Genomic DNA, 288,358 nt, shown 5'->3' with positions numbered 1-288,358 from the left:
TGGAAGAACCAAAATGAAAGTTCTGGTGACCAAAAGGTCAGGAAAAAGTAACTGGGCTCTGAATGTTTTGAGAAAGAAGAGAAAGAATAGTGCAAAATCACAATTCTCACTATGGCTTCCTTTGGAGAACAGCAGATTTTGCCATGCCATTCGCAACTACACTCATCAGAAATCCTGGCATATGAGTTCTGAACATCTTTACTATTCTGTGACTTGAACTTAGAATAAAAGTATTAAATATTCAAGACTTTTTTTCAGTAATAATGGACCACCTTAAGCTATCAGTTTCTTGCCCTTATTCTCCAACTGTGATCAATATAAATGATTCTGGAAACAGCAAAGGAGGAATAGCATCTCTTCACACTATTAATAGATTTAAAGGAAAAAGAGAGGATACAATAAGGTTCTGATTTTGCAAAAGTTATGATTGAGACCTGTGTGAATCAGAAATATTCAGCTAAATGCTACAGAACTAGAAATGAGTGGAATCAAAGTGCAATCAAAGGGATCTCAGAATCCATCCAATCTAAACCATTTCTAAGGGGAAGTCTTTTCTGTAACACAACTGATAAGTGGTTATCTTTCATTGACTTAAATACTTCTGATGCTTAAAAATTCACTACTTCCTAAGATATACCAATCCTCTCTGGGACAGCTCTAATAGTAAAGAAGCTTTTGACTCATGATGAGCTTACATTTGCCTCACTGTAACTTCCAATATTGGGTCTTAGTTTTGACTTCTGAGGTCAAGCAGAACCACTCTAATCTTTCTTCAACATGGCAGCCCTTAGAATTGTTGAAGATGGGGAACTTAAAGCTTAATCTGTTTCTTCTGGCTAAACATCACCATTGCTCCTACCATTTTTGCATAGAAAAAAAGAAGTAGCATAGTTTTCCTACCAATTTAATATATAAAGTTAGAAAATAAGCTCTGTATATTATTTCATTTGAAGAAAGAGGTAAATGGTACATATTAAGTTCCTTGATAGGATCAGATCACACATTTCCTATTAAAGAATTGTGTGTCCCATCCCTTAAAAGGATACATAATTTAATGAGTGGGAGTATTCCTTCTACTAATATAGCAGATCATCTCCATATGCCTTAATAAATCATCTCAAGAGTTAATACAAGTAAAAATGTTGGATGTAGTCTAATGATCCCCTCTACATTTTTCTGGGTTCATCGTTAGCAGACATATAGTCCAGGGATGTGCTTAAAAATTTTGTATTCTGGCAGACCCTATGAAAGTTTGTGTTCTAAGAGTATAGTTCCAATCTCTATCATTAATGGAGTAATAAAAACTTAGAGAGAGGCTTCCAATGAATTCCAGTGAATTTCCAAGGCATCTGTCATTGACCTTGTCTAGTTTAACAGTTTTGCCAATGGCTTAGATAAACAGATAAATTTTATTAAATTTGCAGATAAAAAAAATCTGAAAAAAAAACTAACAATGTCAAAGCTAAGATCCAAAAAACTCTAGAACACCAGCTCAGATTTAATGAGATGAAATGCAATAGGAATAAATGCAAAGTCTTGTTTTGTATTTTTAAAAAACCCTTCATGAGTATAAAATAAGAAAAGTATCAATATACAGCACTATTTACAAAAAAAGGTTTTTGAAGTTAAAAGAAATAGCAAATCCAAAATGAGCTGATATAATGAAGAAATCTTCCTATATTTTTCTTTAGTTAGGCTCTATCTAGAGTATTTTATTTGATTAGAAATGTCATATTTTAGGAAGAATACTGATGAACTAGAGAGCATCAAAAGAAATATCATAAGTATGTTGAAGGACCTTGAGATCACGCCACTCAAGTAGAATGCCATACCATTTTTCAGTAGGGGCAACTGAACATTTTTAGCCTGAAGAAGATAAGGAATACAATAAGCTCTTCAAGTACTAGAAGGGTTATCTGATAGAGAATGATTATCTTTCTGTCCCTCTCTTTCCCTCTCCCAAAAGCAGAGAAGCTAAAAATGTCAGATTGTCTTAAGAATTTTATTCTCCAGAAGTTGAAGGGAACAAAGAGGGTTGTTGTTAAGACCTGATTCTTATTTATACAAATAAACTGGTTGAAAAAAAATAATGACAATCTAGAGAAGAAATGATCACATCATATAAGAATCAGTAATAAAGAAGCATAGGAAAGCCTGATGTTGACCCTAAATTTGTGGCAAGCATATTTCAGAAGGTTCAGAGAACTTTGGTATGTGTCAGTTTATCAACGAACTTCCTAAAAAGTGTTATTCTTGTTTAGTCCTTTCTGTCAAATCTGACTTTTTTTGTGAGTCCATTTAGGGTTTTCAAAGATACTGGAGTGGTTTGCCATTTCTTTCTCCAGCTCATTTTACAGATGAGGAAACTAAGGAGAACAGAGTGAAGTGACTTCCCAGGGTCACCTAGCTAGTAAATATCTAGGACCAGATTTGAACTCAGAAAGATGATGCATCCTGAATCTGGGCCCAGTATTCTATCCATTATGCTACCTAGCTGGCACTTTGAACTGAATGCCATCCCCAGTGTAATCTGAGTAGGACAGAGTACAAAGTGATGGCTACCTTCCTCATTCTGGACCCTGTGTCTATCTTGATTCCATCAGCAGTTTAAAGATTTGTTATAATTGAAGCTGTTTCTCTATAACTTTTTGGTTGAGATGAAATTTGCAATTCACTAAAAATAGCAGGTTCCTTTTTAGATGAATTGTTTTTTAGCCATGTCTTTTTGGAACTTACACAGTTGGTTTCTTGTTCCATGATTGTGTGACAAAGAAAGCCTAGAAGACAGGAGAAAGACTTTTACTTTAGGGTGTTAGGTTGCTTTTTCAGCTATAATAATCTCCATCAGGATTATGGAGCACACTGAGTAGATTTTCCAGGGGCTCAGACCATTACTGTTTCTCTCCCTTGGTCTGAAAAGGAACAAAAAATTCAGGGCCTGTCATCGGCCCTAACGTTATTTGCACCCAATGGTTGCTATTCCCTTTTCTGAGTGTACACATCGTTTTGAGATTGAATATTAAAATGCTCCACAGGGAAAAGTTTTGGGTTCATTAGAGGGAAGAACATGATGTGGTTTTTGTTTGTTTTCTTTTTGTTACATTTTGTGGACCTGTATTTGGAACATTTAGTCTAATGCAATCCATACATTTGTTTGCTAAGCAGAAATTGGCTTCCAGAAAGAAGTACAGAAGGAAGAGGCCTGGGGCTTATACTGGCCTTATCTCTTCCTAGAACAGATGCAATGTCAGGAGCAGAGCAAGTTTTGGCAGTTCCCCAGCCAAGACCCAAGTCCCTGACCTAGAGAGATGAGAATCTGCCAGGGAAATGTCTGTTCACTAGGCCCTCTGGGCCCTCTGGGAAGTCAGACGTTTCCAATTGTCCCATTTATGCTCACTTCATCCATCAGAAATTGAACTGAAACCTCAGACTCAGGGGGAAGTAGTCTGGGATTCACAGGGAATCCTTTTCTTAGCCTTGATTCTAACTGGCTGGGTAGCCTTGGTCAAGTCATTGGTCATTTCTAAAGGTTTGTCCTCCTTTAGCATGGGAGAAAGATTTGAACATATGCTCCCCCTTTCCATGGAGATGTGTGAACAGAGTTCATTTATAAAATTATGGGAAAAAAGTTCCTTCAGAAAAATAATGATTATCCCCTATTGGCAGATAAGAAAGGTATATGCTGCTAAATCAAAATTTACTGCTTGGTTCCAGTTTCATTATTTATTTTGTGGGTGGAGGAAGTATAATAAAGATAAAACTTTTTTTTTAATGTAACCTATGAGGTTCCACCTACTCCAGACCCTCATAGACATGGTTCAGATAATGAGAAATTTTAGTGGTATTTTATCTTCCTGATTTGCTTTCCCACTTGAAAAAATGGAGAATTTCTGAAATTAATTCAGGTTGTAGTGTTTAGTTATTCACAGTACTAAGAGACCCAGGCGAAAACAGCATCAAAAGAGGGGAAAAAAACTAACTGGAAGGTTAGCTAGATGGCACAATGGATAGAGCATCAGCCCTGAAATCAGGAGGACAAGAGTTCAAATCCAGCCTCAGACACTTAATATTCCCTATAACTGTGTGAAACTGGGGCTTAACCGCAATAGCCTCAGCAAAGAAAGTAAAAAAAAAAAAAAAAAAAAAAAACTGAAACAAAAAGTAATATTAATACAACAGAAAACAATATCAACTATATTCACCTCCATTCATTCAAAAGAAAGGGTTTGGTGTGCTCCTATTGCCAATCCTGCTTCTTCCCTAGTAGCTTGAAATATATGCTTGGCCAGGAAGGCATGCTGGAATGTAGCACAAGATTAATCATGCAGTGGAAGACTTCAGTGATAGAGAAAAATCTGTGAGAAGGACCTGATCATATATATATATATATATATATATATATATATATATATATATCATGCCTTTCTCTCTGCAAGAAACTGTGGTCTGAAAATTTTTTGCTCCCAGCTACCATTTTCATGCAGATTGCATTCTTTCCCAATTCTCCCAATTGTTAGCATTCCACCTTCCCTCCTCAATGTCTGTCTCTCTCCATATTCACACAAAAATATATATATATAAGTATATATAGTATTATATATATAGGTATATATAAATATATGTACATCTCTATAATATATAATATACAAATGTAAATCTAAGTTTTTTGTATTTACTTAATCCATGTAGATGTGGTTTACGTTTAGTTGAATGTAAGGTTTAAAAAGTCTAGTACTAAATTTGGAGTGCTCACCATATACTTTAACAGTAGATGATGTTTAGAGCTAGAAGAGCTCATGCCTTAATTTTCTAGATGAGAGAAATGTAACCCAGAGAATTGAAAAGATTCATTCAAAGTTAACAAACAAGAAGTTAATGAGTCAATTATTACTCTATGATCTTGCTATCTTTTTTCTTTTTTTCTTTTAGTTTTAATAGCTTTTTATTTTCCCAAATACAAGCAAATGTAGTTTTCAATATTCACCCTTGCAAAACCTTGTGTTCAAATGTTTTACCCTCCCTCTCCCCATTCCCTCTCTCCTAGACAAGTAATCCAATATAGGTTAAACTTGTGCCATTCTACTAAACACATTTCCATATTAATCATGTTGCACAAGAAAAATCAGATCAAAAGGGGAAAAATGAGAAAGAAAACAATAAGCAAACAAATAACAAAAAAGTAAAAGTACCATGTTATGATCCACATTCAGTCCCCATAGTCCTCTCTCTGGATGCACTTGGCTCTCTCCATCACAAGTTTATTGGAATTTGCCTTCTTTTTCTTAGCCACCTTTCTTTTAACTCTTATTTAAAAATTTATTTCTCTTGCCCTATTGAGGACAATACAGATTGAAATGATTCTAGACAACAGCAAGAAGAATGTGTCTCCTTAGCTAAGTCACTTTTAGGGGAATCACTATCCCCATAGAGGAGGCTTTACAAAACAAAAAGGTACACATTAGGAGCCAGGCACTAAAAGATGCAAAATCATATGGAATTTCCTTCCCCAAAGCAGCCTTCCAAGCTTTTCTCTGAAAGGTGCCTGCAGGGGAAATAGGTTGGAGGAAGCAGTTGGCCTACAGGCTTCAGAGAATTATTGCAAATCATTGCAAACCTGCCCATGCTAAGAGCTTGGTTCTGAACTGGGCAATTTTCACAAGTCAGAATAAATCTTTTCTATGACAATGAGTCATTTTTATGATCTTTCTGTAGCCATTTAACTAATTGCATATCTCCCATTTTACAACTGCTCTCCTGTCAGTGTAAGAGAGGTGGAGATATTAGCAGTGTCCTTGACCTCTTCTCCCTCAGAAGCTCTTCAGGGTTGTTGAAGATAGAAATATTCAGATGAAAAAGAATCTGGCTAGGGCACGTGGAATACACTACACACATACACACACACACATACACACATAATTCTTTTTTCCTCTTGTTTCTCTTTTCTGTTTGGTTTAATCAATCAAATTCCTTTCTCTGGTATTCAAGGCCCTTGGAAATTTGCTTCTAACTTATCCTTCCAGATTTATCTCATACCAAACAAAGCAACTCACACCTCACTCCATAGTCATACTTCACAATTTTTTGCCTCTATTCATTTTTTTTTCATATCGTTTCCTAATTCTGTGCTACTCTTCCTCTTTCTCTATACCTCTAGATCATATTGATCCTTTAAAACCCAATTTAAGTCTAATATGATTAAATATTATATGATTAAAGAAGGAAACTCCTTTAATCCTTTCCTAATTTTTTATTATGAATTATCCATCCCCACTCCCAACCCTTAGTATTCACATAACTCTCTGGTTACCCTTTTTCGGTGTGCTTATTATGTATTATTTTGGATTATGGATATACATGTATTTTATATTCCTATTATTAGACTATAAGATTAATGAGGGTAAAGACCATGTCTTAAATAAATTTTCTATTCCTCCCCCAGTGCCTAGAACAGAGTTCTGCACATAGGAAGCATTTAATAAATGTTTGTTGAATTTAACTTAATTGACCCTTGAGTATTATGCTTAGATGTGATTGATATGGGTGACATTGTTTATTCTTGAGCAAAGAGAATAATAGAATGAAGTGATCTTCACTTCCTGAAGCTTGGTCAAGCAATAGTAAAAGAGAGAGACTAGAAGGAAAGAGGCTTTCTCAAAGTTGCTAAAGAAACTAATTCTAATGTCTTCCCTCTGTTGATTGCTTCCTATTTATTTTTTAAGATGCTTATCAAACAGATTTTAATATATAATATATGACAATGTATTTTATTCTTATAATAAATTAAAAAGCTTACATTAACTTGCAAACCAAGTACCTTATGATTATGTAGAGTATATATGAATAAAGGAATAATTGGATTATAATTGAATCATTTGTTATAAAGGGGAGTACAATGACATTTCTCTGCTCAACCTGCCTGGAAAAAGTTCTACCCTAGGATCCTACTTTCTTGACTGGTGGAGTCTTCTCCTGGACTACTATTTAAGGAGAAGTACTGAACATGCTTGATATCCATATTGCCAGAACTAACTCGGCTTTTGGCAACTGCAAAAGAAAGTGTGGAAGAGAAAAGGTAACAGGTTGTATAACAGACTAAAGGTTTATAGAGCTGTTCTGCTAGCTTCACTGTTATATACTGGTGAAACCTGAACAGTCTAGCAGTGCCTTGCTGAAATGACTGTTTCCACTTAAATTGTCTTAGGAAGATTCTGAACGTCACCTAGCACCAGACATGAAGGTCTCCTTTGAGCTGAACAACCAAGCATTTGAACTCTACTGCAGAGAGTATAACTGATGGGTTTGGTCACATAATCTGAATGCCAAAAGTGCTATCTAAAAGATGATTTTACAGAGAGCTCATACAAAGAGAGCTCAAAAGGTGGTCACAAAAAAAAATCTACAACAGCACTGTCATGGTTTCTCTGAAAAACTTTAATGTTTAGTATGAAACACATTGTAAAAGGGAGTGCAAAACTGACCAAAATGATGTGCCTTTATCAAAGAAGGAATTATGCTCCATAACCAAAGCAGACTCACAGTAACACAAAGAAAACATGAGATGCACAGATCCAGAGACATTTCCATTTCCAATGTTTTAATAGACTATTTGTGTTCAATCTATGATAAAAACTAATGAAGTTGTATTGGACTAATCAGTCACGGTCACACATATCTCACCTTAACTCCAATATCATGACATTATTGGTTCTCTTCAAAATTTTAGGACAAATATTAGTAGATAAGCTCCTCAAGGGTAGAGACTATTTCTGTTTTGTTTTGGTTTTTTGTATTGTAATCCCCAGTGCTTAACATAATACTTGATAAGTAAGTAGTTGATAAATGTTTCATTCATTCATTATCCACTTATTCCAGCGATAACCAAAAGAGTTAATGTAATATAAGTTATATTGATAAACTTGTGGAACCCAGTAAAGAAGGAAATTTTGGAGCCATAGCTGCCAAGTTTAAGTTATATTTGGACATTAAATGCACTTAGAGTCACTGCATTGTGGGAAGGACATTAGTAAACAAACACAATTAAAAGGAGACCAACTTCTTCATAGAATCATAACATTATGGGGATATATCAAAAGAAAAGGGATATTTAGACTAGACGAGAAACACAAAACAATTGTATCCCTGAACTTTGAGGATCCTGCCTAACTTTCATGTTTAAGTATAATGTTTTAGTAGTAGTTATAATTATGCAAATCTAACAATAACAAATTCTAGACCCAGGTTTGTCATATGAGAGTAGTCTTCTTTATGATCACAGATATAAAAATTAAGGAAAAGTGAGAAAGTACAATTTCAAAGCAAAATCAGGAAACCTATCATATCAGAGAGATCTTTAAGTGAAATGTGTGGTCTCAGGGGAACAATGAACTGCCATATAGAAATCTATAAGCAGACACTGGATGATGATTTACCAGGGATGTTATAGAAAGAATTAATGAAATTTGCCATTACTTGGGTCCAGATGGCACCAAATGATCTCTAATGCACCTTATCTCTCTGAGATTTTATGATTCTACTAAACACAGGGAAGGACAATGGAAAGAGCATTCATGCTAGGAGGAAAATAAAAATATCCCAATCCTAATTATGCTATTAATTGAATGTGTCTGCATAGGCAAGTTATGTGACTTCTCCATTTTCTAATGGAAAGCTCTCTGTCTAACTCATATAGTTACAAGGATCAAAAAATAGCTCTAAGTTGGCTATGGTAGGAACAATATCTATTAATATCCCTATTGTGTTAACTAGATTAGTTTCCCCTCAAAAGCAAAGAAACAATTTGTAAGACTTTATTAGTAAAGAGGACTAAGATTCCAAACATTGATGTGGTTTCCTAGTAACAAATACAAAAGCTCAAAACCAGAGATGTCAATCAGTTATGACCCCCACGGCAAAGTAAGAGGCAAGGCAATTGCATCCAACTCAATAAATGTTTTATTCTTGCTGAATATCATTCCCATACTATTGTTAAATAAAAGTTGCATTTGATTCCAGTTCTAAGTCCAAATCCCTGGACCAAGTTGAATCAGTCCTGTCTAAAACATGGGCAACTTCTTGTTCTTAACTCATACTATGATTTCTCTGAGACCTTTTCCTGTACCTTCAGAACATAGTTTCTTTTCTGTAAAGATATTTATCCTTTTTTTCTGTTTTTTTTCCTCTCATGGTTTTTCCTTTTGTTCTGATTTTTTTCTCCCAATATGATTCATAAAATAATGTAAATTTTAAAAGTTAATATACATTTATAACCAAAAAAACCAATTAATTTAAAAAATAAAAATATTTATCTCTGGTTCTTAGAAAATCTGTCCTGTTCAGCTGTCTCCCTCCACCTAAATGATATAGCTTAAGATACTTGGGTGAACATGCTTGAAAACATGTCACTGCTATGCTGTAATAAACTTTCCTCCAGTCTGTCAGGGAAGGGAAATCAGGATAACTTTTCTGGTTGGCTTATAATAATCTTAAAAATCAGATATTTTATATTAAGTGACAGGCAATATCTAGAAATTTGAGACTTAAGGAAAATTTCTCCTTTTGATGAAAAATGTCTTCCATATGTTGTGAAACCAAGCCTTCATGATCATTAAATGCATAAATATAAACAAAGCAAAAACAATTTATTTCAGTCTTTCACCCTTTACAATTGTGGATTGCAATGTTTTTGCTTTCAGAGATCTTCTAAAGTGATTTTAAATTTTTTATTTTAAGATATTTTGTCAACTTTTGAGTCTAAACTGGCTTTACATTACAAACTGACCATGTGCTACTTTATATTTGAATTTATCTTCTATTCCTCTATGGCACAAGGGTTGGGGAATTTATCTGGGGCTAACCAGCCTTCTGAAACAGGAATGCGATTGATATCATAGATCTTATTTTGCAGTGACTTATGTAGAGCATCCTGACATCCTATCTAAGATCTTTTTTCATATTCTATCCCTTACTTGTGTGGCTATTATCAAACTGTTTTTCCTTTATCTTGGGTTTCTCCCAATATAAAGTAGGACGGACAGGACTTGTCCTTACTCAGAGATGCATAAAAGTCAAGAATGTTTACAATTCTTGGGGAGAAGTATTTAATAAGATTTCAACAAATTTAGTGAGAAACAATTTTCAATAGAGTATAATGGCCCCAATGGAAGGAACAATATGCTCTTCTGGGCCATTTTCAGTAATTTTTCTGCTAATAAGATCTCAGAAGAACACTTAAGTAACTGAAGGGAGAAGAGTGACTTCCAGTTGAGGATTAAACATAAGAGGTAATTCCCCATAAATGGGTAATCCATATAAGCAGTAATTCCCCCAAATACTACAATTGGGTCATAGTTCTGAGCCTGTCCTTTCTCCATATATTCCTACCACATTCAGCATGGGCTCAATAAATGTTTGTAAATAGTTATTTACACTTAGTTAAGTATCATAGATGGGAAAAATGAAAATTTATACTTTTGAAGGAATAACATGTAAAGTATAGTTTTCTTTTTCTTATCCTTGAAAAGGTGGAGAAATAGCATCATGGAATGGGAAGTACATTGAATTTGGAGTGGGAGGATGCTAGGTCCATCTTGACTCTGCTATTTGCTGTCTGTATAACACTGAGTAAAGTACCCCAGTTTATTCAAAAGCAAAATGAGGCATCTGGATTAAATACCCTCAAAGGTTTAAAAAGATTTAACATCATTAAGGAACTAGGTATTGATTCATAATATCATAGGGTCCAAGAATACTAGTTCTGGAAGGGACTTTAGAAGGTATCTAGAATAAGCTTGCACTTTATAGATTAAGCACTAATACTAAGAGAGAGGAAATGACTTACCACAGATCATTGACAGACTTTTTCTTGGTATAGAGTGTGAGATGTTGGTCAATGCCTAGTCTCTACCATACTGTTTTCCAGTTTTTCCAGCAATTTTTGTCAAATAGTGAATTCTTATCTGAGAAGCCGGAGTCTTTGGGATTATCAAACACTCGAATACCATAGTCATTGATTATTGTGTGACTTGTGAATCCAACCTATTTCACTGATCTTTTACTCTATTTCTTGGTCAGTATCAAAGGCTTTTGATGACCACTGCTTTATAACATAGCTTGAGATCTAGTATAGGTAGGTCACTTTCCTTTGGATTTTTCTCCATTAATTACCTTGAAATTCTTGACTTTTTGTTCTTCCAGATAAATTTTATTATTTTTTCTAGCTCTATTGTTTATTTGTTTTTAAGATTTTTGTCTCTTGCATTTGCATTTCAAAGACCTTACCTAGGTCTTTTTCTCAATAAGAACACTTGAAAATTTAAAATTCTGGAATTGGAAGCTATTCCTTAAAATATTTTCTTTTCCCTCTACAATAATGCTCAACATAATAAGATGTCATTCTTAAAAGTAAATTCAATTTCATTTGATTTTCAAGAAATTATATTTTAACCTTTCCTTTATGATTGATGGTATCCTGCATGATTATACATGCATTTTTTGCAAGTTACATAATTCTTTCTGGTCACTTATTATAATCTTTCTTAGAGCACAGAAGTCTGGAGCTTGAATATAATGTGTCTGAATTAAAGTTCTGTTTCTTCTTTAGGGATGCCTTATGGATTCTATTGATCTGTAATTAGTCTGATTTTGGTATTCAAAGAATCAGTTAATCATTTATTAATTACTATTGTCAAGCACTGTTTTAAGAATTGGGTGCAAAGAAAAAATGAAAATCAGTCCCTATCCTCAAGAAGACTACATTCTACTACAGGAAGCAACAGGTATATATTTAGGTATATACAAGATACACACAAATTTGATATAATGTATTACAGAAGAAGGCATTAGCAAAAAGGGTGGGACTAGGAAAGGCCTTCTGAAGAATATTTGCCATTAGAGGTAAGTATTAAAGTATAATATCACTTTGAACATGCTCAGTTTGCCTAAAATGGAGCCTCCCCAATCTTGTGAATAAGATGTCCTCCTTTTATTGATTACTTACATCTTTAAAACTGGTAAGGCTTTTCTAGTTTTTCTTTCCACCATCCTCTTTCTGTGTTCGAGTTGCTGACCCAAGAAGATATCTTGAACAAAATTAGTGAAACTTCTCCTGCTTTCCCTCTTTTACACTGCTCTGAAAAAATGGTTCTAGGGATGTTTGTTTCTACTTTGTATTATTTGTCTTAAGTTTCAGATGTCATAGATGATCTTCATTCACCCTGGAATTGCAAGTGAGGCTAGTACAGCCACTCTAACCCTGAGGAGCCAGAATACACAGACCTTGAGCCCCATGAGGCTTTTAGACTTGGACCTAGGATTATGATCTTTGGGAATCAATCTAAATTATGAATCTGATCCCCATCCCAGAAATTGAGGTAGTGCAGGGAGAAAGGGGTATTATGTCTTCCAAATAGGAGGAATATGTTGATATAGTTGTGATTATCTTTTCAAGTGAAATTTTTCTTTGTAAAAACTCTACTGTGTTCCAAGAGGCAGACGTGAAAAAGTAGAGCTCTCTTTTTTTGGAAATAGTGACTTGCAATGTAAAGGTCCAGAAATGGGAGATAAAGTATCATGTATGAGAAGCAGCAAGTAGGACAGAATGGTTAGTCTATAAATTCTATGGAGGAAAATAATGTGTTAAGAAGATAGTAAAGATAGGAAGAGGCAACGTTGTATAGAGTTTTAAATGTCAAAGAGAAGAATTAGGAGGATTAATAGAGGAATTAATAGAGGATCAAAGCAGTTTATTGTATAATGCCATGACTCAGTAAATTTAGGCTTCAAGAAAGTCACTTTGGACTTTCACTTTGGTTTCCAAAGTGAAACCATACACTGAAGGACAATTATTATTCACAATTTCTTGAAATAAAGTATTCAGAATTTTTGTTTCATTTGAAACTATGTTCAAAGGGCTATGAAACTGTGTATGCCCTTTGATCCAGAAGTATCTCTACTGGGTGTTTCCCAAAAAAACCTTAAAAAAGGGAAAAAAGACCCACATATGCAAAAATGTTTATAGTAGCTCTTTTTGTAGTGGCAAGGAACTGGAAACTGAGTGACTACCCATCAGTTGGGGAATGGCTGAATAAGTTATGGTATATGAATTAAGAAAATAGTATTGTTCTATGAGAAATGATTAACAGGATTATTTCAGAAAGGCCTGGAGAGAGTTACATGAACTGATGCTAAGTGAGGTGAGTAGAACCAAAAGAACATTGTACACAGTAACAACAAGATTATGTTATGTTCAACCATGATGGACTTAGTTCTTTTCAACAATGAGGATATTCAGGCCAATTCCAACAAATTTGAGATAGAGAGAGCCATCTATGGTGACTGAATGTGGATTACAACATAATATTTTCACCTTTTTGTTGTTTACTTGTTTTTTTCTCCCACTTTTCCCCCTTTTGATCTGATTTTTCTTGTGCAGCATGATAAATGTGGAAACATGTTTAGAAGAATTTCATATGTTTGACCCATATTGGATTAATCTCTGTGAAGGGGGAGGGGAAGGAGAGAGGGAGTATAAAAATTTGACACACAAGATTTTGCAAAGGTGAATGTTGAAAACTACCTCTGCATGTATTTTCTTTTTTTTTTTTTAATTTATTTTTTTATTTTTTTTTTTATTTAATAGCCTTTTATTTACAGGATATATACATGGGTAACTTTACAGCATTAACAATTGCCAAACCTCTTGTTCCAATTTTTCACCTCTTACCCCCCCACCCCCTCCCCTAGATGGTAGGATGACCAGTAGATGTTAAATATATTAAAATATAAATTAGATACACAATAAGTATACATGACCAAAATGTTATTTTGCTGTACAAAAAGAATCAGACTCTGAAATATTGTACAATTAGCTTGTGAAGGAAATCAAAAATGCAGGTGTGCATAAATATAGGGATTGGGAATTCAATGTAATGGTTTTTAGTCATCTCCCAGAGTTCTTTTTCTGGGTATAGCTAGTTCAGTTCATTACTGCTCCATTAGAAATGATTTGGTTGATCTCGTTGCTGAGGATGGCCAGGTCCATCAGAACTGGTCATCATATAGTATTGTTGTTGAAGTATATAATGATCTCCTGGTCCTGCTCATTTCACTCAGCATCAGTTCGTGTAAGTCTCTCCAGGCCTTTCTGAAATTATCTCTGCATGTATTTTCAAAAATAAAAAGCTATTATTTAAAAGAAAGAATTTTTGCTCCATCAATTTTTTCTGAGAAATCAATAAATTTTAGATTATTTTGCTGAGCTCCATTTCAGATCAATTGTTTTTTATTGTAGCTTCCATGCATATTCTTTCAATTTGACTTTTTTTATTAGCTCCAATATTTCTTCTTAGATAACTTGAACGTTTTCTCCATTTTTTGAAGGGACATATTGCTCTGTTATGGTTTTATTCTTTTAAAAATAATTATTGATAAATTTTTGTATTGCCTGTTTTTTTATTGTTGTTCAGTTGTGTTTAACTTTTTTGTGATGACTTTTAAAATTATCTTTCAAATATATGGGAGTGGTTTGCCATTTCCTTTTGCAACTCATTTTACAGATAAGGAATTTGAGGCAAAGAAAGGTAAGTGCCTTTCCTAAGGTCATACAGCTATTAAGTGTCTGAGGTTGAATTTAATTTTCCTAAGTCTAGCCCCAGTACTCCATCTACTGTACCACCTACCTTCCCTAGTCTAATGTATGATTCTCCTTAACCTTCTCCCACTTCCTTACAAGATACTCATCCTCTGCAGCAAAGAAATGTTTCTCCTCCTGGCCCCTGCCAAAAAAGAGAAAAAATATCACAAAAAATTGGAAAAAAATGGAAAATATGTATAAACGCACAGAACCTCCCTACTCTTGTCCACTTCTTCATAGGAGATTTTCTGTTGTTATTCACTTGTTCAGAAATGTCTGATTCTTTGTGATCCCATAGACCAAAGCAAGCTAGACACTTCTATCTTCCACTACCTTTCCAAGTCTGTCCAACTTCATGTTCATTGTTTCCATGACATTATCTTTCTCATCCTCTGCCATCCCCTTTTCCTTTTGTCTTCAATCTTTCCCAACATCAGGGTCTTTTCCAGTAAGTCCCATCTTCTCATTATGTGGGCAAAGTATTTAATTTTCAGTTTTAGGATTTGACTTTCAATCAATAGCCTGAATCAATTTACTTAAGCAATGACTGATTTGACCAAAAGATTCTTCTTGTTGAAAGAATTCTCTCTTTTTTTTTTTTTTTTTTTTTTAATTTAATAGCCTTTAATTTACAGGATATATACATGGGTAACTTTACAGCATTAACAATTGCCAAACCTCTTGTTCCAACTTTTCACCTCTTACTCCCCACCCCTCCCTAAATGGCAGGATGACCAGTAGATGTTAAATATATTAAAATATAACTTAGATACAATAATAAGTATACATGACCAAAACATTATTTTGCTGTACAAAAGAATCAGACTCTGAATTATTGTACAATTAGCTTTGAAGGAAATCAAAGATGCAGGTGTGCATAAATATAGGGACTGGGAATTCAATGTAATGGTTTTTAGTCATCTCCCAGAGTTCTTTTTCTGGGTATAGCTAGTTCAGTTCATTACTGCTCCATTAGAAATGATTTGGTTGATCTCGTTGCTGAGGATGGCCTGATCCATCAGGACTGGTCATCATCTATGTATTGTTGTTGAAGTATATAATGATCTCCTGGTCCTGCTCATTTCACTTAGCATCAGTTCGTGTAAGTCTCTCCAGGCCTTTCTGAAATCATCCTGTTGGTCATTTCTACAGAACAGTAATATTCCATAATTTTCATATACCACAATTTATTCAGCCATTCTCCAACTGATGGACATCCATTCAGTTTCCAGTTTCTAGCCACTACAAAAGGGCTGCCACAAACATTCGTGCACATACAGGTCCCTTTCCCTTCTTTATAATCTCTTTGGGATATAATCCCAGTAGTAACACTGCTGGATCAAAAGGGTATGCACAGTTTGATAACTTTTTGAGCATAGTTCCAAACTACTCTCAAAATGGTTGGATTCATTCACAACTCCACCAACAATGAATCAATGTCCCAGTTTTCCCACATCCCTCCAACAATCATCATTATTTTTTCCTGTCATCTTAGCCAATCTGACAGGTGTGTAGTGGTATCTTAGAGTTGTCTTAATTTGCATTTCTCTGATTAATAATGACTTGGAGCATCTTTTCATATGACTAGAAATAGTTTCAATTTCTTCATCTGAGGTTGTCTGTTCATATCCATTTGACCATTTTTCAATTGGAGAATGGCTTGATTTTTATAAATTAGAGTTAATTCTCTATATATTTTGGAAATGAGGCCTTTATCAGAACCTTTGACTGTAAAAATATTTTCCCAGTTTATTGCTTCCTTCTAATCTTGTCTGCATTAGTTTTGTTTGTACAAAAACTTTTCAGTTTGGTATAATCGAAATTTTTCTATTTTGTGATCAGTAATGATCTCTAGTTCTGCTTTGGTCATAAAAACCTTCCCCTTCCACAGGTCTGAGAGGTAAACTATCCTATGTTCCTCTAATTTATTAATAATTTCATTCTTTATGCCTAGGTCATGAACCCATTTTGACCTTATCTTGGTGTCAATGCGTTAAGTATGGATCAATGCCTAGTTTCTGCCATATTAGTTTCCAATTTTCCCAGCAATTTTTATCAAACAGTAAGTTCTTATCCCAAAAGCTGGGATCTTTGGGTTTGTCAAAGACTAGGTTGCTATATTTGTTGACTGTTTTATCCCTTGAACCTAACCTATTCCACTGATCAACTAATCTATTCCTTAGCCAATACCAAATAGTTTTGGTAACTGCTGCTCTATAGTATAGTTTTAGATCTGGTACAGCTAAGCCACCATCATTTGATTTTTTTTTTAATTCCTTGAAATTCTTGACCTTTTGTTTTCCATATGAACTTTGTTGTTATTTTTTCTAGGTCATTAAAATAGTTTTTGGGAGTCTGATTGGTATAGCGTAAATAAATAGATTAGTTTAGGTAATATTGTCATCTTTATTATATTTGCTCGCCCTATCCAAGAGCATTTAATATTTTCAATTGGTTAGATCAGACTTAATTTGTGTGAAAAGTGGTCTGTAATTTTGCTCATAAAGTTTCTGATTTTCCCTTGGCAGATAGATTCCTAAATATTTTATATTATCAGTAGTTACTTTAAATGGAATTTCTCTTGTAACTCTGACTGTTGGATTTTGTTAGTGATATATAAGAATGCTGATGACTTATGTGGGTTTATTTTATAACCAGCAACTTTGCTAAAGTTGTGGATTATTTCTAATAACTTTTTAGCAGATCTCTGGGGTTCTCTAAGTATACCATCATGTCATCGGCAAAGAGTGATAATTTGGCTTCCTCATTACCTATTCTTATTCCTTTAATCTCTTTCTCAGCTCTTATTGCTACAGCTAAGCGTTTCTAATACAATATTAAATAGTAGCGGTGATAGTGGGCAACCTTGTTTCACTCAGATCTTATTGAGGAATGGTTGCAGTTTGTCTCCATTACATATGATGCTTACTGATGGTTTTAAATAGATGCTGCTGATTATTTTAAGGAAAAGTCCATTTATTCCTATACTCTCAAGTGTTTTAATAGGAATGGATGTTGGATTTTATCAAAATGCTTTTTCTGCATCTATTGAGATGATCATATGGTTTTGTTAATTTGGTTATTGACATGGCCAATTATATTGATAGTTTTCCTAATATTGAACCAGCCCTGCATTCCTGGTATAAATCCTACTTGATCATAGTGTATTATCTTGGAGATGATTTTCTGTAGTCTTTTTGCTAATATCTTATTTAAGATTTTAGCATCAATATTCATTAGGGAGATTGGTCTATAATTTTCTTTCTCTGTTTTCAGCCTACCTGGTTTAGGTATCAGTACCATGTCTGTGTCATAGAAGGAATTTGGTAGGACTCCTTCATTCCCTATTTTATCAAATAATTTATATAGCATTGGGGCCAATTGTTCTTTAAATGTTTGGTAAAATTCACATGTAAATCCATCTGGTCCTGGGGATTTTTTCTTAGGGAGTTGTTTAATTGGCTGTTCTATTTCTTTTTCTGAAATGGGACTATTCAAAGCAATTTACTTCTTCCTCTGTTAGTCTAGGAAGTCTGTATTTTTGAGGTAGTCATCCATTTCACTTAGGTTATCAAATTTATTGGCATAAAGTTGAGCAAAATAACTCCTTATTATTTCTCTAATTTCCTCTTCCTTGGTGGAAAGTTCTCCTTTTCATTTTTAAGAATACTAATTTCATTTTACTTCCTCCTTTTTCTAATCAGATTTACCAAAGGCTTATCTATTTTATTGGCTTTTTCATAGAACCAACTCTTAGTTTTATTAATTAGTTCAATAGACTTTTACTTTCAATATTTTTAATTTCTCCTTTTAATTTTAGAATTTCCAATTTAGTATTTGATTGGGGTTTTTAATTTGGTCTTTTTAGTTTTTTTAGTTTGCAAGCCCAATTCATTAATCTTTTCTTTCTCTGTTTTATTCAAGTAAGCCTCTAAGGATATAAAATTCCCTCTTATTACTGCTTTGGCTGCATCCCACAAATTTTGGTATGATGTCTCATCATTGTCATTATCTTGAGTGAAATTATTAATTGTATCTATAATTTGCTGCTTCACCCAATCATTCTTTAAGATGGATTGTTTAGTTTCCAATTACTTTTTGGTCTATTTCCCCCTAACTTTTTGTTGAATGTAGTTTTTATTGCATCATGATCTGAAAAGAAAGCATTTACTATTTCTGCTTTCTTGCATTTAATTTTGAGGTCTTTATGTCCAATATATGGTCAATTTTGAATAGGTTCCATGAACTGCTGAGAAGAAAGTATATTCTCTTCTATCTCCATTCAATTTTCTCCAAAGATCCAACATACCTAATTTTCTAATATTATATTTACTTCTTTAATTTCTTTCTTATTTGTTTTGTGGTTTGATTTGTCTAATTCTGAGGTGCAAGGTTGAGATCTCCTACTATTACAGTTTTGTTGTCTATTTCTTCTTGCAACTCTCTTAACTTCTCCTTTAGGAAGTTGAGTGCCATACCACTTGAGTGCATATATGTTTAATATTGATATTGCTTCGTTGTTTATGTACCCTTTAGCAGGATGTGTTACCTTCCTTATCTCTTTTAATTAGATCAATTTTTACTTTTGCTTGATCTGAGATAAGGATAGCTACCCTCTTTTGACTTCACCTGAAGCATAATGATTTTGCTCCAGCCTTTTACCTTTACTCTATATGTATCCCCTGCTTTAAATGTGTTTCTTTGAAACAACATATTGTAGGGTTCTGACTTTGATCCAGTCTGCTATCTGCCTCCTCTTTATGGGGAGTTCATCCCATTCACATTTACGTTAGAATTACTAAATCTGTATTTCCTGCCATCCTAATAACCCAGATTGTGCTTTACTTATTCTTGCTCCCCAACCTCTTTCCCCTTTTAAACTTATGTACCCCTCTTGTATCACGATACTTATCCTCTTTATAATCCCTCCTCCCCCCTTTGGTCTTTCCCCTTCCTTCCCTTATTACTCTTTTCTTTTCCCTTTTCCTCTCCCCGTTTTAATGAGGCGAGAGAAATTTTCTCTAAAACAAATGTCAATTATTTTTCTTTGAGCCAACTCTGATGAGAGTAAGATTCACACAATGTTCCTCCCCTCTCTAAATTCCCTCAGATATGATAAGTTTCCTTAGCCTCTTTGTGGGATGTGGTTTCCTCTTTTATCCCTCCTTCCCACCTTATTCTGCCATCATCCCTTTTCCATATCTACTTCCCTTTTTTATGTTATATCAGTACAATCAAATTATATATGTATTCTTTTTGTATATCCACAACGAAATACAATTCTCAAGAGTTATTTTTACCTTTTCTGCATCTCTTGAGTTCTATTCTTGGAGATCAAATTTTTGTTTAGTTCTGGTTTTTCTTCAGAAACAAATGGAATTCATTTGTTTCATTAAATGTCCATCTTCTTCCTGGAAGAAAATGCTTGGCTTAACTGGGTAGTTTATTCTTGGCTGCATCTCAAGTTCTTGTGCCTTTCGAATATCATATTCCAGGCCCTTCTTTCCTTTAATGTAGAGGCAGCAGATCTTGGAGTGATCCTTATTGTGGCACCTCGGTATTTAAATAGGTTTTGGCTGCTTGTAAGAATTTTTCCTTAATCTTATAGTTCTGAAATTTTGCCACAATATTCCTTGGGTTTTATTTTAGGGTTTCTTTCAGAAGTGTTCGATGAATTCTTTCAATGCCTATTTTACCTTCTGATTCTATTACATCTGGGCAGTTCTCTTTGATGATTTCTTGTAAAATAGTATCTAGGCTCTTTTTTCATCATAGTTTTCAGAAAGTCCAATAATCTAGATTATCTCTCCTAGATCTATTTTCCAAGTCTGTCGTTTTGCAAGTAGATAATTAGTGGTTTTTCCAGTTTGTCATTTTTTTTGTTTTTGCTTGACTGATTCTTGCTGTCTCAATGAATCATTAGTTTCAATTTGTTCAGTTCTAATTTTTAAAGAATTATTTTCTTCAATAGCTTTTTTACTTCTTTCTGTATATGTCCAATTGGTTTTGAATGTATTGTTTTGGTCTGTGGAATTTTTTCCATTTCACTAATTTTTTTTTAGTGAATTATTTTCTTTTCAATTCACAGATCCTACTTTCTTCGTGTTCTTTGTCTTTTCAATTCACGGATCCTACTTTCTTTCGAGTTCTTTATTTTTTCCAATTCACCAATTTTGTTTCCTCTTTCCTAGGAGAATTTTTAACTTTTCAATTCAGTATTTCAGGAAGTTGTTGCTCTCTTGTGGAAGGCTTCTCTTTCCTTTCCCCATTTATCTTCTAACTCTCTTTGAGACTTTTTAATGGTCTCTTCTATGAGAGCATTATGTAAAGGAGGACAGTCTGATGCATTTTGCTGTTTGAGGTCTCTTCAGGTTTGCTGACCTGCTCTTTTCTGCATAGAAGCTGTCGATTGTTCTTTTCATCTTTTTATTCATGTTTTAAAGCCTTTAGGGTAGGTCTCCTAGGCAAGGGGGTTACCAGCTTCCTCTGCAGAGCAGGGAAAGATGTAAACCGATTTCTGGCTCTGAGGTATGGGAGTGCTCTGGGTGAGAGTTTTCCCTTCCCCCAACAGGAAGTGGATTCAGCACTGGCCGAGCTATCAAACCGCTTAGTAGGGCTGAGTGGATTATCGATTGCCCTCGGCTAGAGACTAAGTGGTGAAAGTGTCGCCCTAGGCGAGCCTCTTGTGGGACTGTGAGTATTAGCAGCTGAGCGCAGACCGAGCAGACAGCCATAAACTCTGCCCAGCGTCTCTGCCTGATGCAAATGGGCCCTGGAAAGCTCTATGGCCCAAGCCGAGCTCCCCCTCGCGAGATTGGAGGCTAACCGGGCTCGTCCTCCTGCGGTGCAGGATCAGCAACTGCCCAAGGAAAAGCCCCTTACTGCGGTTTGGGGCTGCGCTTGTGCTGAGATCTGTGCCTTCACCCTCGGTTTGAGACTCTCCTCGGAACCTAATTTCTCTCCAGTCTGCGTGATCTCCCCCTGGCCCCGGAACAAACCCTTTTTTGGCGAGACTGCAGATTTTTTTCGGCCGGTGAGTTGTTCTACTTCTTATCTTTACGAATTGTAGCAGTCAAGACTATTTTTGAGGCTCGATATAATATTGATAAAGAGGGTAAGAGAAGAGCTTAGAAAGACGCGTGTGTCTTCTCCGCCATCTTGGCTCCGCCCCCCTGTTGAAAGAATTCTCAAAAATCTTTTCCAGCATTACAATTAGAAAGTCTTGATTCTGCAGCAATCAGCTCTCTTTATAGTCCAACAGTCATTTCTTCTCACAATTCTTCTTTGGGATCAAGTTTTTTTTTTTTTTTTTTAAGTTCTGGTACATTCCCTTTCACTAGTTTTATAGTGGTTGTTCTTTCCATTTACAGTATTGTAATAATTGTAATATAATTTTTCTTAGCTTTGCTTGCTTCCCTTTGAAATAGTTCATATAAATCTTTCCACACATCTTTGCAATTATTGTATTTGTTGTTTCTTAGGTACAATACTATTATATAAGCACCACAATTTGCTTAGCTATTCCTCTGTCAATGGACATCCACTTTGTTTCCATTTCTTTGCCAATACAAAAAGTGTTGCTGTAAATGTTTTAGTGAATCTGGTGTCTTTTTTTTTTTTTTTTAAAGCAAATGACTTCCTTAGGGTATATGCCTAGCAATGAAATTACTGTTATTTTAACTAACTTCAAGGTCATATTGTTTTTTTACTGAAGCACTTTTTTCATATTTTTAAGAGTTTTTAGTTCTTTTGAGAATTGCTCAAGTCTCTTGACTATGTATGTTTTAGGGAATTGCTTTTGATTATATATAATGTGCTTACCAGTTGTCTATGTATCTTAGATATCAAACCTTTATCTAAGAAATGATGGGCATATTTTCTCCTATTTTTCCTTCTTAAATTAGATGCACCAATTTTGTTTCTATAAAAGTTCACTTTTGTGTAATCAAAATTATCTATTTTGTCTTTTATAATTGCCTTTATCCCTCTATTGGTTAAGAATACAATTCCTACATATACCCATGAAAGGCATATGAGCTATTTCTAATTTTTTTATGATATGATCTTCAATAGACAGGTCATATATCCCATTAAAATATGTTATGAAATATGGTATAACTTTTAGCCTAATCCAAGTTTCTGTCAGACTGATTTCCAGTTTTCCCAGAAGTTCTAATCAAATAAGGAGTTATAAATAATTTATGTGTTATAATTTGTCAAAGGTTAAACCATTCAATTGCATTAAATTTTAAAAAAAATTCTCCTTGTCTAGTGTATTTTGTGAGGCATTTATTTATAACTAATAATAAGTGTTTTTGATGATTGCTATTTTACAGTGTAGTATAAGATCCAAGGGCTATTGCCTTTTATTCCTCCTTTGTTTTTCATTATTTCTCTTCATATTCTTAACTTTTTTCTTCAACTGAATTTTGTTATTTTATTAAGTTCTTTAAAGTATCCTTCTTTAGTTTGAATTGATATGGCATTAAAACTATAAATTGACTTTGGTAATATTGTCATTTTTTTAAAATTATGAAATAGTCCAACCATGAGCAATAAATATTCTTGAACTACTTAAATTGTTTTTATTTCTTTAAGGAACATTTTTCAACTAAATCTAAACAAGTATTATCATTTGATAGCTTGAATCCTCTATTTTATGCATTTTGAAGTTATCTTCAGTAAGATTTTCTTTTATTACTTCTTAGATTTTACTCTTATTATATTAAAAATGTAGCTCATCAGGACCAGGGAGATCATTATGTATTTCAACAACAATACTATATGATGATCAATTCTGATGGACGTGGCCCTCTTCAACAATGAGATGAACCAAATCAGTTCCAATAGAACAGTAATGAATTGAACCAGCTACACCCAGTGAAAAAACTCTGGGAGATGACTATGAACCACTACATAGAATTCCCAATCCCTCTATTTTTGTCCACCTGCATTTCTGATATCCTTCACAGGTTAATTATACACTATTTCAAAATCCACTTCTTTTTGTACAGCAAATAACTGTATGGACATGTATACATGTATTGTATTTAACTTATATTTTAACATAATAACAGGTATTGGTCAACCTGCCATCTGGGGGAGGGGGTGGGGAGAAAGAGGGGAAAAATTGGAACAAAAGGTTTTGCAATTGTCAATGCTGAAAAATTACCTATGCATATATCTTATGAATAAAAAGCTATAATAATAATAAAAAATGTAACTCATTTTTGTGCATTTAATTATAACCTACAACTTGGTAAGGTTATTAATTGATATATTTCTATTTTCAATTAACATCTTTACTGATTTCTTTGGATATTACAAGTAAGCCATCACATGATCACTAAATAGTGGTAATTTTATCTCCTCTTTACATAATTTTAATCTTTTATTTTATTGCTATTGTCAACAGGTTTACGACAATATCAAATATTAAAAGGACAAGGGACATTCTTGCTATATTTCTGTATTTATTGGGGAAACTTCTAACATGATCCATTGCATATGGTATATGAGTATGATTTTTAGATAGAAACTTTTTTATATTTAAAAAATTATCCTTCTGGGCTTATATTTTAATTGTTGGGATTTTTGTTGTTTTGTTTTGCATTTTTTTGCATAAAACTATATTATATACTACCAGTGATCTTTTATATGTGTTGAGATAGTTATGTGGGACTGGACCCTTCTGTTTTCAATTTGATTAATTACATTGATTGATTTTTTTTAATGCTGGATCATCCTATCATCTCTGGAACAAATTCAACTCAGTAATAGCTAATGATTTATTGAATAAATTGCTTTAATATGACAGAATTTTATCTAAAAATTATTTGGTATTCTTTACTGTTATTGGTTTATAGTTCTCATTCTTTTCCTTATCCTTCCTGGTTTAGGTATTAAAACTATATTTGTTTTATAAAAGGAGTCTGATAGACTCCTTTCTTTTTCAACTTTGGAGAACAATTTGTTTTTTTATTTTTTTTTATTTTTATTTAATAGCCTTTTATTTACAGGTTATATGCATGGATAACTTTACAGCGTTAACAATTGCCAAACCTCTTGTTCCAATTTTTCACCTCTTATCCCCCATTCCCTCCCCTAGATGGCAGGATGATCAGTAGATGTTAAATACATTAAAATATAAATTAGATACACAATAACTATACATGACCAAAATGTTATTTTGCTGTACAAAGAGAATCAGACTCTGAAACATTGTACAATTAGCTTGTGAAGGAAATCAAAAATGCAGGTGGGCATAAATATAGGGATTGGGAATTCAATGTAATGGTTTTTAGTTATCTCCCAAAGTTCTTTCTCTGGGCATAGTTGGTTCATTTCATTACTGCTCCATTGGAAATGATTTGGTTGATCTCGTTGCTGAGGATGGCCAGGTCCATCAGAATTGGTCATCATATAGTATTGTTGTTGAAGTATATAATGATCCCCTGGTCCTGCTCATTTCACTCAGCATCAGTTCGTGTAAGTCTCTCCAGGCCTTTCAGAAATCATCCTGTTGGCCATTTCTTACAGAACAGTAATATTCCATAATATTCATATACCACAACTTATTCAGCCATTCTCCAATTGATGGACATCCATTCAGTTTCCAGTTTCTAGACACTACAAAGGGCTGCCACAAACATTCGTGCATGGGTCCCTTTCCCTTCTTTATAATCTCTTTGGGATATAAGCCCAGTAGTAACCTGCTGGATCAAAGGGTATGCACAGTTTGATAACTTTTGAGCATAGTTCCAAACTACTCTCAAAATGGTTGGATTAGGTACACAACTCCACAACAATCATCAATGTCCCAGTTTCCCACATCCTCCAACAATCATCATTATTTTTTCCTGTCATCCTAAGCCAATCTGGGTGTGTAGTGGTATCTTAGAGTTGTCTTAATTTGCATTTCTCTGATTAATATTGACTTGGAGCATCTTTTGTATGACTAGAAATAGTTTCAATTTCTTTATCTGAGAATTGTCTGTTCATATCCTTTGACCATTTTCAATTGGAGAATGGCGATTTTCTATAAATTAGGTTAATTCTCTATATATTTTGGAAATGAGGCCTTTATCAGAACCTTTGACTGTAAAAATATTTTCCCAGTTTATTGCTTCCCTTCTAATCTTGTCTGCATTAGTTTTGTTTGTACAAAAACTTTTCAGTTTGGTATAATCGAAATTTTCTATTTTGTGATCAGTAATGATCTCTAGTTCTCTTGTCATAAAGTCCTTCCCTTCCACAGGTCTGAGAGGTAAACTATCCTGTGTTCCTCTAATTTATTAATAATTTTATTCTTTATGCCTGGTCATGAACCCATTTGACCTTATCTTGGTGTGCGTTGTTAAGGTGTGGATCCATGCCTAGTTTCTGCCATATTAGTTTCCAATTTTTCCCAACAATTTTTACCAAACAGTAGTTCTTATCCCAAAGCTGGGGTCTTTGGGTTTGTCAAAGACTAGGTTGCTATATTTGTTGACTGTTTTATCCCTTGAACCTAACCTATTCCACTGATCAACTAATCTATTCCTTAGCCAATACCAAATAGTTTTGGTACAGCTAAGCCACCATCATTTGATTTTTTTTTCATTAATTCCCTTGAAATTCTTGACCTTTTGTTTTTCCATATGAACTTTGTTGTTATTTTTTCTAGGTCATTAAAATAGTTTTTGGGGTCTGATTGGTATGGCCTAAATAAATAGATTAGTTTAGGTAATATTGTCATCTTTATTATTTTGCTCGCCTATCCAAAGAGCATTTAATATTTTCAATTGGTTAGATCAGACTTAATTTGTGTGAAAGTGGTCTGAATTTTGCTCATAAAGTTTCTGATTTTCCCTTGGCAGATAGATTCCTAAATATTTTATATTATCAGTAGTTACTTTAAATGGAATTTCTCTTTGTAACTCTGACTGTTGGATTTTGTTAGTGATATATAAATCTGATGACTTATGTGGGTTTTTTATAACCAGCAACTTTGCTAAAGTTGTGGATTATTTCTAATAACTTTTAGCAGAATCTCTGGGGTTCTCTAAGTATACCATCATGTCATCGGCAAGAGTGATAATTTGCTTCCTCATTTGCCTATTCTTATTCCTTTAATCTCTTCTCAGCTCTTATTGCTATAGCTAGCGTTTCTAATACAATATTAAATGAACGGTGATAGTGGGCAACCTTGTTTCCTCCAGATCTTATTGGAATGGTTTGCGTTTGTCTCCTTACATATGATGCTTATGATGGTTTTAAAATAGTGCTGCTGATTATTTTTAAGGGAAAAGTCCATTTTATTCCTATACTCTCAAGTGTTTTAATAGGAATGGATGTTGGATTTTATCAAATGCTTTTCTGCATCTATTGAGATGATCATATGGTTTTGTTAATTTGGTTGTTAATATGGAATTATATTGATAATTTTCTAATATTGAACCAACCCTGCATTCCTGGTATAAATCCTACTTGATCATAGTGTATTATCCTGGAATGTTTTCTGTAGTCTTTTGCTAATATCTTATTTAAGATTTTAGCATCAATATTCATTAGGGAGATTGGTCTATAATTTTCTTTCTCTGTTTTCAACCTACCTGGTTTAGTATCAGTACCATGTCTGTGTCATAGAAGAATTTGGTAGGACCCTTCATTCCTATTTTATCAAATAATTTATATAACATTGGGGCCAATTGTTCTTTAAATGTTTGGTAGAATTCACATGTAAATCCATCTGGTCCTGGGGATTTTTTCTTAGGGAGTTGTTTAATTGCCTGTTCTTTTCTTTTTCTGAAATGGGACTATTCAACAATTTACTTCCTCCTTTGTTAGTCTGGGAAGTCTATATTTTTGGAGGTAGTCATCCATTTCCTTGGGTTATCAAATTTATTGGCATAAAGTTGAGCAAAATAACTCCTTATTATTTCTCTAATTTCCTCTTCATTGGTGGAAAGTTCTCCCTTTTCATTTTAAGACTACTAATTTCATTTTTCCTCCCTCCTTTTTCTAATCAGATTTACCAAAGGCTTATCTATTTTATTGGCTTTTCATAGAACCAACTCTTAGTTTTATTAATTAGTTCAATAATTTTTACTTTCAGTATTTTAATTTCTCCTTTTAATTTTAGAATTTCCAATTTAGTATTTGATTGGGGTTTTAATTTGGTCTTTTTTTAGTTTTTTTAGTTTCAAGCCCAATTCATTAATCTTTTCTTTCTCTGTTTTATTTAAGTAAGCCTCTAAGGATATAAAATTACCTCTTATTACTGCTTTGGCTGCATCCCATAAATTTTGGTATGACGTCTCATCATTGTCATTGTCTTGGGTGAAATTAATTGTATCTATAATTTGCTGCTTCCCAATCATTCTTTAAGATAAGTTGTTTAGTTTCCAATTACTTTTGGTTATTTCCCCTAACTTTTTGTTGAATGTAGTTTTTATTGCATCATGATCTGAAAAAGCATTTATTATTTCTGCTTTCTTGCATTTAATTTGAGTCTTTATGCCTAAATATGGTCAATTTTTGAATAGGTTCCATGAACTGCTAGGAAGAAAGTATATTCCTTTCTATCTCCATTCAATTTTCTCCAAAGATCCTAACATACCTATTTTCTAATATTCTATTTACTTCTTTAATTTCTTTCTTATTTGCTTTGTGGTTTGATTTGTCTAATTCTGAGGTGCAAGGTTGAGATCTCCCACTATTACAGTTTTTGTTGTCTATTTCTTCTTGCAACCTCTTAACTTCTCCTTTAGGAAGTTGGATGCCATACCACTTGGGTTATATGTTTAATATTGATATTGCTTCGTTGTTTATGCGCCTTTAGCAGGATGTAGTTACCTTCTTATCTCTTTAATTAGATCAATTTTGCTTTTGCTTGATCTGAGATAAGGATGGCTACCCTCCTTTGTGACTTCACCTGAAGCATAATAGATTTTGCTCCAGCCTTTACCTTTCTCTATATGTATCTCCCTGCTTAAATGTGTTTCTTGTAAACAACATATGTGGGTTCTGACTTTGATCCAGTCTGCTATCTGCCTCCTCTTTATGGGGAGTTCATCCCATTCACATTCTGAGTTAGGAATACTAAATCTGTATTTCCTGCCATCCTAATAACCCCAGATTATGCTTTACTTTTCTTGCCTCCCCCAACCCTCTTTCCTTTTTGAACTTTACCATAAGTTCACCTTTATCCCGATGCTTACCCTCTTTATAATCCCTCCCTCCCCCTTTGAATCTTTTCCCCTTCCTTCCCTTAATACTCTTTTTTTTTTCCTTTTCCTCTCCCCGTTTTTAATGGGAGAAGGTTTCTCTAATACAAATGTCAATTATTTTTTCTTTGAGCCAACTCTGATGAGAGTAAGATTCACAAAATGTTCCTCCCCCTCTCTAAATTTCCTCAGATATGATAAGTTTCCTTTGCCTCTTTGTGGGATGTGGTTTCTTTGGAGAACAATTTGAATGGTATTAGTATTCATTTTTTCTTTAAAAGTTAGGTAATTTTTTTTTTGTAAATCCAGTCCTGAGGACTGCTTTAGCAGTATCCCAGAAATTTTGGTATGCTGTTTCATTCTATAATTCATTCTTTTTCTCACTTGATAACTAGAATTTTTATTATTAAGTGTCCATTTAAGTCTTTGTCTTTGATTTATTATACTCTTTGAACTGGCTAATATTTTCTTTTATTCATTCTATTTCTGCCTTATTTAAAATATTTCTGTGCTTTAATACATGGCCAGTTTTTATAAAAAATTTTACATAGTGCTGAGAAATATGTATGTTTTTAGCAGTCTCACTTAGAAAATTCAATTCATTCTTTCAATTTTGGTTTTTCCAGCAATTTGTTCATTTTTCTTTTTGTTGATCTTTTTATTAAATTTATCTAAGAGAGGAACCATTGGAATCTCTTACTTTTATTGTATCACTATCTGCATTTTCTTATAATTTTCTTATTTGTCTCTACATATATATATAATATATGTATACATATTATATATATATATATATATATATATATATATATATATATATATTGTTTTGATAGCATGATCAAATAGCCTTTTTAGTATTCATTTGCTGTAAAGTGAATTTTGCTTTAGACTGTCTTTTTTTTTTCTTCCATGAGTTTTGCTTTTTAGATTTCCTTATAAGCAACATGGGCAAGTTGTATCAATCCCTAGATAAACTTATTGGATTTATCAATGAAAATTCTGTGCTGTTGTTGATGTCTAGTTATTATTCATCAAAGATATATTGAAAGGTAACTAGTTGGAGAAGTAGCAGATTGTCAGCCTGACTTCTAGAGGTGAGGAATGCTTGGGTAATACATAAAAGTAGCTGAGTAGAGAGGGAGACCTGAGTTAAATTATCTGTAAATGTTAATTAAAACATATAACACATAACTTAAAATTTCTGTATGTCACAATTTATCACATTTTCCAGTTTCAGAAACAAAGTTAATATTTATAACAAAAGCTAACTACCTCCCAAGTCCCAGGGAGACAGTAGGATTTAACTAAGTAATTACTCACTTACATTTGACACTTTCTAGAGAAATGAAATGGAAAGAGAAGAAAGAAGGTCACTTGTCCCTAAGCCTAGCCCAGAATGGATCAGTATCACAAAATTCACCTAGGATTTAGTTAGGCTTGACATACCCTGCATCCCTAATAGGACCTCCACCATTTCTTTTGGTTCTTTGAGCAGTAGAGGGAAGAGCAGGAGGATGTGATGTCCCAGAAATTAAAAACACAGAGAATATCCAGAAATTTAAGTCTTTCATAGTTCATTAACATTATAATAAGGTTTTTACTTTGTAAAATGTTTTTCTGGTTCTGCACACTTAATTTTGCCTAAGACTTTTCAGAAGCTATCCCTTTAATCATTTTTAAGGCACAATAATATCCCATCACAATCATATAACACAACTTCTTCATGTTCCCCAGTTGGGCATCCCCTCAATTCTTAATTCTTTGCCTACACAAAAAGAGTTATAAATATTTTTGTACATATGCATCAGTATACTTAATTTTCCACATTCCTTCCACTCTTTGTCATTTTTCTCTTCAGTCGTATTAGTTAATTGATAAATGGAAAGTAATATCTCAGAATTGTTTTCATGTGCATTTCCCTAATTATGTATTAGTAATTTAGAGCATCTTTTCCACATGACTTGATAGCTTTAATTTCTTTTCTTGAAAAATGATTTTTCATATCTTTTGACCATTTATTAATTGGCAAATGGCTCTTATTCTTATAAATTTGTCTCAGTTCCCTATATATTTGAAAAATGAGAACTTTAACAAAGAAACTTGCTATAATATAATTGCTATATTGCTTTACTCCTTTCCTTCCAATGTCAGTTCCATTTGGCATTATCAGTATAATTTTTTTAACTTTATGGAATCAAATTATTTATTTTATCTCCCATGATCCTCCCAATCTCTCATTCTTCCCTTATACATAGAGGTGAGAGGTAATTTTCTCCATGCTCCCATAATTTGTTTATGATATCATCCACTATATCTAAATTATATACCCATTATAAGCTTGTATTGATATACAGTATGACATATTTGTCTATGCTATTTTTTGACAAACTATTTTCCAGTTTTCCCAGACATTTTTGTCAAATAACAAGTTCTTATCCCAATACCTTGGACCTTTGGGTTTATCAAACATTAGGCTACTTTGATCATTTACTTCTATTTATTATGTACTTATTCTATCCCATTGATCAATGATTCTTATTTCTCATTCAGTATCAGATTATTTAGAAAGGAAGCAGATTAGTCATGTATGAGAATGAGGGGTAGCTGATAGACATCCTGTGTGCTCCACTACTATCCACAAAATGTCAAGAGATATAAAGGAAAGCATCTAGTATGTCATATGGAAATAATGGAAAAACATTGGCAACAGTTATCCAAGATAAGAAAACAGAGATGGTTTGTGATATGCAGCAGTGGAAATAATATCAGTTCCATCTGTTTTGGAAGTCATTAAGGTAGACAGCTACATTTTTGTTTGTTTGTTTGTTTTTGTTCTTTTTTGTTTTGTTTTGTTTTGTTTTAGAGCACCAGTCCTGGAGTCAGGAGCACTTGAGTTCAAATCTGGTCCTACCTTTGTGACCATGGGCAAGTCCCTTAACCCCAATTGCCTCAAAAAAAAGTCATTAAGGTGTATATCTATCAGGAATGTAATTATAGTTCAATATTATTAAGAGTGATTTGTATAATTAAGATTTCCATACCAAATAGGAAAATACAATAATACTAACAGATGTAGAAAGTCCTTGACAAAATTTATGTTCATACACATACACATACACATTATAAAGTACAGAAATGAAAGGGCTTTTTCTTAATAATATAATTTTTAAAAATCTAAAACCAAAGGTTATAATGGAAAAAAAGAGTGAAAGCTTTCACAATATGATGGGAGACAAAGCAAAAATCCTTTTTGTCCCCATTATTATCTGATTGAGTACTATAAATGCTTCCTATAGCAAAGAGACAAAATTAAGGGAATATGTTTAGGTTAAGAGAAAAAACTTTCTGTATTTTAAGACAATCAGATGGTTTACTTAGAAAACACTAAAGAATGCAGGATTGGCCCCAGTTTCTTCATTACCTAAAACCTTAAATAAGTCACATGAAGTCTAGGCTTCTCAGATTTAGTGGATTCCCGAGACATTATAAGTCACCATAATTGCCTTGATGACCTGCTAACCAGACTCATTTCCCTAAGGAGGTAAATGAAACTATGGATACCAGAGCTGAAGAAAAGTGCCACTATATATTTGTTACATATATTTGCTCTCTTGGGGCAAAACAATTTCCTTTTTTGTTTGTTTCATTTCATCTTAAATTGAACTTGAACTAAGAGAGTATTGACAACAGGCCTACCCCTAAAAAAGAGTAACCAGGAAAAAAATGTTATTGTGAATGTGTTGAAATATCTATACATGATAAGTAATGATAAATTTGAAGAAAGGAAAAAATATTGTACGACTCATATGTAATACTGCAGAGCCAAAAGAATAACATAAGCAATGAGTACAAAAAATAAATTAAAACATTAAAAGTCTTAGGTAAAATTAAATGGACAATACCAATATTAAATCACTAAAGCTAATGCCCAGAGTTTTTCCTAATTTCAATAATCAGTAAGGTGCAGCAGTGAAAGGTGACAGTATAATAAATATTTTCAGGGAATGTACTATGTGAGTTTTTTACAAAGCTATTGGGGTTAAGTGACTTGACCAGTGGATTAGATTAGGTTCACAAGACATAATAGTCAATAACTACAGTAATTTAGTGTTTGATAAACCCCAAAACCCCAGCTTCTGAGATAAAATCTCACTATATGACAAAAATTGCTGAGAAAATTGGAATTCAGTATGGCAGAAACTAGACATGGCCCCACACCTAACACTCTATACCAAGATAAGGTAGAAATGGCTTCATGATTTAGACATAGAGTGCTACTATAAGCAAATTAGAAGAACAAAGAATAATTTGCCTCTCAGATCTGTGGAAAATGAAGAAACTTGTGGTCAAAGAAGAATTAGAATACATTATAGAATACAAAATGGATCATTTTGATTATATTTAATTTAAAAGTTTTTATGCAAACAAAACAAATGCAGATAAGAATAGAAAGGAAACAATAACCTAGGGAAAAATTTTACATCCAAAGGTTCTCATAAAGGCCTCATTTCTAAAATATATAGAGAACGATTCACATTCATAAGAATTCAAATCATTCTCCAATGGATAAATGGTCAAAGGATATAAACAGACAATTTTCATATGAAATAATTAAAACCACTTATAGTCATATGAAAAAAATACTCTCAATTGCTATTGATCAGAGAAATGCAAATTATAACAACTCTGAGATAACACTAGACACCTTTCAGATTGGCTAAGATGATAGGAAAAGATCATGATGAATATTGGAGGTGATGTGGGAAAACTGTGACATTAATACATTATTAGTGGAGTTGTGAACTGATCCAACCATACTGGAGAACAATATGGAACTATGCTCAAAGGGGTTATCAAACTATACATATCCTTTGATCTAGTAATGTCTCTGATGGTTATGTACCAAGGAGATCATAAAAAAAGGAAAAGGACCCACATGTGCAAAAATGTTTGTAGCAACCCTTTTTGTGGTAATAAGAAACGAGAAACTGAGTGGATACCTGTCTGTTGGAGAATGGCTCAATAAGTTATGGGATATGAATGCTATGGAATACTAATGTTCTATAAGAAACATCAGGATGATTTCAGAGAGACCTAGAGAGACTAACATGAACTGATGCTAAGTGAAATGAGTAGAACCAGGAAAACATTGTAATTAGCAACAGCAAGATTATATGATGATCATGTCTGATGGACATGGATCTTTTCAAAAATTGATACAGGCCTGTTGCAATGGTCTTGTGATGAAGACAGTTACCTGCACCTCAAGAGGGGACTGTGGATCACAGCATAGTATTTTCACTTTTTTGTTGTTGTTTGTCTTTAAGACAATCTATCATTTGTAATTTAAAGCAGGTCAAAGGAACAGAGAATAACAATTTTAGATTTTGAAGATTCTTCAGCTATCTGCATCATACCATTCTCCCAATACAATACATGCACCAATCAATTCTTGAAGATTCCCAATGAGTCTTGTACCTTATACTTCGTAAGGCAGTTCTTTGCACATTTGGATACTTTTAATTATTAGAATATTTTTCCTGTCTCAATTTGTCACTTCACAACTCACACTTATTTCTCTTAGTTCTTTCCTCAGGCTTCTAACACAATAAACTTTATCCTCTTCTGTGTGACAATCCTTCAGACACTTAAGCCAGCTATCATGTTTCCCACCTTAAGTTTTCTTTGGTTTAGGTTAACCATTTCCACTTATAAGATATGGATTCAAAGCTCTTGATACCATTTTGGTTGTCCTTCCCTAAAAACTTTCTAATTTATCAACTGTACTATCTCAATGGTTTTTTTGTTTTGTTTTGCTTTCTTATATTACAAACATTTACAGATTATTCCCACTTTATGAGCAGCTATGTGATGTAGTCTTCTTAGAATCGGGAAGACTCATCTTCATGAGTTCAAATCCAGTTTCATAAATTTCCTGGCTGCCTCTCAGCAAGATACTTAAATTTATTTGACTCAGTTTTTCATATGTTTTTAAAAGAGAAAGAGCTGGAAAAGGAAATGGTAAATAGCACTTACAGTTTTTTTTTTTTTTTTTAATTTAATAGCCTTTTATTTACAGGATATAATACATGGGTAACTTTACAGCATTAACAATTGCCAAACCCCTTGTTCCAATTTTTCACCTCTTACCCCCCACCCTCCCCTAGATGGCAGGATGACCAGTAGATGTTAAATATATTAAAATATAAATTAGATACACAATAAGTATACCTGACCAAAACGTTATTTTGCTGTAGAAAAAGAATCGGACTCTGAAATATTGTACAATTAGCTTGAGAAGGAAATCAAAAATGCAGGTGTGCATAAATATAGGGATTGGGAATTCAATGTAATGGTTTTAGTCATCTCCCAGAATTCTTTTTCTGGGCATAGCTAGTTCAGTTCATTACTGCTCCATTAGAAATGATTTGGTTGATCTCGTTGCTGAGGATGGCCTGATCCATCAGAACTGGTCATCATATAGTATTGTTGTTGAAGTATATAATGATCTCCTGGTCCTGCTCATTTCACTCAGCATCAGTTCATGTAAGTCTCTCAGGCCTTTCTGAAATTATCCTGTTGGTCATTTCTTACAGAACAGTAATATTCCATAATTTTCATATACCACAATTTATTCAACCATTCTCCAACTGATGGACATCCATTCAGTTTCCAGTTTTAGCCACTACAAAAGGGCTGCCACAAACATTCGTGCACATACAGGTCCCTTTCCCTTCTTTATAATCTCTTTGGGATATAATCCCAGTAGTAACACTGCTGGATCAAAGGGTATGCACAGTTTGATAACTTTTTGAGCATAGTTCCAAACTACTCTCAAAATGGTTGGATTGTTCACAACTCCACCAACAATGCATCAATGTCCCAGTTTTCCGCATCCTCAACAATCATCATTATTTTTCCTGTCATCTTAGCCAATCTGACAGGTATGTAGTAGTATCTTAGAGTTGTCTTAATTTGCATTTCTCTGATTAATAATGACTTGGAGCATCTTTTCATATGACTAGAAATAGTTTCAATTTCTTCATCTGAGAATTGTCTGTTCATATCCTTTGACTATTTTCAATTGGAGAATGGCTTGATTTTTTATAAATTAGAGTTAATTCTCTATATATTTTGAAATGAGGCCTTTATCAGAACCTTTGACTGTAAAAATATTTTCCCAGTTTATTGCTTCCCTTCTAATCTTGTCTGCATTAGTTTTGTTTGTACAAAAACTTTTCAGTTTGTATAATCGAAATTTTCTATTTTGTGATCAGTAATGATCTCTAGTTCTGCTTTGGTCATAAAGACCTTCCCCTTCCACAGGTCTGAGAGGTAAACTATCCTATGTTCCTCTAATTTATTAAAAATTTCATTCTTTATGCCTAGGTCGTGAACCCATTTTGACCTTATCTTGGTGTATGGCGTTAAGTATGGATCAATGCCTAGTTTCTGCCATATTAGTTTCCAATTTTCCCAGCAATTTTTATCAAACAGTAAGTTCTTATCCCAAAAGCTGGGATCTTTGGGTTTGTCAAAGACTAGGTTGCTATATTTGTTGACTGTTTTATCCCTTGAACCTAATCTATTCCACTAAACAACTAATCTATTCCTTAGCCAATACCAAATAGTTTTGGTAACTGCTGCTCTATAATATAATTTTAGATCTGGTACAGCTAAGCCACCTTCATTTGATTTTTTTTTCATTAATTCCTTGAAATTCTTGACCTTTTGTTTTCCATATGAACTTTGTTGTTATTTTTCTAGGTCATTAAAATAGTTTTTGGGAGTCTGATTGGTATAGCGCTAAATAAATAGATTAGTTTAGGTAATATTGTCATCTTTATTATATTTGCTGCTTCCTATCCAAGAGCATTTAATATTTTCAATTGGTTAGATCAGACTTAATTTGTGTGAAAAGTGGTCTGTAATTTTGCTCATAAAGTTTCTGATTTTCCCTTGGCAGATAGATTCCTAAATATTTTATATTATCAGTAGTTACTTTAAATGGAATTTCTCTTTGTAACTCTGACTGTTGGATTTTGTTAGTGATATATAAGAATGCTGATGACTTATGTGGGTTTATTTTATAACCAGCAACTTTGCTAAAGTTGTGGATTATTTCTAATAACTTTTTAGCAGACTCTCTGGGGTTCTCTAAGTATACCATCATGTCATCGGCAAGAGTGATAATTTGGCTTCCTCATTGCCTATTCTTATTCCTTTAATCTCTTTCTCAGCTCTTATTGCTATAACTAGCGTTTCTAATACAATATTAAATAGTAATGGTGATAGTGGGCAACCTTGTTTCACTCCAGATCTTGTTGGGAATGGTTGCAGTTTGTCTCCATTACATATGATACTTACTGATGGTTTTAAATAGATGCTGCTGATTATTTTAAGGAAAAGTCCATTTATTCCTATACTCTCAAATGTTTTTAATAGGAATGGATGTTGGATTTTATCAAATGCTTTTTCTGCATCTATTGAGATGGTCATATGGTTTTTGTTAATTTGGTTATTAACATGGCCAATTATATTGATAGTTTTCCTAATATTGAACCAGCCCTACATTCCTGGTATAAATCCTACTTGATCATAGTGTATTATCTTGGAGATGATTTTCTGTAGTCTTTTTGCTAATATCTTATTTAAGATTTTAGCATCAATATTCATTAGGGAGATTGGTCTATAATTTTCTTTCTCTGTTTTCAGCCTACCTGGTTTAGGTATCAGTACCATGTCTGTGTCATAGAAGGAATTTGGTAGGATTCCTTCATTCCCTATTTTATCAAATAATTTATATAGCATTGGGGCCAATTGTTCTTTAAATGTTTGGTAAAATTACATTAAATCCATCTGGTCCTGGGGATTTTTTCTTAGGGAGTTGTTTAATTGCCTGTTCTATTTCTTTTCTGAAATGGGACTATTCAACAATTATTTCCTCCTCTGTTAGTCTGGGAAGTCTGTATTTTTGGAGGTAGTCATCCATTTCACTTAGGTTATCAAATTTATTGGCATAAAGTTGAGCAAAATAACTCCTTATTATTTCTCTAATTTCCTCTTCATTGGTGGAAAGTTCTCCTTTTCATTTTTAAGACTACTAATTTCATTTTCCTCCCTCCTTTTCTAATCAGATTTACCAAAGGCTTATCTATTTTATTGGCTTTTTCATAGAACCAACTCTTAGTTTTATTAATTAGTTCAATAGTTTTTTACTTTCAATATTTTTAATTTCTCCTTTTAATTTTAGAATTTCCAATTTAGTATTTGATTGGGGGTTTTTAATTTGGTCTTTTTTTAGTTTTTTTAGTTGCAAGCCCAATTCATTAATCTTTTCTTTCTCTGTTTTATTCAAGTAAGCCTCTAAGGATATAAAATTCCCTCTTATTACCGCTTTGGCTGCATCCCATAAATTTTGGTATGACGTCTCATCATTGTCATTGTCTTGGGTGAAATTATTAATTGTATCTATAATTTGCTGCTTCACCCAATCATTCCACTTACAGTTTCTTTGGCAAGAAAACCCCCAAAATGAAATCATGAAGAGCTAGACATAAATGAAATGACCCAACAATGGATTTCATGAGAGATCTCTTGTAATAAAGTAAAACATAAAACTAATAATATAATCAGGGTAGGGTACAGAATTGTCGTAACCTCCTTACTATTAAAAACTGTATCTCACTTAATGCTGTTGAGGATCAAATTAGTTGGGTTGAACTTGTTTTTGTTTTGACTGACATAATGCATTGTTAATTTATTCAGATAGTGAAATACACTAAAATTCTAAAATCCTATTTGGACAAACTTTTTTAACCATTCTTCCATCATCTTGGACTTATGAAGTCAACATCCTGAACACAAATATAAAATTTTCCATTTACTCCTGTTGAATTTTGTTGAGTTCCATGCATAAATGTGAAACCCAGAAAGCCTGTAAATGTTAAAGGGGACAATACAATTAAGGGGTGAATTGGTTCTCTGAAAGCCCCCACAGCTGTGAATTATAACACACTTAAATGAATTGCAAATCAGCCTTTATTGATACAGATGTTGCTTATGAATTTGGAATGAAATAAATTAGAAGCAAGAGTGAAGAGGAGAGAAGTCAGAGAATGCAAGTGCCTCTCAGTCTCCTTGTAATGTTATCATCCACTCACATGAAGTCAGAATTAGATCCCTAGCACCTACTAGCAGGTGGCACCAATAACAGAATTTCAATTAATTAATTCTGATTTAATCTTCTATACCAGAGATGTCAAACATGTGTCATTTAGCCACCCAAGTGTTGCCCAAGCCAAATTAAAAGAGATTTGGGAAATATTTAGTAAAAATAAATAAAAATATAATAAAACATAAATAATATTACATTTTAAAACTAAGACAATATATGATCCATGGGGAAGCTTATGCATGAATTAGTAGCTCTTATTTGTTTTTGAGTTCCACACCACTATATTGTCAAAATCTCTTTGGAATTCTAACTCTGTCATTCAGTTTGTTAGTTTTATTCTCAATGTGATATTCTAATGTTATAAATATGCCATTGAGGGATGTGTGCCCGTGCTCACGCGCACATGTGTGTGTGTGTGTTGTGTGTAATATCATAAAGGAAAAAACAAATCCCTGGTGTATTCCACTGCAAACCTCCTTCCCAGCTGACTAGGACCTATTTGTGATTATTCTTTGTCTGACCATTGAACCAGCTACAAATTTATCTGAATATCCTTTTGTTTAGTTCTCATTTTCCCATCTTTTTATAGAAGACAATAGCATGAGATAGTTATTAAAATCGAGATAAGATATATCTATAACATTCCCTGATCTTTCTGTCAAAAAAAAGTTGGTCTGGCTTGTCCTGTTCTTGATGAACTGTGTTGATTCTTTGTGATCATCATTTCCTTTCCCAGATATTCATTAATCATCCTAACAACAAGAGCAACAATATAATATGGCCAACTATCAAACTGAAGTTTACTATTGTTTGCAGGTTCCATTCTTTCTCTTTTTTGAAAATTGGGACATTTTCTCTCCTACTCTTGTAGGTACTCTCATATTTCTGTGATCTTTCAAATATCCCTGATAGAGCTTAGCAATCAAATCTTTCAGTATGCCAGGACACAATTGATCTGGACCAAGTTATCTGAATTCATCAAAGGCAACTGAATATTCTCTTACTATCGATTTACTCTTAAGTATTACTTCCTTGTAAAATAGTTTTGCTCTATTCGTTCCAGTTTTTCCTTTTAGCCAATAAAACAGAAGCAGAATTAGAATTGAGTAATTTCTCTGGGATGGCAATAATTCATTCACTTCGGGCAAACTCTTTCTTTGGCTCTCTTCTTTATTCTACTATATTGAACTAAATCTCTTCCCACACTACCACTTTAATTTTGCTTGTAGCTATCTTTGATTTTTCTTGCCAATCTTTAGTACTTTAAGAGAGAGACAACTTTAGTACAAGACTTTAGTACTCTTGAAAGAACTTTTAATCTCTCCAAGTTGAAGAATTTTGAGTACAAGATGCTGCCTTCTATCTGAAGGAAAATAAGGAATGAATAGACATTAGTATTAGTTGTTTTTTCTCATGCTTGAAGTATAATTGTTCCAAAATGAAGTTCAGAACAATATCTACTTTTCATCCTTTCAAAATCATTTCAGAATATCTGTACTTTTTATTCTTTTCCAGTAGGCACAGAAACCACAGTACTGGTCTTTTGCCCTTGGACTTTTTCTTTACAAGTTGTCAATTATAAGGATTATTCAGCATATTCAATTTAGGTTGGTTCACCCTTCTGGAATCACATTTCCTATGAGGCCTAAAAGGATACATAATTTATACTAGAAATTGGATACATTACTGGGGAGTATCCATCTAGTTCTCAACCAGATGCCAGACGCCAGAGCTTTCTCTGACTATTCTATAGAATTTAAAAAAAAAAAAAAAAACATTTTTCTTTTCTTAGTATATCCTTATAGTAGATTGTGAATTACAAAATTCACCAAAAGCATAATCCTTATTTTCATCAACCTTACAATAAGAAGATATGTTCCATATAAAGAAAGCTTTAATTCACAATAATATACAAATTATGCATATGAGAGGATTCTCAGCATCTTCCCTTAAACTCCCGTTAAGAATTGCTGTCTATACTCTCCATTTGGTTTTCAATTATAAATACTTCACTTTGCTTTCCCCCCATGTTGTTATTTAAATCTTTACACTGGTATCTAAGTTTTTACACTATGTATGTCATTTCTCCAACAAGAATACAGCTACTTAAAGGACTGTAACTATTGTTCTTTGTGTTTTCCATGTCATATAGCATAGTTTTGTTCATATAATTAACACTCAATAAAAATATGTTGAATAAATGACTAAATGACCAAATGATTTAAAAAAAACTAATGCTTTAGAATAGTAGACTAAATGATCATAGTTTCGGTTCAAATTAATATTCAATAAGCAACTAAGAGGTAGCATAACATAAGTGAATCAAAAGCTCATCAAGAATTCCCAACTTTGAATTCTGCCTTAGACATTATCAAGTCACCTAACCCCTGTTTCTCAGTTTCCTCATTATAAAAGGGAGTTAGATTCACTAATTGCTAATGTCTCTTCCATCTCAAAATTGATGATCCTCAGATGAGTGATATGATTACAAAATTAGGAGGGGTTAATTTCCAGTATATATAAGAGCAGCAATTAGTAAGCAGCCCATTTGTTCATGAACACAACTTCTATGAGAACTTGGAGGACAGCCTCCTCAGTCAAACAATTACACACTTTTGGTCCTATATTCCTTATCACTGGGGTACATAGTAATTGAAAATACCTGATGGTAATCAGAATCATTGTCCAATATTGAGGGTCAGTGTCACTCTAGAGCACAAAGAAGTTTTGATTTCTTTGAAGTTAATTGGAAAAGTACTGCCCAGGCAGGTTCACACAGAAAAGGAAAATGTGAGTGTGAGTGTGTGTGTGTGTGTGTGTGTGTGTGTATGCATGTGCATCCAAGATTCATGATTCTGTTTGGATTTTTATCATCGTCTTACACAGTAACACCCTCCCTGGCTTGACTATGGAAATGATATTTTAAAAGAAAAGGCAGAAGATGAATTATAATTTTTGAGAAAAAATGGAAGTAAAATTTAAACTGAAAAAGGACAACACTATATCATTGCTTTATTCTGTGAAGATTGAGCCAGGGGCAAAGGGCCTCAGAATCAATGAAAGACAACTTAGGTCTGTCATACTGGTGGATCTGAAGGCTGTGTTCCACGTTCTAGAAAGCTCTTTACCCTTGGCTATGCACTGCCTATGGTGATTACAAATGATAGCCAGTATTGGTACATCCCCATAATGCCAAGCCATGGTTTAAAGGTTCAGAAGTCAGGACCTCTTGGGTTAATGACAATTCCATGCGATGTCACTTAGAAAAGCAGGACTCAAAATGGGGATAAAAGATCTGGCTCCAGCTGCGATTACCACACCCTTCACATCCCTTTGAAAAAATGCAGATTGCCCACACAAATTGTTAGGCAATGTCCAGGTGTATGGATGCCTTTGGAAGAGCCTTCCCATGCCTAGGGCTGGTCAAAGATTCCCATACTCTGGGGAATACAAGGTGTGTGCCATGGCAAATGAATGACTTCACTGAATTGTTTTTCTTGTATCATTAATCTAAGTTCCAGGTTAGATAATGGGTTTCTTAGAGAAGAATAGGTTGACCAAACTTAATCCTTCATGGAACTTTTATTCCTTCTAGCCCAATCCTTAGTTTTAACAATGCGGAAACTGAAATTCAGGTTCATATCTAACTTTACCTAGAAAGAAAGGACATAATGCAGCAAATTTTTCATTAGATCTGTAATGTGAACTTATTTGAATCACTCTTTAGGAAAATGCATTACAAGAACCGCTGGATTTAAAATCAAAAGGCTTGGGTTTAAATCTTGATTTTTGCTACTTATCCAATATATGCCTTTGGTCCATATTCTGTCATCTCTATTGACCTCAGTTTTTTATTAGAAAATAAGAGAACATTTTAGAAATTGAAATTGAAAAGATCCTTTGAATCTTATAATGTTATGTAACAAATTTTCAGAGAGCACAGAATCATCGAATTACAGAACTCAAAAATGGTATCCTAAATTCTCCTTATTTTAACAAAAAATACTCATTACAAATTAAATATATGAAACTAGCCCCTCCTGTTGATCTTGCCTCAAAAGACAAAGATATAAATATGCCCTTAAATATACCCAGAATTCAACTTCCAGGTCTTTTTGTCATAAAATCTAAACTTCTCTCAGATCCTCCCATTAATTTCCAAAGAAAAGGATTTTGTGAACAGGATAATGCCATATAAGCTGTTGGTATTGCCTGTCTAATGAGAAATATGATGTAATGACACTGATTCTCAGAGGAAATTACAACCAACAGAATCATTCTGAGTCTGCAAAGATTGAGTCAGGCCTTATTGTTCAAATTATTTGGACTTTGTGAATTGTGTATTCCACTGTTGTCAAACTCAGATAAAAAGAGACTCACAATTACATTTTCATCTGGTTCATGCCACACTTGGGAGTTGTATAGACCATAAGGCTGACATCTCTGGGTAGATAGTATAGATACAAGGTGAATGTGAAATATCTGTTCAGCAGTCCCAGAAAGTTGTCTTTACTTCCCAGGAGAGCTCAATAGGTACAACATGTTATGATAATATGTTTTAAGAGTAAAGTGAGCAGAATCAGGTGAACAAGTTATACAATAACAAAACATTGTAAAAAAAAAAAAAAAAAAAAAAGAACAACTTTAGAAGACAACATTTTTGATTTACAAAATAATAGAATATGATTCTTGTATCATATTAAGCCATATCAGACATAATTGAAGATAGAAAATGTTATCCATCTACTGACAGAGAAGGACTGTATTCAATATGCAAGATAGGAAGCACATTCTTAGACATGACCAGTATTTTGCTTCACAATGCATATTTGTCACAAAAAAAATATTGCTTCTCCCCTACTCTCCCATCCCTAGTAACAAGAGAAGGGGAAATGGCTACTTGTTAACTGAAAAACAAAATTTAGTTTTGTAGAAAGTATTTTAATGTACTCACTAGTCTTTTAGGTTTTAAATTTTTCTTTCATGGTGGAGAATATAAAAGCTGGTCCTTACCTCTATTTAGATATTAAGTGTTGTTATTCAATTGTGTTTGAGAGAAAGACAGAGAGAGACACACACAGAGAGAGACAGACAGAAAGAGACAAAGAGAGACAAATACAATTTATTTCTTCAATAATCTCATACTCCCTGAATATCGAAGGAAAATCTTTTCATTGGTGTGCATGAAATAATAGTATGTATCTACTATGTATCAGACACTATCCTAAGTGTTCCCTTTAAATCCCTTTAAAATCTGGCTCCATAGAAGTTACTCCTAAAAAGCACAGTATTTCCTGAGTTTTTAATTTTTTCTCAGTTTTCTATTGCCTTCCTTTCCCTCCCTCTATACTTCCTTCTAGTCCTCCATCCCTACTTCACTTCAACTTCAACTCCATTTCAAATGGATGAGCAGTTTCTATTGGTTTTCCACAATCAAATGAATGAAAACTGCCCTAGGCTCTCATCTCAAAGGCAACTCATCAGATTACAATTTCACCTCCACTATGACTAATATGAACAAGCTGAGTAAACAGGACCAAGGAGAATTTCTGTAACCACCCACATGGACAGAATAAAACTGAAGAATGAGTTTGGATTAGATACTTTAGTTTGGGGATGGGGCTTAAATTTCTTAGTACTATAGCAACAAAACTAAATCTATTGAATCCTAAGGCTGCAAGTTACCTAAAGAAATTGTTACCTAAAGAAATGATACAATTTTTCATTCCTCATCCTTAAACAGTGTCCTTGAAAAGGATATTCCATATGTTTAAACTAAAGCTGAAGACTAAATCCATTTCCCTTTTTTGGGATTCTAAGAGGAAAAAGAACAGTTACTCACATCCTCTGTAGAAGAAGCCTGGTAGAACTGAAAAAGATTTTATTTTTTAATTTAATTTATTTTTTCCCATAGCAATTATTAATGAATTTGGTTAAAGCTTAAGTTTTCTTTTTTTTTTTTCACATTGGGTACAGTCCTCTTAATGTCATTTTCTTTTTTTGATAATAGCTTTTTGTTTTTCAAAATGCATGCAAAGATAGTTTTCAACATTCAGCCCTGAAGAACCTTGTATTCCATATATTTTACCTTTCCTCTCCCTCTCTAAACATATTTCTACATCTACCATGATGCACCAAAACACATCAGATCAAAAAGGAAAAAATGAGAGGAAAAAAAAACAAGCAAATAAACAATAACCACCAAAAAAGATGAAAATATCATGCACTGATCCACATTCAGTCTCCATAGTCCTCTCTCCAGATTTAATGTCCTTTTCTATAATTTTCTCATAGTCTGGAGTTGACCCAGGGCTCTTAAAAGCTGTCAACTGAGCTTATACTCTACCAAGCCTAAGGATGATTTTGGTTTTGAGTATTGGCTTGATGATGAATCATATTAGATATAAAGTTGGAGAAACCGATTCTCAGGGGACTACCACGTAAATAATTAAAAGAAGTAAGGCACTAGAATTGAGAGAGGTTGAAAAAGGCTTCCTGTAGAAAATGAGGTTTTAGTTGTGATTCAAAGATACCAGTAAAGAGAAGTTGAGGAGAGGAAATATTCCTCCAGAGAAAATGCCCAGAGCCTAAAGATGTGGTATTTTGTTCACAGAACACTGAGGAGGTCAGTGCCATTGGATTAGAGTACATTTGGGAAAACTGGAAAGGTAGGAGAGTACTAGGTTATAAAGGGCTTTGAATGCCAAAGAAAGCATTTTTATTTGATCATGACTACAATAAGAAGCCTCTGGAGTTTATTGAATAGGGAAGTGACATGGTCTGATCTGCTCTTTTAAAAAATCACTTAGACAGCTGAAGGGAGGATGAATTGTAGATGAGGCAAGCAGAGCATCCAGAAGGCTAGTGCAACAGTCCAAGCAGGAGGTGATAGAGATCTGTACTTGAATGGGGGCAATATTGGCTTCATAAGTTGGTTGCATTATTGCAGGACAATATATTATGTGCATAAAAAATCAGTCAATAAGCAAATATACTAATAATTCAGGAAAGAAATTGGCTAGAAGAGAATTAACTCCTATATTTGCCAATGAGAGTAAAGAAATGCTTAGAGTATTCATGCACTTCCTGAGATAATAAACATGGTCCTGAGAAAGAACATTTTTCTCCAATAAACATTGAGCCTCCCTTAGAATACATATCTTGAGAGGCAGCTAGATGGTGCAGTGGATAGAACACTGGCCCTGGCAAACACTTAGTACTTCCTAGCTAGTATGATCCTAGGCAAGCCACTTAACCCCAATTGCCTCAAAAAAAAGAATATATATCTTGACTAGGAAAAAAACTCTAGCACAGGAATTTTGACTAAAGAAAAATTTCTACTGTGGAATAATGGGAAGAGTACTGGACTTGGAGCTGGAATTCCTGGGTTTGAATCCCAGCTGCAATATTTACTATTTGTATGATTTTGGGGCAAGCCCAATAACTCTCTAGCCCTTGCTTTTCTCAACGGTAAAATAAAGAGATTGGGCTAGATCAGTAGTTCCTAAAAGGTTTTATATTATTATTTCTCAAAATCCATTTAATAAGAACAATAAAAAATGTACTAGGAATTTCCAGGTAAATTCAATAAGCTATTTGTAATATTTTGTAATTAACTACTGATTAAGTGACTGCTAGGAGTCACTACATTTGTTAATTCCCCTAAACACTTTCAGCTCTAAATCTATGATCCTATCTCCAGAGGTCCTGAGGGCTAAAAGATTGGAGCAAATTGTTTTTAGTTAAAAATCATGAAATAGTACTGTTGAAGGGGGTTCACAATGCTTCTCTAACCCAGTTCCCCACCCCAACTCTAAAATGAAGAAGGGGAGGCTTGGGGAAGTTAAGTGATTTATAGGATAATAGGATTATGGGAGGATCACAAAACTGTGTGTGGCACAACCAGGAATTGCCCAAATAAGCACCAACCCAGTAGGTAAGGAGAAAAGCAAAGTAAACCTATATTCATTATTGTACTACATATATTTGGCTTGATCATTATTCGCCTTCAGGCAAGAGGTGAGTCAATGAGGCTCCCACTGATCTTCTATAGTTCTTTCCTAGACAAGCCTAATCAGTTATCAAAACCAGCAGAGGTGGAGTAGAGAACAGCTCAGGAAGGGAGCTGTGCTGCCTGTAACCACAATCCAGTAAAAGTAAATGTCTGATAGAAAGAAACTACCATGGTGGCAAGGAGGGAATCCTAAAATCAGAGTTGAAAGAGCCATTAGAATTCATTTAGAAAAAATGTACCTGAATCAAGAATTGCTTGAGCAGTGCAATATAGAATGTTTGGTACTGCTTCTCAAATATTTCAGGTGTGTGAGTTTTGTCTCCCCAATTATACTGTGAGCTCCTTGACATAGATGATCTCATCTCATAACCAATAGTGTCTACAACGTCCAGTGCAGAAAATACCTATCTAATGGAAGAGAATTAAATCTTCATGGGAAACTTTATGAATTGTGTCCATTACCTTTTAGAAACTAAAAACGTTTTTTTTTTTCCTCCTTCAAGGTTCATGGTCTTCAAAACTTGTAGTTACAGAAGGCTATGGAAACTGCTACTTTCCGGGCCAAATGTTTGAATAGTAACCATGAAAGGAATGGATCCATTATTAATTCAAAGCATCACTGAAGGGAAAGTGATATCAGTGGAAAAACATTATTATTCCCATTTTACAGATGAAAAAGCAGAGGCTTTAAAAAATTAAGAGGTTTAAGACATAAAAATTGACTGAAATATGAATCATCTAACTATATTGCTGTAGTGTATATCAACTACAGCAACACTACTCAGAATTCTAAAATCTCCAAACTAAAAGCTTTGGACATTAGAGGTCAACTAGCCCAATCCCCTGACTGCTATATGAACCCCTTCTACAATATCCACAATAAGCAGTCATCTACCCTCTACTTGTTCACATCCAGTGACAGGAAATTCACTACCTCGTGAGTCAGCCCATTTAATTGACAGCTCTAATGGCTAGAAAATTCTTTCTTATGTTGAGCCAGAAATCTGCCTCCTGTAAATTCCGTCCGCTGATCCTCATTTTCCCTCTGGAACTACATAGAACAAAGCTAATCTTTCTTCCACATGACAGCCCTTCAAATATGTAGAGACAGCTATCATTTCCCCCCAAGTCGACTCTTCTCCAGATTAAAAAAACTCCAGTTTTTTTTTTCCTTTTTGTTCCCTAAGAATTCAAATATTTTCAGTCCTATCCTCTTTGTAGTTCTCTCAATAGCCTTATAAGATTAGATGGGCAGATGCCATAAGATCATAGACAAAATTGGAAGGAACCTTAAATAATTATTCCCATTTAATAGAAAAGGAAAACTAAGGCCCAGAAGAGTTTAGATTCCTTGCCAAAGTCTCCCAGAAAAATAAGAGCAAGATTTGGACATGGAGTCAGGATTTGGGGATCCTGGTCTAACTTATTATCTACTGCCTCAAGCATAGTTATGTCCTCCTTAACAAAATGCTTTGCCTGCTGCTTCTTATGATTCTCCTGCTCCTCCTCTAAATTTCTGATCAGGTAGATAATGGAAAGACTATATACCTCCAACTTCTCTTAGCTACTTACGGTAGAACTGCCCCCAAAGACTGAATCAGGTAAGCCTCTCCATCTCTGCTTCCATCTGCTTTATAAGCTTGAGGTATTCCATGGATATAGTTTCCCCCGACAGGTTTATTGTCGGTTTTGGCCTGATACCTTGAAAATATTCCTCATGTAATGAAGCAAGAATGTCATTCTGCCAACTATCAATAACCACATCAACTATCAACACCACAACTGCCATTCCTTCCTCCAAGCCACAGATATTCTACCTATCATTGGGATCTACTACCCATGGACACAATGGGCTATATCTTGCTTGTTATTTGTTGATTCATTTTTTAGTCTATGCTGAAAGCTGTTTGAGCTTTAGGGACAACATGATGTTAAGACCATAGAGAATATCAGGAAGTAAGATCATCTTAGTAGGTCACCAAATGACCAGAGATACCTTTGAGAGTGAAGATCTCAGCTCATGATATGGAAAAAAAAAGTATCAAGTCCTATCCTCTGTAGCATCCTACATTCACCTCAAAAATTTGTCATTTTCCAGGGAAAAAATGCTAAACTAAGATTATGCTAAAGGACAATTAAGTAGGGGCCTTTTCTTCTAGAGAACTAGATACAAATGAACCCATGCTGAATCATAACATTAACTGGGGCAGAGGAAAAAGTAGCAAAGAGAGATCTTCCTAGTCCTTGGAATTTGAGAAATGGTGAGTTAGAAAAAACATTAAAAGTCATTTGGTCCAACTACTTCATTTTAAAAATAAGAAAACGGAAGTCCAGAAAGATGAAATGATTTGTTTAAGGTATGGTAGCTAATTACAAGGGCAGGCTCTAGATCTACATACTCTTAATTCCAAATCCATTGCTCATTCTCCTACTCTAAACTCTCCTCCCACCATCTTTCCATATCGTTTCCACTCCTTGCTTCCTATTCTTCCAATCAACCCAAGACATAGGACTACAAACCAAAATCCATTCTAAGGAATAAAGAAAAAAAAGCCGCATCCTAAGGAAAGGAAAGAATACGACAAGCAGGGAATAAAGTTGTAATTCAGAAAGTAAAACTCTATTTCAGAGAATACAGTAAAGGTGATAAAAGGAATAGCAGGTCAGGGAAAGCCACATTATTTGAAACTGGGTCTTATCATTCTGAAATGAAGGTGGCAGGGTATCCTATAGATATTTCAACTCAGTTGGGCATAGGGAATTAGATTTGTCATGGGTTATTCCCAATTCTCATGTTCCATAACATGTATCACCAAGGTCACAACACCCCTACTTTCTATTCCCAGAAATGACCTTAATCTTCTCAGCTCAAATCCCTCTGGGACAGAGCAAAGGTCATTGCAACATGTTGGGCTGGAGTCCCTTGTGACTGTCATTGCCATGCCTGTCTTCCCTAGTGGCATCCACTGTTCTAAAACTGGGACAGGCATTATTCTTAGTTGCAGCAAAAGCATGACTAAGGATCTCACAATTCATCTGAATTGGACAGCGGGTACCAGCAAAAATCATTTCTCTGCCTTCATCTTCCACAGAAGGATGGTCTTGACATTAGAAGGATGATTTGGCTGATGTTGAATAACATTCACCACTCATTCATTCACTCAGCAAATGTGCTTTGAAAGTGACTACATACAAGGCCCTAAAAAGGATGCAAAAATGAATAGGGAACTTACAGTCCAGAGAAGGGATTGGGGAGTAGGGGAAAGATAAGACACAGAAATAAATAACTACAATTGAAAGTCAAACAGTATAAGTTCTTGAAAGCTCCATTCAAAAGATAGAGAAATAACTTCTATCTGGAACAACTTGATGTAAAGTTCATGGAAAATATGGCATTTGATCTAGGTTTTGAAGTGATGCATGTCTAATCAATGAAGTTATCTGGAGAGGACATTCTAGATTTTGAGGACAATAAGAGCTGAGATATCTAGGTTGGTCAATATAGGATGAATAATGATGGGTAATCTGTTATAGTTAAAGTATTAGGGGGAATAAAGGGAAATTGTGGGACAAAAGTATGGAAAGATCAAGTTGGATTTGATCTGTAAGGTCAAAATAAAAAGTGCTTATTTTGTTAAAATGTATTTTCATATCTGTCATGTTATCCAAGAATAATAAGATCAAAAAGGAAGAACCACAAGAAAGAAAAAGCAAACAAACAAAGATGAAAATACTGCAGTTCAATCCACATTCAGTCTTCATAGTTCTCTCTCTGGATGCAGATGGCATTTTCCATCCCAACTCTATTGGAATGCCTTGAAGAGCCAAGTCCATTATAACTGATCATCATATAATTTGCTATTGCTGTGTACAATATTCTCCTGATTCTGCTCACTTCATTCAGCATCAGTTTATGTAAATCTTTCCAGATAATAAGAGCTTATTTTATTTTGTAGTAGGTCATCCTCAAGTTTTTAGATACCAAAGCAGAGATTCCAAGGACAAAAGATAATTTCTACTTTTTTTATTTTTCCTGTAAGTGGAAAAGGTACTGGTTATCTCACATGTAAGAAAAATGTTCCATTTAAGATGCTTCCCTGGTAGAGAAATGGCAGTAATGATTTCTGAGCCATAGCAAGTGGGAAGTGAAAGAGCAGATCTTCTCCTGGTTCCAGTGGAATCATAAGATCATATGATTTAAAATTTGAAGGCACTTTAAAAATTATGTCATTTTTTTTACTTATGTCTGAAGAGAATAAGTCCCAGAGAGATAATATAATCAGCCCAATTAACAAGAGGGCTAGCCATCAAATCTATATCTTACACCCCAAATTCAGAACTGTTGGTGATTTGCTCTGTGGGCAATATGTCTACAATAGGTGAACTCTTTGGAGATGAAGATTTCTAAGGAGAGAACCCCTATAAGACAGTATAGAACAATGGAAAGAGTGGTGGGTTCAGTATCAGGAGACATAGATTGGACTCCTGACTCTGATACTTACTTGATGGTATTACTTTGAGAATTAATTTAACCTCTGAGTCCATTTCTTCAGTTATTAAAAAATGAGGTGGTATTATTGGCTCTCCTCCTCTAAAGTTCTTCCCCAGTGCCTCATGCCAGTGACCTTGCATTCTTAAAGTCTGTATTAATGGAACATAAGCTCTAGAAAGTCCTGACACATGGAAAGACTTTAAGCATGAGTTTAGTGATTGTTTCTTTGTCTTCTAAGGGTCAGTAAACTAGACTCAGACACTTCCCATCAAGTTTGGCAAAAGGTGATTAATTCTTTAACCACAGCAATTCTAAAAGACCAGATTACTGAATGGTTGGTTGCTCAGTGGATAGGGCATTGGATCTGTAGTCAAAATAATGTGAGTTCAAATAGGGACTCAAACAGTAGCTCCACAACTCTGGGTCACAAAACTTCTGTTTGATTCACTTTTTAAACTGTAATAATGGGGATAATAACAGTATCTAGCTTGCAGAGTTGTTATGAGAATCAAATAAGATCATATCTAGCATATAGTAGACACTTGATAAATGTGCATTCTCTTCCTCTTCCTTTCATTTGGCTTGTAGTTTTCATGGGCAGAGGAGGCCCCATGCCAAAGAAATTACATAGCATTGAAATAACACTTGGAGTATTCACCTTATAGAGTGGTTAGTAGAGAAGCACTTTATAAACTTTAACATCAAATAAGCTCAGCTGTCATTATAAAGAGTATATGTACTCATAACTGCCTGATCTAATTGGAATAATAGCTTCCAGTGTGACCCACCCTACATAATAAAAATCTTACAAGGCTATTATACAAAGAAAACCATGGTAGAGATTGGAGGACTTAAGCAGCTAGTGATGTAGTACGATACTTGGAGTGAGGAAGATCTGTTTCAATCCTGCTTCAAATACATATTAGCTATGTGAAAGGATAATGTACAAACCCAACTAACCTTTTAAGTTCATTAAAAATGTCTAGCACAAAGTGCTAAGTGAGGATTAGGGAAAATTTTGCGTACTTCTTCACTTATGACCATTTGGAAGTACATCAGATTTTTCATATTCGAGGAATGTGGATGGATTTCAACTTTTAGGAGTAAACAAGAAACTTCATTTCTGTCCATTTGCTTAATTCATAAAAATTATCAATAGAACAATTAGCAACAAAGCGCTACCACAGACATGTGATAATTTAACTAGACCATTCTTTTAATTGCATGGATTCATTAATGCATTTGGCAAACAATTAATTAGCACTTGGAGACTTATAGGTGGGTTTTTAGAAACATTGTCTCATTTAAAATTCACAACTGTGGGAGGTAGCTTCTGTTTGCAAATGACACTGGGCTGATTATAACCAGTCCTAGAACAATGAAGAACCTCCTAAATGAGATTTATAATTATTCTAGAGTAAAAGTACCAAACATATGACCTATGAGTGAGCTTCATGATGCCCACATACACAAAAGTGTAGCCTGTAGAGGATCAAAATATAATTGGGAAATATATAACAAAATAAATGAAAATACAGTGAAATATAGATAATGTTTGCATGTTTTTTTTTTTTTTAAGATAATCAATGTGTGGCCCTTAAGGATCCTTTGGTGGCCCTCATTTCTTTCTGAGTTTGTCATTATTGCTCTAGAGTTTGACTTAACTAGTTACATAGAAAAAATTAAGTGAATGAAGAATTAGTACTGTTCAGGCTATAGTATGCAGTGGTATAGACATACTAAAAGACCTCATTTATCAGTGTAGGGGATTTAGTAAACTATAGTAAATGAACAATGAATTGGGCCCAGGATTTCACAGGAAGAAGCAAATAGATTAAATTGTCTTTAGGCAATTGCAACGTTTATTTATTGTCCTTAACATTCTACCTGATACAAAGGCTTATATTTAGAAGACCAAATTTTCTCCTATTGTATTCCCTCTCAATAAGATAGAGTTAGATAAATAGATAGATAGATAGATAGATAGATAAGATGGATGGATGGATGGATGGATAGATAGATCTGTGAGTCATGGAAGACTATAGTCACCAAAAAATTAACGTTAAGGGCCACACAAAGAGCAATCAAGAGGCATATGATTAATATAAGCAAACTAAAATACAATACAAAATTTTTTAAAGGTTTATGAAATTTTCACTTTCTGTTGTTTGCTTGCATTTTGTTTTCTTTCTCAGTTTTTTTTTCCTTCTTGATCCAATTTTTCTTGTGCAAAAAGATAACTGTATAAATATGTTTCAATATATTGGATTTAACATGCATTTTAACATATTTAATATGTATTGAATTACCTGCCATCTAGGGGAAGGAGTAGGGGAAAGGAGGAGAAAATGTGGAAAGTTTGGCAAGGGTCAGTGTTGAAAAATTATCCATGCATATGTTTTATAAATAAAAAAACTTTAATAAAAAAAGAATTATGAAAAAGACTCAGTGTCAAAAACTAATCAGAGAAATACATGAACAATAATAACAACCAAAAGAAGGACTGGCTACATGCCAAGAGTCTGAGCTAACCAAGGGACAACACATATATTCCACAGGTATCCTCATGATATCCAATAAAAAAGCACATTGGGCAAGATCTCTATCTCAAACTCCATGAGACAAAAGCTAATATGCATGTCAGCAACAGATGCACTTCAATTAAAGGAAGCACCATTAGAGTTGAGATCACAGCATCATTTAAATATTAAATCGAGTTTAAAGAAGCGGGTATCAGGCACACTTCCCAAAGTAGCCCATGACACCTTGTTTAACCACACCCCCACGGGTTACAGCAGTGACTAACATTGAGCTATAAACGAAAGTTTGACTAAATCATAATAAAAAGGATTGGTAAATCTCGTGCCAACCACCGCGGTCATACGATTAACTCGAATTAACAGAAGAACTGCGTCAAGTGTGTTTAAGCATACAATTCACTAAATAAAATTAAAGCTCAACTGTGCTGTAATACGCCCTAGTTGATATTAAAATACACAACTTACCTGACTTTACCCCTTGCTGAAGACACTAAAGCTAAGGTACAAACTGTGATTTTAAAAGTAAGTGAGGAAGACATGTAAAGTGAACTCCCTATGGTGAATTTTTGGGAAGACATAAATAACAATCTCAGAAAATGAACAGACATCTATCTGTTATAAGGTACCTCTTTGAAAAGAACTGTTGGATTAATAAAATCACAGAATATTAAAGATATATGTATGTTTATGGTTTGAGAGAAAAAAAGACATGTATACAGTTAGGTCCTCCTTCATGAGTGTCAATAAAGAATCCTAAGAAGTGATCACATTATTTGAAATTTCATTGCTTATTTCCATTGTATTGGAATTAATTACTGCATTTATATATACACCTATAACTCTGAATGGTACAAATTTGATTAATGCAACCAGCTGATGTAATTCATTATTTATACTAATGAATACTTAGCCATATAATAATGATATCCCTCAATTAGCATGATGTAGTAAAAAAAAAAAAGCACTGAATTTAGAATCAGAGGAAATAGTTGCAAAGTCTGTCCCTGATACTTACTGCCTTTAGTAATCTCTCTTGCCTTCCCTCTCCCTCCCTCCTTCTCTCTCTCTTTCATATATATACACACACACACATATATATATGTACACATAAGCATAGTTGTGTGTCATATATATACATATTGATATACCCATATATATATTTTATATATATATATATATATACACACATGTATGTGTATACACATATGTTGTTGCTGTTCAATTATTCTAATCAAAACTAACTCTCTATGGCTCCTTTTGGGATTTTCTTGGCAAAGATACTGTAGTGTTTGCCATTTCCTTCTCTAACCCATTTTTGAGATGAGGAATTGAGACAAATGGGATAAAGTGACTTGCCCAGGATCACAGAGCTAGAAAATGTCAGATTTGAATCCATGAAAATGAGTCTTCCTGATTCTAAACTCAATACTCTTTTCATTGAGTCTCTTAGGATGCAGTGTGTGTGTGTGTGTGTGTGTGTGTGTGTGTGTGTGAATAAAATAAATTTTTGAACAATTTTACCCACAAAGTTTTAGGGGGAGGGCATGGAGAGAACACTGGCCCTGGAGTCAGGGCCTGTGTTCAAATTTTACCTCAGACACCTGACCTGGCTAAGTTACTTAACCCCAATTGCCTATAAAAAATAATTATACCAGAATTTATACATCAGAATGACTATTTTCTCATTCGTGTTAGGAAGAAAAAAAAAAAAAACAGAAAACAAATTGAGTTGCTATCTACTGGGGATTGGAGGGGAAAAACTGTGAAACATAAGCATAATGGAATATTATTGCATTTTAAGGTATAATTATTTAGACAAAAGGGGAAACTTTCATAAATTGATGTGAAGCAAAGAAAAAATAGGAGAACGGTATATAAGTGTAAATTTAAAAAAAAAAATGAGGCAGTATAATTCAGATTAATTGAATGGGATAATTTTGGTCCCAGAATAAAGATGGTATAACACACTCTCATTCTCTCAAAAAAAGGGGGAACTAATTGTGCAGCATGTTGCCTAGCTTTCCAGACATGGCTATTTTGTCAGTTGCTTAAGGGGGAGTTCAATACTCATTAGACATGAAATTACATGACAGCAAATGATGAAAAACTAGCTAACATAATGAACAGAGCACTAGGTTTGGAATCAAGAAGACTGATCTTGAATTCAAATGTGGCCTCAGAGGCATACTAATTGTATGACCTTGGGCAAATCAGTTAATCCTATTTACCTCAGTTTCCTCATCTGTAAAATGAGTTTGGGAAGAAGATTGCAAACCACTCCAGTATCTTTGCCAAGAAAATCTCAAATAGGTCACAAAGAGTTGGACATGATTGAAATGACTGAGAAAACAATAAAAATGATAGAGCTATGAAAAATGAAAGCATGAATTTTATTATAGTCTGGTCATTCGACTTCATTATGATAGTGCTTTCTCTTTGCCGACACAGATGTGCAATTTCTGCTATTGCTATTCCTGGAGAAATGCCTAGGACACTAAGAGGTGAAGTGATTTGTTTAGGGTCACATGGTTGGTTGCTTCTGTTGCTGTCTCTGCTGTACACAGAGACTACCTGCTCTGGGACAGCTAGGTGGTACAATTGATAGAGTGCCAGGCCTAGAATCATGAATACATGAGTCCAAATCTGACTGCAGACATTTACTAGCTGATAACCCTAAGCAAGTCACTTAATTCTACCACAGTTTCCTTATCTGTAAAATAAGCTGGAGAAGGAAATGGCAAACTACTCTAGTATCTTTGCCAAGAAAACTCCCAAAAGAGTAACAAATAATCAGATGTGATTAAAAATGACTAAACAAACTCCTGCTGTGGGTCACATAGGTACAGGATATTTGCATAGTTGCATAATTGCAGGACAATCTAATTGCTGATTCTATAGTCACATACAATATATTCAGTACATTCAGTATCTGGTGGTCAGCTCTGAACTCTAACCACTGCTTTGATTAAAACAACTCATTCCTTCTTCTTTTTTTTTTTTTTTTTTTTTTTTTTTTGAAATAACATCTGGAGAACATTAAGCAAGGGGAAAAAAACTTCCCTCCCCATCACCCTGGAACACACCATTGTTATTAAATCCAGATATCCTATAAGAAATTGTCCCCAGCCTGTGATGTAGGTACTTTGCTCTTACACCTGTTGCTGCCTCTTACAAAAATGACTGTCCATCACCTTTGGTCAATTACACTTATTTTCTCCATTTTTTATTTCTTCTGTGTGGTTGATCTAAGAATATCATGAGTTTCAGATGTGGAAATATATAAAAATTGGATTTAGTCCCAAAAAAGTCATCAGTGTGACCTTGGGTCTGTCACTTAACAGTCTTACTTTTCCTACTGCTTTAGCATGATATTTTGCACATAGTAAGAGTTTTATAAATGCTTTTGATTCATTAATCTCCTTTAATTGATCAAATATTCCCTGAAGTCGGACTTGTTTTGTAGCTTTCTTATTCATTTATCATATATATTTTCGTGAAGCCTTTCCTAATCCCCATCTGTTAATATCCTCCCTTCCTCCCTTGTGTTTTAACATCCTTGAATTAATTATATACAATACACACCCAGATTTGTTCTGTGTATATGTATGCATGTATATATGTGTGTGTGCGTGTGTGTGTGTTGATTTCTTAAGAGCAAGGATTATCACTTTGTATCTTCCTCATAAGCCATCTTTTATATATATATATATATATATATATATATATATATATGTATATATTAGACAATAAATGATTTTATTTGTTTGATAATATCTTGCAATTGGACAGCTAGGTGGCACAATGTATAGAATATTTATCTTGGAGTCAGGAAGACCTGGGTGTAAATCTGGTGTCAGCACTTACTAGCTGTGTGATTCTGGGCAAGTCACTTAACTGCATTTGCCTCCATCTGCTCATCTGTAAAATAAGTTGAAGGAGGAAATGGCAAACCATATCTCTGTCAAGAAAATCCCAAATGTGATCATAAAGAATCAGACACAGCTGTAACAAATGAACAACACCAAAAATATCTTACATTATATTCAGACAAGTTAGTTGACCCCTTTGATTCTATTCAGCTCATACTTGATTTGGGAGAATATGTTAGGTTGGACAGAAATAGATGACTAGAGATGAAGAACCCAAGTAAAAGCTATTGGAATAATCCACATTTTTTCCTTTAAAATCGCAGACTCTCAGATTTTAGAGAGACCCAAGGGCAACCTGTCCAAAAAGGAATCCCTTCTATCATATATCTGACAAGCCTCCATTTCTCTCTGTCCAGTGGTGATAGGGGTGGAAAGGAGGAAGGGGGAGAGGAAGCTTCCCAAGATAGCAAAAGACGTTTGAGGTATTTTATTCCTTTGCATACTCTTTCTCCCTCTCAGTCCCATCATCATTGACCTGCTAGTCCCAGCCACCCCCCCATCTTTACCTCCTAGACTCTCTTTACTCAGGATTCAGAGAGAGCACCTCCTTCCACATAATATCTTTTCTGATCTCTCCAGTTGCTAATGTTTTCCCATCTTAGTGGCCTTAAATTTAACTGATTTACATTTATTTTGTTTATCATATATATATATATTGTTTCCCTGATACAATGTAAAGTCCTGTGGAGTTAATTGTAATTGTATCCCCAGCTTGAAACTCAGAATCTGGCATTTAATAGTTGATTGATTGATTGATAGTACTCCCAGGGCAAGGGGCTCCAAGTTAATGGAAACACCATGTTACAAATATATCCTCTAATATCTCTTACAATACAGCAATAAATTCCCAATTCTGAAGACTACAAAGTCTAAGAAGGGTCAGTTTTCTCCCCAGCTAGCCTAAAGGATGGAAACCTGCAGTAAACTGGCAATATCCATATGGAGACGGACAGCAATTTACTCCCTCCTACATTTTTATGGGGGGGGGGGGGTATGGGATGGGGGTAGGGGATGTTAGGAGGCTGAGGTTGTACCAGGAGTCAATAGGAAAAACAAAAGAAAGAATATAAGATAACAGAGTTAGAGCCTCCCAGGCTATCTAGTCCAATCACATCATTTTTACAGATGATGAAACAATCCTGAGTAGTTAAATAATTTGCCCAAAATCATGAAGGGAATATTTATTAAGCACGCACTTTGTGCCACTAAAGCATTTCACAAATATGATTTCATTCAATCCTTACAACTCTGGGAAGTTGATACTATTATTATGCCCATTTTACAGATGAGGAAATTGAGATGCACAGAGATTAAATGTCAGATAATAAGTGTCTGAGAGCATATTTGAATTTCTCCTGATTCCAGGCCTGGCACTCTTGTGTACTACATACATGTTTACACAGGTAACAAGTATAAAATGCCCACATTCACTTAATCCAAAGTCATTCTCTTTCCATTGTACCAAGGTACCATTCTAAAAACAAAGGAATGATGCATGTGTTTTTCCTTCCCTAGCATTTTAGGCAAAGGAAGGTGTACCCATCTCCCATATAATAGCTCTAGATATTATCAGCTCATCATCAGCATGAAAACACCTCTCCACTTTTGCTGCCTGATACTCCTAGATACTTTGAATGAGGGAAATGGGACCAGAAGATCAACATTTGAAGAGAATCTGGAAAATTGCATCTGTTGACAAAATCATTACTAAAACAATAATTCTGCAGGAAATCAGAGGATCTTAAAACAGAGAAGGAAAGGACCTTACTCAGAGAATTTCCATCTGGGTCAATTCCTTAATGTATCTTTTAAAGTTTTTTTTTCTTTTCTTAGCTTTTCTTTTCTTTTCTTTTCTTTTTTTCTAACACTGAAACTCCTAGATGTCTCCTACTCATTGTCCTGATATTGATACTTATTAGCTTCCAACCTGGACCACTTTACCATTACTTAAGCAGCTTGATAACTTGAAGGCTCTGTTGTTGTTCAGTCCCTCTGCAGTTGTATCTGACTCTTTGTGATCCCATTTGAGGTTTTCTTGGCAAAAATACTGGAATAATCTGCCATTTCCTTCACCAGTTCATTTTACAGAAGAGGAAACCAAAGCAAACAACATTAAATGATATGTCCTGAGTCACACATCTAGTAAGTATATGAGACCAGATTTAAACTCAGGAAGATGAGTCTTCCTGACTCCAACATCAGCACTCTATTCACTGTACCACCCAGCTGCCCTGAATACACACCATATTACCAGACTTAGTAGGGGCACTTGATTAGCTTTTGCTCTGTTGTAGCTCAGAACTCCCATGTTAAAGTAATCTTTCACCTTTGGGTCCCTAAATATCAGGAATTTCAGTCATGTGCCCCCACATCCAACCTCTCTGGCTTTCTTTTTTAGTATTCTTTTTTATTTATTACCTTTTTTAAAATAGCATTAGTCAATGTTAAAATAGAAATGTCAAGACATAAGTTTTAATTTGTCTCCGAAAACTCAATCAGTTTGGCACCACTAGGGCTATTAACACAAGTGATTCTAAGTAAAATCACAAGATAGGTAAATTTTCATTGGTACCACTAAATATTACAATGCCTCCCATTTTTGAGTCTTCTACTTCAACAAAATTCTGATTTAGCTGCCCTCTCACTCTCTGTCAGTAAAAATATTAAAAATAGTTAACTTTACATAGTGCTTTACAGTTACAAAGTTCTATAATCCTGTGATTTCATAGAGTGCTCTGTATACATCAAGAGCTTCAACATGTCATTAGTTCCATAATTTCAGCTTTGTGGGCAATGTCTCCTTTGGGAAATACCCTATAGTACCTATGTTTTTTGTTTTCTGTAATTCTTGTCCATGTTCTCCTGTGGATCCTCCAAAATGGACTAATGCTACTAAATCTTTTTCTTTTTAATTCCTCACTTTTATAACTAAGCTACTTATATTTCAGATCATATAAAACCTGGATGATTACCACCCTCACATGACACTCCTTGCACTTTGGTTCTATCCCAATGAGTTTCAAAAGTCTCAGTTATTAAGGTGATTACACACATACACACATAAATGCATGCACACAAACACCAGTAATGCACAAAGCATAGATCCCTTATTATTGGCACATTTAACTCATATGAGAAAAGATGCATTAAGGCTTAACTTGAGTTAACTAGAAGATATGACTTGTATGAACAGGAGAATTCAGGGCAAAGGACACAACCAGAGTCCATTCATTGGAAAGGGGTCACCAGGCCTGTAGGCCTATAATTTTCAAATATAGCTTAGGGTAGGGATTCTTAACTTGAGGTCAATTAATTTTTTTTCAAACTATTTTGATAACTATATTTCAATATGAATGGTTCCATTAATTAGGTATTTTATTTTATGCATTTGAAACCATTAATCATATAAGAGATTTTACAAGTTTCACCAAACTACCAAAAGGATCCCTGACACAAACATAAAAAGAAAATAACTCCTAAAGTAGAAGGAAGAGGATCAAAATGATCTGACAAGAAGCTGTACTCAGGCTGGATATATCTAGTTTTGTCAAGTTCTCATTATTTCTCCCAATTCATTAGTAGAATTACTTGTATCCTTAGTTATGTCTATATTAGTGCAGTTCGAATGATACAGGGGAAGGTCATGGGTTTATACTTAGACGAAAAACCATTTCTAATTTCCTCCTTGCTAGAAGAATCACAGGCAGGGAATTAGCCAGGGGCCAATAAATGCCTAGTCTATGTCTAACTTCATAAGCAAGCCCAATAGGGCAGCAGAAAGAGCTGATAGAAGTATTTACCTCAGAGTGTGGCTCATAAGGCATATTTACACTAGGACACAAGGGTCAAGGCAGTGAATATGGGGGAATTCATTGCCTTGCAACATTCTGTCAGCAGGTAATTTAAGGCTACCTTAATACATGATTGAAATTTCTCACAGCACTTTGCCTGGATATTTCCACTTTGCACTTATCTCACTTTCCTTTGCATCATGGTTATTTATAGAACTACTTTTCTCTTTTCTCCCTACTGCCCCACCTCCCTGCATTAAATCATAAGCTCCCTGAGAGTGGAGCCTGTTTTATTTAGCTTGGTACTTCCAGAGCCAATCATCATGGTTTGCACGTAGTAGGTCTTTAATAAATGTGTGTTGAAATTTTAAATTAGATTGAACTGAAGATAAGAAAATTGAAATCTAAAAAAGTTCTGTGACTTACCAATATTTACAAAAAATACTTGTAATAGATCTAAAATTTAAACCCAAATATTCTTACATACAGTTCCAGGGTTCATGAGAAGTATCAAACAAGGAAGAAACAAGGTTTGGACCCATGGAGAGTAACCCATGCAGTGTTAGAAGGATAAAAAAGAGTCAAAAGAGCACATTTGTCTATGAACTAAGTCATAAAAATGTTGGAAGGAGTAACTGAAATATTGAATATTAATCTTTGGGTTTTTTATTTTATTTTTAATTTATGGGATAAAACAAGCATTTTCAAAACAGTACAACAAAAAGATGATTGCACATTAAATTGAAAATTTATTATGTATAATTTGCCATTCTTTTCAAATATACAACAAAATCATCTTGTAAATTTAAAAAAAATATCTTTTCCCTGTCCCTCCCTTCACTGTGGAGATGACTACCATTGTGTGTGTGTATGTGTGTGTGTGTGTGTGTGTGTTATTATTATTCTTTAGATAGCTCTATTTATTAGTTTTTTCTCTAGATGCAGATAGTGTCTTTCATGTCTTTTATAGTTGATCTGGTATTTATTATAGATAAATTATTCACTCAAAGTCTTTCTTAAAACAATTATGCTGTTACTGTAAATCATATAAATGTTTTATAATTGTGATATATAAAGTATTTTTTACTTTTTTTTTTTTTTAACCAAACTATATACACTAAAAGTCCTGCTCTGAGGCTACATACACTTCAGTTCACTGAAAGAGAAGGAACTCACATTTCTAAAAGACCAGCTTCTTCCCCTTCCTCTTCCCTTCTTTCTTCTTAAATTAGACATTTAGGAAGATTGGTAGGTTGTGAAAAAGACTAACTTTGAGAGAGACTTTGAGGGATCAGTAGAATTTTTGACAGAGACTGAAAGGATAATAGAGGGAGAATACTTTGGGTTAGAAGGCTGATGCAAACAAAAGCATGGAGGTAGTAGATCTCTAAGTATGTTCTAATCATCCAAAAAGAAATAGTGGCCACTAAATCATACATAAGGATTCTTGCAGGCCACGTATTGGTTCACAAGAATCTTTCAGTTGGCTTATCTTTAAAATATAATATTATTTATGTCTTACTGTATTTTTATTTATTGCGTTAAACATTTCTCAATTATATTTTAATCTGGTTCAGGCCACACACAGGAGTGCTGGATTGCATGTGGCCATGAGTATAGGGCAATAGCAATTGTTAAGGCAGAAAAGGGAATTTTAGTCTAGAGCATTACAGGCCTTGAATGCAAATCTAAGTAGTCTGATTGTAATTCAGTACCCTAGGCAATGGTTCTTGATTAGTTTGAGCTACCCAGCCCAGATAAACCACATCCCTTAGTCTCAGAAAATGTGATAGCTGACTTATTGTCCATGATGGGTAAAAGATAATGGCGATAAAGAGCCATTAGAGAAATTAGTAAAGTAAAAAGCACTAGAGTTGAGTGTTATTGACTCCAGATATAAACTCCTGTTCTGTTTACAACCTTGAAACCTTGGACCAGCTATTACACTCAAGGAGCTTTGGTTTCTTCCCTGCAGAATGAAGCCAATAAACATGACCAAGTTCCTTACAAACTTTAAAAATCCCATCCTAGGAATAACCTGTGTTAACTTTCTTTTAAAGGTCATCAGGGTTAAGTGACTTGCCTTGAGTCACATGGCTAATAAGATCACACAGCTAGTCATATTTGAACATAGGACCTCCTGACTCCAGGGCCTGGACTCTCTTGACTATATCACCTAGCTGTCCCTAATCTGTGTGACTTTAGGGAAGAACCTTTGACTTCCTGGCCCTGTTTCTTCATCTTTAAAAAGAATAGGTTAAATCAGGAAATTTCTAAGTTTTCTTCGGGCCCTAAATCCATGATTCTATGTATATAAAATAAGTGTGTTGTTTGTTTGTTTGTTTGTTTTTTGGGGGGTGCTACCCTGGGAATCTAACAATTAATTTATAATACTGTTTCTGAGGGAAAAGATGGTGTAAATTCCAAACAATCTAATACAATGGACTTTTGAAAGATAATCAGTGAATAACTTGGGAGTCTCCCCGCCAACCTCCAAATGAATATAAACACAAAAATTCTACTGGAAGATGAAGTCATCTAAGTCAACCTTAACCTGAACACAAAAATCACTTCTACATCCCTAATACATGTTCCTTTGGCTTTTGCTTGAAGGCCTTCACTGAAGATTTCCCAAAGCAGCCCAATCCACTTTGGGAAACATCTAATGATTTGGGGGAGAGTATTTTTTTCATATCTAACCTAAGTTTACCCCTTTGCACCTTCCACCTATTTTTTTTAACTCAGTCCTCAGAAGAAGCAACCACATATTTCCACAACCATATGACAGACTTTCAAATACTTGAAAAACAACCACTTGTCCTCTAAGAGATCTCTTCTCCAAGTTAAACATTTTTAAATCCTTCATCCTATCCTCATATGGCACAATTTTTGAAGCCCTTCAGGGAACTGAACCTGGGATTTCATTTAAATAAAAAATTCTTGGATGAAGAACGTCTCTCTTCCAATGCAAAGTGACATCTTCTCTGAAATTTATTCTGTTAGAGTAGGGATTATTTCATTCATTGTGTTTGTATTACCTGTTCCTAGCCCAATGCTTGGCAGATAGTTGGCACTTAATATACTTGCTAATTAATTGATTGAGAGATTCCTAAAGCATGGAAAGGTTCAAATGACTTGTTCTGGATCACACAGCCTTTGTGTGTCAAAAATAGTTAAGGAATCTGGTTCTTGCTGGCTCCTATGTTGTATCTTTCTCCACTACAATGTGCTTCCTCTCATATTCTAAGAAATAAATGCAAAAGGGCTGCTTGAGTTAATGAAAAAAAGAACATCACAATTCCTTTGCACTATAGAAACCATATATTTCACAATTGATGGGTACCTAAAGGTCCTCCATTCTATCATATATTTGAATAGTGCTCCCCTGGATCACAAACCTCCCAAATAGTCATCCATTCTTTCCTTGAAATCCTTCAAAGAGAGGGAACCACTGCCACCTGAAACAATTTTTTCTACTTTTTGGTAGTTCTGATTTTTAAGCATTTTCTCTCTTACATAAAGCCTAAATCTATCTTTTTGTAACTTGCACCAACTGTTCCTAGTTTTGCCCTCTGGAATCAAGCAGAACAAGACTAATCCCTCTTTCATATGACAACCTTTCAAATACCTGAAGACAACTATTATGTTCCTGCTAAGTCTTTTCTTTCCCCCTTCTAACTCTCATTTAACTGCAGCTAACAACTTTGCACTCATCCTCCATCCAGCAAGCACATGCCAGACATATGGTCCCCAGTTGAGAAACAATTCTAAGGAATTATTAGGGGAGAGGCTGGCTCAACACCTCGCTCTAAGTCAGCAGGGCCTCTGAAATGCTTCCCTTATCACTCCCTTAACCCATAAACTATATTCATGTTACAGCATTTCATTTTATTCCTGGGTCATTCCAGGCTCCATCCAATCAAACTCTCTATCCAAGCTTTATGCCATGCCCTTGGCTATACTAGGATGGAAGGATGGGGGCAGAGATGTAGTGCAAAGAGGAAGGTTCAATTACAGGCCCAAGGGAACTTTCTCTTCAGCTACCCTCCTAAAGAGGTGGGAAGCCCTGAACAAAGCTAGCTGAGACTTAAATAATACAGAACATACAAGTCATTTTACCAGCTGCTAGGAACACCTGTGAGTGCACACTTAGCTCTCTTAAACTAAAGTCCTGTTCTGCAGTTGTTTTTTAAGCTCATTGAGTCACATGCAGACATGAGACAGCAGGCATCTCTTGGTCTCTTGTAAGGACTGAAATAAGGGAAGGGGGAGATAGAAGGAATGGAGGGATAAGAAATGTGAGGATAATGAATGGTAGAGAAATTTGTTACTACTTCACTTTTCAGAAAGTAAAGTTTATTTAGGACTGCTGGTAGCAGAAGTGGAGAGATTGGCTTGGTTAGGTCAATCATGAGATCATAAAGATTTGGAAGAAACTTTAGGAGATATGCAGACACAGGATCACAGATTTGGAGATGTAAAGTATTTCATATGGAGGAAGGTTTAATTTATTCTGTTTGGCCATTGAAGACAGAACCAGGAACAGGGTAAAGTGGGTAAAGTTGGGAAAAGGCAAATTATGGCTTGATAACAACAACAATAACGACAAAAACAACCCTAACAATTGGAGCTAATTCAATAGAATGTGTTGTCTCAACTTGAAAAGAGCACTCTCACCTTCAAGGTAAGACTAGACAACTTTTTGTGTCTTATTGTTCAGTCATCTCACTTGTGTCCAACTTTTTACAACTTTGGGATCTTCTTGGCAGAGATACTGGAGTGGTTTGCCAATTTCTTCTCCGGCTCATTTTACAAATGAGGGAATGGAGGCAAACAAGGTTAATTGATTTGCCTATAGTCACACAGACTAATAAGCACGTGATTTGAACTCAGGAAGTAGGACTCAGAGTTGGCACTCTATCCATTAGGCCAATTAGCTGATCAGGTTGAGCTATAACTTGTCAGTATAGTGAGGACTCCTTCAAGTATGAGTCTCCAATGCCCCTAAGATCCCTCACAACAATCTAATTCTGTGATTCTATTAGGTTCAAGTACAACTCTGCAATTTTACGGATAAGAATAAATGAGGACCAGGAAAGTTTATTGACTTGCCTAGAATGTATGGATAGGTTGTATTTGAACTCAGGTTCCCCGATTTCAAATCTTTTATATAATCACACTGCTTCAAAGATCAAAGTTCTCTAGTTCATAATTATGCAACACTAGGAATGTCATTTACCTCTCTAGTCCTCAGTTTCCCTGTCAGAGAATAGTAAATGATCATTCCTGCTACATTTTTCTACTCAGCTTGCCAATATAAAATAATATTATAGATGCAAAAATTATGGGACAGTGAACAAATGAGTAGTGAGTTATTAATGGAGAACTCTGAAATGGGAAGAAAATATATTTTCAATGTTTCTGTGACACCCAAGATAACACAAGTTCCAATTTCTTTTCTGCTTGAATTAATAAAAGGTACCATATTAGAGGAGAAAAAAAAAAGAAATGATTTAAAAATTAAAAATAAAACTTGTGATTGGGGTCTGGGTGAGGAAAAGAGATAAGGGCAAGAGAAAATAAATTGCTCATATAAAATTTACCTAGTTTTGCACAGCTGAAACCAATGTAGCTGAAATTAGAAGAGAAGCTCATAAATAGGAGGATGAGAGGATGAGGAGGAAATCTGCAGCAAAACTCTCTGATAAAGGTTCCATTTCACAATATATAAGAATTAAAATTAATCTTGACTCTTGGGTTTGCATTTCAGAGTTTCTATTTAGTTCTAGTCTTTTGTCAAAAAAAATGAAAGTATTATAATAAAGATCCATCTTTTCTCCCTTATAAGATCACAAGTCAATTCTCTATATTATTGTGTGTAATTTTTGTGACTTCAAGCATTCACATGATTTTATTAGTGACCTCATTTTCATTTTCATATTAGCAACCTCACACATTCACATTCACACAAAAGAAAAAGTGAGAGGCAAAATGTATGAGTTTATATCAACAAAAAGTAAGGACATATTCATAAAAGTACTTGCAAATTTTTCTTAGAAAGTATTGAAGAATAAATTAAATAGGGAGAGGAGATCAATAAATTGAACATGCAACTAAAAAAAGCTAGAAAAAGAACAAATTACCCCCCATGAAATACTAAATTAGAAATTCTGAAAATCAAAGGAGAGATTAATAAAATTTAAAGTAAGAAAACTATTGAACTAATAAATAAAACTAAGAGTTGGTTTTATGAAAAAAAAAACCAACAAAATAGATAAACCTTTGGTTAATCTGATTGTAAAAAGAAAAGAAGAAAAGCAAAGTACCAACATTAAAAATGAAAAGGGTGAGTTTACCACCAATGAAGAAGAAATTAAAGCAATTAATTAGGAGCTATTTTATGCAATAGTATGCCAGGAAATCTGACAACTTAATTTAAATGGATGAATATTTAGAAAATACAAGTTGCCTCAATTAACAGAAGAGGAAATTAAAAGAAAAAACAAAAAAGAAAAGAAATTGAATAAGCCATCAATGAACTCCTGAAGAAAAAATCTCCAGGGCCAGATGGATTTACAAGTGAATTCTACCCAACACTGAAAGAACAATTAATTCCAGTACTATATAATTATTTGGGGAAATAGGCAAAGAAAGAGTCCTGTCAAATTCTTTTTATGACACATATGTAGTACTGATAACTAAAACAGAAAGAGTGAAAACAGAGAAAGAAAATTATAGACTAATCTTTCTAATGAATATTGATACAAAAAATTTAAATAAAATATTAACAAAGATATTACAACTTATCACCAGGATAATATATTATGACTAAGCAGGACAAGACAAATCCAGGAACCATGTGAACACAATTACAAAATGCTTTTTCACACAAGTAAAGATAGATCTTAACAATTGGAAAAATATCAATTGCTTATGAGCTATTAGTCTGAGCTATATAGTCTGAGCTAATGTTATAAAAATGACAATTCTACTAAATAAGTCTACTTATTGAGTGTCACACCAAACAAATTGCCAAAAAATTATTTAATAAAGCTAGAAAAGCTAATAACAAAATTCATCTGGAAAGATCAGGAATATCAAGAGAATTGATGAAAAATACAAAGGCTGGGATTCTAGCAATATCAGACCTAAAACTTTGTTATAAAGCAGAAGTCATCAAAACCATCTGGTACTAAGAAATAATGGTGGGTCAGAGGAATAGGTTAGGTACACAATACACAATAATCATCAACTATACTAATCTACTGTTTGATAAAAGAATCTAGCTTGTGGGATAAGAACTCACTATTTGACAAAAATTGCTGTAAACTTAGTTCTGTGAAAATAGTATGCCAGAAATTAGCTATAGACCAACATCTTACATACCATATCAGGATAAGGTTAAAATGGGTACATGATTTAGTCATAAAGGGTGATGCTATGTGCAAATTAGGAAAGCAAGGGATAATTTACCTGGCAAATCTTTGGAGAAGAGAGGAATTTATGACAAAATAAGAAACAGATAACATTATGAAATGCAAAATGGACAATTTTGATTACATTAAATTAAAAAGATTCTACACAAACAAAACCAATGCAGTCAAGATTAGAAGGGAAGCAGAAAACTGGGAAGCAATCTTTATAACCAGTGTTTCTGATAAAGGCCTCATTTCTAAAAGATACATAGAACTGAGTCAAATTTATGGGAACACAAATCACTCCTCAATTGATAAATGGTCAAAGGACATGAACAGAAAATTTTCAGATGAAGAAGTTAGAGCTATTTATAGTTATATAAAAATGCTTTAAATCACTATTGATTAAAGAAATACAAATTAAAACAATTCTGGATACCATCTCACACCAATCAGATTGGACAAGGTAAAAGGAAAAGATAATGACAAATTTTGGAGGAGATGTGGGAAAACAGGGAAAATAATGCATTGTTGGTGGAGTTGTGAAATGATCCAATCATTATGGAGAACAATTTTGAAGTATGCCCAAAGGGATCTAAAACTCTGTATACTCTTTTATATAGTAGTGGCATAACTGGCTCTATATCCCAAAGAGATTATAAAAGAGGGGAAAGGATCCATAAGTACAAAAATATTTCCAGAAACTCTTTTTGTTGTGGCAAAGAACTGGAAAATAAAGGGATGCCCATCATTTGGGGAATAGCTAAGTTATGGTAAATGAAAGTTATGGAATATTATTTTTTCTATAAAAATGATGAACATGTTGATTTTACAAAAGCCTGGAATGATTTGCATAAAGGGAAACTGAGTAAAGCAAGCAAAATTAGGAAAGCATCATACACAGCACCAGCAAGATTGTGTAATGATCAACTATGATAGACTTGGCTCTTATGATACAAGGCAATTTCAATAAACTTTGAATAGAAAATTCCATCAATATCCAGAGAGAGAATTATGGAAACTGAATGCAGATAAAAGCATACTATGTTTAACTTTTTTTTTTTTTATTTTTTCTCATAGTTTTTCCCTTTGGTTCTTACTTTTCTCTACCTACCTGACTCATATGGAAATATGTAAAAAAAAAATGAATACATGTATAACCTAAAATAAATAAATAAAAAGGAAAGAACATACTGAAGAAATGGAAAAAAAAAAAACAGAAAAGTGGTCAATTTTGTGACTAAATGAGATGGTAATTGCCCTTGCCCTCACTTCAGAACACTTCAGAGATAGCATCCTGCCCTCTGTCTTCTGGAAGTACCTATGTGTCCACATCATTATTAGAACTGTGCACCATAGTTTGTTCCAAACAGCTCTATGCAAAAGTTCCAATGTATGAGGGTCAGGGACTCACTCCAAGACCTGTGCTTTTCATCAGGGAACAGACAGTGCGACAATAGTATCTAAAGGGAGATTAGAAATTGTAAAGTCCAGGCTAGCTCACTGGAGGCCTCAGGAACAGCTGAAGTCAAGATAAGAAAAAGTCCTTGGTCTTTAGGGGGAGAAGTGAAAGAGACAGACAAACTGCCACAAGCTCACCGCCAACCTCTCTTCTCCTGATCCTGCTGCAAAGTGAAGTTCTCTGACCTCTCTCACCCCACACCCTAATCCTCACCTACAATTCTCTTAACCCCAAACATTAAGCCAGGATTAACTATGAGAAGAGCAATTCCAAACATATGCTAATAGAGTCATTGTCAAATAGGTAATTAGCCTTAAGTGCTCAGTTGTCTGATTCAAGTGCACCTATTCAAAGTTTCAGCCCTTTACAAGAAATAATAGGGTCTTTCTGGAGAACAATATGGAACTATGCCCAAAGAGCTATCAAACTCTGTATTTTCTTGATCCAGTAGTATCTCTACTGGTCTTGTATCCCAAAGAGATCATTTAAAAAATGGAAAAGGCCCCACATCTACAAAAATGTTTGTAGCAGCCCTTTTTGTAGTGGCAAAGAACTGGAAACTGAGTAGGAGAATGACTGAATAAGTTATGGTATATGAATGTTATGAAATATTATTTTTCTTTAAGCAACAATCAGCAGAGCTTTGACAATAAGAGTTGAGAAAGAGATTAAAGGAATTAGAGTAGGTAATGAGGAAACTAAATTATCACTCTTTGCTGATGACATGATGGTATACTTAGAAAACCCCAGAGATTCTACTAAAAAGCTATTAGAAATAATCCACAACTTTAGCAAAGTTGCAGGATACAAAATAAACCCACATAAGTCATCAGCATTCTTATATATCACTAACCAAATCCAACAGAGTTACAAAGAGAAATTCCATTTAAAGTAACTACTGATAGTATAAAATATTTAGGAATCTATCTGGCCAAGGGAAAATCAGGAACTATATGAGCAAAACTACAAAACACTTTCCACACAAATTGTCTGATCTAACCAATTGGGAAAATATTAATTCTCTTGGATAGGGTGAGCAAATATAATAAAGATGACAATATTACCTCAACTAATCTATTTATTTAGTGCTATACCAATCAGATTCCCAAAAAACTATTTCAATGACCTAGAAAAAATAACAACAAAGTTCATATAGAAAAGCAAAAGGTCAAGAATTTCAAGGGAATTAATGAAAAAAAAAATTGAATGTAGGTAGCTTAGCTGTACCAGATCTAAAATTATATAATAAAGCAGCGGTTACCAAATACCATTTGGTATTGGCTAAAAAATAGACTAGTTGATCAGTGGAATAAGTTAGGTTTAAAGGACAAAACAGTCAATAACTTTAATAAGCTAGTGTTTGAAAAACCCAAAGACCCCAACTTTTGGGATAAGAACTCACTGTTTGAAAAAATTGCTGAGAAAATTGGAAATTAGTATGGCAGAAACTAGGCATTGACCCATTCTTAACACCGTACACCAAGATAAGGTCAAAATGGGTTCATAACCTAGGCATAAAGAATGAAATTATAAATAAATTAGAGGAACATAGGATAGTTTGCCTCTCAGACCTGTGGAAGAGGAAGGAATTTATGACCAAAGAAGAACTAGAGATTTTTATTGCTCACAAAATAGAAAATTTTGATTATATGAAATTGAAAAGTTTTTGTACACACAAAATTAATGCAGACAAGAAGGGAAATAATAAACTGGGAAAACTTTTTTACAATCAAAGGTTCTGATAAAGGCCTCATTTCCAAAATATATAGAGAATTAATTCTAATTTATAAGAAATCAAGTCATTCTCCAATTGATATGGTCAAAGGATGAACAGATAAGTCTCAGATGAAGAAATTGAAACTTTTTCTATCCATGTGAAAAGATGCCCCAAGTCATTATTAATCAGAGAAATGCAAATTAAGACAACTGTGAGATACCATGACACATCTGTCAAATTGGCTTGAATGACAGGGAAAGAGAATGCGCAATGTTGGAGGGGATGTGGGAAAACAGGGACACTGACACATTGTTGGTGGAATTGTGAATACATCCAGCCATTCTGGAGAGCAATTTGGAACTATGCTCAAAAAGTTATCAAACTTTGCATAGCCTTTGATCCAGCAGTGTTACTCCTGGGTTTATATCCCAAGGAGATTTTAAAGAAAGGAAAGAGACCTCTATGTGCAAGAATGCTTGTGGTAGCCCTCTTTGTAGTGGCCAGAAACTGGAAACTGAGTGGATGCCCATCAATTGAAGAATGGCTGAATAAATTGTGGGATATAAATATTATGGAATATTATTGTTCTGTAAAAAATGAACAACAGGATGATTTCAGAAAGTCCTGGAGAGACTTGCATGAACTGATGCTGAGTGAAATGATCAGGACCAGGAGATCATCATATACTTCAACAACAGTACTATATGATGATCAATTCTGATTGACGTGGCCCTCTTCAACAATGAGATGAGCCAATCAGTTCCAATGGAGCAGTAATAAACTGAACTAGCTACACCCAGCAAAAGAACTCTGGGAGATGACTGTGAACCACTACGTAGAATTCCCAATCCTTCTATTTTTATCTGCCTGCATTTTTGATTTCCTTCACAGGCAAATGGTACACTATTTAAAAGTTCTATTCTTTTTGTACAGCAAAATAACTGTTTGGACATGTATACTAATATTGTGTTTAATTTATACTTTAACATATTTGACATGTATTGGTCAACCTGCCATCTGGAGGAGAGGGTGAGGAGAAGGAGGGGGAAAATTGGAACAAAAGGTTTGTCAATGCTGTAAAATTACCCATGCATATAACTTGTAAATAAAAAGCTATAATAAGTAAATAAATAAAAAGAAACAATCAGCAGCATGATCTCAGAAAGACCTGGAAAGACTTACATTAACTGATGCTTAAGTGAAGTAAGTAGAACCAAGAAAACATTGTACACAACACCAACAAGATTACATAACAATTAATTCTGGTGGATGTGGCTCTTTTCAATAGTGACTAATTCAGGCCAGTTCCAATGGACTTGTAATGGAGATAACCTGCTGCACCCAGAGAGAAATTGTAGGGACTGAGTGTAGATCACAATATACTACTTTCACTTTTTTGTTGTTGTCTTGCTTTTTGTTTTCTTTCTCATTTTTTTCCCTTTTTGGTCTGATTTTTCTTTTGAAGCATGATAATTTCAGGAATATGTATAGTAGAATTGCACATTTAACATATATTGGATTACTTGCTATCTAAAGGAGGGGGTAAGGAGAAGGGAGGGAGAAAAAAATTGGAACACAAGGTTTTGCAAAGGTGAATGTTGAAAACTATGCATATATTTGAAAATAAAAAGCGTTTTTAAAAAAAGAAATGATGTTTGTCTTTTCACCTAGGATTTGTCTGGCTTTGTCACTCTTGTTTGTCCCAGTCCCATTCCTGTACTTCTCACCTCTCCCCTGCATTTTATGGGTTATTTCATGTTTAGTGTGTTAGAAAGAGTTCATATTATCAAAATAAATGTTTTGTTATAAAGAACTGATTAGAGGAACAGTATATTTTCAGCAACCACTACATAAAGATTACAGTTTTGGGTGATTGTGAGAATCTAATCCCCTGTCTCCAATAGGTTCAAAGTATTAACATTCACATTTTTTATTTTCACACCATTTTTCAGGAATATTACCCAGCAAAAGTAGAGGATTGACTGTGTTTGGCTTTGTAGAATAAATTATTCATATATTATATTTTTCAGGGTAATTTAAGATTAACTAAACCTCTATTCAATTTTCACTTTACCCCCACCCCCTCCCCCAAGGCAGGATGACCAGTAGACATTAAATATTAAAATATAAATTAGATACAAATAAGTATATTAAAACCATTATTTTTATCAAAAAGAATCGACCAAAATTTACAATTAGCTTTGAAAATCAAAAATGAAAGGGGCAAAATAGGGATTAGAATTCAATTAATGGTTTTAGTCATACGAGTTTTTCCTGGGTGCTTTATTCAATGCTCCATTGGAACTATTTGGTTGATCTCATTTTGCTGATGGCCAGACCAAGAACTGGTCACTATATTGTTGAAGATATAATGATTCCTGCTCATTTCCTCAGCATCAGTTTGTAAGTCCTCCAGGCCTTTCTGAAGTCATCCTGTTGGTCATTTTTAAAAAAAATATTCCATAATATTCATAACCAAATTATTCAGCATTCTCCAACTGATGGGCATCCATTTGTTTATTTCAGTTCTACAAAAGGGCTGCCACAAAATTCGGACATACAGGTCCCTTTCCTTCTTTATGTCTTTTGGGATATAACCCAGTGGTAACCTGGGTCAAAGGATGCACATTTGATAACACATACTTAAATTACCTCCAGAATGGTTGGATTCATTCCCTCCAACTGCATCAATGTCCCAGTTTTCCCATCCCCTCCAACAATTTTTTTTTCCTGTCATCTTAGCCAATCGCAGGTGTGGTGGTATCTTAGAGTTGTCTTAATTTGATTTCCCTGATTTAAAATGACTTGGGCATCTTTTCAATGACGAAATAGTTTCAATTTCTTCTTAGAATTGTCTTTCATATCCTTTGACCATTTTCAATTAGAATGGCATTTTTTAAAATTAAGTTAATTTCATATTTTGGAAATGGGCGCCTTTGATGAAAATTTTGCCCATTTTTCTTTTCAATTTGTTAGTTTTGTTTGTACAAAACTTTCAGTTTTATAGTGAAATTTTCATTTTGGATCAAATTTAGTTTTCTTTGGTCAAAATCCTTCCCCCACAGGTCTAAGAGGTAAACTATTCTGTTTCCTCAATTTATTAATAATTTATTCTTGATCTATTTATAGCCTAAATAAATAGATTAGAAGGTAATTTGTCATCTTTATATTTTCGCCCTATCCAAGAGTATTTAATATTTTTCCAATTGGTTAGATCAGACTTAATTGGTATGAAAAGTGATCTGTAATTTTGCTCATAAAGTTTCTGATTTTCCCTTGACAGATAAATTCCTAAATATTTTATATTATCAGTAGTTACTTTAAATGGAATTTGAAACTCTGCTTTGGTTTTTTTGTAATATATAAGAAAACTGATATTTTTTTTTTTTATAACCACAACTTTGTGTTGTGGATTTTTCTTTTTTAGAATTTGGGGTTCTTAGTTATACCATCAACATTAAAAAGGATAATTTGGTTTCCCCATTCCTATTCTTATTCCTTTAACCCTTTCTCAGCTCTTATTGCCAAAGCTAGCGTTTCTAATACAATATTAAATATAATGATAGTGGGCAACCTTTTTCCTCGATCTTATTAAATTTTGAGTTTGTTTCTTTACATAGTGTTACTGGTGGGTTTAAATAGATGCTGTGATTATTTTAAGGAAAGTCCATTTATTCTATACTCCAAGTGTTTTAATAAGAATGGTGTTGGATTTTTCAAATTTTTTTCCATCTATGAGATGATCATATGGTTTTGTTAATTTGGTTATTAATAAAATTATATTGATAGTTTTCTAAGATAACCATCATTCCTGGTATAAATCCTTTAATGTGTAATCCTGGGATGATTTTTATCTTTTTCTAATTTTTTTAAGATTTTAATAATTCATAAAATTGGTCTATAATTTTCTTTCTTTTTCAACCTACCTGGTTTAGGTATCATACCATGTCTGTCTAGAAGGAATTTGGTAGGACTTTCATTCCCCTATTTTATCAAATAATTTAAAGCATTGGGAATTTTCTTTAAATGTTTGGTAGAATTCCAAAATCCATTGGTCCTGGGGATTTTTCTTGGGAGTTGTTTAATTGCCTGTTCTATTTCTTTTCTGAAATGGACTATTCAAACAATTTACTTCCTCTTTTTAGTCTAAGTCTATATTTTTGGAGGTAATATCCATTTTCTAATTACAAATTTATTGGCAAAAAGTTGACAAAATAACTCCTTATTATTTCTCTTATTTCCTCTTCAGGGAAAGTTCTCCCTTTTCATTTTAAGACTACTAATTTCATTTTCCTCCTCCTTTTTTCTAATCAGATTTACCAAAGGCATCTATTTTATTGGCTTTTCATAGAACCAACTCTTAGTTTTATTAATTAGTTCAATAGTTTTTTTACTTTAATTTTTAATTTCTCCTTTTTAATTTAAATTTCAAATTTAGTATTTGATTGGGGGTTTTTAATTTAGTCTTTTTTTAGTTTTTTTTAGTTGCAAGCCCAATTCATTAATCTTTTCTTTCTCTGTTTTATTCAAGTAAGCCTCTAATCTCTTCTTTTCAATAGAATATGCCCTTGTTCAAGTATTATCCTTAATCAGAAATCAATCTACATGACCAAATTTGTTTCCCTGCATTAGGATCTTTAGTTTATGTTGCTTTCTAACCATACTTTGCATTTCTGTAACTATCTGAGTTTTTTAAGTCCCCTTTCTTGGTTTTGTTTCCACATTTCTTCATGCTATTTCCTTTTCATTTTTAAAACCTTTTTGATTTGAGTTGTAAGGCTCAAGGCAAATACTTTCTTACCATATTAGGTATACTCTATCCCTGGCCAAGAGTCTATCCTTCCTGTATTTTTAGCTATGGTCTAGAAATCTAAATCTTATTCTCAGATACCATTTTTGTTACCAACTATTCACTACCCAAATCTATTTATCTCTTCTAAATTCCTCATTTTTGTTTGGCAGCAGTGATGAAAACATAACTTTAAGGTATTCCTTTAAATGCCCTTAAGACTTTTAGAGTCTTGCCAAGACTTTGTAATATTAAGCATTGCTTTCTAGGTTCCTTGTGGTAGTATCATTTCTGTCCTGGTAGTCACATAGTTTAGATGCCTTAGAATTTTTTTATGGTTCTCAAATTTTTTCTTCATTACAATAAAATTTTAAAAAACAAGCACATGTTTGAAAAGGTTTTTTTAAGTAATGGGAAAAAAACCCACAATGCTTCATTTATATTTTAATACAAACAACACAAATAATAAAAGAAAATTCCCCCTGCTCTATTTTTGTCGTATGCCAATAAATTATTTTACCTCCTATTGAATTAGTGAAAAGTTAAATTTAATTGTGTATTTTTCATATTATTGCAAAATACACTAGATGAAAAGATATTGTTTTAGCTTATATGAAACTGACTCATAAAGTAAACCCAACTTAATGCACAAAATGGGTATATCAAGTTCTTCATTTTGATGAAGAGAAGTCAACAACTACCACTACTTCTCTTTTCTTTTTCTGATCTTTACTGAGTATTCTCTCTTCAGACAATACCTATGGATCCACATCATTATACCTTAGAGGAAAAGCATTTGCTTCTACTTAAAACATCTAGCTTTGGGAAAAGTCTCAAAGTCAGTGGCTTTCTTCTTCCCTTTCTTTTATGTGACATTATTTCACTTGTCAGAGACTTTAAAGTGGGGGTACCTTTTATATATGAATTATATCAGATAACCACTGAAGTTCTTTCCAAATCTCAAATTCTGTGATTCTTGACACAGGCTAGTATCACCCTCTGATTCTTCAGATTGGTTTTCCTCTTGACTTTGACAATGAAGTAAATAAGCCTCACTTCAAGCTTTTATAAGGATTACTACTTCATTGACCCCGATAACTTGAATAGAGAAATTTAGTGAGGATGCTGAAAGGTGAATTGTCTCTGTCTTGGCTTCTTTGCGGAATGATCAGCAGTTAAATTGCTTCCTCTTTCTCCCTCTCACAAGTGGAGTAAGGTAACTGGCAAACACATTTTTCTGCTTTTAACTGGCTAGTCATCAATTCTATCTTATTTGCAAAAAAGTTTTGAAGCTTTAAATTAACAATTAAGAATTTAGTTTTGATTTCCAGAGTTTTTGATAAGCTTATAGATTTGTCATTAGCTGTTAGTTCATTAAATGTTTAAAGATTGGATCCAAAAGTCTGTTCCATCTTTAATGGTCTAAGTACAAGCAAAGTTTTAGTTCCACTATTCATTATTAATATGATCTTGGGCAAGTAACATAATTTTTAGACTCCATGAAGGCAGGGATCATGTTTCATCAAAATTTACATGTTTTGGGGGCGGAGCCAAGATGGCGGAGAAGGCACACGCGACTTTCTAGGCTCTTCTCTTACCCTCTCTATCAATATTATATTGAGCCTCAAAATGTCTTGCTCACAATTTAAAAATAAGAATAGAACCTCACCGGCCAAAGAAAATCCAGTCGCCAAAAGGGTTTGTTCGGGGGCCAGGGGAGATCAGCGAGACTGGGAGAGGGTGGGTTCTGAGAGAGCCTCAAACCAAAGTAAACAAGATCCGCACAAGCTCCAACCCCAACCCGCTCGGGACTTTTCCTTGGGGCAGTTGGATCCTGGGCAGAGGACACAGCCTGGTTAGCCTCAATCTGTGCAGTGGGGGGTGACTTGGGGCCATAGAGCTTTCCCAAGGGGTTGATTTGTCCGGCGAGATGCTGGGGCAGGTTCCTCAAAGTTGAGTAAATTGGCGGCTTTGGTCAGCTGCTATACTCACAGTCCCACAACAGGCTCTTGGCTTGGCAGTGACACTTTCACCCTTAGTTCTAGCCTAGGCAATCACTAACCACAGCCCAACTGGCACTTTGATAGCTGGCCAGTGCTGACCCACCTCCTGTTGGGGAAGGAAAACTCTCACTCAGAGCACTCCCATACCTCAGAGCCAGAAATTGGTTTACATCTCTCCTGTTCTGCAGAGGAAGCTGGTAACCTGCTTGCCTAGGAGACACACCCTGAAGGCTTTAAAACATGAATAAAAAGATGAAAAGAACTATCAACAGCTTCTATGCAGAAAAAGAACAGGTCAAAAACCTGAAAGACAGAAACAGCAAAATACCAAACTGTCCTCCTTACATGATCTCTATAGAAGAGAACATTAAAGTCTCAAAGAGAGTTAGAAGATAAATGGGAAAGGAAAGAGAAGCCTTACAAAGAGCAACAACTTCCTGAAATATAAATTGGAAAGATAAAAATTCCAGGAAGTCAGGAAACAAAATTTGTGAATTGGAAAAATAAAAATCTCAGGAAAGTAAATTGTGAATTGAAAAATAAAAATTCACTAGAAATAGGATTGTGAATTGAAAAGACAAAGAACTCCAAGAAAGTAGGATCAATTGAAAAGACAAAGAACACTCAAGAAAGTAGGATCTTGAATTGGAAAAGAAAATAATACTAAAAAAAAAAAAAAAATTAGTGAAATGGAAAAAATTCCACAGACCAAAAAATACATTTAAAAACTCAATTGGACATATACAGAAAAAGTAAAAAAGCTAATGAAGAAAATAAAATTCTTTAAAATTAGAACTGAACAAATAGAAACTAATGAATCATTGAGACAGCAAGAATCAGTCAAACAAAACCAAAAATGACAAACTGAAAAACCATGAATTATCTACTTGAAACAAGACTTGGAAAATAGATCTAGGAAGAGATAATCGAGGATTATTGACTTTCAAAAACTATGAAAAAAAGAGCCTAATACTATTTTAAAGAATCATCAAAGAGAACTGCCAGAATGGAATAGAATCAGAAGGTAAAATACAGAAAGAATTCATTAACTTCTAAAGAAACCTAAAATAAAAACCCAAGGAATATTGGCCAAATTTTAGAACTATCAGATTAAGGAAAAATTTACAAGCAGCCAAAAAAAAAAAAAATTTAAATAGAGGTGCCACAATAAGATTACCAAGATCTGGCTGCCTCTACATTAAAGGACAAGGCTGGAATCTGATATTCCAAACACAAGAACTTGGAATATAGACAGAATAAACTACCCTACTAAGCCAACATTTTCTTCCAGGAAGAAAGATGGAACATTTAATGAAACAAATGAATTCCATTTGTTTCTAAAGAAAAAAATAAATAAAAAATTTGATTCAACCATAAACTCAAGAGATCAGAAAAAGGTAAAAATAACTCTTGAGAATTGTATTTCTGTTGTGGATATACAAAAGAATACATGTATAATTATTTTTTACTGATATAACATAAAAAGTAAGAATATGGAAAAGGATGATGGCAAGAATAAGGGGAAGGAGGGATAAAAAGAAAACATCCCATGAAGAGAAAGAAATTTATCATATCTGAGGAATTTAAGAGGGAGAGGAACTGTGTAATCTTACTCTCATCAGAGTTGGTCAAAGAAAAAAATATTGACATCTGTTTTAGAAAAATTCTTCTTGCCTCATTAAAAGGGGAGAGGAAAAGGAAAGAAAAAAGTAATAAGGGAAGGAAGGGAAAAGATTCAAAGGGGGAAAGGATCTTAAAGAGGGTAAGCATCGTGATACAAGTGAATTTACATAAGTTCAAAAAGGAAAGAGGGTTGGGAGGCAAGAAAAGTAAAGCATAATCTGAGGTTATTAGGATGGCAGAAATACAGATTTAGTAATTAACCGTAAATGAATGGGATGAACTCCCATAAAGAGGAGGCAGATAGAGACTGATCAAAGTCAGAACCTACAAATTGTTGTTTTAAAAACACATTTAAAGCAAGGGAGATACATATAGAGTAAAGGTAAAAGGCTGGAAAAATCTATTATGCTTAGGTGAATCAAAAAAGAGGGGTGCCATCCTTATCTCAGATCAAGCAAAAGCAAAAATTGATCTAATTAAAAGAGATAAGGAAGGAAACTCATCCCTAAAGGGTAGCATAAACAACGAAGCAATATCAATATTAAATAATAGCACCAAGGTATGATCCAACACTAAAGGAGAATTAAGAAGTTGCAAGAAGAAATAGACAAAACAAAACTTAATAGTGAGATCTCAACCTTTGCACTCTTCAGAATTAGACAAATCAAACCACAAAACATATAAGAAAAAATTAAAGTAGTAAATAGGAATATTAGAAAAATTAGGTATTTAGATCTTTGGAGAAAATTGAATAGATAGAAAGGAATATACTTTCTTCTCAGCAGTTCATGGAACCTATTCAAAATTGATCTATATTAGGACATAAAATTCAAAATTAAATGCAAGAAAGCAGAAATAGTAAATGCTTTCTTTTCAGATCATGATGCAATAAAAACTACATTCAACAAAAAGTTAGGGAAATAGACCAAAAAGTAATTGGAAACTAAACAATCTCATCTTTTTTTTTTTTTTTTTTTTTTTTTATTTATACCTTTTTATTTACAGGATTTATACTTGGGTAACTTTACAGCATTAAAATTGCCAAACCTCTTGTTCCAATTTTCACCTCTTACCCACTCCCTCCCCTAGATGGCGGATGACAGTAGATTTAAATATTAAATATAACAGATACACAATAAGTATACATGACAAAACATTATTTGCTGTACAAAAAGAATCAGACTCTGAATTATTGTACAATTAGCTTGTGAAGGAAATCAAAATGCATGTGTGCATAAATATAGGATTGGGATTTAATGTAATGGTTTATCATCTCCCAGAGTTATTTTTTCTGGCATAGCTAGCTCAGTTCATTACTGCTCCATTAGAAATGATTTGGTTGATCTTGTTGCTGAGGATGGCCTGATCCATCAGAACTGTCATCATCTAGATTGTTGTTGAAGTATATAATGATCCCTGGTCCTGCTCATTTCACTCAGCATCAGTTCGTGTAAGTCTCTCCAGGCCTTTCTGAAATCATCCTGTTGGTCATTTCTACAGAACAGTAATATTCCATAATTTTCATATACCAATTTATTCAGCCATTCTCCAACTGATGGACATCCATTCAGTTTCCAGTTTCTAGCCACTATAAAAAGGGCTGCCACAACATTGTACATACAGGTCCCTTTCCTTCTTATAATCTCTTTGGGATATAGCCAGTAGTAACACTGTTGGATCAAAGGGTATGCACAGTTTGATAACTTTTTGAGCATAGTTCCAAACTATTCCAAAATGGTTGACCGCTTCACACTAACCAACAATGCATCAATGTCCCAGTTTTCCCGCATCCTCCAACAATCATCATTATTTTTCCTGTCATCTTAGCCAATCTGACAGTGTGTAGTGGTATCTTAGAGTTGTCTTAATTTGCATTTCTCTGATTAATAATGACTTGAGCATCTTTTCATATGACTAGAAATAGTTTCAATTTCTTCATCAGAGAATTGTCTGTTCATATCCTTTGACCATTTTCAATTGGAGAATGGCGATTTTTATAAATTAGAGTTAATTCTCTATATATTTTAAATGAGGCCTTTATAAGAACCTTTTGACTGTAAAAATATTTTCCCAGTTTATTGCTTCCCTTCTAATCTTGTCTGCATTAGTTTTGTTTGTACAAAACTTTTCAGTTTGGTATAATCGAAATTTTCTATTTTGGATCAGTAATGATCTCTAGTTCTTTTTTATAAAGACCTTCCCTTCCACAAGGTCTGAGAGGTAAACTATCCTATGTTCCTCTAATTTATTAATAATTTCATTCTTTATGCCTAGGTCATGAACCCATTTTGACCTTATCTTGGTGTCTGTATATGGATCAGTGCCTAGTTTCTGCCATATTAGTTTCAATTTTCCCAGCAATTTTATCAAACAGTAAGTTCTTATCCCAAAAGCTGATCTTTGGGTTTGTCAAAGACTAGGTTGCTATATTTGTTGACTTTTTATCCCTTAACCTAATCTATTCCACTGATCAACTAATCTATTCCTTAGCAATACCAAATAGTTTTGGTAACTGCTGTTTATAATATATTTTAGATCTGGTACAGCTAAGCACCATCATTTGATTTTTTTTTTATTAATTTTGAAATTCTTGACCTTTTTTTTCCATATGAACTTTTTGTTATTTTTTCTAGGTCATTAAAATAGTTTTTGGGAGTCTGATTGGTATAGCGCTAAATAAATAGATTAGTTTAGGTAATATTTCATCTTTATTATATTTGCTCTTCTATCCAAGAGCATTTAATATTTCCAATTGTTAGATCAGACTTAATTTGTGTGAAAAGTGGTCTGTAATTTTGCTCATAAAGTTTCTGATTTTCCCTTGCAGATAGATTCCTAAATATTTTATATTATCAGTAGTTACTTTAAATGGAATTTCCTTTGTAACTCTGACTGTTGGATTTTTTTAGTGATATATAAGAATGCTGATGACTTATGTGTTTATTTTATAACCAGCAACTTTGCTAAAGTTGTGGATTATTTCTAATAACTTTTTAGTAGAATCTCTGGGGTTCTCTAAGTATACCATCATATCATCGGCAAACAGTGATAATTTGGTTTCCTCATTGCCTATTCTTATTCCTTTAACCTCTTTCTCAGCTCTTATTGCCAAAGCTAGCGTTTCTAATACAATATTAAATAGTAACGGTGATAGTGGGAAACCTTTAAACAATCTCATCTTAAGGAATGATTGGGACATAAATATAGGATAAAATTAATAATTTCACCAAGATAATGACAATGATGAGCGCATACCAAAATTTTTGGATGCAGCCAAAGCGGTAATAAGAGGGAATTTTATATCCTTAGAGGCTTTCTTAAATAAAACAGAGAAAGAAAAGATTAATGAATTGGGTTTGCAACTAAAAAAAGACCAAATTAAAAACCCCCAATCAAATACTAAATTTGAAATTCTAAAATTAAAAGGAGAAATTAAAAATATTGAAAGTAAAAACTATTGAACTAATTAATAAAACTAAGAGTTGGGTATAAAAGCCAATAAAATAGATAAGCCTTTGTAAATCTGATTAGAAAAAGGAGGAGGAAAATGAAATTATAGTCTTAAAATGAAAAGGCAGAACTTTTCCACCAATGAAGAGGAAATTAGAGAAATAATAAGGAGTTATTTTGCTCAACTTTATGCCAATAAATTTGATAACCTAAGTGAAATGGATGACTACCTCCAAAAATATAGACTTCCCAGACTAACAGAGGAGGAAATAAATTGCTATTTTATTGGCTTTTTCATAGCACCAACTCTTAGTTTTATTAATTAGTTCAATAGTTTTTTTACTTTCAATATTTTTAATTTCTCCTTTAATTTTAGAATTTCAAATTTAGTATTTGATTGGGGGTTTTAATTTGGTCTTTTTAGTTTTTTTAGTTGCAAACCCAATTCATTAATCTTTTCTTTCTCTGTTTTATTTAAGAAAGCCTCTAAGGATATAAAATTTCCTTATTACTGCTTATGCATCCAAAAATTTTGATATGTTCATCATTGTCATTATCTTGGTGAAATTATTAATTTTATCTATAATTTGCTGCTTCACCCAATCATTCTTTAAGACGAGATTGTTTAAAGGTTGCCCACTATCACCGTTACTATTTAATATTGTATTAGAAACACTAGCTATAGCAATAAGAGCTGAGAAAGAGATTAAAGGAATAAGAATAGGCAATGAGGAAGCCAAATTATCACTCTTTGCCGATGACATGATGGTATACTAGAAACCCCAGAGTTCTGCTAAAAGTTATTAGAAATAATCCACAACTTTAGAAGTTGCTTGGTTATAAAATAAACCACATAAGTCATCAGCATTCTTATATATCACTAACAAAATCCAACAGTCAGAGTTACAAAGAAATTCCATTTAAAGTAACTACTGATAATATAAAATATTTAGGAATCTATCTGCCAAGGGAAAATCAGAAACTTTATGAGCAAAATTACAGACCACTTTTCACACAAATTAAGTCTGATCTAACCAATTGAAAAATATTAAATGCTCTTGGATAGGAAGAAAATATAATAAAGATGACAATATTACTAAACTAATCTATTTATTTAGCGCTATACTAATCAGACTCAAAAACTATTTAATGACCTAGAAAAATAAAAAAAATTCATATGGAAAACAAAGGTCAAAATTTCAAGGGAATTAATGAAAAAAAATCAAATGAAGGTGGCTTAAGCTGTACCAGATCTAAAATTATATTATAAGCAGCAGTTCCAAAACCATTTGTATTGGCTAGGAATAGATTAGTTGATCAGTGGAATAGGTTAAGGTTCAAGGGATAAAAACAGTCAACAAATATAGTAACCTATCTTGATAAACCCAAAGACCCCAGCTTTGGGATAAGAACTTTTTTGATAAAAATTGCTGGAAAATTGGAAACTAATATGGCAGAAACTAGGCATTGATCCACACTTAACCCGACACCAAGAATAAGGTCAAAATGGGTTCATGACATAGGTATAAAGAATGAAATTATTAATAAATTAGAGGAACACAGGATAGTTTACCTCTCAGACCTGTGGAAGGGGAAGGACTTTATGACCAAAGCAGAACTAGAGATCACTGATCTAGAACTAGAGATTACTGATCACAAAATAGAAAATTTCAATTATACCAAACTGAAAAGTTTCTGTACAAACAAAACTAATGCAGACAAGATTAGAAGGGAAGCAAAACTGGGCAAATATTTTTTACAGTCAAAGGTTCTGATAAAGGCCCATTTCCAAAATATATAGAGAATTAACTTAATTTATAAAAATCGCCATTCTCCAATTGAAAATGGTCAAAAGGATATGAAAGAAATTTCTGATGAAGAAATTGAAACTATTTCTAGTCTTGAAAAGATGCTCCAAGTCATTATTAATCAGAGAAATGCAAAATTAAGACAACTCTAAAAGATACCACTACATACCTTCAGATTGGCTAGATGACAGGAAAAATAATGATGATTGTTGGAGGGAAGGGAAAACTGGGACATTAATTCATTGTTGGTGGATTGTGAAGAATCAAACCATTTGGAAAGTTTGAACTATCTCAAAAAGTTAAAAAAACTGTGTATACCTTTGATCCAGATTATGTTACTACTGGCTTATTCCCAAAGAGATTATAAAGAAGGAAAGGACCTTATGTGCACAAATGTTGTAAACCTTTTGATAGCTAGAAACTGAAACTAAAATGGATTCCATCAGTTGAGAATGGCTGAATAAATTGTGGTATATGAATATTATGGAATATTACTGTTCTATAAGAAATGACCAACAGGATGATTTCAGAAGGCCTGAGAGACTTAACAACTGATGCTGAAGGAAATGGAGCAGGACCAGGAGATCATTATATACTTTAACAATAATACTATATGATGACAGTTCTAGGATCTCCATCCTCAGCAAACGATCAACCAAATCATTTCCAAGTGGAGCAAATGAACTGACTACTATGCCTAAGAAAGAATTCTGGGAGATGACTAAAACCATTACATTGAATTCCCAATCCTATATTTATCCCACCTGCATTTTTTGATTTCCTTCACAAGCTAATTGTAATATTTCAGTCTGATTCTTCTTTGTACAGAAAATACTTTTGGTCATGTCTAGTTATTATGTATCTAATTTATATTTTAATGCATTTAAATCTATGTCATCCTGCATCTAGGGATAGGTGGGGAAAGAAGGAAAAATTGGAACAAGAGGTTTGGCAATTATTAATGCTGTAAAGTTACCCATGCATATAATCTGTAATAAAAGGCTATTAAATAAAAAAAAAATACTCAATCCTATGAAATGTCATCTTTGTTGGCATGCTTGAGATTTCTATTCTGAGTATTTCTAAGGCATTTAGGGTTAGGGTTCCCCAAAGCACCTATACATACTCATAAACCTTTCGGCAATGTCAACTTTTGGCTAAACTATAAGAAAATTTGAACTTTCTCATTCTAGTTTCTAGCTTTCTTTACTAAATCTTGTCCCTGTCTATTATTGTTTGTGCAACCCAGTACCCTCTAACTTTTTCCTTTAGGTAAATTTGTTTCCTGAAAGGGATTTAATATCTAAAAATTGTTCCTTCTCTCTATCTCTGTCTCAATCTCTCTGTCTTTCTTTGTCTCTCTCTGTGTGTAAGTCTCTTTATATCTTTGTCTCTCTCTGTCTTTCTGTCTTTCTCCTTCTCTCTCAAAGATCTTTGTCTATCTCTCCTTACAAAAATCATTTTCTTTTCCATTGCTTAAAGATTCTATTGTTTATAAGGAATAGACTTTTGAAAGGACTAGTGAATTTAAAGAATCCCCTCTCTAGATATGTCTCCAGAGGAGACTGGCCTAGAATAGATCATCTCTAAGGTCTATGACTTTCATTTTAAAGAGTCCAACCTTAAACTTCCCAGTAGCAGAATCTTTGGCATAAGCAAGTGTGACAGGTCAAAGAGATCTTTTAGGTCAGAAAGACACCTTTTGGGGTCCCCAATATAACACCCCAATCTAACCTCCCCATCTTGTCTACATGATTCTATGCTATATATCATCACCAAATCTTTCCTCTAATCTCTTCACTTTCCTAGGGAGACTAAGCAACTCTTGACTGTGCTGCCCTGCACTGATACTTTAACCCCTCTTGACTCTCTCCTCTATGAATCTTTCTCTCCTTCCTTTTCTATTTTTTTTTCTTTCTCCATGCTACTTAGTTTTCTAATTGCTCCCCACCCAAAGGGACTATCCATCTTATTCACTAGGTGTTCAATTAGGGCAGACCTCAGTAGCCCATCTCCTTCCCTCCCTCCTTCCCCCAGATGTCATCTTTCAGGAAACAATATATTACACCCTCCATTTGCAACAGCATGCTGGCCACCAGCCCATTCCAAGCCCGAAGCCCCATTAGTGCCGCCAACACAAATGAATAAATAAATCTCTAAGGGGGGGGAAGGGAAGAGGAGAAAGTACTTCCACAGACCTAATGGAAGTCTGGTATCCCCTATTCCCCACTACTATCAGACTTCAGTGAAAGGAAAAGCTAAAAAGATGAACTTTATCTTGAGCCAAATAGGAAGATGGCAAGAAACACAATTCTCCCACATACCCTGCATAAAGATAAAATACTTGTGAATACAAATTATCATAATAATTTCATTATTACTACTCAACTTAATCTGGCCTCTACTCATTATTTAACAACATGGACATATGCCAAATACATTCTTGTTGAAATAAATTTCTCCTCCTCAAAAGATAAGTATGGTAATACTTTATACTTACATGATGCCTTCACATCTGTTTTCATAACTTAACTTCACAACACTCTCATGGGGTAGGTGAGGCAGGCAGTGTTCCCATTTTCCACACAGGAAAACAGAGGCCCAGAGAGATCAAATGACTTGTTATAAACCATAAGATGAATTAGTTGGCAGGGTAGAGGAAAGATAGTATATTGTTGTGGTAAAATCTCTAAAATGGGAATCAACTCTAAACCTTGACACTTTCTAGCCATGTAATGTAATTAAGTTCTTTTACATCCCTAAGTATTAATTTCTTAGTCTATAAACTAGATGGAATAGAAGGTTCCTTCTAGTTCTAGATAGATAAGGAATTGAACTGATTTAGAGAACTTTCTAGTGAGAAAAATCTCTCTGCCCATGTAACCCAGAACATTCTCTGCCATTCATAGTCATGCATATTTGAAAAGAACACTAAGATGTTAAATCACTCACTCAGGGTCATAGAGCCAGTATATGCCAGAAGGAGTATCTGAAACCAGGTCAGGCTGGCTTTCAGAATGATTCTCTATTTACTACTTGCTGCCTGTCTTCCTTTTCAGCACTAAAGTAGCATGAAATCCATGTACATCAGGTCTCCTGCCCTACAGTTACAATGTTATTTTTGCTATCCAATATTAAGGTAACCTGACTCTATCATATTTTGATCTATATTTCCTTAGAATACTTAGAAATCTGTATAAAAGACTGCAATCTACAGGAGGCGTAATTAATTTATTTCAATTTGTTGTCAACCAGTCTCTGTAGTTATCCACTTTCTCCAAATTAATTTTCATATAAAAATAATTACTCACATTTATATACATTTAAGTGAGAAAAGGGAAAAGAAAGCAACAACAGCCTTCTCAATAAATTTATATCACTTGATTAGGATGAACTATTTCCTAAAATAAATAAATGAACCCACAAACAAAAAACCCAAATCCCAAAACAAAAAACAAAAACTCAAACCTGATATGTGTAGTTTCTATGGAATCAATGAAGCGGGGGGGGAGGGGAGAGTTAATATCTGAAAATCTCTAGCATATTGGAAAGGAGAAACAGAACTAGAAGTGGACAAGATTTCCAAAGGGGACAGTGTTATCTTCAGATCATATGGTGGTAATCTTGACATCAAATTCTGGGGAAAAAAATTAAATGGATTAATTAAAGGACCATAGAAAGCAAGGAAATGATCACAATCAATCTGGGAATCGTTAAAAGGAAGTAATGCCAGAATAATCTCTCTTTTTTGTAAGATTAGAGGTCTAATCAAGAGTCAACATAGCACAGAGAACCAGCTCCAGATTCAGGACTACCTAAGATCAAATTTCATCTTTCCACCACATGCACTCACATACGGGTAATGCCTGTATGTGAATGACCATGGACTAGTCACTTAAGCTTTGTGTCTCAGACAACTCTTTAAGATGAGAAATTGCAGAACAATTGACAGATCTACATTCAGGGTAAGGAATTCCAAAGGAGTTTCAAAGTTCACAGAAGGAGTTCCCTATGCCAGTGAAATCATAGTTCAAAATAGAATTGCTTATAAAATACAGAAACTCAGATGGGAAAGAGATCTCAAAGATCATTTAATCCAATCTTTATATTAATCATCTAACATGAAACATATAATATTTGTAATAAGTGAGTAGCTGTCCTCCATTTAGAGATCTCCAGAGAAAGGGATTCACTGTCTCAAAGTATCCCATTCCACTTTTTCAAAGGCTTAATTGTTGAAAAGCTTTTTTCTTACAACCCATCTAAATAAAATTGCTTTCTTTACCTTTTACTCATCTCTCCTAGTTCTGTCTGGAAGTGAGGTGTGGGAAAGCAAAGTAAATTTAATCTTTCTTGCACATGACAGCTCACTCCAAGTAATTGAAAACAGCCATCATCCTTCCCCCCACATCCCAAATCTTCTCTTCTCCAAGCTAAACATTCCCAATTCATCCAGTAATGGTCATATGGTATGGTCTCCATCTAGTACCTTTTCTAAACTAATCAGTCTTGTCTGGATATGTTCCATTTTAATCAATTTTCTTCTTCAAATGTGGTGTCCAAAACTATAAATAATAATACAGATGAAGTCTGACTGGGACAGAGTACATGGGGATTCTCACCTTCCTCATTCTGAACATGATTTTGTCATAAAGAAGCAAAAGGGTTCATTAATTTGCTTGGTTTCCACTCGCACCACTTCCTGTCTCAGTCACTTAATAGTTATGTGACAATGTTTAAGTCCTTTAATCACTTAGAGGAAGTTTTTCATCTGTAAAATGAGAGTAATTGTAAATGCATTGCCTAGCTCATGGAGTTGTTTTAAAATTCTTGAAATATTGTATAGATGCTATGAAATATTGCATTTGTAGGTCATTTTGTTGGGAAACTAAGCATTTAACCCTGACCTAAACACAACTTCAAGGTAATCAAGTTTTGCAACTGACAGCTATATATAGTCCATCTTTTTTGTTTGTTTGTTTTCTGGAAACTAACCCAGAAAAGATATTGGGAATATATTAGAGTTAAATTGTCTGAACTTTAACCAATCAATCAACAAGCATTTACTAAGCTATTACAATGTGCCAGAAATGTACGAAATCTGGGGTACAAAGAAAGAGCAAAAATAACCTATTTCCTCAAGGAGCTTACATTCTAAGAGAAACTACACACACACACACACACACACACACACACACATACCAGCAAATACAATACTATTCTCTTTAGAGCACGGGCTATCTTTTGCTATTGTTGTTTAGTCATGACCCCATTTGTTTTTTGTTTTTTATTTTTTTGGCAAAGATAGTGGAGTGGTTTTTCATATCCTTTTCCAGCTCATCTTACAGATGAAGAAACTGAGCCAAACAGGATTAAGTGACTTGCTAGGAGTCACACAGCAAGTGGGTGCTTGAGATCAGATTGAATCAGTTTTTTTTTAAATTATAGCTTTTTATTTACAAGATATATGAGTAGGTAATTTTTCAGCATTGACAATAGCAAAACCTTCTGTTCCAACTTTTCCCGTCCTTCCCCCCACTTCTTCCCCTAGATAGCAGGTTGATCAAAACATGTTAAATATAAGTTAAATACAATATATGTACACATGTCCAAACAGTTATTTTGCTGTACAAAAAGAATTGGACTTTGAAATAGTGTACAATTAGCCTGTGAAGGAAATCAAAAATATAGGTAGACAAAAAATAGAGGGATTGGGAATTCTATGTAGTGGTTCATAGTCATCTTCCAGAGTTGGGAGAGTTCGCTGGGTATAGCTGGTTCAATTCATTACTGCTCTATTGGAACTGATTTGGTTCATCTCATTGTTGAAGAGGGCCATGTCCATCAGAATTGATCATCATATAGTATTGTTGTTGAAGTATATAATATCTCCTGGTCCTGCTCATTTCACTCAGCATCAGTTCATGTAAGTCTCTCCAGAACCAGGTTTTTCTATATTCAGGTTGAGTGCTGCATCCAGAATTATTCACTGCTTATAGGAACTATCTTACATTTCTATTTGTATCCTCAAATTAACCATACTACTTTGCATATAGTAATATTTGACAAATTTTTTTTCATTCACTCATATAAACTAGATGAAAAATAGAATTAAAGGGAAAGGTTTTATCATCTGGGAGAATTGAGAAAGGCTCTCTGTTGAAAGTTGCCCTAAGTCAGATAGTTAAGAAAAATAGAAAAGCTTTGATCTTTTCTGTGCATAGGAGCAGAAAGAAGACCTTCTCTTAATAGGGGATTGAGATGGTTCTCACTCTAGCATTTGTTCACTCAGAATGGTGATTATGACTAAAGAGTTATCAGTCTTTTTTTGTCAGTGATATGATTAGCCACTAAAGCTCAAATGGAATCTGAATGGACTGAGCTGATCATGAAAAAATGAACACATCAACAGAGACTGACTGTGAGACCAGCCAAGCTCAGAGGAATGATGAGATCTAATGATGAGTAGAACCCAGTAGAGAATAGGAAGGCTAGTTCTAATGGAAGCAGTGAGCACAGCAGAATGTCTAGTGAAGAACAGGACTAGGAAATCAGTTTAATGACATTCTTAGAAGACATTAATCATCCTTAACATCAAAGGTGTGAGTTGCTCCTATACATGAAGTCCCCACATGTAAACTCAAGAATTAGCTCCTATATATGTTCACTCCATTGATCACATTTGTATTTATGAGAAAATGTGCACTTTGGGAAAATGTTCTATTAAAATATTTTGACTATACTATTTCATTAAGCATCTTTGCTTTGAACTAATTGTGTTCCATGGATAACTAGAGGGGGGAAAAATAAATATTTTGGTAAGTACTTGCAAGCTATCATGAGTAGCTAGGGATCCATAAAGTACCTTAAATCTGAATCAACTATTTTGCAGATCCCATTTGTAAAAGGAAGTGTCATAGGAGCTACAATTAAAATCCTGAAGTTTTTCTTACATAAACAGTTGTTTATCCATGCTATCTTCAACTAGTCCCCATGTAGAGCTATTAAATTTCATCTTATTATATTTCGCCCATAGTACTAATATGGCTATATATTTTGGATTCTGACTGTGACATCCACCATCCTTTCTAGTTTTATATCAATTGAAAATTTATTAAGTCTACTGTAATGACTTGTGAATACAGGCTTAACGGGTTTGACTAATTCACATTTCTCATGGGGAAAGGCTAAGGAGTGGGTATCCAATAATGTGACAAGGTGTAATGGAAACACCTTGGGGAGGTGCTAAGGAAAGGGAACAAACATATATTAAGTACCTGTCAGGTTCCAGGCCCAGTACTAAGTGCTTTGTAAATATTATCTCATTTGAGCCTTGTAACAACCCTGGAAGGGAGAGATAATTATTTTCTCTTTATTATAAATGAAGAAACTGAGGCAGAAAACACTGAAGTGACTTGTACAAGGTCACAAAATTAGTAAATTTCTCAGGAGAGATTTGAACTCAGATGTTCCTGACTTCAGGCCCAGTACTCTATCTGCTTTATGTAGCTAAGAAATAATTGTGTTCTCTGAATGAAGGAAAAAATAAATACCTGTATTTGAGAAAGCTCCTTGGAAAAACCTCAGCATGAATATATGTTCTATAACTGTTTCTGACCTATTAATCATTTGGTTAGGAGAAGATTTTTTTCAATTTGCTTTGTACCCAGAACTGAGGTTCTCCTCAAAACAAAATCATCAGCCTTGGCTCAGGGCCTTTGACCATTTTCAATCAATCAATTAATAAACATTTATAAGTGCCTACTTAGTGCAGTCATCTTGCTAAGAGCAAACTGAAGAAACAAAAAGAGACAAAAAGATAATCCTTGGACTCAAGGAGCTTAAAATCCAATTATAATCTGATTTCAGGATTCTGGGTATATCTTTTGTTTTGCAAGTATCGTTCACTTTAATAAATGGTTATTGAATTAAATTCAAACAAGCAGCTTTAATGTACCACTTGGGAAAAAGTGGTGGACTTTGAATTTCAAATAGTGGGCTCTTCAGTCCGTTTGCTACCTCCAACATAGCAGCTAAATCTTCCTTTTCTTAAGAAACACACACTTTTGCCATTAGAAACCCTTCTCAGTTGCATTTCTTTCCTTCTGTTAAAGTCAAATTGCCTGATTCACACAAATGTGTCATAAGAATAGCCATGCTGACAGATGTTGTCCAGCTACATTTTGTACTATGCCCAAGAGCAGAAGTAGGAAAGAACTGAAGATGCTTATCTTGACTAACAATAGCATAGCATGCTTGATGGGTGTTTTTTCTTCCATGCTTAGAACTTCCAGATGCTTCAGGCTTTTTGCTATGGAAGCCAACACCAAAGAGTCTATCAGGAATCTTAAACAAATTTTCTAGATTAGCTGTCCAAATGGAACCTGGGAGGACATGAGGACAGGGGATGTCTTAGTCTCAACTCTAACTAATTTGAGCAAGTCACTTAAACTCCCTGAGTTTTATCCCTATTATATTTTTAAATGGTCTTAGTCTCCTTCTAGTCCCAATATCCCATGGAAAACAGAAGAGGAAAAGGCCGGCTCAACAGGGCATAAAGGAAAACTGATTAAAATTGAACAGAAAATAAAGAGAAGGAAATTCTATCTACTCTCCTAAGTATTCAGTTAACTTAATGAAAGACTGAAACAAACATACAAAAAAAAAAAATAGAATAAAATAACATTAAATGAAGTTGTCTTTGACTCATGTTCTGCTTATTGGATCCTCCCCATACATGAATCTGCACAATAGTATGAAAATTATATTATTTGGTTCTGAAATTGTAAAATTACCATTAAAGAGTGACCATGATGGAAAGAATGGAAATAACAGTATGCTCTTAAAGAAATGGAGACTAAAGAATGAACACCATTAGAAACAAATTTTGGACCAAGAATAGAAAAGGAAAGTGTCATGATAAAGTAGAATGAATATTGGATTTGCACTTTGAAGCCTTGGACTGAAGTCCGGGCTTGCTACTAATTCACTGTATAACTTTGAACAAATCATTTAATCTCTGCAGGCCTCAGTTTCATCATCTATAGAACTGAGAAAGTTGAGTTGGATGATCTCTAAGGTGCCTAATAGTTTTAACATTCAAGATTCTATCACTCTTGTTATTCAGCAGATTAATATCCTTTCTAATAACATGGAACATTGAATATTCACCTGAGGAAAATGTATCAAATGCAGAATTTCCCTTATTCTAATAGCCATTCACTAGTGAACATGGGAAGCAGCTGTCAAATCCTCAGTGAGTTTCCTAAGGTTGATGGGTTGTTGCCCTTTGATACAATATGCTGCTCTCTAACATTTTCATTGTTCAAGTAGAGTTGAGAGAAGAAATGGAATAGGCAATCTCAGATATCCTGAGAGTGACTTGAGTATTTCCCCTAAAAGGGCTTTCTCATAAAACCAAAGACTTCTTTATCACTCAAGTAAAAGTATGATTAACTCTTTATTTCATTTTCCCTAAATCACATTGCTCTTTTCTGGAAGCAAGGTATAAAAGCAAATATAAAAAACATCTGGGAACTTCCTGAACATATATCAATCATGCACAATGTTACTCCTACAGATGTCATCTATTATCTTTCCCAGAGAACCAGCTCACCTTCTCTAGAATTTCTGGAAGCTTGCCTGTCCCACAGCTCCCAGAAACATCTCTAGTCAAGTTAACTCTATTTCACAAACCTTCTCTTGTATCCTCAAACATATGAGGTATACCATAGTTTTCAAGGAACTAGTCTCTCCTTGGACCATTTTTATATATGGAATTTGTGTAATATATCAAAGTTAGGCAGTGCAATTTGCCTCCTATACAAAGCAGTGCCTTCTGCAGGCAAAGAGGCTGAGAAGAACATTCTAATCTTTTGCCATTTTCATCTCAAGCCACGATGAGTCCATTGGGGCAACTGGAAGGGACTATTTAAATCACCTGCCTCTTCTAGGGAAAGAAAAAGAAAATGTGCATCTAGGAAGGTGCAAAATTGGGCTGAGGGAGATAGAAAACAGAGCAGAGCTAGGTTAAAGGGAAAAAAAATTCCCCTAGAGTAGGATTATAGGGGAAAAGAAACTGCTATTCTTTGAAGGACCTTGGGCAAGCCACTTAACCCTCTTTGTTTTAGTTCCCATGTGTAAAATGAGCTGGAGAAGGACAATGCAAACCACTCCAATATCTCTTCCGGGAAAATCCAAATGGGATCACAAAGAGTTGGACATGATTAAAAAGACTGAGCAGCAACAACAAAGGACTGTATTTAATTATCCTTAGTAAGTAGGTACTAAATTCAGTTGTTTCTATTCTATTGAATAACTGGAAGTATTATCAGCATCTTAAGCTCTAAATTTCAGTGCCCTGGTGTAAAGCCCTGACTATGCCACATAATTCTGAATTTCTTAATATACTTCCTCCACATTTTTGCTTAGATGAAGAGAAATATGTATAGCCCTGTGAAAGATGTTTAACCTTATTCTTTTTGGCTCTAGAGAAAGACATAAGAGGAAAAGGGGAAAGTTGCAAGCAATTATATTTAAGGTTAATGTAAAGAAGAGTAGAGAAGATTGCTTTAGGAGAAAGTAGAGTTTCCCACATTATGAATATTGTGGAGGATTCTTGTTCACATAATCATCAGGCTAGATGGACTTTTGGATCTCCTTCAGTTTTGTGATTTTATGATTTTATAATCGGAAGACTCTGTGTTTCCTACATAGCATCTAAATCAAACATCCAATCCTGAATTGCCTGAAAACTGCCTTAAAATTCATCATCTGCTAGAGTCAACATTATTAACAACGCAATAGTTATGAGCTTTTTTTTTAATGTTTTTCTTTATCAACTCAATATTATCTTAATCAAATCTTAGTTTAAAAGCACAAGAAAAATTTACTTGAAATAAACCAATAAAATAGGAATCTACAAAGAGCAGAAAAAATATATTAATGGTGATAATCATTCCTCTACTATATAGCTTTTACAGGGGAAAGAACCTGCACAGAACAACATAGCCAGTACATGAATTTGAAAGTATTTTGTAGGAAGTTTGTTGTTTCTCTTGAGGAGAGTAACAGTAAAGATGATGACATAAGATCAATTTTTTTGAACTTTTTTCTCTACCTAGTCTGGAAAAAAAACTCAGACAAGCTCCTTAAATGTGAGTAAGACAGTCTGTATCCCAGAGATACAGCCAAAGAAAAATTATTTGAAGGCAAGACAGGAAAGGGAGAGAAACAACCCTCAAATTCTCAAACTTCCCAAAATTTAATAAGTTATGGGCAAATCCCTGAATATAGCCATCATTTTTTCTCTTTCTGTTGCTGACTATGTGCTAGGTACTATGGTAAGGATTTTTACAAATCTTATTTCATTAGATCCTTATTTTGCTAGATAGGTACTGTTTTTATCCCCTGTTTTAAGGCTGAAGCAAAGAAAAGTTATATGGTTTACTCAGGGTTACATAGGACATATCTAAAGCTGGATTTGGACTCAGGCTTTCCTGACTCCAAAGCTAGTGCTCTCTCCATTGTACTACCTGGAGGCATTTAAATGAAGTCTGGCAGGATGTTTTGGGGTATAGGGGGAAATGAGTTCTGTTTTGGCAATGTTGAATTTGAGAAACACACAGGATTTCCAATGTGAAAAATACAAAAAGCAGTTGGTGACGTGAGATAATAATTAAATCCTTGGAAAGTGATGAAGTCATCAAAAGAACATATAGATAGAAGAGAAACCAGGATAAATCTTTTGAAGTCATACACTGTTAGGGGCATTATATGTATGAAAAATCAGCAAAGGAGACAAGAAGATAGGTAGGAAGAGAATCAGGAGAGAGTAAAACCAAGAGAAGAAGCAGTATCTAGGGGGAGAAAGTGATCAAAAGTGTCAAATTCAGTCTAGGTCAATAAAGATAAGGACTGAGAAAAAGTGAAAAAAGGTAGAGAAAGAGAGAGAGGGGAGAGAATAGAAAAAGAAGCATGGAGTAAGGGAAGAAGAAAAAAAAAGGAAGGAGAGACAGAGACAGAGAGACAGAAAAGCAAAGAGATAAAGAGAGACAGAAATAGAGACAGAGAAAGAGATATCCAGAGACACAGAGAGAAAGATAAAGGGAGAGCATTATAGAAGTAAAGATTAAAAGGACAATCTACTGAAAAAGATGGGAGGACAGGGAAACAAGGATATATACAAAGGATCAGATTTCATCAAGGAGAATGGCTATCCATTAGCCAGACTAGACATCAGCTAAACATGCTAGAAGAAAGTATGGGAGATAGTATGAAAGTGTTTTGAAATGAAGAGAAAAGGAACAGAATGCTAGCAGCAAATAATTTCTTTTTTCTTAGTATAAGAAGTTTGATTTTAGCTGAGAGAGTGAAGGGAAGGTGAGGTGTGAGAAACTTAAGGAAAGAAAAGAAAGTTTGAGTAGCATTTCAGGAAAATAGGACTGGGAATTCACTGAAGAGAAATAAATCTATTCCCTTATTGCAAATAGAACCTGGTTAAAATTAGATAACATAAATTTACAATGTGCTCAGACAGCTCAGTTACAAAACTTTTTTGAGTTCCATTCTGTAGCACATGAGTAGAAGTAGCATAGGAAGATGGTAGAAGTAATGGGAAGAGGCTTATCAAGACACTAATGGGGATAGAATAAAGAAACAAGGAATTTGAGAGTGGAATACAGAGCTGAAATGGCTAACTATATGGCCAAGATTTGGAAACTGAGAATAGGAAGTCACAGCAAGGTTAGAGTTAATAGGTCAGCTTTTTAAAAAAAATTTTTCCCTATTTAAAAATAAATTTTTATTATAAGGGAAGATGACCCATGTGTACAAAAATGTTTGTAGCAGCCAGCTCTTTTTGTAATGGCAAGGAATTGGAAATTAAGTGGATGCCCATCAGCTGGGTAATAGTTGAATAAGTAATGATATATGAATGTAATAGAATACTATTGTTCTATAAGAAATGATGAATAGGCTGATTTCAGAAAAGTCTAGAAAGACCTATATGAGTAAAGTGAGCTGAGTGAAGAAAGCAGAACCAAGAGAACACTGTACACAGCAATAGCAAGATCATGTGCTGATCAACTGTCATGGAACTGACTCTTCTCAACAATGCAGATTCAAAGAATTTCCAATAAACTTGGGATAGAAAATAATTGTATGCACAGATAGAACTATGGAAACTGAATGTGTATGGAAGCATAGTATTTTCACTTTTTTGTTTGTTTTTCCCTTTTGGTCTGATTTTTCTTGCATAGCATAATAAGTATAGAAATATGTTTTAAAGAATTGCACATAGTTAACGTATTTCAGATTGCTTGCTTTCCTAGGGAGGAAGAAAAAATTTAGAAAACAAAATCTTATAAAAACAAATGTTGAAAACTATACATGTATTTGGAAAAATAAAACACTATTAAAAATGAATAAGTTTTTATTGATGTCTTTTGTTTTTACATCACCATAGTTACCCCCAATATCTCCTATCTCTCCCCCAAGAGCCACTCCATATAACAAATAGAATTTTAAAAAAGAAAAGAAAAAGAGGAAAAAGTCACCATAGCTGAACAACACAGTGAACAATTTAGAAAATATGTGCAACATGTGAACCCTTTTATACTCTCTCATCTCATTTTTTCTAATATTTAATAGTTTTATTTTCCTCAATTACATGTAAAAAACTTTTTTTTTTCTTTCGCTGAGGCAATTGGGGTTAAGTTACTTGCCCAGGGTCACACAACTAGGAAGTGTTAAATGTCTGAGGCCAGATTTGAATTCCAGTCATCCTGACTTCAGGGCTGGTGCTCTATCCATTGCACCACCTAGTTACCCCTTAAAACCAATTTCTACATGTGTTTTTAAAACTAAGTTCCAGATTCTTTCCCTTCCTCCCCACTCTTATCCCCATTAAGAAGGCATATGTAGAATTATGCAAAACATTTAGGATAATTATTTTTACCATCACAACAGAAATGCTTTTAAAAAAACACTCATTAGTATACCTTAATACATATTTAAAATATAAATTTTAACTCTTCACTTAGATTATACTCTCTCTAGAGGGACAAACTAAACATATATTCACATCAGATCTGAAACATCTGAACAATATCTCAAGCTTCATAATTTTTGACCAACTGGACAAGCCACACACGAGCACTTAAAATGACTTTCTCTCAGGATTGCTGTTTGTTTATCTGTGCTCAGGAAAAAGAAGTGTAAAGAAAAAGCAGTATCTAGACTCTGATCCAATCTGAGATCCAATCTCAGGCCCATTTAGACAAGTATATGTTCTAATAACTTAGATAGCAGTAGTTTTTAATTACCATAACTGTTGCTGATGAGGAAAAGAAGAGAGAAATGCCCCATACCTCTTTCCAATAGTCTAAGGGAAAACTGTGTCCCAAAATTACTATGCCCCATTCTAGCAAATGAGAAGGGCTCCTCTGATCCACTTGCCACTTTCTCTTTTTATTCTGTCTTTATTGATTTTATTTTGAAAAGAAGCTTTGCAATTTTTAAGTAAGTTAAATACTGTTTTGTCTTTCATGATCTCATCTAAACCTTATTTGGTTAAAAATTCTTCCCCTAGCTACAATTGGGGAAATATCTGATCTCATGCTCTTCCAAATATTTCTATGATGTGACATTTTATTTTCAAGTTCCATATTCATTTGGAGTTTTTGGTGATACATGGTTTAAATATTGGTCTAAACCAATAGCTGCTAGATTGCTTTAACTTTTCCCAAGAATTGTTTCAAAAAGGGCCACTAATTCCACAGCCACATGTTTTCTATGGGATATTAAACCATGAGCTACTCTTACAGATTGCTTTCTTGCTTCTCTAACTTATTTCTCTATTTTATATTTCTGGTTTTTAAATAACATGATAGTGTTCTGGATGGCTAGGTGATGCAGTAGATAGAGTGCCAGGCCTGGAAATCAAGAAGATGCATGAGTTCAAATCTGGCTTCAAACACTGTGATCCTGAGCAGCTCACTTACGCTTCTTTATTTCAGTTTCCTCCTCTGTAAAATGATCTGGAGAAGAAAATGGCCAACAATAACAAATTGCTGTCATATTATGTAATGGAATGCAATCCATTGGGACCTAGGTGTGGGTCTCAAATTGGAGTCTTTCCCAGGAAAAGCCTGGGCCTTTTAACCCTGTGGGACGTCACCCACTCTAAATCTTTTTAGGCCAGCCTCCTTTCTCGGAAGAAAAGGGAAAGACATCCCCATCTGTGGGAGCTTTCTGTATCTCTACCTCAGTCTACAGAGGACCAAAACCTGGCCTGCAGGGAACCTGGAGATCAAAAAAATGGCCTTTGGGAGCAGCAGGCCTCCACTCCAAGAGTTGATAACATTCAAGGATGTGGCTGTAGACTTCAGCCAGGAGGAATGAAGTTTCTTGGACCAACCTTAGAAGAAGTTTTATTGAAGGATAATTCTGAAGAATATCCAGAACCTGTTCTCCCTGGGTAAGAATCACTTCCTCTGGTAATTCTGAATCTGTATTCAAGGTGAGAATCTTCATTTCCCTGGTGTGCATAGTTTGAAGCATTTATCAATCATTAGAAAGAAGAGAATGTTGTGCTCATTTTGTCAAAGAAACGGGATCCTCTTGATGCTTGGTTTTCCTTTGCCTGTGTGATAGAAATCTAAAAATTTCTTTTGTTGTTTCTGAAGATGTCTCATACCAATTTTAGGTAGTTTCAAGTCAAAGACCAACCAATGTAGAAGATTTTCAGAGATTCTTTAATCTAAACTCTACTTAGATTTTAATTTTGCCTGCCAAATCTCTGAAAACAGCTTAAGCAGCTTTTCCTTGGAACCCCTTCCTCTTTGAGGTGGGTCTAGTATTTGAAATATTATTCTTTCTGTCAAGTATAAATTTGTAGCTCACATATCTTAATTGTTCCTAGGGCAACAAGTTTGTTCTTAATCTTATTTCCTATTGCCTTAAAATGGAGGCACAAAAGGAAGCAATTTCGAAAAGCTCTCAGGACCCAATAAAACACCAGTTATTCCTAGTTAATCAGAACTGATCATCTCTTAGGTTGCCATGTGCAAATTCTTTTGATAGAATGTATATTCTTCCCTGTCCATTTTCAATGTCATTCATATGTTGCCTTCTTCAAGATATAATTAATTATTGGTATCTCTCTGTATACTTTTCTAACAACTTATTTGCTTACCCATGACTAGATTCTCCTTAGGCAAATTGATACAGATACTGAGTAACAGAAATATAAGCTACCAGTATACTTGGGAATACCCTTTGTGTATTAACATGTTTCAGTTTCTATAGCAATCCATATGAGATTACAGGTTGCCTTTTTCACCAAGGGAAAATCAGATTATAATTTTATCAATTAACCAACAAGGGAATATGATATTTAAATTAACCACCAAGTGGCATATAGAAGATTTCTGCCCTGTTCAACCTAACTAGCTTCAAAAAACCAATAAATTTCTGATTAATGATCTTTGAATTTTATACTGAAAGTTAATATTAAATATTGCTCAAAAGATAAAATCAAATAAAAATATCTAATTGTAATCCCCTCAACTATACATGTTATTGTTACTTTAAATACAATCTAATTTTGAGTTTCTATTAGAAATATTAGTCATCTATTTCTCATCTTTTTTATAAAGTTCAGTAAAGAAATGGTCTTGGGATGATTTATTATCCTGCTATTATTCTTATTATGACCAAGATTCTCAATAATATTTTAGAGTTTGTATTTGGAGTATGAGCATTTACTTTCTATGACTTTATAAATGATAAGAATCTTCTGATATATAATTCTAATCTAAGGGTTGTATCTTTCTAGGGATCCAGTGGATATTACTATTTTTACGATTTCACTGTTTAATCTATAAATATCAGCCAGTCAATATTCTTTCAAGATAATATTTCTGGTGACAATATCCTGATCCTGAATCTTTATCATATAACCCTCTATTTCTATAATCAATTCAATATGAGTCAGTCATTTGTCAGGTGTTTATTTGTGATTATATTATTAGTACCCTTCAAGGACCTTTTGTTTCTGTTCTTGGAACCTACTTTCTTCATAGTCATTTGGAGATAAATGGTTTTCAGTTGCATTTAGCAAATTTGAGTGTATATAACCATTATCAATATTTATATTATTTTATAAAATTAGGTTTATTTGTAACAAAAGTATTTCTATAAAATTTAATCCCTTTATTGTATGCTATATTGATCTTCCTTAGATGAGAAAGTGTTAATTATTCTATATCTGCCTTGGAATGATGAACCCTATTTTCTTAACACTGAATGATTTTTGTTTTGATATCTTTTAAGAATCATTGTAATACATTTTACTGTGTTAAAAGTAATACCAATGAGATTGGTTAATATTCATCACTTTAATTATATTCTTTCTGTTAAGCTTTGACTTCTGGATGCCAGTCAGGTTATTAATATAACTTCAGTTCTCTCCTTTTTCTTGATATGATTTTTTTTCCTGAAAACCTTTAGCAACTAATTCAATTAGACACCCAGATTCAATCTCAGTTATTTTCAGTCTCCTTTCTTCCTTAAGAATTTTATACCTATCCAGTCCAATTGATGTTATCAGTTTCTTTAGAGAAACAAAGTTGCTTTTTCATGCTTTTTTTGCCAACATTAATCACACAAACATGCACCTCATCCCACATAATATAGAACTGCTAAACAGTTAAAAGCAACCATAAAAGTCATTTCATCCCTAAATTCAAATAAGGCAAAGTAATAAATAAAACTGAAGAGCTACTAAAATCTGAAGAGGCAGAAATTTTAAGCCCTGAAGTCAATGAAAAACTTTACTTAATACAAAATTCTAAAATCATACACAATAATAAGATGGAATACAAAAATTACATCAGTTGTTATAAACACCTGTGTTTCAAATGATTTTTCAAAGAAGCTGAGAGTGCTTAGATGGCAATTCTAAAAAGCTCTATTTAAGTTTTACAGCATGAACTCAATCAACAGGCCAATTATAAACCAAACAGTATAATTTTAAAATGCACTTATATACTTTAATCATCATGAATGAAATATTTTCCCAGAATACTTGACAATTTTTTAAAAAATCAAAATGTAAACATAATGGTGAAATAGATTAGGAGATTGAGAGAGCATAATATTAGACTGTTAGAGAGTAATGATTTGCATGAAGAAATCCTGTTGGGCATCTATCACAGGTCACAAAGGTTTGACATTTATTACTTGAAACAGCTCACAGGCACAGCCAAATATGACTAAGCAAGGCAGAATCATAGATGATAAAGCAATGTTCTTCCAGGTTCAGGAATCTTTAAAATCTCAGGGCAGTGGAGAAGCAAAAGCTGGGTCTGAGGAGTAAGAGGAAAAAACAGGGAGGAATTGGGGAGGAGCTAAGGAGAAACTATTCTGCTGGTCAGCCACTAGCAGATGGCTCCCATAATACCCAGCAGTCACTAACTGGTGATTTCTGTAATAATGCTTGTGTCGGTTTGGACAATGGACAATTCTCCAGGCACCAGTCACCAGTCTTTTCCAGTCACCAGTAGAACGAAATAAGGTTGTATGCTTGCCCCCATGCTTTTTTAGCATGATGTTGTTGATCATGTCAATCACTCTCAATGAGGACAAATGCGGCATCAAAGTTAGCCACCAAATTGATGGCAAATTCTTGAACTTGAAAAGGTTACAAGTCAAAACTTAAGTGAAGGGAGTGTTGGTGCATGACTTTTTGTTTGCAGATGATTGTGTACTCAGTACAGCCTACCAAGCTGAGATGCAACAAGAGGATGGGAATACTATAGTATACATTACTGTTAAGATTTAGGATATATTGTTTCAGAAGTCATAGATTAAAACAGGACAACTAAGTAGCTAAAGAGCTAGTCCTGAAAACAGGAAGATTCATTTTCTGAGTTCAAATTCAGTTTCAGATACTTAGTAACTGCATGATCTGAGCAAGTTGTTTGACTCTGTTTGCCCTTGGTTCCTAATTTATAAAATGAACTAGAAAATGATTTGACAAACTACTGCATCATCTTCACCAAGAAAACCCCAAATGAAGTCACAGAGAGTTGATCATTACAGAAATGATTAAACAACAACCAACAATAGGCCAAAATTATCATAATAATCAAATATGGACATTGGGACTTCTAGCTAAAAACTTAAAATGACTCAGGGGAAAAAAACATTTTTTTTGTTTTTGTTTTGTTTTGTTTTGTTTTGTTGTTTTGTTTTTTATTTAATAGCCTTTTATTTACAGGTTATATGTATGGGTAACTTTACAGCATTGACAATTGCCAGACCTCTTGGGAAAAAAAAACATTTTATAGAATACTAAGAAAGTTGGGCATTAGTGGTCATCAAGTTCACTTCTCCTTCTTATCCCCATTTCATATAAGAGGAACCTGAGACCTATAGAGAATGAAATGATTTGTCAAAGCTCATAAAAATGGGGATTAATGGATCTAAAAGTAGAAGCCAGCTCTGTTGATGTGAAAAAGAGGCACTAATCCTGATGGGAAGACAGGAAAACAGTTGCAGGCATTGACACCAATAATACACGAGCCAGGTGTGTTCTGGTGAGCCTGGCCATATTCTTTGCATCCCTATGGTTGCAACTGAGGCTTTCCAGGCCAAGAATGGTTAGATTAAGGAATGTATTCCTGGACTGGAAAACAAGAGTCCTAATGTGAGAACTTAGTGGTGAATGCCTACAAATCACTTACCCTCTTTGAGGATAAATTTTTTGTCTATAATGAAAAGGTTGGACTACATAATATTGAGAACTCATTCCAGCTTTTGTCTTCTAGGATTCTGTGATTCATAAGAGCAGTTGATCTTTTTTGAGGACTTGATCAGGAAGATTGTTCAGGCCAGTGGAAAGTTGTGTACTTTAATATGATATTGTCTTAACAGATTCCCATGTTCCTTCATAGGGAGTTTGAACTGAATCAGTGAATCAATCAGTAAACATTTACAAGTGCCAGCTCTATGACAGGCACGGCATTAATCAAAGACAGTTCCTGCTTTCAAAGAGCTTACAGTCTAATGGAGGAAATAATATGCATGTAAATATAATCAAAGTAAGGTATATGAAAGATAAAAAGGAATTAATTAAAAGAGAGAAAGCACTGGATTTAAGAGATGTTAGAAAAGACTTTCTGTAGAAGGCAGGATTTTAGTTGTGACAAAGAAGCCAAGGAGATCAGTAGTCAGAGCAGAGAAGGGAAAGCATTTTAGTCATGGGAGCAGAGAAAATGCCCATAAATGACAGGTGGAATGTCTGTTTGGAGAATAGCCAAGAGGCTAGTGTCATTAGATCAAATAATACACATCAAAGAGTATGATGTAAGAAGACTAGAAAGATAGGAGGGGATATAGTATAGAAGGCTTTGAATGCCAAGAGAATTTTGTATTTGCTTTTAAAGACAGCAGGAAGCCACAAGAGTTTATTGAGTAAGGGGATGACACCATCAGACTCAGCTTTAGAAAAATCACTTTAGTGGCTGAATGGAGAATGAATTAGAGTGGGAAGACAGACAGACCCACCAGCAGGCTATTGTAATAATCAAGGTGTGAAGTGATGAGGACCTGTGCTATTATGATGATAGTATACACGGTAGAACAAGGATATTTGAGAGACTCCACGAAGGTGAAATCAATAGGCCTTTGCAAAAGCTTAAATATGGAGGGGGGAACAATAGTGAGGAATCCATTAAGATTCCTAGGTTGTGAGCCTGAGGGATTGGAAGCATGATATTGTCCTCTGCAGTAATAGAGAAGGTAGGAGCTGGAGAGAGTTTGGGATGGGGGTGGGGGATAATGAGTTTTGTTTTGGATGTATTCAATTTCAGATGTCTACTAGACATCTAGTTTGAGATGTCTGAAAGACAGTTGGAAAAGTCTATTAGACAATAGAGAGACTGGGGCCAGAAGAGGTGGATTTAAAAATCATCAGCACTGAGATGGCAATTAATCCATGAGAGTTGATGAGATTACCAACTGAAGTAGTATAAAGGGAGAAAAGAAGATAGAAGCTTAAGATACACATACCAGTGGAAAGCAGGATCTGGAGGAGTATCCAAAAAAGGATACAGAGAAGAAATTGTAAGATAGGTAAGGTAAAAACCAGGAGAAAGTGGTATCCTGAAAATCTATTATGGGGTACCAATTAGTAAAAGCTAAACTATTGGAGTTGAAGCTATTCTAAGTGAGGTGAGGAATGAAAACTATTATAAGCATATTGTAACAAGCAAATAACTTTTTATGGATTTGGGAACTTACTCAAAGGTTGAAAACCATAACAAGAATATGATAACCAAATGCAAGCTATAGCAAGACATAACAAAGACACAGAAACAAGAACACAACCTTCACTACATTCACAATATAACCTTGGGTGGCTAGGCACTCACCCAAGGGTGCTGGCATGACAGCTGAGCTCTTAACCAGACCCAAAATTAGAACTGCTTGCTAAGCATAATACAAATCCCTAAAGACATATGTAATAATACTTTCCAGCTCTTCTTCCTTTTGTTTGATTTCTATAATTACCATGGGACTTTTTGGGGATCTTTGCAGGGATCCACTATATAGTTTGGCTGCCATCCCAGACTGCATGGTAGGGATTTGAGATCCAATGAATTGTCTGGTAGCTATCCTCAGATAACCTCTATATAAATAAGCCATCATGATTATTAAACCACTCATATAATCATAATGGAACTCCCTGCCTCTTTCTTTTGGTGCAATTAGCTTTCCTTTTATTTGGAAGTCTGGGAGAAGATACTGGGAATTTTCTTGATTGGGGAATTCCAGACCTTACATCTAGTAAGAAGAGAATATCAGGAAGAAGAGACAGATCAGCACTGTCAAAGGCTTTTAAGAAGACAAGGAGAATAAGAACTGAGAAAAGGCCATTGATGTGGCAGCTAAGATCATTTATAATTCCTGAGGGAGCAGTTTCATTGGAATGGTAAGGTCAGAAGTCAAGTTATAAAGGGTAAAGAACAAAATGAGAAGAGAGAAAAGATGGAGGTACCTATTATAGAAAGTTTTATTAGGGAGTATAGATACAAAAGTGAGAAGAGATATAGGATGATATCAGGGGAGAAAGGACAAAGGAGGATTTTTTTCAGGATAGGAGAGGCATGAAGAAGTTTATAAACAATAAGAAATCATCCAGCAGAGAAGGAGAAAGTGAAAATGAGTGAGAATTGGGATGACAGAGGAGGCAATCTGTTGGAGAAGATGGGATGCAGTGGGATCATTTGAACAAGTAGAGGGGTTATCTTTTCTAAGGAGTAAGACCATTTTATAATGCAAAATAGGAATGAAAGAGGAAAAAGTGGCATTAGGCATCTGAGTAATAGGAGGTGAAAAAGAAGGAGAAAGAGGGAGTTCATAAAAAATGACCATTTTTTTCTGAAAAATATGAGACAATGTTCTCAATTGAGAGAGCAGAGGAATGAAGGAGCCATTGGAGCTTAAAGAAGGGTGAAAAGGTTTGAAAATACTACTGGAGAATGAAATAGTGAGTTGATAAAGGAAGTATAGGATGAATGTATAGAACAGTGAGGGCCAAGTTAAAAGTTATAATTTAAATTTGTGGGTGATTCAATCAGAATATTATTTCCTCCACTGTCATGTAGCAGCATTCATATAGGTTACAAAATAGTAAGAGTAATATAAGGCTAGGCATAATCAGCAATATGACAAGGGGACTAGAAATTCAAGAAAGGACAGTGTAGAGTTGATTGGATCACAAGAGTCTCAAAATGAGAAGAAGAGAAAGTAGCTGGTACAGGAGAGAGGGCCTGTAAGACAAATGAGGAGTCAATAGATTGAAGGTCATGGTGCATATGAGGAGCGGAGTAATTTAAAGGAAGGCAGAGGGAGAGATGAAAAGTCAATAGAGCATCATTAGATATAAAGGCAGTAAATTTATAGCAAGATCAAGGGTGTGACCATTTTTGTGTGAAAGTGAGAAAGGGAGTAGCACTCGCGTAGTGAATGAGTTAGGACATTTAAAGAAATCAATATGTAAGTTGATGTCCCTTAGTATGAGAACAGAAGATGGGAAAAATTGTAAGCCAAGTATTGAACTCATTGAGGAGCAAAGGAGGATGACCTGGGAGTCTGTAGACAATAGCTACAAGGATTTTGATTGGGTGATAGATATGTATAGCATGAACCTTAAAGGAAGAGAGGTAATTGAATGATGAAAGGAATGGGGAGAACATAGAAGTGGCAATAGAGATCAAGGAATATTTCAGCTCTCATACCTCAACCAATAAGCTGAGGAGAATGAAGACAGTCAATTCTAGAAAGGGAATACAACAAAACTCTGTTGTCGGGGGAAAGTCAGAGCTAATAGGTAGAAGTAAGTGGAAGAGGATGATCACAGGATGATATCAATTTGTGTATGAATTGGATTTAAATCAGGCAGAGTTGCATAAAGTCATCAGTGTCTCACTCTCTCTTCCATAGTCATCAAAGTCCAGTGACAAAACAAAAGTCAGGATGACTGGCAATAGCCCCAGGATGCTGTGAATGACATTGGTGTCTTCAATGGCTCAAAGCTCTAAGCATTTTATAGAATCTGCTTTAGCTATCTTCTTGGTTGTTGGAATGAATTGTTCTCATTTGCTCATTCCATTGAGGAAATACTTGAAATAGACATGCCCCTAACTCACTGATGGGTTTAAGACCTGGAGATTACCCTCATCCTGGTTAGCCCATCTTTTCAGAAAGTTTTACCAGGGTATGGCTGATGTTTGTGCTATAGCTTCTGGGAGCCAGTGAATGAGAATTGGATGAAAGGTAAAAAAGCAATTCTGAAAATATCTTGGCATGTCCTCACACTAGATGTCCTAGTCCTCCCAGAACACCTCATATACTCCAGGAGATTAAAGATGGAAAGAATTTGTTGCCTATGAAATAGGTACTCCAAAATGCACAATGGAAGAGCTGGGTAGAGATAAAATGAAGCTTTGGAGAGGAAAGGATGAAGGGGGTGAGAAAGGAATTGGATTATCAGAGTTGTGGAGTGGGGTTGGGATGATGATCTGCAGGAGAAGAACATAGCCAGTTGTAAGATTGTTCATCATTGAGTGGAGGACACCACTCCTTGTCCCTTAAAGAATAGGTTCAGCAGAAGACAGGAAATCTGAAGTTGAAGGAAGAATTTCTCTTCTTTTTGCTAATGATTGTTACCATTTCAGTTGGAAGGCTGGGCTGGCAGTGTGGAGATAGAAACCTTATGTTGGTATAGATGGAAGTGGTTGCTTTGGGGTGAAGAGAAGATTATTGGCAGTCTTTCCTCAAAAAGGAAGCTTTACTATATCTCATAGGAGATGTAAGGCTTCAGATGTAAGGCTAGCAATCCTGAAGTCTATCCCTTAGGAATCTAAAAATTATGGGATTATATGAATCTGAAGTCATTGAGAAGAGAATGATTGAACAAACAAGGGTGTGAATATGTGTGTGTATGTATGTATATGTATATATATAGATGTATGTATATATGTGTATATATATATATGTATATGTATGGAAATGAATATTATTTTGTCAGCCAAAACAACAAAATCACAGAATTCAAAGAAGAATGGAAAGATTCACTAATTAAGGAATAACTGAAAAAGCATAACTAAGAGAAACACATAAAAAATGACTACAATAATGCAAATGAAAACACTAAGAGACAACTGAAATCAAGTGAAAGATGACCAATATTTATTCTAATATACAAATAATGAAACAAAACATCTTAGAAAAGAGGGAGACTATTGATGCTCAATGTTGCAATTTTTTTTTCCCAAGTTTATTGTATTTATCGATTGGCTTTGTTTAACTGATTTTCTTTGTGACAAGAGAAGGATACTAGGAAATATGCATTGTGTGGCCAATAAAAGACATTAGTAAATATTTTTTAAATGAGGTTATGGTAAAGAGTCAGAAATACATGAAAAACAACCTTCATTCCTTATTTTTGGTGAACTAATTTAAATTTTTGCCCTTTATCAGAAGTTTCTATCATCCCAGACATATCACCTTTAGTCTTCTCAAATTTTCAAAGTTATATATGACCTCACACCTTTCCCAAAGCTTCCATGAAAAATGTTATCTTGCTTTCACCAAACAGCCTTGGAATTTGAAATTTAAGACCCAGTTCTGCATAGTTTATGTCAATAGAAGTCAGTCTACACTACAGAATTTTTTTTGTTTCAAGATCCTGAACTTGGATCTAGGGGATGGAGTTGAAGGGAAAGATGATAAGGGAATCCGACAAAGAGAGTAAAAGGCATACTTCACAAAAAGAGTACAACCTAATGGGAAATACATTTTTAAAGTTATTATTAGCAATAAATGCATTCTGTCTGAACAAAACACAGAATTCATAACCCCAAGGTAGTTATTATAACATTTGCTCATCAAAAATGTGGAAGAAACCTGACATTCAGATACATTTCTCCTATAGCCACCATTTCACAGGGTAATACTAAAGTCTGACAATAGACATGCTACTAGAGAACCTATGTCAACTACTATTGGTACCCACAAAACAGATAAGATCCAAAAAGGAAATACAAAACCTTTCATGGGTGAAAATCACATGAATGTAGCCAACAATTTACCAACAAATAGGCATCAAACATGTGGCTGAGTAATGCATATTTGATTATAGAATTAGCAGGGTTTATAAAAACCATATAAGACCAGATCATTGCTGCCAAAAGTATCAGAAAGATTATTCTTAAGGAGCTCAGATGTACAAATTGATGCAGATTTTGCAAGGAAACAGCAGGAGTTATCCAACATATACCACTATACTTTGCAAAAAATTTAGCTCATCAAATATTTAGAAAAAAGGAAAACAGAAGGGAAGCTTTTATATAACATATACCTTGTGCCAAACAGACTGCTTAATGCTTTTTACAAATATCTTATTTGATTCTCATAACAATTCTAGGAGATAGGTACTACTATTGTTCCCAGTTTACAGTTGAAGAAACTGAATCAAAGTGCCCGGGGTCATAAAATTGATGTGTCTGATCCTGGATTTGAACTCAGGACTTTCTGATTCAAAGGCCAGGTCTCTCTCCCTCATGATACTATCATTATATACCAAAAATTCCCTATTTTTCACATTGTAAATTAACATATTTTTGGTTTTGAAAAAAACATATTATAAATACAAATTCTGAAGCACCTTTGAGAATTCACCAAATAATCTATCATGATGATGTAACATCATCTCATATAAAAACTATTACTTACAACCTTCCAGACATAATATTGACCCATAAAATTTAAGATTGTTTTAAGAGCTGTTGTCACAATGAGTATTCTTTATCTCCAATATAGAAATGAAAAGTTCTCCAAACATCAACAACTAAGTGGAAAAATCAAAATCCTTCAGAAAGAGATTAAAGTGTAAATCATTTCTATCATCCAGTCTGCTTCTGGAGGTGTCCCAAAGAAGATGCTTTCCATGAAACCAGAGAAGATGAACTTGTCTTCCAATACTTTTATTCAACTATAAAAAAGCAATTATTCCATCTACTTTTAAACATAAAAAAGAGCAAAATAGCAACTCATCCCTAGCTCCTAGACCATTTTCATCCATTCTTCACTTAATATTAGATGAGAAGACCAAGGATAATAATAAGGGCTTACAAATGCAAGTGATTTGTAACTTATGAAGTATTTTCACATACATGAATTGATTGGATGTAGTGGTTAGAGCTCTGTACTTGGAATCAGGAAGAATTGGGTTCAAATTTCATTTCTGACATTTATTAGCTATATGACCCTGGGCAAGTCACCAACTCACCTAATCTCTTTGTGTTCTTGTTTCTTCTTTTGTAAACTGAGAACTTGACTTCACCTCTAAGGTCCCCCCTAGCTCTAAATCTATGATCCTAAGGTGCTCATAAATACCTTTGTGACTCAGATAGTACAATTTTAATATATAATTTATATATATATTTATAATTTTAAAGCACATCCTCAAAAATATCCCTGAAAAGTGACTAGTGTACATATTTGACAAATAGAAAAACTGAGGCTCAAAAAATTACTTTCCCCATGTCACTCTAGGTAATATAACCCCCCACAAAAGCCATTAAAACTATGAGAACATTTTCAAAAGGAGATATAAATGAGTGTGAATGGGCAGCCTACACAAAAGATACAAGTATGGGGAAAAAAAGAATTTTGGGTAAAGGCATAATACAAAAGGAAGAGGAAAGAGGAGTAGTCACCAGTACCAAGATTCTTCTATGTTCTAGCACTCTGTTCAAGTGAATAAGAGAGCCTTAAATGTTATCCTATAAATGGTCTGTGCTCTTTTCCAAAAGCACTATTATGTATTTGGATTTTCACTTACTATATTTATATGGGAAAAAAGGATACAATTCAAAGCCTTCCCAGTGCCTTTCCTTACTGTCCTCCATTTGTCTTTGTTCCATGACATGTTATTTCACTGGAGAGGAATGTACTATTTTTAGGGGGCTAATGGTAGTATCTGGGGTGAATGTTATGCCAATAAACATTTTGACATGGAAAAAAGTGGAGACCTTCTCTTATTTCCTCATTACAGTAGAAAGCCCCTCTGAGATTTGCAGTGGCAGAGTCAGGAATCCTGAAATCCAGTTTCTCTACAAATCATTGGGAATAGCCGAGAAATTGGTCTCCAGGGGCCACGAGGCTGCTTTGGAAGGTAAATGGGCATTTGCCCAATAGCCTTTGAGAAAAGCTATACTTTGTGCATTTTTCTCCATATGAATTTAATCCACAGTATTTTTTTGGGGAAAAGAAGCATCAAAAAACAAGGATGTTATGCATATTTGTTTATGTAAATGGAGTAGTTTAAGATAATGATTCAAATTCAGGTCATTGGGATCAAAAACTCCAGAAAAGTAATCTTTAAAAGTTGATAATGTGCACTGAGCACTCTTAGTGCTTCTGACTCTTGCTGGAGGAATAAGAAGTGTTTTCTGCAATCTTGTCTGAACCAACAACTCATTCTTCCCTTTTTCAAGCCTTAGTATTCTCCTCATCTATACAATGAAGAAATTAGTACAGGTGCCCTCTCCAATCACTTCCATATCTAGGTCTATGACCCCTATGGGAACAAAACTTTTCAGTTTTTTCTTTATATGATTCTGCCAAATAATAATACAAATGGACATTCATATAAAGTAGACACTTGGAGACAGAAAAAAGTGACTCATTGTATCAGCTGGAATTGAACAATGTACGCAAAAATGGTTCAGACAAATGCAGGCTACAGCTTGATCTGTGCTGGTCCAAGAAAAATCAATCAAACAGATAATGAACATATATTGACCGTTATTGTTCTTGTTTAGTCCTATCCAACTCTTCATGACCCCATTTGGGGTTTTCTAAGCAAAGATATTGGAGTAGTTTTCCATTTTCTTCTCCAGTTCTTTTTCCAGACAAGGAAACTGAGGCACATGGGGTTAAGTGACTTGACCAAGGTTATATAGCTACTAAGAAACTGTGTAAGGTCAAATTTGAACTCAGGTCCTCTTGACTCCAGGACCAGTTCTATGCCCACTGTGTCATCTAGCTACTCTGTCCTATTGTGTGGTACCTACTATTTTAATTAGAAGAAAAACTCATTAAATGTCTATTCCTTGCATAACACTGTACTTGATACTGGAAGACAAAAACTATATATACTTTGCTCTCTAGCTTCCTCTCCCAGAACCATGCTGGCTACTTCTGAGTTCAAGGGTACCTTGAAGGGTTGGAGTTGTGTCTCTTCTTTACTAGCATTGATTAAAGTACCATAAACTATTTGTACCATTGTTAGAAGACCAATAGCCAATAGCCTGGTTCCATTTAGCTACTTAATATGGAGTAGTTTTATTTCTAACAAATATATTTATTTCAAAGAGATAACAAGAACAAATATACCAATAATTTGCTCCTATCTTCTTAGGGTCATTCTTCTCCCTATATCAGTTAAATCTTTGAGAAGAGTAGACTCAGTTCTTACATACCTGTTTCATACCTAGAGATGGCATGATCATTGGATGAATTTTAGTCTCAGCTTCCTAGCCTGGAGATCCAAGATATTCCTTGCTCCTTAATGCTAAAAGATGTTCTAGAATACAGATTCTAGAATGCTTGGGTGCTGAAGCATCCCCTGGACCTTTTGAACTCATAAAGCCATGGAGATTCTACTCCCTGTATGTGGAGTGCAAAAGATCAAAAACAGAGATCAAGAACCAAGGCCCTTTCACAATATAAGTAGGGAAGAAGGGCCCAATGCCCTTCCCCTGACATCATGGTGTCTCATAATTCATAATGAGCAAAATAGTAATGGAGAACCTCTAACAGCCAATGAGGCATAAGAGGAAGAACTCTAAGACTGATGGCATTTTTTGAATTCCACTGCTCTCAATCAACTTCTTCTCCCCAATCAAAAAGCTTCCCCTCCCCTAAGTAGCTAACTCACTGGAACCAGTTATAAAATGTCTATCCCTTCACCCTGCTTTAAATGTGTTTCCTGTAAACAACATATTGTAGGAGTCTGGTTTTTGATCCAGTCTGATATTTTGCTCACTATGAATTGTGAGACACCATGATGCGCACTTTATGGTAGAGTTCATCCCATTCACATTTATGGTTAAAACTACTAATTCTGTATTTCCTGCTGTCTTATTATCCCCAGATTATGCTTTTCTTTTTCTTTACTCCCTTGTCCTCCTCCCCAGTATTAAACTTATGGGCACCACTTACCTCATGCAGCTCTCCATCTTTAGATTCCTCCCACCCCCTTTGAGTCCCTTCCCCCTTTCTTATATCTTTCTCTTATTACTCTTTTCCTTTTCCCTTTTCCTCTCCCACTTTTTAATGAGGTGAGAGAAAGTTCTCTTTAAGCCAAATATGTCTATTATTTTCTCTTTGAGCCAAATCTGATGAGAGTAAGATTCACACAATGTTTCTTCCCCTCCCTAAATTCCCTCAACTACAATAGGTTTCCTTTGCCTCTTCCTGGGATGTAATTTCCTTCTTTTTATCTCCCCTTTTCCTTTTTTCTGACACTATCCCCTTTCCACTTCTACTTCCCTTTTTTGTATTATAACAGTAAAATCAAATTATACACACGCTCTTTATGTATGCCCATAACAGAAATACAATTCTCAAGAATTCTTTTTATCTTTTATGATTCTCTTGAGTCCTATATTTGGAAGTCAAATTTTTTTGTTTAGCTCTGGTTTTTTCATTAGGAATAAATGGAATTCACCTGTTTCATTGAATGTCCATTTTCTTCCCTGGAAGAAAATGCTCAGCTTATCTGGGTAGTTTATTCTTGGCTGCATTCCATGTTCTTTTGCCTTTCAGAATACAGATTCCAGGCCCTTTGATATTTTAAGGTGGAAGCACCTAAATCTTGAGAGATCCTTATTGTGGCTCCTTGGTATTTGAATTGGTTTTTTTTGGTTTTTGTTTTTTTTTCTGGCTGCTTTTAATATTTTTCCCATAGTCTGATAATTCTGAAATTTAGCCACGATATTTCTTGGAGTTTTTATTTTAGGGTCTCTTTCAGAAGGTCTTCGATGAATTCTTTCAATGCTTATTTCTGATTCTATTACATCTGGGCAGTTCTTTTTGATGATAAAATAGTGTCTAGGCTCTTTTTTTCATCATAATTTTCAGGAAGTTCAATAACCCTCAGATTATCTCTCCTAGAGCTATTTTCCAGGTCTGTTGTTTTTCCAAGTAGATATTTGACTTTTTTCTATTTTTTTTTTGTTTGTTTTATTTTACTTGACTGATTCTTGATGTCTCAAGGAATCATTCATTTCTATTTGTTCAGTTCTGATTTTTAATGAGTTATTTTCTTCATTAGCTTTTAAAACTTCTTTTTCTATATGTTCAATCGAGTTTTTAAATAATTATTTTGCTCTATGGAATTTTTTTCCATTTCACTGTTTTTTTACTGAGTTATTTTCTTTTTCCAATTCACAAATCCTACTTTCCTGGGAGTTCTTTATTTTTTCCAGTTCACAAATTCTGTTTCCCTGGGAGTTCTTTACCTTTTCCAATTCACATTTCAGGAAATTGTTTCTTTTTCCACTTTTGTCAAATTTTTCTTTTAATGAGTTATTTGCCTTTTCTGTACTCTCTTGCAGAGCTTCTCTTTCCTTCCCCCATTTTTCTTCGAGCTCTCTTTTAAGATCTTCAATAATTTTTTTTTTCTAGGAGAGCCTTGTATGATGGGGATCAGGTTATATCCCCCTTTGGATTTTTTTTGTTTTTGTTTTTTCTGGAGACTATCTGCTATTAGTCTTTTTGGGGTTGGAACCCTGCTCTCTTTCTGTATAGAAGCTACCAATAGTTAGAGTTTGCTTGGCTTTGTTACTCATTTTTTTTTAAAGCCTTTAGGGTCTGCCTTCAAGGCAAGGAGGTTACCAGCTTCCTCTACAGAACAGGGATAGATAGATGTATAGTAGCTGTCCTGCAAATGGGCTGCAAAGAGCAGCTGAACTGCGGAAGTGCCCTGTGAAGAGCTCTACAGTGGAAGTGTCACTGCTCTGGAAAGAGTAGCCATGTTATGGAAGTTCCAGTGCCCTGGGCAGAGCTCTCCCCCTCCTCCCCCATGCAGAAGTGTAGCTGCCCTGGGCAGAGCCCCCTGCTGTGCAGAGGTGTGACTGCCCTGGGCAAAAGCCCCACACTGCAGAATGTGGCTGCGCAACTGTGCTGTGGTCCATGCCGAGTCACTCCTGGTGCTGGGGAGGTGTGATCAGGTCCTGTTAACTCTGGTGTTTTGGAGTACACTCTATCTTTGACCTTTATGTAACTTCTCTGCTGATCTACTGCTTTGAAACCAAAGCAGAGCACCCAACCTGTGGTAGAGTCCTCCCTGCAAATTCTTCACCCGCAGAGGTCACCCTACCCCAAGTCCACTTAGTGTGCTAGCTTGTATCTCTTCTGGTAATTCTTCATAGAATTACCATAGAATTCTTCAGAGAATCGAAAGCAATATCAACATCATTATCCATGGAAACTCTTATCAGGGTTTTCCTAGCACTGATAGTCCTTTACCAGAGAAAATTCATCTGGATGAAAGCCACCAAAGTACTATAGAAAATGCTCCAGAGCTTCTCACATCTTGATAGAAGACAATTTCCCCTATGTCACCCTGCTAATGTAGTCTCACTCATGGAACATCACTCCCATGCCTGGGATCTTGACAACTTCTAATTTCACAGAAATTTTCCCAAGGATCAGGAATACCCTAACCCTCTAACCTCCACTGGGTTTCAGTTACTAATACAGAATTACTCCAAACCTTAATGCACTCTCTCTGGTTATCTATGTGGTGTATCTTCCCCAGTATAACTCCCCTTTCATGCCTTGACCAGGAAATTTAATTCTCCTTAATTATTCATTAAATTCCAGTATTTTTCCCTGGGGCTTTCCAATTGTCTCAGGCCAATACAGGTATTCCCTATGTGTGTTGACTATTCCTTCTGACGATGTAGATATTTGTGGTAAAGTATACCTCATGTTTATGAGGGAAAGCTCCATTGCTATTTATTCCTATTCTATTTCATTATCATTTCCACAGTAGAGGAAATGGGCCAAATGGAATCTATGTATCTTTCTAGCAACAGTGGTCTTCAAGTAGAGGACAAAAAATGAATAAGAAAAAAAGAAAGACTTCCAACTACTCATGATCAGTGCATTATAAAGTTACAAAACAAAGTGTTATGAGTGGTAAGAAAGAAAAAAATGAGGGAAATATTTGAATTGCACTTTTCTGAACCTGATAACATAGGCCTGTCATCCCTGCTACTTGTGGAGGCTAATGCTGAAACTGGTATATCATTTGAACTCTGCAATTTTGAGCTACAGTGGAATAAGCAGATTGAATATCTTTAATAAGTCAGGCTACTAATCTGATGAACTGGTCAGTCATTAAAGTGGGAGATATCACCAGAATGCTTAAGGAGGGACTAACCAGCCCAGAGAAAAACAAAGCATGCTTAAGCTTTCTTGCTGCTCAGCATTGAGATTAAGTCCATAAATGGCTGGATGACATAAGAAAATAGTTTTTTAAAATGGATTTTAAAGGAATTTGTAAGAATTAAATGATCAAAGAAGTAGAAAGAAAACATCCCAGGAAAAGACAAAATTTTTTTAAAAGTCTGAAAAAAAGACTTAAGGCTATAATTGCATGTTGTGTTTTCCAAGTTACATAGAATTATAGAGTTAATGTGGAGAAAAGCCGAAATGTAAAGGGAGAATGGACCCAGAATTATATTAGATAACACAGGAAAAAGAGAAGTATAAAATATAATCACTATTCTCACAGAATTCATCATTTAGTTGGAAAATTTAACATATATCACATACAGAAAGCAACACATAAGAAATAACAGTAAAGAACATGTGAGTATGACTCAAAGGGCTTGTTGCTGACTTCACATTCACAAAAAGGAAGTAATGCAAGAGGAAGACAATGATCTTGCCTTCTGGGTTTAAATTTTGTGTTTATTTGGATTCAATTTCATAGCAAGAGTCAAAGTATGTTGGGGGTCTAGAAAAAAATCATACTGTCATATACTATTTCTGGGGATTTCTTTAGCTAAACTCATCTTCCCATCCCTGGAAATGGGCTTCAGAGTCCAGAATTCCCATAAAGAAATTTAAAAGGATTAGTAGGACTTTCTAAACACATTTAAGATATGTTGAAGACAAAAAGAAGCATTACCTTTGATGATCAGGAAGTTAAGGTTAAAATGAACTTATTGGCTATGACTGCTATTTCTATGGCTAACTATTCTGTGTCTCAAATAGTTCAGCTTATTTGGTGAGAACTTTCTTTTTGGAGGAAAATAATGTATTTCCCAGGAAAAGCTCTGAAAATTGGCAGACTCTTAAGGAAAGAAAAAGAAACTAAGGGTTTTCCTCAAACCCAGTGATGAAATATATGAAAGAACACACATTTCTTAAAAAAAAAAAAAAAAAAAAAAAGTTAAATTATAATTTTTTTCCCCTGCGGATTTATGTTTAAAGGTGATCTCTTATGGGTTATGAGAGAAGTTCTACAATATGGAATTGTATATGCCAATACAGATATTCCTTATGTGTGTCAACTATTCTTACTAATAGTATAGATGTTTGTAGTAAAGTATACTGCATATTTATGAAGGAAAGATAAATTGCTATTTATTACTATTCTATTTCATTAAATGCATTTGTTTTTCATTAATTGTGTGCCTTGAAACTAGAATATCTTATCTGGATGCAGGGAACTCACATGAGTACTAGGGATTGGGTATTCCAAGTGTTACCAATACATGTTGTTTCAATAAATTATAATGCTACAGATAATTATTATAGGCATTAAAAATAGAGCAAAATTAATAAAGATTATCATAGAGCAGAAATGTTTTGTGGAGGCTAGATATCAACCTTGAAAGATGAATGGAATTAGGTAAGAAAAGTGGAAAAATGAGGTAAAGAAAATAATATAAATGAAAACACAAAGATAGGAATTAACAAGGTATGTTCATGAAACAGAGAAAAGGCATATTTATGTGTAGAGAGTTTGATTCAGTGGAAAGAACCCTAATCAGAAGGTTGCTATTAGAAGGTGAACAGGAAGTTGGTGCCCGAAATATGCCTCATTCCTCAGAGAGAAGGGGGTATTGAATTAGGATTATATCTGTCTGTTCCCTTAAATATTATTAGTATAGGAAAAGAGGTTTTCACATTCAATCTAAGTTATGATCATTGTTCATTTTGGGAGACTAGATGCACCCTAACATTATGGCTTGAATCCTTTCCCCCTGAATACCAATTCTACAATGAACCTTCATACTAGGCACCAAGCAATGACCTACAACAACAAGGAAATAGTCCTATACTAATGATATTTGGAATGAGGATTATACTTACTTAAACTATTTTGAGATGACAGCCACATCCTCCCTTCAGTCTTCTCTTTGTTAAGTTAATCCTATTTGGTTCTATCCAATAATGTTATCATGGCATAGTATCATCTCTTTATCATGGTCATGCTCTCCAACACATGCTAATGTACTTCTTGAAAAAAACTTCTTGAAATTGGACATTTTTGAGTACAATAACACAAATAATGTCATTGGACCAATGTAGAATAAAGTAGGATTTTTGCTGTTCATGCTCAAGATTTTATACTACTATTCAACAGAGTATTAGCCTTCCTTGCCTCCTTTTCCTAACTTTTATTCATATTGATATAAACCTTGTCCCAAAGCATATTGGCATGGGACTCTGTCTTTATTGGTGGAGATGATTGCCTGCACTTCTTGAAAAGTGGAGTGAAGTTGTCAAGAAGTGAGAGAATTTCAGTCATGGCCAGTTTCTCTTGAAGACTCTTCAGGGTCTTCAGGCTCATGCTGAACTTTTGGTCAAGCTTCAATCTCTTCAAGATTAGAGGAGAACCTTACATTTTCCTGGCTTTCAGATTAAAAAGAAAAGTTAATTACTGAAGAGCTTGGGAGCTAGGGAGATATGAGAACAAAGGAGGATCTTTATCAAAATTCTTGCTATACCCTAAAGACTTTGAGGAGTTATCTCTTGGGTGGGATCCCATACACTCTCTCTTGGTTTATTTCACTCCCAGTGGCAGAGTTATGTCACTCTGTATTGTATGCTGTATATATTCTCCTATGGATAATTGGATTTTGCTATTTTCTCTATGTGTGTTTTGAAGACTGGTATTTGGTGGGGAAAGGATCAAGCCTTGATATATAACTTGGAGTTCTCCTTCCAAAACAAATAACAAAAGTAATCAGAAATTAATTGAAAAATGATTATATTCCCTAGATGAACAAAATTTGTGGGAGCAGATAGTTATGATTATAGCCTTGTATTCCTTCTCTCTGGGGAGGTCAGAGTGGCCCTAAGTTCCAACTTTCTGTTTACCTTCATATCAAAAATTAAAGTTTCCCATGGAGAAGCATGAGTGGATGTCTATTTTACCTCTTTTCAAGTGACGCACAATAATAAGTCTCACCATATGAGGTCTCCTCTGTACATGTGAAGCCTCATTCTGCTATACTGATTTTACCGTTCCCCTAAACTCCCAGATATTTAACACATGAAGAGTAGTCTCATTACATTCTTTTCCATCTTGTACTTGTGGTATTGATTTCTTGAACCTAAGTGTAAGATGACAAATATCCCTATTGAATTTCATATTATTAGATTAGGTCCATCATTCTAATCTGTCAAGATATTCTTGGATCCCAATTCTGTCATTTAATATATTAGCTGTCCTTTCCATCTTCATGTCATTTGCAAATTTGATAAGCATGTTATTTTCCCCTTCAAATATACCCATTTAGATACTCTTTGAGCACACATACTGCTTCCTGCAATTTTAAGGCCTAAATGTCTTCATTAAGACCTGAAAATGGTTTCTAGTTCTACCCCATCCTAAGGTTAACTGCAATAATCACTGCTTGAACCCTTAATTGTACACCTTGCTATCTGTATGTAAAACTGAGCAACTCTTAATAAAAAGAGGACAATATATATTTTTCTTTTCATAAAATAGTATTCCAAAGTCCTGAGGAAAATAATCACCAGCAACTTAAAACATATACCTTGTTCATGGTAATAGATAAGGAGAGTTTTTTTCTATCTGAAAAGAGAATAAACTCTAACTATTTTTCAACAAGACATAGTAGATTTCTCATTGCTCAATATATGCCATTTTCTGGAGCAACTGGGTGGTGCAATGGTTAGAATACTGGCCCCTGGATTCAGGAGAACCTGATTTCAAAACTGGCCTCAAACACGTACTAATACTGTGACCATAAGCAAATCACTTAATTCTGATTGCCTCCCAAAAATAGGGTGTGTGTGTGTGTGTGTGTGTGTGTGTGTGTGGTGTGGTGTGTTTGACCATTTTCAATAAATATCATTCCTTCCTACTGAATTGATGATAGGATTAGGTAGGCCTAGTACTCTGAGGTAACTCACTCTGACCAGATTTCTGTGAAAGTTTAACATACAAAAAAAAAAAAAATACAACAAAAAAACAAACTCGTACTCTGAATGTTTCTCCATCTACTGTCTGTGCTACTTGTCACAATGGACAGAGCATTGGACTTGAAGTCATCAAGTCCAGAGTTCAAATTTTGATTCAGATGTTTACTAGCTGAGTGATGTGAGGCAAAGTACTTCACCTTTCTGAGTCTCAATTTCTTTATTAGGAAAATGAGGGTAAACATAGCACCTACTTCACAAAGTATTTCTAAGGATCAAATAAAGCAGGAGTATGCTAAAGCCAAATGACTGTTATGAAATTTTCAGTGTGAGCATTTACACATTGGAAATCAGCAAACTATAATTCAGAGCTTGGTTTATTCTTTTTTGATAATCTAGACATAAGAAAATGATGGAAAAAAGTTAATAATGGAGATTAAAATTTAAAGTATGTCTTGCATAGAGTTGCATATTAATAGCACACCATTGATTAAAGTGATATGTGTGAAACATTTTGCAACCCTTAAAAGGTTATATAATGTTAGTTCACTTTTTGTTGTTATTGTTCTAAGTCTGATTCTCTGACTTAGAGAAGAAGCCCTCTCTGCCAATTCAGATCAGTAGCTCTTCTGTAATCAGTGAGTCTTGGTGAATTGCTTGGGCCATCTTTTTGAAACAATCTCTGAGGTTAAGTGATTTTATAACCTGATTTTATCACCAGCTTTTGTCAGACAGGATTAGAATCTAGGTTCCTTACTCCAAGGTTAATCCATTATTCAATACATCATAGTCTCTCCTTTCAGTCACCTAAAAAACATTGCTACTATCTTTTTTTTTTTAATCACAGAATTTGTCCCCAATATGGCTCTTTTTCTTCCCTCCCAAAGAGCCATTCCACATAATAAATAATATTTTTAAAGTGTAGCATTAGTTGCAAAGGGATATTCTCTTGGAGAAGGGTAGGAAGAAAAGAAAGTAAAGATGTATATGATACCTCATAGGTGTCATAGTGTGGCTCACAGGGAGACAGAATAGACATTTCTATCTTCTCTCCTTCCTACCTTTCTCCAAAGGAGGCTTTAATTCCTTCTAGAAGGAAAGAAGGAAGTAGAGGGCAGGGACTCAGTCACTATTTTCCTCTAAGAAGAAATATCAGGGCAAAATTATATCTCTTTGCTCCATTAAATTTTTTAATATAGGGGGGAAGGGGTTTTCAAGTTTAATATAACTTCTGATTAACGCTCATTAAAGTACCAGAAGAAGCTTGAAGCTAGATGAGAAATGGACACTCAAACAATATTCAAAGAAAAACTGACTAAAGAATCTGAAGCTCTCTCCTTTCCAGTTACCTCTACTCTTTCCCTCATTCAGGCAGAAGGCATTCATCTCAGCCAGTGAAGAAAGCCCATAATATTGGACTTTAGGGCTAGGGTTACAAAAGAGAAAAAAGGGAAAGGGGAAAATCAACAAAATTGATTAATATATCATAAAAACAGAAAATGTAATAATAAATGCAGTATATTATATCTGTAGACTTCCCATTTCTGAAAAGATGAGAGTGGGAGGATGTCTTCTAATTTATCTTCTTCTGAGCTATATTTTGTCCACTGTATTTCACTTTAATTATTTTGTGATTGTTCTTCACGTTTACATTGTTGTAACCATTGTTCATATATTGTTTTCTTGGCTCTACTTATTTCAATCTGCATCAATTCACCTAAATCCTTCTATGATTTCTTATTGTTGAGACACTTTAGTCTCAACATACTTAAAGTATGTCTTGCATAGAGTTGCATATTAATAGCACACCATTGATTAAAGTGATATGTGTGAAACATTTTGCAACCCTTAAAAGGTTATATAATGTTAGTTCACTTTTTGTTATTGTTGTTCTAAGTCTGATTCTCTGACTTAGAAGAAGCCCTCTCTGCCAATTCAAATCAGTAACTCTTCTGTAATCAGTGAGTCATGATTACATGGGCAGTCCTGAATATAATGTGTTCTATTATTACATATGCTTTCTTGAAATGGAAATGTATTGTTACATATTTTTAATTCTCTCTGATGTTCTACACATGACAGTTTTTTTCCTTTTTCTGTCTTTCTTTTACTATTTTTTAAATTTTGTATTTAAGTTTTACAAAAAAAGTTTTTTTTTTTTTAATATTATTAGACATACTGGATTACTTGCTGTCTGGAGGAAGGAGAAAAATTTGAAACATAAGGTTTTGCAAGGATGAACGTTGAAAAGTATCTTTGCATGTATTTTGAAAATAAAGACCTATTATAAAAATATTATTAAAAATAAAAATCTTGAAGATTTTTCATATAGAAGAATAATTTAAGTTGTTCTTTTTGACCCAAGAAGGCAATCCAGAAAAATGAGTAGAAGTTGCTAAGAAGTAAATTTCAGTTCAGTGTAAGAGAAACTATCCAAACAACTAGAGCTATCCAAAAATGCAATCATCTCTCTCAGGAGGTACTGAAACCTATGTTCCTATGAGACAGCAATAATAATGAGATATATCCTTGGTAGGTATGGTAGATTTTATTTGACTTATAGTTTGGGATGGTAGATAAATTGATTGGCATAGAAGCAGAAAGATGTAGGTGTAAATCTTGCCTCTGGCATTAGCATGACCATAGGTAAGTTTATTTAATTTCTCTGAGCATCAGTGTCTAAATTAGCAAAATGGGGATAATAACTGTAGTACTTTTCTCTATGAGTTATTGTGGATTCATGTATACATTAGACATTTTAAAAAAGTTTTATTGATGGCTATTATTTTTATTTATTATTTATCATTTTTATTATGGAGGCAGGGAGATGATATATTGAAGAATTTGGGGCTTGGACTTATAAAGATTTGAGTTCCAATTTGTACTCAGATACTTACTGTGAGGTAACTTAGGCAAGTCAGTCAACCTCTGTTTGCCTCAGTTTCCTCAGGTATAACTTATGGATCCTAATAGCAGATACCTCACAGAGTTGTTATGAGGATAAGATGACATAATATTTGTAAATCACTTAGTACTCACTAAGTCTCACACTTAATAGGCACACTTAATGGGATCTATCATCATTACATATAGTTATTTCAAAATATATATTGCTGTTTTCTCTCATCCCAATGAAATGGTATCTTGTACCATAGGTTGCAAAGGATTAATTTCCCTTGCAATTTTACAAACTTTTCTTGCAACATTGGGTTACAAAAAACAAGTGTTTCAGTAGAACCTTCTTGAAATTATTGAGATTTGGGGAAATCTCATTAGGATCCCAGAAATTTTGGAAACCCTTCTAGGAATAATATAAAAACTTTGAGTTACACTATTATAAGGCAGTCAGGAGAACCCAATATATTCTAGGGTTCCTGTAATCTTGTGGAAAGAATTTACATTCAAGCTTTTGAGTACCAAATAGGGGAGGCAGAAAGTAAAAAGTAATATAAGTGTGTGCAAATGTAGAGTAAGAGTGAGAGAGAGAAAAAATTTATGGTAGGAATGAGCTAGAGCTAGACAAACCAGTATTTGTGAAGTTATGGCAATCAACAGCTTTTTTTCTTCTCTTTACTTTTCTCAGAGCTGGGAAAATTTCTACCTAGGCTCAGAGTTTGAATTTCAATTTCTTGATTCAGAAACCTCTTTCAGATTGGCTAGAAAAAAAGATATATAAGGTAAGGAAAAAGTGACTCTGGCTGTGAGTCACATCACATAAATCACATACCTCGTCTGAATATATATGTATGTTTTTATGTTATTAGAAATTACACTAATAATTTAATAATAAATTACACTAATTTATTACTAATAAATTACACTATCATTAACAATGAGTTTGAGCCAATAAGTTCATGGTTCAAGACTGAGAAAATACAATATAGCCAATTAAAGAAGGGATTTGGGGCATATTTATTGTGGGAAGGACAATAAGAAAATTAGAGAAAGTGTTTATGCTGTTTTAGCAATTTCCAAGGATATTTTGGAACATTTCCATTAGACTATCTTTGAACACAAATAGAAAATTAATAAGGAGAAGAACCAGTAGCAGAATGGGATAAGGTTTGCTCTGGTTGTCCTGAAGTATCTCTGAAAAGCACTGAATCAAATATGTACACCCTGCATTGTTATATAGGCACAGTTAAATAAAACCAACAAATGGTAACTATTATTACCTAGTTTAGCCCTTCATTTTCACATGCAGCATATGGGACATTCTTGCTCATATCTTGGCCTCTCAGAAAAGCTACCACAAGCTAAATATGTTTTATGAGTTGACATCTATTCAAAGCTCAAAAGCTTTTACTTTTACTAGAAAATCAGTTCATACATTTAATTAAGAAAAAGTTTTAGAGAAATAGCATAGTATAAAATGTATTATAGATTATTTCCCCATAAATCTGAGGGACCATTTCTCTCAAATGCCCAAACTTTCAATGGGAAGAGTGGAATGTATTTAAAGGTCATACCTGAGGGCACATACAGAGAGAAAATGTCCATGGAAGACATTAAAAGGGTTTGAGAGGCTACTCATACTTTTGATGCTGCAGATCCAGTGATATCTTCTGGTGATATCATTAAGCTATTCTACTTCTGGGACTCCTTGCCCATTGAATGTTGTCCTTTGCTGAACCTAATTACTATTAAACATCACATTATGTCTCCACAATGCTCTTCTTCTTGCTTGGATTTTTTACTGTTACTACCTATTAGGCTTCAGCTGTAGTCTTCAATTGAGGTATTTGCTATTCCCCATAAAAGAAATCAGCTCTTGATGTATATCTTACCATATACTTTACTTATACTTTGACATATACTTTTATCCTCTAGTTAGGAGCTGTTTTTGGTTGTTAGTATGAATAGTAGCAAACTATCACATTACCCAAAGTTACCACTATTATAGCTTTATTCCCATACAGAATGGGCCAACTCCAAGAGTAAAGCTCCTTTATAAGAAAACCTATCCAGCTAGTCAGTTATAAAAACTGCCACTTACCCTTGGCATTTGGAACCAATGACAGCAAAGATACTTCAATGAATTATATTTTTTGAAACACAATGAAAGGAGACAGACAAGTCAAAATCTGAAGTTATATAGTCCATTTAAAGACAATATTTCTTAGTGTTCAGGGATAGGTTCTTTAAAGTGTCTCATTTTCTGAGCCCTTTTCAAAAAATCTCAGGTTCTGAGTTGTATTATATTTCATAAGTAAGAGGATCCAAAGATAATTGTTGAGTAAAGGAATGATATAATTGTTCCTCTACTTTAGGAAGATTATTCCATCATTAGTGTGAAAGATTTTTGGAGAGAGACTAGAGCTGAAAAAACAACTAGAGTCCTTTCAGAATCATCAAAGTAAGAAGTAAAAAGAGCAATGACATTATAAATGGAGAGAGAAGTTGGAAATGTAGAATAGGAGAACATGGCAATGATGATTGGATGTGAGAAATGTGGGATGTGAAAGTGGTATCCAAGCTATCTAATGCAGAAAGTCATTACTCTAAGGGTTTAAGCTGGTTCTTTCCCTTAATAATGCTTAATCAAGTTTCTTAATCAGATCCTTCCTGCTGCATACATTCAAGTCTCTTTCTTTGTTTTTAGCAGGACAAGCAATGCTAAAAGAAAAGCAGGAGAGTGGGAAAGAAAAAGCCACAAAGAAAAGAACTGCAGAAAAATGGATGAACAAGGAGGATAGCAACGCAAAAATTGGAATTATAGGACACAATAACTTCCATTCTACTTTTCATTGAGAGCAAGGTTGTATCTTGAACTCTTTGATGGGCTGAGAAGCCTTTGGACTTATCCTCAAAATAACATTTATAAATTCATAAATGGCCAAGGATTACAAAGTAAACTAGTGATATTAGAACATAGTTATTTAAAAAAAAAACAAGTTATGGATGTCAGGTTAACCCCTGATTCTATAAGGTTATAAATTGAGAATATCAACATGAATGGGGGGAGTGTTAGAAGACCTGTGTTTTCATCTTAGTTCTACTACTTCATTCCACTGAGTCTCAATTTCCCCATCTGTAAAATTAAGTGGTTGGACTAGAAACTAAGGTCCCTTCTACCTCTAAGACTCTGTGCTTCTACTTTGAAGTCAATCATTTTTTTTTGTCGCCAAGAAAGACAACATAAACTAATGGCTTACATCTTGTAAACCTATACCCATTTAAATTTTCTTACCAAGAGAAAAGTGTCTTTTTCCTCTAATTCAGTTTGTCTCTTTTGATTTTCATAGATTCCACTTTAGTCTTTGTGGGAAGGGAATTGATTTTCTTCTTTTCTAAGGAACTTTCATTTGGACCATCAACTAAACTGATATCTATTGTCTCTCAATTGTTAAAGTATTCACAGATTTTAAAATTTTTGTAAAGAACTGCTTTAACTGTATTTCAGTAAATTTTGGTATGTTGTTTCATTGTTATAATTTTTTAAATCATTCTTTCTGTAATTTATTATTTAGTCTACACATTATTTTAGAATTATACTTAGTCTCCATCTAATGCTGAATCCTTTTTTTTAAATTTCTCTTATTTAAAAATATTACTGCTTTTGGCTTGTAGAGGATTTTTAAAAATTTTAATAGCTTTTTATTTACAAGTTATATGCATGGATTATTTTACAGCATTGACAATTGCCAATCTTTTGTTCCAATTTTTCCCCTTCTTCCCCTCACCCCCTCAGGATGACCAATACATGTTAAATATATTAAAGTATAAATTAAATACAAAATAAGTATATATGTCCAAACTGTAGAAGTTATCTTTAACATTTCTGCTTTTCTGTATGTGCTTATGGATAGTTATTTAAAGAGGATATCTTTAACATTTCTGCTTTTCTGTATGTGCTTATGGATTTAGGATTTATTTAAAAACACATGATCAAGTTTTGTGAAAGTATCATGAAAAGCTGAAAATTATGTATGCAGTTTATAATTACCTTTCAGCATTTCATGGTTTTATAATACATTATATTTCTAAATTCTTGACTTCTTTCTTATCTTTTCATCAAATTGATCTACATCTGGAAGAAGTAGTTTGAAGTACCCAGAAATTATTATTTTAATTTCCATTACTCCCTGTAGTTTGATTAGAATTTCCTTTAAGAAATTACATATGATGGGATTTGGTTCAAACACATTCAGTGCTGATGTTGTTTCAATATCTATGATGCCTTTAGCTTCCCTGCTTATTTCTTTCAACCATATCTATTTTTTAAACTATTGTCTTATTTAAGATCATGATTGTCACCCTTGTATTTTTAGATTCATTTGAGGCACAATGGATTCTACACCAATTCATCTTTTTAACTTTCTGTGAATCTTTTGATTAAGTGGGATTCTTATAAACAAGATATTGTTGTGCTTTGCTTTGTGATTTACCATCCTCTGTTTTATGGGTTAGTTTATCCAATCAACATTTGGTTGATTGATGATTTTGGGCTATGGTTAATGCTTTTGATTTTTTGTGAATCCCATTTTATCTTAATGTTTCACCTCTTTGTTCCCAATACTAATATTTAAAAGAAAAAAAAAACAGGTAGAAAAAAGAAAACAATTTAAACCAAGAGTAGTAATATGTAGTTGGAGGTATTTGATTTCAGTCCATCTTCTCTTTATAGGTTTTAAAATCAATCCTATTTATCTCAATATTTCTTCTCTCCTTAATCACTCCACAGCTGACATTTGTTCTTCTTATGATTCAACGATTCTCAACTTCACCTTCTTTCTTAAACCTTTCTATTCTTACTTCCTGTCCATATCTAGTTGCCTATTTTTTCAACACAAGCTGGCCTAACATTTCTTATCCGCAGTTTCCCTCAAGCTTTCCCAACTCAGGCACTCAACCCCCCACACTATCTGAGAAGTAAAAGTTTTTGTGGTTAGGGCAGGGGCTACCTCTCAACCCAGCTAACTCCAGGACTTGTAGCTTGTTGTTTCAGCAGAACTAGCCTAGAGGTGTTTACACTTCATGGGGCCAAACCTCAATCCTGATATCTTTATTTGGATCTTCTCTGATTGTCACAGGAGAATTACTGTTCTGCTCTAATTCATATTTGTTTTTAGTTGCTCTGTGTTCAGCCTGAAGCAGAGTTTTGTCTTTTTTGTGGGGAAAATCTGGAGAACTCGGAATTTTCTGACCTATTCCACCGTCTTCCCAGAATACTCCCCCATTTATTAGCTTTCTACTCTATTTTCTTCCTTTCTCCAACTTTCCCATGCCTAGTCCAGATAAGAGTGAGAATAATGAGAAGTCCATTTTTACCACATTTACTCTCAACACATTTGTATAATTTTCAGTCATGTTCTTATTATAAGAAATGTTTCTCTTTCTTCCTTCATGTTTTCTCCTTTTCCTCTGCCTGTCTCCTTTCTTGTCTTTTAGTCTCTGATTGTCCATCTTTCTTTCTCCCTCCTTTCCTTCCTCCCCCCCTCCATCCTTTGTCTCTGTCTCTCTCTCTCTCTCTCTGTGGATGTTTGTGTCCATCTGTCTGTCTGTATTTGCATGTGCCTCTCTCTGTCACTGTCTGTCTCTGTCTCTCTCTGGTTCTGCAAAACAGATAAAACAAAAAGCCAAGACCCAAAGTTTGTCTATATTTATTCCCTTCCTCCCATTCTTGAAGATTGTGGGATTCTGAAAGAAAATATTCTCTTCTTTTAGAATATTAGCAAATGGTCATTAATTAGTCTTTTCAAAACTTATTTAACTTTTTAGATTTATCTGGCTTCTTTTTTTTTTTATTTCAAAGATTCTTCCCAATTCTGATTTTCTCAACAAGAATTGTTGGAAGACATTTTTTTTTATTAAAAGTTAATTTTTTTTTAACCTTTAGGATTGTTCTCAGTTTAATAGAATAAGAAGTTCTTGGTTTTAAGTATTTTTATGTCGGGGATATTGTATTTCATTCTTTCTTTTTCTTTCTTATATTTGTTTTACTATCTTCTGTAATCCTGATTGTGATACCATTACATATGATTTATTTATGTCTATTCATTGTATTTATGGTATATATTTTTGTTCATGGTTATTTGTAATACTTTTTCTTTAACATACAAAATATGGAATTCAGTATTTATATTTCTAGGTATATGTTAAATTTAGGGATTCTTTCAGGGTATGGATTTTATCTGGTTTTTATTTGGATTTTTTTTTTGAGGCAGGTAGGTTAAGTTTCTTAACCAGGGTCTCTTCTAGTGTTAAATGTCTAAGGCTGTAGCTGAACTCAAGTCCTGTTGATTCCAAGGCTGGTGCTCTATCCATTGCTCCATCTGGCTGCCCCACTTAGTTTATTTTTATTGCCTTTGCTTTCAACAATTCTGAATAGCTTCCATTTGTGATTTCTTAATATGTAGTAACTACTTTTTTGTTTGACATGGCCTTATCCTTAAATTTCCTATTCTTGTCTTATTTTCTAGGTCAACTGGGTTTTGACAGTAGATGCTTCACATATTCTTTTAAGTTTGGGGGTTTATAAGTTTTTTCTATTACTTCTTATTTCATTGAATTTTTGTCTATCTATTTTTCAGGCTGCTTGCTATGTTGAAAAGATTTTCTGGTTTCTATCATAACTTGTTTACTTTCCTTTCAATTTCTTCTTCAAAATTTCTAACTCATTTTCTATCTCTTATTTCAACTCCTCTATTCTTTTATTTGGGGAATAATTGAGACCAACCCATTCTTCTTCCAAAGTTTTATATGTAATTATTGTGGAATTATTTTCTTTTTCTGGATATTATGTTGAAATTCTCTTCATTCTTAAAATTTCTTCAATTAGAAAAAAGAAAAGTCTTTCTTTACTCTTTTTCTAATTTTTACATATTTTGTTTTTAATTTATGGTATAAAACATATTTGCTTAACAGTATAATGAAAAAATTGTTCATTATAATGCAAATATGTAAATACACGTGTGTGTGTTAGTTCGTGTGTGTGTGTGTGTGTGTGTGTGTGTGTGTGTATGAAATCATTCTACATTTGCTTCTATTTATCAGTTCTTTCTTTGGGCATCCAAAGAAACATAGCATCTTCCTTCATAGTTTTTTTAGTAGTTAATTTGAATGTTTATGATAATTAAAATGACTTATTTGTTCCAAGTTGTTCTTGAATAAATATTGCTATTACTGTATATACTTGTACAAGATTTTCCATGTTTCAAGCACATGTACAATTCTTCTAAACATTTCCATATTTATCATGCTGTGCAAGAAAAATCAGATTAAAAAAGAAAAAAAAAACACTTTTTCCCTAATCATCTTTGGGAAAACTTAGTAGTGATATTACTGGGTCAAAGGATATAGGTAGTTTGATAAATCTTTGGCCACAATTCCAGATTGCTCTTCAAAATGGTTGGATCAGTTCACAATTCTATCAACAATGAATCAGTGTCCCAATTTTCCATATCCTTTCCCACCTTTGTTGCTTTCCCCTTTAATCATTTTAGCCAATCTGATGGTTATAAAATGATATCTGAAAGTTATTTTAGTTTGCATTTCTTTAATAGATAATTTAGAGCATATTTTGAGATGACTATAAATTGTTTTGATTCTTCATGGGAAAATTGCTGGTTTATAGCCTTTAATAATTTATCAATTGTGGAAAGACTCATTCTTGTGGATTTTACAAAGATCTTCCTATATCTGAGATATGAGATCTTTATCTGAGAAACTTTCTACAAATTTTCTTCTGTCTGCTTTCCTTTTGTTATTGACTACATTAGTTTTATTTATACAAATTTTTTTTAATTTAATGCAATTGAAATTATCCATTTACAACCTAATTTTGTTCTCTATCTCTTTTTTATTCCTCAGTTGTTCATCTATCCATAACTTCTGCTCTTTCTTTCAAAGTATTTTGGTCCTTTCTACTAAGGTTGGGAGAGGAGACATAAATTTTTTTATAGGAAAACTCTAAATTCTTAGTGGGGAAGTGATCAAGCCTACCAAAAATTGCTTCTTATATCTGTTCCTTGGTCTACAATACTCAGAAAAAGATTATTAGTCTAAATGATGTGACTGGTCCACACCATTTGTTCCCTAGCATCTCATACAGTCCTGAACTGGGTAGCCAAACTTAGATTATGGGAGCCTCTAGATTCTTCTCCTCGAAATTATGGGATATGGAGCTACAGCCTGGCCTTACCCTTTTCAAAAGTATTGGTTCTAAGTGCTCAGGGAATTCATTTTCTGTTACTTCTGGCAGCTCTGGAGGAGGTAGATAAACTGTGATGGTCAAGGTCTCTTGGGATCATTTCCTCCACACAGACCTGGGTTGTAAAATTGAGCTAAGGCCATCCCCTGCCTCTTATACTTCTGACAATGGTTATGCATAGTATGATAGAACCCATGTGCTGCCTATCTGAATCCTGGAAAGGTTAGTGAAGGAAGGGATTGAGATCAAATGGATAGGTGTGTGCAGGCAGGGATCATGGTTTCTGGAGCCTGCTACCTCCCAGTTTTTATTGGAAATAAAGAGGAAAGGATAGAGCTCCCTCCTTGGAACTGATTCAGGATCAGAGTTTATAGGGTGGTCCTAATATGCTATATGAATGTGCTTTAGGAGAGAGGAATTATAAAAATTACCTCACAGGTGTTTCTCTTATGTTTTCTGTTTTGTTTAATGGTTCTCTGCTTCATTGCAACTCATTTCTATTGCTCCTGAGGTAGTTCTAGAGGGAGCTCATTGTGGTTTGTTTAGTCATTTCAGTTGTACCTGATTCTTCCTCTTTTAGAGTTTTCTTAACAAAGATGCTGCAATGGATTGCCATTTCCTTATCCAGCTCATTTTACAGGTGAAGAACTGAGGCAAAGTGACTTGCTTAGGATCACACATCTACTGAAGTATCAGAGTCCAGTTTGAACTCAGAAAGATGCGTCTTTCTGACTAGCATTCTATCCACTGTGACCTAGCTGGTAGAGGGAACTGGACTTGGCCAGTAGTACAACAAAATATAATGGAAGAAAATAATGAGGGAGGCAGAGCCAAAATGGCAGAGAGGACTCATGCTTCTTTGAGTTCTCCTACTACCCTCACACTAATTATGAAATTCAGCCTGTGAAATAGTGCTGGACTGGCAGAATCCATGAATATTGGGAGTGCAGCAAATTACCAGCAAATGATAATATTGAATAATGCCAGAAAAGGTCTGTTTCAATGGGGTGGGGAAAGGGGAGGAGGAGACCAGCCACAGGCAGTGAGGCAGAGCATGGAGGCCAGTGCACACTGAGCTGACCTGGGGCAAAATGTGGTCTCTCTGGGGTGGAGAATCTATGGGGAGGACTCTACCATAGTGCTGGCTACTCTGTCCTGGTTGCAAACCAGTAGAGCAGCAGAGAAGTTATAAAACATTCAGCACAAACACAAAAGGTAAAGAGGGTACCCTGAAGCACCAAAGTCTCACGAGACCTGGCCACACCCACCCAGTACTGGAACTGACTCAGTGACATCCCAGAGCAACCACTGCTGCTTTCTGGTATCTGTAGAGGAAACTTGGAACTTCCTTGCCCTAAAAGCAGATCTCAACATTTTAAAAACTGAGTAAAAAGGCAAAGAGACTAAAAGCAGATTTTCTCCAGCTGAAGCCCCAAAGGGTGATATAACCTGTTGCCCACTGTTCCAGCCTGTTTGCAAGGCTCTCCTAGAAGAAATTAAAAAGGATCTTAAAAGAGAGCTAGAAGAAAAATGGGGAAAGGAAAGGAAAATTTGCAAGAGGGTTTGGAAAAGGCATACAACTTATTAAAAAATAGATTGGAAAAACAACTCCCTAAAAAATAGTATACCTGAATTAGAAAAGATAAAGAACTCCCAGGAAAACAGAATTTGTGGCCTAGAAAAAGAAAATAACTCCTTAAAAAATTGTGAAATGGAAAAAAAAATCCATAGAACAAAATAACTCATTTAAAAACTCAATTGGACAAATACAAAAAGAAGTTAAAAAAAAAAGAAAGTAAATGAAGAAAATAATTCATTAAAAATTAGGACTAAACAAATGAAAATGAATGACTCGATGAGACATCAACAATCAGTCTAGCAAAGCTAAAAAAAAAAAATGAAAAATAGAAAAAATGTTAAATACCTACTTGGGAAAACAATAGACCTGTAAAAAATATCTAGGAGAGATAATCTAAGCATTATTGGACTCCCTGAAAACCATGATGAAAAAAAAAGAGCCCAGACACTATTTTTCAGGAAATCATCAAAGAGAACTGACCAGATGTAATAGAATCAGAAGGTATATTAGCCATTGAAAGAATTCATCGAACATCTCCTAAAGAGACCCCAAAATTAAAACTCCAAGGAATATTGTGGCTAAATTTCAGAATTGTCAGACCAAGGAAAAAATATTACAAGCAGCCAGAAAAAAAAAAAAAAAAAAAAACAATTCAAATACCACAGAGCCACAATAAGGATCACTCAGGATCCAGCAGCTTCCACATTAAAAGATCAAAGGGCCTGGAATCTGATATTCCAAAAGGCAAAGGAACTTGGAATGCAGCCAAGAATAAACTATCCTACTAAACTGAACATTTTTTTCCAGGGAAGAAGATGGGCATTCAATGAAACAGGTGAATTCAATTTATTTCTGATGAAAAAAACAGAGCTAAACAAACAAAAAAAAAAAATTTACCTCCAAATATAGGACTCAAGAGAAGCATAACAAGATAAAAAGAACTCTTGAGAACTGTATTTCTGTTATAGGTATACATACAGAGTATATATATATAATTTGATTTTACTGTTATAATATTTAAAAAGAGAACTAGAGTTGGAAAGGGGATTGTACCAGAAAAAGGGAAAAGAAGAAATAAAAAAAAGGAAATTACATCCCAGGAAGAGGCAAAGGAAACCTATTATATTTGAGGGAAAGAAAGGAGGGGGAGGAACATTATGTGAATCTTACTATCATCAGATTTGGCTCAAAGAGAAAATATTAGACATATGTGGTTTACAAAGAAACTTCTCTCACCTTATTGAAAAGTGGGAGGGGAAAAGCAGAAAAGGAAAGCAGTTGGCTAAATAAAAGGGAATACAGAAATAGTAGGGGGAAAGTATAAGAAAGGAAGAGGGACTCTCAAAGGGAAGTGATTCTAAAGGTGGGGAGAGCTGCTTGAGACAAGTGGTGCCCATAAGTTAAATCCTGCAGAGCGGGGAGTAAGAGGAAAAGGAAAGAGAAAAGTATAATCTGCTATAATAAGATGAAAGGAAATAAAGAATTAGTCATTTTAACCGTAAATGTGAATGGGGTTAACTCTTCCATAAAGTAGAGGTGAACAGCAGACTGGATAAAAGTCAGAATCTTACAATATTTTGTTTACAGGAAACACATTTAAAGCAGAGTGGTATGTACAAAGTAAAGGTAAAAGTCTGGAGCAGAATTTATTATGCTTCAGGGGAAGTTAAAAAAAAAAAAAAGACAGGTGTGTAGCCCCTGATCTCAAATCAAGCAGAAGAAAAAAATTGATCTAATTAAAAGAGATAAGGAAGGAAACTGTATCTTGCTAAAGAGTACCATAGATAATGAAGCAATATCAATACTAAACATATATGTACCAGGTGGAATAGTATCTAAATTCCTAAAGGAGAAGTTAAGAGAGCTGCAAGAGGGAATAGATAGCAAAACTATAATAGTGGGAGATATCAGTCTTACACTCTAGAACTAGATAAATCAAACCACAAAATAAATAAGAAAGAAGTTAAAGAGGTAAATAGAATATAAGAAAAGTTAGGCATGATAGATCTATGGAGAACATTGAATGGAGACAGAAAGGAGTACACTTTCTTCTCTGTAGTTCATGAAACCTATACAAAAATTGATCATATATTAGGACATAAAGACCTCAAAATCAAATGCAGAAAGGCAAAAATAGTAAATGCATTCTTTTCAAATCATGATGCAATAAAAACTACATTCAATAAAAAGCCAGGGGAAAATAGACCAAAAAGTAATTGGAAAATATAGAATGTCACCCTAAAGAATAAATGGATATAATAGCAAATCATAGACACAATTATTAATTTCATCCAAGAAAATGATAATAATAAGACAACACACCAAAATTTGTGGGATCCAGCTAAAGCAGTAATAAGGGGAAATTTTATATCTCCAGAGGCTTACTTGCATAAAATAGAGAAAGTGACAATCAATGTATTGGGCTTGCAACTTAAAAAGCTAGAAAAAGAGGAAATAAAACCTCCCAATCACATTTAAATCAAAATTCTAAAAATAAAAAGAGATATTAATAAAATTGAAAGTGAAAAAAACTATTGAATTAATAAATAAAACTAAGAGTTGGTTTTATGAAAAAACCAACAAAATAGATAAACCTTTGATAAATTTGATTAGAAAAAGGAAAGAGGAAATTCTAGTTGTTACTCTCAAAAATGAAAAGGGAGAACTGTCTACCAATGAAGAGGAAATTAAAGTAACAATTAGAAGTAACTTTGCCCAACTTTATGCCAATAAATTTGATAACCTAAGTGAAATGGAGGAATATCTAAAAAATATAGGTTGCCTAGATTAACAGAAGAGGAAGTAAATTCCTTAAATAGTCCCATTGTAGAAAAAGAAATAGAACAAGCTATTAATCAGCTTCCTAAGAAAAAATTCCCAGGACCAGGAATAAATTTGGATTTACATGTGAATTCTACCAAACATTTAAAGAACAATTAACTCCAATGTTATATAAACTATTTGAAAAGATAGGGAATGAAGGACTTGCACCAAATTCCTTTTATGACATAGGCATAGTACTGATACCTAAACCAGGTAGGTTGAAAACAGAGAAAGAAAATTATAGAACAATCTCCCTACCGAATATTGATGCTAAAATCTTAAATAAAATATTATCAAAAAGACTACAGAAAATCATCCCCAGGATAATATACCATGAACAAGTAGGATTTATACCAGGAATGCAGGACTGGTTCAATATTAGGAAAACTATTAGTATAATTGACCATATCAACTAATCTATTTATTTAGTCTATACCAATCAAACTCCCAAGAAACTATTTTAATGACCTACAAAAAAATAACAACAAAATCCATCTGGAAGAACATAAGGTCAAGAATTTCAAGGGAACTAATGGAAAAAAAAATCAAATGAATGTGACCTAGCTGTACCTGATCTAAAACTATATTATAAAGCAGTGGTCATCAAAACCATTTGGTACTAAGAAATAGACAGTTGATCAGTGGAAGAGGACATAATAGTCAACAACTATAGCAATCTAGTATTTGACAAACCCAAAGACCCCAGTTTTGGGGAAAAGAATTCACTATTTGACAAAAACTGCTGGGAAAATCAGAAACTAGTATGGCAGAAACTAGGCATTGATCTACACTTAAGACTATATACCAAGAGAAGGTCAAAATGGGTTCATGATCTAGACATAAAGAATGAGATTATAAATAAATTAGAAAAACATAGGATAGTTTACCTCTCAGACCTGTGGAGGAGAAAGGAATTTGTGACCAAAGAAGAATGAGAGATCATTATTGATCACAAAATAGATATTTTTTATTATAGTAAGTTAAAAAGATTTTGTACAAACAAAACTAATGCAGATAAGAGTAGAAGAAAAGCAATAAACTGGGAAAACATTTTTACAGTCAAAGGTTCTGATAAAGGCCTCATTTCCAAATTATATAGAGAATTGACTCAAATTTATAAGAAATCAAGCCATTCTGTAATTGATAAATGGTCAAAGGATATGAACAGACAATTTTCAGATGAAGAAATTGAAACTATTTCTAGTCATTTGAAAAGGTGTTCCAAATCATCATTGATTACAGAAATGAAAATTAAGACAACTAGGAGATAACACTATGTACTTCTCAGATTAGCTAAAATGATAGGAAAAGATAATGATGAATATTGGAGGGGGATGTAGGAAAACTGGGACACTGATACATTGTTGGTGGAATTGTGAATGAATCCAACCATTCTGGAGAACAATTTGGAACTATGCTCAAAAAGTTATCAAACTGTGTATACCCTTTGATTCAGCAGTGTTACTACTGGGGTTATATCCCAAAGAGACCTTAAAGAAAAGGGACCCACATGTGCAAAAATGTTTGTGGCAACTCTTTTTGTAGGGGCAAGAAACTGGAAACTGAGTGGATGCCCATTAATTGGAGAATGGCTAAATAAATTGTGGAATATGAATGTTATGTAATACTATTTTTCTATAAGAAATGACCAACCAGATGATTTCAGAGAGGTCTGAAGAGACTTACATGAACTGATGCTAAATGAAATAAGCAGGACCAGGAGATCATTATACATGGGAACAAGAAGACTATATGACAATCAATTCTGATGGACGTGGCTCTCTTTAACAATAACATGATTCAAACCAGTTCCACTTGTTTAGTGATGAAGAGAGCCATCTACATCCAGACAAAGAACCATGGGAACTGAGTATGGACCACAACATAGCATTTTCACTCTTTCTGTTATTATTTGCTGGCATTTTTTTTTTTTTTGTTCTCAGGTTTTTTCTTTCTTTCTAGATCCGATTTTTCTTGTACAGCAAGATAATTGTATAAATATGTATACATATGTTGTATTTAACATATACTCTAACATATTCAACATGTATTGGACTAACAGCCATCTAGGGGAGGTGTGGAGGAGAGGAGGAGAAAAGTTGAAACAGAAGGTTTTGTGAGGGTTAATGTTGAATATCCATGAATATGTTTTGTAAATAAAAAGCTATAATAATAATAATAAAAAGAAAAGAAAGGAGTGAACCAGGAAAAGTTGGATCAGGAAGAAAAGAAAGAAGAAAATTTCCTACCTTCTCTAACTACACCCTTTTTAGAGTGTCTTCATTATCTTGTTCATAGAATTGATACTCTCCCATATCTACAAATGTAAGTTTAAAAATATATTCCAAAGTGAAATATAAGTTATTTTTTGGAATTAAAATGCTTATTTGATTATCAAAAAAAAAAAGAAAATAATGAATTTAAACTCTATATCTATATCTATATATGCTAGGGGCAGATAATAATAGAGTTAGGAGCAATCTGGCTAGTAGTAGGAAATTGTGTCTGCAATTGTTTTTAAAACACTGAACAATTTCAAGTGGATAAGCTATTAACAAATAGTTTGAAATCTCTAATCTTTAAAAAAAAAGTCTTCCCTGTCCAATGTATTTAAAAATTGGGTCCTTCCTACTATATCCTGTGACTTCAGAGATGGTAGGACAGAAGGGAGAGACATTTAGAAAATATGGAAGAGAGAAACCCTATTATGATATTAAGACCAAATTGGAAAAGGAAAGCAGGAACCTGGGGGAAATTTTTATAGTTAATTTCTCTGACATAGTCTTCATTCTCAAATATATGGACAATTGAACCAAATTTTTGAAAATAAGTGATTCCTCAATTGACAAATGATAAAAGGGCATGAATAGGCAGTTTTCAGAGGAAGAAATCAAAGTTATTAATAATCACATGGAAAATGCTATAAATTATTATTGAATAGAGAAATGCTTATTAAAACAACTCCAAGATATCACCCCATAACTATCAGATTTATCAACATAACAGAAAAGGAAAACAAAGAATGCTGAAGTGAGAATGTGGAAAAATTCAAATACTAAGGCAGTGTTCATGGAATTGTGAACCAGTCCAACAATTCTGAAGAAAAAATTGAAACTATTATATATATATGGTTTGACGCAGCATTACCACTACCAAATCCGTATTCCCAAAGAGATCAAGAAAAAAAAAAAAGAAAGAAAAGACCTATTTTTATTTTTTTAAAATATCTATAGCAATTCTTTTTTTGTTATGTTAAAAAAAATGAGAATTGAGAGTATACCTATCAATTTGGTAATGGCAACACAAGTATGATATATGATTATGATGGAACACTATTACGTTGTAAGAAATGATGAGTAGGATGTTTCAAAAAAGTAGGGGAAGTCATATAATCTGATTCAAAATGAAATGAGCAAAACCAAGAGAAACACTGTACAGAGTAATAGCAATATTGTAATGATGAGCAAATGTAAAAGACTTGGCTATTGTGAATTAAGACAATCCCAACAGACCTTTAATGAAAAATGTTCTTAACCACCCAGAGAGAGAACTGATGATCTCTGAGTACAGATTGAAGCACACTTTTTTAAACTTTATTTTTTGTTTTTGTTTTTGTTAGTACAAACTCATCTTTTGCAACATGGCTAATATGGAAGTATACTATGCGTGACTTCACATATATGATCAATATTACTTATCTTCTCAATGGGTAGAGAAAAATGAGAGGGACAGGGAGAATTTGCAATTCTAAATTTTGATTAATGAATGTTTCATATTTTTAAAAATGTAATTGGGAAATATTTAACAAAATGAAAAAAAATTTTAAAGAGAATCAGAAAATAGCTTTAATGCTGCAATGAGAGGCAAGATCTCTTTCTACAGAACATTCATGATAATTCTCGATGATATCAAGATGACTTGTAATGTGCATACCTGGCAATCCTTATTTTAAAACAACTTATAGTTTAGGAAAATGAAGTAATTTCTTATTACTAGCATAGTAAAATTGTTCATTTTCACATGGAATTTCTAGGTGAGTAAAAATTGTACCTTAAGAGAGACTTGGTATCATCTTATAAAACCAGTTCATTGTTGTTTCCTTTATTTCATAAAGACGAAGTTCGAATAAATAGTGAAATTTAGAGAAAAGTATTGTAAATTGTAATTCATTGTAAAGAAATATTCAATGTAAGAAATTAATTAAAACTTTCAAACTGCATAATAAGGTACTTAGAATGTAATGAATTTACCATCCTTTCTTGTTGTTTAGTCATCTTTACTTATATCTGACTCTACAACCCCTTTTGAAGTTTGACTAGTTTAATTTAGAATTTCTTTTAACTGAAATTGTGTTATTTTTTGATTTATTAATGTTCTTGTACCTTTTTAGAACTAGCTATATTTTGTCAACTGCTTCGATTGATTATATTGTGTGAGCATTCCATTCAATCAATTAATTAATCAAGCAATTGATAAGCATTTATTAAATATTTACATTTAAAAAATAAAAATAAAACAGCCCAAAATGTGTTGTATTTGCAAGGATGCAAATAATTTGTAACATAATTTGGCAATTTACTACTTATGATGTCACAATAGAATTATTAACACAAAACCCCTTGAATTTACAAATTCTTGAAGTGGAATTACTGGTATAATGCAGGAATAGCTTTGGATTTAAGAAGATTTGATTTCAAGTCTCATTTCTGACCCATATTCATTGCATGATACAAAGTTGTTTAACTTCTCAGTGCCCAGGGGAACTCTCAAAGACTATGAATTGCAGAACAGGTGCTACTCTTCAGAGAATGCCCATGCATGAAGATCCTTATGACAATGAAACAATTGTTAAAAATAAAAATCTTAAATTTCTTGTCAGTGAACGTGTTATATCTGTTCTGTCACACTTTTATATTGCCGGTACCTATCAGAGTGCCTGGAAATACAGTAGCCATTTGATAAATACTTCTTAACTGAATTTTTAGTGAAGACCCTTGTTACTATCTACTAACATGAAAAATATCTCAAAGTATTATATTATTACATTTTCATTATATCTATATAAGATAGCATAGTGTCATGAACTGACTCCACTGGAATTGATTCCTATTCTAGCAGTCAAGGGAACTAGGTTTTAGTTCTACCTCTAAGTTTAATTTCCACTAACTAGTTAGCTGTATGACTACATTGGGTTTCGGTTTCTTTACCAGTAAAATAAGAGGAAGGCACTATTCGTTGATTGAATAAATATTTATCCAGTGACTATCCTGTCCAAAGCAAAATTAAATAGAAAACTGCAATGATCCTCTTCAAGGAGATAACAATCTACTAAGTAAGGAGATAACACAAACATAGAGGAGTAATTTAAATATTTTGGTAGAAGATATATAAGACATATATGCCTATATGAGTTGCTAAATGTGTACATGAAGGCAAACATAACTATAATCTGAAGCTTGGCTCCTCTTTGTTTAGAGGAGAGCAGCTGAGGGCTGTGCCTGAATATTACCTAGAGGTTGCCCTAGGAGCATTGGGCTGGAATTTTCTTTATCTGCCTACCCTCAGGAAAAAAAAAAAAATCTGGTTTACAAGTATGCTTCTGGTTTATAAGGAAAGTCACTTCTCCGAGATGGGGGTAGCTCTTAGCTTACATTTACCAGCTTCCCAACAAAATATGGTACGCAAAAGATTATCATAAACACCAAATATAAGCAAATTTATTTATTCAAGCAAAACAGCAAACAGAACTGGAGAAGTTCCACAGATTAGAATTTACTACAAAACACAAAAACGTGAATGAACTGGGACTAAAATAAAATCTTAAATCAGAGCAAATGAGAGAGGACAATCTCAGTAAAGAATTTTCTCTGTATTTCAAGAGGTAGAAATCCAGTATTTTGGAGTTTCAACTTTCTATATATTTCTGTGGCACTGTGGAAATCTTGGTACTTAGCTTTCCATATTGTGTCTCTTGAAAATTCTCCACTCATTTCCTATCAGATCTTTCCTTACTCTAGTATTTAGTGTCTCGTTCAGTTCATTCAATCAAGGATCATGTCTTTCTCCAAGTATGCTTGATAAAACTGCTTTATAAAATCTATGCTTGGGTAGAAGCAGGATTATAGACATAAAGAGATACAAAGAGCCTGAGAAAAATCTGAGGAGGAAGAAGTGACTGCATGACTAAATAGTCTCTATGGTCCTTTCAACATTTAATACAATAAAAAAAAAAAAAACCAAATATATACAAAATTTGAACCATCCAGTCTGACTGATTTTTTCTTTTTGTATAGTAATATTTAGTCCCATGCAAATAAAATCCATTTAATATACTGAAAGGCAAGAATAGAAAAAAAGGAAAATGAATGCAAGTTGAGGTAGAAAGGCAAAAGTGAACTCATTCATATTAGCATTTGAGTTAAAAAAAAAAAGATATATATATACATATATCAGGGAGTTCTTAATTGTCCCAAGACAAAATTGGTGAATGGCATACCTATGTCAAATTGAGGTAATAAAATATTTATGTTCTTCCCCATAACATATTTTGTTTATATCACATGGGTTTATTGTACTCTCTCTTTCTTCTATTTTCCCACTCCCACTTCTTTGCCTGTCTTCTTTGTCTTCTGGGGCCTATTCCCTTTGGAAATGCATTAGTTACCATGGAAACCTTAATGTCATTTTTTTTTTAATGAGTGGAGTTTGGTGCAGCATGGAGTTAATTTATAGGGTAGTTAGGAATTCATGCTATGACTGGTGAAACATGAGACTTTATTATGATTTCTATATCCACTTGTGTTGTAGAAATAGAAATGTTCACACTATTATTTGTATCATTGTCCTTATTGTGAATTCTCTTTGTGCAATAAGGAATGTAGCATAAAGAATAAGTCAAAGTACTTGGAATCAGAAGACCTGAGTTCAATTCCAGCTTTTCTAGTCACTAATTGTATAACCTTGCCCAAGTCACTTCATTTTTCTGGGGCTGTTTCTAAATCAGTAAAATAAGATCTCTAAAGATAATTTTTTTTTAGCTTTAAACTCATGATCCAAAATGTTATTTAAAACAACTGACAATAATAATAATGTGTCTATAGTACTGTCTTACAACAATCTTGTAAAGTCCAAAATGAAAGCACTAGCTCTGCTTTAGAGAAGTGGAAACTGAAGCTGAAATTCAACTCCCACTTTTGTAGTCAACACTCTAAAATTTGAGGCCTCTACTGATGTGAACGACATTTCACTAAGTGTATTCATTATCCCTGGCTCGGTAATTCATTGTGAAGTGCATATTTGAGATAATAAAGAATGAAGAACTCATTAGGCATTTCCATTAAAAGCTGCAAGATTTCATAGTAGTACCTTCACTTTTAGGGTCAAGTGCAGTCTTCCTAGTTGCCGGGGAATAGAACAAGTAATATTTTAAAACCTTTGTCATTTCTAAGAATCTAAAAGGCAGCATGCATGGTGTAAGAGAGTAAACGCTGAACCTTAAGTTAGGATCAGGGTTAGGGTTGAGGTTAGGGTTAGATGATGAACTCAGGTTTGGCCAATCACTAGCTAGGTAACTTTAGGCAAATCTCCTAATCTTATTGAATCCCAGCTTCTTCCTCTGTAAAATGAGAAAGAAAATATCTGTACCTTCTATCTCACACAGTAGTAAATTTTAAAATGCTCTCCAAAAATACTATTATTGCAAAAGGTCTAACTTGTTGATTTCTCTGAAAAAGTCTAATTTATATTGACATGAGTCTTTTTTTTTTTTTTTTTTGACATGAGTCTTTAAGCACACTAACACCAATACTTGCTGGAATAATTTGACTAGGAAAGGATAATGGACCAGTAAGTCAGGACAGATATAGGTTTGGATCTTACTTACTAAATATACAGTTATAGCCAAGCCATTTAATCTCTTTCAGCCTCAGTTGTCTTATCTATAAAATGGGTGTCATTTATTGAGTCTACTTCATAGAGTTTTGGTGACAATTAAATTTAATAATATAAAGTACACTGTAAACCTTAACTCTATATAAATGGCAGGTCTCATTAACTGAAGGTATCTAATTATTGACAAGGAGGGAAAGTTATGTAATAATACAAAGGATATTGAAATGGAGAAAATACTGAGATCTTGATCTTGATCCTAAAATTACTTTATTGTATTATATTGTACAAATAATCTCTCAGATTCAGTATCCTCATCTATAATGATGTGTTTGGAGAAGCACTAATATTATATTACTCTGTATATAGAGGATAATGATATCTACAGAGAAGTTTACCTAAGAAGCTAAGAATTATATAGATGGTCCTAATTTATTATATAACCAGCTAGTGGGTATATAGAGACAGCTAGTGGCACAATTGCTAAAAAAGTCTGGAGTCAGAAAGACCTGGCATCAGATACTCAGTTGCTATGTGACTATAGGCAAGTCACTATTCTTGTATAAATAGGGTATATGAAATAAATGATCAGGAAAGATTAGTACTTCTGGCATGAGGACTTGTTGAGACCTTTTTAGGGATGACTATTCATTTTTGGTGTCCACTGTTATTGTGTCCTGCTTTCTAGAGCCCCTAAGTTCAACTTGTCACCTCAGGTAACAAAATGTACCATGCTTTCTACGGCCCCCATGATGGGGTGATTAAAATATACTGTCTTAGTTGAGGAGTGATGAGGCAAGACTCCCGAGGATGGTGGAAATATGGAGTCTGTTTATTCCAAGTTCTTTCACCCATTATATACCCTAATATTCTTATGTAACCAAAACAACACTGTGCATGTGCTAAGGGGACATGTGGGACCACATAAACAACTTGCTATTGTATGTAGATTCACTTTTTGCCACCTGCTATCACTCTACTTCAATCACAACACAGGTTGTCACAGCCTCCTGACTTTTCAAGAAAACCGAGAGCCTTTAGGGGAGAAGGGGAGCCGAACCAGACATTGTTAGCAGGTTCCCTCTGGGCTGAAGATCTTATACCTCACCCAGAGTTCCCCCACTATCTATGGCTCTCTACACACTGTAACCCACTTCTCACCTGTGACTCCACAAAACAGTAGCATATAAAGTGACCTGGTAAAACTGCCTTGATAGAAGGAGGTTATTGCCAGGTTGAGAGTAATCTATAGGCCTCAAACCTGTCCATGAATTAGGGGGCTGTCAATTGTGTTAAGATTTTCCCTGGTGGAGGACCATGAGAACAATTTCTCTTATGGCCATGATGGTTGTTGAAGTGAGACATTGAAGATACCAAGTTTATCCACTTCATCACAAGTCATCACCAGTAGTTTTGACTTTTGTTTTGTCACTGGACATTGATGATTCTGGAAGAGAGAATGAGGCTTATAAATTTGTGCAACTCTGCCTGATGTAAATCCAATTCATGCACAAGTCAAATCATCATCTCATGATGTTATTGGTCCTCTTTGAAATGAAAATCAATCAAGAACTTTACCTTTCCAAGTTCTAGCCTCTACTTGGAAAATAAACTAAATGTTTTATTTAAACCTGTTTCTTAAAATATACTTCAAGAGTCTATAATTTCACCAGTGTGGGTTTTCATTTTATTGAGCTAGATCGCAGCTTTTTCCATATCTTAATAGACAATCTTTTGTGCATTGCTGTGTCTTAATCCTAAAAACCACAGAGAGGTACCTGTATGGGATAAAGGAAGAAAATATATAGCCTTTAAAAGAAAAAGATGTGGATTCAAAGTTCACCTCTTATACAATACTTATGTGATCTTGGAAAGTCATTTAACTTCTGTAAGCCTCAATTTTCAGTCTGTAAAGTGAAGGGGTTGAATTAGATTCCCTTTGAGGTTTTTTCCTAGATCTATGCTCTTGAATCAACCTAATGATGAGGCTGCTCAAACTTAGCTTGGCTTATCTTGAAACAGAAAATATAAAGCTCATCTTGGGACAATTTTTTGAATCCTTCCAGATTATATGCTCCCCTGGCATAGCTTTGGAGAAGCTGGTGTTACCTCCATATCTGAGTGAAGCATCAGAGGAGGTCATTAGAAGAAGCAGGTACTTTGCTAATAATATTACATGGCAATTACCTCTGTGATGTAAAGAATGGTCTCATTGGGAATATGTTCTCAGTATAAATAACATTCTTAATCTCCTTCATACACTTAAATTCCAAAGTCCTGCATAATACCCTTTGTGTTTTATTGTAATTCTTGCAAAATCATTGGCTACAAAATCCCATCAGCCCAAGCAGCTGTCCAGGAGGAGGAACTGGTGGAGGAAAGGGAAGCAGAGTTGGGGCAGAGGAGGTCCTGCACCTGGTAGGAATAATAGTTCTTAGCAGTTCTGCCAAGGTATCCTAGAAAACTCTCAGTTGGCAAAAGATGCTATCTACAAATGCCCTGGAGTCTGGAAGACCTTTGAATTGGTTGTCTCAAAGTAAAAACATAAAGGCAAAAAAAAAAAAAAAGAAAAATCCAATTGACTAAGGAAAAATAAGTTTGCCTATCATTTTAGTCTTTCATTTACCTACCTAAAGTTCTATATATTTCCAACACCCTTTGCTTGGGATAGGAATAACTCTGACTAGTAATATATTATTTGAAATGTACCATATACAAAAGTATTTTACATATGCATATATTATTTCTGTTCAATCTTTCAACCACAGAGTGGTGCTATTGCAAAAGATAAGAGAGGGTGGAGTACAACCTCTTTTTTTTTTTTTTTTAATTTACTCTAAGGAGGAAGTTATAAGGGGTTTCCAATAAGATGAGCTGACTGCTACTCTAAGGAAGAACAATTCAAAAAGATTTTATACCTAATATTCCTCTCTTACAAATGAAGTGTCTTATTCTTAGATAAAACAAGGAAAGTAGAAGATGGTTAATGACCCCAAATAGAAACTCTATGCTGATATTAAATCATCAAGGTAGTATCCACTCAAATAAAGTGGAAAGGTTGAAACAATCATTTGGAAAATGAAAGAACTTAGGAAATACTAAAAACTTGCCGTGAGATAGGCATTATATTTTAAGCTCCATTTTACCTTTGAGGAAACTGAAGGTGATAGAAGTTGTGGCTTGTACTCTGTTTTGGCAAATAGAATTAAATTTAAATCTCTATTCATTCCAAATCCAGCACTTCTTATACAGGTCTGGTATGCTTTTGAATCGTATGAATTATGTCTGGCTACATTGTGAGAACTGCTGGACTGCCCCTCTCCCCCTTCAAATTGGATGGATAGACACAACTGAAGTTTTCACACAAAAGTTTCACTAGGGAACAAAAGACCTGCTACAAAGTGTCAAATTGACGGTTGAAGATGTCTCTTTCCCTCTAAACTCCCTTCCTCTTTCCCTCACTGGAAATTTTTTTTTACTTCATTCCAAATCTTTGCCACTTAGTCTCCTCAGTTCAGCTATCACATTGCCATTCTTCAGAAGCCTTTCTGAATGGGAGCTATTGGGGGAGCCCCCCACGTTTTGGAATTTGTCAGTTCTCTTACAAGATGGGGGGGGGGTTGGAGGGGCAGAGGGCTGCTGCTGCTGACTGCTGAATCATATCTTGGCTTCCCCACCAATTCATTTACAGGGAGGAAAGACAGGTTCTCCCTTTCAACCTCTCCCCCCCCCCCCCCCCCCCACTTTTCCATGTATTTGACAAGATTAAGGTGTCGATTCTCATATTACAAGGCTGGCTGATTGCATGCAAAAACACACCAGTTGAGGACAAAACCTGAGTTGAGAATCAAATCAAACTCCACTTCGGCTTTTGCCTCTCCGTGACAAAGTGAGAAGGGAATCACTTGAAGGCATTTGCAGAACAATCGCAGGTCTTAGGCTCCTTTCCTTTCCCTGATTTTTCAAATTCAATTTCACCTCCTTCCTCTCCCCTCCCCTCCCAGGGCAGTTTGAGACTGTGGAGCTCACCGCTAGTCAACCAACACATATTTTTAACCCTTTAATGGAAGCAGTTGGACAGCCTCTTCTTATCTTTCTCTCCTCCACTCTCACCCCAACCTTTCCCATTTTTTTCCCCCTGCTTTCTTCATACCCCACTGGAGACTAGGAAATGAACTTAGATGCAGGGTTCTAACAGTCCTATCTTCTGTCAAAGAATCTGAATCTTGAGTCTACAATCCTTTCTTTGACAACGGGAGGGAAAGGGGGGTGGGGGGGGAGCAGAGAAAGAAGAGAGGGGAGGGAAGGGAGGCGGGCAGAGAGGGAGAAAACCAAACCCAAACAGTACACGCCCAGCCCAAGTCTTGATGGGGGAGGAGGGGAAAAGTCTCTGCCATCTAACCTGGGCTGGAAGAAAACCTCGCTGGGACTGGGGATACCTTGGCGCGAGGTACCTAAGGAGGACCCAACCCCTCGGAGGGGCTGCGGGAGGTGACGCCCCAGAGTGATTCGGTGAGCGCTTCTCCACATTTTCGATGTGACAGCCCCCATCAACCGGGATAATGACGAGGCAGGTACAATCTATATAGTACGCAGCCCCCCAACCCCGTTTCTCAGCACCTCTTACTGACTCCCTTGTTTTCCCCACCCTCCGCCCCCTTCGACTTCCCTCAGCCGCTCCTGGCTGCCTAGTTCGGGCTGACGCAGGCATACTTCTGCCGCCTCTAAGGGAGTTACTCAGTTTCCGAAAACGTCCCGGACCCCACACCTTGGGAGAGAGATGGAGACTGGTCGGACCCCAGTCTGGGTTCGAAGTTTTAAGATGGCAGAATGAATACAGTATAGGACACTTTTGATTTTTTTTTTTTTCGCTCAGTGTCGCTACAGTACCACCTTGAGACTGGAGGAGCTAGATTACAAAAGCAGGGGACTAATTACTAAGGTAGGGGTGTAATGTAGAAAAGGAGAATTAGGCAATTGCTTAAGCGACTTTGGGGGCTTCTTTGACCTCGTCCTCTCAAATAGGTCCTTCAAGCTCACTTTGATTTCTTTTTGATGCCTATAATACTAGTGTATTTTTTCCCTCAATGCTGCAGATGGGAAAAACAAGATGATTTAAGTCGGTAGATTGAGAGAGGAGGGTGAAAACACACACACACACACACACACACACACACACACACACAAAGAGGGGGAGAGAAAAAGAAAGGGGGGGATTAGGAAAGTAATTAAAATTATCACCTCTTCTTCATAGTCCATGTTTCGAATTTTTTATTTTTAAGGATTTTACATAGCTTCCCTTTCTACTATCATTCCTGTTATAAGAGATCCTAGAGCTCCATCCCTCTGGAGTTTATCTGCCTAAAGGAGACTTCATCGCTACTTTTTTGGCTTCTGGGAAAGGTTGTTTTTGTTTTTCGCTCTAGTCCTTAGCTCTACGTCGTCCACCCACCCCCCTCCTCCACCCCTCCCCAAGTCCTCGCTTTCTGTCCCCCTCCCCCAATCCCAACCTTTCTAGTGTGAGGTGAATTAGTATCCTCTGGGGAAAGTACCTCCGAGTTGTAGAGAAGAAAGTAGAAGTCCAGGATTGCCAAAAGAAAAGTGACCAACCCCCCTCATCCCCATCCGCCACCCACACACCCGTCCGCCCCTCCCCCTGCCTGCTCTCCCACCCACGTTTTTTACTTCACCTGTCTTGACTGACCTTCAGAGCACCAAGTAGACTGGTCAGCGTGAGCTGACACTTTGGTGTGTGTGTGTGTGTGTGTCTGTGTGTGTGTGTGTGTGTGTGTAAGAGGAGGTGAGCAGTGTTTGTGTTTAGGTGTTGCGAGTTGGAGAAAAAGACCGGAGGTTGGGGAGAGGATGAGTTGTGAATAGGAGGTGGTAAGAGATCTATAACCCTAAGAGTCTAATGATAGGAGGAGGGGTTTAAAAATCAGATCCTTATAGACTGAGGAATCGAGATGAGCTAACTCCGTTTCTCCTGAGAAAAATAAAGAAAAAAGTGGGAGAAGGTTCAAGAAGAACTAAAAATTGCTACAACAACAACAAAAAAGACCTGTTGAAGCAATTTAATCTGTATAGTACAACTAATACAGTGCACCACTACACAACGTAATACAATGTGTCCGGTCCTAAATCTCTGAAAGGGATAGAGTTCTTTCTAATTTGGGGGTTTGAGAGAAATAAGTGAAACAAGGAGACGCCTTTCTCTGCCCATCCCACCCCCTGCAAACAAAGAAATACAAAAGCACCTTGCGCCATTTCCGACAGCCTCTAGTAGTCTGGGGCGGGGTGCTCCTGGAGCTGGTGGGGGGCCGTGAAGGGGCGCAGCGTGGGCTGGAGGTGAGGGAGCGCGGGAAGGCTTTGCAGTGGCACCTAAAGGGTTACTACGCTGAGCACGAAGCCATCTGGCTGGGTTGGCTGGTTATAACCGCGCAGATTATGTTCTCGGGACTCAGAGTTGAAGGATCCTCTCCTAAATCGAGTAGCTACGCGCGCAGTCCCCGAAAGAGACCCGCACAACTTTTTTTTTTTTTTTTTTTTTTTTTTTTTTGGTGGTGGTGGTGGTCTGTGGCTGTGGCAGCGGCAGCGGGGTGGGGGAGACTGAATGAACCCTCTCGCTTCCACTTTTCTCTTCATGTCGACTTCTCTGAAAACATTCACACGGATGCCATGGTTACTCCTGCCACGGTAAGGGACGGGGAAAAGGGTGGGCAAAGTTGGGTTAAAGAGGAGAAAAAGGATCCAAGTTTTTTGGAAGATTCCTGAATGAAGTGTTGTCCGAAGACCTCAGTTGCTTGCTACCTTTAGGCATTTTGCCGACTGTTCTGATCCCAACTCCGTACTCTTTACCCCTCCTTAACTTGGGTCTCTCCGAGCTCTTGGCTTTACTCGAGGGAAGTTTGGCTTTCGATATTCGGAGTTGTAAAAGAAATCACCCTGACTTTACCTCCCCCACATGCCCCTATTACCTTCCGGAGTCTCGGGGAAACTGGTCCTAAATCTGGGGAAGTGATCAGATTTAAGAGACCTGGATTGGAAGAGGTCTGGAGATGGTATGAGAGGAAGGGGATAATACAGAAATACCCCTGTCCTTTCATTCCCGAGAAGTCTGCAGCATCCCGTTTAACAAAAGGTTTTTTTTTTTTCTTATTTTTTTTTTAAAGGCAAATCTCAATCGCAGAGTAGGAGAAGCAGCTCTCCCACCCCCCACGTACACACATGCACAATCCACTAAATCCCCTCCCCCCATGTGGCCCCATAACACCTCCCTCCTCCCCTCTAAGGGGGATGGGGGAGGGGAGAAGTCTGTCTTTGACAAGTACAGTCATTTCCCTGTTTGGCGAGCTAGACCTTCCTTATCTTAAGTACCTGTAGTGTAATATCTCAGCCCTTCCCGGAAACCCTTTTTTCTCTTAATGACCTTTGCCCCCAAACCTTTCTTGAATCTCTCTCTCTCTCTTTCTCTCTCCCTCTCTCCCCTCTCCTTTTCCTTCCCTCCTTTCTGTGTTTCTCCTGATTTTTTATCAAGAAGCTCCCACTCATCTTCTCTACCATTCCCATGAAATTCCTCTTTTGGTCATTCATTCTACATTCACAGCTCCTTGAACCTCACATCTGGGTACCAACTTTATAAGTTCCAGTATGAATTCTGGAGAGTAGGAGGGCACTTGGGCTAGGACATCCAGGAGGATTATCCTTTACTGCTTCTGAAAGTCCTTCTAGGAACTCGAGGCAGATTTGGTTATGTGGAAAGACTGGAAGACCTAAAGACCCCGAAGGAATCAAGAAGGTTGAGGAGAGAATAAAATAAATTGTACCTCATGCCAAAAGCCAAAATCTGTAGTCATCCAAATTTTTGAGAGATACTTCTGGATTGTAGGGAGAAGTAAAAGGAGCTACAGGATAGAGTAGGTAGAGTGGGGGAAGGGAACTCTGTGTGCTTGGGTTTGGGGTGGGGGGTAGACTGAGCTATGGAGAAGTTAAATCGTTCAGATAGTTTTGCTGAGCCATTTCATAATTTGCCTTTTAAATAAAGGGGCTAAGGAATACTGCTTGAACTGAGTTGATTGGGATTGGATGACTAAAAAAGGCTTTTTTTAGTTGGATCTGTGGGTATTCCAGATGGAGGGAACTGGGAAAAGGAAGAGGGTTCTCTTTACCTCTGGTGCCTGGGGTTCTGGTCAGTAACTGGGTAGAGAGAGCTTGGGACCTGGATGGCACACTTACCCTTGGAGAAGAGAAATCTTCATGTGTTGGAAGTATGGTTTGGGGTTAGAGGCTTTGAGGGGAAAGAAGGTCTGCCCTCTCTGTGAAGGAAGAGGAGAAAGGGTTTTAGGGGTGGTGGTGGAGGGCGTTGTTTTTAAGCTCTGCCTGGTTGGAACATGTGCTTTTAAGTAAGGATCTGTCTTCCACTCTGCAAGAATAGCAGGGGAGAGAATATCCACTTGTCTATTGAGGACAGACTTGAAAAGTCTCAACATTTTTACTTCCATCTCACTCAGAATCCCCTACAGAAAACGTATTTAGACATGTACCTAGTTCAAATCCTTTGTGATTTACAACACAAAGAAAACTGAGGGGATAAAGTTTGGAACTCGAATCCAACTTTTACCTTGTTTTTTAACACATGAACCTATGTGAGAAGGGGACTGGAAATATAGGCGTGTATAAATAAAACGTTGGGAAACAGCAATGAATATTTTAGGAAATATCAATTAAGATTGTTGGCATTACAGTTTTGTGTATGCACAGCTAAAGGTTCTGGAAATGAACTGAGTGTATAAAGTCTATACATAGAGAATTATTTTTGTATCTGAACAGTATATGTGTGATGTGTTGAGAGAGTTGAGGGGATAGAAGTACAAATTAGTTGAGTGAATCAGATGTATAAGACTGAAGGGTGTGTATGTGTGTGTGTATTTCATGGCAGGATTTTTGATTGATTGTATTTTTAAACTGTTTGTAGTATGAACACATATATAAAGAAAAGAAAAGCCAGAATATATAGGATTATGGGTGGAGGCCAAGGAAAAAGTTGTTTGACTTCAGGGAGAAATGGGGGAGAAGGAGAGAGAGAATTTGGAGAAAAGGGATAGTTTAGGTCTGTCTGCCCAGAGAGGTTAAGTTAGTGTGGTGTGGGAGTAATGTGTGTGTGAGGGAAAAGTGGACTTGGGTGCAGGGCTGTTTGCTTGAGGATTACCAAGGGGATGTGTGTAGGGGGTGGGGAAAGATTATGGAAAGAGCAGGTTGTAAACTTTATATGGAAGAGGTATATAATGTGCGGGGGTCTGGGCAATGGAGAATTTGGCAGGAATGGCATTGAGGTATTTGAGGGGTGGCAAATTGTGGACTCAGACAGATTCCTATTGAAATCTTGGAGAATTTCTATAGGAAAGGAAACTATGTTTCCACTGAGACTATTGGGAAGGGTTAAGATGAGGGACTCACACATAAGAGAAGAATCTTATGTGGGAGTATATTATTGACTTGATTTTATGGAGGAGTTCAGGGAGAGGGAATCTTTATATGTAAGATATGAATGGAAGAAAACACTCATTTCACTGTAGAGGAGATGTATGTCTTATGGATACTTATGAATGTGCTCCACCATTAATAATTATTCTTCAGATTTAACATTTATCCAATACTTGTTGGGTGAATAGTACAATGTTAAGAGCTCTGAACAGATTCAGAGATTCTCCATTGTCTTTGGGGAATAATTTGACTGCTGTAGCATTTCCAAGAGGCCTAAGGATGTCTAGGTGACATATTAAACGTCTTTCTCACTTTATAATTCTTTTTCTTTGAGGTGTTTATGGATATGTGTACTAGGACAACTGTCTATTGAAAAGAACATTGTATCTGTCCCTCAAGATTCTCTGTTTTGTTAAAGAAGCAAGGGGGGAAGCATTTCTTGTGTGGGGAGTAGCAGGTATTTGTGAATTAGATAGATGACTGAGCCCCTAGGCTGAATAAAGGGTCTGGGATGTTTGGGATGATCTTCTACTAGTGAATTGAATAAAGGAACCCTAATGTGTGGTGCCTTTTTAGGAGAGTAGGGTAGCTGAAGAGATAGGGAAGAGCAAAGTAAAGATATGTGAACTCAGGTGATGGTGCTTTGAGATTTATGTATGTGTGTGTGGGAGAACCCCAAGAGTGTGTGAATATTTGGGGTAATAGAAATAGGAGTGAATGGAAGCTAGATATTAAAGGGATACGTATTTTACCTCAGGCCTTATAAAATGGGACGGAATCCTCATAAAGGAAACAGGAATGTTGTGATTCTTTTTGGAATGAATTTACTTTCAATATGTTGTGTAAGATGAGGTGTTTGTTAAATGAGGCAGGGTATAGTAATGGAGAGAATACTTATTTAGGAAAATAGATCAGTAGTCATAAGGTCAATCCCCAAAGTGGAGGAGGGTAGTGAGACTGGTAAGGAGCATAACCTTGGGATGGCTAATGAGCTTCAAATAAGGAGATTGGAATGATAAATGTAAAAATGTGTTAGCATCAAGGCATGTGATAAAGTATGTTTTTATGGTTGCTTGTACCTGTGGCACCAGACGCTGCTTCTTGGGGAGGGGCGGGGGGAGAGAAGAACCTGTGTTACCAGCTAATTTAGCTATAATAGGCCCTGATTGTATGTGTGTGTATCGTGTATATGGTATATGTCTATCTGTGCCAGAAGAGGAATGGAAGAGTGATTGTGATATTAAAAAGGCATGATGCATTTGAACAATGCAATAATGGCCCTGTTATAATGGAATTCTGTTATATTTATTTTTGAAAACTTGTAGTTGCCCTCATACCTTTCCCTCCAGAACATTGTGTTTTGGCAGAAAAGTCTACTCCTCTTTTCCTTTAATAAAGATTGGCTGGATTAAGGGCACAAATCTTTACCAAAAGGCAAAAAACATGAAAGATGTGGAATAATATGGCCATTAATCTAAGTCAGTTAGAAGGGATCAAATTCCTCTTTTATTATCCAGACTGATGATAAAATCTGGGTGCCCATCCCACCTCCACTGTTAATTCATGGACCTTGTGCAAATCTTTTATTAAATTTTTCACAACTTCATAAAATTGTAATAGCTAATCCTAGCTTAGTCAGTCAATAAATATTTATTAAACATCTACTACATGCTAGCTGCTCTACCCAAATACAGGGGATACAAAAAGAAGCAAAAGACAATCCTACTTTCAAGAAACTCACAATCCATTAGAAGGAGAAAGTAAGCAAACAAATATTTTAAAAACAATGAAGATCTGAGGTTCATATAGGGGATAAATATGAAGTAAGAGATGGAAGATTATAGAACTAAGAGAGGTTAGAAGAGGCTTCCAGTAAAAGATAGGAATTCAGGGAAGTAGATATGAAGAGGGAGACTACTCCAGGCATGAGGGACAGTTAGAGTAAATACCCAGACCTAAGTGATGGAGTGTCTTGTTCACGGGACAGCTAATGTTACCACATCAAAGAGTATGTAGTGAGAAATCAGATGTTTAAAAGGTTCTGAGGATCTGTATCTATGGAAACTTTTTTTGAGGTTGTTAAGGGAAAGGTTTTATGAGTTGTCAGAGTTGAGGTTCACTCAGAAGATAATGGGAAGTCACATGGAGATAAGTAACACAAATAAGGAATTGTACTAGAAAAGCAACATACAAGATTTAAGCAGAGACATATGACCAGAAAAAGATGCATTGATCATGGAGGAAAGGGTCTATAGGCTCCAACATTATCCCCACCATGTCAAGATTTCTAGAAGAAGGTACTCAGCACATTGAGTGAGCCCCTATGGCAGGACAAAAGTCGGAGTCACACAGACTGTTCAAGCTTGATGAGTTTCTCTCTATACTTGTGGAAGATATACCTATATTATTGACATCACTGAGGCAATGAAGTGTCAAAGGAAATTAAAGGCCATTACAGGAAATAGCTTCTTAGAGGAAAGTTATTTTCCCTCTTCTAAGTATGCAGACAATAATGCCCCCCCAAAAAGTGACTTTGGGGGCACAAGAATGAGTTACTAACTTTTAGAACACTGTTTTGAAGAAGATAGAAGCCGATCCAGCTATAACTTGTTGCTATTATTTTTTGTTTTCCCCTAAGATCTGGTTGCTTGATAGGCAAGACTTTGGCTGGTGAGAAATAATATTAAGTATTGAATTGACCAGTGAGTCATCTATGAAGAAATGGGGTTAGATAGAACCTTTTTTCCTGTTAAAATACTGGACCCTGAATTAGGGCCTGGACTGCTGGTCCCTCTAACTCTTGTGCTCAATGACCATAAATAGGTTTGAGCTGAGCTATATCCAGGAGGCACTAAACCAATTCCGTTGCTTTTCTTGGCGAGGTTGGGCCAATTAAATTGATTGGAAGAGGTCACTACTGATGGGTCTTGCTTCCCCCCCCTGGGCAAGATAGGCCAGCAGAGTTTAATTACATAACATTTCCCATCTCTGCATTTTCATTCCCATATGTATTCAATGAACTGGCTTCTCCTCCCCTACTTCCAGGATGGTTAATTGTAATTGAGCAGCCTGCTTTTTTCAGCAGACTTTTCTGCAGCTCTTTTTCTTGAGCTGGGCTCCCTCCTGCCTGATGATCTGGAGGGAACGTAAATCCACATGTTGGCTAGAAGTGAGAGAGGGGATCCAGGCTAACTCCCAAGATTTTTAAAACCCACCAACCTGCTCCAAGATATTACCAGCTGCTGTTTTACTCATTAATGAGACAGGCAATTTCTCTGGCATCTGGTAAGTTGAACTAATGACCGCGGTTAGGGTTTTAGATTTAGTTTTATTTAAAATTGAGTTTGTTGGAGTAGGACCAAAACTTCCAGTAGAGGGAAGCTGAAGGCAATGTGTAGTTCTACTGATAAGGTCAGTATATGCATCATGTGCAAGGATAGGCACATATGGGGCAGGCTGAAAATTGGGGCATATTTATATATTAGTAGATAACAAAACAACAAAAAGGGGCATGTTCTACCGGGAGATGGCATCTAGTAACAAAGTTTGTAAGTGTATGCCTGGCATCAGGTGAAATGTATGGGTTTGTGTGTGTTTTACAAATTACACACCTACTGGGAGAAAATATATGTGTGTGTGCACACATATGTACACACACATATGCTTGAAGTAGAATGAACATTGTGAAAAGTTTTGGAAGCTGATTTCTTTTTAAAACTGAAAAAAGTTAGTTTGGTTCCTTTTTTGCCATTATATCTTCCCTGTAAATTCTCCAGGATATTCCTCTGTCTTTCCATCCTCTTGGTTGAATTCTCTCTTCTAAGAAAGGGAGAAAATTTAGACAAAAACAATAGAAACATCAACATTCAATAGTCTATATTGCATTTTACATCTCTAATCCTCCACCTGAGGAGAAGGTGAGGGAAGTTTGTTTTATCAACAGTTTTCTGAATCTGAGATTGAATATTACATTCAAAAAGTTTGATTCCATTTTTCAGTTGATTCCTTTTGTTTTTATATCATCTATGTTTCCCAATATAGCAATCCCCACCTTCTCCCTATCTCATATAATAAAGAATATAAAAGGAAAAACGTTCAGCCAAACTAACCAATAGTTCCAAAAAGTCTGACATTAGATGTAGTATTCCACAGTCATCATTTCCCATCCCACCTCCAGCTCTGCTAAAAAAAAAAAAATTGGGGAGGTGCCTTTTCCTATCTCTTCTTTGAGAGCTGCTTACAGTTCTTGGCCTTCAATCTTGATTGCTTTGTTGTTGTTCTTTCCATTTACATTCTTGTAGTCATTATGTATATTGTTTTCCTATGGATTCATACTTCGCTGTGCATTAGTTCATATAGTTTCCCATTTGTCTTTATAGCACCATAGTATTCTAATCCATTTATATAGTACTACTTGTTTAACTGTAGCTCAGTTGTTGGGCTTTCACTTTGTTTTCAGTTCTTTGCTCAAACAGAAAGTTTTATTATAAATATTTTGGTGTAAATGGGGCCTTTTTTTTCACTTCTTTGGGATATATGTCTAGCATCAGGATCTCTGATTCAAAGAATATGAAAATTTTAGTAAACTTTGCATAATTTCAAATTGCTTAACAGATGATTGACTCAATTCAGAGATCCAAAAGTGCCTTAGGTGTTCTTCCAAACATCCCCTCTTTGTTATAACTGGATGAATTGCTGTCAGTGAGGTAAAACCTGAGTTCTTTTTATTTGAATTTCTCTTTATTAGTAATTTGGAGCAATCTTTCCTATTATTGTCAATATCAATAGTTTTCAATTTTTATTTTTGAGATTTGTTTATATCCTTTTACATTTTATATATATTTGGAATGACTTTAGTTCTTATATTTTTTGTATCTATACCTCTTGATATCAGAACCTTATATCAAATATATGATATAAGGTTTTTTATTGTTTTCATTGATGTTATTGTAATCATTGTATGTGGTCTTCTGGATCTTTCTTTGCTGTGAATCAGTTCAAAGAAGTTTTAATATTTATCTTAATTCTTTTATTTGTCACGTCTTATGGAAGAATAATCTATTAATATTTATATACCACATTTTGTTCAGTGAATCCTCAATTTATGCTCATGTTTCTAGTGTTTTGCCACAAGAACAATGCTGCTATAACTATTTTGATTTCATGGAGCTTTTATAATCTTATTATCATGATGTATATGTAAAAGATAAGTGTGTGTGTGTGTGTGTGTGTGTGTGTGTGTGTGTGTAAGAATTGTGGGAAGTTGCTTCTTGGTGATATTAATGTAGGTTATGTCTTAGGACAGGAAGCAGAGCACTGGACTTGGTGGCAAAGTATTGCCTTTGGGAATTATTAGCTTTGTGATTATGAAAAAGTTACTTAATCTCTTAACTTCATCATCCATAAAATGGGAATAATAATAATACTTGTGCTACTTAATTCAGAGGCGTATAAGGAAAATGCTTCATCCATAAAATGGGAATAATAATAATACTTGTGCTACTTAATTCAGAGGCGTATAAGGAAAATGCTTTGTAAACTGTCAGATACTATCTATTTTTGAGCAAATATTTTGATTGTTGGGCTGAGTAAGTGAAGTTTGTGACCAGTACACAAGTGGATCCCTTGGTTCCCTATCTACTACCAGGGAAAAATGAAAGCCTCACTTTCATCAAGAATACTGCTTGATCCCTCTTAATGCTAGTCCCTCCCCTCTCTTGATGATCTCCTGTTTATCTAGTCTATGTATTATCTAGTCTAGTCTTGTATTTTCACAAATCCTTGTCTTCCCCTTAGATTGTGAACTCTTTGAGAGCAAGGACTGCATTTTGCCTTTCATTGTATACCCCACTGCTTAGTACAGTGCCTGGCACATAATAAGTCTAATACATTTTAGTTGACTGATTTTAAAAACTGGATTGTACTGAACTCAATAACTCAATAACCTCACTATTATGTGAGGGTGTCAGGTAGTCTACCTTCTGCCAAGAGTTGTCAGGAAGTTCATGACTCTACTATCTCCAAACAATATATATTAAATGATGACTTATGCTATCAAGGAAAAATTCTTAAAAGGTTTTTGTTTAAAAACAAAAACCAGAAACAACTTTCTGTTTATAGTCAAAGTGCAACTGGGGTAGAGATAAAGATTTTGAATAGAAATTTGGTATTACCTGTTAGGATACTTCCTCATTCATTCTTTGGGTGACTTGCTTTCCTAGAGCACTATCTCTGAATATTTTTTTAACCTAGACTGCTTTAGCAATATTTGAAGCCAGAGAACATGACCGAACTATAGTCCCTTTGCTTAGATAGAGGGAAGGTGATGGTCAAGAACTGAGTGTACCCACCAGTCCATTAGATATGGAATTGGTCCACACCGATTCCAGTTCTGACTGCAGGTCACCTCTATTTCCTAGTCATAAAAGATCATGGACCCAAAAGGAAGTAGATGAGACTGAAGTCCACAGAGTTTGTATTCTAGTGCCACTTTGACTCCAACCGGCTGTGTGATCTTGACCAAGTCACCCTCCGTTACCTCATCTGTGAAATGGTGTCAGACCAGTTTATCTCTCTGGTCCATCCCAGCTCAGACATTTCATGAGCTATCCCAACCCTCCCACCCAGAAAACGTGAATATGTCTTGTTCCACACACCTCTTGGCGCACCTGGGCTTGGCCTCCCTTCTTACCTTTGGGGAATGACTGAATCAAAGGAAGACAGGCATGAAAAGAATTCGCCTTGGTATTTATCTTGGGCCAAGAACGTTTGCAACTTTGGCTCTGCCTGCAAAGTTTGTATGTGTGCAGAACTGAGAGGAGAAGGTCTGGCCTCTGGTAGTGAGCGGTTCTCCTTGTCTTGCTTCTCTGCTTCTCAGCACCTGTGTCACCTGCTCAGGCCATCCTCTCCTGCCTTGTGCCGGTGGCTGTTCTACCTTCTCTCAGCGGGGCAATGGCTGACCCAGGTCTACTCAAAGGTTTCTCAAGTCTTGTCCCGTTCATAGCAAACTCTTTGATTTAAGAACCGTCACTCAAAAAGAAGAGCACAGCTTCTTATATATGAGGATAACCTGTTCCATCGGCACGTTCCTTTTTAATGTTCAAGACACATGTTTATATTCTTAGATTGCCTGTTGGCTGGCATGTCTCAGCCCTGGCTTAGCTTCCTTTCTTTTCTACTTCTTGTTTTCCCTGCTGTTGACAAGGGAAGCTGTCCTTTGTTTCCAGGGTGGGTTATTGATTTAAATCGCAATTCTCTCCTTGTAGTGCCAAAGATTTAGAGTAGGGCTTCTGGTTTTATACCAGGCAACTTATAAGAAGTGTTAAATCCTAGCACTCCCTAAGTCATCAGATGACAATGCACAGAAAGAGTTGATTAAAAAATATGGATATGGATATATGTATGCAATCTGTTTTTCTAGAATCCGTTGTATGGCTTTTCCTTATCCTATCAAGATTTTTCCACAAGTGGTTACCATAAGCAAAACATGGGGTAGATGTGAATAACTCTTATAAAGTACAGGGAAATCCTTGATAGGAGCAAGATCCCTGTAATCATTGTTGGCTATGAAATCCAAGCAATCTCAGTGTTTGCACATTTTTAATATTGACTGGCTAGAAAGAGGTCTACTTATAGTAAAACCCCAATTCCAAAGGTGCTCAGAATATTGTGGCCATTGGCTGCTATACCCCATTCCTTCTTCCACTCTCTAATTATGCTCCAACTTTCTTTTTCCATCAGTGTCATATGTAATTTGGAATCTTGTCTTTTTTGAAAGTAGAGGTATCTATGACAGTAGGAAGACAGCTGACTTCAGACAGAATGTTTATGTTCATAAATTGTCTTTCACACATACTGGTTGTATTGACCCTGGGAAAATCATTTAACCTCTCACTGTTCTAGGCAACTCTTTAAGACTCAGTGTTTTGCGAAGATGCTGATCTATACTGGTAGAGAACCTCCTTATCTGAGATTTCCTACATCAGTGCAATCACAGATTCCCTTTTTATTCATGATTTGAAAGAATATAATGCTATAGGATTTCCAAACAGAGTTTTTCTTCCCTCTAGAACATGAGATGCAGCCTGAAGGATGACTATTGGCCATATAGGAAGGATTCGTTTGTTGTGGTCTGATTCTGTCTCACTTAACTCCATTTATGCTTTGAATTTCCTCCATCAGTCTTGCAGTCAGAGCTAGGAGTTCATGCCAGGGCTACCATCTCCATTTTTAGCCTACAATTTGCCGTGCTTCTTAGCCTCCTCCTTTCCCTATTTCTGGCTCTTAGTCCCCATCCCCCACCTTGAAATATATAAAAATACATTCACCCAAGGTCTCTATATCATTTCTCATGTTCATGTTTGAAGTTCCAAAGCCAGAATATTTCTACCCTTGTATCTAGCCCATGGCCAGTATCACATGCCCAACATGATTGGTACCACTGATCATATCTTTGATGTAGACTTACTCCTCTAGGCTTATTTCTTGTACCCGTTGAATAAAAGATGACTTGTTTATGGATTTCTCAGCAAGTCCCCACTAGAGTGGGGAAGAAAACTAGGTTTTCTTAAAATCTAAACCGATTAACACAAACTATATTGTCATTTCTCCTGAAAAGGAAGCAAATTAGCTATGTGACATGTAATTTTTACTTCTTTGAAATTGAGTCTTCTCATTTATAAAATAATGGAATTAGACTAGATAAACTCTAAGGTACTTTTCAATTATATATTATGTGTTCCTATGAAATCTTAAAACTCTAGGAAATTGAGGCCTTCAATGGTTTATCCAAGGTCATACAGGTGGAGGTAGGAGAATCTGGATTTAATTCAAAACTGTTAATTTTATTTTCAGTACTTCCATGGTAGCACACTGTATGTAGATTTTTCTCTAGTCTTCTTTCATTTAAATTTAATTAACCAGTTTGACCCATCTTTGTCTATTTTTCTCCTACCAGTCTTCTTGACTTCTTCCCTACAGGAAAAAAAAGAAACAACATATTTCTATCCTAGTGCTTATGTGATTAGACTAGCACATTTGCTAGGCCTTAGGTGTCTACTCAGGAAAATGAGGCTATAATATCGATAGATTATACCTCACATGATTATAGTATAATCTTTCTAGGGATATTGGTCAGATCAAATATATACATACATATATATATATATGTATGTATGTATAATACACACACACACATACATACAAACATATATGTGCCTTACTAATAAAATTTAAAGCTCTATACCAGGTGAAGCTTAAAACTTCAGTAAGACTTTTGGAATACTCAGTATAATGTTAGCTCTTATCATTTTATGATTTGTTATTATAGGTATTACTTTATAGGTAATATCCCTGGATTTCAAGAGAATGTGAAGGATGGGACTGGCCTCCATGGGTTTACATTCACTGGAAGGAACTTTCATACTGAGGAGCTCACACTGCCATCTGTGTACTAATGGGCTAGATTAGAATATCTCTCAAGATCTTTTTTTACTTCCAAGATTCATGAACCCAAAATAGAGATTTTTTTATGCAACTTGTGCTTGGAATATACTCTGTTTCATGTTGACTGGTTTGTCTTTGTTGACCTCCATTCTGCCACCTTTGCCAAACTCTCATCCCCTTTCACCATTTAGATTACTAGAAAGGAAAAGTCCTTAGAATCTTAAGAGTGTGAGTCTTTCTTTCAGTAGCATCTTCAGGGCTTGCCTTAGGCTTCCCTTTAAACCAGTGATGTCAATCTCAAATAGAAACAGATCCCTGAGGGTAGCATATTGATTTAGAAAACTATAAATTAACATTATCTAAGTTGTGTTGCATTTTTCCCATTATTTTGTTGAATATTTCCGAATTACATTTTAATTTGGTTTGAATTCACTTGGTTCACCTCGACTGTTAGATTTTCAAAATAAGTGATTTTGAAATTTTCTGTGGTGGACTTGGCAGGGAACGTTAAAAAATTATTTAAATTTCTTCAGGTCAAAAACCTTATCTTTTTCTCTGGCATACTTGGTTTTGAGAAAAATCTATCATTTTGTATTTCATCCTAGAAGAATAATGTTCCCTTACAACAATAAGACAATTTTAGTTCAGTTTTCTATTCTCTCTCTCTCTCTCTCTCTGTGTGTGTGTGTGTGTGTGTGTGTGTGTGTGTCTGTGTGTGTATTGGGTAAAGGAAATTTGGGATTTGTGTTTATAGGATAAAGAAGAATTAAGTCAATCTCTGTGACTTTATTGTAGATATTATAATATTGGATGGAAAACAAGCCATACAAATATGTTGAAAACTCTGATTAGATTAAAAATGTTTGAATAGTTATGTTGGGGAGTGGTAGGTGTTCTGTGTTTGGGTGTGAGACAGAGACAGAGACAGAGACAGCACACATAAGAATGGTATTGGACAACAAAAATGTATTCCAATGAAAGAGTACTCATAGACGTATCTGTGTGGTAAAGGTTTATATCTTTGAGTTAAGGGGAAAATGAGGTTTCATATGCCTGATATACATACATACATACATATCTATTTATCTATATATGAAATTAGAATAATGAGATGGTTCATATAAGATGTGATATGACGCTCTAAGATGGGAATATACTCCTCAAATAGACCAGTATCCTTTTCTCAGTTTTCTGGCCAGAGTCTAGCTAGTTCTAGCTAGTTATTTCAACAATATATGCCCTTTATCATAAGCAATAAAGCCTTTCTACCACATCTTATACCCGGGAATAAAAATATAAAGTGGGTTAATTTCTTCATTCAGAGAGCTTACATTTTACTAGAGGGACATAATGTATTTACAAATAAGCAAATATAGGATATAAAGGAAAAATGTAAAATTGTTTGAGGACAATAACAACTGGAGGAATCAGGGAAGGCCTGTTGAAGGAGGTTGCACTTGAGCTGAACCTTGAAGGGAGAAAAAGGCACCAAGAGGTGGAGTAAGGAAGGAAAGCATCCCAGGGAGAGAGGATGGGGGAGAAACCTGTGTAGAGGTACAGATGTCAGAGTGCAATGTTGTGTACAGGGAAGAGCAAGTATGACAGTATGACTAAAGTATAGATGTATCATCTTTTTTTTGTTTGTTTTTGCTGAGACAATAGGAGTTAAGTGACTTGCCCAGGGTCACAGAGTTAGGAAGTGTTAAGTGTCTAAGGCCAAATTTGATATGAACTCCGGTCTTCCTGACTTCAGAGCTGGTGCTCTATCCATTGCACCACCTAGCTGCCCTGAGTTATGTATCATCAACCTGGAAAAATCAGTTGAAATCAGATTGTGAAAGGTTTTAAATACAAACACAGGAATTTCTATTTTCATCCTAAAAACACTGGGAAACCATTGTTGTCCTTGAGCAGAGGAATGAAATTTTAGACTTGTAATTTAAGAATATTACTTTGGCTTTTGGGTGAAGCATGGATTTTTACTCCCTGTGTTTTGGGAAGAGGTAAGAAATTGGATTTGAGCATAGCAATTGGAGATTATTGCAGTAGCCCAGGGAAGAAGTGATAAGGGCCTGAACTAGGATGGTTGTGATGAGAATGGAAAGAAGGGAACAGATGTCAAATATTAAGGAGGTAGATTGACTAAGATTTGATAGTTGATTAGTAAAGGGAATGAATTAGAGTCAAGAGGTGGGGCGGGGGGGGGGGGGTACAAACTTGACTGATTGAAAGAATTATGTTTCTCTTGACAGAAAATAGGAATTTATTAGATCAACAAAGCAGAAAAGAGGGCCTAGAACAGAAATCTGTGGTATGCCCACAAATAGATGGCAGAATATAATTGGTGGTCCTGCAAAAGACACTTAGAACTGTGAGAACAGATATGGAAGAAGGAAACAGTATCATAAAAACTAACGGAGAAGAAAGCATCTACAAGAAGGGGACTAGCAGTGGTGGTACCTTAATCAGAAAGGTCAAGAAAGATGATAAAAACTCTTGGATTCAATAATAAAGAAATCATTGACCTTGAAGAGATTAGTTTTGAGTGGTGGGAATGGAAGCCAAATTCCAAGAGGATTAGAAAATAGAGGTAATAGCTTTTTTCTAGAATTTTGATTGTAGAAGGAAGAAGATAAAAAGATGAGAGATTGAGAGAATGGCAGGATCAAGTAAAGGATTTTTTAATTTATTTTTTTTTTATACAGAAGAGCTATGCTTATTTATAAGTAGCAGGAAAGTATTCATTGCATAAGGAGAAGTTTAAAAATTAGGAAGACAGAGAGAATTATTAAATGAGTAAGCTGCCAGGGAAGATGGGGAAGGTGTTAAGAACTGAATGAGAAAAGTTGATGCTGGCAAAAAGGAGCATCTCTTAGTCGAAAACTGAGATAAAGTAAGAGAGAAGTATAAGATGAGGCTCCTGCAGAGAGCTCGGTGAGAGTGGAAGTGGGGGGTTGAAGGTGGCTTGAGGAAAAAAAAGGTTTAGAATTACATCTGTAAGGAGTGTGGTAGAGAGTTAGTGAGGGAAGAATAATAGGATTGGTGTGCAGCCATGAGAGCCCAGTAGAGAATGGAAAAGAATTTGTAGCAAATCTGGTCAGTTCAACTGTATAATTTCCTCCAATTCTCTGCAGCTTGGATTGCAAGCTTGGAAAAGGCAAAAGTTTTATAGATTATCTCTCATTTATTTATTTTTTTAATTAAAGCTTTTTATTACAAAACATATGCACGGGTAATTTTTCAACACTGACCCTTGCAAAACTTAATGTTTCAAATTTCCCCTCCTTTTCCCCATCCCCTCCTCTAGATGGCAAATAATCCAATACATGTTAAATATGTTAAAGTATATATTAAATCCAATATATGTATACATATTTATATAGTTATTTTGCTGCATAAGAAAAATTGAATCAAGAAGGGAAAAAATACTGAGAAAGAAAATACAAGCAAACAACAACAGAAAGAGTGAAAATGCAATGTTGTGGTTCACACTCAGTTTCCACAGTCCTCTCTCTGGGTGTAGATGGCTCTCTTCATCACAAAATCATCATCTCATTGTTGAAAAGAGATCCATCAGAACTGATCATCATATAATCTTCTTGCCGTGTACAGTATATAAATTTAGTTCTTGAGAAAGAACCTTTGAGAATATTTAATTCATCCATCTCATTTTATAGGTTGGGAAATTTGGACCTAGGGAATTGAAGTGATTGGACCTTAGAATAAGGTTAGTTAAGAGATTTAAATTCAAGGCCTCTAAATCCAAAGTGAGTGCTCATTCAGAGTTAGTGATAAAAGGATGGGAGTCTTAAAGCTAGAAGAAAATGTAAATCTTAAGAAGGGAACAGATGTCAAATATTAAGGAGGTAGATTGACTAAGATTTGATAGTTGATTAGTAAAGGGAATGAATTAGAGTCAAGAGGTGGGGCGGGGGGGGGGGGGTACAAACTTGACTGATTGAAAGAATTATGTTTCTCTTGACAGAAAATAGGAATTTATTAGATCAACAAAGCAGAAAAGAGGGCCTAGAACAGAAATCTGTGGTATGCCCACAAATAGATGGCAGAATATAATTGGTGGTCCTGCAAAAGACACTTAGAACTGTGAGAACAGATATGGAAGAAGGAAACAGTATCATAAAAACTAACGGAGAAGAAAGCATCTACAAGAAGGGGACTAGCAGTGGTGGTACCTTAATCAGAAAGGTCAAGAAAGATGATAAAAACTCTTGGAAATAGAAAATAGAATGATGGGACATTGTGTTGAAGAATAAGGATAGCTTGGTGAGAGCATGGCATATATAATAGTGTACAGATTTTAATGTTGGAAGATCTGGATTTGAGCATCAGCCTATTGCATACTATCTGTGTAATATTGGACAAATCATTTAACTTCTGAGTCTAGGTTTCCTCCTCTATAGAATATAAATACCCATGGAGCAGCTAGATGGTACAGTAGATAGAGCCCTGAAGTCAGGAGGACCTGAGTTCAGATTTGGCCTCAAATACTTAACACTTCCTACCTGTGTGACCCTAGGCAAATCACTTAACACTAATTTCCTTAGCAAAATAAATAAAGAAGAATATAAATACACGGGAACTATTAGCTTATGCATAGTGGGAGGGAGATTGCATTATATTCAAATGAGATAACAAGTGAAGGTGATTTGTAATCATAAAGTACTATATAAATGTATGGTTGTTGCTTATATTGTTAATATCTATTATTAGAAAAACAGCTAAAAACTCATGCTCTGTGAAGAATGGGAATCCCAAAGTTGTACATAAGTTAAAATCAGAAAAGGAAAAAAAAAAAAAAAAAAAGACTGAAGCTGAGAGAATATAAGCATTTCCCTTTGAATTTGAGATATTTACTGAGAAAAGGCAAATTAAGTGAAAAATGACATGTTTAGCAGATCTCTGAATAAGTCTATAAATACATGTGTATATCTTCTAGAACTGTAACAAAAGAAAAAATAGAATAAATGGAAAACTAATGGGATGTGCATTAGACAATGCTCCATCACAGTGTTGCTGCCACCCAGTTTTCCTTGTCACTGATTTCTTAGAATCCATGAATGTCCATTTTTGATTCAGTTACAGACTGCCATCTACTGTCCACTTGTGTCCAATGAGTCCCTCTTCCTTGATGTACTGCAACCTTATCCCACCATTGTTACAGACTGTACTTTAACTGATCCAAGAGATCATACTAAAAACATCTGGGACATATTTGTTTTGGAGGTTTTTTTTTTTTAAATAATAAAATCTTTTGATTTTCTTTTGCCTAATCTAAAGAGAAGTCATTGAAAATGGATGTCATCTCCAAGTGGTTTTTAGAGAGGTAATGAGTTCTGAAATCTTTTTTTAAAAAGCTATTGCTTTTTAAATTGTTAGTTCTTATACTGAACACAGAGGCCAATAATATATGAGATGTGACCTTTAGGAGCTTACAGTCTAATTGGAGAGACAAGCACATAGATATAAATACAATTCAAAAGACTCTGAATACTTAATAAAGGTACTCACTTAAGGGCAAGGAATATATTGTATACCAAATATTTATAAAGTACTTTCTTCACAACAACTTTGTGAAATTTATTTTTAATAAGCATTATTTTCATTTTCATAGGAAACTGAGGCTCAAAAATAAAGAGTCTCATTTGGCTTCGCATAGTTATTTGAATATAAAAACATAGAATGTACTTTCAAGTTCTCTCCCTCCATTTTCATCCCTGAATTCCTCTAATTCCTTCAAACCTTAGCTAAATTGTACCTTCTACAGGAAATTTTTCTCATTTCCCCTTAATGCTAGTATCTTCATTCTATTGATTATTTCCAGTTTATCCTGTATGTAACTTATTTATATACATATGCATGTTGTTTCCCCTGTTGAGATTTTCTTTTTCTTTCTTGGTATCCCCAGCACTTAGCACATGTAGCAATGGTTAAGTGACCTATCCAAGATCACATAGCTAGTAAGTGTCTAAGGTCAAATTTGAATTCAGGTCTTCTCAATTTCAGTGTAGGACTGGCATATATATCCAAAGAGAAACAGACTTTTAGTTAATAGACAGGATCATATATTTAAATCTCATTTTCCAGATGAAGAAACTGAGACACAGAGATGTAAAGCTCAAAGTCACACAGGTAGTACATGAAAGCCCTGCAATTTAAAACCAGATTGTCTGAGTTTAGACTTATGCTCTTTTCCTACTTTGCAACTTCTAGTAAAACATAAATAGAATAGATCAGTTCTGTCAAACTTGAATAGAAAGTGTAGGCCAGATTTGGGTTTGGAAAAACCAAACATCTATATAGTATTGTATTTTAATATGTATTATTAAACATTTCCCAATAACATTTAATCTGGTTTCACACTCATTGGGGAGTTTTAACATCTTCAGTATAGATGACACATTTATAATAATTTAGAACTGGGGTTAGCAAATCTCTTGACCAACCTGTTTCTTTATTTTACACTCCACAAACTAAGAATGAGTTTGCATTTTTAAAATAAAAAGTTTCATTTTATATAAAAATATAAGATGACTCGATCCTACAAAAAACAGGCAAATAGGCAAAAGCCCAAAGTTTGCTAGTTTAGTAGATGAGGAGGTTACAGGGATAGGATGATCAAAGAAAGAAAGTTTTACCTGAAGACATGGAATTTGCTCTAATTTTCAATGATTTGTTGTGTCTCTAAGCAGAGACTAGGGTGCTATCTTTACAGTGATGAGATAGTTTTTGCTTTTCAGCAGGTCATATGACTAAGAAAGGTTCTTCTTTTACTAGTCATTTCTTGAAAAAATAATATTCATAGCAGATCTTAAATTTCGGAGCACTTGGCTTCTGAACTCTCTCAGAAATTCCTTAGCATGGCATTTAAGGTCCGTCATAATCCGGCTCCAGACTTATTTCGCATTACTCTCTTTCACACATACTCTACATTCCAGACAAACTAGACTACTAGCTGTTCTCTGATCTCATCTTGACATCTTCTGCCTCTCCTTCCTTTAGGTCTCCTGCCATGCCTTAAATGTACTCTTTTTTTCTCTCCCTCTTGAAATCCTTTAATTGTTTGAAATGCTATCCCTTTCATGAAAGCTTTCTTGGATCCCACATCCTTCAAACGAAATTGATTTCTCTTTTATAAGATTTCATGAGAATATTTTGTCTAGATCTCTCCTTTTCCTCATTACGTTTTATGTTGTCTTATATACATGTTTTGTTGCTTTATATTAGATTTAAGTTCCTTTAAAGTAACAAATGGTTTTTGGTTTTTTTTTTTCTTTTTCTTTTTTTTTTTTTGTTTTTTTGTTTTTTCTATATCCATTTCTCCATTCTTTAATACAAGATCTTGGACATAATAGGCTCTTAATAAATATTTGTTAAATTGGACTGGATTTTCTGTTTTTTGTGTATATATAATATAAAAATAATATATGATAGCAATTAGTATTTGTATAGCATTTAATATGTGTTATGTGCTAAGCTAATCACTTTACAATCATCTAATTTTTTTTTCTCTCACAACAGTCCTGGGTGGTAGCAGCTCTTATTATCCCCATTTTATAGATAAGGAAACTGAGACAAAGATTAAGTAAATTAATCAAGATCTTATAGTCTGAGGCCAGATTTGAACTTGTTTTCCCAAGTTAGGCCCATTACTATCTCCTGCACCATCTAGTTGCTCAGATCCTGCCCTGTGGATTTGGGAGAAGTGGTGAAGAGAAGGAGCAAGCTGATTTTTCTGTTTCTACCTCTATCAGATTTGTATTTTGGTCTTTAAAATAATACTCCCTGGGGTACCTGGATGAGAGAGGGTTAGAAAATTATTTTAGTCAAGAGGAAAGCAGGTAAAAAGACAAGAAATTTTTGTATTAATTTCTATGTTCATCTTTTTACAAAATTGTTAAATTCTTAGGGGACAATATCATTGATCAAATATATTTTGATTGATTTATGAGCTCCTTCCTCCCCCTCCCCCCGCCTAGTATAATACATTGCACATAATAAACATGATTTGAATTGACAACTTCACATTATTTAGACCCAAAAGGGATATTAGCAGTCAACTAGTTCCAAGTTTTCCATTTTACAGCTAAAATTATTGAGAACCAGAGTCATGAAGTGCACCCAAATTTGCAAAGGAAAAGAGAAATATTTTGAATCTAGCTTCCTGTGCACTAAATACAGTGTAGTTTTGACTATACCTTACTAGTAAAGTTTAGTAAATAGAATCGTAGGATATTAAATCCAAAGGACTTAAATATGGCCATCTAGAGCCATTTCCCTATTTAATAGTTAGTAAAAGTGAGAGTCAGAAGAAGTAAGTGAATTTTACTATGTTCCCACTGGTCATGAATAGGGAAAATGAAAATTTGAACTCTGATCTCTTATTTTAAGGCTTTCTTTTATGCTGCCTCACATGCTTATTAAGTGGTGTTGTAATTCACCCCAATTCACATACTTCATAATGGCACAAAATTTTAGCATTGGGATGGGATATTGGCAGTTCTGGTCCAACCCATACCTAAAAAAGAATCCCTATAGTAATTTTCCTGAGAAGTATTTGGTTATTAGCATGTGCTTGAAGACTTTCAATAAAAAGGTACCACTCCTATCCATTTCATTTTTAGGTAACTGTTAGAAAGACTTTGTTTCTTCTACACTAATTTAGCCTCTTTGTAATTCATTCTCCTATTTGTGTATATCCTCTTTGATTAATAAAAATTTCATCATATCTCTCAACTAATCAACCAACCTGAGAACTACAATTACATTCAATAAATATCATTTATTTAATACTCCAGAAAATTTTCTTTTCCTTGTAGTAGTTATTCATTTGTATGAAATCTCCTTAATCTTTCAGTATTAAAAAAAAATTAAAGTTGCTAAACATACAATTTATTTATAACATAACCAATGATAAAATAGACATATTTACAATATTTTATCTGTGAGAAAAATCATAATCATTAATCTTAGGCCTTCATTGTAACTGAAGATGGTTTTTATTTTTAATTTTTTTTTTTTGAGTACATAGTCCCACATCGCTTACTTCATTCAAGATAACAAATACTCCTCTTACAAAGATAAAATTTGCAGTGGTTTCACAAAGAAGACATCACTATTTTCTCTCTGATTTCTCTTGCTTATCTGCAGACTGGAAAATAATTTCTTAAGCTTCTCTGAAGCCACCAGTCTTAGAAAAAAAAATACATATTTTTTTTCCTGAACATATACCAAATAAAACAAGTATTTCCATATACATTATAGCACATATGGAGGGGATTGTACATGAAACTATGAGTCTCTATTATGTAGAGCTTGCCTTTCTTTTTAAGTATATAATAAATTCATCGTGTAAGTTTCAAAGTTATCCTGTCAAGCCATCATTCAACAGTATTTCTTTAGACTCACTCCTTATAAAGTTTTCTTTATGAAATTTCTTCATAAAATAACAGTTGACAGTTCTAACAAGAAAGAAGTTTCTCCTTGTTTTCTATCTGGTTTCTCATAGTTTATCTCACAGATCCTCACAGATCCTCATAGTTAAACCATATACATTCTCCTTCACTCCACAGGGAGAAGCTTCTTGCAAAATGACAGTTTCAATTGTAACTGTTCTAGCTTTTTTTTTTCCCCTTGAAAGGACCATAACTATTTCTATGTCTTTGTAGGGGAGATGCTTTTGAACTAGTGGTTATATAATTTCTGACGCCAAACAGAACAAAGCTAAACTCTTCTTCATGCATGAAGGTATCTTTTGTGCCCTTTCCTTGCAAGCTTCTTTTTCTTCTAAGAAAATATACTTTGTTCTTTCAAATCATGTTTACATGGCATGGACTCAAGATTCTTCACTATCCTAGCTGCTTTTTTCTGGACATTTTCCTAAACAGAGGTGCCCAGCTCTTGATACTGTCTGAATTGGTCATGGTACAGTGTAACTATTGCCTTCTTACATTGTATCAGACAATCTCAGAGTAGGAAGTAATTTAAAAGTCTAGAACAATCAAAATCTAAACTCCACTCATTAAAGCTTTTCCAAATCCACATGGTTCATTAGCTCAAGCTTTTCCTTGTTGTCTATAAGTACAGAGTGAAACACCTTGTCATATGAAATATAATTCTAATATCTCTATGGTAATTCCCTGATCTATATCAGTTTAGTAACCATATTCAAAAAAGAATCATTGTGGGGCAGCTAGGTGTCACAGTAGCTAGAGCATTAGCCCTGAAGTCAGGTCCTCCAAGTCAAATCTGGCCTTAGACAGTTAGCACTTCTTAGCTGTGTGACCCTGGGCAAGTCACTTAACCCCAATTGCCTCAGCAAAACAAAACAAAACAAAACAAACAAACAAACCAAAAAAAAAAAAAAAAAGGAATCATTGTTATATTAGATGAAGATTATTTTAGCTTTCCTTTCTAAATATCCACAAGCTATTCTTGTAACAATTCTCTAGAATTTTTGCCATAAAGAAAAGTCATTCAACTTCACATAACCAGTTTTTATCTGAAATTTCCTATAAAAGATCTTCTCTTTAATAAGGGAAAATAGAAGTAAAGCAATAATTGAGTACTTCCACCATCTCTCATTTACTGTTACTTTTGTCAAAATAGTCTTGATGCTGGTAATTGATAAACAAATTATAATACCTTATCATGTGTCATTTGCAAAATTTACAAAGCATGTTCACATGCATTGCTCATTTGATTCAGTCTGCAATAGTGCTTACATAGGCTTATCTTGCTGGGATTTTTTTTTTTTTTTTTTTTTTTTTGTGTGTGTGTGTGAGGGGTTTACAGGGACTAGAAAAAGCTTTCTTTCCCCCTATAGTTCAGCCTTTTCTCTTTGTTTTCCAGCATGAAAATACCCTATGTATATATTTTCATGTGCCTGTCTTTCAATGCCTCTCTCTATGTGGGTGTTATTTTGGATTGTGGTCTATTAGTGAGTCTAAGAAATCAAGTTTCAGTTGGGTTGGGTTACTAGTGGGAAGACCTTAGTTAGGCTTTCTAATCTTCTAACATTTCCCTTGTCTTTTTTGCTTTTGTAAAAACCAAGATTCATCTACCCACTCCAACCCAATGATGTTTATTCCCCTCCTCCTTTGAGGGGCTACTGTATAAAGTTACACTGTCTACAGTAAGTTTCATCAGTTTTCTAGGGGACTACATGTCAGAGGCACAGTTGAGGATGGAGTTATCAGGAAACGTTTTTAAAATGTTTGTTTTTAATTTAGGAAACAATTCACATTTATATTGGTTTTTTTTAAGATTTATAAAACACTTTTCTCACAATGAACTTGTGAATTAGAGAAATGTCAATGTTCCTATCTTACAGATGAGGAAACGGAAATTCAAAGACATTGTATGATTTGTCCAAATTCAAACAAATGTTAAATGTCACAGGCAGGATTATGAACCCAAGTTTCTGCTTCTTCCAAATCCAGTACTTTTTTTCATTCTTCCTTTATCTGTTTTTATCACTTGCTGTTTGGTGTCATGAGGATCAGACTTAAAGCTTCAAGGGACCTTAGAAATACTCTAGCTCAGCCATTTTATTTTATTTCAGGCACATTTGATACCTTTTAGTTTATATATATATATTAGTTATATTTTCCTACTCTCCAAGCTATACTACCACTCCTTTAGTGAACCATTCATTGATGACCAGGAAAACTGGTTAAATTTTTTTTTTTTTAGTAAAATAACCTCCATAGCCTTCTTTGTCTTTCCTCCATTATTGATAGGAAAAAAGTATATTTCATGATCTCTTTTATGGGACTAAGATTGTTTTTTGCAATTTATCAGAGTTTAGCTCTCTTATTATTTATTTTAATTTACATTTTTGTAGGCCTTAGGTATGTTCAGATGCTGCAGTAGATTGAGTTTTTTGATTTGAAGTCAGGAACACTAATCTTTCAGAGTTCAAATCTGGCTTCAGACACTTGCTAACTATGTGATTCTGGGCAAGGAACTTAACTCTGAGTGCCTCCATTTTTTCCATCTATAAAATAAAGAAAGAAATGACAAACCACTCCAGTGTCTTTGCCAAGAAAACTCCAAATGGTCACAAAAAGTGATCATTTGGACACAATCAAGTGACTAAACAGCAAAAAGTTCTTAGATATATTGTTCTCCTGGTTCTATTTTCTTTGTTCTGCATCCGTTCATATAATTCTTTCCATAATTCTCAGAATTCCTCATATCCCTTATTAATTATTCCATAATAATATTGTATTCATATTCCAAAATGTGCTTAATCATTACCCAATCACTTTGTTTCTAGGTTTTTACTATCATATAAATGATGTTATAATTATTTTGATCGATATAAAACTTCCTTATTTTATATGAGAGGCCCAAAGACTTTCACTGACTTTCAGGGCTATGAATTGAACCTAAACCAAATCTGTTTTATGTGTATATAGTTTTCAAAAAACAAATGAGAGAATAAAATATGTCTCCTTTTCTTCTCCTTCCCTGTCATCTTTAATTAGTTGAAAGAATACAAAATATGAAGTCAGAAGACCAGGTTTAATTGAGCTTTCATAAAAATACACTTCCCCAAAAATTGTTGAGCAAAAATTGTCTGCTGAATTGATCACAATTAATAATGTAGTACATATATATATATATATATATATATATATATATATGTGTGTATATATATATATATATTTAATTTGTTGCTTACCAGTTATTAAGCAAAGGATGCGTTCTTTAATCATTTAGTATCAACATTGTATTTTGATTTTGATTTGATTTTTATAACCTGTTAAGTGTTGGGGAAGGGAAGGAAACAAACATATATTAAGTACCAATACAGTTGAAAACTAAGACACATAAGTTATTTGCCCAAGATTATATAGTTAATAAGTGAACGAGGCCAGATTTGAATTCTGGTCTTCCTGACTCCAAATCCCGTGCCTCAATTTGCTTTTATTTATATTATTGTATCACTTTATATAGTATTCTTTGATTAGTATTTTCTTTACTGCATTATTTCATATAAAGCTTCCAAGGTTTTCTTAAATATTCATATTCATTTTTCTTTATGATGCAGTAATAATTTATTACATTCATATATCAGAATTCATTTAGCAATTTCCCAATCAATGAATATTTTATAGCTTTTTCTTAATTCATATACATAGAATATTGCTATAGACCTATATACTCATAGACCTATATAGCCTATGATCTATAGGATCATTGGTAGAAAGAAGGAATTTTAAAGTTATCTAGTTCAACTCCATCATTTTATGATTGAAAAACCAATCATCAGAGAAATAAAATGACTGGTCTAAAGTCACATACCTAGTAAGTAAAAAGATCAAGATCCAAACTTAAAATCCAGTATTCTTTTCACAATGACTACCTTTTCTTTTCTTGTTCTTACTAACCTTCTTGAAGGAGAAAACTAAAATAAAATATTTGCAAAATTCCATATTCTTTTTTAGAGTTTGAACCAATTCATTGCACCACCAGCAATAAATTAACAGATCCTGAAAATCTGACTTCCTATTTCTTACCATCTTTTCAAATTTAATGAGTATAAGGTAATAACTTAGAGTTCTAATTTGAATTTCTCTGGTTATGTATATGATGTGATAGATGAATATTGATAGTTTGTATTTTATGGGAAAGGTTTATGTCCTTTAGCCTCTTTTGTTTTGAGATATATTTATAATTTTTTTTTTTTGTCAATTTAATATATTGCCTAACAGACTTTTAGCAGAGAGGTTTCATGCAAAGCTTTTTCAGAATTTTTTTATTCATTTAGTATCTTCTAATTCTAGTTGCACTGCTTTTATGTATGCAGAAAATTTTAATTTTGGTATAATAGGTGTTCTACTAATTTTCCAAACAATATCAAAATATGAATTCCTCCACAAACCCAAAGTTATGAGACATAAGAGATGTTATATTGTCTTTCTACCTCTATTCCCCCTCCTTCCTTTTTTTTTTTTTTGTCTAGATAGTTTGGCTTAGCATAAAATGTGGGATATGGTTTAAATATTGATCTATGCCTATTTTCACCAAAGTATTACTTATCCAAATAATATTTATCTCTTTATCTCCAAGTAATATTTATCATATTCCCTCCTTTATAAATTTAAATTTTAGATTTATGTAATACTCATGTAGAATTACAAGTCTTGCTTATATAGTTTATTTCAATTATGTTTGTATGTGTGTTTATATGTGTATGACACTTATTAGATAGTAACCCTGGACAAGTCACTTAAACCTGTTTCCCTCAGTTTCCTCCTCTATAAAATGAGTTGGAGAAGTGCCAAATCACTCCAATGTCTATGCCATGGGATCATGAAGAGTCAGACATACATGATTGAATAACAATAAAATTAAATGTTTAACTCACTCTCATTTCCCCTTAGGTCAATATAAAAATTTAGAAAGAATTTTTCCTCTTAGGACTGTCTTCATTGCATACAGTCAATTCTCATCATTCAACGTAGTTATATTTTATAAAGTTGCGATGAACTTTGAATTAATGAATACTGAACCATTGTCCCTAAGGGAAATACAAGTTTAGCTTCCAATGAGCTTCTGGTCATAACATTTACTTTAGCACTTTCTGGAGCAGCTTCTTATAAACTGGTGAATTTCCTCTTCCTTTTTCTGAATGCAGCATATTGTTGACTCATTAACATTGGACTTGCAGCCAACAACACTAACTCATGACTATACAAAGCTTATTTTACACATGTATTTTCTCTGACAGGCACTTCATAAACTTCTTGTATTTAGGAACACTAGAAAATACTTCAGCACTATGCTCATGGGCTGTTTTAAATAGTGAAATCACCCACAAAAGAGTACCAAAATGCCAAAACTGTTGCACTAAATAGCCCATGAAGAAGACGCTTGTCTATAGTATGAGAACTGAAACAAGAAAGTAAAGCATCACCTTATTTGACCTCAATTGGGAATGAACACCTTACATGATTCAAATTTTTTGCCACGTTGAATATCTATGAATAACTGCAATAGTGCTGCAAACTGAATTTTGGTGTTAGAAAAAAATTTAGTGAATAGGTGAGTTCACAGATATAGAATCTGTGAATAATTGGAATTAACTGCAGTTTCATACATTGTCTTTAACAATTATTTTATTTATTAAGTATAATTAATCATCATTTCTGTGATGTGGTCTTTGAGTAATTATTTGGGATATTGCTATCTTTATTACATAACCCTTAATTATGGCAATTTTTATTGTGTTATACCCCATAAAGGATAGTTTAATTTCTGGCTCTCTTCATATATTTGTATGTCCTTTTAAATTTAATAGATTATTTCATTTTGTTAATGTGACATTTGAGTAAAACTTCTCTTTAAGTTTTACAAATTTATCATATATGTTATATATAGTAAGGTTTTCGACACTTCATTTATAGCCATAATTTCCTTCTTTAGCTTTGTATCATTTTATCATGGTCTCATTAGACAGAGATTAAGTAACTTGCCCAGGTTTATATATCAAAGGTATGAAATGATGAGGCTGGGCTAGGTGATTTCTAAAGGTTCCTTTTGTGTCTTTTTTTCCCATGGTGAGGATATTTAATAAAAGTGAATTTCTTGGGTCAGTAACCCAAAAAACCTATAGAGAGTCCTCTATTGGGGTGCCAGGACTTAAGTATGACCGTGGTCCAGACATGAACATGAAGTAAAAACTCTGGAAAACAAATCCAAATTTTCTGAGTTGTGAGAAGTAAGCTCTTGGAGTGCTAAGAGAACGATGAGCAGGGGGACATCATTAAAGCCAGATGGGGTTCCTGAAGGACTGGTTCTGGAAGGATTTCAAAGTTTATGGTCATAACTATTGATATGGTCATTCTTATCAGTGAACAAACCTCTGAGGTATGAGTATGTGCTGAAATGAATGTAATTAGAGATACATTGTTTCCCCTCTCCCCACTCCCTTCCCCCCCCAATAAAAACTTTTGCGCAAGGGGTAAAGATGCATATATAAATGCATGTAAATAAGCTCATCTAAGCATCCAAGTAAGAAAAGAAAGGGTCACATATTTCTTTAGTATGATTGTCCTTGTTGTACTGTAGGAGATACATCAGAACATGTCACTGACTAGCCTAGGGTTTTTTGGTTTTGTTTTATTTTGTTTTAAATCTTTGAGTAACAATTCTATCAGGGCTTTCACCCAAGGAGACAAGCATGAAATGAATTCTGCATACTAGTTTATTCAAGGCTTGGTTTCCCAGTAAATTGGGTCGAGTGATTCCTTTCACTCACACATGATCTTGCGTGTGTGTGTGTGTGTACCCAGAACTCCTTTCCTTTTAGATGAAAATTGGATAACCCAGTTGTCCTGCCATCACACCTCCTTATTATTTTATTTTGTTTGTAAACAGTTTGTTACTTTTCCCCATATTCTGATTTTTTTAAATCTCTCAGTGACAAAAATGGGTGGCTCCCATAGTGGCTCCTGATTTATAATCCACTTTGTAATATTTTATTTAAAAATTTTTTTCATATTGAATGACTTGCCCAGGGTCACTCAGCAAGGAAGTGTTAAGTATCTGAGACCAGATTTTAACTCAGGTCCTCCTGACTTCAAGGCTGGTGCTTTATCCACTATTCCATTTAGCTGTTCCTAAAAAAATATTCTTAAATTGTATAGCACCAAAGAAAGGCATTTGTCTTCTGAAATGACAGTGATTTCATAGATTTTCATGTGATCCCAAATCAATATAAATGTCATTTTCCCCTTCTACAAAATTAGAGGATTGGACTATATGATCTTTAAGGTCATATCCAGCTGCAAATCTTATGATTTTATTCATTCAGGATTTATCCTGATGGCAGTTATGATACTGTGACCTACATATAAATGTCAATGTTAGAATAATTCCTTGAAGGCTAAAAAGACAAGCCATCGTGTACAACTGAGGTTCCATTATATTAGTAATGCAATAGAAACACATTTTTTATGCCCAGAATGAAATTCCAAGTAGGTAATGGGATCCCCATCCATAACAAATCTTGAGCTGTGTCTACATGATATCAGTCATAGAAGTTTAGAGCTGAAAAGGGACCTCCTTAAAAATCATCCATATTAAATTCCTCCCTCATTTTTGTAGATGAAGAAACCAGAGCCTTAGAGAAGACAATTAGCTTGTCCAAAGATTCATAATTAGTTACCACAAAGCCAGGGCTTAGAACTCTTAATTTTTGACTCTTAACCTCACATCATTCTACTGAAAAGTAGCAGGGATGGAGAAATCAATTAGTCAATATTTCATGTGATTCTAAATATCTAGATTTCTTATTCTTATAGATATAAAAATTTGTGATTTTATTAGCATAGCCATCTCCTTTTAAGGAAAGTCCCTTGACTTACGTGGATTTGTATCTACTCTGAAACCTATAGACTTAGTTGCTTGGGACACTGAGAGGTTATGATTTGTCCAAGGTTACAAAGCTAGTCTATGATGGAGGCCAGAATTAAAATCAGATCCTGGTGATACTTAGGATATACACTATATATTCTATATACACTATATATTCATCTAGATGAAAATCTAGGTGGCTAAAATTTTCATATTTTAGATTAATAGATAATGTTTACATAGCGCTTTAAGGTTTGAAAAGTGTTTTACAAATATCTTATTTTACATTCACAACAATCTTGGGAGATTGATGTTGGTTTTTTTTTAATTATTATTTTATAGGTAAGCAAACTGAAACAGACTAATGTTAAATAAATTGAAACAGACCAGATTCATACACCTAAAAAGTGTCTGAATCCAAATTTGGACTCAAATATTCCTGACTCCTGTCAGCATTCAACTCGCTGTGCCAACCAGCTACCCTTGTCACATAGATGCTTTTATTTAGGTATTTTGGTACAAACTACCTGTAGGATTTAATTAATATGAAGGATATTTGACTGTGTTAATGAGATCATCAAAATGATCTCATTATATATGTATGTGTGTGTGTGTGTGTGTACTATATATAGTGTGTATATATACTATATATAGAATCAAAATACTGTATATAGATAAATAGATATTTACATATCTATATATATATCTATATAGATATCTATATAGATATATATATATATATAGTATTTGTTAATCAAGGCCCAATTTGAGGCAATCAACCCATCCATAACTATTAGAATCTGTGGTGATCAAATCTTGAGTTTTCTATTGGAACAAAATAAGGAAGGGACACTTAAAACTGAGACAAGAATAGAGGGATCTTTATCACAGTTAGGGTCCAATTGAAATTAGATAACATAGCCAAAATGTTTGTGGCAGCCCTGTTTGTAGTGGCTAGAAACTGGAAAATGAATGGATGCCCATCAATTGGAGAATAGTTGGGTAAATTGTGGTATATGACTGTTATGGAATATTATTGTTCTGTAAGAAATGACCAGCAGAATGAATACAGAGAGGCTTGGAGAGACTTACATGAACGATGCTAAGTGAAATGAGCAGAAGCAGGAGATCATTATATACCTCAACAACAATACTTTATGAAGATGTACTCTGATGGAAGTGAATTTCTTTGACAAAGAGACCTAATTCAGTTTCAGTTGATCAATGATGGACAGAAGCAGCTACACCCAAAGAAAGAACACTGGGAAATGAATGTAAACTGTTTGTATTTTTGTTTTTCTTCCCGGGTTATTTTTATCTTCTGAATCCAATTCTCCCTATGCAACAAGAGAACTGTTCGATTCTGCACACATATATTGTATCTAGGATATACTGCGACATATTTAACATGTATAGGACTGCCTGCCATCTAGGGGAAGGCGTGGAGGGAGAGAGGGGAAAAATCGGAACAGAAGTGAGTGCAAGGGATAATGTTGTAAAAAACTATCCTGGCATGGGTTCTGTCAATAAAAAGTTATTATAATTTAAAAAAAAAGAAATTAGATAACATACGTTTTTATGGATCTAGTTAACAGATTTATGACATTTTTTCTAGCACTATTCACTGTCATGAATAGTAGTGGAAGTGATGAGTGAGAAGATGAGCAGAAAGTAGAAAAATTACGAGATAGTGTATAGTTTGAGAAAGGGATAAGGGGCTGAGGGGGAGATAAATTTGCCATTTGTTGGAATCCCCAAAGCATTGGAAGCTGGATGTGAGAACATAGAAATAGGAGAGATAAAAATTGGAAATTAGACTTGATAATAGTCATGTTACATATCTTAGAGATAGAGGGATTTTGGAGATTATAAAGAAGCTAATTCCTTAATTGAAACAGGAGCCCCATAAAGTGAAGTGACTTAGTACAGTGTGACTGTACTAGTATAGTGACTGAGTTAGAATATCATCTCAATCTTTTGATATTCAACCAAGTTCTTCTGCAACATTTATATAGCTTCCTCATATTTGCAAATAAGGACTATTATTAAAACTTAAATATGGGGGGAAATTAAATGTAGCTTTCTTTCATAATATTCCCACTGTTCCACCAGAGAAATGGGGTAAACTGGTCATTCAAGATCCTCCACAATCCATCTCCCTTTTCAGACAGCTCTCTTATTCCTCTCCTCACATCCTGAGGATGTACCATTTCTCTGATCAAACAAAATTACTTCCTACAAGATTCAAATCTCACTTGTGTCATTTGCTTTTCTGTGTAACTAAGGTCAAATCACTTGCACTTATTGAGCATATCTTTTCTCATTTGTAAAATAATACTTAACTACCTCATGAAACTGATGTTCAAAACAAATGAGAGAATGTATGTGATGTGCTTTGTGGGGAGGGGAAGGAGTGGGGAGTGCTATGTGTGTGTGACAAATAGTTGCTTTATGCTAGTCTCACTGTTTAGAATGTTTCCTTCCTCTGTTCTACCTTTTCTAGTTATCCCTTTCAAAATTCTACCATTCCCCAAAGAAGCTTTGTTTGATTAACTCAGCCCAAAGGGATCTTTCCATCCTCTTAAAATCATTTAGCTTATTCTGCTCCTAAGTCAGTTACCACACAAGTACATGTAATGTAATTGCTTTTATACATAGCTCCCATACTAGATTATAATTCATTTTGAAGTTGTAGACTTTGAAGAGAGCTAGATGGAAAGTATGATGAACCTGGAGTCAGAAATAAATAAATTCAAATCCAACCTCAAAAACTTATTCAGCTGTGTAATCTTACTTTCCTCATCAGCAAAATGTATATAATAATAGCCCTTGTTCCCCAACCCATACCCTCAGGTTATTATCAGTATAAAATGAGACAATATTTGTAAAAAGCTTCACAAACCTCACCTCAAAATGCCATATAAGTGCTACTTGTTCATCATCATCATTATTGATAATATGATTTTATTTCTTAGAATTCCCTATAAAGCCCAATATAGTGCTTTCCTTAATAAACTTATCCATGCTTAATAAATGTTTGCTAAGTTAATAGTTAATATAGATGATAAATATCCTAAATTTTTGTTACGTTATTTGCAAACTGACTCTATTTTTCTTGGATGGAAGAGTTGAGAGGAGAGAATGAGTATTGTGGAATAGAATGAGTGTGGAGAAGAGTAGGAGATGTTGGATAGATAAAGAACTATTGTCTCATTAAAACCTGAGAATCAATAGTGTTATTGTAGCTAAAGAAAAGTAGGTTATAAAGTTACATGTTGGTACATAAAGCATCAAAATCCTGTAAGGAAAGAATGTTGAAGGGATGACAGAACTTAATGTCACTGAGAGTCACAACCTACTCTCTTAGCAACATTTATTTTTAAAATAATTGTTTGATATGTAGTCTGAGATATAGTGAGACAAAGTATGGCATAGTAGGAAAAAGGAAAGCCTTGAAGTCAGGAATACCTGGATTCAAGTTGTATTAAAATAAGCTATGAGATCTTAGGCAACCAATTTAACACTAAGTGTCTAAGGCAATTCCCTAAGCTTGTAGATTATGCCAGATGAATTATAGCTCTACATTAGGGGAGGAAATTTCCATACTGAGAGTATCTTCCCTTATGTAATACCAGGTCCAGTGTCTTCTAACTGAATCAACTTAACATTTAGTATGAGCATACTAGGAGAAAGAAATAAGCATTTATGTAGCACCTATAGTGCCAGGCACTGTGCTAAGAACTTTACAAATATTGTCTTTACAAATCACAACAACTCTATGAGGTAGGTGATATTATTATCCTTATTTTAGAAATGAGGAAATGATTTTATCAATGAGGAAGATAGAAGTTAAGTGTTTTGCTCAGATTCAAGTGGCTATTAAGTGTTTGAGACTAGAATTGAAATCAGGTTTTTTGACTTGAGACCCAGCATATGGTACCACCTAGCTACCTGTACTATACTATATTCTAAGCATTTCGTGTGTGTGTGTGTGTGTGTGTGTGTGTGTGTGTGGATACATACACTATATTGTAAGTGTTAGGGGATAAGAAGATGAAAAGTTATACAGAACCTATCCTTTTTTTTTTTTTTTATTTAATAGCCTTTTATTTACAGGATATATGCATGGGTAACTTTACAGCATTAACAATTGCCAAACCTCTTTGTTCCAATTTTTCACCTCTTACCCCCACCCCTCCCCTAGATGGCAGGATGACCAGTAGGTGTTAAATATATTAAAATATAACTTAGATACACAATAAGTATACATGACCAAAACGTTATTTTGCTGTACAAAAAGAATCAGACTTTGAAATATTGTACATTTAGCTTGTGAAGGAAATCAAAACTGCAGGTGTGCATAAATATAGGGGTTGGGAATTCAATGTAATGGTTTTAGTCATCTCCCAGAGTTCTTTTCTGGGCATAGCTAGTTCAGTTCATTACTGCTCCAATGGAAATGATTTGGTTGATCTCGTTGCTGAGGATGGCCTGGTCCATCAGAACTGGTCATCATATAGTATTGTTGTTTGAAGTATATAATGATCTCCTGGTCCTGCTCATTTCACTCAGCATCAGTTTGTGTAAGTCTCTCCAGGCCTTTTACAGAACCTATCCTTTTTTTTTTTTTTTTTTAAATTTTATTTTATTTTTTTTATTTAATAGCCTTTTATTTACAGGATATATACATGGGTAACTTTACAGCATTAACAATTGCCAAACCTCTTGTTCCAATTTTTCACCTCTTACCCCCCCCACACCCTCCCCTAGATGGCAGGATGACCAGTAGGTGTTAAATATATTAAAATATAACTTAGATACACAATAAGTATACATGACCAAAACGTTATTTTGCTGTACAAAAAGAATCAGACTCTGAAATATTGTACATTTAGCTTGTGAAGGAAATCAAAACTGCAGGTGTGCATAAATATAGAGGTTGGGAATTCAATGTAATGGTTTTTAGTCATCTCCCAGAGTTCTTTTACAGAACCTATCCTTAAGGGGCTTATGGCAATCCTAGTCTAATAGGGAGATAAAATATAGACACAAAAAGACATAATAAAAGTCACATTATTGGTAAGGACATGTGGACTATCATATTGCTTGAAATATTGATCATTACTAACTGGGGGTATAAAGGAAAGTTTTATGGTCAAATGAGTACCTGAGTACTAGCTCTTGAAAAGAAGAGAGATTTGAAGGATGAGTCAATGAAGTGAGGGAAAGTTTGTGCAAACATGCAGAGTCAGTGGGAGAAGGCAAAATTAGATTGGGAAATAGTAAGTAGTTCAGTTTAGAACATAAAATGCCTCAAAAGCTATATCAAATAAAGGCTGCAAAGTTGGTTGGAAGGCTTGAAAGACCATTTAAGGAGTATGTATTTTCTCTAGTAGGTAGTGGATAGTTGCTGAAGGTCTTGTAAAGCAGTGAAGCTGTGTGATCAAACCAGTGTGTTAACTGTTTTAATATATACCTTCTGTTTTGTATAATAATAACCAAGTGTAAATAAAGCATCATCCTTTCCCTTAGGTAGCTTCAAATTTAGTAGGAGAAAACTTGGACTCTGCTCCTGGGACACCTCTCCTCCACCATCACTCCCTCACACTCCCAGTAGTTGAGCTTCTACTTTCTACCTTACCTTACCCAGAAGACCTCTACTTCCTGACTACTTCCAAAGCTAATGTATTTCTATCTCCACCACTCTTTCTAGCTCCCACTTCTGAGTGGTCTTCCTCTATGAGAATGTAAGCAATTTGTATTCTCATTGCTTGGTGCTAAACATACAAGGAAACACTTTTAAAAATAAATAATTAATGATATATATTTTTTTTCAATCTGTGAAGGCATATTTGACTTCTACCATAGTTAGCACATTTTATATATATATGTATATGCATGTATACACACATATATAATCATATATATGTGTAATGGGCTGAGGTTTGAGCTGATGCACTGAGGTCCCAAGTACATGAGGCTAGATAGTAATTGGGCTATACTCTATTAATATACATGATTGGATAAAGAATGGTCCCTGCCCACTCTCCGTGCAAGTCCTGATGTGTTGTATAGGAAATGACGATTTTGGTGGGTGGAGGCAGAGAGAGAGGGAGGAAGACAAGCTGGGAGAGATTGGGCTGGGTTCGGGACTCCGAGCTGCTGGTTGTGTGGCTGCTGGTCGAGCTAGCTTCTTGACTCAGCTGCACACATTGCTATCGCCGATTCTCTTCCACCTCCGATCCTTCTTCACTGAGAATAAAGACTGATGATTTTCCCTAACCTGAATTCCTGTCTCGTGCTGATCTTAAAATACACGATCTTCACATATATGTATATATAATCATACACATAAATATATACACACACATACACACGCTTATGTGTATTAATTTGAATTCCTCAATGCTTTCCCTTCCCCTCAATGCTAGGTGGGGTGACATGAATTTCTTTCCAATATTTATGGACCCTGGAGCTTTCTTCCTATCCTTTCTCAGAAAGTTGCCATTGTGACAGTCATTAGAAGTATTAGGCAGGACTCCAGCTTCTGCTCAGTAAATTCCTGTTAGGTCAAGCCACTGGATGAGGCTTCTGGAAGCTGAAACTTCTGAGAACAAATTACTAAGGCTGAGGGAGATTTAAATGACTTCTTGCTCAAGTCAAACAGCTAATAAGTATCAGAGGCAATATTTGAACTCAAATCTGGTTATCTGATGCTGATCAAGATACTTAGGCCCATTAGTTTGCAATTTCCTCATCTGTACAATGATCATAATAATCAATAGTAGTGCTCAGTGTTTAAGTATGTGTGCACATATGTGTATCTGTCCCAGCTGAGTTTCCCTGCAGACAGTAGAAAAAAGTAGCATAGCCTTGTCATTTGGACTATTATTGATGTATGTTACTATATACTGTAATGTTGATCTATTATGTTATAGTGTTGGAGTTGTGTTTTAGAAAGAGTAAAGGAAAGGGAATATGGTAAAACCTGTTTGCAGCTAAGCAGTACAATTCCAGGGAGACTGATTATTTGAGTGGCTTTACTTATGTGTCTCTATTCAAATTCCTTTATTTTCTGTGACCATAGGGAAAATCTTGCATGTTAGACTGTACTGTAAGCTTCTTGATGTTTTAGGAACAATACAGCAAATGAGAAAGTAGTGATGATTGTCACAGGGGTAATAGCCATTGTGACCTTGACATTAATCTATTGTCTTATACCAGTCAATGTCTGAGGTTGCAAGATCCTGAGAGAGATAATTGAACCCATCTCTTAACCAATTCTTGTCAGTCACCTGGCATTTATTAAAATACCTAAAATAAATTAAATAATCATAGATTAGTACCTTTAAAATTATTACTAAATTAATATCTATAAAATAAATACCCATGAATTAAACACCTGTAAATTTAAAAAAAAAAAATTTTTAAGGCACTGTGTGCTAAGTACTGAAGATATAAAGAAAGATTAAAAAAAAAAACAACGCTTGGCTTTCAAAGAGCTCACTAATGAGGTAATGCACCATGCAAACAATTATGTACAAAGATTATGTACATATAAATAAACATTTTTGTGTATATTTAGCCTTTGTACATGTATATGCAGAGAGAAACAGATATAAAGGCACCCAGAGAGGCGATAGGAAAAGATAGGATAAATGGGGAATACTCTCAGAGGCAAAGCAGTAAGATTGTTCACAAGTCTAATTGCAATGAAAAAATAAGCAAATAAGTGTAATGTAAGAGAATGTACAAAGAAATTCAATGCAAGAGAACATATAAGTGCTATAGGAGGATTATAAACAATTCTGTAGGATTTGGGGGAGACAGTGTGATGCACTGAATTTGGGGTTTAACAGACATATATTCAAATCCCAATTCTGTCATTATCTGTGTTAACCTTAGATAGGTCAACCTTTTCCTTAAGCCTCATTTTCCTCTCTTTAAAATTAGGGTATTGGATTGCATGGGCTCTGAGGTTGCTTACAGTTCTAGATCTAGATCTTATGGCTGGTTCTTTAGGCCTTGGTTTCATCATGTATAAAGTTAGGGGATTAGAATGGGTGATCCTTTAAGGTCCCTTCCACCTCTGAAGGTGGACCTTGTAATTCCGAGAGCTTAACAGAAAGAGAAAGAGAATTTCTACCTTAGGTAATGAGGAAGATGAAAGTTGAATTATTATTAATATTTTGCTAGTAGACTGTATTTGAGAACCTGTGAGTTCTGACAATAGGAAACTGGTTCCTCTTAAGGAGACACTTTCTTCTCCCTTTTCTATTTTCTTCTTCCCATCCTTTACCTCTGAGTGTTGTCTCAATGTCTTAAAAATGCCTTTCCTTTAACTCTGTCTTTTCTTATAGTGTGGTTGGGGAGAGAGGTTGCTGAGTTCTGGGTTTTGCTTTTCTAAAGGCTTTTTTCCTTATTTAGTATTTTGTGTGTTACACTGTCTGAGAGCTTTCCTACACCTCCCTCTACTCCTCCCCTACCCTTGAGGGCCTGATCATTTTTGTCCTTTCAGAGGGTGAGTCAGAAATGGCACTGGTGAAAGAACCCAGGAATTCTGATATCCAGGTCTCTGGGGTTCTTACCCTGAATCAGGCAGGTGTTACAGAAAGACCTCATAAATTTTGGGGCCCCTAGACTGAGTTTTAAAGAGAAAAGTAAAATGACTAGAAACCCACCCCTTTCTCTGTCAAATGAAAATAAATTTCCTCCTCTTTCTTTCCTAGGAATACTAAAAATAAGCTGCTGGTTTCTAGTTCTTGGAATTTCTTATTTGATTGAATACTTAAGTAAGCTTCAAACATAAAATTGTAGCATTTCAGAGATGGAAGAGATTTCAGAAATCAACTAGTCCACCTGCCTTATTTTATAAATGGAGAAACAGAAGCATAGATAGCTGAAATAAATTGCACAAGATCACACAACATCCTTGAAAAACACAGGTTGTATCAGAATTATAAGCTCAGTGGTTGTTGATAATGATAACTAGCATTGTGGATTTTTTGTTTGTTTTTGGCCTAGCAGTTGGGATTTAGTGACTTGGCTAAGATCATATCGCTAGTGTCAAGTGTTTTTGGCTAGATTTGAACTCAGGTCCTACTGAATCCAGGAAGCAGTGCTTTATCCACTGCCTAGTTACCCTAGAATTTTTTTTAAGCTTTAATTTAGAAAGAATTTCACATATATCTCATATGGCCCTCAAAGAAACCTCAAAAAGAAGGTTAAAACAAGTGATATCATTCGATTTTATACATGTAGAAATGGAGGTTCATTGTCCAGATCACAAAACTAATAAATGTTGGAAGCAATATTCAAATCCCAATTTCTTGACTCCAAATTCAAGATTCTATCTACTTTGCTACTCTGTCTCTCTCATCCAACTTTTCCCTGTGGCATAAATGCTGTGTAAAAATCTCTGACAAGTGTTTCAAAACTATTTGAATATTTCTAGTAATAGGAAATTGAATAGCTATTGAGTATGGGCTGGGCATTCTATTTGGGGACTGTTTTAACTATTGGAAGTTGTTCCTTCTACTCAATCAAAACCTCACTGCCTGTGATTTCCTTTCACTTCTGGAGGCAGATTTCAAACTGTTTATAGGAAAGATAGGTAAGGTCCCATGGACTGATAGTCTATTCAGATCTCATTTGAAAGGAAACTTAAAAGAATGAGATTTTCAAGACAAAAAGAGAAGCAATTCTAATAAGAAAAGTCATCTAAAAAAACCACTGCAGTCACTCAATAAACATTTATTGTGTCTACTATGTGCCTGGGGATATGAAGAAAGTGAAAGTCAGTTCCTGTTCTCAAGGAGCTCCCAATATAATAGGACAGTGTGCAGACCACTATGTACAAACAAGCTAACAGTATAAATTGGAACTAATTAACCGAAGTGAGTGCCAGAATGAAAAGGGACTGAGAAAGGCTTTGCATAGAAGGTGTGATTTTAATTGGTATTAAGGAAGCCAGGAAGCAGAGATGAAGAGGAGAACATTACAGATATAGAGAATGTCAGTGAAAATGCCTAGAGTCAGGAGATGGAATATTTTGTGGGAGGAATAGCATGAAGTTAGTGTTACTGTATCACAAAATATATGCTATGGTGTAGGGGAATAAAATATAAAAAGAAATGGAAGGTGAGGGACAGGTTATGAACAATTGTGAATACCAAGCACAGGATGTTGGAAGAGGAGTGGGTTTAAAGGAAAAGATGTCATTTTGGCCATGTTAAGTTTGAGATATCCAGAAGACATTTTATTCTAAATATCCATTAGGAAATTGGTGATACAGGGCTAGCGTTCAGAAGAGAGGGTATGTAGGTTTTATATATAAATCTAGGAGTCATTTCAATAGAAATGACAATTGAATCTTTAGGAGCTTATGAGGTCCTCAAGTGAGACAGCATACAAATAGAAGAGGATCTAGGACAGAGCCTTGGTAGTAGAGACCATGACCATGTGATGCAAAAGAAACTGAAAGCAGTCAGACTAATAGGAGAACTAAGAGAGAACAGCATCATAGGAGCACAGGAGGGAGAAAATATCCAAGCAGAGAAAGTAGTCAATAGTATCAAATACTGCAGAGATCGAGAAAGACGAAGAGGCCATTAGATCTGGCAATTTAAGTAACAATTGGTAACTTTATTTAGTATTTGATGTGTTTCACAGTCTGTTTCAGTTGAGTGATGTTTAAAGCCATATTGCAGAGGCTTGAGAAGATTATGAGAAAGATGGAAGTGCAGGAAACAAAATGGAGGTATCTTTTTTCAGTGAATTTGGCTGAGAAAAGTTGGGGGATATAGAAGGATAAATAGTGGGGATGGTAGAGTGATTATTCTTTAAGAGTGGAGGAGACTTGAGAATGTTTATAAGGCAGAGGGAAAAGCACCAGGCAAACAGAGACCAAAAATAGACAAAGATAGAAACAAGGGGGAAGAGAGGGAGAACATGATAGTGGGGAAGATGAGGAGAAAGGTATCCTTTTCTTCAGAGACTGGAATAAAGGAGAAAATAGAAGAGGATGAGGTAAGGAATTGTGACATAATAAAAAAGAGAGGAGCTTGCAATAAGTGAATATTGTCTTGATATTCCTAGTATGAGAAGAGATCCACAACTTAAATCCTAGGGGAAGGAGGTGCTATGGAAAGCTTAAGGAGAGAAGAAAAGGTAATGAGAAGGGTAGAGTAAATGCATTCCCTTGCTGCAATGTGGGGCAAGTTAAGATTAGATAAAAAAAAAATCTATTTGACCCTGTCAACACAGTTAGGTAATTTCTTAAATACACACATGATACTGTCCTGTAAAATTATTGTTATAAGATCTATAACAATAAGGTCAATAGTGCTAAAGTTCAGGATGAGATATTTAATGAGGGAAGGTAAGAGTATAAAAAAGATTGGGAGAGGGGGGAAGAAGGTAGAGCTTTCCAAACCTTATTATGTTTCTTTTTTTTTTTTTTCATGACAAGATGAATGATCTTTAGAGTTGAAAGAACAGAACAAAATTGACTCATGGTGAGCTGATTCCAAAACTAAGTAAAGACATGTAAGAAAACACTTAGCGACCTTCAATTAGTTTGTGTAATCTGGTCCAATTGAACTATCTCTAAGTACTGCAAAAACTAACAGATGAGCTGTTGTTATTTCTTTAAAGATCATAGAGAAATATTTTATAATTGCAAGATTGGAGAAGGGCACATGTCTTAATTTTTTAAAATAAAAAGCAAAATAATTCAGTCTGCAAACTATAAACCAATGTGCTTGAAACCAATTCAAGGCAAAATTCAAGAACATATAGCACTTTAAAAGGAATGATTATTGATCAACTAGAAAAATAATAGGTGGGGGCAGCTAGGTGGCACAATAGATAGAGCACCAGAGCACCAGCCCTGAAGTCAGGAAGACCTGAATTCAAATCTGGCCTCAGACAGTTAACATTTCCTAGCTGTATGACCCAGGGCAAGTCATTTAACCCCAACTGTCTCAGCCAAAAAAAATTAGTAAATGATCATAGAGTGAGAATGGTTTTTATAAGAACAGGTCACAACAGGCTAACTTCATTTCCTTTTTCGGCAGGATTATTACAATAGTTGACAGGACAATGCCATAAATATTGTCTGCATTAATTTTAGTGAAGCATTTGACAAAGTTGTACATATTATTCTTGTGTAGAATGTGGAAAGATCTGAGTTACAAAGCAATATAGTTATATCAATTTACAACTGGTTAAATTGCTTTTTTTTTTTTTTTTTTTTTTTGTCTCCTTGGAAGGGATTCTCCAGTGGGTTAAGTGACTTGTCTGAGATCAGATTTGAACTTAGAAAGATGTCTTCCTGATTCCAGGCCAGGTGCTTTAACTACTATGCCACCTAGCTGCCCCAATTCTTTTTTTTTTTATAAAGCTTTGTCTTTCCAAAACATATGTATAGTTTTCAACATTCACCCTTACAAAACCTTGTATTCCAAATTTTTTTCTCTCTCTCCCTTCCCTCTATCCTCTCCGCTAGATGACAAGTAATCCAATATATGTTATACAAGTGCAATTCTTCTATATATATTTCTATAATTGTCATACTGGACAAGAAAAATAAGATCAAAAAGAAAAAAAATGAGAAAGAAAACAAAATGCAAGCAAGCAACAAAAAAAGTGAAAATACTATATTGTGATCCACACAGTCTCCACAGTCCTCTCTCTGGGTGAAAATGGCTTTCTCTATCACAAAACTGTTGGAACTGATTGCCCCAATTCTTAACAATCAGTTATTCAAAAGTGGAATTGGCCAACTTAAGATACAGTGTTTCTCCCTCAGTCGGGAACTAATTACCAGCTATGTAATGGAAGGAATTTTATCTGAAGTGCAGACCTTAGATGGGTCTTTAAATGCTTTTGAACTTGATTCTATGAAATCCACCTAAATGAACTATCATTTATCTCAAATTCTTCCATCATATTTATGACAGCAAAACTTTTGTTTGCTAAAATCAGTTATATTTGATGATCAATTCTGATGGACATGGTTCTTTTCAACAATGAAATGATTCAGGCTACTTCCAATGGTTTTGTGATGAAGAAGGCCATCTGTACTCAGAGAGAGGATTTGTAGGAACTGAGTGTGGGTCACAACATAGTATTTTCACTCTTTTTGTTGTTGTTTGCTTGCCTTTTGTTTTTTTTCCTCATTTTTTCCTTTTTTGATCTGATTTTTCTTGTATAGCATGATAGTTATGGAAATATGTATAAAAGAATTGCACATGTTTAACATATATTGGATTACTTTCCATCTGGGGAAAAGGGTAGGGGGAAGGGAGGAAAACACCCTCTAATGATTCTTTATAGTTTGTTCTGGGCCTGATTCAGCTTGTCAACTCCTTCCAAAGTACGTTGTTTGGCTCTTAGGACTCAGCAGAACAGAGTAGGGTTATCAACTTCCTTGTCTTGAACACTATCCTATTGATGCAATCTAAGATTTTGGTCAGCTTCTTAACCCATATTGAGCTTTCAGTCCAATGAAACCTGATCCTTTCGACATAAGCTGTTCCCCTGACATCATTATGGCATAGATTTTTAATGCCAAGTTCTAGGATGTTATATCATAAATCAGAAGTGTTAGCAAAGCCTGGAAAGACAATGAGTATGTGGCTTAAGGATTGGTTGTTTTTCTAAGACAAGTCTAGATAAGTTTGAAGAGGTTAATTAACAGAAAGATGATTTCTAAGTGATAAAGTTTTTTTCTCTTGAAAAATCATCTTCTAATGAAGTAAGAAAACAAGCATTTATTAAAGTACCTACTCTGTACCCAAGTACCATGCTAAGTGCTTTACAAATATTATCTCATTTGGTCCATACAACACTCCTAGGAAATATATTGTTATTTAATTTTACAATTGAAGAAACTGAAGGGGGCAGGGATTAAATGACTTGTCCAGGGTTACACAGCTAATAAGTGTCTGAGGCTAAATTTGGATTCAAGTCTTCTTAACTATAGACTCAGTACTTGTAATCACTGTACCACCTCACTGCATAAGCTATGGAAAAATATGTATTAATTTAGGGAATACTTATATTTAATCAATAATAAATATTTATTAAGCTTCTAACATTTGTCAAGTACTGAAAAATAAGGTGGTCCTTAAAATACTGATGTGTAAATATATTTCATCTTGTTAATTTTAAGTTATAGCTTCAGCCCCTCTGAGTAGTTTTAAATTTATACTGATTCCTCATCCATAGTTTTGGTATAGGACCTTCTAGAAAATGAGGCTAAATGGGATCCATAATGCAAATCTAAGCTTCTCAAGCTGGAGAACAAAAGAAAGAACAAATTGGGACATTTTGGCCAAATCAGAGACTAGAAATTTTGCTTAGTAAGCTAAAAGTGGTCACTGGTTAGGAGGTGTGACTCCAGGACTGGAAATATTTAGTGGTGTCTAAAAGAAAAGCAGGATCAATGAGAAGAGAGCACAGATATATGATCCAGAAAATTAAAACAAGATAGGCAGTAGGGAGAAAAGTAGGGATCAAATCCTTGTATTCAACAATCTTTGGATGTTGTCCTGATCAGCTTTAAGTGGGTGATCGCCACTTAATTCCTCTGATGTCACTGCTAACTAGCTTCTGCTCTTTGTATTTTACTGCATAGCAATTGCCTTCCCACTCTAAGTGGCTTTATCCAAAGATAGCCCCAGTTCTTTTGTTGTACTCTCACCTTTCTTAAACTGCACATTTGAAAAGTATATCTATGTCTTTACTCAAGTTTTTGATTAAAAATAATAATTATAATTAAATGTTGTGTCCTGCTTTTTAGAGCCCCCAAGTTGGGGTGACAACATGTACTGTTGCTTTCTAAAGCCTTCACACTGGGGTGATTAAAATAATCCTGCTCTCTAGAGCCCCCAAGTTGGGGTGACAAAACATACCGTGTTTTCTAGAGCCCCCTTGCTGGGGTGATTAAAATATACCATCCTAGTGGAGAAGTGATAAGGTAGGACTCCTGAGGATGGTAGGAAAATGGAGTCCATTTATTACAAGGTCTTTCCCCCTTTTATACCCTCATACCCTTATGTAACCAAACAATAGTTTGTGCTCATGTGCCAAGAATATACCATGCATGTGGGACCATATGAAAAACTTGCTGTTGTATGTAGTTTTCCACCTGGATCACTCTTCCACCTGGTATCACTCTGCTTCAGTCTCAACACAGGTTGTCTCCACCCCCTGACTTCTCAGGAAAGCTGAGAGCCTTAGGGGAGATGGGGAGCCGGACCAGACATTGTTAGCAGGTTCCCTCTGGTCTGAAGGGTCTCATACCTCACTGAGAGTTCCCCCACTGTCTGTGACCCTCTACAATTAATAATGGATTAGAATGAGGACAAAGCCTAGAGCCATGAAACACTAAACTAGGAGTTGATGTTGATTTATTGATGCTGTTCTGAGTCTGATTATTTAGTAATTTGGAATTCACTTAATATTATCTAGCCTAGGTAATTCCCTAAGTAATATCCATAAATATATACTGACAAATATTGTCAAATGCTTTGCTGAAATAAGGTGTGCTGTATGTTACACATTCCCCTCAACCCTACATACTCTTTGTATCCTTTTATTGAACCTTACCATCAATATTCTTAGATGCAAGATGGTAAAACAATAACAGAAATAATAATTGTTAGGGTTTTTATAGTACGTTACAAATATTCTCTCATTTTATGCTCACAACAGCCTTGGAAGTGAGGGGCTATTATTATACCCATTTTACAATGAGAACACTAAGGTAAACAGAATTTAAGTGACTTGCCCAAAGTCACATATAATATTTGAAGCTGGATTTAAGCTTGTGTGTTCCTGATTCCAGGTCCACTGTTATTTTGGGCACCTAAAATTGAAGGTTTATGTGCTCCTACTTACTGTATAGAAAGCTTTTTATATTCCATTCTGGCCAGCTAGGTTGCTGTTTCCCCTAGATGTCAATTAGACCCTGGCCAATGATTTGTGGGGAGATCTGTGTTTTTAGGTGAACAGTAGTCTCCCCCACAAATTCAGGTCAGTGGGTTGGCAGTCCTGAAGGAGAATTATAACAGCAATACAGTATTCAATTTGGCTTCAGCAGACCAAAGGAATGAATGTTTTTTGAATTTCAACAAATCTTATGACACCCTCATTCTCCCTCAGCCCCTTCCAGAAAAGGGGGTGGGCTTAGAGGCAGACCTAGATTACCCTCCAGTCTAAAGGTTCATTCAACTTGGCTTTTTGGCAAAGTGACAGAGTCTGAGACATGATTTTTATGTTAGAGACATGGGGGAAATGGAGAATTAATGGAAAAGCAGGGATATTGATAATACAGATGATAGCTTGTAATTTTTCTTGAATTATATCTAGTAGATGAGAAAACAAAAAAAAGATTCTACCCTCATCACTAAAATAGGCTCAATAAGTAAAGAGTTTTCTCAGCTTCCTATGGTATTTCACAGGGTGTAAAAACATCCATCTCCTAGTTGCCACCATTGAGAATCTAGCTAACCTGCCTGTGGAGTATATATTGGATAAGTTCCAACTTACACAGTTTCCACTTATTATTGCCAGATTGAGCCCACCACCATGCTTGTGACTTCAATTTGAATAGCTGAAAACACTTCAGTTCCAGATGAGAAAATATAACTATTTTAATCTCTTCCCAATAAATCATTTTTTCCCTTTTCTCTTTTTATCCTCTTGTCCAAGTCCTTTCATAATTTCTGACAAAATCACTTTGATGTATCTGTCTGTATCAAGGTGAGTTCTCATAACTTAATTTTTTTGTACTGTAAGCTGCCTCTCTAAATGTATGGAGCCTCAGATGCCCTTAACTCACTCTGTCTTTTCTATTTGTTCTGGTGTTTCCACTTTAATCATAGGAAGTACTTGGCAGTCCAGAATTCATTGATTTCATCAAAACCCACTGCATATGGAAGCATGAGCTGTAATAATTCCAGGATTTTCTTAGTTGAAGTTAGATAATAATAATAGCTAGCATCTCTGTAATGATTTTCACACATTATCTCAGGTGATCTTTATAACAACCCCAGGAGGAAGCTACTGCTGGCATTATTATCTCCATTTTATGACTGAGCAAACTCAGATTAAATTACTTGTCCATTGTCACTCAGCCAGTAAGTGTCAGAGGTGGGATTTCATCTTAGATCTTCCTGATATTCTCCACTAGAGTACATTACCTCTCATAAATCCAAATAAGTCTTTCCCAGCTATCTGGATGGTGAGATAATGAAACGGCTAGAGGAGCTATTGTAAGCTTGTAAGGAATGGAAGGGAGTGTGTGAGTTATATAGAAATATAGATTCTTAGAACTTGAAACAGTTAAATTTGAAACTTAAACAGAATCCTAGAGTTGAAAGGAAAGCTAAAGGACCATCTAGTTCAATTTCCCATTGAATATAGAAATTCTTGCAATAACATCTTGACATTCAGACTCTGTTTGACATTGTCATTCAGTCTCTGCTTAAACACTCCAGTAATGAGAAATTTACTATTTTGTGAAATTGCCTATAAAGCTTTGTAAGAAATATCCTCTTTCTATTGAGTCAGAATCTGTCTCCATTGACTACCCCCTAGGAAGAGTAAGCTTAATCACTTCTATGATATTGTTCTTCAGTTTTGATCACAACAAATATGGCATTCTTAACCAGGTTTAATATCTGTAATTCCTTTAACCTATATTCATTAACATGATTTTCAATTTCCAACAACATCCTGTTTACTTTCCTCTAGATTTGCTCATGTTTATCAATGTCCTTCCTAAAATGTGAAGATGAGAACTGAACACTGGTTTAAGTACTCTGTGACTAAGGCAAAGAACAACAGATTATCCCTTCCCGTTTTTGTATATTAACTTTCATGGCAATTGCATTTTCCTGCTGGTTCACATGGAAATTGGAGTCTGCAAATCCTTGAACTTATCTTCATATGAGCTGCTTTCTAGACACTCTCTCCCATGCTGTGGGTGTAGATATTTAAAAAAAAAATAATTTGAGAGATTTTATATTTGTCATTCTTAAGCTTTGTTTCAGCACCATTGTTCTAGCCTAATAAGATAATTTTTGAAACCTGAATACATCAGCCTACATGTTAACTATCTCACTCTGCTTTGTGTAAGCTTTAAATAGAATAAGCATCTATATTTATATCCATGTTATTGATCTTATATATTTTTTAATCAGGATTTGGCCAAGTATAGAGACCTGTAGCACATCACTTGATTTTCTTTTCAGGTTGACATAGTAGGAAGGGAATTAGAATTTGCCTGATCAGTATTAGATTTAGGTTCTCACCAGTGAGCAAAAGAATGATGAGATAGTTTCTGAAGATTTTGTCCAAGTTTTAAAATCAACTATTTTTGTAAAAGTAATGTAATTATTCCCAAATCAGAAAGACTGGTGGTTGGTCATTGCCAATAAAACTTGGTCATAGCCAAATGTTATCAATGCCTGATTGTCATGGGGGCATTGGAAAGTACACAAAGGTCTCACAACACCCTCTCCCATCCCAACAAAGAAAAAAAAAAGATCAACTTTAAGATACAACTATTGAATATAGTAGAAGGAGTAATATAACATTGTTTTGAAGGTATCTTTAAATTTTGTCCTTTTTTTTTCTCTAAACAAACTTTTCTAGTTATAGTTCTTTAATTTGATTTATAATTCCTTTCTTCTTTAAACACTGAAGTGTAGAAGTTCAATTCATGGTTTTTTTCCCCCCTCTGTAGGCTACAAAATTGAAACTTTTACATGCACAGTTAGTAGCATGGTGTCACTATCAAAACTTTCCTTATTCCCTAATCCCCACTCCCCCTCCCATGTTCTCCCCTACCTCACCTCCTTAGCATTTTCCCACCCTCCTACTCTTTCCTATTCTCCAGGGATTCCCAGAATTCTACAGAGCATAGTCTTTTCTCCAGTTTCCAAATCCTTTTACATTTGTACATTTTTCCTGCCCCCTTCTGCCTCAGCTCCTCCCTTAGTCTCCTTCCCTTTATCAGTTTATGTTTCCCGATTAGGAAAATTCTAGATCCTGCCTGGCAGCTATTCCAGTTGGATTTATCTATGTGCTATATTGTAAAAATTCTTCTCTCTGCAGTGTAGAAATCTCTTTGATCCTTGTTTAGCTATATTTGTTCTCCTCAACAGATGTTTTGAGTAGTTAGAGGATTTTCTTCTTTCCATTTGCATGGTCTTTTGCCCTTTCAAGCTTCTTACTTGTTCAGAATCTTTCTTCCAGCTGACCACAAGCCATGGACATCTGTCACAGATGTTTACCCAGCAGTAGTATCACTGCTACCACAGACCTATTCTTGTGCTAAATACGTCATTTATGTGAATAAATAAATGCAATATGAATTAATCTTTCTGGTAGCCTTGGTATTAAATGGTTAGTGAGAGGCAATATAATATGTACTATGATCATTTCTACAGATGAGGAAATGGGAGTAGGGAAGCAGCAGAGCCTACTGTTTGGGGTACTGTTCAGGTTAAATTATACAAAAATGATCCATTAAGGTCGTTTGAGAATTGTGCTCTTGTTCTATGGCATATAACTGTTACAGGATATAGATGAAGAAGAGCTGGATTTGGAGTAAGAGAACCTCAGTTCCAAATGGGGGTCTTTATTATCTCTGTCTGAAACTTGGGGCAAAACATTTTGCTTCCTGTCTATTCCTTGGTTTCTTCATCTTTACATGGATAGGCTTTAACTATACAATCCTTAGGCTCTTTCTAGTTTTAAATACTATGGTCTTCTTCAAAATTGCCTTCTCTTGATCTTAAAGAAGGGAAAGAGACCCACATGTGCAAAAATGTTTGTAGCAGCCATTTTTGTAATGGCAAGAAACTGGAAACTGAATGGCTGAATAAGTTATGGTATATGAATATTATGGAATATTATTGTTCTTTAAGAAATGATCAGGAGGATGATTTTAGAGAGGCCTGGAGAGACTTAAATAAACTGATGCTAAGTGAAGTGAGCAGAACCAGAAGATCATTGTACACGGCAACAATAAGACTATGTGATGATCAGTTCTGGTGGACATGGCTCTTCTCAACAATGAGACAATTCAGGCCAATTCCAATGATTTTGTGATGATGAAAGCCATCTACACCCAAAGAGAGGACTGTGGGAACTGAGTGTGGATCACAACATAGCATTTTCACTTCTTTTGTTGTTATTTGCTTGAATCTTACATTCTTTCTATTTTTTTTCTTTTTGATCTGATTTTCTTGTGCAGCAAAATAATTGTTATGTATATATATATATATTTTACCATTTTTAACATATATTGGATTACTTGCCATCTAGGGAAGGGCATGAGGGGAAGGAGGAAGGAAATTGGAACACAAGGTTTTGCAAGAATCAACGGTGAAAACATATCCTTGCATATGTTTTGAAAATAAAAAGCTTTAATTAAAAAATATATATTAAAAAGTTTTTTAAAATTGCTTTCTATCAAATCTATTTAAAATCTAAAAGTGGGCTGGGGAGCCCACAGTAGATACTTAGAAAGCATCCACAAAAGTTTAGAGGAAAAATTATGAAATTTCAGTCCATAAAACTCCACATGGTTTTGTATAGATTTTATATTCTCCAATCCAATTTACCTAGGTAGGCACTTAGTAAACATTATCATGGTAGAATGAGATGAGATAATACAGTATTTATCTGTTCACCCTTCTTTGAGAAGGAACCAGCCAAGAAGACAAGGATCCTCTCTGGCCCAGTACAGTCTTTTGTTTGCTACTTAGTTTTGTTTCAGTCCTTAACAAGAGGTCCTAGGGAAGATTAGGAGGGATAGTGCTTAAGAATAAAGGAAAGAAACAGGGCAGACTAGAAAGATGAAGGAAAGGGTAAAGGAGCTTATACTTGAAAAACTTTTGAAAGTGATCAGAAGTAATAGCTTGATATGGAGAGAACTCATTGTTGCCCCTCACTCTCATTCTTACTCCTGCCCCATATTTCCAGAAACCACAGGCAGATTTCCTTATGCTTTAGCAAGAACATATTCTGAGCAGGTTTGCCTGGTCCCATGTTGTCATGAACCCTCTCATCTGGTATAATTTTGAAAACTCTGTTCCATACTTCTCTTCTGTACCTCTGTCTTTTTCCACATGTGAGCATGCTACTCCTTCTTTTCATGATTTCCATGCCTTATAGCGGCACAACATCTCTCTTCTATCTCTTGGATATGGAAGTACATGCCAAGCTGCTCAGATGTGTCCCATGAATGAGCCAGGAGGCAGTGCCAAGTGGAAGAACCCTGAGTCCAGACTCTAGTCCTTTCTCCAATAATATTTTTTAAATGGTGCTGATAACTCCATAGTGTGGGAGAGTGTAGAAAGTTTTGAATTTGAAGTACGCTTACTTGGGGTCTGGTTTTGGCTCCTAACACTTCCTAAGTCTTTGATTATTATGTGACATGCTTTCTTGATCTGTAAAACAAGGAATTTTTTTTTTTGCCTTACCTCTTTTACAAGGTTGTAGTAAGGAAATTGCCTGGTACATCTTAGGAAAATGTGAGATACTTCTGCTACTTCTCAGCAACATTTCCCTTTTTTGTTTCTCAAGTCCAGAAAACAGATCCAGTCCAGTTGTATCTCATTCGATTCATTTCAAAAAAGTATTCATTAAGTATCTATTATATGTAAGACCTACTCTAGAAATATTTTTTTTTTAAATGCCACCAGTCCTTAAGAAGCTTACATTCTACTGGCAACATTTTTATGGTTGAATAAATACAATATTAACTTAACTTAGCCCTAATATTAGGTTAATGAAAAGCAAGATATTCTAAACCTATTTTTTTAATATGAAGGAAATTAAGTTTTTCATCTTTTGCTTATTCTCCCCTCCCAATAGATGAACACCATTGGCTTTTCTATATCCAGCATCATTGACATGATTTCATGAAAAAAAACGCTAGATTTTGAGCCAGAAGACCTGTTTGAATTCCATTTTTTGCTGCTAACTATGTCTGTGACTTTTGTGGCAAGTCATCCATTTTCTGGGCTTCAATTTATTAGTAAAATGGTGTCCCTGGACTAGACAACTTCTAAATTTCCACCTCTAAATCCTTGATCCTTAAGTCTTTTGTAATGCCAAATTAAAACCATGTTCATTTGACTCAAGAAAAAAAGAGATGTGGAATGAAGATACTGCTTACAATCTGGGAAAGCAAGATTATCTTTGTGAAATGAAATGAACTTTCAGTGATCATCTAATTTCTTACTAGACACCCTACATTTTCTCTGCCTCTTCTGTTAGATCCTTTTCCAGATCACACTCTCTACCCATAAATGTCTTTCAGGGCTTTCTCCCTCTTCTTCTATATCACTTGGCTTGGTGACTTCTTCACCTGTCATGAATTTAATAACCATCACTATAAAGATAATTTTCAAATTTACCTTTCTTGACTTAATATCTTCTTTACTATCTGATCTCACATCTCCAACTGCCTTTCAGACATCTCAGTCTGGATGTCTAGTGGACATTTTAAACTCAACATATCCAAAATAGAGCTCATTATCTTTCCTGCAACTCCCTCTCTTCTCTCTCTCTCCATGCTTCTCTGTTGCTTTCAAGGACAACACTATTTTCCTACTCTCTCAGGCTTGCAACCTAGAAGTCATCCTGTATTCCTCGTTGTGAAGGGAGGAAACAAGAATTTATTAAATATGTGTTATGAGCCAATCATTATGCTGAGTACTTTATGCATATTACTTCATTTCAACTTTACAACAATTGAGGCAGAGGTGAAGTGATCAGCTAAGAATAATACATCTAATAAGTATCCAAGTTTTTATTTGAACTCAATTCTTCCTGATTACAAGTCTACTGCTCTATTCACTGGGCTAGTAATAGTCTTCAGGAAAAGAGTGAGCAGGAATAGGATAAGGCTGTGCCTTTAATACCAATAGAATGTGACACTTAATATCTCCTAACTATCAACATCAACTATACTATGGCCTTTAGGACATCTGTTAATTTGTTGATCACTCATATTTGTAAACCTTATCTCACAACCTTCAGTTTGGAAATCCATAATATGAGAAGATTTTCCCTGGAAAATATAATCTCTTTGGGTTGCCAGGGACATTATCAGCATCATTTTTATATGCCTGCGGTGAGAACTATGCATAAACCACCACAGGCAAACATGATACTACCTATTTGAAAAACTCTGCAAATGAACTTGATTTCACAACTTTCCTCCATCACCAATCGAAGCTTTAGCAGCTCCCTTGGCACTTCATCTTCTGGTTATTTTGAGTTAAATGCCATGAGTCTACTGTGTGTCTGACTGGAGGGCAGGATCTGATATTCCTGTTCAGCAGCTCAGAGGAGGTAGAATGATGAAGGCCAGATTTAGTTTCTAAGAACTAATACTTGCCAAAAGTTTTACCAGACTTTCTGAAACAGATGAAGAGGCAGCTGCCCCTCTGAGGTCAAGTGATTTTAGTCCGGGTTACCCTGAGGCAAGGCTGCTCAATCTGGGTTGGGTCTTGGACCTCTTTGGCAATCTGGTGAAACCTCAGTACCCCTTCTCAGAACAATCTTTCTAAATGTATACAAGAAAGCACATAGCTCCTAGGAAACCAATTATATTGAAATAGAATTAGCAAAATATAGTTTTATATTCTTATATACTTTGATTACATATTTTTTTATATTTTTGTATTTTATCTTTTTTTAAAGTTCACAGATCTCAGGTTAAAGACTCCTGACCAAGGGAGATTTTGAATGTCATTTGTGCTAATTCATCCCCAACAATTTTCCACAAAAGTCTGTCCACTTAGATGGTTTAAAGCAATAATGATTTAAAGCAATAATCCTCACACTTTTTTCGTAACACATATCTATTAGTAAAAATGTTTTAATATGTATTTCCACCATATATGTGTGTTTACTTATAGATAGCATGCATGTAGTACTATATTAATATATTATGTATATTATAAAACATTTATAAAAATAGGATAAAGACTGGACCTTACTCAATGATTTCAGTAGACAAGAGGTCTCCCTGAGAAGGTTACTATTTCTAACAATGCAGGTCGGCACCTTCTCTGTAACTGATAGTCTTAGAACATTCAGATAAGATTTTTAAAATATTTATTATAATTTATCAAGGATGACTTGAAAAACCCTTCTGAGTCACTAAAATATTGCAGATATTTTTAGTGAGAGAAATGTGCTTTTGAAAATGCATCGTTATTTTTGAAAATTGTATGGGTTTTTTTGATATAAGAATATTAGTGTGGATTTCTGAAAGGAAAAGAACAAGCGCACCACTAACAGTTTTGTGTTGTGGGATTCCCACTCTTCGATTACATTGCCTCATGTATTTTAAGTGACATAAATAAAACTTAGTGAACCCACACTGAGGTGAGGGTATCAGTGTCAATCCAAGTAAAGTTTCTTTTTTTTTTTTTTTTATACTAACAGAAGAATTTATGTCCTACACTCATGAAGGCATTCAGTCATACCCTGATCTTGTCACATCCTGTTAATTAGCCACACTTAATTCAATATAAACAAAGGAGGGAAGAAGACTGGGTGGAATCTAGATCTTACTGATGTTGTATGAATAATGTAGGGTATATGTGGCAGCATTATGCTTCTTTGGAGAAATCAGTTTATTAAAATTCTCTAGAAAGGGTGAGTGGCATGAAGCTCTTTAATTTATTATAGCAGTGGTCATAAGAAAGATAGAGTTAGGCAAACTGCAGCAAATCCTGCTGGATTGGGATATGCTTAGGATTCATTTTTCCTGGAGGATTGCCTTGTTGTGTGTTTACATCTTTAACCCACCATACGTAACAAAATAACCACAGTTCATCAGGCATTTTGTTGGTTACTCAGATTCCAAACACTTTTCTTAAGTCACAGGGGATTTTACAGGAACATTTTTCTCCTGGGGTTCTGAAATGCCTGAACTGTTAGAGTATTGTTATACTCTTTTTTTATAGGAGCATCTAAATTTAGTTGCAGATCTAATTCTTCATCCAGATGGTACACAGTTGGCTACAATGGGAGAATGATTTTTCTGACAAGCCTCCAAAAACATGGCTTGAGTACCGTCTTTACCTGTGAGCACAGGATGGCTGGAAGCATTAGTGTTCACATCAGAGACTGGATACAAGGACTACCTCATCTGTATACCCATCTGCATACTCATCTGCACAGCCATCTTTTATTTCCTGTGGCAACTTTAGAGGAGCTGTAGGCATAGATTAGCACAGCAGCTACATTTAGCTAGAATGATAGAGATAATTCTTGAAGGACTCAGATGAATTCCTCACAGTCTACAGGCTACAATTTGTTTAAAAGATGAAACTTTGATACCCTACTCTTTTTTTCCCCACAAAATAAATCTGTGAGGAGTCATCTGCAGATCTAAGTGCCTGTGCTCATCAGACTTTCTTTGTGATTTTCCACCTTCATTTTCTACCTGTCTTAAAATCTATTCTGGAAGCAATCTTTCTTTTGGAATTATTTTCCATTCTTCATTCTCTTTTTCTAAGTTTCTGCATTGATGCCCTCTGTTTGGCATTTAAAACTTTTGCAACTTTGCATTCTTATTGCATTGTGCTGCTTCATGCACTCTTTTTTCCCAGCTAAATAGTCTTTCTTCCTGTTCTTGATATATGACACCATCTCTCTGGGTCTTTACATTCTATGTTTCTCAGGCCTGAAAGGTGCCTTCTTCATTTCTACCTCATATAATTCCTAGTTTCTTTTAAAGTTCAGTTCAAGTGCTATCTTCTCTATGCGGCCTTTTCTGATCTCTCTACCTCTTCCCCAACTTATCTTTTGTAGTTAAAAAACTGTGTACCTATGTATTTATATGTTGTGTCCCCTCATAACTGTAGACTCCTTGAGGGCACAAATTTTATTTTGTCTTTATAGCTTCAGCATGATGTCTGCCTGGCACATAATAGGAGATTTATATATGGTATTGATTGTCACCTTCCATCATTCCAGTGCACTGGTTCAGTGCCCTGGCCTGGCCAATATAAAAATTATAGTTTTACCAAAACTAATTTATATATGCAACACCATCCCTATTAAATTATCAAAAAAATCTTTTTGCTAAATTAGAAAAAATAATAACCAAATTCATTTGGAACAACAAAAAAATCAAGAATATTAAAGGAAATTATGAGGGGAAGTATAAAGGAAGGAGGCTTAGCAGTACCAGATTTTAAACTATATTTAATAAAGCAGTAATTATTCAAATTATCTAGTACTGTCCAAGAAATAGAAAAGTAGATCAGTGGAATACAATATATATACAATTTATTTTTTCTTTTTTCCCTCAATAGTATTTTATTTTCCCAAATACATATAAAGATTGTTTTCAACATTCTTTTCTATAAGACTTTGTGTTCCAATTTTTTTCTTCCTCTCTTTCTTACATTCCCCCCTCTTGAAGAAGCAAGCAATCTAATATAGGTTAAATGTGTACAACCCTTCTAAACATATTTCCATATTTGTCATATATTGCAACAAAAATCAAACCAAACAAGGTAAAATACCATGAGAAAGAAAAAGCAAACAAAAAAAGTGAAAACACTATACTTGGATCCACATTCAGTCTCCATAGTTCTCTTTTTAGATGCAGATGACATTTTCTTTCCCAAGTTTATTGGAACTGTCTTGGATTACATTGCTGAGAAGAGCTAAGTCTATCATAGTTGATCATCACATAATCTTGCTGTTTTTGTGTACAATTAGACATTCAAGTTGCATGGCAAATAAATATAATAACCTTATACTTGACAAGTGTAAATATTTAAAATTTTGAAATAAGAATTCATTATTTGATTTTAAAAAAAGTTACTGGGAAAACTGAAAGTGTTTGCAGAATCTGGACATAGAACAATATCTAATGCCATTTAGTCCCCAAAACATGAGGCCATGCTGCTACTGATCCCTCCATTTCTCTTCTTGCCATCTTTGCCATCCTACACATAACTGTAAAATGCATATTCTTAAAGCACATTCTGACCGTGTCACTTCCCTGCATGAGGAGGATACAGTGGCTCTAACACTTAAAGGTGAAAATACAGACTCTTCATCTTGACCAGTTAAGCCCTCCATCACAGTTTGACTTCTGCCTATCTTTATAGGCTTAGAATACATGATTTTCTTTCCTGCACTCTGTGTTCCAACCAAGCTGGCTTGCTTGTTGTTTCCCTTTCAGAACATTCATCTTGTGACTACATGCCTTCATATACATAGGCCATGTTCCATGCCTAGAATGCCCATTCTCCTCACTTCTGCTTCTTAGAATCTCTACTTCCCTCTAAGGCATGTAATTGAAGTTCTGGTACCTTCTTAGATCTATCCTATTTCCTTAAGTGCTCTTGCTTCTCTCCCCCTCAGAAAATTACTATGAGACAGTTTTATATTAATCTTTTATTATATGTAGGTTTTGTGAAAACAAAGACTGTTTGATTTTTATCCTTTTTGTTTCCTCAGCACCTTGCTTTATGTCCTGTAGTGCTTTGTATATATTAGGCACTTAACAAATATTTATTGAATGAATGAATTTTTTAAGCATAACAATATATGCTGGAGTTTGGATCCTGGATTTTGTATTTATTAATTGTTCATTCATAGTTGTCACCCCCCTTCCTATATCTTGAGTTTTCTTTATCCTTAAAATGAGAGGGTTTGATTGGATGATATTTACAGCCCTTTCTGATCAACATTTATTTAACACTCACTTTGTTGTTTCTAGCCCCAAATCCTATAATTTAGGAAAGGGAAATTTTGAAAAGTGTGCCAGGCTGAGATATATTCCTATAAGCAGGCATGTATGCCCAAGCCTTAAACCTTCTTCCTGATGCACAAGAGTTTTATTTTATTTTCAGTTTGGAGGTCCTTTTACTAGCATGGATAAGGGAGGCTCTAGAACTATACTAGAGTCATGGAAATTGAACATATCTTCTTGACTTTCTTGAGCTCTCTCCTTTCTGTCTTCAAAGAAGTCATGAAGCATCTCTTTTGAAAGTATGCTGGTGCCAGCCTTGGTTTCTCTGGACATTTCTAGTATGTGAAGAGCAGAGAACTTGGAATCAGATGACTTAGCTTTAAGTCTCAATTTTACCATTTAATACTTTCCAACTTTGGCAAGATATTTCAACTTTCCTAGAATGAATTTCCTCATATTTACAAAAGTTGTACTACTAACCTCAGTGGATGGTTGTGAGGAAAGTGCTTTGCAAATCCTAAAGTATTAATAAATCTGATCACATCAAGAAGATAAAAAGGCAAAAGGAAAAAACACACCTGGATTGCATTGAGGGATTCAGTATGTAAATAGTTAAGTAAATACAAGATAATTTGAGAAGGTAGATTGCTTCAACAATTGGATGAAAAGGTTTCCTAAAAGAAATATCATCTAGGAAACTAAAGATTCTTAAGAGGCTGAGGTGGAGAAGAAGAGTGTTAAGTAGGGAGATAGTCAATGCAAAAACATTCAATGATGGAGCACTGCATTCAGCGACAAGTAGGCCAGTTTGATTGGTTGTTCAGGTATTTTCAGTTATATCTGACTCTTTGTGACCCATTTGGAGTTTTCTTGACAAAGATACTAGAGTGTTTTCCCATTTCCTTCTCTCCAGATTTTATTGATGAGCCATTGATGTAGGCAAGGTGAAATGACTTGTCCAGAGTCACATGATTAGTAAATTATCTGAGGACAGATTTGAACTCAGAAAGATGAGTCTTCCTGACTCCAGGCCCAAAGCTCTGTTCACTGTGCCGCTTAGGTCCTTAGTTTGATTAGAGTAGGGAGTGAATGAAGAGGACTGGTATGCAGTAACTCTGAAAAGAGAAATTGGAACCAGATCCTGAGGCTTTAAATACCAAGCAGAAGAATTTGTATTTCATCTTTTTTTTTTTGTATATTCTAAAATTTGTTTTACACATAAATTCAAAATTAGAAAAGAAAAAGAATGGCCAGTTTTGCAGCAGGACATAAAACAATAAATTTCCATTTCAAGAAAACCTGTATAATAAATAGTTCACATTGTTTTATAAACTTCCAAGCTTTTCTTTGCTTCCTTGTAGATTTTCTTTCATTTTCTGTATCTACTTTTTACTTTTTATCCTCTTTCCATCCCTCTCTCCTAGCCTAAAAAAACCTATAATTAAGTACATATATGTATATATAGATATGTATATCTATAAACATTCACATATATATAACATATACTTATACACATATATGTAAGACTGTACTGTTCCTATTTCTACTTGTCATCTTTTTCTCTGAGGGGGGCTAGCATCTTGTTTTTCCAAATCAGCTAGCTCATCATTAACTTCACCATGACAATATTTTAACTGAATCACATCCTAGTTGAGAAATTGTCTATAAACTTTCCCCCCAATTATTAGATTTTGTCTTAAAGATAATAGGAAGCCATTGGAGCTTCTTGAGCAGGGAAATGATATGGATGGAATTGTTCTTTATAGGAATATCAGTTTTAAATGGAGATGAATTAGGAGGAGGAGAGACAGGAAGCCAGTGGAACACTTAAGAGTCTTGTCTTCATCCAGGTTCTTAAAAGATGGTGAGAGTTGGTTTACAGCAGTCACCATGTTAGTGATAGAAGAAGATGGATTTACAAAGTGGTGGAGGTACAATCAAACAATTTGCCAACTGATTGGATGTGATGATGAGTGAGGAGAAGAAAAGGGAATCGAGAGGTGATTTCAAAGTTAGGAACTTGTGTGATTAGATGATGAAATGGAATTCCTTCCATGACCTGGATAAGGTATTTACTTATCAAGGACCACTCTCTCACATCAGTCTCCCAGTAACTCTCCATGGGAGCTTTCATTCTTATTTATCTTCCTCTGAAATAGATAGAATAACAATTGATCTTCTTATAGCACTTATTAAGATGTGTAAAGCATTCTTTTCCCACTTCTCCTCTGAAATAGATGGGAAAGAATATGTTATCCTTTTAATTGAGACTCAAAGACTTTATGTGATTTAGCAGTAGTCATATAGTTAGTATTAGAAATTGGTTTTGAATTCCATTCTAGTGTTAGAAATTGGTTTTGAATTCAATTCTAATGACTGGAAGCACAATAACCAGCAAACAATCCTCTAAGAGCATATCAACTCATTTCAACACCAAATCCTAGGAAACAATTTTATTAATTGGCAAAGAGGGAAGAGGGAAAGGGAGGAAAAAGAGGAGGAGAAAGAGAGAGAGAGGGAGGGAGGGAGAGAAATAGAGGCAGGATGGAGAAAGAAAAAAAGAAAGAGGAAGGAAGAGAGAGAGGAAAAGGAAGAAAGAGAAAAGAATGGAGATTGAACTTATTTTTTGTTTCTTCTAACATATTGGAAGAGTAATAATAATAATATCTACTATTTATTCACTGCCTACTATGTGCCAGGCACATTTTACAAATTTCTGAGTTGATCTCCCAACCACAGTGGGGTAGGTGCTACTATTATCTCTATTTTACAGATGAGGGACTAAGGCAAACTGATATTGTGACTTGCTCAAGCACTATATTTCATAGGACATCTGGCTGCCTCATATGTAATCAATATGCATTAATTATGTGTCTGTTATATATCCTGAGCTTTGGAAATACAGTCTGCATAAAGATACAGAGTTGGGAAATGAGATGTCAATGTGGAGAAGTTTCATTGGGCCCGAGAGTATATGAAGGGGTATGATGTATAATATGCTATTGTGTAAAATATTAATCTTAGTTATAAACTTATAATATTAAGTTGGAGCCAAATTGCAAAGGATTCTAAATGACAAGTTTGTATTTTAACGTAGAGGTAATAAAGAGCCACTGAAGTTTACTGAGCAAGGGAATGACATGGTGCCTTGGGAATATTAATTTTCTGTTTGAAATAAAGGGAGATAATACTTGAGGTAGGGAGACCGAAGTAAGAAGCTCTTAAAGCAGCCTTGGTGAGAGATTATGAAGGCTTGAATTTAGGATAGAAGTAGAATAAGTAAACCAAAAATAAAGAAATCAAGCAAATGTTGTGGAGGTGAGATCAATAAGACTTAGCAGATGGGTTAGAAAGTGAGGTCATATACTCATTTGGATTAATTAGTATTACAAAAAATATTTAACACTTGTAACCTATTTCACATTTTATTTAGAATTTGAAGAGTCAATAGAGGATATCTAGATCAACCAATTCATCCTATAGATGGGGAAACTGAGGTCAGAGAGATCCCAAACCTGGGAGAGTGAAATGAACTAATCTACTACTTATTGGCTCTGTGACCTGGGGCTAGTCAGTCTAACCCTGGCAGCTTCTGTTTGGACCAAATTGTCTCACAAGGTTCCTTCCAAAATCCTAAGTGATAGAAGTGCCTTGAAGTAGTAGTACAATAGATAGAATGATGTCCTTGAAGTCAGAATAAGTCTGCATTTGAATCCTACCTTAGTTACTTATTAGCTGTGTATCACTGGCCAAGTCAGTTAACCTCTCTGTCTCTGAATTTCCTCACCTGTAAAAGAGAAAGTTGACCAAAAAAGCTTCCTTCCATCTTTAAGACCACGATCCTAAAGACTTACTCCAGACCCGGTGCTTTTTCCTATTTAACTTGTAACCTCTAAAAAATATTTTCTTATAGCCTAAACTCTTTCTCAACTTTGAGATCCTTATTGCTATTCTTACAGACCACTTACAAACAGTCTTTCAGCATCCATCATCAGTTGCCCACTCCTCCATCTTCTTTCCATGTCTCTCTTTTCAAAGGCCATTGTTACATCTTTTTCTTTAGAAAATTCCCTTTTCAAAAAGAAAAAAGAAAGAAAATTCCATTTTCTTCCTCATCAGAAATTTCAAAGATGATGTCAACCAGAATTTCTATCTTGAGAGACACCTGTCCTTCTTAGAATGAAGTGACTTCCCCTATAAAATCTTAATCCATCTAACCCTTTCTCTGAGCCATTTGAAACTTGCTTTTCTAAAATTCATAGTAGGTAAATGTCAATCTTTCCCCTGCATTTTCTTTTCTCCTTTAATGCACATTCTAAGATGGAGTTATCACTCTCAGAAAGTTTCCACTATTTCCACTTCAGCATACAGTTTCCCCTTTATTGATGATGAGAATTGGATCCAGAATAGAGGCTGCCCTTACTGATTCCTCCACTTTTTGAAGGATTATCATTATAATTATCATTAAGGTAAGCCAGGAAGTTTCCTGTGCAAGTAGACAGATCAAATTACTAGCCTTAGTCTAATGTAGGGAGGTACACACAAATTTACTTTCCATCTTATTGGAAACAATATTTGAACAAGTGGGATGTACAGAGGGTGGGAATTTAAGGGAGAAAGCTTCTTAAGTACTAATCACATAAGGAGGATGTTCTGAACTCATTATTGCTTCAGGATGTGTGAACTATAATGATTTTTTAAAAGTTCTTATTTTCCTAGTGTCTTTCCTGGGGTTGCTGCTCTGCTCATGACTTTTTTTGCTGTCTAGGGGACTCAACACTAGTCTGATACTAGTTTAATCATTTTAAAGAGAAATCAGGATGTGATTCAATTTTTCCTAGTTTTCAGCTGTAGTCAGTCCTGCGTGAGACAAAATGTCCAGATGACTTAAGATGATTAAAACAATGGAATTAAAATGTGGAAGAGACTTTTTTCCCCTGATTGACTGCACATTTCCCTAAGTCACATTTAAACCAAGTGGATCAATGATCATTAAGCTAATTCACTGACCCAATACTCTGTTCTATGTTCAAGAGATAAAAAGACAAGCAGCACAGCCTATTCCCACAAGGAGTTTCAGAGGTACACTAATAGTTTGTACAAGGAAAATTAAGGCTGAAGAATTAATCAGTTGATATCTCATAGAGATGGTGAGAACTGAATTGAAGCTTAAAGAGTGAGAAGGTCTCTGAAGGGGGTGACACAATTCCATTCAGACATGGAGAACAACTGGTATAAATGCTCTGAGGTAGGAGTTTATATTTTAGATTCACGGGAAGATTTCTACTCAAGTTTGACTGATATGTAGAGTTTGTGAAGGGAAAGAGTATTAATTAAAAATGAAATTTAATGGAACTCAACAAGCATAAAGCACCTATTGTCTACAAAAAAGACCAAATATGAAAATCACAAAAAATGAAATTGTCCCCAAAGAAGAAGTTTCAAGTGTCAGAAGCAACACATGTCCCTTCATTAATTTTCTTTTTTTTCCCCTTCATTAATTTTCAAAAGACTTCCTGCCCAAAAAAGCCCTTGAGGTAATTAGGAAAGTTATGATAATAAAATCAGTTTTTCTGATTGATGATGGTCATCTACAGAAAATAAACCATGAGAGAAAACCTTCTTAAATTGTCTTCCTGATTCTGAGATCTTTCTTGGGTCAAATTCTGTGCTTTATGCTTTAAAAGAAAAGGGGGAACTTGCATCACAAAGTAAGAAAAATATAGTAGGAGAGAATGCAAATTGTGAAATAGGAGGATCTGGGTTCAAATATTGAAAGTATTAAATGATCTTTAGTCACCTAATATGTCTGGACCTCAAATTTTTTTCTACTGTTAATTCAGGGGCTTGTCCATTGGCCCAGTACTACCACTACTGATATTATACATTAAGAAGACCAAAGACTAAAGGGAAGGAAAGTCATGATGGGGGAAAAAAGGAAACAATCATAGTTTGGGCTGTCAGTAGCTGGGGGGAAGGGGAAAAGTTTTATATGAATATAGTGGAATAGCTCTTGAGAGTAGATACTATTTCACTTTTTGTCTTCCCTGGCCCATAATAGATGATTAACAAATGTTCACCAGTCAGATTGCTATTTTCTCTCAATTTATGAGTCTTAAAGTATAACATAAAGCATCCAAGAGCAATAAAGAAGATAGAGTGCTGGGCTTTCTGAGTTCAAATCTGGCCTCGCCCATTTACTAGCTGTCTGACCCTGGGCAAGTCACTTAACCCTGTTGACTCTAGTTCTTCATCTGTTAAAAAAAAAATGAGCTAGAGAAGGAAATGACAAACCACTATAGTGTCTTTGCATGGACGTGACATAGACTTCATAACATGAGTTACGAAAAGTCAGACACAACTGAGAAACAACTGAACAAAAACCACTCAAAGATTAAATGACTTGTTTAGAGTACAGGGTCACACCGCTAATACATGTCAGTGTTAGCATACATTGTTATGCATGGTGGGCATGCTGTTTTGCTTAACTACTTCTTTCTTAAAAGAGATAGTTCTGTTGTTGGGAAAAGGGCTTGCTGGGAAGAAACAGCAGTGTTAAACATCAGTAAAGCATTAAAAAATAATAATAAAATGAGATTACATTAGGTAGTCCCTTAGGTTTCTTCTTGCCCTAAGTGTTGTAGATCTAAGTAAGTAAAATGATGATAGGATTGAAATGTAGGGAACATGTGGAAAATATAAGCAGACATTTTGAAGAAATTGAATTATGATGAAACTTCAATATAAAGTATTTCTCTTTTCACAGTTTCAGTTGTATTGCCAGTTGCAGCATATATTTTATGAAACATTCTCTTCAATGTAGCTTTATAACACAATGGTTGTTTTTATCACTCATTCTCTTAGCTACTTTTTTTTTATTTAGGATGGTTTTGTACAAGTGTTTGTACAAGTTTTGTACAAGTGTTTCTATCTACTGTGCCATCTAGCTACCCCCAAGGATGTATTTCTTAAACCAGTTCCAGTAATTATACTTTTCTATCTACATAATCCTAATCTCTTCACTTAAAATATGCTTTGGTTTTATGTAATATTCCCTCTCCTGAAAAATATGTAGTTGTCATTTCAGTTTTGAGCATTTCTTTGTGATCCTATTACACAAAGCCTAAAAATTCTGGGGTATGCTGAAGTCAGCTAAAATAGTCTCTATTATTCAATTTTCAACATGAATATTTACACCCTGGAAATCAGTAAACACTGAAAATCCAGTTTGGGTGATTTATTTATTTTGTTGTTGATTGTCTAGATTTATGAAAGTATTAATAACTAATACAGATTCAATTTACAAGTATACAAACTTGATTATTAAACATTTGCCATGATATCCTTGCCTTAGAATTTATATGGAAGGAAAGCTGTCTATAAAAAGGAGTTGAAGGCAAATTAAAATTTAAACTAAAATAGTAGTTCTAAATATTTTCCTGCTGTTAAACATATTTTCACTACTGCTACTGCTGCTATTACTACTTCTAAATAATAGCTAATATTTATATAGCACTTTCTATGTGCCAAGTGCTATCAAATAGTATTATCTCCTTTATTCCTCAAAACAGATCTACAAGATAGCTGCTGTTATTGTCCCTTAAGGGTCTTCCCCCTCCCAGATTTATTTATTTAACTGGACTAGGTAAAAGAGGAGCTTCATTGCCTCCATTGCTACCTAGCCTTAATCACTGAATCAATGAATCAGTCTGCACTGAGTGTTGTGGGTCTTCTTAAAGAGGATGTCTTGGTCATGAATTGGAGTTAAATGAGTCAAGAGTTGCACAAAATCATCAGTCTCACTCTGCCATCCAGTCTTAGAACAGCAGTGGCCAGGTAATAACCCACTTTCTTTCCCAGGTCTCAGTTTGTTTGAGGCAATACCCATTCAATGACTAAGAGCTAGATAAAAATTGAGACCAAAGATGGCCCAATTTAGCAAGACAAAAATATGTCTGGCAGAAGAAAAGCCTCAGAGCTTCTGGCCTAAACAGAAAACAATTATTTTCCCTCCTTCTAAGCATCAAAACCTGAACAGTGAGTCACAGAGGCTTGAACTCAGAGCTATTCTTGACTATTCAATGAAAGTGGAGCGATTTGGTATTGAAACACAATGTTTCTGTATTGTTACTATTAATATTGTTAACCACTGTCATTACTACAATTATTACTGTATGCTGCTAGTACTACTATCGCTATTACCACTATTTAATCGAGTGTCTTTAATCACTTCTATTCATAACATGAACATCTTCCTTACTCTATAAAATAGTCTTTTAGACAAGCAAACATTTGAGATTTGAATAACATGGCCAGCCTCTCCAAAATTTAAATCTCTGCAGTAGAGTTTGAATTCTTGACAGTTTAACTTGAAAAAGGACCTTAGTGTGTCCAGAACTTTATCTTGCCAGGTGGTCTTCAGAATCTTCCTAGGACAATTCAAATGGAAATGATTCAGTTTCCTGAAATTTGGAATTGATCGTATGACATGGTAGATGTTGGCAAAAGACCGCTCAGCATGGCGTGCCTGCATCAAAGAAGGCACTGCACTCTATAAGCAAAGCAGAATTGCACTAGCTCAAAAGAAGCGTGAGATGTTCAAATTTAGAGACATCTCCACTCCAAATGTTCATATGGAGTATTTGTGCTCAACCTGTGGTAGAGCATTATAAATTTGTGTTGGTTGGATCTGTCACAGTTGGACACACTGTAACTTGACTCTTACATAATGTTGTCATTTTGGTCCTCTTTGAGAATGAAGGAGAGCAACCTATTATTATTACTGTTGCTATTGTTATTACTGTTACTATCACCACTACCATCCCCACTATAGTTCAGGAAAGCTTTCTTTCATATTGAGATGGGGAAGGAAAAGAAGGAAGATTTTATATTCTACTAGAATTCTCTACTGGGACTTGTTGCCCAGATCTCCTAAGAAAAGGGTAGAAAGAAGGGCAATACAAATTGCCAAGGCCCTGGTCAGTAGTGCCTTTTAAAGTTCTAACTACATAACCAATCAAAGGCTTCCTTTCACCTTGTGGTTAGCAAATTAGAACCAGTTACAGAATATTAACCAATGTCACCAGATCTCTCCAAGGAACTTCTATATCAAATCATAAGCCTCTACTAGAATTAGGCCCCCAATGCTTTTCTACTTAGGGAGTAGCATATGTAGCAGTCAATAGTTATTATATGTTGATGTTATCATTCCCATTTTAAAGATAAGAAAACTGAGACTCTAAGATGTGACGGGACGTATCTTAAAAACACACAGCTAGGAAATGGCAGAATTGGAATAATCATAGCATCTAGAGGTTAAGTGGCTTTAATGGTCATTCACTTCAACTCCTTCATTTTATAAATGAGAAAATGAGTCAAGAGAAGCTATGTAAATTCGCTTTTTGAAATCACACTGATAATACTAAGCTCTGGTATTTGACCAAGTACTTTGACTTATTCTATACCACAGTGTTGAATAAGAATAAATGAATCATAAGACAGAGTGAGTATTCATTTGCATCTTTTAGGAAAGGCTTGGATTACAATGACTCTAGGATAAAGCCTTCTTTCTATTCTGTGGATAACTCCTCTAGCTTGAGTTATGATCTGGTATATACAGTAAGTTTATGCTGGTAACATGGGCTTCTTCAGGGAAAGAACTACTTAATTTTTTTTTCTCTGTGCTTCCAACATCTACCATAATGTTTGTACATAGTAGGTACTGAATAAAGTATGACTTTGAATTTTATATTGAGATCTTCAAGATCAAAAATTTAGAGTTATCCATAATGTTTTAGAACTTTGAAATAACAATAAATAGTATCTAGGATTTTCAAAATGTGTGCTTAGGGAAAAGTCCCTCAGGTTAGTATGAAGTCACCACATGCTACATGTGGGATTCTCAGTTATGAGGTTGAGCCACAGCTGTGTGTAGTGTAGACTGGTTTAGGAGTAGGGAATTCTGATTTTGCTGTCTTTTCCCCCAAGGGGTTTGGCCAAATGCCAGATTCTTCCAGTTCACTCCCTTTATTCTTTCCTTCCCACTCCCTGCCCCCACTAGAAATGGATGCATCTAAAAAAATTCTTTTGATGCATTCAACTACGACCATCTATTAATCTTTTTTTTCCCCAAGCTTCTAAAGAGTGAACACACATCTCCAAATTCTGGCAGTTAGCGATGAGGTATGTTTCACTGTTCATTTACCAAATCAGAGTAAATGCATTTCCCAATTCACTACAGTATAGAGAAAAATGGTGTAAATCCTTGCCAGTCTTCTTTCTGTCATCTTGTTCCTTCCCCTCATCTCTCTTTGTCCTGCCAGTCTTTATCTCCCCCCCTGGATTTATCACCTTCTACAACTTGTACACCCTGAGTAGACAGATGAATAATTTCCTCCTTTTCTCCTCAAATGCTGTCTTGAAATCATTTGTTTTTGCTTCACTCCATCCCCCCCCCCCAACTTTTCTCTGATGAGATTTCCTCTCTGAGGGCATATTTTTGTCCTGTTCCCTGTTCACAAACAAATTCCCTTGGCCTTTTAAATCTGGTTTCAATCAGCTTAATCACAGCCTATTTAGTGATATCAACTCTGCCTTGATTTGTTCTCTTTATACACACTGAGTCCTAAATCTCCAGTATATGACAACATAGGAGCATAGTTCCAGACTTCAGAGGTCATTTATTTAGGCAAAACTCCTCATTTTACAGTTGAGGGAACTGTGATGCAGATGGGTTAAATGTCTAGAGTTTTACATGCATGTGTTTAATGTGGAACTTAGTAAAATATACAACTGTGTGTCTATGTTTCTGTAATGATCATTTATTTAGATCTGGGAAGAACCTTAGAAATCATACAATTTAAACCCTTCATTTTACGCGGGGAAATTAAGATCCAGATAGATCATCTAACTTTCTCCATGCCACATAGATAGTAAATAATAGACCTGGATTTTAAACCAAATTCCTTGAAATTCAGCACTTTTGCCACCATCCCATGTGGCCTAAACATATGTATTGTGCACATTGTATCTATATAGAGTATTTTTTTAAACCTGTGATTTCAGAGTAACACTCCATAACACTGTGCTATTTCCCATGTGTATATGTGTATGGGTAGTAATTTGAGCATTGAATAATCTTATCTGTAGTTTCAAATGGGTAGTCATTTCTCAGCCTGATACTTAATTTAATATCTTCTTCATATACACATCCTGAATTCTAGGGTAATATGGTTGTACTTTTGTATATTTCATTATTATTTTTCAGTTATAAATTGCTAAAATCATAGCTTCTCATTAATTATTGGTTCTGAGTACCCCATCCATTTTATTTATACTGATTAACTATACATTGCTTATTCATGATTGAAAAGAAACTGAGTAAGGTATTGAAAAAAGATGAAGAGAGATTTGTGTGTATATGTGTGTGTGTGTAGATGTTTGTTTATGTATGTATATAAAAATAGGGAAAGAGGAGGGTGGGGATGAGAGAAAGAAACTGAAGGTAGTGACTACATAGGGAAAATATCAAAGAAGTTCTCTTTATCCTCTTCCTGTATCTCATTCAATCACTTCAACCATGATCATTCATTCTCAGCAGAGTTATAGTTAAACTACAAGTCTCTCAAGAGTCTATTACCTCCTAAAGATGAAGTAACAGTATCTGTGGGAGAGACTTTTGAGATTGATATTACACAAAGAGATAGAGATTGGACCTATGATTTCACTGGCATTAGGGTGTTCCCTGGTGAGGAAACCCTCCCATAACAACTTGGCACCTTTCTTTGTAACTTAGAATTTAAAGAGTGAATGATTTGGCCGGGGACTCATAACTACAATGTGTCAAAGGTGGAAGTTTACTCCATCTTTTTGGCTTAGAACTATGCTGTGCTGACTCTTAACATAACTTGGATCAGTTGAATATAATCTCCTTGAAGGTAGAGTCTATTCATCTTATTTTTATCTATGTATCCTTAGTGCCTAGCATGGTGTCTGGGACATAGTAGTTATTTAATAAATTCTGGTTAAATGAGTGTAATTATGCAGGCATTCTATTTACTTTATTTTATTTTACTTATTACTTTATTAGTTTGGTACCTACAAATACTATCTAAATGGAATTTATTATTCATTTATTGTTTCAATTTATTGCTTCACTTTTTTTTCAAATTAACAAACATGTTTTAATCAAGGATCATTAGCATTGTATTTTCTAGTTTATTAACTTCACTTTTTAAGTAAGGAAGTTGAAGGCCAGAGACATCTGAGGGGACTTGCCCATAGTTACCCAGCCAGAAAATGCCAGGACCAGGTTTCAAACATAAGCCTATACTTTTAATTTCTATATACTATAACTTCATTCTGTCCTTTAGCTAGGGCAATGGTAGAGTAACTGATATAGAATGATATTGGTAGGTGCTGTTATCCTGTATACTGTTTGTGGGTAGTCGAATGTATTTTTTTCCCTTTAACTTTACCCAGACAATGATAAAGTATTACTTGACTTCATATGAATCATTATGCCTGAATAAGATATAAAAATAGAAGGAAAGAGAGGCAAACAACTAATTCTGTAAGATATGGGCCATAGCCGTTATGGATTAGCTTTTACAACAGAAATTTTCAAAATAACTAGAGTTTCATTTTCTTACCAAGTTTATTGAAGTTGTTAATTAAGTAGTCTCTGTCAACATCTTAAAATTTATATTTACATAGCACTTAATTATCATTTGGCCTTTTCCTCACAACCACCTGCTAAGTTACATAGCACAAGTATTATTCCTACTATTTAATAGTAAAGAAACAGAGGATATGAAAGGTAAAGTATCTTTTGCCTGCAGTCTCAGGGTTAGTTAAATATCAGAGCCAAGTTTTGATACCTTGGCTTCAGAATCTATATTGTACACCTTTTACACTCCCTTACAATCCCTTCCCTGAATGCATAGATTTTAAGAGCTAAAGGGACATTAGAGATTTAATGTCTTCCTTATTAGCCCACTTTGTCATTTCTGACAGTTGGCCAAATATTTCTAGGGATGGAGAACTCTTAGTAAGGACTAAAGATCTGAATTCCGAGTATTGAAAAGGGGTCATTTTTGCAATGACATCCAGAGAATGAACTGTTTTGGTTTTTTATCATAGCCAAGTTAACTAAGCTTAAAAGTTCCAGCTTGTCTCTTCTATAGAAGTAAAAAGCAAACAGACTCAAGTAATGTTCCCTTTCTTCTCTAGGTTAAGTGTGTTTTTTTTTTTCTAAATGGAGGAAGTTTTTAATATGAAAACAAAGAAAAAAATAAATATGAGATGCAGAGTAGAATCCTGTAGGAAGCTAGGAATTGGAGAGTTAAAGGATATCACTATGGAAAAAAGAGAAAGGAAAGGGGACCTGAATATTTAGAACTAAGAAATAGGTTTCCTAATAAGCAAAGAGCCAGAGTGTCTTAGGAAGAAAATAACAGTCCTTTGAGAAATGATATTTTATGTGCACAGATATTGTCAGCTAAAAGATCATTCATTATGGGTAGGCATAAAAAGAGACAAGGAGAGGTTGAGGGATACTTAGATATTTGTTGACCTGATTTAAAAAAGTCTGTTTGCTTCCTATAGTATGTATCCAGGATGTAATGAGGAACTAATAAAGACTTTTTGAAGTTGAAAACTGATACTTAATTCTATTGATTCATAAACTAGCTAGCATTTATTTACACAGTGCTTTAAGATTTACAGAATATCTTATATGTGTCATCTCATTTGATTCTCCTAACAGCCCTGGGAGGTAGGTATTGTATGACTATCCCAGGGTCCCAAAGCCAGAAAGTATCTGAGGCAAAATTCAAACTCGGATCTTCCTTATTCTAAGTGCTATGCTCTATCTACTTTATTATCAAGCTGCCTGGATTCAGATGGACACAGTTGGAACCTGCAGAAGGCATTTAGGAGAAATGCTCAGCTGAAGCTATAAGGGCTGATGACCTACTCTCTGTCTGCCCTTATGGTTTGTCTGCTTTTAAGTCAGAGAGCATGAAATATCAGTGGGTTAAAAGGTTCTTTATTCTCACAGTTATTAGTCCATTCTCCCATCCTCATAATTCCAGGGATAATTTTTATGAAACTCCAGTCTTAGGGTTTTTGTTACATAATTCATGTGCATATAAATATGTATACACACAGATATATATAGACATATGTATATAAACACACATATACATTACACACATACCTATATGTACATGTAGATATAGAGATAGATATATGTATATATACACACATACATCTATATATACATATAGAGTTACTTGCCATACATTCATCAATTCTTCCCACAATACTTGCATAATTTCTTTCAGTTAATATTGCTAGTAGACTGACTAGTGTCAACATTATTATCCACATTTTATAACGAGGAAGTAAAGTACTCAAAGTACATGGGGGGGGGAAGGGAAAGCTAAGCACTAAAGAATTGTAGAATGATTAGAATATTTTTTGAGGGCTATTTCTTAGTCATTTTATATTTTGTCTCTACTGACCACAGTTCAGTCAATACACATGGACTCTTTCAGGTGTTCATTGTCTGTGTGCATACTAGAAAGCTTCTTTTTCTTTTGACCTGTCTTCTACAACTCTTGCAATAGCCACTATCCTATCCCATGAGATTACAACTTGCAGACTGGTCGGGGAAAGGGCACCATCACTACTAACTAACTCACTGGGTAGCTCAGAAAATTGGTCTTGTGTTATGATTCTTACAAGATACTAAGACAGTGGAATTGGTAGAGATAATAATTATCTAATTTAGCATAGTTCAGTATGATTGATCTGATCCTACAAGGAGATGTTATGGGCCAGAACTTGAAACAAGGTACTAAGTGGAAATTGAGGAGAAAATGGTTAAATCTAATTTAGCATTGATTTAATCCTATAACAAATAATGGTTTCCTAGTGATGTAATGATTGGAGTATACTCAGTGCACAGCATATAAGCAAGAAGCTCTCAGGGCCAGACACAGAAGCCCACAAACCCACTCTCAGAGGCAGAGGCAGATTCATTCCAACTTCCACCTTTGTGCTGGCTGGAAATTTGGAGGAAGAGAGACTGAAGCTGGCAGAGACAAAGGACTAGCAGCAAGAGATCTCAGAACCAAGTAGAGAGATAGGTCTCTAAGAAAGCTAACCAGGCTATTTTGAAGGAGACAATACAGGATCTGACTTTAACTTCTGGCTGCATTTGGGGTGATTATACTGAACTAAAAAGAATGTTGCCTCCAGAAGCCCCCCAAGAAACCTGCACCAAGAGAACATTATATTTTAGAGAAGAGAACATTATAGTCTTATACTTGTATACTTACAGAAAGAGACATCTAAGGGGCAGGGATTGCTCTTTTAGTGTCTTCACAGACAATTAAAAAATGTATTGCCACACAAAAAAATAACCTTTAAATCATCATGGTCTAGACCCGAACTTCTAAAATGTGGTTTACAATGGCATATGGGGTCCTGTGACTGAATATGAGGGTCATGAAATTATGATTTATTAGCAGTGAATGTTTGATTTGTAAAACTATTTCATATACCCATATGCCTAAGGTCACATAAAAATTTCTTGTGTGAAAAGGGGTTGTGACTGGGAAAAGTTTTAAGAAGCCATGGTCTGAACAAAGCAGTCAGAGGATATCTACAGATTAATCAAAGTAGAGAGTTTAGAACTCTTTGTCATGTCCAGTGACAGCCAAATCTCTCATCTTCAACCCATGCTTCTATAAATATACCTGGGATAACAACTAAGCAGATCCTACAAGGAAACCTGGGGTGATAGGGGAACTGTTGAGAACTGCGAGGATTATGAAATCTTGAGCCAGAAACTGAGGGACAAAACAAGAAATACCTCCAGAAGAAGGAGACAAATTTAGAAAATTGATAGGTGGTTAAGAAAATAGGTTCTGAAAGTGAGATTTGGACTCCAGGATCCTGGCTCAAAGTCTAGAGAAAATATGATTGTACCTAACAAGGAATGATAAGAATATGTTTTTATAGGAGTCTTACAAATCTAATTAAATGGTTTTGGATCAAAAAGCTAGGGAAGGCAAATTACCAAAAGCAAAAACTAACACCTATCTTAACATAAAAAATAGACTGAAACATAACATTTGTTATGTTTGTTATGTTTGTACCATCTTGGAATTTATGATGGAAATGAAAGCAGAATATAATGACATGTACACTGGGGTTTGGGGAGAATATATGTCAAATAGTTCAGAATAAGTAATATTCTAATCTCTCTCCTGATATTAAGCTCACTATAACCAATTGCCTGTTGACATTTCCATCTATATATCCTGGAAACATCACAAATTCAGCATCTCTAAAATAGAATTCATTATCTTCTCTTCTAAATTTTTTAAACCCTCAAACTTCCTTATTTCTGTTGGAGGTGACACTATGATTATAGCCATCCAGATTTACAATTTCAGCAATGCATTCAACTCTTTCTCTTACCAATCCATTTTTAGCGACTAGGTCGTGTCAATTCTACCTAAAAATGAATTCTCATAGGCTTTCCCTTCCTTTTATTCACAGAGCCTCCACTGTAGTTTATGCTGTCATCTCTCAGATTGTTGTAGTAGCTGCTTGACTTCTAATCGCTCTTCTCTTCAATCTCTTCTCCATATTACTTCCAGTATAACAATTCTGTTCCTCTTCAGCTCGAGAACCTTTGGTGACTCCCTGTTGCCTCTATGATAAAATGGAAAAAAATACAAAAATCTTTTGTTCTGAACTTAGTGCCCTTAAAAATCTGTCTAAAATCTACTTTTCCAAGGTTGTCACATTATTCCCCTTCACACATTTTTATTTTGAGCCAAAATGGCATGTTTGCTTTTTCTGTACTCAACATTCCATCTTTTACTTTCTTATCTATTCTCTTCCATCAAAAGATGGATCAAGATGCTGTAGAAGATTATTCACAGCCCCCTTATTTAATTTATTTATTTGTTTTGCTGAGGCATTTGGGGTGAAGTGACTTGCCCAGGGTCACACAACTAGGAAGTGTTATGTGTCTGAGGTCAACTTTGAACTCAGGTCCTCCTAACTTCAAGGCTGGTGCTCTATTCTACTGTGCCATCTAGCTGCCCCAGCTTCCTTATTTCTTAAAGCTCTATCTATCCTCAAGTAATTTTGCATATATACTCACCTTTTTATATATGATATCCTCCTGGTAGAATATAAATTCCATGAAAGCAGGTGATGTTTAACATTTTGTCTTTGTAATCATAATACCTAGAACTCTGGCTTGTTTTAACAGCACCCTCTTACTTCCCTCACCCTTTTTTGTCTGTGCATCTGTGAGTTGGGGTCAAATCTCTCCATGGAACATGAGGAACTTTCATCTGCTAAAACATTTCATCTTAAAGTGACAATACTAAAAGATTTGCTGGAACTGAGCAGTTCCATGACATGCCAATTTTCACACAGCAAATTCGTGTCAGAGGCAGGGCTTGAATCCAAGGCTTCTTGATTCCAAAATTGGTCCTCACTTCATTGTCATGTTGCTGCTCAGCCTTGCTACTGTGTAGTAAATACTTTTCAAATGGTTGGTAGGATAAATTAGTATAGATAGAAGCCCAGGGATTAAAATTCCATTGGACAGATAAATCCAGGTAAGATAGAAAATTATCAAGAAAGAAATTCTGCAGACAAAAATAGTTTGGATGAAGAGGAAAAGAGAGTTACCTTAAAAAAGAATAATGTGGGTTCACAAGAAACTCATATCTTCCATCTTATTTTTTTAAAAGATATGTACATAGTATTGAAGCTAGAGCAAATCATGAGGATGACTACCAAAGCATGGTGAAATTCCATAAAAAGCATTAGCTTTTAATAAAGTTCAGAATGACATGGAGCTTTTGAAGAAAGCTTAGGACAAAAAAAAAAAAAAAAAAAAAAGAAACTATTAAATCTATATTGAACAAAAGAGAATCAAAGAAAGGATAGAGCCTTTGCTTAGGGCCATGGGAAAGACAACTGATCAGAGAAAAAAAGCTAAACTCCTTATATCTAATTTTGTTTGCTTTCTTATGAGAATAAAAAAATAGGACAAAACCCAAAGATGATTAAAAAGGAGTTGATATTCAAGACAATTGAAGACATAGTGTGAGAGTGTCTAACTGCTCTTGAGTACAGTTTATCTTCTAATAATCTAATAACTGGAAGGATGGGCTTGTTGCCTTGTTAGTTGTGATGTTTGAAAAATAATAGAGCAAAGGAGATGTACTATGAGACTGGAAAATGATAAATATGTCAATTAAAAAAAAACCCTTTAGACATCTCTTTTCTTTCACAATATGACTTTTATGGAAATATTTTGCATAACTTTGCATATAGTTTCTTAATGAGGGTGGAGGTGGGAATGAGGGAGAGAATCTGGAACTCAAATTTTTAAAAAATAAATGTAAAAATCCCACTACAGAGAATCTATAAACTTTAAGCTACTCATGTTGATCTTTGACTTCTCTCATAATTCTAGAATTGAAAGATGATAGTGAATCTTTAGGAAAAAAATCATAAAAAAATAGGATTTTTTTTTTCTCTTCAAAACCAGGTCATCATAGACTACTTTTTATTTCTTTTCTTTTCTTTCTTTTTTTTTTTTTTTAACCATATTGTTGGTAGACTGGTAGATCAGGGGAATGATACAAATACATGTTGCCTAGAGAGAACTTGTTATATCTAATTTTGTAAAGCATTTGATAATTATAACATTTTTGTGAATAAAATGGAGATGCTCTAGACTAAAAATGTCAACTGCTCGGCCCATGATACTCCTGAGTAAAGCTCAAACCAGATTGAACAAAATAAGTAAGAAATAGAGTAAGAGATAGATAATACTAATGTGGTTTTCTAAGTCAATATATAACTCACATGTATTCTTATGTATCCTTTAGTAGCCCTCATTTCTATTTAATTTTGTTAGCACTCGTCCAGATAAAACCACTGTTAAATAGTATGAGAATAGTTGAACAATCAGAGACAAACAATGATGATTAATGGGATATCAATGGAGTGTCCAAAGGATCTGTGCATGGACTTCTCTGCTGGTTAACATTCAGTGACCTGAAGGTAGATATGAGTAGAATTCACATCACATGATAGATGATACAAAACTTGGAAGAACCTCTTTCTACATAGAAAAATCAGGAACCAAAAAGATCTCAACAGGCTATAATTATTAGTCCAAATCTAATAAGATAGAATATAATAAGGATAAATATAAAATCATAGGTTCAAAACTTGACATGGTTTAGAGGAACACAATAGTTCTGGGGGGGGAGCGGGGAAACTAGGGTTTTTAGTGGATTTCAGCTGCAGTAAATATCAATAATATGCTGAACTAATAAAAAAAAAATCCATCCTTAGATCAGGTTAAGATAGACAAAAAAAAGGCTAAGGAGGTCATTGCCCCACTATTCTTAATGCTAGTCAGACCATATTGGAGGAATAGGATTCACTTCCAGATGTCATATTTTTGGAAAGATATTGAAAAGATGAGGAGTTTATAGAGGAGGGCAACAGTAATGGTAAATGGTCTCAAGCTCATGCTACAAGGTCATTCTGGTTAAGTCTGTGATAAGAAGAACTATAAACTCCTAATTTTCATTTTGTTCACTTAACATTAAGTTTATGTTTCTGGTGTGTGACACATAGTAGGCCTGAAAGTTTTTTTTTTTTTTTTTTTCCAGTATTTAAGAGGGTGTTATGTGGAGAGTGGAATTAGACCTGCTTTATTTGTTCTCAGAGGGAAGAAACAGGAATGATGAATAAAATTTCAAAGAGGAAAGTTTTTGATTTGATCTAAGGAAAAACTTCCTAACAATTAGATCTATCCCAAAACTAAATGGATTATCTTAGAAAGTAATGAGTGCACCCTCATCAGGCAAAAGTGAAATGACTACTTATTGGTCATGTCGTAGAAAGGATTTTTGTTGATATATGTTAGACCAGATGGCCTTGGAAGTCCCTTCTAATTCTGTGAATTTAAATCTACTTACTCCTTCTTCTCTTCTTTCCTTTCTCAGTCTCCTCCTCATTATTACATTTCCACAGTGCTTTACAAATAATCTCTCATTTTATTCTTTTTTTTGGTCATTTTATTCTATAATGAAATCATAGTCATGGCCAATTATCATTTATGGTGCTATTATTCTCTTCATTTTACAAATGAGGTAACTGAGACAGACAAATGACTTTCTCAGGGTCACACAGTTAATAAGTATGTAAGCCTTGATTTGATGTCAAGTCTTGATGATTTCAGGTCCAAGCTAATTGTTATTGCTTTATGCTACAATTTTAGCCTCTATCAAATCTTCTAGTTAAATGTTCCTTCTGCTCTCACACACCTGACTTTGGAGGTGAAAATTAAACATAAGGATCCACTCTCATGTTGAATATTAGCTAGTCTAATACTTCCGAGGTTGCCTCCTCCCCCTAAAGGTGAAATAAAATAGAGCTTCTCATTACTAATATTGTCAATTAGGGAGTCTGTGGTATAATTGGAAGGTCCATTAATAACGATAGAATTAACCAGCATTAGAAATAAAATGAGACATAAAATAATCAATTCCAGTTTCCTACCCAGTCTTGAAATTTATTCAAAACAAAACAAAACAGCAATATTGACAAACCTCCCCCTATTTCTTTAAGACCCCATAAGTATAGCAGACTGTCCTCAGCCCTCCACGATGTTATTAGTATTCTATAAACAGAACCAGTCCTTGTGTAGGTGAAGTAAATTAATTATGTGTGTGTATAGAGTTTGGCTGTATGAGAGTACGTAAGCATATGCCTACAACTTCCTGATTGTTCATCTGTGAGCACAAATCTAACCATGATAAAAATTATATTTTTCATTACCCAATTTTGGGAGCACATGTATGTGTTTAAATTAACTGTGTCTTTGTTTTTCATTGTTTGACTTTGTAGAGCTGCCTGAGCCTTCTATTAATTTCTGAAAAAGGAAGTGATTCTTAATTTATACATTCACATTTAACACCTTTCTTTAGGAAACTTTAGAATATAGAAGTACAATCTTTCCTCTTCTAGATAATATATTTCTATTAATTCACTTTTTTGCATTAATTTATTCACACAATATTATTGTTGACTTCTTATTTATTAAATGATATATAGAATTTCCTAAAAGTCTTAAACTTAAAATTTCCCTAAAACATTTGAGATTGTATGCCTTTACAAAGTACTTTTTATATTTATGTATTGTAATATTAATTTATATATTTTATTCTCAGTAAGTAGTAAGTAGTGTGAATTTTATTATTTACATATATGAAAATTCAGCATTAGAGAGAGAAAGCCTTAGGTCATAAAGATAGTAAGTGACAGAGGCAGGATCTCAGCTCAGGAATTAAGCATTCTTATGCTTCTGAACCACAATACCGTATAGCTAAGGAAAGTGACCTCAGCAGCCACCTAGTCAATCCCAAACTTAGTGAGGCTTCAGAAACAAATACTAAAAGAATAGCCACATTGAGATAACTGCTTACTTTGTTTGAAGTGGCAGTTCAGCATCTACTTGAAAACATCTGACATGAACCCACTTCTCTGGACTTGTGTTCCACTTCTGGACAACTTCATCATCTTGTACTTCTTTCTGATATCAAGCCCCAAATTGTCTCTTTGCCACTTTCACTCGTTGTCCCTGCTTCTGCTTTCTGGAACAAAACAGAAGAAAAAAATCTAATGCATACTCCATTTGACAGTCTTTCACGGATACTTGAAGACAGCTATCACATTTCCCCTGAAACATCTCTAGTTTCATTAGTCAGTCTTCATAAGCCATGGATTCAAGTCCCATCAGTAGCCTGGTTGCCTTTTTCTAGTAGCTTTCTAATCGATCTGTTACTTTCTTAAACTGTCATTCAGAACTGAATGCTCTGGAGATGGTCTGAGCTACTGTGTGTGTGTGTGTGTGTGTGTGTGTGTGTGGGTGTTCAAATACACACAAACACAGCTAATGTAGACCAATAAGTGTTGCCCAAGGGAAAACAATCAGTATTTCTCATAGCAAGACAGATCTAGGTTTTCTGAACTCTGAGCATCTCATTCCTGGAAGCCTTGTTTCTCTTAAAGTCATCCAATATCTCAATTATTTTTTTTTTTTGGCTGTAATATCATATTGTTAATTCATTGAGCCTGTAGTCCACTGAAAAATAAACTAAATCCAACAGCAAGATCAAAACCAGATCTTTTTTTCGTGCAAAATACCTCTTCATATCTTGTACCTATGAAGTTAATTTTTGAATCTAAGTGCAAGGCTTTACATTTATCTCTACTGAATAAAATCTCATTAATCAAGATGAATGTTGTAGCCCAGAATGTCATGATCTTTTGGTGAATCCATGATGTTAGATCTCAGTATGCACCCAAGAAATTCCCTACCACTTGGGCCTCTATGGTCAATGATTTTTTGCCCAAGATTTTGTAATCTTTGAAAAGTTTCTACATTCCTTCTCCTAAGAGTAGGTGTTTGTCATTTGTTTTGAGAAGTCTGGGGAAGTAGTCAGTTACATTTTGGATTTATGTGCCAGGAGGCTGCATTCCCTAGTGGATAGATTACTGGACAACTGAGGTCCCAATCCTGCTCAGATACTACCCAGTTATGTGATACTGTGCTGGTCCTTTTTTCTCTGTGTCTCAGTTTCTTCATCTGTACAATGATGGGTAGTGGACTGTATATAATAATATAATATTATATATTTTAACAAATAGCTGCTTCAGTCCTTTGGCCAGAACCTTTTTAGATGATCTTTCACTTGATTATTTCTTTGGCTCCATTTCATTATACCTTGGAGGATAATCAGCTGCTTCCTCTTCAAATGATTCAGCTCCTCCTCTTCAGGAAGAACCTTAGGTTTTTGTTGTTGTTTTTATGAGGATTTCTTGACACAGTCCAAGTTTTTCCCCTGCTATTATACTTCATTTTCTTTTTAACTTTCTTAAACTACAAACCTCAATTCCATCTTTTTGTTTGTAAGAACACTTTATTGACCTTGATAACATTAATTCTTTTTGCCTCTGGGAGGGAAGTTACTTTGCATTTGGAACAAAGATAGCAATCACTTGGCTGTGGCAGAAACACAGATATCACATATGCAGTACAAATCATTACGAACTTTTCCATTCTCCATACTGAGTGAGAGCCTTAACTGTGTATTTTAAACTGCTTGTGAATTTTTACAAGTCACTGTGTAATCACTATACATACATACATATGTGTACGTATATGCATATATAGCATTTGTCCCTCTATAGCTCTATACGCTTTTAAATATCATTTTAGCTTGAAAACCACACCCAATTTCCATTGCTCTCTTTCTCAAGAGTTTCCTTTTCTTTCTGTGTCCTCTTACTTCTTTTACCATCTCTTTTTATATAACCCTTTCTTATTTTTAATAACAATTACCTTTTCCTCTTCCTCCTTGAATCATCCCCCCCCCCCTTTTTTTTTGTCAATCTTTTCTTCTTTTATTGATTAGTTAGCACTTCAGGATACGCAAAGCACTCATTTGATCTTGAAAACAGTTCAAGATGGTAGTATTTTATATAGTGTATTTTGGAGATGAGGAAACAGAGGGCAATAAATATTAAATGACTTGCCCAGAGTTACTGTGGGATAGAAAATGATTTGAACTATTTAGAACTCGGGCTTCCTGACTCTAGGTCCCACTCTCTATATACGGCAATACTTTCTTTCATATTAAGGCACTGTTAAGTTGTTCAATTTTTCATCATTCTTCCAAATGTTCCTCCCCAAATTCAATTTCCAGACTTCTTTACAAGTTCAAAGTCATCAAAATCACCTTCATAGATTATCTTCTTATTCATCTTGACCATCTTGACTACTTCTTTCTTTGTCTGTTCCTTCTCCCATTACCTTCTCACATGAAAATCAGGAATAGAATCATCCTGGTCTATGATTCTTTGCATTATACTACATGGTCTGTGAATTTACCCTCTCTTGGCCTTTCCTTGTTATTCATCAGAAAACAAATATGAAAGTATTTTTGAGCAATATACAAATGCAGAGCAGTACAGTCGTGTTGATTTTCTAGTCTCTACTCTAAAAAAGATAAAAAATGAAATGCTTTGCAGTCCAGCAGACATTTATTCCACATCTACTCCCCACCCCCTTCAACTTAATTGTTTTTTCAGTTGCACATGTTGGTCCCAATAAATTACAGTCATGCCTCTTCACAGTGCAGATCCTTTCAATATCTACTCTTAAATGTGATAGCTATGGATATGATTCTATAGTGTTGCAATGTTGAAAATGAAGTTAGGGAGATTATATTGGCATATTGATAGGGAAGGAAGTCTGGACAGAAGAAAAACTAGGAGGAAGCGGATCAATTTAGGAGTCTTTTAAAATAGTCTAGGCAAGAAGTGATGTGGACAAGAAAATATTCTGTACAAGTGCAGAGAAGAGAAAAGATGGAAATAATATTATAGAAGTCCAGTAAATAGAACTGATTAAATATTTCAAGTAAGGGAAAAGGAAAAATAAAGGATCAATTTGTGGTTACACATTTTGACTAGCTGGGAAGATAGTAATTTCCCCAGGAGAAATAAAGAAGTTTTGAGTTGAGGCAGGTTTATGGAGAAAGACACTGTGTTTAACAATGTTAAGTTAGAGGTGATTTAAAAACAACATATAACTGAATTATACAGACTTGTAAAGTCTGTGAAGAGAGAAAAGTAAATCTAGAGTACAAAGTAATGAATTGAGAAGTTGGGGAGAGGAATTGAAGGATAGAAAATCACAGTGAAAATCAATAATAGATTTAGGAGGAATGACTAAGAGAGGGAATTACTAGAATAGAAGATTATCATCAAGAAGAGAAATTTCAGAATTCAAGATTTGGCATGCAGTAGAGTTATGACTAAATGTTGAGATTTAAGGTACAACTTTCTTTGCAGAAATGAAGTTGTAGGTTAGGGAAAATGAAAAGGTCAGAGACCTACGAGGATAGCATTCAGAGAGAGACATGATTGTATTCACTGTAGTCCAAAGAATGAAGTGCCCAAAATTTTAAGCCTTTTGACAAACTCCTTGAGAAATTAGTATCTTCAGAAAAATATCATAGAACAAGGATCTGGAAGAGGTAATGTTCAGGGATGTGATGGACCTTAAGGGAGATCAGGATAGCAAAGTGATGGTAGGGGGACAGTCTTGGACTAGTAGAAAGAAAGAGCAAGTGTTCTTCTGATTTATGTGACAAGGGACATTGATTGGATAAATAACAACCTACACAGGAGAGATTAGCCAGGGATGTGGTATCCTCTGAGGTTTTTATATGTATCAAAAAATGGAGAGAATGTGAGATGAAGAATCTTAGGATGAAGAAGATAAACAACACAAAAGAATGGCAAAACAGCAAAGGATATAGACTATGGAGGGACAAAGCTGAAGTAGTTTGGGAGCAACAAGTGCAACTGAAAAAAATTATTATGGTTGAAAATTGGTGACCATAATGGTGACATTCAAAGATCACTGAGTAAGAAATCACAAGATGTGATTCACATGACTATTTGTATGACCTTAATTAAGATCCTTCTTCCTCGGTCAAAGATTGATTATCTGTAAAATGAGAGGCTAGATGGCTTCTAGAATCTCTTGCAGCTCTATCTATATCTTATTCAAGTCACCAAGGAAGCTCATGAAACTTCCCTTAATAACTAATTGTAAATTCCATTTTTGATTGGTTATTAGTTAATTTATATATAGGTAAATATTCATTTGTCTATATTTGGATGATTAATTTGAATGTAGTATTTCTTGGAGATAAGAAGTCTGTGATGATTAAATAAAAATATCCCTATATGTTCCTGCTAGATGTTGAGTCAATGTTGAGCAACGGGATTCTTCAAAGGAGATGGAAGAGCAAAATTCTATCTCCCTTGGAAAATCTGTTCTATCAGTATAGCATCCTGGGATTTTCCTCTAAGAGGTAATGTGTATATAGTGCTTCAAAGTTTTTTTTTTTTTTATGATTTTATTTTTACAACAATCTTAGGAGATAGATTTTTTTTATTCCCATTTTATAGATGAGGAAGGGAAATTAAATAGGATAGTTAAGTGACTTGTTCTTATTCACATAGTCAGTAAATATCTGAGGCAATATTTTAGCTTGGGTCTTCTTGACTCCAAGTTCATCATTCTGTACCACCTCATTATCTCATCATATCCTTATCATGAGGAGCAAAAAAAAAGCAGTAAAATAGCTAAAAGGAAGGCACAATACAAACCTATCCAATGTATTTCCTGCAAGCAAATGCTTTTGCAAGAGTCATTGAAAGGCTGATTTAGTCCACAACTCTTTCGGGAGGTGGGGGGGAAACTATACTCAATCTTTGGGAATCCTTTGATCCCAATGAAGAACAGAACGGCTCCAATACAGTCCAATTTCTTAATTTGAATAGTCATGTGGATAATACTAAAAGTACTCCTGTAGAAAAATAGGTTTTACTGATTTAAGAGTCTGTAAGCCCCATGAGAGCAGGGATCCTGCCTTTTCTAGAAAAACTTTGTGCTTCCCCCAGCACTTAGCATTTAGTACCTTGAAGTTCTATACTTAGTGAATTATTTCTGAGTGAATAAATGAATGTTGACTCTATTGAAGGAACTTAACTTATTCTTATTGGAAAGTTATTTCACCATTCCCAAACATGGAAAGTGATTTGAGGAATAGTTAAGGTTAGGAAAATTCCATGTCAAAAACACTTTGGACCTTCAGAACCTGTTAAAAGTTGGAAAGAAAGAATTCCATTGAGCAAACACAAAATTCCTGTTATGCACAGAACCATTTTTAAGTACAGAACCAGATATTTAGAGTTTAGATGAATCATGACCCCACAATCTAATGGGATTTTCAATTCAAATGAATTGAAAACATATTTATTGGGCATATACTCTTAGGCTCTATGCTAAATAACAGGTAAATTTGTTTTCTTTTCCTGTACCTTATTGAAGCTAGTTTGTTCTCCTCATACATCTCTACTATATTGTCCTCCCTGCTTCTCACTTCAGTTTAGATCAGATATGATAGCCATAGTATGTGTGTGTGTGTGTGTGTGTGTGTGTGTGTTAAAATCTCAGAGTCCCTGTAGAATTCCTACTCTTCTTAGTACCTCCACCCAAAATAACTGCACTTCCATTCTAAGTGATCTAGCAGAAAGATACCTTCTTCATTCTACCATCCCTAGTCCTGAACTAAGCCATGAAGTTATAAAGTTCTTTCATTCTACCATTGCAATTCAAGAACCTTTTTCTTTTGTTTCTTCCTCCATGGAACCTTGAAATCCCCCAGGAGGGAATACAACTGAAGTTGAACATTTTGGCCCAGTTGTGACTCATCAGAATTTTAATATCAGACAAGACCTTAATTTTCTAATAATTTTTATATTTGATCACAAGACCCTTATGAAATTTCACAGATCCCTTGCCTGTGTTAATTTCTGGTTGTCTTTATCTCTTGCCTCATAACAAGGCCAAAATACAAATTTCCATTTATTACATCTAGCCCTTTGTTATTTTCACTCTCCACTGGGAATTTCACCTTGTCTTTCACTCCATAGTATGGTATAACAGAAATAGCCTAGAATTTATAATCAGTAGTCATAGATTTGAATACCAGCTCTGATATTTAATAGTTATGTGACCTAAGCAAGTCATCAAATCTGTGTCTGTTTTCCCCTCAATAATATGAAGCTATTGATTCAATATTACCTATTTCCTTGGATTGTTATAAGGAAAATGCTCTGTAAATGTCAAAGCATCTTCAAAGTATAAGTTAACTTGATGTCAAAGCATATCAAGAAACCAAAAAGTCATAATTGGGAATATCCTGATCAAATGTATATAGGTTATAAGAAAGACAAGATTTAAATTTTAGCCCTGGCTCCATTTCTGAGATGAAGGCATAGGTGACACTGTGGAGAGAACCATGAAACTAAAGTCATGAAACCTGGATTCAAATCCAGTCTCATACACTTATGTAGGTGAATCTCAGCAAATTACTTTATCTTTTAGTTTCAGTGCCTTTAACTGTAAAAGAAAAATAAATGTTGCAATGAGAAAATGAGATGCTACTTATTAAGCACATTTGCAAACCTTAAGCACTGAATGAATGCCAGTTGTTATTATCACATATTGGGAAACCATATTTACTTCTTAATCTAGTAGATATAGTCCATAAAAAGGAAAAGGCATCAGACCTTTTATTTGGTCTTAGAGAGCAGAACCAGAATCAATGGGTGGAAGTTTAAAGGATCTACATTTCAGTTCAATATGACAAGCTCCTTAACAGTTGGGTTTTATCATGTATTTAGAGGTCATCCAATCAAACTTTGTCATTTTACAGATTAGAACATAGGCTCAAATAGATTTAGATATTTGACCAAGATCACAGAACTAATGAATATGGGTTTTGGATTAGGATTCATCGCTTTTAATACTAAATCCATTAGCGGAGTTGGTTTTTGAATCAGAATTGAATAGCTACAAATACAGGCCTTTCACTGACTTCTGTCCAAATATGAACTAGTCTGTCTTAGAAAACAGTGAATTTTTTTATTTCTGGAAGTCTTCAAGTCTTAAAGCTTTGTTATTCACTTATCAAAGATATCCCAGTCAGGATTCATGTTCTTGGTAGTGATATATTGGTAGTAGTTGAGGCTTTTAAGATAAGACCTTACCATTGGAAGTTCTAAGATGCTGTGATTTTAAGAGTCAAATGTATGAATTGCAGGTGCTGTGCCTTTGTGAAATATTTTATTTGCATTTCACTTTCTAACATTATGATTCTGTCCACTATAACTTACCCTTTATATCAGTCACTTACTAGTATCTAAAAAAAATTGCTTAAGAATTTATACATCATTTTCCTCCTTTCTGATTCCCAAGAAAAAGCGTTTGCCTTAAATCTAAACAGTAATAAAAAAAAGAAGTCTGTGTTCAATGGGACCACTACAAAAAATTGCCTAGAAGGATTCCTTCCCTTGATTTCTAGTTTGTTAGAGATCTTTTCTTCCTTCATACTATACATTTGAAGAAAAATGGAAGATTTTTATTAAGTTAGAGAACCTTGATCAAAATTGTTTGGGACAGCAGGAAGCAGGAAGAGGAGAAGTACCTGCCAAGGAACAAACTTACTTAACTTTCTTTTTTTTCCCTTTCTGCTAGTTCCTTAAGAAAAAAAAAGTTTTAGGAATTGTACAAAGTGCCCAGGTATATGAAATGCTAATTCTTTTTTTTAAAAAAGGCTCGTAATAAATGCTTACTAAGCTACACTAACCCAATTTTTGGCAAAGAAAGTGCTTTATAAGTGATTGTTGACTTGAAGTTACTTCCCTTGGTGATCAGTCTATCCTCATTGTTCACTGTGAAGGAGATCTTTATCTCTAACCCAATGAGATGTACAAACACACATACACATAGATATATATATATATATATATGTTTGTGTATGTGTATTTTTGTGTATGGTTTGTTTTAAGCAAAAAAAAAAAAAAATTAGTTTTAGGCAAATATGTTGGAGCCTGGAGATTGACTTTATCAAAGTTTATAGAATTCCTATACATAACAAAATATCATTCATTTGAAATATGAGAATTCTCCCTCTCTCCCCCTCAAAATTCACGTTTATCATGGTCTAAAGGATAGAGGATTTGAGTGAGAATTGTGCCTTTGGCATTTCTATATGATTTTGGGTGAGGTCCTTCATTTTACAGAACCTCATTGTTGCCTTATTAAAATTGAAATCATAATGCCCTTTCTGTCTGTCTCTAAGGGTTGTTTGAAAGAGCAATGAAATACTATATGTGAGGGTAATTTATAAAAGTAAAACATCAAAAAAAAATTTAAATCAACTGCATATAAATAGAGATTCATGGAAATGTAAAGGCAGAAACCACATGAAAAGGATCTGGAAATTTTAATGTGCTTTTAACTGGGCATTCCATTATTGACTCCAGGCATTTTCATTGGTTGTCCCCCAGTTCCATACTTAGAAATTTGTTCCTCCTCATCTGCCTTCTGGCTTCTCTTTCTTCAAGTTTCTGACATAATTCCACCTTTTTTAGGGAACCTGACCCAATTCAGTATTTCTAATGCTTTCTCTCTGTTACTTATCTCCTTTTGTGTCCATGAATAATAGTTTTTTGCATGTGGTCTCCTCCATTAGACTATAAGTTTTTTGAGAGCAGGGGATTTCTTTTATCTTTTTTTGTTTTGTATCCCTAGCACTTAGCACAATGTCCAGTGTATAGTAGGCACTTAATAAGTACTTGTTGACTAATTGTTAGTGAATTGTAAATTCAATATAAGCCAAGAAGGTAATATATGTCAACAAATCTGCAACCTTATAGAGGCCCTCTATAAGTAAAATCCATACTGTATTCTATATAATTCTCTCTCATGCTATGCTACCACTTTCCTTATAAAGGATCACAGTAGTGTAACACAGGAACTAGAAAACTGAATGTAATCTTAAATTGCATTAATTTTAAAAAGATGAAGTCAGTAGTGCTATTGTCTTTAGTCCTGGGCAGACTGTATGTAGACTGCAGTTTTTAGTTTTATGCATCTGATTTTAGGAATGACATCAATAAATTGGAGTTTATGCAAAAGAAAGTGACTGGGATAAGGAGGAAACTGAGACTCATGCTATCTGTAAATGGAGGAGGTTGGATTACTTAATCTCTGTGTTACTTCACAGTTCTAAATGCTGTGATCTCAGGAGAATCTTTTCAAATAACTGATCTGGAACATGAAGACAAAAAAAAAATTCAAGAAGATATGATTGGAGTCTTCAAATACTTGAGCAGTTATGTGAAAAGGTTAGGGCTAAACTTATTTTGCTTTATCTTAGAGAAAAGAAACAGAATTGTTGTGCCACAGTTCCTTTTATTGTCCTTGTCTCAATTTCCCTAAATTGTCCTGCCTCAGTTTCCCTGAATTGTTTGGCCTGGGTTTCTAATTGTTCTGCTCAATCCTGCAACACCACCCTTCCTCCTAATCATCATGATCCAGATAAAATCAAGATAAGATCCAGACCTCATCATGACCTCAGTCCTTCCTACTTCCTACTTATCAGAATGGTGTCTCCCCCCACCTTGTCAGAACCAGATTCCTGCTCTCTGTGCTCTGACTCCACCCCTACTTAGGTCTTCCCCCTGGTAGCTTGGAGCCACATGCATATATATGTCATTAAGAACTCACCTTGCCTGCTGTATGCTGGATTCTTGGAGACAATAGTCACATTCAGCCCTGAGAAATCTCTCCCTTTCAAATAAAATATTAAAAACTCTCTAATCTCTATCTTGCTTCAGTTTCTCTGGTTCAATGGATGGAAATTCTAGAGGCCTATTTCAGCCTCATGTGAAGAACAACTTCCCAACAACTGGAGCTGTCCAAAAGTGTAATGGGCTACCTCATGAAGTTGTTTCCTCCTTGGAAGTCTTGAAGAGATGGCTAAGTGACCAACCATTTGTCAAAGATGATACACAAAGGATTTTTGTTCATGTGTAGATTGGTTGGATTGGATGATTTCTGAGATTTTAGATTATAACTAATGAAATTAACACTGTAAAATGGGGCTAGTAAAGTCTGTATTGCCTTGTGAGGAAAATTCTTTGGAAACTATAAAACACCGTCTAAATAAATGAACTTTTATTATTCAAAAAAACTTTTAATTTGGACTTGGTAAATAAATTCAAATTCTCACTCTTTATAATCTCAAACAAGTTATTTAATGTGATAGAAAATTGAATACAAAGAGGTTAAGTGAGGGGGAGAGTGATATTAAATTATTTCTAAGGTTCCTTCTAATTCCAAATCCTATAATTTGATGACTATTATCATCAATGTATAAACATACATTATTAATACAACTTCTTAATCCAATAATTTAAGTCTTGATAAATTCTAATAACGGGGGCATCATCTAAATACACGTGAACATGCCCACATACACACATGGGATATTATTGCCAAAAAACCAACTTGAATTTACATGAGAAAATAAATTCTCAGCTTCCTAAAATGTTTGATTCCTACCCCTAACAAAACAGTTGGCTTTCCTTGGATGTCCTTTAACTCCCTCTCTTTCATTCTCAGTCACTGAATAAACTTGAACAGAAGCATAGAGTTTGCTTGAGTTTGACATTTGAATAAAAAAAAAAAAAAATACTCAGGATCCTACAGACTCCTTACTTTCTTGGGGTTCTTGAGTTGTCCCTATTTCACTGAAATGTCAAATTCAAACAAACCTTCTTCTGTTGTAAATGTGTGGGTTTTTTTGTACTAATAGACTCTAAAATACTAATAGCAGTAGTCATGGAACTAGCTTCAGAGCTGGAAGAGACTTCAGAGAGCATCTAATCAAACACTCATTTTGTGGATGAGGAAATGGGCCTAGGAAAATTCAGAAATTATTAGCCACATTAGCAACCTTTTAATTCTAAATACCCATTTTCATCTTAATTAGAAAAAAAAAAAGTTATTTACATTAAGCATTTCTAATGTGATATAGTGGGGAAAGGACTGAATTTGGAAGCCAAAGGACTCCAACTCTGTTTCTTATCTCATCTCCATTGCTTAGTACTCTTTTTAGCTTGGGCAAGTTAATTCCCTGCTGGGCCAATTTCCTTACTACAAAGTGAGTAGGTTAGATGAGATGATTTCTAAGGCTCCTTCCAGATCTAAATCCTGGTTTCCTTCTATCCAGAATTATGGTGGGCATATTTTTGCACGTTCTTGAGTTCAGATTTACCCTAAGGTGTTAACATCCATTCATTAGTGCAGTGTTGCTGAGTAACTGCTAATATGCAATTTTGGCCATGGTGCTATACAGGGGTAGCACATCTCCCAATTATATCGCATCAGTTGGCTCGTTAGCGACCCATACATCATCTACACCTATCACCAACCATGTTTTCCTTTAGCATATCCTTATTATTTTTTCCTTAATGCCATTATATTTGGTGTACATTTTATAGCTTCTTCTTTGCTTAGCCCCTGGGCTCATGATCAAGAACAAAGGAAATCCTTAATTGCAGAATTGAGCTGCCATTGTCGGGAGAGTAGGGTGGCCACCTTGGATACTATTCTACATTTTTAAACCCCTGTACAGACAAAGCTAGGACTAGCAAGTAGGAGTAGGAGTAATAGGAGATATATCTGGACTCAGTAAGAAAAAACAAAATTTTTTTTCTAACAATTATAATTTTATCCAAGAGAATAGTGTGCCTTTTGTGATAGTTTCACTAGAGATATGATTTGAAACTTTTTAATTTTTATTAATTTTTAATTTTTTCCAGCAAATAATAGAGTAAAAGCAAAAAGGAGATGCTTAATAAATGTTCCTTAAGTTAAATCATTGGGTGAGCTGTTACTTGTTAAAGATCTTAAGGTCAAAGCCAAAAATCATTCAGTTTAATTGATAATATGAAGAAACTTAATCTCAGAAAAATTAAATGAATTGCCCTAGATCACAAAACTAGTAAGTAGAAGATCAAGGATTTGACTTCATTTCTATTAATACATTCCCAATACTATGCTGCCCCAAGAAATCTCTGTACTACTAACTGTAAAGTTGATGCAAGAGAATGCATAGGACAAGGAGCCTAGGGATACAGTTTCTGTTTTTATTTTGACTTTGTCAGTAGCAACTAGTATGACTCTGGGCAAGACATTAAATCCTTTGGGGTGTAGTTTTTCAAATGTAAAATTAGGAAGTAGACTATATTGCCCCTAAATTAACTCAATAAAGTATAATAGCTCCTTGCCACTTCCACGATCAAATATAAAATCCCCTAAATGGCTTTTTAAAAAACCCTTCTAACCTGGTGCTTTCCTATCTTTCTGTTCTCTCGCATATACTCTACAATCCAGCAGCATTAGGCTTTTTTGCTATTCCTCAAACACAGCACTCCATCTCCTGATTCCATGCCTTTTCACTGGCTGTCACCATGCTTATAATGATCTCCCTCCTCATCTCTGCCATGTTGATTCATATCCTTTTTTGTGCAAGAAGCTTTTCCTAGTCTCTCTTAATACTAATGCCTTCCTTCTGAGATTGCTTCCAATTTATTCTTGATATACTTTAGATGTTCATGGATGTTTGCCCATGTTTCTGTCATTGGAATTAAGCTCCTTAAAGGTGGTCCATGAGGGACTGGATTTTGCCTTTCTTTGTATTCCTAGTGTTTAGCACAGTGTCTGAAATATAGTAAGCAGTTAATAAATGCTTATCGACTCAACTAAAGTCTCTTCTAACTCTTAAGATTCTCTGATGTTGGCCAATAAATGGCATGTGGAATGTTACACATGCCAGTGTTCTCTCCTTTTCTACTAATTTTACTTGTATGTGTGAAAGAGGGATTTAAGCAAACATTGCTGTATAGTGCTACTGTCCATTTACCTATTTCCTTCAATTCTATGTATTAGTACTTCTTCCTGACTTATAATGGCAATAGTCATAAAATGGAGGGCATGGGAAATTATTATAATTCTTTAGTAGTTGTTGGTGAATGTTTTGATGGGCAAGAATGTATTTTGACTGTAAAAAGAGCTTGGCACAGTCCAACTGAAATGCTTCTCTGTAGTTCTCTATCTGCTAATCCTTCTGCCTCAGTAGTTGAGTGCCTGCCAAAATAACTAGTGTCCTTCAGTATCCTCAGTGCTTAGCACATAATGTTTTTAATAATTTTTTTTTCATTTAATTCACTCTGATTATGGTATGTAGCTACAAAATATGGAACCACACTCTGGAGAATCAAAATTGGAGTTGAGGCAAGGGACAATAGAGAGTCATATGGTGGGCAGAAGTAGGCATAATGACAAAAGTATAAGAAATGGAGTGAAAGATGTCATCTAGAAAAAAATTTAATATAATCAAAAATTATGTTCATTTTGTATACAGAATAAATAAATGGCAGTTGAGTATCCTAAATGTTTCCCTGGTTCTCAAAAAGCCTTCCAGAGTGTTGGGCAAATCTTTGATGGAATAGTTTATTGGAGGCAGGCTAGACAAAAATCAGGTAGAAGGAAAAGTCATGAATAGATTGTATTCTGTACCATTAGAGAGAGTACTTTAATCCACAAGTTAATGGATTCTTTGAAATTTGAATTCTATAGAAGACAAAGAACTGGCCTCATTGTTATTAAGCCTTCCCTCTGGCAAAATATTGATAAAACTAATGAACCTAGAAAGTCATTTATGTTCTCAGAATTCCTGGTAAATATCTTAATACTATAAATACTAAATATTATAATACTATAAATACTATAAATTAAGTGCCGAGATCTTCACTGATAGAGGTAACTTTGCCAGGTGTTCCCTAGATTGATGAAATTGCAGGTCTGTTTAAAAACAATGCTGTTTACAGCACCAAATGGCCTTTCTATCTATTATCTACTTCATTTGATCTTGACAAGAATCCAGTGAAGTAGGTGCTACAGGAATTATTTCATGGTCTTGCCTACAGTTCCATAACAAACATACAGAAGTGGAAATTAACCCAAGTTTGGTAATCATAAATAAGTATCCAACTTCAGGTAAATTGGAGATATTTATTAATATCTGATACTTAAATTAAAAGTCAATTTCACAAGTATAAATACCCTCCCTACTAACTCCTTCTCTCCTTATTTTATCCTTGTAGTCCTTTTTTTCTCAAAGGCCAGATTTAGAGATGGCTAACTAGACTAAGATTTTGTGTGGCTATATGAAGAGGGGAAGCTTGTGGCAGAGTGAATAATAAGTTAATTTGAGATCAGAGGACCTGCGTATAAATCCTTGTTCTAATTTATCTTTGGGATCTTGGACAAGCCACAGCCTTTGTAGACCTTGATGTCTTTGTCTGAAAAAAAATGAAGGCCCTTATAGTGCTGAATTTTGTGAAGTTGAAGAGGAGACTCTGATACTGTCAATTAGACCATAACTGAACGATTTGTAACCTGGAAGAATGTATGACTTCCAACCCTAGTTGTATGAAATTTTGGCAGAGTATTCACCTCTTTCCCCAACTTTTCTGTTTGCAAAATGAGACTTCCTTTGGACCCTGCTCTCCTTGGAAGAGGAATGGGGGATGTGGCTGACAGTTTATAAGCTCTTTCAGGAGCATGGAACTGAGAAGCTGTGGCCAGTTCATGGTCAGAAGAATTGGGAGAATTAGTTCCTTGTAGTAAATGGGTTGGCAATAAGACTGTGAGCTTGAAAAATGATGGTCGAATGTCTCCCCACAATCCTTATTTACTACCATAATCTTTGTCTTACTGAAACAAATTTTTTTTGGATACCACCAGAATGAGACCTTTGAAGGTACATATTTTGTTAAATCACTGGAGTTGTTTGTTTTTCGATAATCTTCCTTAACACCTGTAGTAAAGTAGTTTCCTTGGTCTTTCCATTTCAGAGACTGGGAAATTTAAAGACAGTGTTTTTAAAGTTCTTTGGTTGACTTAGTTAAGGTTCTCAAAGGATAGAAAGATCATCTGGCTCATTGCACTGCATCTCTGCTCTCCCATATTTTCCTTTTCTTTCATTTGTGCCATTTTCTCTTCTGGAAAAAAAAAAAAAAGTTAATTTCCTTTCTCTTATAGTTGGTCCTAGTATTTAATAGAAATTTCTTCCTAATGTCGAGAAATTTCTTAATTTCATCTAAATAAATCACTTCTACTGTAGCAAAAGCCCATTCTCTTATGACCAATAGGCAAGAAAGTAGAAAGAAGCATGGCCCTACAATAGTGTTGGCTAACAGTCAGCCATCAAACGTTGTATTGAGGAGGAAAAGGGGGTGGGGAGAGGAAGAGGAATATCTGTGTTGTAGGGAGCAGAAAAAGAAGCCCTGGAAGTTATAATGGAAAATTTTCTTCAGCTTTTACCACAGTGGGTAGCCCTAGGAGGAGAGGGGGAGCCAGAGGAGAGCAAAGGGGGGGAGGGAAGACAATAGAATGCTGTGTTGCCTTGTGTGGTAAAAGCTGACTCTAAAGCAAACACTGTAACAAGCTTAGTCAGAGCACAACTCAATTAGCTGCACTACTTAAAAAAGGGTCTCCCTCCTTGCAGCTGTTGGGAGGGGAAGGTTCATAGTGAGGAAGGAGGAGGCCGACCTGTGGGAACATTAAGGGGGAATTTACCAGCAAGGGACAGCACCTCTAACCCGAAACACATTAGTATTTCTTCAGACGAGGACAGAGAGAGCTGGTTGGGCTTTTGTGGGTTAGGGAAAGGGTGGGGTGACCGGGAAAAAGGCGACCCCCAAACTGAAATGCACACATTTCATGCAGAGGGTGACTGACATATGGAATATGTTACCGGGAAGGGTTACAGGCTAAAGGAGTGTCAAGGGGGGGCATGGGGAGAGACTCCAGAAACGACACAAGGAGGTTTCTAAACAAAAGGAACTTGAGACGGGTTGGAGAAATAATGAGAAATGCAAACTTGACCGAGAATCTCTCTTCTATCATTCAGGTTTTTTTACCCACCTGCCTGCCCCTACATGTTTCCATTTCACAGGGGACAGATCACGCTTAGCAAAGGAGCAGAGGCCATTGGAACTATGTGCTAAGCCTTGTAAATGAGCACTGGGGGTAAAGAGACCATCAGAGGCCTCCCTCAACTATTTGTATTCTTGAAGGTCAAGGATGGATTGAGAATATCAGCAGAAAAGCAGAACCAGAAATTGAGAACTAAAAGGACATTTTCCATCAAAGGGAAAGAAAGGGGAAGAGCATTTATTAAGTAATTACTATATATTAGGCACTGGGCCAAGCCTTTTACAAAGTACCTTGTATGTGCAGACACTGTCCTAGGCACTGGGAGATAGAAAGATAAAAAAGGAACAGTCCCTTCAAAAACCTTACATTCTGTCGGGAAAGACAACAAATTCATGTATACGTATATACAGAATAAATACAAATATATGTATAAGTATATATAGAATGAATACAAATATATATACAAGTGTTTACAGAATAAATACAAATATATATATATAAGTATATACAGAATAAATACAAATACATGTATAAGTACAGACAGAATAAATACAAATATATGTACAGGTATATACCAAATAAATTCAATGTAGATAGTTTGGGAAAGAAAGGGCTCTAGCAGCTAGAGGAGGATTCAGAAAAAAAAATTCTTAAAAAAAACTCCTCAGGAGGAATTATCTTGTTCATTTTATTTGTATCCCCAGCATCTCACACAGTCCTCCCCTGCCTGGTTACACAAGTGCTTAATCAGTACTTGTTGATTAGTCGATTGGTAAAAAATTGGAGTTAATGCTGAGTCTTAAGGAAGGAATTCTGTGAGTCAAAGGAGGAAGCAGTGCCTTCAAGCATAAGGGACAGTCAGTGTTATATATAGGTGTTGAGGCAGGAGATAGTAAGGAATAGCAAGGCTGGTTTGGATGTATCACAGTGCACAATAGAAAGTCATGTAGAATGACTGGAAAAGGCAGATCAGGGCCAGGTTGTGAGGGATTTAAAATCCAAAGAGAGGAATTTAAATTTTATCCTAGAGGCATGGGGGTGCTAATGGAGTTAATTTGAGTTAAAGGAGTGATGTGGTAAGACCTGTGTTTAATGACAATCTCTTTGGCAGCTATTTGATAAATGGATAGTGGTGGGGAAGAGGGGAATGAGGCCAAAAGACCAATTAGAAGACTTTTGTAATAGTCCAGGTGAGAGGAAATTACAGCCTAAGCTACAGTGATGGTTGCCTTAATAGTGAGAAACTGAGGTCCAGAGAGTAATTTATCAAAGATCGCATAGGCAGTTAATCTTAGTTAAACTGCAGACCTCCTAATTTAGGTGAGGAGCCCAGGGCTCTTTCCACTCCACTCCATTTCCTTCAACAGAAATCCCCAAAGTAATTCCCCTCTCCCCAACTGACTCCTCCCTAAACTCTTGTTACTAAAGAATAACATGTACTGGATTGTTTCTCCACTCTTTTCTCTCAATCTTCTCTTTCATGCCCATGCTAAAGAGGTAATTCCATGGGCTAAATTTAGGAAAAACAGAAAGGGGAAGAATAGTTTTTCTGAATGTGCTACTCACTATGTGATTTTAGGGGAGTCATCTTTCCTTCCAGGGTCCTAGTTCAAGTCTCTAACAAAATTAGAGAGTTGGATTGGATCATCTCTGAGCTCTAAAAAATGGTGGTAATTTGTTATCAAGTCATTTTTCAGTGCTATCTGAATCTTTGTAACCTTATTTGGAGTTTTCTTGGCAGAGCTACTGGACTGTTTTGCCATTTCCTTCCCCAGTTCATTTTACAGGTGAGACAAACACAGTTAAGTGACTTGCCCAGAGTGAGTGAGTCATACAGACTTTGAGGTCTAATTTGAACTCAAGACTTTCTAACCCCTGATCCATTACCTTCTTCATTGTACTACCCAAGCTGTCCATATTCAGTGAGTCTGTAATGTGAGTCAAACTGAATTCTTGTTAAATGACATGCCCAAGGTTAATAGGCTAATTAGCAAGTTAGTTCCAGAGACAGGAATAGACTCCAGATCATAAAATAAGGTTCTTTATGGTATATACGTTTTACCACATTTGGATTTTATCTAAAAAGTATTTCCTCAAAAAAATGTTTTCCTTACTACATTCTTGTAAAGTAGTTCAAGCAAATCTTATTATCTCCATTTTAGAGATGAAGAAGCTTAAGGCACAAATTTTAGATGGCCTCTCCAATTCATAGGCATAGCAACTAGATTGTAAGCCCTGCCTTTGGCTTCAAGACCAATGTAAATGTGCATTTAATTGATTTTTTTTTTATAATTGTATGACTTTTCCAGTGCCACTTGGTGACATTGCCACAGCACTACATTATTGAATCTAATATAGGATGAAAATTACATTTCATTGTTAGTAATAATGTTAGTTATTTTGTCCTTCTCTCATAACCTCTTCTATTCTGCAGTTTTCCCCTCCCTTTTATTCTCCCAAACTCCTTTTTTTTTCTTTGCTGGTTTGTTTACAGATTTTGTATAGCAACCAAGCTCAACCCAGTGTACAGGGACCCTTTAAACATATAACCATAGCATCTGTATCCTGAGAAAGGATCTGGTAAGATCAAAGGAGAGAATAAATGTAAAATAACTTTGGAGACTGAAATTTTGGAGAGTATAATGATGGGGATATTGTGTCCCATTACAAAGAGGTCAAGGTTTGATTGCTCATTCTGACACTTGGAAATGAGAAAAGTTTTATGGATTTAAAATCAGAGGAACCAGGTTTGAACTTCAGGGTCTGATGTTACCTTCTTTTAGTTTTGATGGAGTGCATTAATCTCTTTGAACCTCATCTATAGAAAAGGGGAGTTAGGCTAGATAGTGTCTAAGATCCTTCCCAGCTACAAAGTATTAGATCCTATGATTCTGTGTGCTTTGGCACCTTGGATAGGATCCTTCAACTCTGAAGCCTCAGCTTCCTCATCTATAAGTACTTCATAATCCTTTGATTTATCAGGATGGGGATTCCTCTATCAACAAAGATCATAACCCATATATAGTTTATTGTCATGGTCATACATCAACCTTCCTCACTCTAGGATCAACAGTCTGTCCACTAAAGTGTATTCCCTTGTCTGTAAACCGGTATTATATATGTCTTTATCGTACTTTGTACTAGACTTTAAGCTTCAGGATATTAAGAAATCCATCTTAACTTCATATCTCCTCTAGCACAGTGTTTTGCACACAGTATTTGATTAATAAATATTTGTCAAATTAATGAATAAGTGAATATTTACAATATGTCCTGTTAGAATTGTTGTGAGGAGATGGAACTATTATTGTTGCAGTCATATTGAGGGAGACAGTTGTTTGTCAACATGATATAAAATCTGCTTTCTTTCTGACATGTGCCGTCAAGATGTAACAGAAAATTTGTTGAGATATGTCAGATCTGAAGACCATTACCCATTCCTGCTGATTCTTGTAGGGACAAATGATACTACCAGAAGGAAAGCATTGCAAGGGATTATGAAATCCTGGTCTAGAAACTTAAGCTTTAAGGGCATACATGGTATTTTAATCACTGCTGCCAATTGAAGGTAGGGGATTCAGAAGAAAGAGGTGGATTTGGGAAGTGAACAACTGGTTAAGAAGTTGGTGTCTGAGAATAAGCTTTGGAATGGAAAAATTCATGTAAAGTACTTTGTAAACTGCAAAGCATTATATAAATGTCAGGTTTTTTTATTAATATTTTTCTTTCTGGACCATGACTTAAAATATAGGAATGACTAGGCTCTTGGCCAGGGATAGAGTGTGTCTAATGAAGACTGGCAAAAAGCATTTGCCTGAAGTCTTGTGTATATGATCAAGAAGGCTTGAAAAGGAAAAAGGAGGGATAACATTGGACGTATATATCTACTAAGCCAGAAACCAGAGAGAGTAGCAAGTATAACATAGGAAGAATAATAGCAGAAGAGAGAAGCAGTAATTCACAAGGGACAATCATCCAAGAAAACACATGGCCTCAGATGTCTATACCCAAGTGCATAAAGTAGTGATAATAACCAAGATGAACTAAAGATACTCACACAAGGCAAGTTGGGCCTCAGATATCACTGAAATTTGGTAGGATTGGCTCATGCCTGGAAGGGTATACCATTAGACTCTGGGGATGCCCAAGTTGAAATGCAAACAGCTGTGCAAGAAAGGCAGCAGAGAATGCAGCTGCCTGCAGCTGTTACTTAGGCTCACAAATTCCCCTGCTGTTTAGGCAGTGTCATGGCCAGTGAATGTATGTTTCATGTGGTGGTAGGAAACTTAGCCACGAGGTGTTTGTGATGGGGTGTGTCAAGAGCAAAGTATTAAGTGTATGGGGAACTTGAGCACGGGCACAGTTAGAGTTGTGGTCAGAGTGATTGAGTTATTAGTGGTTTGAGTCAGAGAGTGAAAGGATACATAGCATGGCTGGGGATCAGGGCGGTGTCTAAGAAGAAGAGGGAAAATAAGATATGGCAGGGTGTGGAACTTGGGATGCTGAATGCTCATGTCTTTGGAGGAAAGTTGGATTTTGGAAGCAAAGGGAATGACTGTCAGGTAAGGCGGAGGCTTATGTGCTCTTGAGCACTGACTTTATAAGTATCTCCAGGTCCAATGATATCCAACATAATCAATGTACTCTAGAGTTTAAGGGAAAGAACCCTTTCAGCTGTCATATATCTGAAGAATTCAGTTCCATGACACGTTATCTTTGCACGGGGAAAAAGAGTGGGTTTGTGTTTTGGGGAGAGAAAGTACTAACCAGTAGAAGTCACATAAGATGACCTAAAAAGCTTGATGAATTATTGGAAACAGTGTAAATGAATCTCTAACATATCTTATTCAAAAGAAACAAAATGGTTAACAATAAGGAAGAATATTTATAAATACATTTATGTAAATAACAGTATATATATATACACATATGCATGTATATGTCTTTGTTATATACATATACATATATATATTAGAATATAGAACCATTTTGTGTGTGTGTGTGTGTGTGTGTGTTTGTATTATAGGGAAATCTAGGAAGGAGGCATGACGCAGTTGTACTGGAGACAGTGAACAGCAAAGTGGAAACATTATTATGAAAGTATTATGTGGACCAAAACTTCCTAAATTGTGGATAACCCCATATGGATGTCACATAACTCAATGTGGGGTTATAAAAATATACATATATCCTATATGTGTTTTTGTGGTATACATATATATAAACATGAATATAGAATTATAGAATATTTGCGTATGTGTGTAAAATCGTGTGTATGTATTATAGGGAAATTCAAGAAAGAGGAATGATGCAGTTATGCTGGAGACAATGGAAAACAAAGTGGAAATATTGTTATGAGAGTGTACTGTGGATCAAAACTATGAATTGCAGCCCCACATAGGGTCACATAACTGAATGTGGGGGTCACAAAATATGATTTATTATCAGTAAATATTTTATTTGTAAACCTATTTTATATATCTATATGCTTCGGGTCATATAAAGATTTCTTGGGAGAAAAGGGGTTGCAAGTGGAAAATTTAAGAACTGCTGTAGACCATATGGACAGAAGGAATTAATAGATATGAAGTTCAGAAATGAGATCAAAAACCTGGCATGAATATATCTATCTATATGGATACATGTGGAAGGTCTCTCAGTCAAAAAATAAGAGTTTGTAAAATTTTAATTTACCCTAACAATTTTTTATTTAGATGACAGAAGAAGCAACTAGGCTATCTTCTATTTTCTGACCATGATTCTGACCAACTAACTAAGGAAAAAACAATTGAAGCATTGAAGAAAAGTTATTATTCTTTGTTGGAATTAATAAGAAAGAATGAAAGGAAATCTAGGTACTGTCTGATTACACTTTAGATTTTGGGAGAGTGGATTTCAAAGAGTTCAGGGGAAAGACAGATAAGATAATCAGGGCTAAAATTCTATAGAGCAGTCAGTTCAAATGAAGTGGAAAGCTCTCAAGAATGACATTCAGAAAATACAAAAGAAAATACAAAACAATTCTGTTGAGGAAGAAAAGAGTCTAAAGAGATTAATGTGATTTTAGAAGGAACTCATTGACTAGATTTTTAGGAAGCTAAGTCAGATAACTAAGGATTAGGACAAAAGATTGGCATAGCTTTTAATAATAAAGTCACAAAAGTGTAAGCTAAGAAGGAGCCTTGCATTTCTATGTAGAGCTTTTAAAGCCATTTTGAGCATGAGAAGATCAAAGAGATGATATGATCACAGATTGGGTGGATGGGATGATAACAGAGAAAGAATTACTTAATTCTTGTTTTGCTTTTGTTTTCTTTGCCTAAGAGAAGAGTCTATTGACTGGGGGAAATGTAGCAAAAATGATTAGTAGGAAGTTTAAACCAAAGATAAGTAAAGTGATTATAAAAGACTTCTTTATTTACTACATTCTACGTCTTCAAGTCTCCAGACACAGAAAAACTAAATACCAGGGTAGTGACAGAAATGGTGAATGGGATTGCTCAGCCACTATCAGTCATCTATGAAAGATTTTGGAGAAGAGGAAGTGGACCACGGGACTGGAGAAGGGCAAGTGATTTCATAAAAAGGAAGAAGGAAGAGGTTTGTGCACTGTTAACTGGTGAGATCATCTTCAATTCTTAGAAAATTGCTAGGATACGATACTAAAGATATGGATTATGGGCATTAAAATAAAGCAATGATCATTGAAAGTCATCTTGGTATCATCAAAAACAAAACATCCCAGGTTACACTGGTCTCACCTTTTTAAAAAAAAAATGGAATTGATGGATTAGCAGAACAAGGAAATGTAAGCACACTAGGTTGTTGCAAGCATTTGATAGTCATTTTTATTATATTTATTGATAATGTGAAGAAAAACAGTCTAGATGATGATATGATGAAGTGTATTTGTTATAAGACTGATATACTGTAGATTTGTCTACCCCATACAACCTGTCTCTTGATAAGTATATCATGAACATAGATTGAATGGACAGTGAATAGAGATCAGGATGGAATAGGAAGAGGATTTATCGATTGGACCTGGGGTCAAATCCTGGCTCAACTGCTCAGACTTGGAACTTAAGCTACTTGCTTTACCACCTTGGATCTCAGTAGTATCATATAAATCAGTCAACATTTATCAAATGCCTACTACTTGCCAGAGGGTATGCTAAGTGCTAGGGATACCAAGAGCAAAAGACAGTCCCTGACCTCAGGGAATTTACAATCTAATGGGGGAGATAACGTGCCAATAAATATATACAAAGCAAGATATGTACAGGACAAATGGAAGATAATTAACAGTGAGAAAACCATAGAATCAAAAGGGGTTGTGAAAGGCTTCCTGGAGAAGGTGGGATGTTGGGATTTGAAGCTGAGTCAATAGTTGGAGTATAGAAATAAGGGTATTCTAGGAATGGGGAACAGACAGAAAAAATACCCAGAAGTGAGAGCTGGATTGTCATAGCCAGGTCAGTGTCACTGAAAGGAAGATTTTATGTTGGAGGAGACTAGATCATGCAGTCTCAATACAGTATTTTATATTTATTTTTGGAGGCAATAGGAAGCTACTGAAATTTATTGAATGGGGGGTTACGGGCTGTTACCTGATTGGACCTATATTTTAGAAAATCACTTTAGTGGTCAAAGGAAGAATTGATTGGAGTGGGGAGAAACTTCAGGGAAATTTTGAGGTTCTTTACAGCTCTAAATCTATGATATCCTAATTTTACAGTTAGTATTCTTCTAGTACCTATGCACAAAGAATTAAAATTGTAGGCTATCATTGACCCATAACATTTTACCAGTGACGAACTGCAAAGGGAAAGCAGCTCAAAGAAATGTGACTAGAAAAGGAAGTGGATCAGTGATGTAGTGAGAAAAAGGATTAACCTGCAGAAAGTTTGTATATTCAATTGTTATTCACTTAATATTGGTAAATCTAAAGGGAGTTCTCCAGCATGTTATGTAAATCCCATGCTATGTTTATGGTATGACATGGACAATGGACAAGACCAGAATGAGAAAGAATATGAATCACAGTCTTGTGCTGCTGGAATATTCATATGAATGTAATCATGGATCCACGAAAGTATTGAGAGCTCAATACAAGTCAACAGATTAACATGCCCATCACAAAAAGCTAATGAATTCTTGGACTGTTTTTAAGAGACTCATAGTCTCAAAAAGATGGAATGTGAGAGTCTACTTGAGTACAATGAGTAGAGTACTCAGGTGCCACAGTGGATAGAATAGTGGACGCAAAGTTAGAAAGACCTGATTTCAAATGTGACCTCCAATACTTATTAGTCATGTGACTCCAAGAAAATCACTCTGTGTCTGCCTCAATTTTGTCATCTGTAAAATAGGAATAATAATATGCCTACTTTCTAAGATTATTATGTGGATAAAATGAGATAATATTTGTAAAGCTTTTTACAAAACTTAAATCACCATATACATGCAAAATAATTGTCATGATCGTTGTTCTTATTGTTATTGACTCTTCCATAGTTACATCTGGAGTATTGTGTTAAATTCTGAGTGCTACAGTTTAGAAGGGAGATTAAAAAGCTGAATCATTTCCAGAGGAGGGATACCAAGATGCTCAGGGATCCTGAGATCATGCCATATGATAAATTAAGGAAGTTGGGCTAAAGGAAAAACATATAGAAATAAGGGGAGTGCAGGACATAATAGGCACCATCTAGTATTTGAAGGCTATCATGTGCAAGATGAATTACTTATTCGGCTTGGTCCTAGGATCCCAGACAATGGCAATAAATAGAAATGGATAAAAGTTGCAACAAGTCAGTTGTAGTTGTCACTTCAGGAAAGACTTTTAAAATATTAGAGCTATTTAAAACTCAAACAGATTGGCTTGGGAAATAGATAAGTCTCCATTATTGGAGGTTTTCAAGAGGAGGCTTAAAAAAAGTTACATGATAATTTTATTATAAATGTAAAAGGAATAGCAAATTATTTATAATAGATCTGTAGTTTCAGGTACAATTATCTTTTTCTTTTCCTATTCTTTTATGTATATATACTATGTATTTTACTATCTTACCACATAGTCTACTATAATTATGGAAATGCTTGTTTTAATTTTTAAATTTATAGTAATATATATTTTTTAAGAGGAAGGTTTGTAAGGAATGTTATAATGGTGATACCTATTCACATATGATTTTTAGCCATTTCTGTATCAGGGACTTGTTGTGGATTCTTGTGAAGCCTTTGTAAACTTTCTCAGAAGAATGTTTATAAATTAAAATATAGAGAATAACAAAGGAAACCAATTATATTAAAATACAATCATCAAAATATATTCAAAACAAGTTTATGGGCTTCAGATTAAGACTTCTTGAATGAAGTAGTCTTTGTGGTCCCCTTAATTTTGCAGTTCTGTATCTCTGGATTGCAGAAATGTAATCTTAGCCCATCCCTATTTGATTATAGTCGATTTTTCACTTCTTTAAAGTTATATAGAAAGAAGAACTGACAAGTTCTATGGGTTATTGATATTATTCATTTCAACAGCTCTTGCTGTTGTGAAGTTCTTCCCTATACATAAATTAGCTCAGTTACTTATATGTCACAGGCATTTGACTGGTACTTGCTGACTTTAAGGAAGGGCAAATACTTATACTGAAGTCCAGCACTCTGGCATCATTAAATTAAAAGGGGGGAAATATGAGAACAAACAAACTAGAAAAATATAGACTCAGAGAGGGTCAATAGAAGATAAAGAAGAGGTTACAATTAAATTCAACCTTAGGCAAAAAACACAGTTGCAGGCCATATGTCTGTGAGGAAATATTCTACAAGGCATCTGTTTTTGTTTTCTCTGTAGCTGTAACAATTAAATTTCAGCAAGAGGGATTTAAGTTAGATGAAGTTAGATATTGTGGAGAACTCCTTTAGTGTCTGCTTTTCTTGGAAAGCTTCTGGCAAGGGAATACTTAAGAAAGAGGCAGACAACATTCTCTGTGGGGTGCTTATATTACAATCCTTCCCAGAGGTAATGAAATAGTTTTGGTGACATCTTTCTTTTTTAAATAAATTTATTCATATCTTTTATTTTATATCGCTTTATTTCCTAATATATCCTTTCATTCTTCCTCATCCAGAGAGCCAACCCTTATAACCAAAAAGTTCAGTATTACATGCAGTATTCCCTATCTGTAGTTCTTTTCCTCTACCAAAAAAGGGAAGAAGTTGCTTTTTCATATCTCTTCCTCTTCTCTGGGACCCAGCTTGGTCACTCTATTACTGTACCATTCAGTTTTGATATTTGTTGTTTTTTGTTCTATCTTCATTATCATCATTGCTATATGGATTTTCCAGGTTCTGCTTTCTTTACTTTGTATCCATCAATATAAAGTCTTCTCATGTTTTTCTGAATGATATCTTGGTGCATTTGGGACCTTTGATATCATCTGTGTAGAATAGTTTTCTGATGGGATTATTATGGGAAAGAACTATGAGTAACCCCAGAATGAAAGAACATTGCTCTTATCATAGGACTCAGTCTTCTGATCTTTCTTTTGGACACTAGAGAGCACCAATTCAGTCCTTACTTGGTCTAGAACTCTAGACATCTTTGTTCTCCTATGGCCAGGCTAGTTACTCAGGTGTTCTGCTTCTCTACAAAGACAGGCTCTTTCTGTACAAAGACATGCTCTTACTCTTCCTGCTGAGCCACCTCAATGGAATTTTAGAATCTTAAAGCCAAGTAGGACCCTTGAGATCACGTAGGCTATCCCCTAACTGCAGTAGCGATGTATATGTTTCCAGTTTTCGAGGGGATTTATGAGCTGAATTTAATGTTAAATCAGAAATTACAAAAGCACTATGAGTTCTGCTTTATGCTATTAGAAATAATTCAAATTTTTGGCACTATTTCCACAGAGAGCAAGTATTTTCATAGAATAGAGTAAGCTGATGGGGAAAAAAATACTCTGTATGTCTGTGTTTAAGGGTTTGTTTATTTAACTCATCCAAAAACTAGAGTGGTGTGAAGGATTTGATGTACCATTATAATTGGGTTACATTTTTAATAGACTTAAGTTACTATTTCAGTAGATTTCTACAATATTGCAATTGATGGCTTATTACAGTTGCAAATAGCACATTCATAGACTTACTTACAAGAGATGAGAAGTAAACTGAAATCCATGCTGTGAATTATTTTAAACTAGAACTTCCTGTTAGATTCCCTTACAGACATGTTTCCTACATTAAGTTCTCTTGTGCAAGAAAAAAGGTGTCATCAAAGATGCCAAATGGCAAATAAAACTAATAATGTCACTACAATAATGTTGATAAATTAATCTAGACTTTCATGTTGTAATTATTTATTCATTTTATTTTGTCTCTTGATTTTATATTTTAATAATTATTGAATTACACATGAATATATGCACATAAGCATATATGTAAATATATGTATATGAATGTGGATATATACATACATTTTATAGATAGAACAAGCTTATTGACATTTTGTTTTTTGTCTCCAGTGATTTTTAACAAGTTGTCATCCAAGATTACCCTCTCATCCTTAAGTACTTGTGTTCTTCCTCCCACTTTACCTTCAAATCTTAGAATTCATAGCTTTTTAAAAGGTTTAATTCAACTATTCTATTAAATGATCCTTTTGCTAAGTCACCCCCCAAATGTTGCTGTGCCTACCCCTTACTTGCCCATGTATTTGTCTGTGTATGTTTTATTTTCTCTTCAGTAGATTTAAAGAGCCATGATAATAGAGACTGATTGTCTTTGTCCTTGTATCTTGAGTATCTGCCTCCCTCCCCACTCCCCTTTAAAGGATGGGATGGAGTGGCATATTCTAGACCTGTGATTTTCTCACTATAGAGAATTCCTTTTTCATTGATGCAGAGGAATGCCTGTTGTGAACTCAATAGTCTTAGAAGGTTGCCTGGGACACAAAGAAATTAAGTAATATGCCCAGTATCACAAAGCAAGTATGTCACAGACAAGACTTTAATCCAGACCTTCCTGATTTCAGTGTTAGCACTATCCACTGTACCATGCTCCCTTTTTCCTGGCACATAGTTGTCATTAACATGCTTGATGAATTAAATTATTGGACAGCTTTAATTATTGGCTATTCCTTTATTATGGTGAGCCAAAATTTGCTCTTCTATAGTTTTTCTACATTAATCTTAGTTCTCATACTTCTGGAGTCAAGTAGAATGAGTTTATTTACACCTTTTGGATGGGAACCCCTTTGAACTTATTATTATTGGCAACAATGAGATCATATCTCTATCCTCTAGGCTCATTAAGCTTGCTTATTGAGGCTATCACCTACTCCAATAATAGGATTTTTCTTGTTTTCCTGTTGTCCACTAGTCAGAGATTTATGATCAATTTTTTTTTTGTTTGTTTCTAGGTGGGGCAGGAATATTTCAGACTATTTGTCCTCCTCCCCAGTTATTTGGGGGATACAACTGATCAGTTTCCCTACTGAAAAAACTGTACATCTTTGTCCCATTTGCCATTTTCTCGCCTTGTTTTTTTCATCAGTTATGGTTGAATGAATAAATTAGCATACAGACCCTCCGGTGAAGGAACAATTTAAGCCAAAAGTAAACTCTGATGGTTTGAATTCAGGATTGGGGGACAGAGGGTAGGGAGAGGTGCTATTAGAATCATTCTTTAGATCACATTTTCATATGTATAAAATTCCCACTTACCTCCTGCTGCAGTAACTCATGAGCAAATTCTGACCAGGATAGCTATTTACCAATTTTTTCCTGAAATTTAGTCACTCACTAAGGAGAGCACAGTCTGGCTGACGGGTTGATCTGAAGTTCAGGAAGGATGCCACATTTCTAATCCCCCAACTGCCACAATATTAAAATGTTAAAGCTGGAGGGGAGGATGAACACCTATCCCTTCTTTTAGAGATATACAAAGGTAAAGTTGCTTGCCTTTAGGAAAGCTCCCTTTGACTAATCACATACTATACAACCCTCAATAGCTATATCTTTGTTCATATATTTCCTTCCTCCATCTCTTTGAATCCTTAGCCTGCTTCAAAGATAAATGAGTTCAAATTTCACTTTTGACATAAAACCTTTTATGACCTGCCTTCTAATTACTTTGTTTTTGTACATATTATATATGAACTTGTTTTTGTCACATTGTCTCTTTAAAAGTAATATCTTTGTATTGTAATCTCTTTAAGAGAACTTATTATGTCTGGCACATAGTAAGCAATTAAGAAATGCTTCTTGAAGACTTAAGGCAGCACTATTTCATCTTTGTCTTTTTATTCATAGTAATTCTGATTTTTTTTTTTTTTTTTAGTGAGTGAATGGAGAAATATCAGAGGAAGCTATGGAAAAATAGTAAAAATAAGGAAGTTATAGAAATAATAGTAAAAATGAGATATATGATTTTGAACAAGTTTAATGAAGTTGAGTTTATTTAGTGTCGAGAAGAGATGACTGGATCTCAAGGTAATGGAAGCAGGACATTCAGTAAATATTTATAAAGTCTGAAAAAGTACTGTGCTGAACCCTAGAAATACACAGTTGTAATATGGAACAGTCCCCGACCTCAAAGATCTAGTGGGAAGTTGACCAAATTTATATTGCTTATATACTTTGATTTTAACATCTCTTTTCTTCCTTGGTCCCTTCCCCATACTTGTGTGAAATACATATGTGCACACACACACATTCATATGCAGACCTCCACTCAAATCCCCTTCTGATACCTTGTCTTAACATGATGATGTTCTTGGGTTCTCAAAGGCCATGTTAGTACAGGATAAGTTTTGGCAGGTTCTCCCAATTTGCGAAGTTTTCCAAATATAGGACTGCTTATAGCCTAGATATCTATATGACTTGATAGTTTATTTCTCTAATAGCCAGCCTTGTCAAATTTGTAGAAGTTTATCACCAAAGTGGTAGCCATTGAGTTATAACTTTTTTTTTCTACAACATCCATTCATAAAGACTATCTGATGAGCAGTAATGGGCTTGTAACCTGTTTGGAGGAAGGAAAACCCACACAAGATGTAATCATAGCTTCTTAAATATTAAAGTGTGTATTCGTGTATTTTTTTGTACACATACACACAAAACACAAATATATCTATACACTTTCAAACTACCAAGAAATAATAATACTCTGTATGGTTTTAAAAAACCCACATTAGGAGTCAGAGAACTTTCCATCTCTCTGCTGTCACTTCTGATTTCTGTGATTTTGGAGAAGTAGCCTCCTTTGTCTGTACTTTCCTCATTAGTAAAATAAAGGGACCAGACAAGCTGATCTCTAAGATTTCTTCCCATTCTAGATTTCATTTTAGAGTTGTGGGCCTACATTCTCATCAGATAGAAAAGGAGGACTCCCTTTCTCCAACACCCACTCCCCTTTCACATCTGGGGAGTTGGAAACACGGGGTACTGAAGTAGTCTATTCAATTTTGCATTAGCAGAGGGAAAGCATCACTGTGGTTCAAGCTGTGACTGTAGTTTAGGTTAAACAATAGAATTAGAAGAAATTCCTAATCTAGGATCCATGAATACATCTCAGGGGGTCTGTGGATTTAGATGGTGGGAAAATTACACCTTTATTTCACTATAATTATATTTAACTTTGTACATTTAAAACTTTCTGAGGAGTCTATAGGTTTTACCAATCTAAAGACCACCTAAAAGAATAAGAACTCCTCGTTCTAGAACTAAATAAAATAATAGCAAAATTTATCTGGAAGAAGAAAAGATCTAGAATATGAACTTTTGAACTGAGTTCATAAACTTTTTTTTTTTTTAATTATTGTGCTAACTGGGTTTCTTTTTTTAAAAAATTTTTTTTTTAATTTTTCCCCAAATACATTTTAAAACAATTTTCGCATCTTTTAAAAAAAAGTTTTAAGTTCCAAAATCTATTTTATTCTCCCCTCTCCTGCTAACTGGATTTCAATATAATTGATTTCCTTTATAATCCTCTATTTTATTATGCATTTATTAAAACATTATTCTGAGTAGGGTTTCATAACTTCCCCTTGATTGCCAAACAGGTCAATATGGCCTATTTTAGACTGACTTGGGGTTACCAAATTATTTGAGATTATAAAGTATTCTTTTTTAAGTGGTGGGACCTAAAGTCCAAAATATTCTGTGGGGCAAGAAGATGAGTTTGCATTCCCAAAGACTTAAATTAGTGGAGCTGAAACCCTGACACATCTTACTTATCTAGCTGAAAAGGATTTGAGTATAAACTGAGTCAGTTGGGTGAAGACTTGGCTTTATCTCTTCAAGAACTCATACTCAAAGATATGAAGACATTTTGATCTACATTGCTGAAGGGCATATTCACACAGATAAACCACAGAATCCTTAAAGAATTGAAATGGAAAGAGTGCTGGACTTAGAGTTTAAAGATCTGAATTAGAAAATCAGACCAAGAACTGTAGCTATTTGACACTGGATAACCTCTTTGAGCCTTAGAGCCTAATCTGATATTATTTGCATTATTTAGATCCCAGCTTCTTCATGTCTCCATATGGAATCTCATAATTGAATGTTGAGGGGGATTGCAAAATTATGGCTTTATCATTAAATATTTGATGACCATTTTATATATTTCTATACCTAGGATCATGTAAAAATTTCTTAGATGAAAAGGAATTGCAAATTTAAGAAGCATTGACCAAATGGGTTCATGACCTAGGCATAAAGAATGAAATTATTAATAAATTAGAGGAACATAGGATAGTTTACCTCTCAGACCTGTGGAAGGGGAAGGTTTTTATGACCAAAGCAGAACTAGAGATCATTACTGATCACAAAATAGAAAATTTCGATTATACCAAACTGAAAAGTTTTTGTACAAACAAAACTAATGCAGACAAGATTAGAAGGGAAGCAATAAACTGGGAAAATATTTTTACAGTCAAAGGTTCTGATAAAGGCCTCATTTCCAAAATATATAGAGAATTAACTCTAATTTATAAAAAATCAAGCCATTCTCCAATTGAAAAATGGTCAAAGGATATGAACAGACAATTCTCAGATGAAGAAATTGAAACTATTTCTAGTCATATGAAAAGATGCTCCAAGTCATTATTAATCAGAGAAATGCAAATTAAGACAACTCTAAGATACCACTACACACCTGTCAGATTGGCTAAGATGACAGGAAAAAATAATGATGATTGTTGGAGGGGATGTGGGAAAACTGGGACATTGATTCATTGTTGGTGGAGTTGTGAACGAATCCAACCATTTTGGAGAGTAGTTTGGAACTATGCTCAAAAAGTTATCAAACTGTGCATACCCTTTGATCCAGCAGTGTTACTACTGGGATTATATCCCAAAGAGATTATAAAGAAGGGAAAGGGACCTGTATGTGCACGAATGTTTGTGGCAGCCCTTTTTGTAGTGGCTAGAAACTGGAAACTGAATGGATGTCCATCAGTTGGAGAATGGCTGAATAAATTGTGGTATATGAAAATTATGGAATATTACTGTTCTGTAAGAAATGACCAACAGGATGATTTCAGAAAGGCCTGGAGAGACTTACACGAACTGATGCTGAGTGAAATGAGCAGGACCAGGAGATCATTATATACTTCAACAACAATACTAGATGATGACCAGTCCTGATGGATCAGGCCATCCTCAGCAACGAGATCAACCAAATCATTTCTAATGGAGCAGTAATGAACTGAACTAGCTATACCCAGAAAAAGAACTCTGGGAGATGACTAAAAACCATTACATTGAATTCCCAGTCCCTATATTTATGCACACCTGCATCTTTGATTTCCTTCACAAGCTAATCGTACAATAATTCAGAGTCTGATTCTTTTTGTACAGCAAAATAATGTTTTGGTCATGTATACTTATTGTGTATCTAAGTTATATTTTAATATATTTAACATCTACTGGTCATCCTGCCATTTAGGGGAGGGGGTGGGGGGGGGTAAGAGGTGAAAAATTGGAACAAGAGGTTTGGCAATTGTTAATGCTGTAAAGTTACCCATGTATATATATCCTGTAAATTAAAGGCTATTAAATAAAAAAAAAAAAAAAAAAAGGAAAAAAAAAATAAGAAGCATTGACCTTAATTACTGAGGTGTTTTAAGGATCACATTGAATGAAATTGTTTGTGAAACTATTTCATAATCATAAAGTTCCATATAAAATTATTGCTCTTATTGTTATCAGTATCAGCATGGTTTAGGGGATAGAGGGCTGGCTTCAAATCAGAAAGACCTAGGTTCAAGTGTCTTCTCTGACATATTGGCTGGATAACCCTTGACAAGTCAATGAAATGTTTGATCTTTTAGGCCAGTGTTTCTTAAACTTTCTCCACTCCTAACCCCTTTTAGCCCAAGAAATTTTTACATGACCCAGGTATATATGGCAAATAAAATAGGAATTTAAATCAAACATTTACTGATATAAATCATAATTTTATGCCTCCCCCCATTCAGTTATATGACCCCTTAAATCTGCAGTTGAAGAAACTTTGCTGTAGACTAATTTGTAGACAAATATTCAGGTCTACATTGATAAGAATGAGTTTTCGTTTGTTGGAATGCCCTATTCCATGGAAATCATATATCCTATTCCTTATCTTCATACTCTGTTTTCTTTCCCTATCTTTATACCCTGTTATTATTATGTGCCCAGTTTTTAATGTATTGTTAACCTTAAAACAATGTCAGCTTTCCCTCTGATAAGGAGCCCTTAATGATCCTCTTTTCCCTTTGTGTATATAGATGAATATACAAAGCAACTAACTAAGTAGTGCATTGGATAGAGTATTGGATTTAAAGTCAAGAAAATCTAAGTTCAAATGTGACCTTGGATACTTAACAGCTGTGTGATCCTAGGCAAGCTACTTAACTCTGTTTACCTTAATTTCCTCATCTGTAAAATGAACTGAAGAAAGAAATGACAAAAGACTCCAGTGTCTTTGCCAAGAAAACTCCAATGGGTCATGAAAAGTTGGACAGGATGGCAAATGACTAACTGTAACAAAAGATATATATATTTATGTGGGATGGTAGGTGGAGTGGAAGTGAAAAACTTACCCAGATCCTGTGAGAGGAAACCAGAAAAAGAAAGCAGAGCATTCCTCAAGCCTTTAGATAGCATACCTCCCTCTCTTCCTCAGTGTCACCTGGCAGGGCCATTTCCTGGAGAGCTTGCTTCAGGCCTAGAACAAAAACAGACCAGTTGCCAATATCTCCCTCTCATGAAAAGAGACTGGAAAAGTGAGTCTGGGAATGAAGAGGGCCAGATGTAGGCTATGTTTGGCAAAGGGCTTCATTCCAGGATCTGGGATCTAGGCTAGCCTCTGCCATTTGACCACGCTCTCTATGCCCAAACCCACATCATTACACTTGATCCAGGGCCATACTGACAATGATGCTATGGCAAAGGCTAAGAAGAGAGCTTGGGAATTGCCAAACCACCTGTGGTCTTGGTTTGGGAGGAATATCTGGGATCAGGATGGAAGCCATGTTTAGACTTGTGGGATTCCCTCTAGTTTGTAAATCCAGATTAAATCCAGCCTTCTTCCTTATTTCACAGAGTCATCTCTGGCTTGGCAAGGGTACAGTGTTTTATTACTTGTATTTTTATTAATTAGTAGTTCTATTCCAATGCCTCATTATGGTGTGGAACTTACCCAGGATTTTCCAAGGCTAGAGTACAATCTCACATATGTCCTACTAAACTAGAAAAACATTAAGAAGTCTCAGCCCTGGGCTTGGATGGCTGTCATTCAAGGCCCAGCCTTATTAAATTCAAAGAGCATCATCATCAACTGTACAAAATGATGAATATTTTTGGTTACAGAAGCTCACAACCCCTCTGTTAAGATGTGGATGATTTGTGCTCTACATTGATTGAGGGAGTATTATAATCAAACTATGGAATCTTGGAATTATTTATACACACACACACACACATACACACACACAAGATACTTTATAGTTACAAAGTTATACCTAGCAAGCTAGGTGGCACGGTAGATAGAGTGCAAGGCTTGGAGTCAGGAGTTCAAATTCAACCTCATTCACTTACTACCTCTGTGAGCAAACCATTCAACTTCTGTCTGCCTCATTTATCTCATCTGTAAAATGGGAATAATGTTATCACCCATCTCTCAAGATTGTTTTTAAGGATAAAATGAGATATTTATTTGTAAAAGACTTTATAAACCTTAAAGTACTAATTATATAAATGCTAGTTGTTTTATTACTTTGGATACTTTGTTTTAATGATTATAGCAGTTCTATGTGGTATGCATTATAAACATTAATCTTATTTTCAGATAAAGAAGCCTTCATCTGAAGAGGTAAAAGTCTTGCTCAAGAGAAAATAGCATGGACAGAACTTTAAGCCCAACAGTTCTCTCTCCAATGTTATGTAAACCATAGAACTGCAGACTTTAAAGAGCCTTTAAGGATCAATTAATGTAGTCTCTTCCTTTTATAGACCAAAAAGGTAAAATGACTTCTCTTTTATCATGTAATTAGTGAGAGAGCAGAGACTAGAACCCAAATCTCCCTATTTTCACTTCTGTCCCCACTTATTCCCATAACTAACCAGCCTGATCTAAAACTCTTGGAGATGAATCAGTTAGGGAAATGGCTGTGCCAGCAAATTTATAGCTCCTTGAGCATATATTAATGTTCAGAGACATTTATTAATGTTAAAAGCTCCAATCATAAAGGAAGCCATTATCTTGCACATACATGCATGTACACACATGCAAAACTAGAGGCAGAAATGCAAACCCAGCATCTTTGTGATGGAACAGCGCTATGAAAGGAATTTTAATTCTCACCATGTGACCTGAAGGAAACCAACCTATTTCCTTGCCTTCCTTTAAAAAGTAGCGTCCAGGCAAAAGCCAAAAATGGCACCCAAATAAAGTCATCACCTATGTTCTTCACCAGACAACAAAATAGCTCACTGTTGTTTAGTCATTTTCAGTTTTCAAAGTTTACAAAGTTCTTTTTTCAAGACAACAGAGGTAGGTAGTTTCCATGTTATAATATCCATTTCTTAGAGGAGGAAACAAGTTATTTGTTCAGATTTATACAGCTGAAGATGTCGAAGTGGAACTCGACCTTTTTTCTTCTTTTTTCTGTGAATCAGCATGTTTTCAATTACATGACAGTGCCTCTCAGAGTGAAGCTTTGAAAGGTTAAGTGACTTGCCCAAAGTTACACAGTTTATAAAGTAAACAAAACTTTACAAAGTAAAACACATGATCCCAGAGTGAGAAGGAAGCTCAGAGATCACTTAATTTGACCCTTCCCAGAAGAAACATGAATGCTGGCTGTTACATCTCCAAGAGAGATCATTCAACCTCCAAGTGCTTTCCAACTATCAATTATGTGATGATGTTTCTTTGGGTGGAATGTAACTTGAGGACAAAAGACTTTTCATTTCCCCCCTCCCCGCCCTTTTTAACATAGGCATAGTGCCTGGAAGTTTGAGTAGATACACAATAAATATTTGGTGATTTATTGATTTTAATTTTATTTAAATTGAATTCATTTTTTTAAATAATGTTCATTTTTCCAATTACATGAAAGACATTCTAACTGATTTTAATTATAACTAATTTTGATTTTCAGAAGATCAACTCTTGAGAGGATGTAAAGGAACTAGACAAGGGAACCGTGCTCAAGAGCACTTGGATGAAGATATAGAGAAGTAATGGAAAGGGTGAATTGGTCCCTGGACAAGAAATAGGAGGGCAATCAATATAATAGTGCCAGCCTGAATCATATGCCACTCAAGAACAAGTCAAAGGAAATGAAGTTGTTGGGTTCTGAGGAAACAGCAAAAATAATTAGGACCTTTAAAAATGTGAAGGGTTTTATTATATAGAAGAAAAATTAGGACTCTTCTGCTTGACTCCAGAGGGTAGAGGAATAGTGAGTGAAGAATATTTAGAATAAATATTTTTATTCTAGTAAAAGTTTAGAAGAATATTTATTCTTAATATAAATTTCAAAAATGGTTATTTGTTAACAGTTCAGGCTGCCTAAAGATAAGAAAGGATGCTCCAAGAAGCAAAGAATTTTGAGAATCGCTAGAATTATTGAAGTAAAGGGGAGGATGATAAAGGGGGAAGTCTTTTTTTTTTTTTTTTTTTGATTTAGATAAAATAAACTGACTTTTGAGGCTTTGTCTAACCGAGCTTTTGTAATTCTTTGACTTTATCTGCTTATCCCTAGTAGTTAAAACTAGAACCAATTAGCACAAGCAATGTTTGGTACCACATAAAGCAAAAACTTCAAAAAGTTAGAGCTATCCGAAAGTAGAATAGGTTCTCTTGGTAGATCTTTGTAGTTTATTCCCAGTTTCCTCAGTTGTAAGAGGACAATGATATGCTAAAGCAAAAGCAAAATCCTTTGATAATCCAAAGACATTATTGAGCCAATAGCTTTATCATCTCCTTCAGCTTTTCTCTCCTTACCCTTTACCTGTCCATCCTCAGACAGATAGAAAATGAAGAGTATAGAACTGGAGAATTGGTACAAGAGGAAGAATACAGATTTAGATTAGCTAGACTGATGTCTACATACCAAACTCCATCCACTTTTCTTTGTTAGGGAAGGATATGATACCTGGTTAAGTAGACACTAGGGTTTCTGTAGCCTCAGAGGATCTCAGCACTAACCTCTTTCACAGAGTTATTAGTTAACATAGCTTTGACATGTGCCATACCTTTCCTTGCTCATTGCCTCAGGGGCAGATGCAAGTAATGTTTCCAGTAACATGGAATTCTTCTAACAGCAGCACAGTACACACTCACTGCCTTCAACTTCTTCCCCATTTCAGACCACAGACTGCACAATGTCTTTCCTGTCACTTGACCAGAAGGGATATTCTGGTCATTTTGTCCATCTCTACTTATAGGTAGCATCATTTCTGATAAAGACAGAGTGATAGGGAGGAAAAGGGGGGAGAGGTAGAAAGAGACAGAGAGACAGACCAAGAGAAATAGAGAGATACAGAAACAGAGACACAGAGATAGAAACAGATAAACAGAGTAAGAGACTGAGATCAAGAGAGAAAGACTGTGATCAACAGAGACAGAGGGAAAGACACACAGAGAGAATATGTAAGTATTGATATATAGGTGGAGCTAAGGAAAATCCTCCTTTGATTCAGTAGCCAGATTGGCAATTGCTTTGCACATAGCATGCAAAGAGTAAAACCTTTTAATGTGAAGTTTTATAAACAAACAGGGTAAAACTCGAAGTCAACTTCGTGTCACCTCTGACACATACTAGCAATGTAACCCTGGCCAAGTCATTTAAGAATTTTGAGCAACTTTCTAAAATTATAAGTTCTAGAGAAGGTCCCAGGTCCTATTTCTATCCCTAAAAACATCTATATGTTAATATCAAAAAAATCCATTCTCTGTGAATAAGCCAGAACCATATATTATAGTTGAAGCTTATTTCATTTGAGTCCCTGATTACCTGAAGGGCTTCTTTCAGTAATAATCCCAATATCTCATACTCTCTCTCAGGATTTCCCTTGCAATATCTAATATCCTTAGTATAAAGTTAGAAGGAATTTTAGGTTTCATCAAGCTCTCTCCTTCCCCCAGTTTACCAATGAAGAAACTAAGTCACAGAGATTTTTTAAAGTGATTTTCTCAGAGGCAAATAGACTACATTTGTCAAAGGAGTTACTTGAAATTTGGTCTTCCTCATTCTGAGACCACTTCCCTCTCCTTTCCTTTTGAATACCTTTAGTTCCTGATGTAAGATGTTGATACTCATTTTATTTAACCTGACCTCCCCCCCCCCAAAAAAAAAAAATTGAAGCTCTTGAACAATCTTGACCTTGCTTCCCCTATTCCAAAAGGCATTTAGAAACTTTGATTTCTTCAGGTCTCAGTTTCTTCATCCATAAAATAAGAATGCTAATAGCACAAGGTTGTGAGAAGCAAATGAGAATAAGTGTCAAGTATTTGCAGAACTTAAAGCAAAATATAAATGAGAGCTATCATAGTGGTAGGTCTACAAAGGTGCTACAAAGTCAAAGCTATAAACTTGACAATGAGAATTCATACCACATCCAGTGGATCTTTGAGCAGGAAATGAGCTTTCTACTTTCTTTTTCATAGTATAGTGAAAATAATACTAAATTTGGAGTCAGAAAACCAGAATCTTCTGTCTTTATATAGTTGAATAGCCTTAAGCAACTGATACAGTTCTCTGGATCTCTGCGTCTATAAAAGCAGAGGTTTGAATGTGGCAACTAGATCAACAGTGAATAGCACATTTGTCCTGAAGTCAAGAGGACCTGAGTTCATATCCAGCTTCAGATATTCGACATTTAATTGTGACCATAGGCAAGTTAGTTAACCTCAATTGCCTTGCCAAAAAGAAAGAAAAGAAAATTAGGGGCGAGTTTGACTAGCTGTTCTTTTAGCTGTCTTTTAAAGTTCTTTCTAGCTCTATATCTATGATCCTATGATCATTATCATTCACTTACTCTTCTCCCCACTCTTTGTGGTCAGCATTGCTATTACCCTGCCTAGGATCAGGAAGCAGAGTTCACTGACTTTCAAAGTTTCTCTCCGAATGAGAGGATTATAATGATTCATATTTGCTTGGCTCTTTAAGGTTCACAAAATATTTTCCTGCCAGTAATGCATTGAGTTAGGGAGGTATTATCCCCATTTGCTAAATGAGGAAACTGAGGCTCACATAGCTTAAGCTAAGCCAAGAAAATTGGCCTAAGTCAGTGTCAGAGTTGAGATCGGAACTCAGATATTTTTTTGACTCAAGACCAGTATTCTTGTCATACCTGAAAGCCTTGTATATTAGGCATTCTTCCCACTTCAACACCTCTATTTCTTTGAATCATCTTTAGTGTGAAACACATTGATCATGATTCTAAGCCAAAAAGCAACATATTGGGGGAGGGAGGAAATGTTGTCCTGGAAGTATGCAAAACTAGGTTTAAATTTTGACCTTAACATAGATTAACTATAAGACTCTGGATATTGACCGTCACTTCCCTTCACTTTAGTTTCCTGATGTTTGAAATGAAGAACATAATATTTGTACTACTTAATTCCCAGGGTTATTTGTGGGGGATGTTCTCTATAAATGGAATTATTATTATCATTAATTAAATTGTTGTTGTTGCTGTTGTTCCATTGTGGGCTTGCTATATGACTTTGGCTTAGTCACTTGACCCTCTGGCTTAAATTGTTTTGTAAACTTAATAAAATAAAAGAGAAACAGTAATACTTGCCACCACACCAGAGGTGTTATATGATTGAGAGAGATCACTTTTTAAAAGCACTTTGTGCTCTTGGGAAAGGATGGTGCTATGGAAACACATAGCATTATTCATGAAAGTTCATTTTCAGTTTGCTATTTGTTGCATTCTTTTTCTCCCTTTGTCCTTTGGTAAGTCTTTCCCTCCATGTTGGTTTTGGATTCATCTTGTCCCAGTGGATTAACCTACGTGTTTCTAGTTTGGATTTCACTGCATTATTTCCATGCTTCTAACCCCCTATGGCTGCCCCAGTCTGATTGGTCTGTCCTCACAGATGTTTGCAACACCTTCCTATTGAGCATCATCTGTACATTTTAATTAATCTGCTGTTTTCTTCCCTCCCCTGCTTCCGGATCATTAATAAAGAGATTAACCAAAACCAGACCAATTCCCAGTAGATTTACCACCGGGAAATCTCTTCCAACACATACAGTCTTGTCTTTTGTCAGGGCATCACATTTATGAAGTCCCATTAACTAGTTTCCAGCTTTCAGAATCTACGCTCAGAGCAAAGCCAATTTGAATTAATTTGTAATTAATATCAGGAGGAAAAAGCTTAGTTACCTCTGTACTAAAGCCTAGATTTATTTCTGACACAATCGTGTTTTTTTTTTTTGTGTGGTGTGTTTATATCTATGTGTATAGATATATGCCTATATTATATATATTCACATTCACCTTCTGATTAAAGCCTTGATATAGAACTATTCAAATAAATATTGACCCATAGTAAAAGCTTACTAAATATTTATTGTTTGATTGACTTCTAGATAATTAAGTTATGTTGTTTTTTTTTTTTTCAGATGATCCTTTCATACCATATTTTTTGGAAGTTTGCTTTATAAACTCGTACAGAGCTTTTTACAATATCCTTATTAAATTTCATCAGTTTTGGCCCATCATTCCAGCTTGTCAGGGTCTTTTTGGATCTGGACTGTATCATCCAACATGTTTAGCCATCCCTCCCAACTTGGTGTCATTTATAGATTTGACAAGCCTGCTTTGTATTAATTCATCCAAGTCATTGATTAAAAAAAATGTTGAATGACATAACACCAAGAATAGATCCTTAGGGTCCTCTTTTAGAGACTCTCCTCCCTCTTCTTTTAATCCACTATGTACTCTAGTTTTTGAGTCCAGTCACTAAGTCAGTTTGGTACTCATCTAAGGATATTCTCATCTCATCTACATCTCTCTATCTTGTTCATAATTTACAATGAGAGACTTGCTAACATCAATCCAACAAAGTATTCTACAACATCTGTAGCATCCCTCTAATCTGTTAATCCCATCATTCTGTCAAAAAAAAAAATAGTTACTTTCGTATACCCTGGCCTAAATAAGGCCATGCTAGCTGTATTTCCTTTTTCCCTTTCTAAATGTTCACTAACCAACATTTTAATAATGTTGTGTTTAAGGATTTCTAAAGATCCATCTAGCTTCAATATTTTGTGAGTCCCCTAAATCCCCAGCATTGTCCTGAAGCCACATGTAATCCTAAATGCGTTTGGCAATTTTTTTTTCCAAAAGGATTTGACCCTCCTAGGTATAACTGGGTGGTGACCACAGAGTTCCCTATTTTGGAGTTAGAGCACCTGCCATCAAATCTTGACTTTGCTCACGCTATTTCCACTTCAAATTCTTAGTTTATAAAATAAAAGAGGTAATTTCCTTGAGAAGAGATGTTCAGAATTATGCAGACTTTGTACCTTCAGTATTAAACACAGTTCTCCGTACACAATAGACACGTAATATTTGAGTGAATTAATATGTGTGTATACATACGTACGTGTGTGTGTGTGTGTGTATGTATTCAGGATCCTGCTAATATTAAGAGATGAAAAATTGCAAGTCTTATTCTTTAAGGAGCTCACAACCTAATTGGAAGAGAATGAGACATGTACACAAATGAATATAATTCAATTAGAAAATGTTCCAATGAATAGGAGAGGTCAGAGAGACCTGAGAGATTTAAAGAGGAAGAGGTTATTTCTAGTTGGAAGGCTTTGTGGAGGTGATGTCACTGGGGTTGGATCTTGAAGGAGGAGAATTTCACTGAGTGGAAATTGGCTGGGAGAAGGTTCTGTTCTATATGTTGAAGGGCTGTCATTTGGAAAAAGGATTAGAAGATTCTTATTAAATTATTAAATTTCATCAGTTTTGGCCCATCATTCCAGCTTGTTAGGGTCTTTTTGGATCTGGACACAAAGATTCTCTTTGGCTCTAGAGAACTAAACTAGGAGCAGTTAGTAGAAGCTGCAGAAAAGCAAATTTTGACTCAATATGAAGATGAGCTTCCTAACAATAAGCACCATCCAAAGTGGAAGCAGGGAGGTATCTATCAAAAGGGATTTTTGCTTATTAGGATTGGTGTTCAGAGATGACTTCCCTCTGACCTGTTTCTGTCAACTCTGATCTTTGATGATTCAATTTGCTCATTTCTGAGGTGCTTTCTAGTTCAGATAATCTATGCCTGATTCTCTCCTCTCTGTGAGGATAGAGATGAAAATATGGTACACAGTGGAACTTTCCTTATGGAGCAATGACTGAGAGTAGGATTAGCCTTCATCTTGTGTATTTAATTAAGAGTTAGGGTATAGTGCAGAAATACCAGCAGTGACTTGAAATTGTCTAGTGACCTAACATCTTGGGAGATTGCCCCACCTGCTGTATGGTTATAATTCTATCTTGAACTAAGTACTAGTATAGCCTCTGGAAATAAACTCTCTGTGGAATTTGACAACACTGAAGACAAGCCAAATCAAAATTCTTTTGATGCGCTCTTGAACCTCCCTTCCTCCTTCTCCCCCCCAGGCCCTGCAATTGGCTGAGATGAATTCTATTCCATGAAACTGAATTTAGAAAGAGATCTAGGGGTATAGTTTGGACTCAAAAGACATAGTAAAAGCGTCCCTTAGAGGTACATTTTAACCTAAAACATGTGTGCCATCTTTCTCATAATAACTATTCACATGTTTAAGACACTGCAGGGTTCTTCATAACAACAATGTGAAGCAGATATTGTGGGTTTTATTGTGCCCATTTTACAGATGGGAAAAGACTTGGGTAAATGAGTTTCCCAAAAATCATACTGCTAGGAAGTAGAAAAACAAGGACCCAAGCCCAGATCTCCATGGTGCCAAGACCAATATCAATACTTTTTAATAACAAATACAGGCTAATCTAGGGGAGGGGGTGGGGGGTAAGAGGTGAAAAATTGGAACAAGAGGTTTGGCAATTGTTAATGCTGTAAAGTTACCCATGCATATATCCTGTAAATAAAAGGCTATTAAAAAAAAAAAAAAAAAAAACAAATACAGGCTATTGTATGGTCCAACCTTGTGCCATCTTGTGTACCCTTTTCTTCTTTCTCCCATTTAAATTAGTTTCAGGAAACTTACATGTGTAGAGCAAACCAAGGATGGATCAAAAATTGCTCTTTGGGGAGGTGGGGGGGAGGGAGAGAAATATTTCAAGAAATTAAACTTTGTTGGAGTTTTTTCCTCCGGCTACAAAAACATCATGTATAGGAAAACAATCTAATATGGAAGGAGAAGCATATGAGCATTGGTCAAGATCATAGAAAACCCAAAGCAGGAGAAGTGGGCTCTATCGAGCATTAACAGGTATTTTGTCTTAAATTTGGTTCAGCCACAGACAGATTTGCTAGATGACTTTGCTAGGTGACACTTTAGTCAGAGCACTGGCCTCAGAATTAGGAAGAACTGGGTCCATATTGTAAAGGGATTTTGCTAGGATCTTTTTAAGGTCTTTATCCAATTTTAGCCAAGATAACTTGGATAATTGTTTTCTGCTTTACATAAGAAAAAGACAAGTTTTATTAAACTTCACAAATCAGTGTATACAAGGTCAATGGTACCACAAGGGCGAGCAGAGTGATCAGTGTGATTACTTCAGGTTCCTTCCTACCCTGAATTTCCCTTAGTGTTCTAAGTGAAGGTTGCCTTACAGTCTTTAGGAAACTGCCTAATTCTCCTCTAGGGTAATCATAGTAAAAAATGTGAAAAATAATGGGGAATTCAGAAATTATAAACAAAGCATCCAAAATATCATTTGAAACCCAACTCAGTGTCTGCCTCCTCCACATAGTTTTCCATACCCCACACCCAACTCCTGGGGAATTAGCAAGCAAATATTACTGAGTACCTACTATGTGCCAGTTCTGTGCAGACATGCGCATGTTCGTGTGTGTGTGTGTGTGTGTGTGTGTGTGTGTGTAAGGACTTGGCTTCTCCTATTCCATGGAGTATTTACCTCACAGAGTGTTTTCTACATCCTGGGCTCAAAATACCTGGCGTACTCTTGAACTCAAGGGATACACATAAGTTTGGGAGCATTGCTATGGTTCCTGGCTTACACAGAGTTGCAAGAGTTCAGATACAAACCTCCTGATTGGATGATTGATCCTCAGCTCTTTTCAACAGTGACATTTGCACCACCTGGAGCTCAGACAAGGATCATAGAATTAGACTAGAAGATTTCTAAATTTGCTTCTGCTGTGACATTTTTGTCATTTCTACTACTGACTATATTAGCAAAACTAGTCAAGCATTAACAGGTATTTTGTCTTGGATTTGGCCCAGCCACGACTTTGCTAGGGAACACTTTAGTTAGAGCGTTGATCTCAGAATTGGAAGAACTGGGTCCAAATTGAACAGTTAGTATCCTTTATCTTTATGTATATCTTTAACCTTTGCCTCAGTTTGTGTATAAAATGTGGGTTATAATAGCCTCTCCCTCATTTGATTATTTTAAGGATCAAACAAAAAAAATATTTAAAAAACATGGTGTCTGTTGCATAGTATTATCATTGTTCAGTTGTTTTGATGGTCTCCGACTCTTCGTGATTCCACTTGAGAATTTCTTGGCAAAAATACTGGAATAGTTTGCCATTTCCTTCTCCAGCTCGTTTTACAGGGAGGAAACTGAGGCAAAGAGAGTCAAGTGACTTGGCTAGCATTACAGAGCTTGTGTCTAAAGGCAGATTTGAATTCAATTCTTCTTGATTCCAGGTCCAGTGCTCTATCTATGGTTCCACCTAGCTGTCCTCTGTCACATACTTGGTGCTTAATAAATACTTGTTTATTTCCCTTCTCTTCCCTCTTAAGTCTTTGGGCATTCCCACCTATAGGAATAGATTAAAGTTTTAAGGGCCCTTCCCATTTGGTTATGTATAATTCAAGGTTCTCTAATTGGCATCATCTTTGGAAAAGAAATCCAGAATTGTCAGGGTGGATTCTATAGGAACCTTACTGTCAACTCAAGATTGAGGAGAGTTTGCAAATGTTTGTTAGCTACAAAATGGTACCAAGACAACCACCAAATTGCCACGGGGTAATTTTTTTTTTCTGTTTAATGTCAGCAGCAACATGTGTGTAAAGAAAAGAAATAGGAATAGGTACACATGTATGAGTACTTATCCTTGCTCTCTTTCTGTCTCTTTCCTCTTTCATTCTCTTATTCTATTTCTCTTGCCTTTTTTCTCCTTTATCTCTCTCTACCCTCTCCCCCTTTCTCCCTTTCTCTTGATCTGTGGTATTTTAAATTCTATAATCCTGTCCAAATTTCTTTCAGGTACTGAATATATAGGATGGTGAACTAATGGTATAATATAATGGATAGAACTCTACTTCAAGAGGCAAGGAACCAGTATACTGATTTGTAGAGTGTGCTTATTAATAGAGAAGGATATGTATTCTTGTAGAAATCTCTTTTAAAACAGGCAAGCCTTCCTTTTTTTACCCTCTTCACTATGCTCAGAATTTTCCTAGCTCCAAATTGTATCAACATTGTAACCCAAAGTCATTTGTATGTTTGATCGTATTGTCTGTCTTCCTAGCACTTTCTAAGTCAAATGACTTCCTTTATCCCTTCTAACCAAATGAAAATATTTGATTGTTTTAAAAAAAAATCTTCAACAGCTGAACCTGTCCTACCTGCCATTTCTCATCAGCTATGTTCATTTATTCATTCATCAAAAAATTAAGCACTTTTTATGGCCAATATGTGGGCATGGCATAGAATACAAAAGTATATAGAAATCAGTTCCTTTATCCTCAGAAAGCTCCCTGTAAGTTACACAGTGCTTTAAAGTTTACAAAACTCTTGTTCACAGCACTTTCTGAGGAAAGTAATATAATCATCAATCCTATTTTAAAAGAGAGGAAACTGAGTCTCAGAGAAGTTAAGACATTTGCTCATCTGAACCAGGATTCAAACTCATATCGTGCTTCTAGATCCAATTTCTTTCTGTGTCTGTTATCGCCCTCCCTCCTTAACCTCTCCCCCTCTCTCTGTCTCTCTCTCTTTCTGTCTGTCTCTCTGAATCTCTCTGTCTCAGTTTCTCTCTCTTTTTCTGTCTGTCTCTAAGTCTCTCTGTCTCTTTCCTTCGCTCTCCTTTTTTCCCCTCTCCTTCTCTCCACATCTCACTGGTCATAGACAAAATACGTGTGGAACAAAGCCAATTGTATTAAGTATTTAAAAGCAGTATAGAAACCAAGCTTCATGGTTCATACAAGAGAGCTCATCATCATCTGAGGAAATCATGGAAGGTTTCATGGGGGTAATGTTTAATCTGAGTCTAGAAGAACAGATTTCAAAAACCGGGACAGGGTGGGGGAGACAGGAAAAAGAAAGAGTTATGCCCCTTGTTTCAGTTGAGTAGGGCTTGCTGTGATTCATAATGCTATCATCTTTATATCGTTTCAGACCTTTTTTCCCAATTCACCCAGAGCATGTCTAACATCTTCCCTTCTACCCATCATACTTTAATTGTAATTGTATCGCAAACCTACCTCCTCCCTGAAGCTTTCCCTGATTCAGTATTTCCATTGCCCAACTCAATAGTACCATATGGGGCGGCGGGTCACCACTAGCAACCCATGTTACAGTAACCTTTCTCTTATAATTACTGTATTTATGTATGTGGCATCTGTTGTTTGTATTGTCTCCCTGTTAGCATATAAGAAATTGAACTAAATGTAGTCTTAATTCCACACCCAAAGCATTTAACAAAGTAACCATGAAATTTAGCTAGCTCTCTGTACATTTATGCTTATAGCCTCTTTGTCTGGAATGACTTATTTAATTGTAATCCTGTCTGAAAGCAAGATGGATAAAATAATCTCTCTAGGTCAACCCTAATTCTGTCAGGCTAGAATTCTCAGACCTTATCTCTGAAATGTTCTTACTTTATCTGTTGAATTTTCTACACATCTTTCAAAATCCATCTCAAGAGCCACTGTTTCTAGGAGGTTTTTCCTAATTTCCCTCTGCTCGTAACATTTTCTCCTGCAGACCTCATGTAATGCTTTCCCCTCACCTCTCTACTGCAATGTGGAGTGTAAGTTAAATTTTTTTTAATATCTTTTTTGTTTTGTTTTGCCTCCTATGCCCTAAACTAAGCGTTATTCTCTTAAATCTTTATGATGTCCTCAGGAGCGAATCTTTGAGTTAAATCTAGCCAACAAAATGATTGGATTAGTGAGCTAAATTGGAGAGCACTGAACTATGCTTTTCCAGACTTTCTATGATAAATGGCAAAGTGAACAGTGACAATGACAAAGATCGTAGGACTAGTTTTCATCTTTTTTTCTTGTTTTTGTCTCCAGGTTGCTCATCTGTCTATTCATTCAAGAGTGATATAAGGAGCAAGAATAGCCTTTTGTTCCATCCTATAACAGAAAATTAAATGAGGGATATAGATTTGGACTATCCTTCTTTCAAAAAGAATTGGGCCTGGAAAGTAGGGTTCTGGTGCAAACTTTGCCACTTGGATATTTGCTTCAAGAAGATTTTCTCCATTCTATAGTTTTCAATATGATTCTGTTTAAATAGTTCATGTTTGGTTTTCCTTCCCTCTTCCTCTGTGCTCCCAAAAGCAGATAATAAAAATCTATCCATCTGAAACATCGCAAGTTTGTTGTAACATCATAGGATTTAAACTTTATGGCATCTCACAGATTACTTAGACCAGTCTTCTAAGGCAGATGAAGGAGAAGGGAAGGAAACAAATATTTATTAAGTATCTATTATTCACCAGACATTGTGCTAATTAGTACCTGATAAATCTTACCTCATTTGGTGAAGAAACCCAGAGCAAGACTTGGTGAAGTGATTTTTGTACAAGTCATATAGGTGGTAAGTGAAAGTCAGACTGGAATCACAGTCTTCTTACTCCAGATGTGGAAAGAGTGAAGATCTAAGAGCTCTTGGAGTGAGAAAAGATTTTAATGCCTCAAGTATTATAGATTTATCAAGATGAATTTTAGAAAGGATCCACAAAAATTGGCAAAGGGGGGATGAATCAGGTGAGTTCTCCAGGCATTTTAGCCTTGAGAGCCACATTGGTTAAAACATTTGCTTGGTACAACGATCTCTTTGGACCCACCACACTGAGTCACTATAGACCCCATTAACCCCATTAATCCTTGTGTTTTCCTTTTTCAGATCTTACAGGTGAACAAGGTGATGTCCATCTTGTTTTATGTGATATTTCTTGCTTATCTCCGTGGCATCCAAGCTAACAACATGGAGCAGAGGAGCGTGCCAGAAGATTCACTAAATTCCCTTATCATCAAATTGATCCAGGCAGACATTTTGAAAAACAAGCTCTCCAAGCAAATGGTAGATGTTAAGGAAAACTACCAGAGCACCCTGCCAAAAGCCTCCCAGGACCCAGAGGGGGCAGAGCCCTTGAAATCAGACTTCCAACCCATGGTTGCAATGGATACAGAATTGTTGCGCCAACAGAGACGCTACAACTCTCCCCGGGTCTTGTTGAGTGATAGCACCCCTTTGGAACCTCCACCCTTGTATCTTATGGAGGATTTTGTGGGTAACCCAGTGGTGGTGAACAGAACTTCCCGACGAAAAAGGTACGCTGAGCACAAGAGTCATCGTGGGGAATATTCTGTGTGTGACAGTGAGAGTTTGTGGGTGACAGACAAGTCATCTGCCATCGACATTCGGGGACATCAGGTAACTGTGCTGGGGGAGATCAAAACCGGCAACTCTCCTGTCAAACAGTATTTTTATGAAACCAGATGTAAAGAAGCCAGACCTGTAAAAAATGGCTGCAGGGGAATTGATGACAAACACTGGAACTCTCAGTGCAAAACTTCGCAGACCTATGTCCGAGCACTGACTTCAGAGAACAACAAACTTGTGGGCTGGAGATGGATAAGGATAGACACATCTTGTGTTTGTGCCTTGTCAAGGAAAATCGGAAGAACATAAGTTGGCATCTCTCCCCATATATAAATTATTACATTAAATTATATGATATGCATGTAGCATATAAATGTTTATATTGTTTTTATATATTATAAGTTGACCTTTATTTATTAAACTTCAGCGACTCTACAGTATATAATCTTTTCTCCCAATAAAATCAGTGTGCTTGCCTCCCTTCAGGCCTCTACCATCTGTTAGACTGTGTTTTGTGCTCTTGCTCTCTCAGTAGCCTCTCTGTAAAATCTGTGTACATCAGTATTTTGCATTCAGTATTGTCAATGCCATGACTGTCATTTTAGTAAACATGTTAAAATCAAATGATTTCAGAGTTGTGTATAGACACATTTTACCCCTTATATACTTTTTCATGTTTAATTAAAAGAACTGTTATCTTCTCCACTGCAAGTGATGATGCCCTTTAGCCTCCAAAGAAAAACTTCCATTCCAATTCTCAAGTTCATTGTCAAAGTTATGTATTTATATGTGTTTCTTTTGCCAGGTAGAATTACCACTTTCTTTTGTGTTATGGTCCTGGGACCACAACCAGAAGCCTGGCAATTTTAGTTTTAGGAGATTTTTCCAAGCACAATTGTTTGGAGTTTTATGTTGTTCTTGGTTTTGTTTTTGTGACCTCATGCCTTTGTTTCCTTTTTAAAGTTTTTTTTGGGGGGAAACAATTAAACTTTTTTTTTCACAGACTTTCTATTTTTGTGGCTACCAGGAAGCAAGGCAAAGTGGCTTATGAAAATAATATATAAAAGATAATTTAATCGTAAAATATTATTTATTTGTGATTAGCTGAATTCCATCTACTGTTGCTGTCTTTTCAATCCACTTTCGCAATCATTTAGTCAGCATCTGCTTTGTGATAGGCACTAGAGATCCAAAGACAGAAAAAGAATATCCTTGTCCTTTAGGAGCTTACACTCTACCAAGGGAAAACAAAATGTGCACAGATAAGCAAATGTAAAATATGTACATCCCCTTCCTTCTCAGTAATCTGTAGTCTTTGGCCACATCCACATATAGTTAATTTCTGCTTTGGGAATTTGAAAAGTAGGAACTCAGAGTGTTTACTGTTTTGACAGGCTAAGGTATAGCTTGGGCCTGAGCCCTGCCCAGTTTAGGAAGCAAACAATGAAGTGAGAATGGTACTATCATCACTTAACAGATTTTGGTGAAAGAAAATACACATGAAGGATCCTGGGTATTTTAACTTCAGATGGTGAAATCATGCTCCATTTTCTGTTTGAGAGCTTGACTAGAACTGGTGCTTCATGGGAGTTATTCTGTCTACCTGTGGAGAATTGGCATAAGGTCTCTGTGTATCAATCAAAAACCAGGCTTGCTACTTTCCATCTCTTTCTCAGATGTGAGGGTGATCCCAAGTTCACAAAGACTATTCTATGAAGAGCACAAGCTCTAGAAGATCTTACCAAAAAGGAAAGGCTTCAAGGATGTGTCCTGTAGTTTTACTTTCTAAGGACCAGGTTAGCTAACTTCATAATTGCCCATCACCAAAAGACTGACTACCAGGTGATAATTTGACTAGGGGCCACAGCAATCCATGAAATTTGCTAAAACAAGGAAAAATTGTGATTTGTACCACAATAAGCAATAGAAGATCCTTGAACTATCCCTTGAAGTAAGCAATTTAAATTCTCTAATTTGCCATCTGTACACAGCAGCATATCCTATACAGGGCTATATATAGCATATGGCAATGTAATGTACTGTTTGATATCAATCTTTTCAAATTGGTTTGGAATGTAGCTTTGGCTTTGAGAATTTCAATGCTCCCTCCTTCTACCACCTGGTTAGTCTAAAACAGTACATATTGGACTTTTCTTTCTCTTCCTGCATCACCCTTCAATCCCCACCCCTCACTACCCTATTTGGTAACAGTACTTTTCAGGGTTAGTATTACGGTTCTGAGAGGAAATAACAGGCAGCATAATTTATCCACATGAAAAACTTTTGTAATTATTACTTCCACTGTGTAATCTTCAAGGCCATAGCATAAAGAGCAGTAGAGAAGGAACTGAGGTCTGAATTGATACACTTGGTGTGAACCAACCAAAGCTGTATTTGCAGGTTTGTGTGTTATGAGAAGGGAGCAGGATTGTCAAGGTGATAAAAATCGATTTTACTTGGGCTTTCAGCTAGAGACAGCCTATGCTTTTGGATGCTTCCCTTACCCTAATGAATGGTAGCAGGAGCTAGGGAGGGAACCTATCTTCTCTTAGGCAGCCTTGGAATTTAAGATTCAGCTTAGCACCCCCACGAGTAGGTCTCAGGGTCTTTGGCCATGAATTATTGAAAGATAAAGGTTTGTGATTTTGTTTAGGTCACAAATCTTCAAGCTAGCAGTATCCTGGACAAATTTGTTTTGTTTTGTTTTGTTTTTTTAAGTCATATGAGTTCACCCTCTGGGGCTACCTCTGTTCTTGCAGCATTAGTTCATTAAGTAGGTTTCTTGCCCCATCTCTTCTCTCCCCACCATCATTTCCACCAGTTACCATAAGTGGAAGGCAGAAGAGAAGAATGGCATTCCAGGCTAGTCAAAGGATGGGAAAAGAAACTTTGCTGTCTAACATGGAACTTTTCACATCGTGTACTTAAACATCTATATAAAGATTCTACTTAGGGCCAAAGCCCCTCTACCTTCCCAAATGTTTGCCCTTACTTAAAACAGAGTTCAGCCCCTGGAAAGTCCTTCCCCAACAGAATTTGCCATAGTGGGAAAGGCTATGGATATCTTAAGCACAACATATCCAAAACTGAAGCTGTTATCTCTCCTTCCAAGCCTTCTCTTATTTCTAATTCCCCCTTATTTTTAAGAGTACCATTATCCTTCCAGTTACCCAGGCTCACAACTTAGGCAGGGGGTCATTCAAAGTTTCACTCTGAGCCCCTTTTTTCTAATCAATTAAGCCTAGTCTTTCTACCTCCATAATATCTCTTTTATATGCCCCCCCTTCTTTCCTCTGAGAATATTCTACTACTCTAAAATGTGCTCTCATCAGGACTTTGCAATAACCTGTTGGTTGGTCCTTCACCCCTAACCTGCCACAAGTCTCTTTCACACTCTGGTCTATCCTTTTCTCAGCGCCTAAATTCATTCTAAAATGTGATTCTGATCATGCCATCCCCCCTTCCACATACAACAAAGTCCAGTTGTTTCCTGTTACCTCCAAGATCAAATGTAAAATCCTGTTTGGCTTGTAAAGTCTTTCAAAATCTGGTTCCTTTCGACTTTTCCAATCTTCTTGCACCTTACTTCCCTCACCATATTTTTTTTTTTTACACCAAAAAAATGTAAATGGCATCTTTGCTATTTCTTGAACATAACAATTCACGTCCTGACTATTTTTGTGGTTTGTTCCCCATGCCTAGAACTCTCTCTGTCCTTTGCCTCCTGGGTTCCTTCCAATCTCATCTAAAATGCTTCCTTCTTTGAGAAGCCTTTCCTAGTCTTTCATAACGTTAATGTCTTCCCTCTGAGACTACGTACAATTTATCCTGTACATATCTTTTTTTGTATATAATTGTTTGCATGTTGTCTTCCCCATTAGATTGTGAGCTCCTTAAGAGCAGGGACTGTGTTTTTGCCTTTCTTTGTATTCCTGACACTCAGCACAGTGCCTGGCACATAGTAGGCACTTAATAAATGCTTCTTAACTAACTTGACTTGTATATTTCCCACCAAGATGAGAGTTTGAATCAATATTCTACCTGTGTGATGACTATAATGAGAAGGAAGATGTTAGTGACTGTACCTGGGAATGTGACATCCAAATGAGAATGTTGAAGGCTTTTGAAAGGAACAGAGAGAAATCTGGGGCAGGGAAATGAAGTGTTACCAGTTCCGTTTCAGTAACTTTATTGGTACATCAAGGTATTCCAGCACTGCCAAAGTCAACATAATAAGCCTGCAGGTCCAGAGCAGTAGTTTTCCCAGCCCTTTAATGGGGCTTTTCTATCTACTGGTCCCATGTGCTACTTTTCTGAGGGGAAGAAATTAACTTCATTTCTGGTAGACAGGGAACACCAAAGTATCTGAGCAGAAAGTCTCTTTCATTGCCCTGTTCCAGCCCTTTTGACTTAAGGAGAGCTGACCTTTCACACCTTCTTGGGATACTAAAGACTGAATGTAATGCTGTGAGAAGGTCACTGAACCTGGAATCAGACTTGTGCTGCTTGCCTCTTTGGGGGGTTAGAGTGAAATGATCACTGAGTTCCATTTCCAAAGTTCTATAAATCTATGAGAGTGTTTTGGAAGAGAGAATAGTATAATTAGTATATGTATTTAGACATTATTAATCTGTGAATTAATCTGTGAACAGAATCTGTTTCTGTATTTTATTTCAGTCTGGATTTCTGATAAGGTCTTGACATCTTCATATCCCTGACTGGCCCACTGGCCTGACTTACCAAGCCTAGGTAAGAATTTAATCATGATGAAAATGTATCACTTGCCAACAAAGCAGGAGGTTAGCTTCCCTAAGTAGGGAACCACCAGCCTGGACCCCTGTGGCTAACTTTTAATCCTTCTCAATTGACAGGCTGCAGAAGGTATTTCTAACCACTTCCCAATGGCGAAACCTAATATTTTGCTAGCAGTTTTGCCTAGGTGATTTTCTGTTGTCGTTTTATTTTTTTCACTCCTTGCAAAAATTTATAGAAGGATGTTAGGGAAGCTTTACTTTTCTCAGTGTCTAACAATGTTTTCTCCAGGTTAGTATGTTGAGGTTTGATTATTTTTTAAGGACTTTTTTTAGCCCCTTTCTCTTCCCTTTCCCGTTTGAGTGTGTGTGTATGTATGTGCGTGTGCTCATGTGTGTGAGTGAATGTTTTATAGTCCATTTAGTCAATGTAAAAACCCTCCACTGAGGTTTTGAGAAACCATCTGCATTTATTTTATCACCTTTGAACATATGTTCAGGAATGAGATCTGTATAGCCAGTTTACAGCTACCTGGAGATTTGTCTGGCTTTACCAGGAAGACACATCCACCAGATTATACGTTCTATGGGTGTGGGTGAGCTTGCATGTACACATGTGCACATATGGGAACATGTAAGTAGGTATTAACTGCCTTAGAATCATTTTTTTTAGCTTTGCCATTCTGGGTTCTAGCTTTCCTTGGAATGAAGTTATCTCTCAGAGGGAAGTATAGAATTTTCCAGAAATCTAGAGAGAATAGGGAGTGGTCTGTAAGTCAAATCCCAATTCCCACCCCTCCTTCTCAGCCCTCCCTGCTCCCCTTCCCTCCAGTGTTGAGGCCATCAATGTGTTTCGTTCAAGGAGGCTAGAAATATGCTAGGACTTCCAAATGACAATTCTTTAAAATGGCATCTCCCTTCTGTGCCCTCTTCTCCCCAATGACCCCTCCCCCAAACTTAACTAAACCCAAACCCATTCCACAAACCCCACTCAAATTACAGCAGGCATTTAGAGTTTAATAGCTACTTTGGACATTTCAAAGAGCACCCGCACTGAACACCAGTTGAAATGGAAAACATCCGTTCTGAGGACTCAAGATTCTGAGCTTTTGTTGGGATCCAGATGGAGGCCTTCTAGGCAGGGAAAGAGAGAAAGAAGGAGGGAGAGAGGGAGGGAAAGAGAAGGGGAGAGGGAAAGAGAAGGGGAGAGAGAGACACACACAGACAAAGACAGAGACAGAGAGAGGCAGACAGAGAGACAGACAGACAGAGAGAGATAGTAGACAGAGTTGGTGAAATCCATTTTGAAGAGCTACAGAGTTTGTTTCCTATAGTATTCAGCCTGTATTTGGTTACAGCCTATACTGGGAGAATGAAAGAAGCCCAGATGTTGTGGGATGGGAGGAGGATGAGAGGGGCAGAGAAAGCAAATAGCTCAGAGATATCAAAAAATCATGGCTTTTTTACCTATTGCTTAAGGCTGATGAGTTTGGCTGACTTAAATTGTTTTAGAATTCAGGACAGATTTCCCATTTATTATTCAAATCTCTGTGACAAAAAAAATATATATATACCTATATACCTATATTTAGAAAAGTTTATCAAAAAGTTGTGAAACCCAGTCAAATAAGTTAGATGTTTTTAAGTATAGAGATGTGGAAGAGTGTTTGTGTATGTGCAAATGTGACTTTGTGTACACTCATGTGTACACATGGTGGGTAATTTTTTGGTAGTTGCTTTGATATTCTAACCACTGATGTATTGCATTTTTTTAAGGAAAGGTAATGCATTCAAAGAAAGCTCTCAAATACATTTAACCCTTAGGAGACTGAGTTGGTAGCCAGCTGGAGAGCATATGGAAAATAAACACTCTTGGGACTAGGAAAGTCTGCTGGTCAGGGTTGAGGATTTAAGGAGGGGGAAGGCAGCAGATGAATTCCACCAGTCAAGGGAATGGGAGGAGCTTCTTAAGATTCTAATGGCTGTGGGAGACCACCAGGTGGTAATGTGGCTTGGGGGAAAAAGAGAGAGAAAATGGCAAGATCAAGCTTGGGATGAGAAGATGAGAAACTGAAATCATAGAAGGGGTAGATATTGGGACACTGGGGACATTCTGACAAGGAGTTGCCATTGGAATCGGGAGCTCCAGGCTCCCTCTG

General features: G+C 35.1%; 1 protein-coding gene across 2 annotated transcripts; it reads left to right on the top strand.

The window, feature by feature from the left end:
* Nucleotides 1-150,902: 150,902 nt before the first annotated feature.
* On the top strand, nucleotides 150,903-285,318 carry NTF3 (neurotrophin 3). 2 transcript variants are annotated; one of them, XM_031938305.1, is made up of 2 exons: nucleotides 150,903-151,111; nucleotides 280,969-285,318. In XM_031938305.1, exons 1-2 carry the CDS (start codon nucleotides 151,100-151,102, stop codon nucleotides 281,755-281,757), a joined length of 801 nt encoding a protein of 266 aa, XP_031794165.1. In that variant the 5' UTR covers nucleotides 150,903-151,099; the 3' UTR covers nucleotides 281,758-285,318. The 2 variants fall into 2 exon arrangements, with proteins under 2 accessions (XP_031794165.1, XP_031794164.1); XM_031938304.1 differs by lacking the exon at nucleotides 150,903-151,111 and adding an exon at nucleotides 152,862-153,230.
* Nucleotides 285,319-288,358: the final 3,040 nt, after the last annotated feature.

This window comes from Sarcophilus harrisii, chromosome 5 (genome assembly GCF_902635505.1).
Source record: "Sarcophilus harrisii chromosome 5, mSarHar1.11, whole genome shotgun sequence".
NCBI classification, from domain to species: Eukaryota; Metazoa; Chordata; class Mammalia; order Dasyuromorphia; family Dasyuridae; genus Sarcophilus; species Sarcophilus harrisii.
The sequence above is the reverse complement of the archived record's forward strand: the minus strand, read 5'-3'. Positions and strand labels throughout refer to the sequence as shown.

Excerpts from the sequence above, each read along its gene's own strand:
- NTF3 (XM_031938304.1), top strand. The coding sequence starts at position 152,982 with ATGTTCTCGGGACTCAGAGTTGAAGGATCCTCTCCTAAATCGAGTAGC. Across the intron at positions 153,231-280,968 it reads CCATGGTTACTCCTGCCACG|ATCTTACAGGTGAACAAGGT; the intron begins GTAAGGGACGGG and ends TTCCTTTTTCAG.